This window comes from Marmota flaviventris, chromosome 6 (assembly GCF_047511675.1).
Source record: "Marmota flaviventris isolate mMarFla1 chromosome 6, mMarFla1.hap1, whole genome shotgun sequence".
Taxonomy (NCBI): domain Eukaryota; kingdom Metazoa; phylum Chordata; class Mammalia; order Rodentia; family Sciuridae; genus Marmota; species Marmota flaviventris.
Window position 1 is genome coordinate 43,904,321 of NC_092503.1, and position 288,358 is coordinate 44,192,678.

General features: G+C 36.2%; 1 protein-coding gene across 2 annotated transcripts; it reads left to right on the forward strand.

The window, feature by feature from the left end:
- The first annotated feature begins 53,840 nt into the window (after nucleotides 1-53,840).
- Nucleotides 53,841-221,697, forward strand: Man1a1 (mannosidase alpha class 1A member 1). Of its 2 annotated transcripts, none has more exons than XM_071613068.1 (13): nucleotides 53,841-53,918; nucleotides 55,146-56,006; nucleotides 99,907-100,003; nucleotides 104,659-104,774; nucleotides 113,646-113,726; nucleotides 145,411-145,505; nucleotides 190,878-191,001; nucleotides 193,296-193,389; nucleotides 202,594-202,709; nucleotides 209,593-209,812; nucleotides 210,577-210,749; nucleotides 218,505-218,620; nucleotides 218,991-221,697. In XM_071613068.1, the coding sequence occupies exons 1-13, from the start codon at nucleotides 53,892-53,894 to the stop codon at nucleotides 219,115-219,117; spliced, it is 2,247 nt and encodes a 748-aa protein (XP_071469169.1). In that variant the 5' UTR covers nucleotides 53,841-53,891; the 3' UTR covers nucleotides 219,118-221,697. The 2 variants fall into 2 exon arrangements, with proteins under 2 accessions (XP_071469169.1, XP_027808832.2); XM_027953031.2 differs by lacking the exon at nucleotides 53,841-53,918 and adding an exon at nucleotides 54,680-54,884.
- The last annotated feature ends 66,661 nt before the right edge of the window (nucleotides 221,698-288,358 follow it).

The following is a 288,358-nucleotide window of genomic DNA, read 5'->3' on the forward strand; positions in this document are numbered from 1 at the left end:
TCATTGTCATAAGTCAATAAACAAAACACTTTGTTGACAAGGTAGAAACCACATTAAAATTGCAACAAAAAAAAAATTTTTGTGTGGTTGATAAACTTGGTAAATAATGTCAGAAAACAAAAAGTTAATACTTTCTTCACTTTGATTTTGAAATTATGAAGTTGTAGTAATTCTTAATTTACTCTTTGGTAATTGAGAATTGGCAGGATAATATTTGAAAAACAATATAAATTACAATTAAGACAGGAAAATATTTTATTTTCTCTAGGAGAATATCTTAGAAAAAGATGCATTACAATGTATCAACTTTTACGTACACTACAGCACTGAAAATACTTCAATAAGCAATATCATTTGAAGTGCAATTATCAGAGGATCTTGCATCTTTTCTTTTAGTAATGTTGATATACTCATATATTTGACATTATAAAATCCAAAATATGCATGGCTAGTAGACATAGGCTTAATTTCTAAAGTGTATTCTGATCCCAAAATTCTATACTTAGGATATTTATTGTCAAAACCTGTCAGATGGGGGGGGGGGGCAAGGGGGGGCTGTTATTGTGGCTCAGTGGTAGGGCGCTTGCCTAGCAAGCACCAAATAAAAACAAATAAAAGGTATTGTGTCCAACTACAACTACAAAGATAAATTTAAAAAAAAAAACAAAAATCATCAATGTATTCTATTTTCTAGATAACAAAACCAAGAGGCTTTCTGGAATCTAAATTCCTTCCAGGTAGAACAGGATGTCAGAGTTCTTTCTTTGCCACTCACTGACCAACTAATTTTTCTGTCCATCTTCATTCACTCTTTTTCCATTTAGTGAGAACTAACTCACTATCAGTTACTATGTTTCCAGTCACTGAGAAATCAGAGATAAAGGTTCCTGACCTCCAGGAGTTCAAGGAGGGAAATAATTTCAATATAAATGAAAAAGCACTATGACCTAAGCATAAGATTTAAAATAAACTCACAAGACAGCAACAAAACCAAATTGTTAGACTTCTCAGAGGAGCCAATGCCTAGGCTGAGTTTTGAAGGATGCACAGTTGTGAAAGGGACAGGAAAAAATGTACCAAAGAGCAGCAATACAAAATACAGAGTAATACAGAAATACAGAGGCAGAAAAGCGCTTGGCCCTTTCCACAAACTGAGAGTGGATCAACGCAAATTGAGTGAAGGCACCGAAAAATAAGTGGCAGAGTGTAGGAAGAGATGGGTTTGGTGAGTCAGGTAGGGACCAAATTAGAACTTTCTCAACCAGGCTAATGAGTTAGGATTTTTTTTTCCCCTAAAGATGAAAAGCTACTAGTACAGTGTCAAACTGGAGACTGAATGACATGATCTGAATTGTGTTCTGAAAAAGTTACTATTTTTTTTTTTAAGGTGCAGCATGGATTTATGAGATCAGGCCTGGACTTAGAAAGAGTAGTAGGGTGCCCATTTCTAAATTCAGCCAGTGATGAGAGGAAGGGATGAATTCAGAAGTTATTAAATACATAAAATTGACAGGACCCAGCCACTAATTAGATATAATGTGAATGAAAACCAAAACTGAGTCCCACTTTATCTTGAATAAGGGGCTGTCTGCTGGTCCACTGAACAAAAGAGCATACAGGAGAAGATGAGATGGAGCAGAGACTCCAGTCCTGAGCTAGTTGGGTTTGAGGTGTCTGTGACATAGCCAAGGATGAAAGTCCAAGAGGTACATCCGGGATATAAATATGGGTCTGAGTTTCACTAACAGGAAGGTCAGAGTCGAAGCCATCAAACAGATAAAAGCTTTCACAAAAAGTAGCAGATTCCAAAACAGAGGTCTGAGTACTTACTAGAGAGTACCAATGTCCAGAAGAAAGGAAAAGGATGAAGGATGAAGGAACCCAAAAAGATAGTCTTAAAACCATGAAAGACAATGCAGTGGAAAAGAAGTGGTGAGAATGTTTCATACACAAAACAACCAATAATGCTGAACACTGAGAAATATTCAGTTAGAAAAAGGTTGAAAGGTATCAAGTTTCACAAAGAGGACCTTGGTGATTTGAAAAGAGAAATTGTCAAGTGTCAAAAGACAAAATTATTACAACTTAAAGATCTTAATTGGCATTATTTTTTTATCCTAGAAAATAGTTCCTCCCATAGACTGAGTACTCTAATGCTATTCCAACAAATAAGGGCTTGAAGAAAGCAGAAAGAAAATCAAAAACTGGATTGGTCATTACAAAGATGGTTTCCATTTAAAGTGGAGACAGGGAGATGATAGTAAATAGAAAATAGCTGATTGGTTAACATCAGGTTACCTTTTTGTGTGTGAGAATTAAAGCAGAGGGTACATTATCATGGCAATTAGAACTAGTCTGTTTGGAAAATTGGGCTGTTAATTGAAATTTGACTATTGTTTTCTTAGAGGTCAGATAAAAAGCTTGGTGAACTTTAGCAGAAGTGACTCCATTTTAATTTTTAGCCTGATCTGTGGAATTTAGCGCCGGATCCCAGTTCAAAACAACTTGCTGCAATTTTTAATCTAACAAGTTAAATGATGGGAATGGACTGCAGTTGAGTTCACATACAAAAAAAAAAAAAAAAAAAGAAAGAAAAAGAAAAAAAAGATAAAGAGGTAGAGACAAGAGTTGTCTTTGGGAGGATTTCAGCTATTGATGAATTAGAAAAATAAACTAACAGATACAAAGGACTGTACAGTTCATGGAACTTTCTGTAGGGATGTGGTTTTGTGAATGTGTTTTCTTCAGCATGTAAGGTAAATTATGTCCTGGTCTCCATAAAGCATGTTAATATAAAAGGGGTGGAGGAGGAAATAGGAAGTCGAGAAACTTGTCTCCTGATAGACTGATCCTCTCTGCAACTTAGGAGATAAGAAAAGTCATCTGCTGAGAGCCATCTGGCTGAAGGAAAAAGTGTCAAGGCCCAAAATAGTTCAATATATGGTTGTGCTTGTTTGTTTATTGGTAAATATCTTACTGGAAAAAAAAAATACTTTCACAAATAAAAATGTCTCTCAAAATAAGAGTTTACTTCTTGTGAATATTTTCACTCCCTAACTTTTGTATCTTAATTTTATTTGAATCCTGTTCCCTGTCACTAAGTGGCAACAGCACTATGAGGAGATTTTACACAGTCAGCAACAAATTATCCCAAGCCAGGAGTGGTGGCATGTACCTTATAATCCCAGGTACTTGAGACACTGAGATAGGAGGACCACCCAATTAAAAGTCTCTTGGGACACTTAGGGAGACTCTGTCTCAAAATAAAAAGGGTTGGGGATGTGGCTCAGTGGTAGAGCCTTTGCCTAGCATGTGGTTCAATCCCCTGTACCAAAAATGAAAAGAAAAGGAAAGAAAGAAGGGAAGAAAGTAAAAAAAAAAAAAAAAGTATTGCCTTTCTTTATGTTTACCTTTACTATAAAGTTACATTATTTTCCAAAACAGTGGAATTCCTTGAAAATACTTGAGTTGGAAGATGAGTATAAGCCTATATAAATAGGAAACCTGTAAAATTAGTTTTTACATTGAGATTAATACAATGTAACCACAGTGTACCCAAATCCTTAACAAAGGGTTTCCATTTGCAATTTTTTTCTCATAACCTTTCACTTTGCTTAATTCTACTTTAATTGCATTTGATTATTGAAAGGGAATAGTAGAATAAAATAAATGACACAATGATTTAGACACAGCAGTAATTTATCTTGGATTGAAGATAGATGATATACAACTGAGGTAATTGAAGAAATATGTTACATGAGTAAGATTTTAAGCGGGGGCTAGCGGGGATCCTGTATTTCATATATGGCTACTGTTGAATTTCTATGGTGTCATATCACTCAGCCAAGAGAATGATCTAAATCTGAACAAAAACTTTTAGTGCAAGTCTCCCAATAATCCATGGAGAATGCAGTGCAATGAACTGTAAATTAAAATCACCTATAAAAATTGAGCTGGACATTTCTCTAAGTAATAAATTTGCTCAATACATTTTTAAAAATCTATTTCATTTCTGGAAAGGACAAAAAAATCAGTCAATCAGAGTAATACTGGTACAAAATAAAATAGCTGTGCCAGTAAATGGCTGTTAGATATGCTACCTTGAATTTGGTACTGTCCCTTCTATAACTGGACCCTTTTAAATTTGAATTAAAATATTTTTTTATTTCACAACAGCCATGAATTAGTCATTGGCAAAATTTTTTACCATTTAATCCAATATCTCTTTCTCCTGTTTCCTAGAACTATACTAGATTTATGAACAGAAAGCCTACACACATAATCTCCTAATTAAGGGGCAGTGCCTGATAATAGAAAATGGATGTGTAATTGTGAAATGGGCAATCTGTTGATGAACTTTTCCCATTAAACACTAATACACAGTTTAAGTGAAATATTTAATTACAACTAAAATTCCATTTTAATCCCCCAGCTTTAGTGTTTATAAACATAATATCTTTGTTAATGTAAAAAAAATTATTTCAAATTTTTGAAAAAAAATGAAAGGAGAATGGAGGATTTATTTGTATCTTTTTCTCTTCTTATCCTTTACACTTAAGAAGATTAAAAAGTGTGCATTTAAAATGCCATAAAACACTAATTGTGGTGTATATATAGCAAATGTGCTATCCTTAATGTCTACAAAGCTATTATAAAGATAGGACATTCAAACTATCAGCACAGTATCAGTAGCAAACATTGAGAAAATAGCCAACCTAACTGCTATAGTATCATAACATACCACAGAGAAATAACTAACTGGTTCAAAGAAAGACAACGACATTTGGTTTTAGATTAAAATTAAATTTAAAGTTAAGGTTAACCTTTATTACTTGTTTTAACTCATTAAACTAAGTAGGCATTGTGTAATATTTTTGTTGTTGTTGAATTGTAGTAAAAAATACAAACATAAAATTTACCACTTAACTATTTTTAGGTGTATAGTTCAAAAGCATTAAATATATTCACATTGTTATACAACAGCTCTTTAGAATCTTCTCATCCTGCAGAACTATACCTCTAAAACTATTGACAACCTCTCCATTTCCCATTCCCCCATCCCCTGGAAACCACCATTCTACTTCCCTTTCTGTGTAATTACTTTAGTTTCCTCATATTAGTTGCATGCTTTGATTTATTCACATTGGAGCATGTGACAGGATTTTCTTCCCTTTTTAAAGCTGAATAATATTCCATTGCATATACATATCATGTTTTCTTTATCCATGTATGCATGAGTGGATATTTAGGGCACTTGCTCTTAGCTATTCTATATGCTTCAGTGAACATGAGTGTACAAATATGTCTTCATGTGTCTGTTAGTATTTCTCTCTCTCTCTCTCTCTCTCATTTTTTGCTAAATAATAATAAACTACATAAAATATGCTTACAGATAATGTTGAATTTATTCTTTTTTTTTTCTTTCAGGTTGGGAATTGAACTCAGGGCTTTGTACATTCTAGACAAGTGTTCTGATACTGAGCTAAATCCCTAGCCCAGTATTTGGATCTTTATAAAGAAATGATTCTAAACAAAATTAAGAATGATTATATGCACAAACTAGTAAATTACATAAAAATAAATAAATAAATAAATAAATCGATCAATCTTGGAAATTGGCGACGTTTTGTTTGTTCATATTTTTTTAGGCCCCTTTTGTAGTTTTCTGACTTACTTTAGCAGTCAAGGCAATTAGTACAGTTCAAAGTGTTACACAAAAGCAGAGGCCATTCTGGGAGAAGTTCGGATGAAATTTATGTAAAGGGCTGATTATTAGCAGCAGAACTGACACTGACCTACCACCCCAATCTTGGAAGCAAGGGAATTAGGAGAGAAACAGAAAGATGAGAAGAAGCTTTCAGGCAATTATTTATGTTATTTATGGGGTCTAACTTGTGCATGTAGTTTCTCATGACTCTTTAAAAGTGCATTCATCAAAAACAATTATTTGCTTACCCAAAAACAATAAAAAAAAAATTCAGACTAAGGGGTTGAGGATGTAACTCAGTAGTAGAGTGCTTGCCTAGCAACCACAAAACTCTGAGTTCAGTACTGAGCATTGCCAAATTAAAAAAGAACTTATTTTTTTCAACATAAACCTCATCTCAAAAGATTTTTATTTTAAATCTAAATTCATAAAATGAGAGAAGTTACCTAAATTATAATATTGCTAATTAACTTCTAAAAATTCTTATTCAAATGTTTTAGTAAAAAGATGACAATCTATATTATAAACAGTTCTAGGTGCTTAGCAAAATGGATTTGGTAAAATGAAATTTCAAAATGCCTTAAAATATTTTTCCAATAATAAGATCTATTTTTCTAAATTTTTAGTTATGAAACTTCATTATTTTCATAAGAAGGAAAAACATAAATATTATTTTTTAGGTATATACAAAAGGAATCAGAAAAACCTTTCAAAACAGTCTATTGACCAGCAATACCTGAAAACATGGGTTAAAAAACATACTCAGTGGTCACAGATTGAACACAATGTAGTCAGAAAGAAGGAAAGATCAAATACAGACATCAAAAAGTGCTGTGACCAGAGGGACTTTCTAGTATCAGGTCAACTTTTTCATCCCAGTGAAATTGTTCTGTAACTATATCAAAAAGCTATGTCCTTCCAATGGCTCTATGGTGCATTAGCCCAGATTTAATATTTAATGCTACAATCTTACAGCAAGTAATACTAATTACTTTCATGTTCTTAGTCCCCAAAAAAGATCCCCAGGTGCCTTCAATTCATAGTGTCTTGCCTTTTGGAATCATACTAACATCTGTCAATGAAGTAGTCTTGAAGCTGATCTTGTTCCTGTCTTGGAACCAGTTTGGAATAAAAATTAATAAATTATATATGCCTGCAAGACAATCAGAGAGTTCTTCTTAAAAGCCTAGAGTAATATAAGCAGATTCCATCTTTTCTGATTTTTTAGGGTGTGGAAAAATTGAAGGAAATTTGACTTTTTTCAGAAAAACATTACTCCTTTAAACAGGTCTAATTAGTTAATAAATAAGAGAAGCATTTGCTTGACCTAATGGTAAATTGATCAATGTGAATATAAATAGGTAATACTAGAATTAACAAATTAACAGTGTGATGATTCTCTGATTAAGAATTTAGGCACATTTCCAAATATTTATTTGCCAATAAGGAAAAAAGCTTCTAATATATTTCACATAAAATAGTTTTAATTATGGATGTTTCTTCCCGTTATGAACACACTTAAAATGAAAAATAAGAATTCTGTTTTAAATCTTTCATGGAAGAAAGATGCCCAAGAATTTAATAAGTTAAGTCTCTCTCCCACTGGTTCTCAAGTTTTGCAAACTTTGCAAAATAATCAATGGGATGTTTATTACAATGCTGATTCAGGTTTTTAGCTACAGAGGATCTAATATGGTAGGAATATGAAATATATAGGTATACCAGGCAAACAAATTGAGGAGCAAGACTGACTACATAACAGGTAGAAAATGAAGAAAAGGGAAAGAAAAATGAATTCACCGTGGTAATAACAGAGTATTAAACCAAGAGCAAGGCCCTTCTAAATGTGAGGTCTGGTATAACTGCATAGATCACAAGTCCATGACGCCTGTCCTACTGAGGAGTTAGCAACATGGTTCCAGGTAAAGTTGAAGTCAGACAACCCTAGATGCTTCAAAAACCCTTGGAGACTGCAATAAAATATACTTCCAATGCACCAAAGACCAGTCACCTCAGAGCAATAGCCCAGGATGTCTTCTCTTTATGAGGAACCTTGAGGGACGGTGACTTATGATCCTCTAAGAAATTATACGTTTTCAAAGTTTTCAGGAAATTTCAAGAAAGTAATATGCCAATGGCTAAAATTTGGTCTACATCTGTTTTTATTTTTCTATTTGATATCTATAGTTCTATATCATCAATGGGATCATTATAAAACATAAAGAGAAGAAACAAGATTTAAAAAACAGTACATGTTAATCTTTTCTCCAGTTACACTGAGCCTTGGCTGTATGCCCTCACTTGGTTTAAATTTTTAAGCCATGTGTGGAAGACGGGAGGAAGCAGAAAAGACTGTGACCGGGAAGTCCCTGTTTCCTCAAGGACTGTCCCTCCAGTGACATTCCAGGGGTCACAGAAGGACAAATGGAAGAGATTAAGCTGAGATGGCAGTGCCTGGCAATTAAACCATATGACCAAAACATCTATGATAATAACGTGGGTAACCAGAATATCATATGACCAGAGAAGTCACCAATATCACCTAGACAAGGAGGTCTCAGACTGGATTTCTGAAAAATCACAGAGAATATACATAGTTAGGTTGCAAAGTACAGCACAAGACAAGCATGAAGGCAATCAATCTCAGCACACAGCCCAAAAGCTTCAAACAAAAAGTAAAGAATTTATTGAGGAGAAACACAAATTATCTTACTAAAGCAATCATGGAGAAAAACCCATGAAGAAAATTGAAATCCAGGGTTAATTATGAGGAGCAGAAGAAAACAAAGAGGGACTTGCCAGGATTCAGAACTGGCCTTTAGTCTTAGGATGAGAAAACAGAAGAAAGTCTAGACCAACAGATGAAAGGTTGATAGATAGATGGATGGATGATGAATAGATAAAATCTGCCTTATCTTTAGGAAGGAATATGAAGTAAATATTGCAATTTCTCAAATAATTTATTTGTTTTCTATTATCCTATGTATACAAGAAAAAAAAATATTGAACTGCAGTGAACCTATACCATGCTCTCTGGTTTCTAATTGAGGAATTAAGTTTTTAGGTCTAACTTACACATACATCTGTGAACACTCTTTTTTATTTATTTTTTATTTTTTATTCTAATTTGTTATATATGACAGCAGAATGCATTAAAATTCATATTACACATATAGAGCACAATTTTTCATATCTCTGGCTATGTACAAACTATAATCACACCATTCATGTCTTTATACATGTACTTAAGAGTAATGATGTCCATCTCATTCTACCATCTTTTGTTCCCCTATACTTTCTCCCTTCCCCTCCCACACCTTTGCTCTATCTAGAGTTCATATAATTCTCCCATGCTCCCCCCTCCCAACCCCACTGTGACTCAGCTTCCCGATATCAGAGAAAACATTCAACATTTGGATTTGGGGGATTGGCTAACTTCACTTGGTATTATATTTTCCAACTCTGTCCATGATCTTATTCTCTATTATTGCTTATTATTCCATTGTGTATATATATTACATGTTCTTTATGCATTCATCTACTGAAGGGTATCTAGTTTGCTTCCACAGTTTAGCTATTGTGATTTGTGCTGCTGTAAACATTGATATGACTATGTCCCTGTAGTATGCTGTTTTTAAGTCCTTTGGGTATAGACCAAAGAGAGGGATAGCTGGGCCAAATGGTAGTTCCATTCCCAGTTTTCCAAGGAATCTCCATACTGCTTTCCATATTGGCTGCACCAATTTGCAGTCCCATCAGCAATATATGAGTGTGCCTTTTTTCCCACATCGTTGTCAACAATTAATGTTGTTTGTATTCTCAATAGCTGCCATTCTGACTAGAGTGAGATGATATCTTAGATTAGCTTTGATTTGCATTTCTCTAATTGCTAGAGATGTTGAACATTTTTTCATATATTTGTTGATTGATTGTATATCATCTTCTGAGAAGTGTCTGTTCAGTTCCTTGGCCCATTTATTGATTAGGTTATTTATATTTTTGGTGTTTAGCTTTTTGAGTTCTTTATATAGCCTAGAGATTGTGCTCTATCTGATGTGTGAGTGGTAAAAATTTGCTCCCAAGTTGTAAGCTCTCTATTCACCTCACTGATTGTTTCTTTTTCTGAGAAGAAGATTTTTAGTTTGAATTCATCTCATTTCTTGATTCTTGATTTTAATTCTTGTGCTATAAGAGTCTTTTTAAGAAAGTAGGGACCTAATCCAACCTGATGGAGATTTGGGCCTACTTTTTCTTCTATTAGACACAGAGTCTCTGGTTTAATCCTAAATCCTTGATCTTCTTTGAGTTGAGTTTTGTGCATGGTGAGAGATAGGGGCTTAATTTCATTTTGTTGCAGATCTTAATACTCTTGATTAGAAACAAGTCCTTGAGATTTACCTGAACTTTTGTCTTCTCATCAATAAAAATGGAAAAATCTTTTGGAACTGTTAAGATTAAATTAAATAGCATGTGTGTTAGGTTCAGGATGCTGGAGAAAAGAAGCACATTCTAGTCATTTCAATCTCACTGCTATAGTGCCAGGACAGTGCCAGATCTCCCAGATAGAGAAGCAGCTGAACCCTAATGACTATATATATGATTCTCTCTGCCTCTGCCTCCCCAGCCTTTTCCCCTGTGATCTGCTACTTTCTCCCTCCATGCCTACCAGCCTGCACTGACTCAGAGCTTCTTCAAATCCCTCTATATTCAAGCTCTCAAGTGACATGCTTGGGTTGGTATGGCACTATCCAGAACAGTGTTCCTGTTGCATGGCATTCTCTTGTGATGTCTACTCAAGGTCACTGACTGGCCTATGGATGCTGCCTTCAAATCAATTCTTTGTCCAATTGCTGTCAGAAAAATTGCAAGGAATAATTGCCTGTAATAATATTTCTCAGAAGGGCCAATGACAGGGCCAGAACTTAGAACCATGTTCTTCCTGTCCCATAGAATATGGTAAGCTCTTATCTCAGTAAGGAATAACTAGTATGGACCCTGACCTGTGCTGAAAGCATAAAGTGAAGAAATGGAACTGTCCATTCTGTGTTCTCCATTTTCAAATGGTGCACACAAACTCTTGGTAAATGCCAACCTTGATATAAATGTCACCATAAATACCATGAGGTATTTATGATTTTGGTGGCCTTTAGGGGGCATAGGGATGTAAAAAAGAGAGAATGATGAAGAAAGGGAAGGGAGAGAATGTGTGAGTGTGTGTGTGTGTGTGTGTGTGTGTGTACGCACATGCAGTGTTGAGGAAGGCAATGAATGAGGCCACTTGGCAGAAAGTGTGAGCAGGACAGACTCAGGTAAACAAGGAAAGAACAAGAAAAGTACTAAGGAAAGTAATGAGAATTAGGAGTGCTTAGACCTGAAGTCAGGCTCTAAGACATCACAATCTTTCTGTTTTCACCTTTGTGCCTAACCAACCTCAGCTTCGGACGGAGGTAAAAACAGAAGACAACAGTCTGAGTTGCTTCCCACTCCCAGGCACTTCTCAGTTTTGCCACTTAAACTGCTGCACTCTTCTCAGCTGAATCTGTTTCTCTGACAGTAGAAATATCTCATCAGTTATGTGTTAATTAGGCAGAAACAAATTATCCTCCTGCCTCTGCTGTACTCAGGAATCAAGGATATGTTAAAGACAATAGATTCAGGTATAAGGAAAGACAGAAAACAAAAGATGCCTTCTTTCACTTTTTCTATGTGACTTCCCCCATACTCCCACCCCAGTCTCTTTAAACTTGGGTTCATTGACATAATCTGATGTACTTAGCAACTCTTTTGAAGGTGCAAGTATCAAACACACTTAGGGAAGGACAATAATGCTAACTGGAGTAAGACTGAGGCATTTGTCAGCCAACCTGCTTCAAGAAAATTGTTGCACAGTATCCCATTCAAAAACTTCACCAATCCAACATTTAAAAGTAAACCAAAAGTAATCAAATTCTTCACTAATCTTTCAAAAATGTCCCAGTCATTACATTCACAATATATAGCCAAACTCCAAGTTACCCCTTATTGGATCCTTCTTTCAATGGTTCATACCATAAAGAGCTCTCCTCTTCATCTCTGCTCCAGAAATCCCTAAAAATACTTCCCCCAAACATAGCTCTTGCCTAATCTCTTCCTTCTCAACTTCCTTCTTTTCCTGGATCTGGTCTTCTTCATCCTGAAGAAACATTTTGCTCTATCCAGTTTAAATCAGGCAAGTCTATGTAACTTCTGCTCCTCCCTCTTACACGCCTGTTACCCCAGTTCTGCACAAAGACCCAAGGATGACCTAACAAGGCACATGGCAAGACAAGGTGAATCAGGAGTCACTCATACATTGGTTATTTTCTACAAGTCATCTTTTTTCCTATATATTGTATATGAACCTATGACCTTAGGTGACCTAGAACATGAAAAAAAATAGAAGAAAGAAAAACTTCTGTTCTAACCATTTTGTGATTCAGACCTCAGAACAAAGACCTTCACTAGAGGTTTAGCTCAAAGCATCTTCTTTAAAATTTTGCTTGGTGAACACAAGGTTTTATTTCCATCCCAGCTTCAAATGTGTGCACCCCAACAAAAATTATGGCTTGGGATTTATGTTCTGTTCCTATGTTTGAGAAATCTTACTGTTAAAGAGTTAATTTGAGAAACCACTTTCCAAAGTAAATCCTCTTTACAGGAAAAAAAGTAGAAAGCCTTGTTTCTCTGACATCTTATATAAGAACAATCAAAATCTAAAAAACCATTTGGCAGTTGGGTTTTTTTGCAACTGGCTAATTTCATTTAGCATTATATTTTTGAGCCCCATCTATTTACAAAAGCCATGATTTTATTCTCTTTTAATGCTGAATAATATTCCATTGTGTACATATACTACATTTTCCTTATCTATTCATCTACTGAAGGGAATCTAGGTTTAGATTTCTCTGATTTAAAATGCTGATTCATAATATGCTGTGGGGGGGGGGGATAGGAGGATTAAATGAACTCTAGATAGGGCAAAGGGGAAAAGGGGACGGAGGTGAAGGGAGGGGCCATGGGGGTAAGAAAGACTGTGGAAAGCAACAGTCATCATTACCCTAAGTACATGTATGAAGACACGAAGGATGTGATCTACTTTTTGTACAACCAAAGATATGAAAAATTGTGCTCTATATGTGTAATATGAATTGTAATGCATTCTGTTGTTTTAACAAGTTAAAACTTGTTTTAACAAGTTAAAATTTTTAAAAAATTTAAAAATTTAGTGAGGCTTCTGAAAACAGGATTTTAATTGAAGAATTCTATTATATAATTTGTTTTGAAATTAATATTCTTAGTTTTTTACTGATTTGCATATTGTTGCAATAAATATAGATTTTTTTCTCCTGAAAAAAAAAGTAGAACAAACAAAAATAATTGAGGAAAGCTTACATCATCAGTCATTAGCAAGTTTACCAATCAACCAAAATTTGACTCAACCAAAATTTTTATTTATAAACTTTAATCTATGCCTAAACCTTACCCATTTAAACTCACATTCACTAAAACAATTATTTTAGAAATATAGATCTTCATCTTTTTTTCCTGACAAAGAAGCAATTCCCATTTTGCCCCAGTATTTCACAATTGACCAAGAGAACTAATCATAAGAAATACATCCATTATTATAAAAGAAAAATGTTGATTTAAATCATATTAAGGAGACAGAGTTCTAAGGTATCCCCTCTCTCCAAAACTCACATTGGAGTTTAGTTCCCTTTGAGAGATATAAAGAGAGTAGAAAAATACTGGCCTTTGGGAGGTGACTTGGATTAGATAAGGTCATCAAGGTGGGGCTCCTGTGATTGAATACTGGTGGTTTCATAAGAAGACGGAGAGGTCTGGGGCTATAGCTCAGCAGTAGAGCACTTGCCTGGCATGCGTGAGGACTATGCTTGAATCCTCAGCACTGCAAAAATAAAGGAGAGACCAAAAGAGCATACACTCCTTGTCTCTCACCAGGTGATGTCCTGCACTGCCTCAGGATTCTTCTAATAAGTTACAGCCCCTTGACCTTGGATCTCCAGAGCCATGAACCAAATTAAGCCTCTTTTCATCAAAACTTAGTTTGTGGTACGATGTCATTAGCAACAGAAGCAGACTAAGACACAAAGCATATCATGAATACATAGCTTCCCACATCCATTCTTCTCTTTAGAGGTGCTCATGTAGGGCCCTTGCTTTTTCCGGTTCATCATGTTATATTTCAAGAAATTCAAAAGATTTGCAGTCCCCAGGACACAACACCCCATCCTCCTTGCTGCATCCTGCTTCATATTCCTGGGTGCTAATGACTAAGCAGTCTTTCTAGGTTGCTGGGACTCCCAGGCTGTCTTTTCCTGTCACAGTATCTCCACCTGGTTTCAGAGGAGGTTGTCAGGGAGTCTTGGCAGCGTGGGTGTTTGGAGTCATATCTGAGTTGAGGATTTTCCTCCAGAACAGGTGCCAGCCGCTGTCTGAGGGCAAGGTTGCTGAGTCCTGAGATGCTGGCTTCTGACCCAGATATGCTCCAGTCAGATCTAAGATGCTATGGGATTTCAAGTTTGTGTTGCTGTCATGCTTGTAATAGAGGGTGCTCTTATCTGGCTTATAATAACATATTAATACATCCTGAGAGCCTTTTTGAAAGATGGATTTACCTTTGAAAAAAAAAAAGTGGGTAGTTTACTTTTAAAGTTTATCATTATAAATTTTATGTATTCTGTTTTTAGTTAGAATATAACCCAAAAAAGGCAAAAAAAAAAAAAAAAGTCATTCGCATTGATTACAAAAATTTTACAGCATGAGGAAATGTTTGTGATCAAAATTATGCTGATCAACTACACCAGGAAACAAAGTGGTTGATTCTGCTCTTGGTAACTTCACTTCACATTTAAATCAACAGAGCATAAATCAGATTGAAAGTCATGCTTCAAATACAACTGTTAACATTTTAGTGTGATTCTTTCTGTCTTTTCTGCATGTGTTTTTAAAAAGAAAGCTGCAATTTACCTTGCTAACAATCTTGCAAGCTTACCATTTCTAAAAGAAATCCTTAGGAGACCCTCCGTAATCACAGTTCTCACCATGTATCCCAACTTTTATATTCATCATTCCTAGCTATTTATTTTAGATTTGTTCAGTGGTAATATAGCAGCAAATATTTTACTTATATTGCTAATTTTGCCTCAATGTTAAACTTTATACAAATGAAGTCCCACTTTATATGTTCTTATGTGATTTGTTGTTCCCTGAATGCTTGTTTTTGACATTCTTCCATGATGGTGCCAGAGACTCTATTTTATTTGTCATCACTGCTTCCTAGTATTCTACCATATAAATCATCTACAATCTGTATTATCCATTCTGCAATTGGGATTAGTAAGGATTAGTGATCTAATCTAGTCTCATAATTTTAAATACAATCTGTATGTTACCAGCTTCGCATTTGTATTTTGAGCCCAGAACTCTCCTTTGAATTACAGATCCACATATCCAATACCTCACCATCTGTTTGGAAGTCTAACAAACATCTTAAAGTGAGTTTGTCTAATACGTAGCCCTCGATATTTCCTCCCACTCACTTTTCACCTATGTCCTCCCCATTTTAGTTCCTGGCAAATCTATCTTTACAGTTACATTGGCCACAAACTTTGGAGTCATTTCTGATGCTCCTTTCTCCCACATACATTTACCCCCTTCAGCAAATCCTGTTGTCTCTAACTTCAGAAGATACCTAAAATCTGATCACTTATCACATGAACACTGCTCTTCTCCAGGGTCAAAGCTACAATGTCTCCCATCTGCACTACTGTAATACTCCCCAATCTGGTTACCCTGTTTCTATCTTGTTCTCCATAGTCTATTTAACTGGATTTTACTGTTAAAATAAGTTTAAATCATCTATCTTCTCTGTCCCTCTTTACTTTCATAGTAAAAGTCAACTTCCTTGCAATGATCTATATTTTCTAAAAATCCTGGCCTCCATAACCTCTCTGACCTCCTCTCCTAATGTTCCCCCCAGTTCACTCCACTGCAGTCAAACAAACTTGATTTTTCTCAGAAGCAACACAGATTACTGGCCTTAGGGCCTGCTATGCACTGGATTGTGTCCTGGCCAAAGTTTACATACTGATATGATTATATTTGAAGATAGGGCTTATAACGAGGTCAATGAGGTTGTTTAAATGAGGTCATAAGGGTAAGGTCCTTCTGATACCATTAGTGTCCATATAAGAGACACTAAACACCAGAGTTGTTTCTTCCCCCCCCCCCCTCTCTCTCTCCCCCCCCACCTCCACACACCATGTGAAGACACAACAAGGCCACATCTTACCAAACCCTGTAAGAATCATGATCTCGAACTTTCCACCCTTAAGAACTATAAGAAAATAGATTTGTTATTTAAGTCACCTTACTTACTGTTTACAATAAAACTATACATAAATAAGTTCATCTCTATTAATTAATGTCAAACTCTTTTCCACAGTGTTTCGATTTCTATCAATATGTCTCCATCAGGATAGGAAAATAATTCTTTTTTAAAATTTTTAACTAATATGTTAAAATGGTACATAATTATGAGGTACCATGTGATGTTTGGATACATGTATACACTGTATATTGTTCAAATCAGGGTAAACCTATCTCTTCAAATATGTACCATTTCTCTACAGTGAAAATATTTAAAATAGTCTATTCTAGCTTAAACAAAAACTGTGCATTATCATTACATATAGTACCATACTGTACAATGGTACTCTACAATGTCTTTCTCCTAATTATAAGCTAGGACACTTTAATCAACATTTCCCTATCCCACCTTCTCCACAGCCTCTGGTAACCATCATTCCACTTTAAATTTCCATAAGATCACCTTTCTTAGATTCCACATATGAATAAGATCATATGATGCTTTACATTTTGTGCCTAGGTTATTTCACTTAACATAACAGCCAACATCTACATTAACACCCATTCATCCTGTTGCAAATAACAAGATCTCATCCTTTTACAACTGAATAGTATTCCATTGTACATATGAACCACATTTTTTAATCCATTCATTGGTGGATGGACACTTAGGTTGTTTCTATTTCTTGATTATTGTGACTAATGCTGGAATAAACATGGGCATCCAGATGTCTCTTGAATAGATTGCCAGATCATATGGTTCTATTTTTAATTTTTAAAGGAACATATGAAAAGTTTTCCATAATAGCTATACTAATTTACATTCTCACCAACAGTGTGCAAAGGTTCTCTTTCCTCCACATTCTTCCTAGTACCTGCCACCGTTTGTCTTTTTGATAATAGCCATGCTTACTGGAATGAGGTGATACCTCATTGTGTTTTTAGTTTGCATTTCCCTGATGATTAGTGATATTGAGAATTTTTTCATCTGCCTGTTGGCCATTTGTATGTCTTCCTTAGAAAATTATCTATTTAGATAGATAGAGTGCTCATTTTTAAATCGATTATTTGGGAGTTTTATTTGTTTGATTTTTTACTCTATTTTTATTTCGCTACTGAGTTGAGCTCTTATAAATGCTGGTTGTCAACCCTTTGCCAGATAAATAGTTCGTAAATATTGTCTCTTTACTTTATTGTTTCCTTTGCTGTCTGGAAGCTTTTTTGTTTGCTTGGTTTTTGTTTTGTTTTATTTTGTTTGTCAGTGCTGGAGATGGAACCCAGGGCTTCACACATGCTAGGCAAGTTCTCTGTCATTGAGCTTAACCTCATTGCAGAAGCTTTATTTATTTTTTAAAATTTGTTCTAATTTGTTATACATGACAGTAAAATGCATTTTGACACACTGTACACAAATGGAGCACAACTTCTCTTTCCTCTGGCTGGACATGGTACAGTCACACTGGTAGTGTAATTATACATGTATAGAGGATAATAATGTCCATCTCGTTCCAAAATCTTTTCCACCCTCAAAATCCCTCCACTCCCCTCCCGTCACTGCAGAAGCTTTTAAAGTTTGATTAAATCCCATTTGTTTATTTTTACTTTGTTACCTGTGGTTTGGGGTTTTATAAAAAAAAAATATTTTCTATCCCAATGTCTGAAGCATTTCCCCTATGCTTCCTTCTAGTTGTTTCACAGCTTCAGGTCTTACATTTAAGTCTTTAATCCATTTTGAGTTGTTTTTTTGTTACTTGTGTGAAAAGGGTCAAGCTTCATTTTTCTGCTTTGTAGATATCCAAATTCCCAGCACCATTTGTGAAAAGACTGTCTTTTCTCTAATGCATGTTCTTAACAGCTTTGAGAAAGATGAATTGGCTGTAGAAAGTGGGTTTATTTCTAGGGTCTCAATTTTTAAGTTCTATTTGTATATGTGTCTATTTATACCAATAGCCAATAACATGCTGTTTTAATTGCTACTGCTTTATACTGGGTTTTGAAATGTGGTTGTATAATGCCTTCTACTTTGTTCTTTATGCTTAAGATTGCTTTGGATATTTGGAGTGTTTGTGGTTCCTGACAAACTTTAGGATTTTTTTTTCTAATTCTCTGAAGGTTTTCTTTGGTATTTTGATAGGGATTGCATGAATCTGTAGATTGTTTTTGGTAATATAGATATTTTAACAATATTGATTCTTCAATGTCATGAACACAGGTTGTGTTTCCATTTTTTGTTTCCCTTCAATATCTTTCATCAGTATTCTATAGTTTTTATTGTAATATCTATCAACCCAAAGATTGAATTTTTTCCTAGATACTTTTTGGTAGTTATTGTATATAATATTGATTTCTTGATTTCTACTTCAAATATCGGTGCATAGGAACGCTAATGATTTATGCATGTTTATTTTGCATCCTGAAATTTTGCTGAATTAAATCTATTAGTTCTGATAGTTTTGTGGTCGAGTCTTTGGGGTTTTCTGCATCTCAGATCATGTCACCTATATACAGTAACAATTTGACTTTCTTTATTCCAACTTGGATCCCTTTTTAATTTCTTTTTCTTTCCTGATTTCTCTGGCTAGGAGTTCCAGTACTATGTTGAATAACACTGGTGAAAATGGGCATACTTGTGTCACTCTAGATGTTAAAGAGAAAACTTTCAGCTTTTCCTCATTCAGTATGATGGTTGCTGTTGGATTATTAAATGGGGTCTTTATTATGTCGAGGTACATTCCTTTTGTACCTAATTTGTTGTGTTTTCTCCTGAAGCAATGTTGAATTTTACCAAATGCCTTTTCTGAATATATTGATCATGTGTTTTTTATACATTATTCTGTTGATGTGGTATGTTGTGTTTCTTGATTTGCATAAGATGAACCATTCTTGCATCCATGGGATGAATTCCACTTGATCATGGTGAATAATCTTTTTAATATGATATTGGATCCAATTTGTTAGTATGTTGCTGAGAATTTTTGATTTATGTTCATCAAGGATTTTGACCTGCATTTTTTTCTTTTCTTTTGTTGTTTTTTCCTTGTCTGATTTTTGCTATCAAGGTAATGCTGGCCTCATAGAATTTGGAAGAATTCCTTCCTTTTCAATTTTTTGGAATAATTAAAGAAGAAATGGTGTTAGTTCTTCTTTAATGTTTGGTAGAACATTGTAGTGAAGGCATATGATCCTGGGCTTTTCTCTGATGGAAAATTTTTATTACCAATTCATCTCATTATTTGTTCTTGGTCTCCAGGTTTTTTAATGTCTCCATGATTCAGTCTTGGTAAGATAATATGTCTAGGAATTTATTCATCTCTTCTAAGTTATCAAATTTGTTTTCATATAGTGGCTCATAAAAATCTCTAATGACACTCTGTCTCTGTAGTGTTGGTTGTAAAGTCTTCTCATCTCTGATGTTATTTGAGTTTTCTTTCTTAGTGAGTCTAGTTAAGGATTTGCCTATTTTATCTTTTTGAAGGAAGAGTTCTTTGAGTTCTTTGTTGACCTTTTATACCTATCTATTATCTATTTCGTTTATTTTTGTTCTAATCTTTATTAAATCTTTCTTTCTACTAATGTTGGTTTGTCATTGTTGTTTTGGTTTTTGAGTTACTTGAGACACAGTGAGAGGTTGTTTATTCAAGATCATTCTTATTTTCCAATGTAGCAGTGAATGCTATAAACTTTCTTCTCAGTACTGCTCTTGCTGTATCCCATAGGTTTTAGTTTGTTGTCCATTCTCATTTGTCTCAAGAATTTTTAAAAATGTTCTTGATCCTATTGTTCTGGAATAAGTTGTTTAATTTCCTATTTGAACAATTTCAAAAATTTTTCTTGTTGACTTCCAATTTTGCTGCATTGTGGTCAGAAAAGATTCTTGATATGGTTTTAACTTTTTTAACGTGTGGAGACTCAGTTTTTGGACTACCATATTCTGGAGAATGTTCCATGTGCTACTGAGAAAAATGGGTATTATGCAGCTGCTAGATGGGATGTTTTGTAGATGTCAACAAGATCCAACTGGGATAATGTGCAATTCATTCTGCTGTTTATTTGTTGATTTTTCTTTCTAGAGTCTGAACCATGTTGAAACTGAGGTGTTAATCCTATCATTATTGTATTGTATTTTAATCTATTCCTTTAGGTCTATTAATATTTGCTTTACATATTTGGATTCTCTGATATATATTTAAAATATGCATATATATTTTAATATATATATATCTTATATCTATTTATGTATACTTATATATATATATTTTTTTTAATTTGCCCCTTTCTCATTACATAATGACTTTGTCTCTTTTTGCTATTTTTAATTTTAAGACTATTTTATCTGACATAAATATAGCTACTCTTGCATTCTTTTAGATTCCAAAATGCATGAAATATCTTACTGTGTTCCTTCACTTTCTGTCTATGTGTGTCCTTGGAAGCAAAGTGAGTCTCTTGCAAGCAACATATAGTTGGGTCTTGTGTTTTTACCCATTCATTCATCTGTGTTCTTTCTTTGCGGTTAAATGAATTTCTCAAGTATTGTTTTGATTCCTTATTTATTATTTTTGGTATTTCTATTACAGATTTTTGCTTTGTGGTTAACATGAGGCTTATTAATATCACTTTTTGGTTTCAACAAGCTATTTTTAAGTGATAGCAAGCTATTTTTTAATTATATGAGAAGAAACAAAAATCAGAATAGCAAAGAGATGACTGCCTACTCATGTTTATTGTGGTTCTATTCACAATAATTAAGGTATGGAATCAGCCTAGGAGTCCATCACCAAATGAATGGATAAAGAAAATGTAGTATATATATACACAACAGAATATTATTCAATCATAAAGAAGAATGAATTCTGACATTGCAGCAAAATGGATGGAATTGTAGATCATTGTGTTTAAATGAAATAAGCCAAACATAGAAAGATAAGTACTATATGTCTTCTCTCACATGTGGAAGATGAAAAGGTCAATCTGAATGTTAAAAGGTGATTAACAGAGTTTACAAAGGGTGTGTGTGAGGCAAGGGTGGGTAAAAGGAGGTTGGATATGATCAGTGCATACCTTATGCATGCTTGGAAATATTACACTGAACTCTATTAGTGCCTATAATAAACATTGTGCTATCAAAAAACATAAAATAAAAGACAAAAAAGAAACAAGAAAATATGCTATTAAAACTTTTAGGGCTGGGGTGTAATTTTACTTAGTATACTTTTCAGCTCAAGGATTTCTCTTTGATTTAAAAAAAAAAAGTTCCCTAAATTCTACTGTTACAATATTAAATCATTTCTCTTGATTTCTTCAAATGTATTGAGTTCCATTTAAAACCCCTGTTTTAAATTTTCTGCCTGAGAGATCTCCCATTTTATATATATATACACACATACACACACACACACATACACACATAGATATAGATATAGATACACATACACACACACTATTAATAGTCAGTTTCTGACACATTGTTTTGTTAGGTTCAGTCATGGTTTCTGAAAGTTCCTTATGCTTATTGACAAGCAATATCATCTGTACACTGAAAACAATATGTATTTATGCTTGTCTTCATAATCTGAATGTGTGCCTATCTTTCCAAAAATTCTAAGCAGTTCAATTGCTTTCTCTGAACCTCTGGACACTTCTGCTATTTCAGCACTTAGTGACAACCTAAGTTCAGGTGTACCACAAGTCAACTACTAGTGTATTGTTTCTGTTTCAGCATTGGAGAATGTTCCAAGCTCAGAGTTATCCTAAATCCTCAGTTAGTGTGTTGATCTGAATTAAAAAATGTGTTGTTTAAAAAGGGTACCCTGACAATGCAAGCCTCTACTTGAGACTGGGATATGTCTCCAGATGCCTCATCCACAGACATTAGGCCTGGGTCAGGCACCACAGAAGCCTGTTGGAAATTGGGGATTAGTGGTGGAGGCAGTAATTTGATGTCCATGCTGACACTAAGCTAGGTCCTACCTAAGTCTCACAGTTGCAGGGACCAGTGCAGTCTCAAGGATGCAAGTCAGGCCCAACTGTAGTTTGTGGGGATGCAGGCTAAAACACAAGTCAACCACTGGGCTGCATGGCACTATCTGATCCTGGGGAAGAGCTAGAGGATTTGTCTATCAGCATGGGTTCAATGTGGAGCTGGTCTCACCACCATGTACTGGCACTAAGCTTTAAGGCAAAGTCCTGTGCTAACTTTCCTGCCCTACTTTTTTATAACTGGAGTCTTTTTCTTCATTCTTAAAGGAGAGAATTCACTTGTAGATGAGGAAGAGTTAAGGAGGACATCTCTTGGCCATCCAGGCTGACACTAAGCCAGTTTTCACTGGGTTCAGGTACCTGTGCAGTCTCAGGGGTACATACCTGACCCACTCACAGTCCATGATTATACAAATCAAAATATGTCTGTCCTATTATAATATAGTGTTCCTGTCTGATTCTGAGGAAAGTCTAGGGGCTCTGTTGTTGAGCATCTGCCTGTGGATAGGTATCATTGCTCTTATATCCTGTGTAGCAGGCCTGGCATTGAGTTTCCACCCACTAGACACTTACTCCTCACCGCCTACCAGAGGTTAATGGAGAGGTGATAGAGGTAGTCCCTTGGCCCACCTAGCTAAGGAAAGACCAGAGGCTCTGTTTGTAGGCACTTTCCTGAAAATATTGTAACATATTTACGACCATAGATTTCTAATAAAATCTATAACTAAGTAGAACAAATACATCCTTTGTCTTCTTATATAAGTGTACATTGACTAGTCTTAGGCTTTGACATCCTGAAATAAAATTTATAATCAGCTTGTTACATTTGTTACAGCCTTCCTCATCTCCAAAGAGAAAACCTATTTGAAACTTTATTGGACCATCATTGAACCCATAGATCAATAGGGAATGAATAGACATTTTAAAATATTTAATTTTTCAATCATGTATATGAGGGTATTTCTTCTTTAGGTTTTCTTAAATAACTTTAAAGATTTGTAGTTTTCTATGTAAAATTGTTGTTCATGTATGACTATATTTATTCTTTTATACTTGAAGTTTTGATCTTATTATAAATGTTACCCATCATTTTTTATAATTTTAAATTTTTGTTTTAATTAGTTGTACATGTCAGTAGAATACTTTTCTGTACTTTGACATATCATATATAGATGGGATATAATTTCTCATTTTTCTGAGTGTACATGTTGTAGAACCATATTGCTCATACAGTCACATATATACATCCAGTAATAATGTCTTTCATTCTACTATCTTTCCTATCCCCACATGCCCTCCCCTTCCCTCCCATAATTTCCCTCTACTTAATCTAAGGTAACACTATTCTTCCCTAGTACTCCCTGCTTTATTGTGAATTACTATCTGTATATTAGAGAAAACATTAGGCCTTTGGTTTTGTGGAATTGGCTTATTTTGCTTAGCATGATATTTTCCAACTCCAACCATTTACTGGGCAAATGGCATAATTTAACTGTAAAGCTGAGTAATATCCCATTGAGTATATATACCATATTTTCTTTATCCATTCACCTATTGAAGGACACCTAGGTTGGTTCCATTTTTTTAGGCTTATTTATTTATTTATTTATTTATTATTCACATATGACTGTGGAATGCTTTACAATTCTTATTACACATATAGAGGACAATTTTTCATATCTCTGGTTGTATACAAAGTATATTCACACCAATTTATTTTCTAAATATTTTCCATGTTGTATAGAAATTCAACTGATTTGCATATAGTCTTTTAGGTCTAGGAATCCTACTAAATTAGTATATTAATTCAAATTTTTAGCATACTCCTTTAGATTTTCTTTTAAATCTAAGTTTCTAAGAATGATAAAAATTTGCTTTTCTCTAGTTCTGTTGACTTTTTTGGCTGTCAAAACACTCCATAATTAAAATGTATAGAAGTAAAGATAGAGGACATCTTTATCCTCAGTTTCAATGAAAAAGGTTTTATGATGAATAATGCTTTCTGTAGTTTTTTAAAATAGATGTATCCCTTAAAATGACAAGAAAGACCCTTTCTATTACTAACATGTTAAAAAAATTAGTTTGATTTCATTTAAGTTATTAATTAATATGGATATTATTGCTTTCATTTTCTAAATCTTTTGAAATTATTATATAATTTTCCCTCTAATCTGTTTTTCTGTTAATTTATATTAATTAATTATTTACTTTTTTATTCTTCTCATTAATAGGATAAACCAAACTGATCATTTATTTATTTCACAACTATGTACTACAAAGCAAATGGTGACAAAGATGCTTAGCTGAGACTTTTGAAAGTGTTAACAGTGGAATCAGAAATGCTTATTGTAGTATGCTACTGTGAGTGAGTGACTAGGTTATGGCCATTAAAAGACAGAAGGTCAAAAACCAACAGGGTATGGTCTTAAAGGGATTATGTACGTGAATATTGAACTTGCCAGTAATTAAGACAGGAATAATTTTGGCAAGAGTAAAACATAACCAGGAATTAGGGTGAATGACCCAGGTCTCAGTAAATAACTGCAAAAATAAGAAGCTGTATTGACTAATATTTTGCAATTCAAACTTTGGTGAGGGGTCAGGAGGAGAGAGGAAGAATGAGCTGGGACAGTAATGAATCTCAAACATCCATTTCTGGGAGTAGAATCAGGTGTAGGCGGTGGGGAGGAAGTCACCACCTGAGAAGGCTGCATGGGAGAAATGTCCTCTGGAGAAAGTTAGTGTCCACTAATGGTATAGGTTAAGAAAACATGCAAACAAAAATATTGAGAACATAAGAAGTTTTGCTAATGACTGAATGTCAGTTCCAGGAGGCCCAGTGGAAAGTTTTCAGATGAGGAGGAAAGGTGAGAGAGAGAGAAAGAATGTTCAGATGTGTGGGAAAGGAGGGCTGAAAATGGGGATGACCAGGAATGCGGGGTCTCTTGTGGAACTATCATAGAAAGGGAGAGCAGATTAAAAAAAAAAAAAAATCTGTTCAGGTGACCTCTATGTAGGTGGTGGAGGTCAGGTTGTGAGTTTAGGAAAACAGACAACAAAGGGGATGTGGGATGACCTCTTGGCTCCACTTATGAAAACTTCAGAGACTTAGAAAAGGGAGTCCCACTCTGGTGCACACAGTCTCACTCTTGACCCAATCCGTGGAAAGCAGTTGAGAAGTATTCTTTGTTAAATATATTATATATTTTGTACATTGTTTATTTGATTTGCTTATAACATTTTTAAGATATTTCCATCTCTGACATAAGTGAAAATGTCCTGTACTGTTCCCATTCTATTTTTGTGAGGCTTTGTTATCAAGATTATGCTAGTTCCTAAAATGAGTTGGGTAATGTTCTTTTCCTACAGTCTAGAATCATTTCTGTAATACAGGAATTGTTTGTTCTTTGAATGTTTGATAGAATTCAGTCTCAACATTATGTTGTCCTAGAGTTACATTTGAGAAAAGACTTTTAAATAGCAATTCAATTTCTTTATTGCAAAAATCAGTAAACTTTTTCTGTAAAGGGCCAGATAGTAAATATTTAAAATTTTGTGGGCCACATAACATCTTTGTCCCATATTCCTTTTTACTATCCTTCTTTTTTTTTTTTTTTTTTTTTTGTATTTTTACCTTTAAAAGCTGAAGCAGGAGGACTATTGGAGTCCAGGAGTAGGAGTTTTTGTTTCTGTTTTTCATGGGGAGTGGGGGCAAATATTAGGGATTGAACCCAGGGGCACTTATAAAAAGGGAATCCTTAGCCCTTATTATTCTTATTATTTTCAAATCTTGAGACAGGGCCTTGCTAAGTTGCTGAGGCTAGCTTTGAATTTGCTACCTCCTGAATGGCTGGGATTACAAACTTGTGCTACCATACCTGACAGAAGCAGGAGTTTGAGGCCAACATGGGTAAACTATCAAGACCCCCATTAAAAAACAACAACAACTTGTAGGCTGTGCAAAACTAACCAGATTTATCCCATGCACCATCACTTGCCAATCTCAATTTTGATGGGTTTATTTGGGTTTCTGTCTCCTCTTATATCAGTCTGATATGTGATATTGTCTCAGAAATTTGTTAATTTCTTTTAAATTTTCCATGCATTGGAATAAATTGCTTATAACATCTTCATCATTTGGACACCTATAGAATCTGAAATTAGAAAGAACCCCTTTTATTTCTAATATTCCTTTTTTCTAATTGTGCTTTCCAGAAATTTATCAATTTAATCAAAAATTTATCAATTTAATTATAGAGATCAGATTTTTATTTATGTTACCCTTTCTTCTTTTTTATAATTTCACTAATATCTATTTTTGTTTTCATATTTATTTCCTTCTATTGCTTATTTTGAAGTTTACTAAGTTCTTCCTTTTCTAAGCTTTAAAGTTTCGTGCACAACTCACTTTCAGTCTTTCTAATAAAAATACTAAAAGCTTTGTTTTCCCCTCTAATAATGCTTTAGCCACGCCCCCATAAGTTTCAAAATATAGTGCTTTTGTCATTATTCATTTTTATATACTTCCTAATTTTCTTTATGGATTCTTCTTTATATATAACTTAGTAAGATTTTTAAAAATTTCCTACCTACAGAATTTATTCATTTGTCAGATAATCATTTTATTAGAGTTTCCTATATTAATTATACTGTGATCAAATAATGTGGCCTTCAAAATGCCAATCTTTAGAAAATTGGCATGAAGTTTAGGGACCAGCACATATATTAGAGAAACTAATGTTTATGCTTTAGTTGTGAAACATTTTAATGATTTTATTATAAATTGTGTTATTCAAATAGTTTATAGGGGGCTGGGTTGTGGCTCAGCAGTAGAGTGCTCACCTAGCATGTGCGAAGCTCTGGGTTTTGATCCCCAGCACCACATAAAAATAAATAAATAAAAATAAAGGTATTGTGTCCAGCTACAACTAAGAAAAAAATTTTAAAGATAGTTTATATGTTATAGTTTATATGCTATTTTTCCTGCTATATTTGTCAGTTACTGAGAGGTATATTAAAATCTCTGAAAAATGATTGATTCTCTTTCCTTACTTTTATTCTATTTACCTTAAAATCTATTTTGTCTGTTAAAAATCATAAATTCATGTAAGTTTCCTTTGACTAAGATTTGTCTAAACTATTTGTTTCTCTTCTTTAAAAATTTTTGTATCATTATATTTTGACATATCTCTCCAAACAGTCTACATCTCAATTTTATTTAGTTTGGTTTATAATCTAGCCAATAATCTTTGATTCTTTTTAACTAAAGCTTTTAACTACTGATATATTTGGATTTCTTTCTACCAGACTTTTTAAAAATGTATTTTATCTTTTCTACCATTTTTAGCATGATTTATCTTATTATTAATTTGGAATATATACATTCTCTTTCTTATTTAGGGCTTGCTATAGAAATTTCAATAGATGTAGTTAACTTAGCAATGTTTAAAATCGCAAATATTTTTTCTTTCCTCTGAAAAATGAAAGAATAGAATACTTTAATTCCATTTAAACCCCTCATGACTTATATGCTATTAATATCAAGCATTTTATTTCTGTTCTTTTAACTCAGTAGATTATTGTTTTTATGTATTTAGTGTTCGCTCACATTTCTCCTCATAGTTGCTACTTTCTTTGCTTTTATTTATTCTTGCCTCTCAGATCTTCCATCACTCTCCTACCTAGAGTTAACACTTTTCAAATTTCTTTTATTTAGGCTCTGAGAGTAGCAAGCTTTCTTAATTCATATTGTCCAAAATGTCTTTACTTAACCCCAAAGCTGAAGGCATAGTCCTTTAGTGTTCCAGCTAAATGGGGAGATATTTTTCTGTTCAATACCACACATTAGGTAGGTTCTGGGTCTCATTTCCCATTCTCTAACCCACGCTTCAAAATCATTACCCCCTAAAATGGAGATTAGGCTCTAAGTTTGCCAGGTTATACAAATACTTCAACTTGAAATCTCTGGTTACTTTCCTAGGTTCTTGATTTCATTTTATTTTTAAACTTAATATTCCTACTTTAAGCTGGGGATATAGTTAAGCTGGTAGAGTTCTGGCCTCACATTCACAAGACCCTGGGTTCAATCCCCAGCAAAAATATATATATATATATATATATATATATATATATATATATATATATATACACACACACACACACACACACACACACACACTTTAAGTTGATGGATACATTTTTAAAGATTTAAAAACATATATATTATTCAATACTTTTTGAGGGGTCAATCAAGTTACTTATTGTTATGTTTTTATTTACTCATATAACATTCCTTCAAGAATATTTTTCCATATTATTTCAAAACCCTTGTATATACTGTTTTAAAAAGCCTATGTCACAGCCGGGCACTGTGGTATACTCCTGTAATCCCAGTAGCTCAGGAGGCTGAGGCAGGAGGATAGCACGTTCAAGACTAGCCTCAGCATCCTAGTAAGGCCCTAGGTAACTTAGCAAGATCCTGTCGCACAATAAAAATACAAATTAAAAAAAGGACTAGACAATCTTGGTATCAAAAAAAAATTATGTTGCACAAAACAAATCTATTACAGTTTACATACACATTCCTCTACTACTAGGGTTGGTTTCCAATTTTTACTACTATAAATAATGTAAAACAGAAAACCTTTCAAAAAACAAAAGTAACAAACAGGAGAAAAAATATGAACACTTTACAGACTTGGTATATATAACTTGATACATTTGATTTTCTTCAGTTGTTCAAAGAGCGAACATATTTCCATGTGTCTTATTTCCTATTTATCTATTTATCTATCAACATCTTTGTTCAATTTTTATTCTTTTTAATATTATTATTTTATAGAAATATTGAATAAAGAGTAAGTTTAGTTAAAATGTTTCTAAAAATGGTGCTATGATATATTACTGACACCTGTCAAATTTTCGATTTTGTATTCATGCTATTTAATTCACTCTTGGTCGCCATACAATGTGGATAGCAGGGTTGTCTGGAAATATTTGCTATAACTCTGTGAATGAACTGGGAAGATTATTATGTGTTTTTTGGCACAAAATAAAGGCTTTACACACCTATGATAACTACAAAAAATAAAGAAAATGAATATGTAAATATATATATATATTTACAAATCTTATTATCTTGTGTTGATTTCTATATTTATAGCCACATTAATCAAGGAAATATGATATTGGAAGTTTTCTTGATAATATTATATGAATTATGTTTATAATTTATATATATATATATACACACATAGACATCTGTATATATGAATGATATAATTCACATATATATTTATATATACATATGTGTGTGTATACACACAAACACACATGACTGTAGTTAGTCAGTAACTGTTGTCCCAGATGTGTCATTTCTAACTTTATAACTTACCTCTGAGTCCTGGTCATACAATAAATTTAGCAACTGAAGGTGCCTGCCTCATTTTGGGAGATAACCTGAAAAATCAGTCCTCCAGACAACTAAAGTAGACTTCTTCAAAGCTAGGAATAGAGGAGGCACTGCGGGAAAGAGGATCGCCTGAGAATAAAAATGACTTGCTTTGCTACCAATTAGAGTTGGAAGTACTTAAACAACTGCTAATACCTATCTTAGAGAGGAAGATGAGACCTAAGGGTGAAAAGACCAAATCTACTCACAAGACTGGAGTTAGAACCCAATTTTTCTAGTGCTAGTCCAGAGTGCTGTCTTACACATTCTCTTCCTTCTTAAGCCATAGATGATGTATATAATCACATTGAGCTGCAAGATCCATTATATGAGGAGGTTTATAAAATGAAATCTGTCCCTTTATCTTGACAGGATGAGAATTATACATTCAGAAGTCAATTACATTAAAAGATATGCTAAAGAGTGACTTAAACTTGCTCAGTCTCAAATTACTTTTCTTGAAACCTCCTAGTAGTTAGTGACTTTCAGGATGCATGTTTCAAGGTAATGTAATTCCTAATGGATCCACAAATCTGATTGAAAAGATAAAAGTTGTACATATTTGTGAACTGAAGAATAAGCATGTATAAAAGGCAAAAGGTAACTCTGCTTTGTTCAAGATATTATGCTAATTTAAAATATCACTAGCCTATGCCAAGGTAAGTAGTTGTTTTCAAATGTTAGTAGATGAAATGGTACCTAACATATCTCAGTAAATCAATTTTTAAATAAACATTTCATAGTAAAATTTTAAGTGTTTTAAAACAGTGTGCTTTAAAAAAAAGATAAAACGTGTAGTAAAAATATGATATTTTTTAATTTTTATTGATAGATTTTTTAAATAAATGACAGCAGAATGCATTGCAATTCTAATTACACATATAGAGCACAATGTTTCATATCTCTGGTTGTATATAAAGCTTATTCACACCAATTTGTGTCTTTATATGTGTACTTTGGATAATGATATCCATCACATTCCACCATCCTTGCTAATCTCCTGCACCCTCCCTTCTCCTCCCACCCCTCTGCCCTATCTAGAGTTCATCTGTTCCTCCCATGCTCCCCTTCCCTACCCCACTATGAGTCAGTCACCTAATATCAGAGAAAACATTCAGCGTTTGTTTTGGGGGGATTGGCTAACTTCTCTTAGAATTATCTTCTCCAATGCCATCCATTTACCTGCAAATGCCATGATTTTATTCTCTTTTATTGTTGAGTAATATTCTATTGTGTATATATGCCACATTTTTTTTTATCCATCCATCTACTGAAGGGCACCTAGGTTGGTTCCACAGTTTAGCTATTATGAATTGTGCTGCTATAAACATTGGTGTGGCTGTGTCCATGTAGTACGCTATTTTTAAGTCCTTTGGGTATAGATCAAGAAGTGAGATAGCTGGGTCAAATAGTGGTTCCATTCCCAGTTTTCCAAGGAATCTCCATACTGTTTTCCATATTGACTACACCAATTTGCTGTCCCACTAGCAATGTATGAGTGTGCCTTTTCCCCCACATCCTTGCCAACATTTATTATCATCTGTATTGTTGATTACTGCCATTCTGACGGGAGTGAGATGATATCTTAGAGTAGTTTTGATTTGCATTTCTCTAATAACTAGAGATGTTGATCGAATGTATATTTTCTTCTGAGAAGTGTCTGTTCAGCTCCTTAGCCCATTTATTAATTGGGTGAACTGTAAGAAGTCCTTTGCCTAGAACATCAACCAGAATATACAACTAGCTCAAAAAGAAGACATCCTTCCAATGCCTACCTTAATTAATCCTGATAGCCATTATTATCCTATATTAAACAAATTTTGAAATAGAAAATCCAGTAAAGATTAGACGCTGGAGAGAATTCAAGAGGAATCACAACTTTGCCTATTCTAAAACAGCAGTTTCTTTTTTATTAATCTAAACAAGTAAGCTTAGGTTTCCAAGCTATGGTTAAAATTCTGCCTAGGGGCGATAGAGGACAAAGAACAAAGAATAAGAAAGGCTCTTTTCTTATTAATTATTTCTTTCTCCTTCCCCAAACCCTCACATTTGTTGAGTATACAAGTCATTAAGACAGAAGGGAAGAGGATAATGACATGCCAAATTCCCTTGACAGAAAGAAGCTACCCTCAGATCCCTGCTCCAACAACCATGAGCCAACAGGTTCAAGGAGATTGTGGAGTCCGAGGTATTTGGAGGTGGAAAAAATCTGTAAAACAGATCCATCTTTCATTTTATCCACTCAATTTTCTATGATTGTAGGAATTAAGTGACAATTAGAACCCTGGATCACAGGACCCAGTCAAAGGAACCAACACCAATTTTGCATAGCATCTCTATCCATCTCTTCTGTCCTCTGGGTACCTTGCTAAGAGAAATGAATATTATTTAGAATTTTGTTATTAGTCCATAATTTATACTTAATATTTTTAACTAACATCCTTTTCATCATCACTTTCTATGACTTAATAGTGTTGAATTTATGCTGTGTAAATTCCATCTAATGTAAATGATGTCTTCTTATTTTTTACCCACAAAATATCCAAACTTACAACCAGAGGAAAAACCATTAAAAACTGTTATAGCAGTAAATTTGGGGTGGGACATCATAGGCAAGAATTACTTTCCAATTTCCTTTCACACTATATTTTCACAATTTATGTATTTCAGAAGTAATATGCAAATTAACCACAGGAAATAAAATACCACTTGACAGTAGAAATATATGTGTTTTTCTATTTCCCAGATCTGTTCGGGATTATAACAGGGGTTAGATATTTTGACTACCTTAATCCATATTTGTATATAAATTATCTAAGCCATTGCAATATCTGTGGTTTATTCATGAGATTATTTTGAACATGAAAAAGATAATTTATATAAAGCATTTAACAGATAATAAACATTTGAAAAGTGTTAGATATTATTAATTAATAACTTATAGTATTCAATTTAAATAGACTTTAGTTATCCAGAAAATGATAGAAGACACTCCTTCTAGCTTTCACAAACCTAAATTATAATGACTAATTAAAACAATGCATAATAGAAGACATAGGGTGAAATAAACTGTTTTGGAAGCAACAATGATTTTTATGATTTCCTCACTTTATCCTAGAGTGAAAAAAATGAGGGAAAAAACTTTAGTAAATACACCAAGTATTATATTCATCATCTACTATAGGCCAAGTGCTAAAACATAATAGTGAGCAACATTGATAGGTTAACTATCCCTGCTGAGCTTGCACTTCATGATGAAGGACAAATATTAAGGGCATAATGTTCAACTTTGGTGAACATGAAGAAAGAAACAGCAACAAACAGGCCTCTAAATGAGTGAGATCTGAGTCAACACAGACTTCCTTGAGGAGATGGCAAGATTGCGTGCCTTACATGGATATAAGATGTCATTTTTTTTAGAGATTTGAAATAATATGAACTGAATTTTCAAACTTACACATGTGGATGTAATAACTCTAATGAAGCCATCTTAAACAGTCAGTAGATTCTGAAGTTCTGGGCTATTGGAACATAGCTAAAATTGCTTTGGGAAATCCCTCAAGTTGTAAAGGGAAGGAGGGAGGGAGGGAAGGAAGGAAGGAAGGAAGGAAGGGAGGGAGGGAGGGAGGGAGGGAAGAAAAAGGGAGGGAGAGAAAGAGGGAAGGGAGAAAGGGAGGGAGGAAATAAGAATGGGAGAGAGGGAGGAAAAGAAAAGAAAAAAAATCAGTATATGTAGTAATATTTATATGGTATTGACAAGGTTAAATTTTAACTGAACCCTACTATGTGCCTGGAAAATAGCAAAAGTTAAGAAATCCACCCACTCTTCTGTGTTCCAGGAAAGGACTTACTTTAAAGAACATCTTTTTCCAGATGGCTTAGATAAGACTTACAACTGACCCCCCTTATTTACCTATGATGAAACCAGACAGATTCTCCAAGTTCTCTCTCTTTTTTTTTGGACTCATATATGATTAGCTAAACTGCACACCCTTACTGACCAATGGGAACAAAATGCTTATTGACCAAATAAGAGCTTTGCTCTTTCCTCAAGGTCTGTGAACTTTAGCCCAACCTCAACCTAAGCCAGTACACAATTCCCTTTATACAGGCCCTAGAGAGAGGAGGCTGGTCTCAGAGTAAAACATTCTCTGATCTACGTTTAAATCATGCAACCCTTTCATCTGTCTTCCCCTCAGCAGTCACCCAGTTCTTTCTACTCTTGTTTATCTCTTTCTACTAAAGTAAGGCCACCCTTTTCACCTAACATTTGAGAGGTTTGCCCTTTTCCCAGCTTGCAATAATCCTTTCAAATAAAGTGTCTCTTTACTAAAGTCCAGATTTGGTTTTGGACACTATATACTGGAATTCAATCCAAAATCTCTCAATAAGTAATGGACAACAGGTTAACTCCAGCATTTGAAGAATTTAATGTTTCTCAGTTATTGAACAGATAAAATGTCTACTTGGTAATGCAGCACACATACAAAAAAATTAAAAATTATGTAGCTCCAAACATTGCACCATGGAGCAAGATGATTACATCAGAGAGATCCTGAGAAGATCTAAGATCAAAGTAACAGCAAAAGCCTCTCTTCGGCCCACGCTCAGGCCAAAATATGTGCTCATGGAGTAGAGTGGCTGTTGAAAACACCACAGTGGGTTTTTTCTTCCTTTTCTTCCATTTCCTCCCCTGCAAACCTGAACCCTTTCAAAAGAATTTTGTCCTGGATACACATAGTCGAATTCAGTTAGGTGAAATGCAAGGATGATATGTCTTCTTCATACTTTAAAACACTACAATAAGAAAGGAGAGAAAATAAGGAAAATATAATAAAATCTCAACTCTGAGAAATCCCAAGAGGATATGACATTCTGAAATGTGGAAGATTTGCTCACTTCGATCTCTTTATAGAAATCTTTCTGAATTGCATTGCATATATTACTGCTCCCTTTAAGTAGTCTAAATATAACTTAACCTTTTCTTAGATGATATATGATCATTCTTATTTTAAAAGAAAGTCCCTTGTAGAGTAAAGCAATAATGACACCATTTCTCACTATGGTACTCAGGACTGTGTATTGCTGCACTTGGTGAGGTTTTCTCTGCTTTTCTTCCTCCTCCTCCTTTTATCTTTCCTCTCTACTTTGTCTTGCAGAAGATCTAGAGTTGTTTTTGTTTTTTTTCATTTTTGTCATGGTATCTGCCTGTAACAGCAACTCTTCCCCTTCCAAATGCTGCTTTCTATATGCTTTAGATGGGAGAGGAAGGGAAAATATAAATATCTTATACTCCCAGGACCTATTTGAAGCACAGCACACTGTTTCACAATAAACTTTTTATAAAAGTAGGAGTACACACCAAAATACCCAGAAAAATATAGTATGATGAATACATAAGCCAGTGACATAGTCATTTGTTATTATGATCAAGAATTATAAACTGCACATAATTCTATATACCATAGTTTTGTGCACCTGGCAGTATAGGGGATTTGTTTACCCCAGCATCACCCCAAATCATCTGGCTACGATGTCACCGGGTATAGGAATTTTTCAGCTCCTTTGTAACCTTAGGGGACCACATGCGTACAGTGCATGCTGTAGGTCATTGACCAAAACATCATTATGTGACTGCATAAAAAAAATGAAAATCCCGGAAAAGCAAGATGATGGTAATAAGGATGAAGGCTGTCTTTGGCAGGATATGAAGGGGCAGGTTAACAAATGATGTGGAAAGATTTGACTAGAAAGATCAATTTCTTCCTAGGTAATACAATTTCCAGATCATTTTTTTCTCTTAATAAAGGGATCAGGAAATGTGATTTAATTAAAAAAAAAAAAGAGCACTGGACTTGGGGCAGTGTTTGGTTCAAACTAAAGGTATATCATGTATTAACTATATGACCTTGTATAAGTGATTGATTTATTCACTCTATTTTTTAGTTCCTCAACTGTCAAATGGAAATAGGAATTCTTGTTCTATCTATATAACAGTATTTCTGTGGAGATCAAAGAAAGTAATAAATTTTAAAAGTGGTTTCTAAATATAAAAATAATACAAATGAATTGACTGTCTAAACACCATGTCATGAATATACTATACGTTTCCTCTTTTTATAATAAAAATAGTATATATTAGCTATGGTTTGGATAAGTGTCCCCCAAAATCTCATGTGCTAAAGCCTTGGTCCCTGGTCTATGGCACTATTGGGATATGGTGGTACATTGCAGGGTAGTGCACTAATAAAAAGAAGTTAGGTCACTGAGGGTATGGCCTTGAAACACATAGAGGACCTCATCCTCTCTTTTTCCTCACTCTCTTTCATTTAGGCCATGACGTAAACGGGCTTCCTCCACCACAATCTCCCAGGACAATATATTGCCTTTGAATGAAACCTCCTAAATAATAAGCCACATATATACATACATATATATGTGAAATGATTACCATGGTTAAACAAATTAACATGTCCATCTCACATAAGGACTTTTGTGTATGTCTATGTATGATGAGAGCACTTGTAAGTCTATTCTCTTAACAAATTTCTAGTATAAAACAGGATTGTTAACTATAGTCCTCATGCTGAACATTAGATATCTAGACATATTATTCCTTTATCACTATAACTTTGTACCCTTTGATCTACATATTCCCATTTGCCCTACTTTCCCAGCCTCATGACACCAATCCACTCTGTTTCTAGGTATCTAACTTTCTTAGTCTCCACATATAAGTGCAGTCATACAATATTTTCCTTTCCACATCTAGCTTATTTTACTTTAGCATGATGTTTTCCGGGTTCATTCATGTTGTCACAAGTAGTAATATCTCCTTTTTCAAGGGTGGATAATATTCCATTTACTTATAAATAACAATTTCTCTTTGCAATTTATCTGGTGACAGATGCTTAGGCTACTTCCATAGTTTGGCTACTGTGAAAAATCCTGTAATGACCATGAGAATGCAAATTTCCTTTTGAGGTACTGACTTCATTTCCTGTTGGCATATGCCCAGAAGAGAGATTGCTGGATTATATGGTAGTTCTACATATGCTTTTTTTGAACAAACTCTACACCGGTTTCCTAAAAGGCTCAACTGATATAAAAATTCCCACCAATAATGAACACAAGGATTGGCTTGTCTGCACATTCTTACCAACACCTGTTGTCTCTTGTCTTCAATAATGGGCATCCTAACAGGTATGAAGTCATAGCTCATTGTGGCTTCAATTTCTTTTTGTTGATGATTAGTTACATTGAACATTTTTTCATAACTGTTAGCCATTTGTGTGTCTCCCTTGCAAAACGTGTATTCAAAGAGCATTCTAAATCATATTTGTTCTAAACCGCTAGCTGATTGTAAAATAAAAAATAAAGCAAAAAAAGCAAAGGGAATCAAAAAGTAATGTCTATTTTGTTTGTTTTTGCTATGTGAGTTGTAAGACTCTTCTATATTTTGGATATTAACCCTTATCAGATGTATGGTTTGCACATATTTTCTCCCAATCTGTGGATTGTCTTTTCATTTTGTATATACAAGTGTTCGGCAACTCAAACCAATCATTTGTGGCAGCTCTCTTAAATATCCTGATGATATACAAAAAAAAACACCTCCACAGTACCTCTTGGACATTAGTTGGCCCAGAATTATGTTGAAATACATTGTTAAATGCAAATTCTAATTTGGAAGGCTGGGAATGGGATGATGCTTCCAGATTATGCAGACATACCTCACTTGGGAGCAGTATGCTATGAACATGATAGCTTCTTAGAAATGGAAAATCACCCGTTTCTTCCAGACCTACAGAATCAGAATCTAAAATGTAACTATCAGTCGATTCATGTGTACTTTAAAGTTTGGGAAGCACTTTCATAGCTGACAGCAGTGACTCTACCTATTAGAAATGCAAATTCTGAAACCCCACCCAGACTTGCTGAATTTGGAGAGGGAGAAGGATCTTTTCTCACTTTTGGTTTTCATATGCCCTCTGGGAGATTCTGGGACATTAGTAAAGCTTGAGAACCACTGACCTAGAGCATTTATTAAATGTACAATTTTCTAGGTCACATCTTTGGAAATTCTGGTTTAATGGATCTGGGTCAGGACTGTGGAATCTGGGTTTCTGATCCGTTTTTGGTGAATTTCGTGTTCAAACAAATTTAGGAAAGACTACAATGGCAGTAGAGTCTCACCTTCTGGACCCTTTCATTTGCCTTTAATTAGCCCTACCATTGAGACCACTGTCAAACCCATCTCTACTCCACTGAATTCAGCAGTTTCTATTGAGCCTTTCTGTGAATCAGGCACTAGGGTTCAACATCTGAAGTCCTACCCTTATATATCCTAAGAATCAGTCCTAGATTTTAGCAACTCTATAGTCTGTGAAGAGCATTTCTTTACACCAAAACTTCTTAGGCTCTTAAGTGGGTTTTTTAGCAACATTTTATCCGTATATTTGATACTATAAACAGGCCAAAATTTGCCCCCAGAGCGACATAAACAATTTGTTATTTGAAAAGACAATAGTGTTGTTTTCTTTCCAACTGGTTACAACTAAAGCACATATTTACGTAATCTTTAATGTAATAAAAATCAAATCTGGAATTATACTCTTTTCCCAAACAATCCTGATTGGTTAATGTTCATTCATTTCTTTATACAGCATCATCTGGTACATGGCTATTGAACATTAATTTCATGACTATGTGCTGGGCACTTGGAAAATGTATCTGAAATTTACTTTAAGATATTTTGGCATGAACAATATGATGTTATAAATGTTCAGGTTGTAGTCTAAGTGTTTGTTGTTGTTTTTGTTATTTTGGCCCTAAAAAGACACTGTCTTTCCCTGAGCTCCATGGGTTGTGCACTACTTATACTACTGAAAAAGGCTACACTTTAGATCCAGTTAGCACAAAAGGACTTCAGCCATCCTTATATATATGAAGCACACTGTGGTCTTTGCAAATTAGCATGATGAATATGAGAAAATCATTTCCTTTGGTAAAATTAGTGGCTTGTTAATTAGCATAGTGGATATTAGAAAATGATATACATTAGTAAAATTTATGGCATTCACAGTATGTAATGAGTGGGATATTTTTGAGCTCCCTCCATCCCACTCCCCCATTTCCATGAAGAGGACATAAGAATCTAGAGAACAGTTCATCTTCACTCTTCACCTTTCACCCCTGAAGATGACACTGAAGGCGAGATCTCTGACTTGCCTTGATCCTAATCATTGGTTGAGACTATTCTGGCAGCTGGTGCCTACTATAAAGATAACTGAAACCTGATTCTAAATTGACGTTGCACCTGCTTTCAGTAAAGCTTTTCATAGATGGAATTAAAGCCCGTAAAAGGACCACAAACTGGGATTTTATGGAACTTGCCAGGATATGTAATATATACTAGTTTTTCCCTTTTTGTTAATTCATATTTATTTGATAAAATTTTTGAAAAAAAAATTTAGCCTAAGACTTGCTTATATCACTGCTAAAATGAGAGATTGAGGAGCACCAGCCTTCACCTTCTACTTGTAGGTTCTATTATCTAAACACCGTGCTTGTCCAAATCGGATGAGATCAATCCTTAACAAGAAACACTGGTGAGAAAAACCAAACAAGATCCTTGTCCTTATAGAATTTACTCTCTGAGAAATAAGACATATCAATCCCACATCACTCAAAGAAATATAAAATGCAACCAGATGTAAAATGTCCCTAATTTATAATGGCTTAATTTAGATTTCTTTTTTTTTCTTTATAATGTTGCAAAGGTGGTAGGTATTCAGTAGAAACTCTACCTTGAATTTTGAACTTCGATCTTTTTGATGTGGTGTGTGATAGTCTCCTGTGATGCTGGGCAGCAGCAGAGAGTCACAGCTCCCAGTCAGTCATGTAGTCACAAGGGTACACAACCAATCTTTCAAAGTGCACTGTGAGGCTAAGCTATGACATTTGGAAGGCTAGATGGATTAAATGCATTTTAAATTTATGATATTTTCAATTTAAGATGAGTGTATCAGTATGTAACCCCATTATAAGTTAAGCACCCATATTTTAGATTAGAGTCATAGGGGACTATGAGACCATGTAATAGAGATACTAAACTTGCCACAGAGTTTGGGGAAGTCAGTTCTTATGGATTAAATTTGTCCTCTCCAAAAACCATATGTATTGAAATAATTCTAACCCCCTCAACAACAGTATTTGAAAGAATTATGTTGTAAGAATGGAGGTTTTATCCAACAGAATTGGTGGCTTCAAAAGAAAGGAAGATTCTTTCTCTCTACAACCCTTTCTCCTTCCTTACCCAGGCATATATGAAGGAAAGGTCATATGAAGACACAATGAGAAGTTGTTCACCACCACTAATAAACCAAATGTATTATACTAAAGTGTAGAACATTAAAAAAAAAAGACTCTGCCATACCAGTAGTTCTTTTATAAAGAAATCAAGTGTAACCTTAGCCACTCTTCATTTCAACCCTGAGTATTCCATGATCAAGTAGTCATTGCTAAAATTCCCTATAGCCATCTCATTTCGTACTCTGTTCTCATAACCCCTATCTCTTCAGTGATAAATGGTCCATCTGGCTTCTATCACCTTAGGGATTCCATATTCCTATTGAAATCATGAAATCCATTTCTAATTCAGCTTCTCCCACTGTCTCCAGAGAAGAGCCACTACACTTCTTTTGAAATATGCCAGAGTTGTGTTACAATATATACTTCAAAGTTCTAATGTGATACTTTGAATGTCCACACCAAAATTCGTGTGGAAATTTAATCTCCATTGTTTTTCTTTCTTTCTTTTTTTTTATTAAGAATGTGGAAGCTTATCTGACTGATCCTTTGCACATAAGACTTTGGGGAGGTAAATAAGTGAGGCCATAAAAGTAGTGACCTAATTCAGTGTAACTATGGTTTTGTAAGAGAAAAGACCTGAACTCAAACATTCTGTCTCTCCACAAAACATTATATATCATAGTGGGTTGGGTCTCTGAAGAGTCCCCACTAGCAAGAAGAATCTCACCAGATGCAGCTGGCTGATACTGACCTTCCCAGACTCCAGAGCAGTGAGCAGAATAAATGATTACTGTTTATAAGTTAGTTTATGACATTCAGTTATAGCAATAGAAGTGAGACCTAGTAATGGAATGTCTTCTGGTCCTGCTGAAGGGATACTTCAATCAGATGGGTAACACATACCTGTAACACAACAAACCTGGGATTCTAACCCCCTAATTTCTTGAAATATTTTCTCTATATTATTCTAAGACATTTTTGACATCTCAAGTTCATCTATAATTCCAGGTTCCTTTTAAGCTGCCCAGCTTCTCATTATTATATAATATCAGGAATCCCTGGTAAGTAAATTTGCATCAATAAGTTCAGCCTAATCTAAAATGATACTTCTCCAACTTAATCTAAAATTATATTTTTCTATTCATGGTCATATACCTTAAAATTCTGCTCTTATATATGCACTCCAAATTCTGCTCATGTAAATTGGTAAATCCCAATAATCTTTTGATGTCTAAGCCTTCTTCTGCTAAGTTTTACTTTATAATTGGTATCCTAAGGGTTTCTGGGTTTCTAACTATGTATATAAGTCCACAAGTAATTCTAGTTTCCTCTAGCACCCCAACCACCTCATTTAATGGAGTAATAATCAGATGTTGAGTTGATTCCATGCACCTATATATTCTTCAAATAAATTTCTTCCTTCTTTTTTTCTATTTTTCTGTATTTATTTTACAGTTTGCCTTTTGTTTGGTGTATGTGTATTTTTTATTGTTGTTGCTGTTTTGCTAAAGGAGATGAGCATTGCTTTCTGTTATTTGCAATCAAAATAAAGAATCTTAACAAAAAAATTGGAAGACTGAAGGTATGACTCAGTAGTAGAGTGCTTGCCTAGCATGCATGAGACCCTGGGTTTAGTCCCCAGCACCCCAACCCCCCAAAAATCAAGAATTTGAAATCAGAACATAGAATATTACAAAAAAGCCTTGAGAGCCTTCTTAATATTTTGGGAAAGACAAGTGGAAGGTCATGGTATAGCATGACAAAAAGATAATTAGATTATAATGTTTGGTCACCTGGATTCAGATACCCAAAAGGGATAAAGCTCTGGGCATCAATTTCGTTGTACCAGCAAAGAATTCAAACCATTGAGTGGCCAAGGGCAGAAATCTGTGCTTTTGATAGCATTAAAAAACTTGAAGAAATAATTTATTAAATTAAAATGCCTAAATTTTTAACTCATAAGTTAAAACTTAAAAACTTAGATATACACAGGTAAATGAACGTTCGTCCTTCTATAAAGCAAAACCGAATTTTTACAACCCCAAACATTAACTAGTTGCCACATTAAAATACCAACATAACTAATTCTTAAATAAAATAAGAATTGATTGAGAAAGAATGATCCCCCCAAAATGATGAGGGCATAGAGAAAGATTCCTCCCAAATAAACAGCATACAGAGGACTGTAAACATCTCTTAAGAGAAATAATCTGGCAGTAACACCAAAAACACTATATCTGCACACCAACAAGCTTGGAATGAATGTTGAGCACTTTCTTGACCTTCAATCATGAAGCAAAGAGGCAATCAGAAAACCCCCAATCAATGTGCTATAACCAGGAAAAGAAGACTAGATTTTCCTAGATTCAGTAGCAGAGGGCTGGGAATTCTCTTTCACCAATACAATGGAGTCTTTCCCAAGGGAGTGTTGGGAGGGTAGGGCCTAAGAAAAGAGGCAGATGTCAAATAGAGATATGATAAGATGAAGATGATTTGACACATTCAAAAGAGAATTAGCTAATTGGATATACAGATCTGAAATTCTAAGAGCTCTCGACCAGAAATATTAATTTTAAATTATTTTGCATATATGTGCTAACTGAATCAATGGATATGAACAACATTAGTTAGGAAGGTGGAGAGGGTTGAGAAGATATAAAGTTCTAGGACTGAGTCTTAAAGAAACGCCTAAAGCCTTTAAATAAAGAACAGGAAGAGGATAAATCCAGAGGAAACAAGGGAATTGACCAGAGATGTTGAAAATTAAGAGATTGTGGGGTCACAGAAATCAAGGGAACTCTGTTTCTGAAAACAGGGAGTGATAAACATTGTTGATTGCTACTGAGAGGTAAGGTTGAATGAGGATTTAAAATTATCTCAGGAATTTACAACCTGAAGGGCACTGGTGACTTTCAATGAAGCTATTTTAATGGAGTGATGGGGCCATACTCAAGAGGGTGGAGCAATGAGTGAGAGGTGAGGAATTGTAGATGGGTGGTATCATTAATGACTATTTAGAGGAATGTAGTTGTTAAAAGAGTGAAAGGACTGGGCCGTAATATGGAGGAAAAGGAGGTCTATTTTGTTTTCATTAAAATCAAAAGGAAGAATATAGAAAGCAAGATTGAACATATATAATAGAAAATGAACAATAAATATAATAATGCTACAGAGAAGGTGAGAAGTTTGGAAATCCAAAGCAAAAGTTGTAGAGTTGGCTTCAACCAAGAGGAGGTTATAGCTCCTATGTTGTAACAGAAGACATTCAGGAATCACCATGGTGGGACAAAAACCTGGGACAATGAAATAAACCCCTGAGTGCAAGAAACTGTTGTACCATAGTTTGTAGCTAAGCATGTGGCTTCTCCATGCTCTTTTCAACAGACCTGTCCTGAGGGTCCAATAAAACTACAGAAACACAATGTTTGCACAAGATGAAATTGTTACCAGGAGAAAACCTAAATAGACCCTTGAGCCTCACTTGTTGTTTTTGTTTGTTTGTGGTGCTGGGGATTGAACCCAGGGCCTTATGCATGCTGGACAAGTGCCACATTATGGCCCCAGCTTCACTAGTTCTTAGCCTAAAAATCACTAATTTGTGAGGTCATACAGCTGAGCAATACATTATAAGACTCCCACTAGCTTTGCTGTAGATAATATCTCTGGTGTGTGATTTATGATGATAAACAGTTGCCTAGGTTACTTTTCAGGAACTTCAAGGCCTCTTTTGCCGAAAACGCTGACTCTTCACTTGGGCCTGCAGATGTCTGATAGGTGACTAGGATGGGATCTCTATCTTTATATTATCTGATCCTTTTGGATCAGATTCTGTTTAGCTGTTCATGTGGATACATTGATTTCCTGTTGGAGTTCATGTTTGTTTTCTTCTACCCCATCCTTATGCCTTTTTAGCAGATATAGTAAAAAGTCCTTTAGCCATATCATCAGGTACAGATAGAGCCATGAGGCCAGGATGGTTGCACAGATTGATAGCGCCAGTTGAATGAATAACTCAGCAGTTTCTGGAACAAGTTGACTGTGACCACCTGGTGGTCCGAGTCTTAAGCAAGAAAAGACATCTTTTGAATCTATGCCCCTGGTCAGGAAAAATTTATCAGTCTCTAGCCTACACAGTAAATCAATAAAGCTTGTGTCCTTCTTTTTTTAGAAAGCAGCCAGGTCCCTCTATCTCAGTACTATCTCCCTTCAGCTGAATCCCCAATGAAAGTATTGCCCATATATTACAACTCACTTGACCCAGTTTCATTTCATCATCACCAAGTCGAAAGTTCTCATCTCTAGTATCAAGAAGATATGAGGGCTGGCTACAGAAATATGTAAGTGATTTCTGTTTGAAATAGGAAAGATGCTGCTGCTATTTTCTCTATCAAGGAAGAAAGGCATATGTTGAGCATGAAGGTGCTAGAGGAGGGTTTCTGCACCTGAGCACTCTGACATTTAGACCAGATGATTCTGTATTCTGTGGGTCTATCCTGTTGTGTTGTGGAATGTTGGCCTTTACCCACTGGAAGTCAACAGCGGTCTCACCTACCTCCAATGGTGACACTCAAAACAGTTCTCAGATATTGCCAAATGCCCATAAGGAGTGCCTGTCTCCAGTTGAGAATCACTGGAATAGAGGGAGTAGAAAAGAATGGAGAAGCTCTGAGGTGTTGTAGCAGTGTGGGAAGGTGAATGAACCAAGGAAGTTTGTCAGGCAGTTGAGGACTGTTGCAGTTGGAGATGAATCCTGGCATTTTTAATCTGCCATATTGTACTTTTCCTTTAAGGCTTGGCTACCAGGGAATAGACACTGAAAGAGTAGATGCTTGTGTTCCCTAGGGATAAAGTGACAGATGGAGGTACAAAAGTAGGGAGACATTGGCAAGACATTTATTGAAATAATGAACCACAGAACCTAATAAGGTTTGAGGGTAGGGAAGATGGGGTTAAAAAAAAATGACCTCTTTTTAAAGAAAAATAATGGGAAAACTTTAGGAACTAGAAATTAAGCTATGGCCAAAACACCTTCAAGATACACAGAAATATACACATGAAAACAACTTATTTCAAACACAGTTTACATCCTCTATTTTCTTACTTCTCTATGAAGAAAATGAGAATAGAAAAATAATGTGCTCAATTATTTCATAGCCTAATTTCAACTCGTGATTTCCAGTGTTGAGTCTCTCACTAACTAGGTTTGGAAACTTCTGCAAAGAATTTTATCTTTGCATTTCAGATTCCCAAATCCCTTATTTGCTACAGATAATAAAATATAAACAAATAGCAAGGGACTTTTGAAATGACAAAATCCTCTGTTTTCACTTAAAGATTGGTCAACTAAAATGTCATGTAAGGCTGCTGGAGGGCAGTGCCCAGAATTAAATCTTCAGAAAAAAACAGGAACACTGAGGGGAGAAATTAACAAATCTATTTTCAGAGATGGGAAGAACTAATGAGCCAGTTTCTTCTGACTGGATAGAAGATGTGAAAGGCAAGACAAACAAAATGAAAAACATAAACATTTTAAATTGAACTAAAACTTCCAAATAAAGGGGAAAGCAAACTGCAACAAAAATGAAGAGCAGCTATACCTTTTTAATCAACCAAACGAGGTTTGTGTAATTTGAATTTACTAAAGAAGGCAGAAAAGGCACAAAGAATAAGGAGCTGATGCTAAGTCATCTTATACTCTAAGATTATTGCCCATACATGCCAAATTCTGCAGCTTGGGAAATAAATTATACCTGGAGATTTAGCTGTTGTACATTTATGTGTTTAAGTATTTTTAGTTTTATGTGTATATGTTTAAAGACAAGGAAGATATAAAAGTGCATTATAGATGACTATTTCTGAAATGAGAATAATCAGCTTTCTTTTTTTCTTAATGTCTTTTTCTTTCCCCAATTTTCATAAAAGTATATTCGTACTTAGGAAAAAAAGTTAACCACCTTTTAATTGTGTGGTATCACAGGAAGGTAGAATTTTTTTTTTTAAATAAGTGGTCCAGATAAGCAGAATAGAGTTTGATTTTTATTTGAAAGAAAAGATCAGTGATAGAACCTCTTTCATTTCCCATTGGTTGCCATTTTTAAAATGAGAACATTTAGAGTTTTAGCAAAAGCATTACACATCCCCATCTGCCTTCAAGGTCAGGCAGGAAACAGAGCTATTACTCACTACATATAATTTTTTTAAAGAAGTGGGGAGGGAGGAGGAGGAAATCCAGAAACAATGTTTGTTTGAAGATATTGAATGAGAGCATAACTTTGCTGCTTTAAAAGACAAGTGCTTTCTTCTTCCTCTTCTTCTTCTTATCCTATTATTATTGTAAAAATGTTTTTAGTCCTTATATTGTAAATTTTCTGTAATATATAGATTGTACTTGTAATAAGAATAAAAAACAATAAAAAGGTAAAAGATAAAAATAATTTAAAAGAGAAAATATAAGTTTAATGGATGTATGAACACTATATGAATGCAAAATTTTAAAAAATTCTCAGGATGCACTGGTAGTATTATTTACTGGAGGTTTTATAGAACAATGGCTTTTATTTTGATAGGATTAACTGAACTTAGAAGAGTCAGATGTGTGTGCCGCTATCAGTTTGAGTACATATCCCATTAAATATTTATGATTTATTTTTTTTTAAATTGAATAGTAGTCAATTCTTCAAAATGTTTAAGGATCTTATAGAGAGACATAATTTTATCAATTTGGTATTCTTAATTATTATTAAGAATTATTAGAATTTATTAATTATTAGAATTTCAGTGCTAAGTTCTCTGTTTAATAGCAATAATAATAAATACTAATATTAACTGCTATTTAATAATTAATAATCATTAATAGTTATTCAAATGCCTGCCTGTTGTAGAGCATCCTTCAGGACACAAGTGATATCTGTTTTGCTTTTCACAGCAACCTTATCAGATAAGAGAAGTCCCCATTATTAAACAGAAGAAGAAATTGAAGCTAAGTGACTAACCCATAGACACATAGCTAATTTTAAAAATGGATCTTCTGATTTCTCATCGAGCTCTCTTGCCCCTGCAATTGTTTTGCTTGAGTGTAAGACCCCTGTACTATGAGCCAGTTAAGCTCTCCTGGAAACATCCCGACTGTGTTGTAAGGTATGCTCATCTTAATAGTAATTTTCCACACATCAAAAATATGAATGTTACTACTTGGCTATGTTCTACTTAAAAGGAATAAGTGTCCACCATGGGGGTGATTGAAAAACATTCCCTTGGTTTGACAACTCAACAAAAATATGTATTTCTTAAGCTAAGAAACTCTGGCATTTTCTTCTGGTTTTGAAAATATTTCTTGATTTTGTACTGTTTACTTGTAACTTTTTAATACTTTAATATTTAATAGTACTATTTGATATGATGTGAGCTTCATCCTGTTATTGTTGTATCTTTTTTTTTTCATTTAAGTCAGTCTATTTTTCTTAGGCAAGATAAGTATAAAACAGTACCAAAAGGAAAATATTTTGTAAGTTTATTGAACTACAATTCACATGTCATATGACCACCTGTAGTATACAACTTAATAGTTTCATATTATTATATTCACAGAATTGTATTCACAGAATCACGCAGTCATCATGACCATCAAGTTTAGAACATTTCATCACTCCAAAATGAAGCCTAATTCCCTTTAGTGGTGACCCTTCATTTTTCCATCTCCCCAGCCCTCCCCTGTCCCTAAAGAATTATGTACTCTAGATATATCATATAAATAGAATTATACCATATGTCATCTTTTGTGATTAGTATCTTTAAATTTAAAGGCTTATCCATGTTATAGTATGTATCAATACTGCATTCATTTTTTTGTAAATAATTTTCCTTGTTTGGATATACAACATTTGTTTTTTCACTTATCAGTGAACATTTGAATTGTTTCTACCACTTGACTATTAAGAATAACGGTGCTAAAAAATTTTGTGTACACATTTTTTTGTGCACATATATTTTCATGTCTGTTGAATATATACCTAGGAGTAGAATTGCTGGATCATATGGGAACTCTATATTTATCCTTTTGAGAAACTGCCAGACTGTTTCCCAAAGCAGCTGCACCATTTTACATTCCTACCAGCAGTGTATATGGGTGAAAAACAATTTTTAAAAAGAGAAAGAGATGATGAAACTACATACACTTAATAAGATGTACTTGAGTACATTATATATAACTTGTTAGTAATTGAAAAGTTCCATAAATTTAGATTTTCTAACTTTCTTCTTATGGTAATTTATTCTACCTTATGAAATAATTTATCCTACCTATGAAATAAAAGAAATTAGGTCTAAGATTATGGAAATAAACTAAATTCTTTATAGTGCATACTTAATTTTAAGAACACCGAATTTAATTTCTTGGTGTAGATAGATATGGATTTTAAGAATGTAGACACTTGGGCTGGAGTTGTGGCTCAGCGGTAGAGAGCTCACCTCGAATGTGTGAGACACGGGTTCCATCCTCAGCACCACATAAAAATAAATAAACAAAAGGAAGATATTGTGCCCTCTAGAACTAAAAAAAATATATATTTTTTAAAAAAGAGTGTAGACACTTAACATTTTCATTTCTTGTTGGTTACTGTTAAAGGTATCATCATACCATAATAGAACTATTATGCGTATTTAATATTTGGGGGAGACTGGAGAATCTCCTGATTTCAGAGAATGATCACACTTGTTTGTAATCTAAAACCCAGATGAGGTATCTCAAACTCATCAGATTTAAAGCCTGGTAATTTATAGAAAATGTATATGAGGTTCTGCCAGTCCCAACCAATTTAGTTTATTAAATAGATGGGTCAGTAGTTTGGAATTCTCCCCTTCTCTTTTCCTATGGTAATTTCTATACTTCTTTCTCTCTCCTTCTCACAGTCCCAACTAATCTTAATTATATGAATAGACTACCAGTCAAACATTCAGTAGATATAATTTGTTCAGGGATTATCTGCAACACAGGTCTACTTTTACCTTTGCCCCTACATGAATCTGATGTACATTTCAAGAGAATGCTCTAAATGAAAGTGAAAAATAACTTCAGTGGACAAAGAATCACAAGTGAATTCCTATTCATTTACAGAGACCCAGGGCTAAGACAAAATTCTGTCCTCAAGGACAATAAGGACTGAATATCTTGTGCAAACAGTGTATTTTGCAAGGAAATTGGGAAGCCAAGTGCTGTCTAGTCATAGTTGTAGATAGATTCTCCAAAATAGGAACAAGCACATGTGGTTTCATTTCACTTTATTTCATGAAAAACATTTTCAACTGGGCAGAATAATTTATCACATTTTTTTTCTCTTTTTGAATTTGTTTTGTTTTTCTGGAAACGCACATAATCATTTATGAGATAAGAAGATGGAGAGAAAAAATTTTACAGAAAAATATATTCTTTTTAAAAATAAATCTAGTATATTAAAAACTTTTTAAGAAAGGAAAAAATTTATATCTTTCTTTGGTCAAGGAAAGAAACTTTTCCTTTGTTGAAACAGTGTATTCTCAAGTCATAAATTCTTATATATTATTTTATATACAAGAGTCTGTAAGGGTCATTGCTAACATTCTATATCTAACCTTTCTGCTCTAAGCCTGGTTTCCTGATTCTTTAAGCACCAACAGGCAATATCATTCTCCTTACTTGACTTTGCCACTGCTCATGTTTTCCTAAGGCTTTAGGAACTATAACCCTGGTTCACTAGTAAACTTTTAGGTTCTACTTATACAAGCAGAGAAACATTGGTGGAATCCACCACCTATCAAACCTGAGGCTGTTCAGCCCACCCATCCCTTATTTTCCAGTGGATATTATTCAAAGTACAGGATCTGAAAAGTGACAATCCTATGAAGAACCACATACTCCACAATTTCTTCCCCATCACCCTTTTGTGGGTCTTCCTTATAAGAATCCTATAGATACTGTTCTTCTGCCACTCATAGCATGAATTCTGCTGGGGAGGGTTGACTTAAATTTTGTGAACGTCTGCTGTGCCAGACATGTTAGTTATATCATTTAGCCTAAGAGCCACAGCAATGCTGCTGATGAAGAATGAGAGTCACAGAAGATAGGTGACTTATCTGCCATTGTCACACAGCCAAGGACATGCATGTCCTCTATAATAAATTGCTCCCTTATTCAAACTCTTGCCCAGTACCTCAGGAAAGCCTCTTCCTGTGCTGATTTCTTTCAGTCACTGTGCTAATCAAATCAAATCAAAACACAATAAAGATCACAGTAAGGACTGTCCTTGTAATATTCTTCAAACCAAAAGAAAAGTATACATGATTAAGGAAACCTATATCTGAGAACTCCACACACATTTCTCACCTTGAATGTTGATTTAGAACCTCTCTGAAGCTATCATCATATCTTCTCTTTCAAATAAATGTTTGTCCTCAGGCTCCAACATTCAAGACGAATGAAGTACTTTCTAATTTAATGCAACTTTAATTACTAAAAGTGAAACAGTATTTTTTTTCCCTCAACTTTGCAGTAGTCTTCCCTAGGGTCTTAGGTCTTTGTGGAAAAGGCTAGCAAATTTTGTTTCTATGTAGAATAAAGCTCTGAAAGTTCAACAATGACAACAACAACAACAACAAAATAATTTACAAATGCTTGTGAAACCAATGTTTTCAAATTATGGACAGCTAATATTTATGGAATGACTGTTCAAAAGGAAAAACAGATCCTTCAACAGGACACTGCAGGGACAAAGGGGTATGTTGATTTAGCTCCTGAAAGCCACTCCTTTGGGCCTCCCCAAAAGTGATCGGAATTCTATAAAATAATCTGCTACTCACTCTAAAGTAAACCAAGGAAGGGCAAAAACATGGAGTTAGAGATATAACAGTAGTCTCCAATTTTAGTACCAAAACCTTCAGTTAATTTCCATATTAAAAATTCAAAGTTTTGGACTGGGGATATGGCTCAAGCAGTAGCGTACTTGCCTGGCATACGCGGGGCACTGGGTTCAATCCTCAGCACTACACAAAAATAAAATAAAATAAAGATGTTGTGTCCACTGAAAACTAAAAAAATAACTATTAAAAAATTCTCTCTCTCTCTTTAAAAAAATTCAAAGTTGCTCACTGAAATATTGCAATTCTGAGATAATGTTCACAATAAAGTATTTTCTGCATATTACATTTTTAAAATACAAGCAAAAATTATTCTAACCTGAAATTTGAAGGCAATTAGAAAAGATTTTTTTAACATCAGAAATCTAGCTCGGAAATTTTCAGTAATTACCACACATATATACATATAATATTAATATATATATATATATATATATATATATATATATAAAAGTTCAACAATGACAACAATGTATATATAACATATATATACATATAATATATATTTTTATTTAAATATAAAAACATATGCCTACTTTTATATATTTATTAGACTAGTTTTTATTATACATATATATGACTACTTTTTATATATTTATTAGACTACTTTTTATTTTTAAATCAGAGAACAAAATCCTCAAAAAGATTCATTCATAAACTTCTAACTGGTACCTTCTGGAAACTGCCTATTAGGAAGTGTTCTTGCATTTTGGTTTTTGAAAACATAATAATTTTATAAAACTACTAATTCAAAACAAGTTTTTATTAACATTTTGCCAATTTTTCCTCTGTAACTCTGCTCATAATTATTATATTTAATTTTAGACATATTAATGTGAAAGTTAAATCTACCCTTTGTTAAATTATAAGAAAAAATGGTGAAATTCAAACAACCAAAAAAATTGGGGACATGTGTGTGTGTGTGTGTGTGTGTGTGTGTGTGTGTGTGTGTTTTAGGGAGGTTATCTATGACTATAGCCGGGTTTTTTTAAAAATGACTTGATTTTAAAGATTATATCTTGAAATATGAACACTTACAAATATTTGTCTAAGACACAAACATTGAAAAAAAGGAAAAAGTAAGAATTAACTTGCAAAAGGTTCGTTCAAGGGAGCTGTACTTCAGAAAGACTGGCTGGTCAAATCAAAAGGCACAGCAAGTATTTAAAGAGAAAAAAAAATTCAACAACATTACAGAGGTTGCCAAATTTGTATCAGACTACTCATGAGAAAACAGCAATTTCATCTCAATCATTGTACTCACAAAGATCACAACATTGTCTAGGTAGATAAGAGTGGGGAATATGGTCTTACCGGACAGTAAAGATTTTATGAGTTGAGAAACCAGAACAAAAAACATGATTTTTTTTTTTAATCTCAGGGTGCAAAACATTTTTTTTCAGCAGGAGAACATGAAGTACTTTGTGACACTAAAATCAAGGCAAAGTGTCACATTTCTGCTTCTACAATAAGTACATTTTTCTTGTTGACTCGACTCTACTCCCTCCCTTACATGCATATACAGGACTACGCTTGGTGGTTATTTTTAAGAAGTTTGCATGGTTGTTCTGAATGGTATATCTTCTAAGACAACTTTCCTGTGATTTTTAAAACTTTCTCTAGCCCAAATATGAACATTCTCATATAGTTATCATTCCCACCTACCACAGATTGGTACCCTTTAATATGAAAGCTAATTTCTTCTTTAACCAATTATTAAGCCAGGTTTCAATCACAATAAGCTTCTGTCATAAGAAATACAGATAATAAAAAAATCTTATAATAAGCTTCTTAAGAGTGAGTTAAAATTAAAAGAGCAGTCCTCTAAAAGATTTAGAAATAATATAGATAAATCAAATGTAAAGTTCTTAGGGAAAAATCATTCTTAAATCTCAGTGCCAATTTTTCAATGTTTCCACTACAGTCAGTAGAGTCAATGCCCAAACTTATTGATATGAAAATTAGAGTTCAGAAACAGAATTAGGTTATAACTTCCCCTTCACCGCCATTTTAACATGCACTAAAAAATAGATTTTATTGCTTTTCTGGAATACTTAAAAGATTAATTTAAGCAAAGTTTCCAAATATTTCTGTCACCATAAAAAGTGACCTCTTTCTTAAAACAAAAATTTTAAAAGAATAGGTCAGTCCAAAAATGATCATAAAGCAGTTTGCTTCCTGGGTAATGAATCCCAACTTCTGTCATTTATGTATCCATGAAGTAACTCGGTTTTAAGAATGTTGTTGGAAACAAGTAATATTATTTCACAGTGATTCAAATTTTCAGCCTACCTATAACCTATAAATGTAGTTTGAAGTAAAAATCACCTTCCCATCATTAAAAAAATATATAACATTTTATTTTTTCAGTCCTAAATTTATTACCCTGCTTGGATATGCTGCACTCTTCTGGGCATAGAATTTCATAGCAGGTATCAAAATAACCAAGCCATCAGTTGTCTTTATCAAACCATAATTTCCTATTAATTAGAACTTCCTATGACTGGCACATTTTACAAAAATAAATATATCAAGCTAAAATCAATATATATATGAAAACTGCAATAGGATTTCTGATTTAGTTTTGTATTTTCTCATACAGTCTAACACCTGAAAACAACCATATTGTGGGCACCTTCCTGAAAGGTGTCAGCTATTTCCTTTGTTATAAGACAACAAGCAGAAGCAGAACTAAAATCACATTTCCAGAGCAGGGTGAGGCTAAGTCAAGGCTCCTACAAACTAGCTTTCAGTAATGGGAAGTCAATCAACTTTTTTTTTCCTTCTTCTTTTTTTTTTTTTTTTTTCCTGATTACCCCTTACTGTAGCAAAGGGGGAATCAGGAACACATTTTGGAAAATAATGCTGGCCAGCCCTCTCGGGGGTAGCGGGTTACCTACCGATTCGATCCTAAAGTCTTTCTATGTGGTATCAGCAGAGACCAGGACATTCCATGCGATGTCATGGGAGGTGGAGCCAGTCTCCATGACATTCCTTGAGATATCAAATACTGTAAGGCTGTGTTGAAAACATTCTATTGGACCCAGTCCTTACTTCGCTGGAAGTACTCGGATCCAAGACTTAATTTCAACAGTATTCAATTTATTGCTTGAAGCTCTGGCAGCATAAAACTGACTCCTTTGAATGGAAAATCTGACCAACTGCTATGAGGTAAATGAATTTCGAAAGTGAGGGTGGGCGGGGGAAGCACACAACTTTATTTTGAAGGGGGAAAGGGTGCATAGGAAGAGTCCTAAGCACCCACAAAACCATAAGTCTCTGAGGATGTAAAAGGATGTTATTCAGATAGACCAGAGTGCTCAAGAGCTCTCAAGACCATGGTTCTTCTAACGAGGGACTTTGGTTTAACTGCTATTGAGCACCGGGGAATCTGCCTTGGGTAAAAACAGGGTAATTGGAGAAAAAGACGCGCCTCGGAACGACTCAGTGCCCTGCGAACTACTGCCTTTTCCGGGACCCCTGGCAGTGGGTCCACGACCGCTACGCAAGATGCTATCCAAAAGCGAGTCCAGGAGGTTCAGCTTCAACCCCAGGTGCCTCCCGGATCACTGGAGAACCAACCACCCCTGGGACCCGAGCCTGAGGCCCGCGCGGAATAAACTCGGGGACCTGAGACCGCCGCCTCTTCACCCAGGGCCTCCACGCGGGTCTGACCGCCCTGCTCCCTGTGGCTCCAGCCCGCCTCGCGCCTCCAGGACCAGCGACCTCCCCGCCCCCGGCCGGGCCCCCGCGAGGCTGCGCTTCCCGTAAACTCCCCGCCCCGCACGGCCCCCTCCCCGCCTCGGCTCCACCCCCGCGGGACCCTGGGCGGCGTAAGATTGGCCCGGCCTCGCTGTCACTCTCCGGACGCGTCACCGCCCTCGTTTCCGACCGCCCGGAGACCGGCAGTGATATTAGTGCTCGCGGGGCCGTGGTGGAGGGCATCGTGCTGCCCTGACCGCTCTGACTTACCCGTGGGTGGGCGCACTCGCCCACCTGAGTCGCGGCGGGGACTGCAGGGCAGCCCGGGCTGCACGCTCAGTCGCCTCTTGGAAGAGGCAGCCGATCTCGGCTCGGAGATGGAGAGCGGGCGAAGTTGAGGAGCCCCCCACCCACGCTGCGCTTTTCCTGACAGAGGTGCGCTGCCCCCTCCAGGGGGTGTCAGCCAGCTTCTCTGCCCCAGGTGTGCGCGGGACATCCTCTACCCCCCGGGACTCAAAAACTTCACCTCAAGTCCAAAGAGTGGGTTGCGAGGGCGGTGCCCGGAGCTGGACTCAGGGTCTCTGAGCAGGGGGAGCTGTCCTGACGGCTCGCCAGGCCGTCGGAGGGCGGAGACCCGCTGGAAACTTTATCATGATTCGCATAATTACTATGTTTTACTGTTTTCTCTCCCCGCAGGCGCTGCAGCCAGCGGTGTGTCACGCGTGCTTGTTTGCAAAGGGAGCCGCCCCGGGGAGAAGATTCGGAGGAGAGTTGTTTCCCCTGGGGAGACCTGCAGCCCAGCGGAGCGGTTCCGGCGGCCTGGATGCGCAGGACCCAGCCCCGCAGCCGCTGACGCCCGGCAGCGGCGAAGTTTGGCTGCTGACCCGCTCGGCGCCGGGCCACTGGACAGACGGCCGCCCGGCGGCCGCGGCGGCGGCAGCGATGCCCGTGGGGGGCCTGTTGCCGCTCTTCAGCAGTCCCGCGGGCGGCGGTCTGGGCGGCGGTCTGGGTGGGGGGCTCGGCGGCGGCGGCAGCAGGAAGGGGTCCGGCCCCTCCGCCTTCCGCCTGACGGAGAAGTTCGTGCTGCTTCTGGTGTTCAGCGCCTTCATCACTCTCTGCTTCGGGGCAATATTCTTCCTTCCCGACTCCTCCAAGCTGCTCAGTGGAGTCCTGTTCCACTCCAGCCCCGCCTTGCAGCCGGCCGCCGACCACAAGCCTGGGCCCGGGGCGCGCGCCGAGGACTCAGCGGAGGGGCTACCCCGGCTCCGGGAGGAGGGCGCGCCCGGGAATCCCGCGGCCGCCCTGGAGGACAACTTGGCCAGGATCCGCGAAAACCACGAGCGGGCTCTCAGGGAAGCCAAAGAGACCCTGCAGAAGCTGCCAGAGGAGATCCAAAGAGACATCCTGCTGGAGAAGGAGAAGGTAGCCCAGGACCAGCTGCGTGACAAGGATCCTTTCAGAGGGTTGCCGGAGGTGGACTTTGTGCCTCCCATTGGAGTGGAGAACCGGGAGCCTGCGGATGAAGCTATCCGTGAGAAGAGGGCAAAGATCGTAGAGGTGAGTGCATCATGTCATAATCCCTCCCAGTTGGCTGTTTTTCTGGGAGAAATGGCAAATCTTTGAAACTCTGAAAACTGCAACATTACCCTGTAGTGGGAGATGGAGGTTTTCCTCTTCCACCAGGTGTTATGTCAAAGGTTCTTTCATTTTCCTTTTTTTAGTTTTATAGTAGATGTAGCTAATTACGATATATGCTGAATCCCATTGCTTTTAACTTGCATGCTGTGGTGAACTTAAGCCATATGAAGTTGGTGTTAATACATCGGCTGGTGATAGACAAACCTCTACTGGCTGTATACATTTAGTAGTTTGGGTACAGTACAATGAAGGTACTTTACAGCCCCCCCTAATATGGCTTGGAAGTGGCTTTAAAGTGAAGCTTGCCAGTAAACCAAAGCATCATTCAACCAGGATGTAAAAGTACTAGCAGCAAGCCAGAGCTCCTTAGCGTTCAGTCATATGGCCCCATTCTGCCAGGTGGCATTTTGTGTGTACTTACAAAGTCAAAAGGTGAAACTGGAGAACTTCCCATCATAGGAGGTATACTATTGTTTACTTTTCAAAAAAATGAAAATTTAGCCAGTCTACTAACTGTATTTCTAGTGCATAGTCAGAAATAGGGTCTTCCATGTGAAGCAACAGGTTTGCTTCATAACAGCACAATAATAACAAACTTAATCTGGGACAAACATAGACTTTGATAAATCCTCTGTAATTTCTTTATGTAATTTGTAGTTAGAACTCATAACATGTGATTAGTTCATGAGCAGCTTAAAGCTTAAGGAGACCTTAAACATCATTTCAGGCTGTCATTGCAGTGATGAAAGTTTAAGAGTCCAGAGCTCAAGAATCAGTTAGTGATTAGGTAGGGAATTGAATTAGAACCCTGGGACTTCTTCCCAATCACCTGTCACCAGGATGTCTATGGTCTTGCTCCCTTCCAGAGTTGCTGCTCTATGTGAAAGGATGCCAGCCTGGGTTTTACTGAGAATTAAGAGCTGTAGGAACCATATTTAAAGCATGTCATTCCAAATCTTGAGCAGTTTTCTAAAATACATTATGAATGGAGGTAATATTTTTGCCATTTTGAAAAATGATACATAGTGTCTGTGAAAATAAATTTTGTGTTTTGATATTGGGTCAGTAATCAGGAAAGGAAGTTTCCTGGTCCCATTTTCAGAGAGGAAACAGAATTTTGAGGTGGTAAAGATGAAGTTTAAGTGGCTGCAGAATAGAGGCTGATAGATTGTCACAGCATTTTTATTTTAACATAAGACTAGATGAATCTGGGTAAGCTGTAGTTAAGCAAGTTAAAGTGAATTTGGGTCCTTTTCAGTTTACCCTAGGAAGAGTTCCTTTATCCTCTGCCCTGCACATAGCTTTCTTCAGTAATGCTTCAGCCTCCTGCTTCTTTGAGACTCCTGCTCAGGCACAGAACCAAGACCTGGGGGTGGGGAGGGGGGGGGTGGATTCTACTCTCCTGAACTACTCTCTAGCAGTTTCCCTTTTCCTTGAAATCCTGTCAGTATCACCAAACCAGGAGGGTGAAACAAAGCTCTGCCTCTTCCCAAACATCCTGCTATCCTCATCTTCCAGGTTCCGTAAAAATATCCAACCCAAACCTTGGGAAAGCAACCCTAAATGATATTTATATGCTTGTTCCCTTTAAACTTGAAGAAAGCAACCTGTGCATTTCATGCCTGTAGTTCATATGAGCTGCCAGTTAGCACACATCACAGTTTTCTGAGTAAGATTTTAAATACCAAAGATGTACAGGTATAAAAAGCTGTTGTTACTGACCAGTAGTGATTAAAAGTGCTTTTACAGCAAAAGCAGTGATACAATAGTAGTCCATTCAGGTTAACAGTACGTGTATCTATTTCTATTGGATCACTTCATATATATCTCTAAATCCAAAGTTCTTAATTTACCATGTTAAGGAAATTTATGTAGTCTCTGTTGAAAGTGTGGTGCCAACATCTTAGCACCAAAATGTGTTGAAATTGCCCAGTCTTGCAAAAAGTTGTAGAGTTCAGTGTGTTCTTTAAAATTCCATGTTGTGAAAACCCAAAATAGCCAGCATAATTAGTTGCAGTGGTTGGTCAAAGGCCAATGGGGGTAAAATGGATTATGTTTTTCATCAGATTAGTTCAAGCAGATGTAGTCCTTTGTTTAAAAAAAAAAAGTAATGCATGCTGCTCTAAAAGAATTTGGTGAGTGAGTGGTTTTAGGAGGAAAAAGTGGTTGCCCATTGTAAGTAAAGCACTAGACTTCATACAAGTAAGATTTGGTTTCATTTACTCCTCTGGGCTTCTTGTAATGAACCAATGAATCTTTGCTTTGGTTTTGTTCTTGTTCCTATGCTTTCTAGATCTTTTTAAAATACTTACATTCTTTATCATACCTGACTGTACCAAAATTTTTATAGTTAAAATTTAGAAAATATAAGTAGGCCTAACATGTTTGGTCTTGGGCTGTAACTTAAGTCAAACTCTTATAAATGTGGCTTGAAGGCAGTTAATACTGTTTTTCATAATGCTAATACAGTTGTGTTATTGGTCCCACAGTAACTTTTTAACAGATTTGTGTTTTAGGGGAGATACTTAACTTCAAATTGGACATTGCCTAGTGCCCTTTCCAAAAAAGATGTTAAGTGACTTCCACTACTAATTTGATGGATGGTAAATCTTTGATGTAATATTTCAAATTAAAATTATGATTTTCCTGGACTTGCCCCTGTGAAAATTCTGTCAATACTCTGTAAATGCATTTACTCTGGAATTTCCCTGAAATTCATAATGTGTACAAAATTCCTATTTATTTTCATGAATTGGATCTTCTTGAAATTATGCTCAAGTTGCCCTTAGCTTTAAAAAGCAGTGTTAGAATAATGAAGCTGGAAGCTAAAATAGCACCATGGAATTTTTAGAAAAATAGTCCATTTTCCCCTTTACTTCACCCCTTTTTAAAAATCAGGAAGTATTCTTAGCTTTTTTTGGAAGTGGTAGGGAGGTAGGTAGAGGGGTTCTACACAATGAGCTTGCCCTGTCCTTTAAGATTAGAACCCTAATCCAATTTGGAAGGTGAATATTTTATTTTTCCACTTCCTGCAAGTATGAGGATTTCTCAGTAATAGATACTGAAGACAAATTGTCCCTTCTTAAACTGGAGTCCCCACCAACATAAGAGGCAGGTGGGGCTTGTGCAGGTTGTCATCCTTCTATCAAACAAGGCTTTAGGATCCGTCAGTTCTTGGGACACAGATATCTGCTCAGTTTTTCAAAAGAGCCTTTTAAAAATTATTATTATTATTAATCCATTCTTGTATAATCATAAATTTAAGGAAAATTTCCATATTGGTGGTGACTGGTTAAAACATATTTTTATTTTTATTATATTTTACACTAATCTTGTATGTATAGCCTTGGGAAAAGTATATCATTTATATGAACTATTAGCCATGAACGCTTTTGGTAGAGATCATATGTGGCAATAATCTCAGCAGACTAAAACAAAGGAGAACACTCTTTATTTTCTTTTATTTTTTACAGTAATGAAGATTAAACTCAGAGCCTTGCACATTCTAGGCAAGTGTTCTACCACTGAGCTACATTTCTACCCCAGTTTTACTTAGGTTGCTGGTATAGGTAGTTCTGGTATGGAAAATATTAATTACAAAGTAATAAAAGTGACAGATTGAAGACCTGACCTGAGGGGTTTAGACACCCTTGGGTGCTTCCTTTGAAACTGCTCCCTGCTCTGGGACACACAACATACTGACCAGAGGCCATTGTGAGACTGATCCATTCAGGGGCTCTTCCCCAGACCAGAGAGGACATGGAGTGTTTCTAAAGGTTTCTCTCTTCAACAAGTAAATGAGTCAGTTAAGATTTCCATAGTGTAAGTACCAGAGTAGATGCTGACTGTTGAACATCAATATACAAAATTAAGAAAAGATTGTCAGTGGGTACTTAATTATGTTCAGCTATAAGTTATTGATAATTTCTTCAACAGGAGTATTCTGCCTTCCTGTTAATAGGCAACGAAGATTCACATAAAAGTACTACATATAGGATTTAGAACTTAGAATTATGAAAGGAGATTGAAAAACATGCATTTTCAAATCAATGTATCATTTCTTTATGACCTAATAAATTGAACTGTGTTGAGAAATTGAGTCTAGTATTTTATATATAAAAAATTCCTTTGTATGAGATCTGATTTTTTAGAATTCATTGTAGAACTTACATAAATTAGATTATTCATAAACTATAGTAGTACAAATAAATATTTCATCAAACTGTGGTAGCATGCATTCTTTGTTAAAGTAAGCTTTGAGTATATGTCTCAAGGTCAGAGGGAGGAATACAGATCTGTGTGAGGAATTAAGGGTAAGTATATCAGGGAATCAGTATTGCATAGGAACCTGCTTATATGTCCTAGCCTAATAGAGTACCTGCAGCCCTTTAATTTCTCTGTACCCTACAAAATCATGAACATATGTGTTTGTGAAAGATGAGTTTAGACTTGTCAAAATAAGAGTAACCATTGTGGACTCCAGAAATAGTGTAATAGGTTTGGCAAAATGGTCTTCCTCTAAGTAGATAAAAATGATAAATAAGAAATCTGTTTAGGGAAGAGTTTCCTTGTTTGAGGAAAATAAGTCTTGACTTTTCCCTCAGCGTTCTTAGCCTACAGCTCTGTTTGGTGTTTCGTAATTGAATTACCTGTATCCACCCTCCCCACCCACATCTGTTGAAAGGCCCTTTGCACAAACTATAAAAATTGTTTTTTTCTGTTACCATCAATATGCCATAAAGTAGTGACTTTAAATCTCATATTTTTGAAAACTAAACATATGCTCTAAGTCATACAGTACTATATGTGAGTGAGACCTTAGAGACAACTCATTCATTTTATCGTACATGCAACCAAGACACCAAGAATGTTCTGGAAATCACATCACCAGTTAGTGGCAGAGTTAAAATTCAAAGTCCAATCCTCAGTAAGTTTTACTCACTATCCCCTGCACAACTTGACTACTAAATAAAACTCTAAAGTATATTAATTACCCATATTTATTATTTGCAGAACCTAATGTAGAGTATGAAACATGTGCAGTATAATTCTACAATATTGTAGATTTGGTCTCATCTTAGTTTTTTAAGTTTTTAAAATCATACCAATGGAATGATGGGGAAGACTTGTTGTTTTTAAAGCCACCCAGAGAAAGTTTGATATGTTTTTTTCTCTTTATAAAAGTCTCTGCAGGAAGTAGAGGCATTTGTAATTATTCAATTGAACATTCTTTTTGAAGAGAAGTGGGGAGGAAGAAAGAGAGAAAGGAAGAAAGAAAGAGTTGCAGCATATAAGAAAGGCATGTGTAGGTGCCCAGAGAAGAAAGATGTGATGACTTGGGGGAATTCTTTCAAACTACAAATATCTGTGCTCTTCTGATGTTGCGCTATGGATAACAAAAAAGTGACAGCTAACCTGAAAGCACGCTATTTAAAAGAAAAGTGATTTGGAAAATAAAAATACTCTTAAGGATAATAAATAAATAAATAAATGGCATACATTTAAAAACCACACCAATCTATGGGTCATTCTCTCTACTCAAGTAAGTTCTGAAGAGTCTCCATTTGGGTGCCTTTTCTTATCTGCTCCATCCATTTGCAGAGATGTGGTTAGAAGGGTGGATTCTTTACTCAGATTACCTGGGTCTGTATCTATCTGCTTCTTCCTCTCACTAACTTTGTGACCTTCAGCGAATTGCTTCATCTCTCAGAGCTTCAGTTTCCTCACTGGAAAAACAGAGTTAATAATAGTGCCTATTTGGTTGGATCCTAAGGCTTAAAAATTTGATCCTCCACAATAAAGCACTTAGAATGGTATCAGGCATACAGGGATGGTTACTGGTCAACACCTAAGGCCATCAAGCCATGATTGCATTGTTCCAGATACTGCCTAATAAGTGAGAAAAGTGGGTAATGAAGTTTTAAAAGGCTATCAAAAAAACAGTTAAAATTATTTTTCTCAGAGCTTAAAGAGATATGTTTTCAGTTCAACTAAAGAATCTCTTCATTCCCCTAAAACTTTAGGTATCCTTAAAATGATACCCACTGCATATATTTCTTCAGCTTCTGTACTTCAAAATTTATGTGCAAAAATTAAGTTGTCTCTTTCTCACAGTCGAACGTGCTTGTTCCTGAAGTGCCATCTTCTCAGAGTAGTCACAGTTGAGTTATCCCCTTAAGCACTGAAATTATTCCTCAAAAAAATAGAGAGATGGAAAACAGTGAATTTGAATCTGTTTTGTTTTTGGAAGAATATTTTTAAGAAGTGGGATAAAAATTGTTTTAGACTGAGCAAAACTTATAATAATTGTGATAAATCTTATTACCAGGGTTTAGTTCGTCACCCAGTAGTTAAATGTTGCATAAATCAATTATATTTCGTAGCCTAAAGGGTTTGGCTTTTTAAAGGAATTTCACGTTGAATTTAGGTGTATTAACCTTTCAAGCCCAGAAGGACCTCAGCACTCATCCTACATATACACAGTAGGGGCTGCTAAAGTGTATGTCCCTGAGGTCATCCCAGAGTACCAAGGACAGAGCAGAGAACTGCTGCTGCAGTGACCAGGCCCCATCAGCCTGTGATCTCCTGGATTCTTAATGAGAGGTTGTGCTTTGGAGACTGGGCAGGCTGGGCCCTCCCTTCTCATCTAGGAATGGCAGCTTTGCTGAGAACATCCTAAAGGGATGGAATAGCTTTGCTTGAGACAGTACTGCCTGAGAGAACAGTATTGGCTAATTCCTTCCTCTGAGGAATGTGGCCAGGCTGCCCCACCCCCAGGGAGTCCTGATAAAGACTTCTGTGATCATTAAGTACTTGAAAGAAAACCAAATGAGATTAAGGTTTAAGAGCCTTTAAGAGTCACAGCCCTCATTTTTGTCATGAATGCTCTGGCAGTTGCTTTAGGTACATCAGAGCCCAGCAGTCCTGCACATAATCCAGAAGAGAGATAATAAAATTAAAAAGTACAAGTAGCTTCTGTATTTATTTGACTTTGGTAACTAGAATGGCTCCCTCACGCTCATCTTTTGTCAGTCCATTAGTCTCCCTGGCTCTTAAACTTATCAAAATCCCAGTCCTTGATTTGCTCTACTGCTTTTTGATCACTATTATTCTACATCCTCCATACAGGTGACACTCAGACCAGCCTCAAATGACATTTTTCAGGTACTTACCTGTGGGACACCTGCCTCTATTCCCTTGTATGGGGGAGTTCAGTGAGAACTTGGTATGAGAGAGGGCGTGGAAAAGAGAATGAAACCTGACGGCCTCCAAGTTCTGATTGGGTGGTTTAATAAGGTAGCACATTACACCCTAAAACAATACTTGCTGCAGCACTAGTGAGGAAGTCAGTTTGCATATGCTAGGAGTCTGTGGGAAGGGTGTGGTGGTAATTGATGTAAGTAGGCCTATGAGTGACTAGTTGAGAAAGGGAACTCATACCATCCCATCCAAAGACCAACGGAGCTATTGATGGAGTCTCCAGTTCTGCCAAATCCTTCTTATTGAATGGCATTTTCAGAGTGCCTTGAAGAGCAAGTGATCCTTCTAAGAGACAAGAGAGTCTCAGAGATAAAGGCTAACCCACACTGGAGGTAGCAGTCCAACTTCCCTGAGCTGAGGTTTTAGGACGTGCTTGACCCTAGTTTCTCTTTCATAGGAATGAATATATACACACACACACACACACACACACACACACACATCTTTTACTAGCTCCAGCATATATATGCTGGAGCTAGTAAAAGATGTGTGTTTATTTTTATCAGGGCATAAGCAAAAAGGACAGACCTGTGGAAATGTTATAGTAGGACAGGGAAGTGTACCCAGTCTCATTTCCAACTGCCTGAAATTTCTCCCTTTCTTGGATGTATGACTTCTTGAAGGCTGTTCTTAATGGAATATCATTAACGATGCTCAGTAGAAATTATTGTACAGGAGATTTGTTATGGCAAGGGAGAAAAATAGGTTTGTAGAATGAGAAACTATCTTTCTTTGTGTCTTTTCATTGTAAACAAGTGTCTCCTTTGGAAAGAAAAGTTTACAAACACACAGGAATAGAAAAAAGAAAAATAATCCTTCATACTCCTATCTGTTGCAGAAGGGTCAATTCTCCCCTCTCCTGCCCAATGTTAATTTTTTTTCCCACAGTTAGGACCACACTGTAGACACATTTTTGTTTTGTTTTGCAGTGTTGGGTATTGGACCCAGGCCTTGCGCATGCTAGACAAGCACTCTACCACTGCATTGTAACTCCAGACCTCATCTTCTTTTAATATGTGATTTGATTTGATTTTAGGTACCATTGAACTCAGGGGCATTCTACCACTGAGCTACATCCCCAGCCCTCTTTTGTATTTTATTTAGAGACAGGGTCTCACTGAGTTGCTTAGTGCCTTGCTTTTGTTGAAGCTGGCTTTGAAATTGCAATCCTCCTACCTCAGCCTCCCGAGCTGCTGTGATTATACACATGCACGGACATGCCCAGATGGATGATATGTCATTTTATGATAGCATAACATATCAAAATGTTCCTACTGTAACCATTTCCTTGGACCTGAGCATTTAGCTTATTTCCTTTTTTTGTTTGTTTGTTTTTAAATTTTAAAAATGCCAAGATAAATGCCTTTGTCTAGAAAGTTTATCTCACTTCTCATTGCTCCCCATCCCTATAAGTAGAATTTTTCTCCCTTAAGTTGCTAGAAGGGGAAAATGAATGGACCAAAAATTTTAGTACTTTTTTTTTTGTACTGGGGCATTGAACTCAGGGGCATTCGACCACTGAGCCACATCCCCAGTCCTGTTTTTGTATTTTATTTAGAGACAGGGTCTCACTGAGTTGCTTAGTGCCTTGCTTTTGCTGAGGCTGGCTTCAAACACGCAATCCTCCTTTCTTAGCCTCCTAAGCTGCTGGGACTACAGGTGTGCGCCACCACGCCCAGTGTTTTTAATACATTTTGATGGATAACTTTCCAAAACTGTGAAATAATGAATGTAATCTATTGAATCTTTATAAATTTTATAGGTGATGAAACAGTGTCTTATATTTTTAATTTGCCTTTGATTAACATTTGTCCTGTGTTGGTTGACTAGCTGCACTTCCTTGTTGTGAGTTGTACAGAACAAGGAAGTTTTTACAGGAGCAGGATTGGGACAAAGGCAAAACTTGGAAGCCTCAGGGGTTCAGATACCAGAGGAGATGAATCTGGCAAGCTGGCTGGAGGGATGTGATCTTCTAGGGCAGTAAAGTCCTGACGGACTGAAGGACTCCAGTTTTAGTAATTTAAAAAAAAAATTGCAACAAATTTACTTCTTCCCCGAGTTAGACACTTAGGCTAGGAAGTACTTCTGTTGATAGGAGATCTTACCCAACAGTTTGGGATACTCCACTTTCCCTCACTGAGACCTAGTTTCACTGAGCTCATCTGCTTTTTGAATTACTGGGATTTTTTCACCAGAGACCAGATTAGCCTCTGAAGATCTGCGGAAAGCAGAATGGTCTTCCTCTGTTAGGACGATTTTCTAGAATTTTAAGATCATAGTTGAAGATAAGAAATAGTACAAACAAAATTTCAAAAATAATTTTAATGACAGAAAATGATGAGTTCTTTTTTTGGTTTTCTTTTTGTATTGGGGATTGAACCAAGGTGTGCTGTACCACTGAGCTTTTACCCACAGCCCTTTAAAAAAAAATTTTTTTTTTTGAGACTGGATCTTGCTAAGTTGCTTAGGGCCTAAGCTGCCAAGGTTGGCCTCAAACTTGTGATCCCTCACCCCTGTCTCCCACCCCTCTGAGCTGCTGGGATTACAAGCGGCGCACTACCGTGTATCGGGTTGTACGGTTGTACATTCTTAAAAAGTTAAATTCTTTTAAAAAATGAACCAATAAAATACCATTCATAACATTTTATAACAATGTATATTCTTATGTTTGAATCAGCAGTCAGCTCTTTTATATGTTAGAGACCTTCGGTGTTTTAAATAAGTTAAATATACATTTTTGTCTAAGGCATGCTATATCTAAATAACAAAAAAGCATGATGTTTTTAGTGTATTTGTTGTTTGGTTTTGGTGGGGGTTTTGTTTGTTTGTTAGCTAATTCCTTGAAGTCGAGTGCTTTTAGTAATGATTTTTAGGGTTTTTAGTTAAGAGTTGCATATTTCAAAATGTGTTTGTTTGTATTCTGACCTCAGTTATTTTGTGAAACTCTGACACCAGAACTATTTAAATTTGGCTTTGAGGCCATGTTAACATGATGAATAATGATGGACATAAGTGAACTATATTATTTTTGTAAATTGTGGCTTGAGATGATAGTAATTTTAGAATATAAGATGCTGATCTCTGAGGAATGTTATTTCTGTAGTCAATTGGCAGTGTTGAATATTATATCTAGTCATCTACAGGTTTTCAGCTCATAATTAGAATGCCCGAGCAGTCCATATTGTGATTTAAGGGGTTATTAGCTCAAGTCAGCAACTTTATAAGGAATTCTTATTAAGACTTATAAAGGGAACTTTATGTAGTAAAAAGGGGATTTTATAATTGACATGTATTTAAATAGATTGTATACATTCATTCATGTTAAGTACTTGGCTAGTCTTCATCCTCCTGGGATTACTTAACCTAGAATGCATAATGAAGAACTCAGTAGCTTTAAAAGGGGAGGTGTGGATTTGAGGAGCATGAAAAATGAAGATGATTTATTAACTACTGTTGAAAGCTGCATTAGCAGTTAGAGTGAATAAAAATTATGATTTATTAAGTATTCTATCAGTATTAAGATAAAGCCACACTGTAGGTTAGAAGTACTTGCTTTTTCCTCTCACTCCAAAAACATAGAATTTCTGTGGCATAGCTCTTTATTGTCGTTGATCTGTTCCAGAACTATCATACTGGGGTTGAGGAACCTTCCCTACTTATCATATGTCCTCCAGGTCAGCTAGCTCTGGTCCTTGCCCATAAGAGGACCCGGTAAATATTTGATAAATGAATATGTTTAAACACACACACAGGCAGGAGTTACTCAGGTTTAGTTTGACTGCCTTCTAAGTAATTACACATTCCTAAAGGGTGTCCACCCATCTTTGAACTCTTTTCCCCACAGTATGCATGAGCTGCAAGGTGTTGTCTTTGGAGGAGTCTTCATTTTTTATTTTATTTTTTAGAGCAGTGTCAAAAGTCTAAGTATATGATCTAGTGAATAAAGAGACTAATGAATGTAGAAAAATGACCATTTTTAGCTTTAAAGCTATTTTTTAAAATATTTCTTTATTTGTAGATGGACACAATACCTTTGTTTTTTTGTTTATTTTTATGTGGTTCCAGGGATCAAACCTAGTGCCTCATGCGTGCTAGGCAAGCTCGCTAGCACTGAGCTACAACCCCGGCCCAGTTTTAAATCTATTTTTCAGAATGATTTTTATAAAATAAAAATGGTATTTGTTTCTTACATGACTTGTAAACTGTCTGTGAAAGTGGATCATAAAAAAATCTTTTGAGTAAATATAATATTGCTGAAATGAATGTAGATAATTGTGAGATTTCTTTAAAGGTCAACACTTACTTAAATAAAATAAAAAAAAAAAATCTCTGTTCTTCTGTTGAAAAGTCAGTCTGCCTTATATTTACACCCAGCACTTTGTTTTTCAGGTATGTGATTTTAAAATTAGACTTCTCATCCATTTCTGTTCATTATTTTCTAGAGTTGTGGCTATATTTTATATTTGCTATCATTTTTCATATCTTTCCATTTTATACATTATACACCTAATTCAAATGTTGGGTTTTCTTTTTCTTTTCACTTTCCCATTCTAGCTAAAGTTTTTGAGAAAATAGTGTTTTAATAAGTAATGCTTATAGTCCCACACAGATTAAAAAGTCATAGGTTAGGTATTATTTTCTACTAGAGAATTCAGAATTTCATGAACATGTTCTTTTGTAAGAAGAGGTGACATTTTTTTTTTAAAGAGAGAAAGAATTTTTAAATATTTATTTTTCAGTTTTTGGTGGACACAACATCTTTATTTTATTTTATTTTTATGTGGTGCTGAGGATCGAACCCAGCGCCCCGTGCATACCAGGTGAGCGCATTACCGCTTGAGCCACATCCCCAGCCCCCAAAAGAAGAGGTGACATTTTGATAGAGAGAAAAAACCTTGATCTTCTGTTTCCCTAGTTTGTATCTCCTGAAAAATGCTCTCTCATAAATTATTACATGGTAGAAGTTCTGTGTATTTTATAAATTTGTAAATGGTCCCCTTTCTAATCCATTCTGTAGGTTACTATTAAACTAATCTTCCTAAAATACCATGTCTCTTGTTGTTATCCAAGGAGAGTTTCAGTGGTCCTTCATTTCCTGTAATGTATCCATTGAATCTGACGTTCTTAAGAATCCATCCCCTGGAGGGTATGTAAGAACATAGATTACAGGGCTCTGTTCCCAGAGTTTCTTACTCAGTAGGTATGGGTAGACCCCAGAATTTGCATTTTTAACATGTTCCCAGGTAATGCGGATGCCAACAGTGACTTCACTTCAAAAAACATTACTCTAGAAGTTACAGCTCTCTAGCTTAGCATCCATTGTCTTCTCAACATCTGTCTCCATTTGTTTCTCAATCATATCTCCTCTAATGCACAGTGAAGGATTCTGTTCTTTCACTAACTTTGCATATTCTCCAAAACAGGATTTCACCCTGTTTTCTTTGTTGATCTCACTTGCTCAAAATCTATGTTCCCATCAAGCCCTTTCTACATTCTCAACCTTTACTGAGTTTTCCCTTCTCCAAATCCCCATGTCATTTATTCTTTCTGTCTTTGGACATGCTCTTGATAATTTCACAAGCATGTTACCTTCCTACTAATTTCAGACTCGTTAAACACCTTTTCCTATCCCATAAGTTCATGGCCCATAATTTGATAATAGAAAATGACTCATCTTAAATGTAACCAAAATGAAGGAACAACTTAAGTATATAACCAAAATTCTTCACAACCTGGTTAGATTGTGAGGCAATATGCCAGAGAGGAAACACTTCTGAGTTTCCCTATCCACACCTGTGAAATGAGGCTAATAATTCTCTTTTGCAGAATTGTTATAAGCATTAAAATAGAAATGTATGTGACTGTCTGGGCACAATGTCTGGCATGTGGCATTATTCAGTAAATAACATTTATTAGTAACTGGGGATTAGTGGAAGTAATAAGCTTGGACTTTTATTAAGAAAAAGCCTTGGTAAGTAAATTGGATTCAGGAAGTTATTTCCAGGAAAGAAGAGGAAGTTTTGCTGCAGTATCACTGTGTTGACCAATAGCTTATATTTTCCATCGTTGCTTTCCCTTCTTAGCTGCTGTTGCCAAAATCCTTGCTTCCTGTGGCAGGAAAGTAAGCATTATTTGCCTTGTTTCCATTGTTTTGCCACCAAAGTGATGCTCCTCTTTAGGAAAACCTTAGAGAGGGTGTGGAATGGAGCAGTTTCTTACTGATTCATCAGTGTCCAGTTTCCTCTGACTTCCCGGCCCCGTGTCACACTCTGATCTGGGAGCAGGAAAGAAAGCTGGGGTGAAGAGTGAAATCAGGAGAAAAACATTCAGAGCATCAGAAGAAATATTTTGTGAACTGAGAAGAGGAAAGTGTTTCAGCTATGTGTATAAATTTAGCTCAATAATTAGGCATATAGTGCTTTCCACAGCCTTTCTTATAATATTCGTTGATTATTAGAACTGCCACAGCTGTAACTATATTGGCAGCAGACATTCCTAGTGCATTTAAGCAAGAATTGAAGAGTGAAATGGAAAAATTGAATTAATAATTTGTTTTTGGTTTTAATCTGCTTTTTATTAACTTTGTAGTTTATGCCTGGGGGATTAGATTTGGAAACACATCACCAACGAATGTTCTAAAAGTTTACTTCCCTTTATTGGAACTGTGTACTCAAAAAGACATTCTGAGGAACATTTTGCCTGCTTTTCGTGTTAACATCAGAAATGATATTTAAGTTCTTTGTATTCAACCTCAAATAATAGAAAACTTTAAATCCATAACATTGTTAATTTTCAGTTATTTGTTGTTAGAATTCAAGGAAGGACTTACTTAATAAAAACCGAGTGATATAAAAAGGCAAAGATATTCTCTGATGATAGACACAAGGGTATTTTTGTCTCCATTTTTCCTAGCTTTTAAAAACTCCCCTAGATCTATGTTTTTCAATCTTAGAATTTTGAACTTGCTTGCCTTCAGCAGCAGCAAAAATTTTAAAAATTAAAATAAAAGGATCTATATCTCTTTCTTTCCTATGCCCTGTTAAATGTTTCAAAAAAATGATCGAAAGCCATTATAATCTTATAAATTTAGGAAAGCGTTTTATCCCATGGTAAAGTGAACTGAAATACAGTGATTTAAAATGAGATGCCTAAGGGGAGTAGGGAAGGGCAGCACTGTTCATGTCTTCCTTTCTTAATGCTTCTTTAACGTAGTCCCATTAGAATATGTCTGAGAGTCTGGGAATTCTGTGTATTACTTCTGTGGTGGTAGTTCTCCACCCACCTGTGATCTTGAGAATTACACTCTAGTTTTTCCTAAGGCAGACACCCTAATATTTGGGCATTTAGTAGCAATGTCTTTGAGGATTAGGAAGCTTAGCAAACTGTAATTCCAGGCACCTTGTCTGAGAAAACCAGATGAAATTCCTCATTAGGAAAACTACTGCGGGTGTGTGTATTCCTGATAGATGAAAGTTTTGATTTAAATTCTCTACTTTTGGCTGATGTGGCAATAGAGGATTAGGATTTTAGCCACATTGTCACAGGTAATCAGGTGTTAGTTTTAGCTTTTGTAATCTAGTAGTAGCTTGTACTTTACTGATAATATTATACTTTCCCTAAACTGTTAATCACCTTCTATCCCTTCCTGTTTTATCTTGGAGAGAGAAAATGTTAATGCCACAGCAAAAGAGTAGCAGAAGTGGGATCATACACGTTGCATGTGTCAGATTACGAGTCACCTTAGAAATCATGAATTGATTATGGTTATCAACTGAGACTGAGCAACACTGTCCTTTCCTGGAAACTCCAGGGTGGGTGGGTGGGGGGAATTCCAGACATAAAGACTTACGCAAAGACAGATGAATTTCCCTTGACCTGCCCAGTACTTGCTTCATTTTAGAATTGCTGAGGGAGAAAGCTGTCTAACCACATGATTGGTTAGCATATTTGTGGGCCTTTGGATCTCTGTAGAATTGTTCTAAAGCCATCTCAAGAAGTCATGCCTTTGATTGATTTGAAATCTCAGTCTTACCATAGTGTTGCTGGTGCTTCCCAACACACTGGAGGATTTTTACAGTTGGAACTTTAAGGGTGGCAAACCAAACTCACAGTGAGGAGAGGGTTTTTCTCCACCTCTAAGTGGGGCATGTCACAAACCCCAGAGGACAGAGAGCACATTAATTGGCCATTAAAGAGAGCTACTGCTGTGTATAATTCATCCTGGAGTTTTATCATTGTTATATAACAGGACCCCAAGTTAGATATTTTTTAAGCAGAATTTTACCTACATATTTAAAATAGGAATATTATTCCTTGACCTTTAAACCTCAGCAGATATTGATTTGCAGGTATATTTGGTTTATGAGCCTCAACTACTATAACAATGTCTGATACTTTTCTCTTTTTCTCTAGGTTTAAAATAGAGGCAGCTGTTAAGAGCACATGTTTAATAGAAAGTGTAACTTCTCACTGTGTGCTATACTACGTACCCTCTTTCTCTAAGTAGAGCTAGTTATTCTTCTTGTGTCCTTAACTGATTTTCTGTGTAATTTGATCTATATATAATTAAAACCACCAATGGACTTGAGTTTTAAAATCTCATCTTTGCATAGACTTTGCCATTTTAATTCTAGCCTGGTAAAAATGATTCAAAAAAGTATAGCATACCTTTTTTTTTTTTAGTGTTTATTTCTTATTAGCCACTATTCTATCCACTTGCATATTCTTATTTAACTCTCAGACAGCCATGCCAGTTTGGTTTTATTTTCACAGGAAATTAAGTCTGAGAAGGGTCGAACAAATTTACCAGGGTTACAGAGCTCCCGAGTGCCTCACTGGAGATCTGAACTTGGGTCTCTCTGGCCCTGCCATCCAACCTCCCCGCCACCCTCTTCCTAAGCACTCACTCCTACTGGGCTCCTCAGTGGCTCCTGGGTGTTGACATCTTGAGGATCTTGCCCACCCTGAGTGAGGACCCAGGAATCCTATGGTAGTTACTCCTTTGCCTGGGAAGAAAGTAGAGGGGAACATGGCATTGAGGCCTGGCCCTATTTCCATCCCAGGTTATGCTAAACAACATGCTTTAATTATGAAAGTAAAACCTATATTCACTTTGTTTGGAAAAGCCTCTTTAAGAGTAATATTGTGTAACATTAAGCATTAATATCCATTCATGTGTGCATATATACCTTAATAATATATATGTACATAATAAATGCATGGTTGTATGTATGTATAATTATCTAAATAATGCTTTAAACATCAATGAAAGTAATTGGAGGCTCTGGAAAGTTTCTTAAATCAAAAGGAAGAGAACGATGATAGTCATTGAAAGAAACGACATCTAAACTTGCTTCTTTTTCTCTCCACAGTTTTGGGACAACCATGACTACTAAATTTTATAATATATAATCTTGCAAATATTTAATTTTAAGCAAGAGATTTCATAAAGTATAATCATAATAACATAAATGAAATTTGAATTCTAAGTTCACAGCAAACTATATTACCAAAAAAAAAAAAAGATGACTTTGAGTTCAAGTAATATGTTGTTACTGACTTTACACTCAAGTTTTGTATAGGAGAGTCAACAAAGGCCATGGTCAACTGGTAATTAGAGATGCTCCCAGACAGTGTGGTAACTTTTTTCAAAGTATATACCCATGGGGGAGATATAGAAATCATTCATACCCAGCTGGTCTTTAGAATTTTTTATATTGTTTTCCTTCAAAAATCAGATTAAGGATCATTTCTGAAAATGCTCCTTCTATACATATTGAAAAGTACCACATATGCAAGGCACTGGAGGGTCAGCAGTCAGCAAAACAATGAGCCTCTGCTACCATGGAATCCAATGATTAAAGTGCATACAAGCAGACCAAGAAGTATTGCACTAGAGCAAATAGATAGCGTGTGCTGTGGGAGCAGGTGGTAGGGACAGTTAAATGAGATATGAGTTAACTCCAAATGTGCCACTCCAACGTATTTGAATGATTCCAGAACCCTCTCTAAATGAAGTATTAGAGCACCCTGGGCGTGAGTGGGAGTTAGCCAGTGATGGGCAAGATGAAGAATGTTTCAGGATAGGCAAGGAGGTATGAGAAGGTGCTGAGTATAGCCAGGTTGCTGGGCCAGTGTGCTATAGCTGAGAAAAGAGGGCTAAGTATAGGCTACAGCAGTAAAGAGGAGCAGAGATCTAGCCAGTTGTTTACACTTGATTTTGAATCTATGGGGAGTTATGGAAGATTTTAATCTGGGGAAATTATATCAAATTTGCATTTTCTAATAAGATAGAGTCAGGGACATATGATAGAAGGCTTGATCTAGATGCGAGCCAATGATAGCTGAAATACACAAAGAGGTAGTGGATACCCTGAGACATTTAAAAAACAAAATGTGTAGAATTTTGTGAGCACTTAAAAAGCAAGAGTAAGAGGGGAAATGGAGTCAAAGATGGTGCTTGCGTTCTTGGTTTGAACAAGGGGTTGGCTGGCAGTTGGGATCCCCTGTGAAGGAGGGAATAGAAAGGGTGATTGGTGTGGTTTGGGGTATGTTTCATGAGAGGAGAAAGATGTTCAAGTGGTGAAGGTCTTCCATAAGCAGTTGGGCATATATAGCACTGCAAACAGGTCAAGACAAGAGACCACCAAACCATGGAATGAGGTAAGATTCCTCAGGATAAAGTATCCTGTTAGGAGAGACAAGGACCTAGAAGCCTCAGGAACATCAACATTTAAGGGATGTACAGAGTAAGAGGTGACAGAGAAGGGAAAGTCAGAGATGGAATAAGAAAACTAGCAGAGCATTTTTTAGATATTTAAATATTTTATGGAATGAGTCTCAGCAGTGTCAAATACTACCAAGAGGCAAGATAAGGACTGAGAATTGTCCTTGGGATTTGATACCCAAGCAGGTTTTAGGTAACTCTGACTGAGGCAGATGCAGTGGAGTATTGAGGACCCATATTGCAATGGCATTGAGGAAGTACATAGACAACTCTTTTTAAGAAGGTCATTGTGGATGGGACAGAGAGGTTGTGTGGCAGCTGCAATACAATAAGGGGTAACTGGAAGTCTGAGCAGAGAAACAGAAGGCTTGAGGATGGACACTGCTCAACATAGCTGGGGCTGGAGCCGGGCGTTGTTATGACTCCCCCCTACACACCTGTTTTATCATTATTTTTTCCTTAGCAGAATTCAGCCACTCCACCATATTTGAAGAAGACAATCAGGTAGATTGTCCTAGCTTTTAGGCTTTTGTAAGTGTTTGGAACAGAGGGAAACCACATGGTACCCAAGTGCATTGTAGAGGATCTGATAGAAGGGATCATTCGTTTCTAAGAATCTAAATCCAGTCAATTTAAGTTAAACAAGAGGGGCAGAGAAATGTATTATAAGGGAAAAAGGAGTTATCTCATGGATCTAGGTCAGATCTAGGCAAGACCTTCCAGGGCCTGGAACTACAAATCTAAAAGGCACTAGAGACTAGACTACTATTCCTTCTTTCTTATCCTGGCATATTTGGTCCTTTGTCTCTAGACACATCTGCTTTATTTTTTCCTCTACAGACAAGCTCTCTATGAATCAATCTGGAATTTACATGGACAATGAGTTTAAGAACAAATAGTATTTCTTATAAGCATCTCAGAGGTTCAATTCCAAATTCCCAGAAGGGAGACTGATCCAGCTTTAGTTAGGTGTCTAATCAGCTATGACCAGAGGGTGGAGTATTGATTTTAGTACAAATGTAGCAATGGCACAGAATCTTCTAAGTGACAGGAAGGAGCAGGCTGCTTGCATTCAACGTCTGCTTACTGGAAATCTCTCTGATGTGGGCCTATTTGTCAGAGGGAGATCCTCTGAAGTCCTGCTACATATTCACTACAAAAAGTTCTGCCTTCTTGAAATGATCATTCACCAGTTTTAGTATGTTATGTTGTTTGATTAACTGTAATACAGACATGTCTGAATAATGTCAATTCATAAACCAAACTAACCTGCCGTGAGGTGGCCATGATGTGATGAAGTCTGAACACTGTAATAGTGATCAGTTAAAACACACACACACACACACACACACACACACACACACACACACTTTTATTCCAACTTTGCAAAATAATCAGAACTTACCATTCATCTTTTCAAATCCTACCCGTCCATCAAGACTAGATTTGCATCTTATCTGTTCCATAAATTCTTGCCTATTCTTATGCCCTGCCAGCAGAAAATCATTCTTTCTTTGTGTTTTTATGACTCTCTTTGTTTAAGCCTCCGTATTCTTTGCCTTCGTACTCTTCAAGGCAGCACATACAAAGGCAATGAGAGCAAAGAACCCAGGGCTTTGTCGCTTATTACTAGTCCAACCCTGTGTACATTCACAATGCTTTTGAGCCTCTGTCTCTCATCTACAAAAGTGATGATAATGCCTATCTTACATGGCTGTTGTTAGTTACATAGCTATTGTTAGGCACCTAGCTGGTGAGTGAATTGATGCAAAACTATTTGCATGTTAGGAAACGTGTGCAGATAATATTTAAGGAAATAATTTAAGGGTTTGGAAGAACAGCTTTCTAAGCGCCTGTCTGCCAGGTAGTAATTCATGGAATGACAATGAGTAAATTACCGTTTTTTCTTGTCTCGGTCATGCAGTATAAGTGTGTTTTCTATCATTGTTGCAACAAGTTACCACAAACATAGTGTTTGAGACAATACAAATTAATATCTTAAGGTTCCATAGCTTGGAGTGAGAGTGGGTTTTTGGTTTCTCTGCACTCTTATGTAGCAATAGCACAGAACCTACCAAAAGTAAGATGTCTCTTTCTGGGTTCTTATCTGGAGACCATGAAGGAGAATCTGCTTATAGGCTCACTAGGGGTTTTTCTGTTGTTATTGTTGTTTATTTGTTTGTTTTTATGGTGAAAACTCTTAAAAACCTCTCTTGACAGTTTTCAGGGATTTGATACACTGTTCTTAACCATAGTCATCACATTTTACAATTGATCCCTTAATGGTATGGAATGCTTCATGAATTTGTCTATTGTCCTTATCCAGGAACAACAGTGAACCTCCTGTATTGTTCCTAGTTTAGTATATGTGGTGCCCAAGTGAGCATGCCCCTCCATTTTCAGACCAACAACATCCCACCAATTCCTTGCTCAACGGAATCTCTGACTTTCCCTTGGGCTGCCTCTTATCCCCAGCTCAAATAATGCTGTTTTTAAGGACTCGGGTGATTAGATCACACCTGCCAGGATAATCCAGACTGATCGATGTTAAAATCAACTTAATTATCTTCAAGTAACTTTATTCCATCTGCCAGTTCTCTTTTGCCATGTAAGATAATATACAGGTCCAAGGATTAGGGCTTGAGCACTCCTTCTGTTTGCCTCTTGTGGGTGTGGCGTGTGCATAGTACGTGAAGCCAGGCACAATCTCTTGTATACCTAGAGCTACTCAACAGCCCTTGAGGATTCCTACAGCCAGTTGCTGTAATTTGTGCCCAACAAACAGACACTGTTACTCATGAAGTATTTTATGCCTCCTGTTACAGGTAGGAGTAACCCAAATGAAAAGAAGCTAGTTTCATAGTAGTTCCTTTGTATTGCCAATTGTTACTATTGCATATGCAGATAAATGGGGAAGGGAAACAAAGAGGCTGTCTCTATTTATGAGGAGTATTGATAACTAGAAAAAATATTCTATTGTTTCAGACTTTCACTGAAGCCTTCCTAAGTGGCTTTGGAAAAGTTTATTTTAATCCCATTGTTGTTTCTACTTTACAAACAAGCATTCTGAGCTCAGTAGAGCTATTTAAAGTGCCAGCATTTTAAGACTACTAAAAATCTTGAATGAAAAATAATTCCAATTTGTGTTTATTCTCCCTGCTTCTTAGCAAGTCTAGTGTAGAAATTAGGAGCACGAACTCTGGAGCCAGACTGCCAAGATTTGGTTCTGCTCTCTGCCACTCATGTGTTCAGCGATCTGTGTACCTTTTTCCTCATCTGTAAAATGAGGGAAGAATAGGCCCTACTTTATGTAGTTATTATTGAGGATTAAAATAAATGTGTTTATAAACCTAAAGTGGTTAGAATTGTGATTAACACATAGTGCTCTATGAGTATTAGGGCTATTATTCTAAATGAACACAGTTTGTTTTAACCTTGGGTTTTCAACAAGGGCTATTTGACCCCCAGATTATATTTGACAATGTCTGCAGATGGTGGTTGTCCCATCTGGAGGGATATGTTGAGGCCAGAGATGCTGCCAAGCATCCTGCAATGCACAGGACTGCGCCTACCTCCGGCAAAGAATCATTCACTATAAACATCAATAAAGTTGAAGTTGAAGTTGAGATACCTGTATTAAACCAGCAGCTTCTAACAACTTCATTTGCAAATAAGATATTCATGTATTATGAGTGACTTTGAATAAATAGTGAGGATATTTCTGCCTGAAGTCATGAGACTTCATGATAAAATAAAAAGTAGGAAAAATTTTTTTCAGGTAATTATAAAAAATATTGTTCTGTATATCTATTTTTAAAATTTTTATATGCAACACAGATATCACTGGAAAAGTGTGTGTTTCACCCCTGGAATACACATTTAGGGATCAGAAATTCTTTGATCCTGTGTCAAATTGAGTGAAATTTCTAATTTTCTTAATTTCCTAATCTTCCAGTGAGCTTTCTTTTGCAGATCATAAGGAAATAAGTTACTTGGATTTGGGATCTTACCATGTGTGTTAAAATACAGATAGCCAAGGTAACTATAGTTAACGGTAACCTGGATCAGATTTACTTTGTAGTGGGTGATTTGCAAGACCTGAAACATTTGTATATGTATATGTGTGTGTGTGTAATATATATATATATATATATATATATATATATATATATATATATATATATATATATATATATATATATATATATATATATATACACTGTATGCCAGCATCATTTTTATTTCTGAATATTACATAAAGCTTGTGTGTTTACAGTCTTCACCCCTCCCACCCCACAGACATACCTAATCATGTAGACTGTTCCTTAGAATGTTCTTCAGCTACTCCTTTCTCTACCACCCTCACCCCTGTCGCCTCCACCACACTTTCCCCCCATCACTTCTCCCTCAACTTTACCAAGAAAGTTGCCTTTCCCACTTTCCAAGACTCTGTTTGTCCATTCTTGTATTCTCAGAATTTGTTCTTTTGATAACTGGTCAGTTAGTTATCAATACCTGCAGTACCACCAAGTACAGAGAGCCAGTTAGACCAACATCCGAGGAACATAGGAGATAATCTGGAACATTCCGATATCTTTTGTTCTGTTATCCACTTGGAGAAGCCAAGAACCACAAGACACAAAACAATAACCTGCAGTTCAATATCATATTGGATTAAGCAGAACACTGGGCATCAGTGAAACCCTCAAAAATCCACAAAGATTGATGATTACATGATACAGTTGCTGGTAAAATATGTGAGTTTGTGACCATATTATAATGGAAGTACATTGTCTTGTGGTATTTAACAAATTCTTTACTTATATAAAAGTCGACAAGAGGAAGTACTAAATTGCAATGGGGATGATCTCTACTCAGTCTTTTTTTGCATCATGATGTTACAACTTTGAATTTATAGGTGTAAAGGGAAACATCTATGCACTTTATTTAAGACAAAGAAACAAAATTTTTTTTTATTCAAATCATATGCCATATTTTAAAACCAGGGCTAGAAACTGAGAAACACAGTTCACAACAAAATTCTGTTTTATATTGTGATCTTTTATTAAACTTCACAAGTTTGTTTTTGTGACAGACATGGTAGAACTGTGTTAACTACCTCTTCACAAACTGTGTGATTAAGAGGGATCAGGTCTTAATGTAATTAGCATCTTTTCAGGGTTTGGGCAAAGTCCAGCTTCTTCCCTGTGATCTCAGGCTGTTAGAATGGAAAACCTCTTCTGTCAGCAGCAGGCTTGTTATGGACTTGATTGCATATTTGAGCAGCACATCAGAGATCAAGCTACATGCAGTTGAAAACTAGATAAGGCTTCCTTCGGTTTTGAAATGACTGGTACCCAAAATGTTTCACCACTTCATAGTTCATATTTTTGTGCTAAAGGCATTTTGGAAAAATTCTTAATAGCTTTACCAGTGAAATTTGGGGAAATGCTTAAATTTCTTCATCAAGAATTAGTTGACCTGGAGAAGAGGGACCTTGAGCTACTCTTGCAAGCAAGTTTGTCCTGGGAGCAAACATCACAGGACTGTTTCTTGCCTTGTGGGAGTGTATATAATGGCATTTTATAATGATAGCCTGGGCCAGTGGCTAAAGGAACCTAACAACTAAAGATCATAGCAAGAAGACATTTCCTACTATGAAGAAATGATTGGCTGCCGGTAGTTCTGAGACGAGAAGTGAGATCTGAGTTTGGCTTTAATAGACTACAAGTCAGACATATCACCAGAGTCATAAGGTAAAGTGAGCATGTCCTGAAGATTTGAGTCAGGAAGAAGGAGAACAGCAGAAGTGGACCTAGAATTGTTCCACTTAGTAATATTGAAAGATGACCACAGAGACACACAGCTGTATTCCACTGGGTCCCTTGGGGACAGGAATCAAATGTTAGTGGAGGCCTTGTAATACAGGTGCTAAGAAGATGTTTGTGGCAGGGGTTCAGCTTGGCTAAAAGGAACAGGTACGGATGGAATTTGGTCTGGTAGTGGGACAGGTTGGTTCCACCCTGTGGCCCAGCTGAATGTCCTCAGGCATTTTCTTTTTGCCTGGCTGGTGAAGCTGTGGTTTGCTGCCTTGTATGAGAGTACTTTCTACAGGAATGTCCCCTGCAGAGGAGGACTGAAGCTCCGGGACACCAAACCATTGCTGAGTGTAAACAATTTTAGGCCAAGTGGTTGATCCATTCAGTTTCAGGATCTCAGTTCCTTGTCAGTTAAATTCACAGGTGAGTAGTTAGTTTGTTTCTGGTAGAGTGACCTTCTGAGTCAGGGCCAAGGAAGCAGGCAGGATAGACAGATTCCTCATGAATTCTGACAGAGCATCCTGGTAGAAGGTAAAACATTTTCCTGGTTCAAAAGAGCATTTTGAACAAGGGTATTTTAAACCAAGTTAGAGAGTCCTAAGCCAAGGACAATATTTTATATTCAGTAATAGGAAGGTATTTTTTGTCAATGGTGGAAGGTCATACTTCTCTGTTTGGAACAACAGTCTTGTTTCCAGAAATGAAGGACATGGAATTCTAATATTGTTCAAACAAATGTAAAGTATAAGACAGTCAGTTTATATGGAAATTGATAGTGGAAGATGAAAAGTATACTGACCTGATTTGAATAAGATGTGGTATAGTTATAATAAAACTTGGGGGCACTGTTATTTTCTTTCACAAACAAATGTGCATATATACACACACATGCAAAACGAAAAGAAAAAAATTTGAGGAAGAGAAATTGTAACTCAGCTATGATATTCTTTAAAAGTAGACAAAAATTAAACACTTCAACTAGTATCAGTTTTACTAACAAGAAACACAATACTTAATAAAAATATCATTAGAATTTTTAAATTTTATTCATTAATTTTTTTATCTAGAGTCCTTTGCAGAAACCTAAAGCTGTTTAGTTGAGTTAACAAAATGTATTGCAACTGTTGAAGTAATTCAGTTTTTCGTAGCACAGTGGATAAATTGTGTTATTGAATCCTTAATTAATATTTAAAGTTTTTATCCAAAAATGATAGCATAATCTTCTTTGATAACAGCATTTACTTAAATAATTTATTCCATTTTAAACAAATATTTTACTCTTTTCCAACAAGGTCAAGAAAAACTGCTTAAATTGTTTATTATGTTGCTGTTTTCTGAGTGAATCTAGGAATCCTGACTATATACCTCTTTTAAAAACCATTTATGTGCTCCCCCAACCTCATACATCAATCATTTAAAACTTGATCAGAGAGTTCCTGTGGTAAACCAGGCCACTTATTATCATACTACTTTGAAAACTTGAGTAGTTTCAGCTACCAAATAGTATTATAAAAAGAAATACTGCAGAGAAAAACTTCTTGTTTTCCCAAATTGCTTCCATATGAAGTCCAATTTTGATCTGGAAAGTTCTAAAATAATAACCAAAGAATAACCACTTAAATGTTAAATTCATTGGTAATTGGTGGTAGATCAGTAAATAACAAAATAACCTCCACTTGAACTTTGAACAAGAACTCGCTGGCTATTCCGTGAAGGACCAGCCACTGAGGTTCTTCTGGGTTTACACTCATGTACAGTAGCAGAGCATCCACCATGACTGCACAACTACATGTGCCACACGTTGGTTTAAGGCAGAAGGAAGAGGGAAAGAGGCTACCCACAGACTTTGGCAAATGTCCCATTGGCTGGAACCTTGCCAGATGGCCACCTCTGGCTGTGGAGAGATTGGGAAAGCACACATTTATCTGCCTCTTACAGTTCCTGTTCCAGGGACGAAAAAGGAAAAGGAAGCGTAGGTGTGGGGTGAGTCAACCTATAGTATCCTCAATAAGTAGAATATGCATCTGTATTTTTCCATTTTTATTTTTGTTTTATAACTTCATGTGGTTTATTTATAAAAATAAATTCATTTGACCTCTCCTGATGAACCTGCAAGATTTTTCTTTTTCCTCCTCCTCCTCCTCCCTCTTCTTTTTATGGAGATCTTTGCCTTGCTTTAAGCTGAACAAAATTGGAAGTCATTGCACTCAACAGTAATACTAAATAATGCAGTCTATTTTAACAGGTCACTGAATCTGGCATATATTTAATGCTGGGCATTTGCCATCCAGTAACAGTCAAATGAATGATGATTTTGAAAAAACAGTCAAGCTTTATCAGATCATAATGCTCAGGCAGAATATTTAGAGCAGTGCACTTTCAGGCCCAAGAGATCTTTGCCATCACTTACAGAACATCTCAGATGATCTGTGAGCCACAGAAAGAACAGTTTATAGGGTGGTAATGATACAAGGAAATTAGATGTCAGTGCTTGCCTTTAAAATGGTACTGTATCACATATGGTCCAAAATAATTGTTTGTCATTTTCAGTAATAATCTTAGTAATATAGAAGTCTAAATGAAATTATAGTAGAGACAACTTTAAAAAATAATCAATATATCTGTACTTATTTTTTTTGCATCTGTTTGACAAGAAATTTGATGTTGCCATTTTAGGGACAAATTTTAAAGTACTATTGATGTTTAAACTAGAATATTGAGCAATATGTCTTTTGTCAATAACCACAAAATGAAATTATTAGTGTGTTCTGTTGGTGATAAAATGTCATCTACAACATCAAGAGTAAAGATTATGAGATAACTGTGTGAGACATCCAAGTAAAGATAGATATCTTTCAAAGGGAAAAATTTTTAACTGTTAAAACTTTCTTAAAGCAATATATTCCAACATGTCTGGTAACTTTTCCCAGACGGCACCAGAACAAGAGTTGTTCTCATTGTCAGTCCCTTAATCTTCCAATAGATTTTATGTTTCCTCTTGAATCTGCAAGTTCTTCAAAAGAAGGATGATTGGAAGCTGGTTTTGCATATCATGTTTCTGGAAGTCTCATCCTAAAAAATTTCTGGAAGTCTCACTCTAAAATAATTTCCCAGAATTATTAGGTAACAGAAAAAGATGTGTACCAGATTCATATTGGAGCTCAGGCCCCAGCCCAGGACTACCTCCACTGCCCCCTGAGGGAGCCCAGGCCCAGGTTACGCCCAGCACCACCCCATGGGCCCACCTGGGAGTCCAGGACTAGCCCACTTCCATTTTGGGGACACTACATCCATCACCATAGGCCTCCCCATGCAGTAGCCTCCCAACTTGTGACAACAGACTGCTATATCTTAGAATAGGCAGCCCAAAGCCATTGTAAGGCCCACTCTTTCAGCCTGATTTCTGAAAGTGATTGCATCCATCTTGGGGCACCTCCACTGCTATCTCAAGTTACCTCTGCTATTGCTGCCACCACCTTTAGTTGCAGTAGCATCCATCGCAGGACACCAGCAGGGTCTGAAAGCCAGACACAAAGGTGAGGTACAGATAATCTGCACAGTCACTATAAGATTATAGGGTAGAAACTGTACTACCTCAGATCCACACCGCAAGAAAGTATGGATAACATGAATAAAACAAGGGAAGAAAGTACCCCAAACAAACCAAGATACTACAATAATAGAGTCTGTGGATGGCACAGTTGATGAAATGTCAGAGAAAGAGTACAGAATATACATAATTAAAATGATCTGTGAATTAAAGAAAATCCTAAGTGAGCAAACACAGGCAACCATTGATCACACCAACAAAGAGATAAGGGAGAAAATATAGATAGCAAAAGATTACTTCCAGAAAGAGACAGAGACTATGAAAAAAAAAAAGCAATCAAAAATCCTTGAAATGAAGGAAACAATAAACCAAATAAAAAACTCAATTGAAAACATCACCAACAGGCTACATCACTTGGAAAACAGAATGTCAGACAATGAAGACAAAGTGTACAATGATGAAAATAAAGTTGACTACACAGTGAAGATGATAAGAAACCATGAGCAGAGCATCCAAGAATAATCTCTTTAATAAAATAATATCAGAAAATTTACCAAACATGAAGAATCAATTGGAAAATCAAATACAAGAGGCTTATAGGACACCAAATGTACAAAATGATAACAGATCTACACCAAGGCACATTATAATGAAAATGCTTTAGCATACAGAATAAGGATAGAATCTCAAAGGCCACAAGAGAGAAGAATCGGATCACATAGAGTGGGAGACCAATTCATGTCTCAGCAGAATTTTCAACTCAGACCCTCAAAGGAGATCATGGAACAACATATACCAGGCTCTGAAAGAAAATGGATGCCAACCAAGAATCATATCCAGCAAAATTAGGCTTCAGATTTGATTACAAAATAAAAACCTTTCATGATAAGCTAAAGTTAAAAGAATTTACAGCAAGAAACCCAGCACTCCAGAGCATCCTCAGCAAAATATTCCACAAGGAGGAAATGAAAAATAATAGTTAAAATCAGCAAAGGTAGGAGTTGCACTAAAGGAAATGCCAATCAAAGGAGAAACCAAGTCAAATTAAAAACCAAAAATAAACCAAAATGTTCAGGAATACAAATCATGTTTCAATAATAACCCTGTATGTGAATGGCCTAAACTTATCCATTAAAAGACATAGGCTAACAGATTGGATTTTAAAGAAAGACCCAACAATATGTTGCCTTTAAGAGATTCATCTCACAGGAAAAGACATCCACCGACTGAAGGTAAAAGGGTGGGAAAAAAATGTACCACTCACATGGACCACATAAACAAACATGAGTTTCCATCCTCATATCAAATAAAGTGGACTTCAAACCAAAGCTAGTGAAAAGGGATAAAGAAGGACATTTCATACTGATTAAGGGATTCATACATCAACAAACCATAACAATTATAAATATCTATTGCCCCCAAAATGGGGCATGTATGTATGTCAAACAAAAGCTTCTCAAATACAAGAACAAATTAGAACACAACACAATAATAGTGGGTGACTTTAATACACCTCTCTCACCACTGGATAGATCCTCCAAACAAAAACCAAACAAGCAATTATAAAATTCAATAATGCAATCAATAAATTGGACTTAACAGACATACATAGACTATTCCATCCATCAACAAGCAAATATACTTTCTTCTTAGCAGCACATGGATCGTTCTCCCCAATAGACCATATGCAATGCCACAAAGCAAGTCTTAGCAAATACAAAGAGAGAGAGAGAGAGAGAGAGAGAGAGAGAGAGAGAGAGAGAGAGAGATTACCCAGCATTCTAACTGACCATAATGGAATGAAATTGGAAATCAATTATAAAATTTAAAAGAGAAGCTACTCCAACACCTGGAGAACTAAACAATGTGCTATTGAATGACTCATGGATAACAGAAGACACCAGGGAGGATATAAAAATATTCTTAGTTGGGCTGGGGATGTGGCTCAATTGGTAGCGTGCTCGCCTGGCATGCGCGGGGCGCTGGGTTCGATCCTCAGCACCTCATAAAAATAAAATAAAGGTATTATGTCCACCAAAAACTAAAAAATAAATATTAAAAAAATCATTCTCTCTCTCTCTTTAAAAAAAATTTAAAAATTAAAAATAAATAAATAAAAATATTCTTAGAGTAAATGAGAACTCTGATCAACTTATCAAAATCTCTGACACTATGAACTCAGTGCTAAGAGGAAAGTTTATTATATTGAGCTTGTTTATTAGACAAAGAAAAATTCAACAAATAAATGACCTGACAATACATCTCAAAGCCATAGAAAAAGAGCAACAAACCAACCCCAAAAGTAGTAGAAAACAAGAAATAATTAAAATCAGGGCAGAAACTAATGAAACTGAAACTAAAGAAACAATTCAAAAAATTGATAAAACAAAAAGCTGGTTCTTTGAAAAAAATAAATAAAATTGACAAACCCTTAGCCACTGTAACAAAAAGAAGGGGAGAGAAAACTCAAATTACTAAAATTTGTGATGAAAAAGGAAATATCACAACAGACACTATTGAAATACAGAAGACAATTAGAAACTATTTTGAAAATTTACACTCCAGTAAAATAGAAAACCTTGAAGATGCCAACAAATTTCTCGAGGCATATGATCAACCAAAACTGAGTCAAGAGGACATACACAATTTAAACTGATCAATATCAAGCAAGGAAATAGAAGATGCCATCAAAAGTCTACCAACTACAAAAAGTCCAGGACAAGATGGGTTCACAGCTGAGTTCTATAAGACCTACAAAGAAGAATTAATACCAGTACTCCTCAAATTACTCCATGAGATAGAAAAGGAAGGAACCCTTCCAAACTCATTCTATGAAGCTAATATCATCCTGATACCAAGACAAGGCAGAGACACATCAAGGAAAGAAAATTTCAGACCAACATCCCTGATGAACATTGATGCAACAATTCTCAATAAAATTCTGGCAAATCGCATACAAAAACATATTTAAAAAATAGTGACCTGTGATCAAGTGGGGTTCATTCCAGGGATGCAAGGTTGGTTCAACATACAGAAATCAATAAATATAATTAATCACATCAATACACTTAAAGATAAGAGTCATATGATTATATCACTTGATGCAGAGAAAGCATTTGACAAAATACAGTGCCCTTTCAGGTTCAAAACACTAGAAAAACTAGGAATAGTAGGAACATACCTCAACATTGTAAAAGCTATCTATTTTAAACCCAAGGCCAACATCTTTCTAACTGGAGAAAACTTGGAAGCATTCCCTCTAAAAGCAGGAACAAGACAGGGATGCCCTCTTTCACCACTTCTATTCAACATAGTCCTTGATACTCTAGCCAGAGCAATTTGACAGAAGAAAGACATTAAAGAGATATGAATAGGAAAAGAAGAACTCAAGCTATTGTTATTTGCTGAGGACATGATTCTATACTTACAAGATCAAAAACAACTCTACCATAAAACTTCTAGAATTGATCAATGAATTCAGCAAAGTAGCAGGATATAAAATTAATACCCATAACTCAAATGCATTTTTATACATCAGTGGTGAATCCTCTGAAAGAGAAATTAGGAAAACTACCCCATTCACAATAGCCTCAAAAAAATAAAATAAAATACTTGGGAATCAACTTAACAAAAGAGGTAAAAGACCTCTACAATGAAAACTACAGAACACTAAAGAAAGAAATTGAAGAAGACCTTAAAAGATGAAAGATCTCCCATGCTCATGGATAGGCAAAATTAATATCGTCAAAATAGCCATACTACCCAAAGTACTATACAGATTCAGTGTGATTCCAATTAAAATACTATTGTCATTTCTTATAGAAAAAGCAGTTATGGAATTAATTTGGAAAAATAAGAGACCCAGAATAGCCAAAGCAATCCTTAGCAAGAAAATTGAAGAAGGTGGCATCACAATACCAGACCTTAAACTGCACTACAAAGCTATAGTAACAAAAATGGCATGGTGTTGGCATCAAAATAGATAGGTAGGTAGACCAATGGTACAGAATAGAAGATTCAGAGACAAACCCACATAAATACACTTATCTCATACTAGACAAAGGCGACAAAAACATACATTGGAGAAAAGATAGTCTCTTCAACAAATGCAGCAAAATGAAAATAAACTCCTACCTCTTACCATGCACAAAACTCAACTCCAAGTGGATCAAGGACCTAGGAATTAGACCAGAGATGCTGCACCTAATAGAGGAAAAAGTAGGCCCAAATCTTCATCACATCTGATTAGGCCCTGACTTCCTTTACAAGACTCCTAAAGCACAAGAAATAAAATCAAGAATTAATAAATGGGATTGACTCAAACTTCTTTTTAGCAAAAGTATTCTAAGTATAGAATCATGTCCCAAGCACAAAACAAAAAAAGCTTCTTTTTAGCAAAAGAAACAATGAGGTGAAGAGATAGCCTACATTTTGGGAGCAAATTTTTGCCACACACACATCAGATAGAGCACTGATCTCCAGGATGTATAAAGAACTCAAAAAACTTAACACCTAAAACACAAATAACCCAATCAATAAATGAGCTAAGGAGCTGAACAGACACTTCTCAGAAGAAGATATACATTCGATCAACAAATATATGAAAAAATGTTCAACATCTCTAGTAATTAGAGAAATGCAAATCAAAACTACTCTTAAGATTTCATCTCATACCAGTCAGGATGACAGTTACCAAGAATACAGAAAACAATAAATGTTGGCAAGGATGTGGGGGAAAAGGCACACTCATACATTGCTGGTGCGACTGCAAAGTGGTGAAACCAGTATGAAAAGCAGTATGGAGATTCCTTAGAAAATTTGGAATGGAACTACCATTTGACCCAGCTATCCTACTCCTCAGTCTATACCCAAAGGACTTAAAATCAACGTACTATGGTAACACAGCCACATCAATGTTTATAGCAGCTCTTTTCACAATAGCTAAACTGTGGAAGCAATTTAGATGCCCTTTAATAGATGAGTGGATAAAGAAACTGTGGTATATATACACAATGGAAGTATTACTCCACATTAAAAGAGAATAAAATGATGGCATTTACAGGCAAATGGATGGAGTTGAAGAACATCATGCCAATTAAAGTAAGCCAATCCCCAAAAAACAAAGGCTGAATGTCCTCTCTGATAAGTGGATGCTGATCCATAATGGGGAGGGGGGAAGAATGGGAAAAAGGGAGGAACTTTGATGGGGCAAAGGGAAAGTGGCATGGGGGTAGGAAAGATGGTGGAATGAGATAGACATTACTGCCCTAGGTACATGTATGACTGCACATGTGGTAAAGTGCTACATCGTGTACAACCATAGAAACGTAAAGTTGTGCTGCAATTGTGTACAATGAGTCAAAATGCATTGTGCTGTCATATATACTTAATTAAAATAAATTTTTAAAAAGATGTATACTAACAACAAACACATGAATGACACTTTATTTGGACGTTTATTTGAAAGGCAAGTTTCCTGAAGATTGCACAGGTTACTTATTTGTCTTAGAACAATATACAGGACAGTGTATCACAGGCTTCAAAGTAGCCTGAATTCAGAGCTAACATCCAATGCTTGGTAGACCATGTTAGGAAGATTATTTAATATCTTGATTTCTTCACCTGTGCACTAGGACTTACAATGGAGTTACTATATTCCCTGCAGGGTTGTTGTGAAGGACTGAGAGACTATATACATGATTTATATACTTCCTGACATATGAGTGTTCAATTAATGCCAGCTATGTCCATTACAAGGGTGATAAGAAAATACTTTTGGGGGACATAACCATTGTGGATTTTAAGTGTTTTGGAATCATTAGTTGATATTCAGAATTATATTTAGGAATCATATTTCTGGTAGTAGTATATAAATTTTACATTTCACAAATAATGTAAATGCTTACTTTTATGCACTTTTATTGTTATTATGCCCTGATAGCAATTTCTAAAACTACTATCTGTAGTATATAAAAAAAATTACTTTCAGCCTTTTATAAGATCATCATGGATCCTGACAACAAGGGTATTCCACTTGTTTATTAATAATAGGCGACTTCAAGTGTAATTGTTTAAGAAATATTTTCTATAATATGCAACATTTTATAATCAACCCATTTTAATTTACAAATTATAATTCACAATGCTGTAGCTAAGAAAATAGTGATTTATGGTTTTAATTTGATCTACTTAAGAAAACACACAAAAGGAAAAGAAAACATATACATTCCGCAACTCTCCTTTCAATAACCAAATGACAAGGCTTGACTCTGTAGGGATAGTAAGCTTTATAAAGGAAAGGGAAGGGAAGGGAAGGGAAGGATTTATTTAGTTAACTTCCCCAATTTTTGCTCATTTTTTATAATATTCAAACCAATTCTTTTTCATTAATCACTAATTATGTTTTCATAATTAGTAACTTTACTATTAATAACTGGTATTAGTACTGTTAATGACTTTTTAATATTGTAAAGCTTAAGAGGGGAATCTAAAAGAGCACAAAGTTGATCTTTATCAACTTGAAAAATTCATAAACAAATCCCTCAAAGAGAGTGTATTTCATTTCAGAAAGTCTTTGTATCATTACTGCAGAAAGATAAATATAGTAAAAATTATAGACTTTATAGAATGGCATGCATGAGTTCAAAAATGTTTCAATTTGCATTTAACATTTTTTTTTCAATATTGAGGATTGAACCTAGGGGCACTTTACCCCTGAACTACACCTCCATCCCTTTTTATTTTGATTTTGAGAAAGGGTCTCACTATGTTATGGAGGCTAGCTGCAAACTTGCAATCCTCCTGCCTCAGCCTTCTGAGTAGCTAGGATTACAGGCATGCACCACCAATGCCCAGCTTAGACTTGCATTTTTATTATAAATATTTTTGAGGTGAAATAATATGTGAGAACAGTATTTGCTTTCCACAAAATGAGTTTTTAGATCTCCTTAGAATCTAAATGGAGCATTGTGATCTCAGCAGAGCATACTGTCTCTAAAAATTACTATAGGTGGCTTAAAAAGGTCTGCAGTTGTCTGTGCTTCCCTCATTGGGGAAATCTTCACAGGTCTTGGCTCAAGACCAGAGGTCTTAGCTGGGTTAATCTAATATATACAGTTTTAACATTAATTAAAAACCATCTGGATAAACAGACCCAAAAATCCTGAGGTGAACCTTTAAACTTAAGTGACAACTTTTACATAAAGAGACCAAAGACATTAACCACAAGATTTTTTTTTTTTGATGGAAAATATTGCAAGAAAGCTATTTTATATAACCAAAATATTCTCAACAATAGTGTTTCTTTCCAAAAAAGGAATGTCCTGGATAGTCACATATGAACAAGGGCTTTCTAACCTCTAACCTTTGAGATGCTAAATTCCTATCAGTATTTTAGGTAAATGATTTTACAAGTTACTCAACTATTTCTTATTTTGCCTTTTTCCCAGTGTTTTTTTTTTTTTTGTTGTTGTTGTTGTTTGTTTGTTTTTGTTATTTTCCCAAAATACCCTTCCACTTGGTAACAGCACAAAAGTTTTGTAAAATAATGTCAAAATCTGTCACAAAGTGAGAAAACCATCAAATGCTCAGGATATAATTTTTGAGCTAAAATTAGAAACACTGCCCATTTCTTGCAAGAGTGAGATACTTCTTAGAAACAGGAAGATCTGCCCTCTACAAGTATACAAGTAGTGGTTACTAGAAGTTCTTTCTTTCTTTCTTTCTTTTTTTAAACTGGCTTTATCAGAAATTAGAGTCGCTAATGAACTTGCTGCTGAAAACCAGTCTTTCCTTTCACTGGGGAATTAATACCCAGTGGCCCATTGAGATTTATGCAATTTCATTAAATAATTACTACTTCTTTATACATCTCCTGCTGTCTTTAAAGGCATAACAAAATTGGCCATGGGAGAATTCAGGATGTCTAAATCTAAAGAATATTCGCACACATGTATATCCACTCTTGATGAAGAGGTAACCTTGAGGAATGTAGTCAATTGCACACATGGCAAGATTATCCTATTTCTAAGTAGTGTCTGGTTCTCTTAAGAAATAAGACAGTGTTTCTAGTGTTAGCTCAAAAAATTAAGAAGTAGAGTTGCAGAGGATGGGGAAAGAAAAACTGACTTGCATTGGCCCTGATGATAAACCACAAAAAATATCTCAGCTAAAGGGAACTGGTGTTGCAATCAATAGCCTGGCATGAAGAAGAGGATTCAGAGTTTCTCACAAATCTAGTGACAGGCCAGGTCAGACTAGAGTGGAGCCTTCCTATGGATCCAAGTGGTACACAGGGCCTGGAGGAGAGGTTGTAGATACAGGGCTAGAACTGAGAGCTGAGATGGAGGGAATTGGAAGGCTTAGAGGATTAAGGATGTTAGGCAGGCAAGGAAGGACCCTGCTGTAAGCTTCATTCTATGTGTCACAGATCCCAAGTGTGATAAGGTGTGTGTAATTGCGATGCCAGGACTGAGCAGCTGTTCCTTTGACTGCAGAGAGAGCTGCCCTCTGTGTGTGAGAGAATTGGAATGCTCAGAGGCCATTGCTGTCTTAAGATTTGAAAGCAGCCAAAATATTAGAGCTCTTTTCAGTGGTTCAGTGGAAGAATTAAGAGTGAGGTTCACATTCTTGCTTCTCTGTGATCTGGCAGGGGGCTTAGCTTCCTCATCAGTAAATTGGGGATTAGGATACCCCACAGGGATGTTGCAAGGATTAAGTGTGGTAAATTGTATCAAGTTCCCCTCACAGTGCAACATAGTAGATATTTGACAAAGTTCATTCACTTCCTCTTTATCCCCTCCAACTCGAAAACCTGCAGTGATGACAGCTCTTAAGGTTTTCTTTGTGGAACAGAGTATTTAAAATTCTAAATGCTTCCTAAAAGGTTGAACTACTACTCAAACAGGGAGAAGAAAATTGCTAAGAAGTTTATGCATAATGCTTTATACCTCTCAGATCTCAAGGGCTCTCAGGGACTTTGCAAATTTGTGGTAAAAAGACATTACCTATGGTGGGGCCAGAGTAGTTCAGGAAGCTGGAACTGCAGAGCAGCCTATGCTGGAAGTGGACTGGAATTATCGAGCAGTCTTAAGAGCAGAGCCATTAGCTCTAGATCTGTGCCTATAAGCAGAGGCTTGCAGTGTAGACTACTGGGCTGTGGGCTGTCTGGCTCACACATATTTTTTTCCCCTTAGCCAGGATAGTATTTTTAAAAAATGATTTGAATCAAAGCCTTCACTCTTGTTTTGCTGCATTCCCCATCATTTCCAGTTGCTCTAGACCTGGCCATTCTACTTTTGTCTGGCCCTTCAGTTTGTGTCCCTTTTTTGAGTCCAGTATACAGCAGGGCTCAAGCCAGAGAGCTGGCAGTGGAGACCAATCCAGGGATTCAGTGTGTCCTATTCTTCTAATTCCAGGTAAACAAATTCTGGTTTGTTGTTGTTGTTGTTTGTTTGTTTTTAAAGTATAGGTATGTCTCATGATTCTACTTTTCAAATCTGGCAACTACATTCTGTCCTCATTTTTAATTCTTGTCCTGGCATCAATAGGTACTCAGTAAGTTGAATTGTTATTGTAACACTAGGAAAGAGAATCTTAGAAATAGAGCACGTTAGTAGCCCTAGGGAAAGGGAGAGATGACTAATATATTTCAGCATTTTAAAAAGAAATTGAGCTAAATGTATGAATGCATATTTTAGTTTGATGTGGGGTGAAATGGGCAACTCTCCTGGCAAGAAGGGTTTTTCTCCATATGCCCCAAGGATGACAGCCAGAAGGTAACTGGATGTGGGGCCTCACTCAGTGAAGATCACTCCCTAGACAGTCTTAGGTAGCATTTTGATACCTGTTCAGTGAGAGTGCTCTAAACGCTTTTAGACATAATTGTGACAGACTCCATGGCCTGCAGTCTCTGTGAATGCGGAGTCATGCCAGGCTCTGCATTCTGTCACCTCTGGGTGACATTGGCCTCTTTTCTTTCCTATCCCGTTAATTCATCTCTCCTTGAATTGCCATGCCCACTCTGAGTTTACTAAATGCCTGTTTCTTTCTCTTATCTCTGCTCAACTTCTGAAGCCTTGGAGGGTTCTGAGGAGGGGGTGCTGTGGATAAAGGTCAGACACACTCCTTGATCATCTTCTACTAGGCTGGTGCATTACCACATTTGATTTCCTGGCCAAGCTGTCAGGGAGATAATATTCTTTTTTTAAAGAGCCTTATTTTTTAAAAAAAAATAGTTTTAGGTTTATAGCAAAATGAAGCAGAAGGTCTAGAAGGTTCCCACATAGCCCTCCTGTCTCCACATAGACACAGTCTCTCCCAATGGCAATGTTTCACACCACCATGGTGCATTTGTTACAATTGATGATCTGTTTTAAGGATGAGAAAACTAAGGGTTTGGGGGTCTCAGATCCTTAGGCTGCAGGGCTTGGGCTTACCTACTATCACCTGCCCTGCCATGTGCCTTTGGTAGGGTCTCAACATCAGATCTCTTGCTACCCAGAGCTCCTTCTGGCCCTCTAAAACCTTCGTTGCTCCAGGGAGATGTTGATGGTGGGATAACATTAACTAAGCAAAGGAAATTGCTGTCTCTTGTTCACCTACCTGGAAATTTCTTTCTAGTGGATAAGGGAGGGCTGGGAGCATCCGAGAATTAACTCTATCAAGTTACTTTATATCTTGTTGCCATCTTCCTTGTCCAGTTCCACCAAAGATTGAAAGAGAGGAGGCTAATACCATGGCTTTAAAGATTTTGTGCTAACATTAAATCTGAAAGTTCTAGATGTTGCTTTTTTATGATAGTCAAGTAGTTCCTGGCAAAGTTTGGTGGAAACTATTGTCATGCTTCTAAAGTCAGTGTTTTTCAAAACATCAGCCCTAAGTATAGTTTAAAAAGTAATGGCATAGCACTGTCAGCTTTAAAAACCAGTGAGTTGAATCCATCTCCCACTCTGGACTGCACCTGAGTTGGACCCAGACCTTGTGTTCCCCAGAACAGCAGGGATGTGAGCATCACTGTACTACAGAATTCCTTTTTTTTTTTTTTTTTAGTTGTAGATGGACAGAATGCCTTTATTTGTTTATTTTTATGTGGTGCTGAGGATCAATCCCAGTGCCTCATGCATGCTAGGCAAGCGCTCTGCCACTGAGCTACAGCCTCAGCCCCAGAACTCCCTTCTTTTAGTGCCACATAGCAATCTCTTTTTATAAATGAGAAGAGGATTGTCTCTGTCTTTGGTCTCCATGTTGCTTATTTCCTCCCCGTAGGCTAGACTCATTAACCCCAAAACCTCCTGGCCGAACTCAAAGTTTTACACATGCAATTATTTTTTAAAATAACTCAAGCATATTTTTAGCCATTTTTGACCCTGCCTTCTTTATATATTCTGTGAAATATTTTCCAACATCTGTTGGCTGTTGATAAAATAGAGTGTTGTGGTTTCTAGACCTCAAGCTGCTGTTGCTCTTGAGAGTTCTCTGACCCAAAGACTCCTCAACACGCTGCTGAGCAACATCACCTAGTTGTAAGCCCTCTGTCCCACCCAATCTCCACAAGGAATCCTTTTGCCCTCCTCTTCCTCTGGGTGGTTACCCCTTGCCCTGGGCCTCTAGGCAGTCTCATGCTGTGAGAGACCCTCTCTCATGCAACCCTGTCTAAGCACCACCCCATAAGGCTTCTTGTGCATTTTTGCCTCTTGTGGTTATATCTTTTTCCTAGATCAGCTCCCAGATCCCTGAAACACATCCCCAGTGCAAGCTTACCTGGCACAATTAAGATTTCATGAAAGTCAGCCGATGAACCTTTAAAACTAAAGATCAACTCACATTACCTTACACCTGAAAAGGACCCTTTCTACTCTTTATCCATTCTTCTACCTTTTGCATACAAAATAGTCATGTATACTTTTAAATGTATACATTTATAAAGAGTTTGTGCACAATAAACTTGTGTATATTTGTTCCTCCTATTTACATATGTTACTAAGAAAAATTATGAAACTCTTTGAGATTGCAAAGATCAAAGCCATGTTTAAGTTTTTAGTAAGAATATGAAAATACCTAAAATGTATTGAACACTTACTGTGTGTGTCAGACCATGTGTTAAATTCTTTATACAAGTTATTTTATCATCACCACAACCAACGAGGCTGTGTTTTTGTTCATTCACATTTGATGGGTGTAGAAACTGGACTCAGAGAGATTAATTGCTTCACTGAGTGTCACACTGATATTGACAGAGCTGGGATACCAGCCCGGTTTGTCTGATACCTATGCCTGTGACCTCCCGTTGTACATTGCTTTCATGAGAAAGTTTTCTGTCAGGACGCTCAGGAAGTAAATAAACAGTTTCAGTAGACAATGAGCCATGCATGATGGAGGAGAGGAAGATAATTAATTTATCAACATTCAGGAATTAACAGCACTGCTTATAGTTCTATAGATCCTCTGAAGACTAAATGTAATTCCAGTGGTACTCCATGCACATGACTGAGCACTTCACGTCTACTCTCTCTGCCTCCTCATTTCTTACCTTCTGTTTCCCTCGTGGCTTAACCTGCCTTTTGACTTTCAACTTGTGGCTTTTCCTCTTGGGCATCTCTGCTTCTGTGCTTCTACATCATTTTATGGCTACATGTTTTCTCAGAATGTTTACCAAGTTGCACTCCCGTGGGTGGAAGAGATGGTTGGGTCAGTCCAGCTTCATCCATCAGTGAGAACTCTGCACCAGGACACTTCACCTTAGAGGCTGGTGGCCAGCCATCTGTTGTCTGTCTTTGAATTGAGCAACAGGATCATTTGGCTGGGGACAGAATCACATTGGACAAATTATGGAAATTTTGTATAAGATCCCATTCGAAGGGGGCTGTAAGTGGGACTTGAGTGTCTAGGCTTCATAAAGTGGCTGCTCTGAAAGCCCCAAATCTTTGCCCGACCTGTTTTGTAAAAATGGTGAGATTTTCACAAAGATTTTTAAAGTATCTCTTATGAAAAATTTTAGATCATATGATTAAAACTTCAAAAAATAGAAAGATTTGCTAAGGATAGTTCCTAGCAACAAAACACAAGTTATGAAATCTACACATAGTAGAGGAAATTCAAACATATTTTCTTTCTATGTCCTTGGTTAGGTCAGAATATACTATTTAAAATAAATGGTTAAGTACAACAGTGAAATTGCACATAATACTTAATTGGTTTTCTTATTGTTTTCCTGTGTTGATAAACTTTTATTGACTACATAAGAAGGAAGACTCTTAAGCTTTCATACATTATCCATTGGATTAAATGTGAGACAGAGTCTTGTATATTTCCCTTCTAGTCCTTTAGCATCGTATTATTCATGGATTATGGACACTCAATAAATGATATTGCCTAATTACTCAGCCTTGATATCAATTGAAAAAGAAAGTACAAAGTGTTTTAAATACTATGTTTTATGTATATTATGCCTTATTTCCATCTTCTCTGGCCCAAACCATAAATTGTTATGGAATTTTTGGGTCATTCTCTCTTGTTTGTTTACAGGTACACAGTGTTTTAGTTATACTTTTCACCAGTGCAAATATAATCATAAAAATATCTTTGGTTTGTTTTTTTCTGAGGGTTTCAGTGTTGCTGGAGTCCCAGCCAGCCTCTAGCATAGGCCTGTTTTAATCCTCCTTCTTCAGATATCAGGTTGTAGAACCCTAATTAAGCTGAGGAAAGGCTACAAAACAAAATAAGGAGCTTGTAAAGAGCAGGGATCAAGCTTATTCATGGACTTATTTGATAACAGTGGAATTTTAGAAGTGACCTTCTTGCCTGTCAGCTCATGGTTAACACTGGAGAGATTAAATGCCTTCATCGCCCAGCTCCTTAATAGTGTGAAATTAAAAGCTAGTAACATTTTGGTGTTTTCAGATATTTATATAATCCATAAATCTGAGTTAACTAGTTGAATTTATGTATGACTTGTGACTTCAACCTTACAATTATTCTGCGCACACACACACATACAGGATGTTTTACAGTTAACTTTAACAGGTCAAATCACTTCCAGAGCTGACCAACCACAGGAACCAGTCAACTAAGAATGTTTCTCTTCGTTTTATAGATTATTAGAGAAATCACTGCTGATGTTCCATTCAGGGCATTTTGACCACACCACTCACTTTCTTTTCTAACTTTAATTTTAAAATCTCATGGGATAAAGAACCCATTTTGAGAAGTGTGTCACAGCAACTTTTGAAATGTAGGAAGCTAAGCAATTAGTGTCAGATTTTCACTTGGGAGTAAAAAAAAATAAAGATGAGAAAAGTTAATATATACTACAGTGGTAATTTACTAGCAGTACATCATATAAATGGTAATTTTTGACAAAGCAATGGTTCTCTATGGGAAAGCTTTATGCCATCTTTAAGTCATTAATACTATATGGCCTGGTTTTCATTCATATTTGAAGCTGAACCAATCATAATTTTTTCCTTTTTTATGTCAAGTGTATTCCAAAAGGTTTTGAATTTTCAAAGAATTTTGGAATTTATCGGAATGAATAGCTTACCAAATGTAGTATATTTAATGGTATAACCAAATAAAACTCAGGTGAAAACTCAAGGTGATTTTGTAGATTTCATATACCTAGTCTTTCAGAAGCTCATTGGTTTCTACTTTTTTGTAATGTAACTATAATTGGTTTTAATATAGATTTAAAGTTCAATCAACATATGACTACCAACCATCTATCAAAGCAGCATGCTGGGTGCAAAAACACAGGCCATATTCATGGAATCCTTACTTGTACCTGTGAGGACTTATAACCCAATTTTTTAAATAAGGAAAGAGAGTCTCACAAAAACAATGACTCATCCATTGGTATGTGACTAATCTGTGACATTGTAGAGATTATAAATCAAGTTAGCTGACCCTCAAATATATCATACTTTTCAATAAAATTACTTTATAAGAAGAAAAATTTGAAAGCACATTATATGGATTGTTGGATCAGCAACAATTTGATTCATTAAAGGCCATCACATTTCTGACTCAATATGAGTGGTTGGATAATGCTTGAGGCTTTGCAGTAAGGCCAACAAGGGGATGAACCCTGGCTTCTTGGCTGTGCAGAACGGTCGTGACTTTGAGTAAAGTTTTGTTTTCTTGTTAAATTCCATGCCTCAGTTTCCTCACCTACCAAATGATAGTAATAAAACCATATTTTGTAGGGTTGTAGAAAAAATTGAGAACCATACCAAATGTAAGCATTTAGCAGAGTACTAGCAGATGGTACAGATTGTTGGTAGCTTTTAATAGTAGTAATAGTGGTGAGAGAGGAATATTCAAAACATTCAAAGAAAGATGCTTGTTATTGTTTTCAGAGTTATGTGAGGACTGTTATAAATAAAATTGTATTAACTTAGAGTTTTAGTGATGCACAGCCCTTGAACAGTATCTGTAACTTTCTATGATGTTTTTTAATTACTGTTGCTAAAAAAAAAAAAAAAAAAGATGAATAAGTTCTAGGAAGTTGAGGAGTTCCTAACCCTTTTTAAGAAAACTATGACAAAAATAACGAGATATAGTCTTTGAGTCATTGAAAAAAAGTTTTCACAACTAGTTCATGAGAGAGAGATTTGACTGTTAAAAATATGGCTAGTACATGGATTTTCAATTGAGAATATATAGAATTAATCTTAAGTTACATATGTATAGACACATACATATCTAGTTAAAGATTGATTATATTAAAATAAATGGAAGTTTTTCTAAATCTGGCTATTTTAATTTTTTATTTCCTGTAGATATTTCAGAATACTTCTCCATATAGTATTGGTAAAGAAATTAGAGTGTTAAAGTGATAACTTTGAATATTTGTCTACATACCATGAGGTAAACAAAGTAGAAAGAACCTTGTGCAAAAATACAATTTTAAATATAGAGGCTTTACGGATCTTATCTTTTATGAGAATGAAATAGATCAATATAGGAATGATTCATCCTTTTAGGATAAGCAAACTATCTGTTGCTGGGAAGTGAGTTTTTAAAATGGTGTTTTTAAAAAATACCATTAAATAGGATTAAGTAGACTCATAAAAGAAGAGTTTCCATTTGTAAACTTAAAGGGGTAATCTGTGTGTGTGTGATATACATATGTGTTCTTATTTATTTTTACTATCATCACCTTTTTAATTAATCATCATCTCTTTTTTTTTTACTAAAAAGTGATTTTAATGTTTTAACCTTTAAATCTAAAGTATGTGGGTTGTCTCTCCCTCTAGAAATGGCCTGCATTCTCCCTTGAACCTATATTCCTTGCTTTACCCCATAAACTTCTCACTCTTGAGATAACCTACATTCTCCCTTAAATATGTCTCTGCTTTCCTAAATAAACCTTTGTCTGTTTCTCTAGGGGGTGAGGGAGAATATGTCATCAAATTTGTAACAAAATTTTTGTTCAAATTATAATCTCATTTTTATTTCTTTTCTCAGATGATGAAACATGCTTGGAATAATTATAAGCGTTATGCATGGGGATTAAATGAACTGAAACCTATATCAAAAGAAGGCCATTCAAGCAGTTTGTTTGGTGAGTAGAATGTACGTTAGTGACATATGTTCTCTCCAGTTGTGGGAGTTTATGGTCTTGGAGAAATTTGTGTGATGTGGTGATCCTCCAGGCCTTCCATGCTGCTGGGAAACCTGCACACCCAATGGAGTTTTCTTCAAGGATTGTGCATAGTGTGTCATTTAAAAATAGGACAGTGTCTGCACATCAGAGTGACTTGCATAACTTAAAAATACTGACACACCTGGAGCACACTTCCAGAGAGTCTTAGCTAATGGATGTGAGGTGTAGCATTAGGATTTGTAGATCAAAAGGTGTATCCCACAGGAGAGCATTTGGTCTGCTGTATTAACTGCTTCCTTCCAGGTAAAAATTTTTTTATAGGTAAACTGGCCAAGGCAACCAACCATGGTGTTCTTTACTGTATCTCAACCTTGGCTGTAGGTTCTTGCTGTTTGTACCATGCAAAAGATCATGAGAAAACACTGGGCCATGTATTTGGGCTTTTATCTGTATTGCATTTGGTCCTCACAGCACACTCCGTGACTGGTCCTGTGATTATTAATGATGTTTCTATGGTAGAAGTAAGGAAGCTAAGAAACAGAAGGGTTTGATGGCTCCCACTCAGTGTCTTGCCTACTGCACTTGCTATCCTTCCAGTTCCCCATTTTTGTCTAGAAATGTTAAGATGAAAGGGAATAGAGTCTTATTCTGACGGTGCTGAATTCACCAGTAGAAAATACAGCTTTCCATACTTCAACATAATGTGTTAATTAGTACCAATTCGTATATCAACTAACAGTTTCAACTAACATTTACTGAGCACTTACTCTGTACCAAGTGCCATTCATGCCACATCTCATTTAACCTCATTATTATACACATTTTATTGATGAGAAAAATGAGGCTCAGGGAATAGCTTTCCCAGAGATTGCGGCCTACTAACTGGTTGAACTGGGACTTGAATTCCAGTGTTGCTGGCATCAGAATTCATGTTCCTAATCATTATACTTTGCTTTTCCATTTACTTAGGACATTTCACATTTGGCTCTACTTCTGGCACTGGTGTTAATGAAAATAATATGTCTTTAAAGAGTTCATGGTCTAGTGCAAAACACATGTATATAAGTAGTAAATTCTCAAAGTCTTAGATAGTTCAGTAGATGTTCATACAAAGTTCTGAGCAAACAGTAGGATTTCCAGAAGGGAGAAGGGTGTTGCAGGCGATTGCAAAATATGTAGAGAGGCCAGGCGTGGTGTGTGTATGCCTGTAATCCCAGTGGTTTGGGAGGCTAAGGCAGGAGGATCACAAGTTCAAAGCCAGCCTCAACAACTTAGGTGTTTAGCAACTCAATGAGACCTTGTCTCTAAATAACATACAAAAAATGGCTGGGGATGTGGCTCAGTGATTAAGTGCCCCTGAGTTCAATCCCAGGTACTAAAAGAAAAGATAGGGAGAACTGGAAAGAGCAGACGAAAGGAGAGATTGCTTGGTTTCTCATAGTGACACAATTTAGAAATGAAGTGAGCTTCAACCTAGCAACAGCATATTTGAAATTGTTTCAGAGATTTCTAAAATAGTGTTTTAAGACACCATTAACATGGGTGGTGAGAGGTACAAATTGAAGAGAGCAACCCTGAAACTTCATACTGAATCAGAGGTCTTTATTTTTTTAATGTTTACTGTGACTTTTTTAAAAATCTGATTAGATTTTTACTTCTATCTTCATGAAATTAGTTTGTATCTTTTAAGAAATAACTTGTATGTAATTTTCCATGTTTATCAAATAGATTATTTGCTTCTTTGTTATATTGATGGCTTTAAAATTTATGCCAGAACTTTAAAAACATACTAAGTATCTGGGCACGGTGACACTCCTCTTTAATTTGGGAATGTTGAGGCAACTGAATGAGGCCATAAGCAACTTAGCAAGACTCTATCTCTAAAAAATATATTTAAAAAAAGGGTTGGAGATCATGCTCAAGTTGCTAAGGGCCCCTGGATTCAATCCCCAGGACCAAAACAAAAACAAAACAACTCAAAAACCCCAACATACTAAGTTTCTTCTGCCTTCATTTTTAAAATAATTTTTATTGCATTTTTTTTTGGTAAAAACACTTTCCATAATCCAGATAAGAACTCGTTCATTTAAAAAAGTCTTCAGATATTAGCATAAGAAAATGAAATATTAATATTAATAGTCAAGTGATATTTCTCACTCCATCTTTGAATTAAATAGGCTACATAAAAATTTTCTTGGTATAGTAATACCAATGTAGCAGGACTTGTTACAAAGAATAAGGTTTTTATTTTTACAGATAAAGGACCTTTTAGATGACTCCTTGAGCTCATTTACTATTCAGTTCTTATCTGTAAATAATATGTTGTGCTTTATATTCTTCAGCAAATGAGGTAGAAGCCAGGAAATTTCTAGTCCCTTACCACCAGGCTTCATAGGAATGGCTTTTAGTTTGAGATAGTTTGTTCTGAGTTTAGGCTTTAAAAGCAGTCTTGTGTTTTCAAAGAAGGCATTAGTCTTCATGAATGTAAGTTTTCCCAATTATTAGTGTTCCAGGCTGTTTCTTTCTCATGGTTGTTTCTTTCCAGTTAGGTTGAGCCTCACATTTGTTTCTGAGGGGGGAGAAAACTCGTTACTTCTGCAACTTAAACATTAGTGAACATAAGAAATTATCTCAAGTATCCATCATCCCCAGTTCCACTTTAAATAAGAAACTCAAACTATGTTAAGATTTCAGAGATTAAAAAAAAAATTCAAGTGGAATTGAACCTCAAACAGAGATAGACAAGTGCAAACACTTGACCAGCTGTACTCAGGATAAAACTAAAATATAAGAATAAAAATGTTTACTTAAAACTCTTAATCACTGAAAATTAGATATCAGTGAAAATATGAAGCTGCTGTCTAAAGTTCTGCTTTAAAATATTCCCTTTATTGTTTCCCTGAATCCATAGTTCTATTTCAAAAATTTTTTTTAAAGTTGTCTTTTAGAGAACATTGAATTACAATAAAATCTATCATGAAATGAAAGTGTCTTCAGGTCTTTTTCTCCTTTTCATTAGGTAAGACTTATGCTTACTTTGTATATTTTTGAAAATTAAATATTTTCATATTCTGTTGCTTGTGGTTTTCTAATGGTAATTTCTCAACATGGTATTTGAAGAGAGTATGCCAAATGAAATAACTTTTAACGTGGACCCATTTGAATTAGGATTGGCCACAACACTATCTGAGTAGAGTACCTAGTCTTTCAACAGCCATTCATTGGTCATCATCATCACAATCATGCAGGGTACCATGAAGAATGTAGAAATGAACAAGACATGGTCTCTCAGTTCTAAGGAAATTTAGGATGAAAAGAGATGCATACAGACCAGAAAATGATGAGCGCCATAGAAACATAAGGTCTCCTACTGTGGGAATTTGGAGAAAATAAAACATTATGGACTGGCTAGGTGGGAAAAGGGAACTGGGATCAGTTAGGTTTTCCTAGAGAGGGTGGGATTTCATTTTAGAGTACAGTAGTCCCCTCTCTTTGCCCATGATTTTGTGTTTTGAGTTTTACTTACCTGCAGTCAGCTGAAGTCTAAAAGTGTTAATTGGCAAGTTTCAAACATAAATAATTTTTAAGTTTTAAATTGTGTGCTATTCTTAGTAGTGTCATGGAGTATTGAGCCCTATTGCTCTGCACTGCCTATATGTAGTCATCCAGTGTTCACACCAAATGTGTTACACACCTGTTAATCAGTAAACATCTTGGCTCATCTCTCCTTGGTATTACCATAAGAGTGTTCAAATAACTCATTTCACTTATTTAGAGCCTCAAAGTGTAAGAGCAGTGACACTGGCAATTCAGATATGCCAAAGAGAAGCTGTAAAGTGCTTCTTTTATAAGGGAAGATATGACATTTCTAAACTTTCTAAGGAAAGGGAGGGAGAAAATCATGCTCAGGTTGCTAAGATCTAAGAATGAATTGTCTATCTATGAAATTGTAAAAGAGGAAACAGAAATTCCTGCCAGTGTTTTGCTGTTATATCTCAAACTATAAAAGGCATGGCCACAGTGTATAAGCATTTAGCAGAGCTGGAATAGCCATTTAATTTGTGTATGGTTAGCAAATAACAGTATATTTAGAGTTTGGTACTATCTGATATTTCAAGCATCCACTGGGTTATTGGAACATATCCACTACAGATAAGGGGATTAATGTAATGATTTCTTTGAGCTATCATTAAACAATTTTAGATGTTGTAGTTATATTTAGACAGTTTATGTTGGTGCACTTTGGTGTAATTACATTAAAGTTAATTTGTGTGTTGCCCTTTGTTTTATACTTATTCTTTTCCTAGAGAAAGCAATCACAAATTAAATTTCTCAGAGATTTATTTTCTACAAATCAAAAGAAACATTAAAGATTTGTCTATCTTCCTGTAGTTTTTGGTTTGGTTTTAATACTTTTTTATATTTTCTTTTGCTGGGAGAATTTTAGATTGTATTCAGTATTACTGCTTATTAATAGATTCAAAATCACCCTCTTTCCTAAGTATTACGTGTGTGTGTGTGTGTGTGTGTGTGTGTGTGTGTGTGTGAGAGAGAGAGAGAGAGAGAGAGAGAGAGAGAAGTATTTTAGTGAATATTTTTTCTGGTATTTCCAGGTAACATCAAAGGAGCAACTATAGTAGATGCACTGGATACACTTTTTATAATGGGAATGAAAAATGAATTTCAAGAAGCAAAATCATGGATTGAAAAAAATTTAGACTTTAATGTGGTAAGTTAAATAAAAGTTGCTAATTGAGTCCTTGAAGCTTAGTTAATGTGGATACATTTTGTATTGGGACAGAATGTCCTATCTTAATGTATCCTAGCAGAAACAAATAATGCAACTTTGCATAGCAAATATATTACTAGCATACTATGTTCTTACTCTCTCTTACATACACATGTCTTTGTTTTTTGGTAAATGAAGGGTAAGAAAAATTAATATTTGTTGAAACCTACATGTGCCAAGTATTAGTCATTGTTTTATTTCATAATTGATGTTGACAAATAATTTATTCTAAGAAAAGGAAGCATTGGCCCTAGCATTCATTCATTTATTTATTTTCTTTCTTTTTTTGCCATTTTTTACTTATGACTTCAATATTGGTACTGTTTTTAATCTCAGATTACTCTGCAGAAATCCTAGTAAACCTCTTGTCCATCTGGTAAGCATTCTGTGATATCTGTTGTAAATTTCCATAAACAGGCAGAAGAAATGTTCTGTATGTTGAAATTGGGCAGAGAAAGAGGGTTTTCCTGCCACATCTCTGTTTTGTGGCACTCTTTGTTATTTTAAATAAATTAAGCTACCTACCTTCAAAATCCTACAGGCTTATCTCCAGTTACATATGAGATATCTATCTACCTAACTATCTCTCTCTGTCTCTCTCTCTCTCTTCCCCCCCTCTCTACCCATCTCTCTCTCTCTCTCTCTCTCTCTCTCTCTCTCTCTCTCCCCCAACTGCCCACCCCCCACGTCTCTCCTCTCTCTCCTCAAAAATAACTAGATTCCTTCAAAATCCAATGATGGAAAACAGGAAAGTAGACTTAAACAGTAGATCTATGAATCGCATCCAGGTCCTTTCCTGATTCTTGGATTGGTCTGCCTGAAAATTATAACATTGTAGTCCCAAAATAATGTAGTTTTTTTTATGGATAACATAATATATCATTCCCGCTTAAAAACATTATTGCTTATATTTAAATTAACAATTTTTCCTGATAACATTTTAATTGACAGTGCAAGGTTATTATACACAATTAATGGATCCAGAAGTATTATAAGGGAAGAATAAAAATGAAACTGAAGCAGAAATACTGCTGTTGAGAGTTTTATCCTACAGTGCTTCTAAATATAAACAAATTTTGCAGTCAGGGATAAATTTGTTTATATGCAAAATATTCAATTTATATCACTTAAAAGCATAAAGTAAATGCTTTTCATTGGCTTACACTATCATTAACTAAAACTCATTTTCTTTTCATTAAGGCATAGCAAGTTGATTCATTTGCATACTTGGTAGCACAAAGTTCAAATGGCTTTAATAACTGGCTTAAAATAAATCACTGGGATAATATAGTTTTGGAAGTAGAAGCAAAGGCTTTACAAATGAACCTTTATGTTCAGTTCAAGACTCTGTAAAGGTAATAGGTATCACAGAAAACCCTAAGAAGAGACTCTGTAGATAAGTTTTCTGATTTAATTCAAAGTACTCCTTGAACAAAGAGTCTAAGACAGATTTTTGTTTATTCATTATTCATTCACATATGTACTAATTATTTACCAAGTAGTACCCTCTAAGGATCACTTACTTACTCTTATGGAGCTTCTAGTCTAGCAGGAAAAATAGAGTACCCCAGCAAAGGCTGAGTTGTCTAAGGTATCAACAATTGAATGAGTGCCTGATAAATTCCAGATATTATGCTAGCTGATTGTTTTTTTCATAGGTTGATCTTAATCTTTGTGACAACCCTACAGGGTAAGTGGTATTTTTCCTACTTGTAGATGAAAATATGGTTAATTAATCTACCCAAAATTATATAGCAAGTAAGAGCTATAGTTGCAATATGATCTGCCTAATTCAATGACCCTGTTTTGTTTTTTTTTTTTTTTTTACTAGAGAGGAAATACAAAGAATTGAGAAATATATAGGCAGCCAGAGAATTTGAGTCCTCTGAGGTTAGGAATGTAATCTTAATATTCCAGTGCTCATTAGAGTGTGTCATTTAATAAGCATTCAGTAAAGGCTTGTGAAATGGATGAGAAGTTAGTCCCCCTGTCCTACTTCTCAACCAAGTATGCTAGATTCAGCTGGAAGGCATACTGACAGGGTGCAGAGATAGCTGCATTGTATCATATGTTTATATGGTTAGAAATGATCTGGAATTCAGAGAAGTTAACCTACCTGTTTTTAGCTAACCTACTTCCAGAACAGATTTGTGGTGGTTTCTCTAACAGGAAGCTCATCAACAGATTGACAAACAATCAAGGGTTTTTAACAGCATTTCTAAATTTAATTGTGAGTTCCCTCTTCCTTACTGGCACTGAAATAAACAAATAAAAACACTGAAAAACACTTGTCACCTAGATCCTTACATGAGAAGTACTGAAAACTGCCCTTCATTAGAAAATTTTATAGAATATGTAGAACTTTTCTTCAGATAACAATTTCTTATATAAACCCTCTGTAAATGCAAAAGCTATATTAAAACTATCCTTGAAATGCATCTTTCTATATTGAGGTAAAATGAAATCTTGATGTAAGAGGCAGGGCTTTGTCTGAGAAAGACAAAGGATAGATGATTAGCTTGCTCAAGACAGTAGCAACACAACTCTAACAGAACTTTGGCAAACACCTGGATTGTGCCTTTGATTTTAATGAATGCCATATGTTTTGGAAAAGAGAGGATTGGTGGCTAAGGTGACTTTATTTTTTAATTTAACGATCCAGGCTGTTTGTTCTTTTCATTTCAAGGAAATAAGGCAAACAAGCTGTAGGGTCCCTGCTGGAAGGATGTAAGTTGACTTCAGGAAGTAGTTCTGGAACGTCTCATATGCCTGACTGACTACTTGACTTTGATCCAGAGTTCCATGTCAAAAGAAGGGACGTTTGCCCTAACAATGCTCCTGAAAATGATCTGTTTTGGAGAAGCACACATTGCATCCCAGTGGGCAGATACATAAGTTAATTATCCTGTTGAATGGAGTTATTCAGTATTTTCTATCTTATATTAAGAAATACCTGCCAGGAGTGATGATTTGGGCTTTGGCTATACAAGGAGCTGTTCTCTGGCTGTGTTTAGCAATAGATCAGGCTGTTATGTGAGACCCTTTCTGGACCTGCATGGCCAAACCAACCTATTACATAAACAAGGTGGTGATTTGCCTCTCATTGTGGCCCAGAAAACTTACATTTTGTTAACAACCTGGAGATTTATCATGTTAATTAAATATGAAACTAAAGCTGCTAGGATATACTAAGAATATAAAATATTGCAATTTAATCTGTTACAAATGTTTTATGCTTACTCTTAATCCTCAAAGTATACCACACACATTTTGAAGTACTAATTATATAATTAAAGATGTATTTTAATTCTAAACAGGCAAGGCCTATAGGCAGCTACCTGTCTTTAATCAATGACCGAAAAGTCTAAAGTTTCCAGCATATTTCTTAGTAAGGTAAAACTCAGTTATCATACCTGTTAGTAGTGGCGTGGTTATTAAACATAGTTAGTACATTGGGTTTTAGTACAGGAGTTGTTATTAAATATAATTATTGCATTGGTATGTAGTAGAGCAACTGTTATTAAATCTTGCTTATTTCTCAGGTATGATAATAGCCTAGGGAGATCAGGGAACTACCCTTAAACACACACACACACACACACACACACACACACACCCCTACTATATTTTGAGTTCACCCTAAAATTCAAGCTGTCATAACTAAAAAGTTCTTGAAATATATCATTTTGTGAATAATTTTGATGAGCAAGTTCTTTCTAAGTTTCAATCTGATTAGAGCTTCTCTGAGTTGTTTAAAATGCTGCCTTTCCTAATGGAGGAGGCTGGACTTCCAGGCACTCATTCTGAAACAGATTTTGAAGCATTCATGTTCCTACTGCTCAGATAGGGTTGGATTCTTCGCACACTTGAACTCATAACATTGATTTGAAGGAAGCCTTTCCTAGCAGGAGCAAGTATACTGTTGAGGATTGGGGGAAAGGGACATAAATTATTAAATTTTTTAATAATAAGATTTATAAAACTAATTTAAAAACCATCTTTTTTCCAATTTTTACAATACTTATCATTTTATATTATAATTTTACATATGTGTATAGTAAATCAGAGGAAAGAAATGTAAAGAAAATGGAGTAACTTAAAAGGAAAATTACCAGGGTAAGGAACCCAAAAGGCTTAGGCACTAATAATTTTTTCTATGATTTATGTTACTCACCAGTTGATTTTTGATATAAATTTAGTAATACTACATATTTTATTAAGCTTATAAATGGAACTGGTTAGGTACCATTGCTGGAAAAAAAGTCAAAATAAAAAAGCAGTTTCTCTAATCCAGAATTATTTTATGAATTCATCTTTAGCCAAAAATTTCCAAGCTGTGCTTGTTCATCAGGTATGATACTAACTAATAGGTTCTTGCAATTTAAATAAAAGACTAGATCTACTTCTTAAATTGACTCTAACATAGGCTATGTGCTAAGAGCCACAAAATATATAGAGTACACTCCTGGAATGCAATCTTAGAGATTTAGGGGGAAAGTTTGTTTTTATTTTAAAAATAGCCCAGATGAAATTGACTATGAAATTCACATTAATTGTTAGGGTAGATCACACAAAACTCTATTTGTAAAGGCTACTTCATCTATGTATGCCCTCTCCTACCCAATCCCCTCTTCTGTCATTAGGATAAGTGAATAGAAAACTTTCAGAACATTTTAAAGATACTGCATGAATATTAATAGGAGGACTGTATTCTTTTAAGTTTAGTATGATTATTTTATTTTTATTTATTTATTTTTTTTATATCAGCATTATTCTTTTTTTTTTGATTTTAATTTTTTTATTGGTTGTTAAAAACATTATAAAGCTCTTGACATATCATATTTCATACATTAGATTCAAGTTGGTTATGAACTCCCAATTTTACCCCAAATACAGATTGCAGAATCACATCGGTTACACATCCACATTTTTACATAATACCCTATTAGTAACTGTTGTATTCTGCTACCTTTCCTATCCTCTACCATCCCCCCTCCCTCCCCTCCCATCTTCTCTCTCTACCCCATCCACTGTAATTCATATCTTATGATTATTTTAATACATATTGAAATCAGAAGTTTGAAAAATGGCCTAAGATCCCTATATTGTAGAAATTTTTAAAAATCCAGGTATCATATAAAGTATCTCAAGCCCAAATGGAAATTAGTCAGGATTCTCTATGTCAAAAGAAGGCTTCTCAGCCATTGGGAAATAGCATTCTTGTGAAGGTCACAGAAGATAGGTATTTTGATTGTTCAATACCCCTGTGGAAGATAGGCCTTAGGGTTTTAGGCTGAACTAATATGCAGAGGTAATGGCACCAGTTGTCTGTTGAGCACCTTATTTTTTTCCAGGGATTTTGCACAGTGCTTAATACTCATGGGCTTATAATAACTTGTAAGGAATGCATTATCCCTTTTGATAAATGATCAAATGAAGACTCAGAAGAATTGAGTTAACCTAGGTTCTCACACTCAATAGCTCTCACATCAGTCTTTAGTTCCAGATCTTTCTGACTCTAGGCCAGTATTTTTCTAGTCTGCTAACCAGTTCATTATAGTAGGAGAATTTTTGTCTTCTTCATTGTTTTTATCTAAGAATCTGTATGGAGTAACCTAAGTCTAAATTTCAGTCTTCTGGTGTAAAACAAAATATAACCTAGAATGTTAAAGGAGCTCAAATAATTTAACTTTGAAAGAAAGGAGGGAGGAAGAATTTATATGGTGGTAATTCAAAAGTAATTCTGGTTTTCAGAGGAAGATGGTGACTCTTTTGAGAATACTGATAGTGATGTAGTAACATTCCTGAACAAGATTTTTAAAGAGAAGGACATAGCAATCATCTGGGACATGGATTTACTAACAAGCCAGATTTGCTTCTTAGACTCACTAGAATATTAGATCTATGAAATTTTAAAGTCACAGCAACTGACCTTCAGCATAGCACCTTACAGGGTTATCTTTCAATACCTTAGAGGTAGAGGAAGATAAATAGATTTAGGTTCTAGAATGCATACAGAGCTAGATCAATAGCAGATTGAATAACTGCATCCAATAGGTGATTGATGTCAAGCTGAAGATATATTTCTGGTGGTATTTGACATGGCTCAGTCCTCTATCTGCAATAATTTTTATCAGATGTCTATATAAAAGTCCTGATGATCCAAAATTTTTGTGGGAGGAAGAAAGAATGCATATGTAATGAATCCATAGTCAGAATAAGAACATAAAATCATGTTAACAGGCTTCAATAAACAGAAATGTGGGGGACTGTTCTCAGGTTTAAAAATGGAAAAACACAAGAACAAATTGAGAGGAATATATTTGAGGGTTAAGTTGTTAGATTTTATCATTAGACATATTACTCTTAGACAAGGAGTAAAGTTGTGTGAACCAAACTAAATTAATAGATTATCTTTCCTTTCCATTATCAGTAATTTTGTAGACTACTAACATTTTCCCCAATATTTACAAAATCCTCATTCAGAGTTATACAGTTCAAAGATAGATTGCACCTATATAGAGTATATTTAACCAAAATATATTAGATATATGATGCAAATTATGAAATACATTTAAACAAATTCAGCAGTGGTCTTATTTTATGATGCTTTTACCTAAGTTTGGCCTACTAATTCCCTCTCTTAATTTGTTTTCATAATCTTTCTTTTGCAGAAAATTTTTTTTTAACATTAAGCAATTACTTAGCTTTACTTCTTAGATTGTTTTATCTATTTAGAGAGTGTGTGTGGGAATGAAGTGAATCTGTATCTCCTTTATTTTCTGCAAACATTTTCTAACACTAAAATATAGACTCAAGGAGTTCGAGGACCTTACCAGACTTCATTGCTATGTCCTAGTACCCAGGACAAAGCCTGGCACATAGTAGTTGCTTAACGGGAAAGGAGATAATATCTCAAATGATTTTGATGAAGTTCATCAGCCAGATAATTACTCCATATGTTATAGGTTGCTGCTAGCCCTCATGATTATCAGTGAATGGTTTGATGTTAGGCAAATGTGACAATTACTGAGTAGGCCCAGTGAATATGAAAAGAAGTAGCTCATGAAAGCTTGAAGTGTACCTTGTATATATTGTAGGAAAGTAACATAATACAAAACAGATTCATTTAATAGTCAAATATTATAAAATAATAAAAGTACTGACAATAATTACTAACTAGATGCTGTACTTATTTCAGGCATGTGAGATATTATAAAAAATCAGAATAGCAAAGCCCTGAACTGGGAATCAGAGCACACAAGTTCAAATCCTGATTCTACCACTTATTAGTTGTCTGACCTTCAAAAAGTCACATTAACTACTATAAGACTCAGTTTCTCCAGCTCTGAATTGGGTATAAGAACAACAATTAATTCATAAGATCATTGTGAAGATTTAAAGACAGGATCATGTAAAGAGATTAGCACAGATTTGGGAAATTATAAATAATAATAAAAAGAAAGCTATTATTGGTATAAATAAGAACCGTTTTAGCAAGATACAGCATACGTTATTATCATTTCCTTCATGTAGAGATGAAATATCATCTCCAATGGGTGTGACTGTCCCAAGTTGCAGGTAGAAAATTGGAAACCAGTGCTAGAACCCAATTCTCCATGATTTTAGATCCCCTTTGCATTCCATCTGTGCTACTTTAACATAATGTTGTTATGGAGAGCCGCTCCAGAAAGCACTCGAAGTCCAAATTTCAAATCAAAAGAGAGCTTTATTTACCTGGCCAGGGACTGTCACCCACCATAGAGATCAAGCTCTGTAGGAGATCAACAGCTTCCTGGTCCAAACACGGAGAATATAAGCACAAAAACCACAATTCAGTGACTTATTTATCATCATGTAAGCAAGCCAATCATAAAAATTAAAACATTAATAAGTGGAACCTGTGGACTCTTGGCAGGACTGGAATTTTCCAGTCAGCAAGCAAGGGATAAACCAGAAGCTAAAAAAAAAAAAAAAAAAGCATTAGCTTTGCAGTTCAGTTGACCACCGTCTTGAATTCAAGCAGGTGCTACACAGTCGTATCCTGAATTTAGGCAAGGGTCGGCAGGACGAGAATCTACTTCAAAGTCATGTAGACCCACAAGGGCATTCAAACCCAGGATGTAGCTCACCATAACTATCGCTGCATCCTGAGTAGGGTACAATTTGTGGGGTATAAAGTACAGAAAGACATTTTTTTTTTATAAGAAAATAGCTTTTATTTCAGTTTCTCAGAAACAGCTCTTGTAACAGTTTTATAGAAGGCAGCAAAATGGAGTCTTAGGCCTGTCTATGATAGTTCTTGCTTTTTAAGAGTCTTATCTAATATATATTTTTCCTAATCTATAAACTATAACTTACACTCTTATTGATTGTATTTATTGGTTCACACTGCAACAGTGTGAAAATATGCTAGACTAATGTTGAACTCCCAACCACAGTATAGTATGATTGACCTTTCAGGAAGTAGAAGCAAGCAAATAGATAAAATAAAGCAGGACACAGAATAGAAAAAGCATGCTCTGGTCCTAGTGCCTTTGCACAAAAGAGAATGCCAAATATTATATATTTTGTTGACTACAAGGAAAAAGAAACAATATTTTTATAATTTTTATTTTGAGTGAAATTATTCTTATCTAATTAAGTATATTTTGACACCACTGAAAGGGAGGACTTTTCTCATAGTATACAAATTTCTCTGGACAAGCATAGAAGATTTGAATACACTTTAAACAATATGTAGCTATCATGATAGTCTTCTGAATTGTGTGCTGTCATTGCATCTGAACCTCCTTCATTCTATTTCCACAGAATGCTGAGATTTCTGTTTTTGAAGTAAACATACGCTTTGTTGGTGGACTCCTGTCAGCCTACTATTTGTCTGGAGAAGAGGTAAGATGAAAAACAGTGTATACATGTGAATTATAAAGTATCTTCAAGTCACGCTTATTTGTTAGATTTGCCTTTTGTGGTATATATTTGGGAGGAGTCCATTAAATTTTCATATTTTCATGGGCTCATAGCTTGCATTGAATTTCTCATAATAGGTGCTAATTAAATGAGCAAGCTGAGAAAGTTTGGCAGAACATATTGTCAGGGAATGTTAAGTAATGCCTTTAAAAATGCCTGGCTCCATCTATTCTGTTATGTATGGTGTGATTATAACTACAAATTATATATGCCTGTAGACAAAGAGTTTAGGGTAGAATAGCCTTGCATCTGAATTTTTTTCTTTGAAAATTATTTTAATGTTAGCTTGATTAAAACTTTTTAAAAGGAAGAAAGCATGGCAAATAAGATATAAAAATTATAGTATTTATGAAATTGAAAGGGAAAGACTCTCAGCAGCTTCCCAGTGAAGAGTTCTGCAGGCCAGTGTGCCTGTGCAGCATGCATTGGTGCTCTTCCTGGGTCAATGATGATTAATTAATTATCTGATGCTTGAAGCAAAGGAGGAATTTTTAATTTGGCTCCCTTCTATTGATAAAGAAAGGATTTTTGTAGCATGCTCATAAAGGATACTGGTGCTATTTTCGTGAAAGGGTTTGAACAACTTTATTAATAACGTTAAGTGTCCACTAAGATGTCAGAATAGACCTCACCTTTAATATTGACAGTGTTAAAAGATGATATCAAGGAAAAAGCAGTCACTTACTTCAATTACACATCAATCAGATTTGCATTAGCCTCAGCATTCTGGCTGGAGGAAGGGTAGGTCTTACCCAGTGTAGTATTTCGTGTATTTCTAAGCCTCAAACAGATTTAAGCAGAGCAATAAAAGTTTAATGAGAAAAGCTGCTTGACTTTGTTCCTGTCTCTCAGGTACTTTCCTAATCATAACAAAACAGTCCTCACACTTTTATATTTTCTCTCTCTCTCTTTAGATTTTATTCCACCATATATCTTTCAAAGCGTATAGATGGCTTCTATATTCCCCAGTATCTTCCAGCCTAAGTGTTAAATTCTGTACTTTATTATGAACTGTGTCACCTTCTCAACCAGAGTGATGAGAGCCTCTGGTGTCGTAAGCTTTTTCCTTTTTTCCCAGTTTTTCCAGTCCTCAACAACTTCATTTGTCCAGTTCAGTTACACATTCCTAAGTATTAAGCCAAGGAATCTATATTTTTTTTAAAAGTCTTGCTTAAAATTAAATAATGCTACTCTAATTAACAAATTTCTGCTTTTACAGTGTGTGTCTCTGAGCATCCAATGCTGGATGTTCTCAGTTTTTTAACATGGCATACTAGGATAACCTTGCTTTTAACTTTCTCCATAATTTACATGTAGGTGAGGCAATTTGGAGGAAATAAAAGACTATCCTTCTGTGTCTGAGCTCAATTTGGATAATGAAGAATAGAAAAAGAAACAAACATGTATTTCTTCTAAATATGCATAATATTATTTATGATACTTTTTATTTATAAAAATGTTTTAAGTTTGCATACATATAAGAGTTTCTATTTGTATATGTACCTAATGATACATATTTATGTATTTATCTGAATATAATGCTATAGATAATATACTTTGGTTATAGATAGAATCATTTCCTTAAGACCTTATAAGAGTGTTTTTTAAATTTTACATTTAGCTAGCTTTAATAAACAAAGCAATAAGGCACCTCTATTGAAAATGACTCTTTTTAGTATATTTGCATTATCTTTTTCACTGTGTAAATCTTGTTTACTATACATTTTTCTATATTTTAATTTTATGAGAAAAAGTTGCTTAAGGTATTTCCTTTCTTAGATGCTTCTCTGTTTCTGTATAATACATTTCAAATTTTGTTCATAAGGATTCATCTTTTTGGCATATTTTTGCTTGATGGTTCCCTAAATATTAGACATTTGGGTTATTTTCATATTTCATATTTTCTATATTTTAAAAAATGCAGCTATAATCAGTTTATTCTCTCACATTGGGTTACTAGATGAGAATTCATTAGCAGTAAATTGATTTAGCATCATTTCCTGCATTTTCTGCCTAATCACCTTGTCACTGATAATGGCCTTTTATTTCTCCAGTGCATTCAGGAGAATTGGCTATCAGTAATGTGATCAGGAAACATTGTTTTACCCCAGGTCTGTGCATGAGCTATTTGTCCCCATACCAAAATGAAAACATGAGCAGTCATTTAACAGAAAGAATACCACCGTGGCCAAATTATTAATAAGTTAGTTTCAATAGTTCATAAAGTTCTCTTCCACATATCTTTGTTAGATCATAGGATTTCAGGTAGTTAAGAAAAATTCATTTTTCTAAATTACTTCATAGAAGACTTACTATACTACCATAATTTAACATCCTGATGTCATTACTGAGGCTTAGAAACATTTTAAGAACATCTTATAAATCACCATCAGAAGTACATAGGCCCACCCTGATACAGTCCAAAAATCTTAAATTATATTGCAAAAGCAAGAGAGGCCACACCACTCATTTATGTTACATGCTGCAGGAACGTTAGTTAGAAACACTGAGCTATATTCAAGAATGCCACCAGAACTCTAACCTACCAAGAGAAGAGAAGAGACATGAAATGCCTGCAATAAACTGAGATGATAGGCGTGTATTCATAAGTATAAAATGTCCTTGCTCAGTTAAAATATTTTGTAGTACCATAATGTCAAGCTTCAAAATTTCTCCCAACTATAAAAGAAACTCAAGCAACCACAAGAATTACAAACAGATAGAATGGAGATACGATGAATACTAAATAGGAATGATCACTGTTAAGAATAAAGGATAACATTGCATTGCTCTATAATAAGCTGAAGGGGAATGAAAATCCTCACAGAAGACAGTAAATATAGAAGCATCTAGAATATTGTCACCCAAATATGTTATACTCACTAGTTTCTTTTGATATGGCAGGATAAGTCTGTGTATCTCAATGTACACTAAAAATAAGTGTGGAAAAAGCTACATCCCATTTTCTTTCTTGGAAATTCACAATGCACAGAAAAAGACACATTTAATTTTATTTATCTTTGTTATTTTCTACATTTTTTATTTATTTTTATGTGATGTTGAGGATTGAACCCAGTGCCTCACACATGCTAGGCAAGCGCTCTACCACTGAGTTAAAACCACAGCCCCTATTTTCTACATTTAATTAACTATAACCCCACTGAGCTTTCTACTAGCACTGAGTTGGAATTATTGTCTCCCAGAACAATTTTTGGAAAACAACAATGTAAAATAGGAGTAACCAACACAAAAAATGGTATTGAAAATTTGTAAGTGCAAAATAGAAATGAGTCGATTTATGGCACTGCAAAAGAAGATGCTACATGTAGAAAAGAGCACATACAAATATTGTGCAATATACAGAAACCAACAGCTGTATTGAGCAGAGAGTGATTTTAATGGGACAAGGCAATACCACAAAATCAAAGAGAATGCTGAAAAACAATCTGAAACAAAACATCTGTGGTTACCCTGGAAGATCTCTGTAGTTTAACTACATCCCTAGGACATTGTAGAATTAGTAAATATAGACTATTTTTTATTCTTGTCTCACTTTGTTCAAGATACAAAGTTCCCCAAGAAGAAGGCATTGGCAATGTTACGGTTACACACAGCCCCTTGGGGATTAGGGAATGAAGGAAAGGGTATGCTAGGCGTCTTCCACAGGGTTTGAGTGCAGTATCCCATGAAGAATGAGTACAAGGAAGTATAGACAATTTGTGAATGCAAACTAAGGCCCTGTTAGAAGAGTGAGGAGAGTAGATGTTTTGGAGCTCCATGAGATGCAGGTTCACTATGGTGAATGATAAGAAAGGCAGAGGAGATAGACAAGCCATATGGAAACTAATAATTTAATAAAATTCCTTAAAAAAAACCAACAACAAAAAACTTTCCTTGATTTAAAAGCCTCCTTTATTCTTTGAATTAAGGGAACACAAATGAACTACTGGAGTATTAAATCTTCAAAGGAAATATTCTGCTAGTATGTTTGAAGTCTGTGAACCAGAAAAACACATAAACCAACAGTCAAATTGGTTGAAGAACTTTCTTTTGATGAAAAAAAAAATAGTAGAGGACACCAGATCCAAGACTGAGGAAGCACAGACAGTAGACTCTTACTCTAAGTTACATCACTTCACTCTGACAAGATAACCTTTCATTTTGGTGGCAGCAAAATGATTTTTCTCACAGATTCCCCAAAAGTTGTCTGCTGTGCCAGAGCCAATACAAAAGGTTGTTGAGGGGACTTAGAATAAGAGAAGTAATTGGTAACACCAACTTTTAAGACTATTAAGGGAGAAGCATGGAGGAGGCTGAGGTTGAGGAGAGGAGAGAAGACTGAATTTAGTGTTTGAAAGATCCATTTGTGTTTCATAACAAGATTCAGACATCTGAAGTGAGGATTAGAAATTAGTTTTTGAAAGTTTTTTTCTTAGTGATGAATAGTCACAAAACTATTTAGAGGTCCCCTAGAAAATTAGGGGGGGGGGGTGTATCAATGTGGTTACCTTTCAGACTCAGTATCTGCCAAGATCTACCAGAAAGAGAGCCATCTCCCAAACTGCCCATCTGTCTCCTGCCTTATTCTGCAAATCAAAAACTAAAACGACTTACAGAAAATAAGCATGATGCAAACAGAACTGTGGAAAAGCAGAGAATAAATTCAGGGCATATTAAAGTTGCAGATGAGATTAGCACATAGCAATGTATTCTGCCAGCTTGTTAATCATTGCAGCTTTGGACAGAGATGTGTCTTCAGGTTTCCTAGCGACCAGAGCAAAGAAGGGGACAGAATTAGGGGCAATTTGGTTTTGCTATTTTTATGAACACAAAAAATTTGATAACACAAAATAACCTACATAAAATACTACCTGTGCATTTACTAAATTTTTGATAAAACAAAGACTATCAAAGCTAGGTCATGCTGGGCAGTTTTTTCAGATAAAGCAAGGAGACATGTACCCAAAGACACAATCTCAATTTGGAGATATCAGTCGAGTGCCAACTGTATTAGACACTGCTCTTGTCCTTGAGATGTACCTGAGAATAAAATAGTCCCTAATCCCTGGCCTTATGGAGCTTCTATTTTAATAAGGAAATGTAACTCCTAAATCAAACTGTAAAACTTGCACAGACCTGTTTAAAAAAAAAAAAAGTTTATGTCCTGATTGGAGTATTTGTTTTTGGTGTGGCAGGATAGTAGGCAGGCAGAGAACTGACTTCAAGTCATCCATCTGAGCTGACCTTCACTCTTCCACCATCTTCCCTCTTCTCAGTTCTTTGGCACTGATAAAAAGGTGTTATACCACACAGTCTTCTTGCAAACCTATTCTGATACCTGTAGATGTAAAAGTGAAGGCTTTTTGACTTGTTGCGTACAGCCTTTATAATTTTGTCTCAGTACCCCTTCCCTTTCCAGTTTTGTCCATTACTTTCTTCACACACCTTTCTCTATATTTTTGTTTTTCTCCTTCTCCACCTTGGCAAATAAACCAAACACATTTCTGTGCTTCTTATATCCACATCCCATCTACCTAGAATGGCTTTTGTCTCGCTCCTTCTAGTCCCAACCCTAAAGGTGACCTCATTTATGAGATCTTCCCTGGCTGATCTGCATAAAGTCATCCCCTATGGGAAGATTCAAAGACTTCCTTTCTCTGCATATACTCCTATTAAAGCCCACTGTGCGTGGTCTGCGAATCATGTTACCTTCTCACTTCTCTTTCCCCAGTAAATTTGTACAAAAATGTCAATTGAGTTTCCCCTTCTTATATCCCCTTGATTAGCACTGTGTGTCTGGTGGTAGAAAACCTTTAGTAAATTATTGTTAGTTGAATGCTCATTAGGTTTTCTGTGACTTTTACCTGTTAAAATTTCAACAGAAAATGTTTCTAGTAACTTTTAAAGTAAAATCTATATTTGATAACATAAATAAGGCTTGGGGTAGAGGGTGTGAGGAAAAGAACTTAATAAGGTGATAAGATCTCTAATGCCCCAAAAGTCCCTGAGACTCACCCCAGTCTCCACTTCTGGCCCCCAACTCCAGCAGACACCTTCCTTTTTATCTGTTCTATGCGTGCTGGTTCTTTGGAATAGATAGAACTTTGAAAACCAGTGAGCTAGAGACTCTATCTAAATGAAATCATTATTGAATATGGGAGATCATCTATTGTGGACTTTTTAAATAGAATTGACATTGTTAGGGCATTTTCTGAAATTACAACCTAGGAGGAAATTATAAAGAGTAAATGTGAAAAGGATTCTACAACATGTTTTCTTTAATTTGAGGAAACTATTAAGCTAAGACTTTCTAAACCATTTAATGGCACATTTACGCTGATTTCTTGAAAAGGCATAGTTTTAATCATATTTATCAAATGGTATTATTGAATATTTCCTTGTTATTTTGTACTGTGATTAGCTTTATGATTACTTAGAGATTTAGATTGATCCTCATGTATAATTTAAATATTCATTTTCTATTGGTATTCATGCTGAAATTTTTATTTAAAAAGAGAAATAGCTAATATTTTCACTTAAAAAGGTTTAGTTTAGTGAAATATATAGAGAACAGTAATTTTGCTTATATTATAATTAAATTTTCATGGTTCATGAGTTACAACTGGCACACATTGAATATTCCATTATGATTGGTAAATTTAATTTGTACTTTAAAAGGGATATAGCAGTATATAGAATTGATTCTGAAATAACATGCATTTTAGTCAAGTGAAATTACTACCTTTTGTTGCCCTAGAGTGAATGACAGAAATCATACCTACACCTTAACTCAGGTTTGTTATATGTGTCTTCCTCTCTATAAACCTCTATCTGTATTTATAATTGTTTTCAAAAGCATAGAGGTTTAATTAGCTATAATAATTTTATCTCTGTGATCCATGAAGCATTTCTACAATTTCTTAATAATTCTAGCCCTAAAACTTACTCATACTGATGTATAAATGGCCTGACCTTTGACTTAATTGTCAAGCTAGTGCTTAACACCTGAAAGTAAGGGAAAGTCAGAAAATTCACTCATGACTTAATGAACTATTTTTATCCCTTTTACCTTAGCACAGTTCGTTGCACACAGTAGCAAACTACAAATTCAGATCAGGGAGAATGTACCCTAGTGCATCTCAGTGGAATGACAGTGTGGTCTTCTGTGATTTTGCCTTTCTCCACCCTCCCTTCATAGCCCAGACTATGGGGCAGCTGCCAGGTGTCATTTCCAGTTGCCATAAGGAGAAGGAGAGGTGGCAGAAGAGAACCTGAAAAACCACTGACATGTATCTGAAAAACACATGTTGCTTCCATTCACACTTCATTGGTCAGAGCAAGTCACATGGCCACTGTAATTTAAAGGGTGGATATGGGAATATGGTTATTAAGCTCATATCCTGGGTAAAGAATGTGGTGAAGGGCATTCATGACTGCCATATTGGCCCCTTGACTTGGATTAAACTGTGGAGCCTTCCTGATCACCAAGGATATATACAAGAAGAATCAGTGCAAAGAGAGAAACTAGAATCAGTCAGTCCCCCTGGAAAGAGACTTTCATACTGTAGCACCAAGGTAGTCGTGGTGGAAAATAGTTGTTTGGAATACAAATATTCATCCTCATTTGTTTACAAAGTTCTGATTCTCCAAGAAATATCCTCTATTCTACAAACTTCTCTCCTGGCCTTCCAAATTTCAAACAGCAAAACTGACAAACAGCAGTTGACAAACAGACATAAATTGTCCCATAAAGCCTCTGCAGTGTCTGTGGTAAGGGCTGACCATCGCTCTTCAGCAGCACCTTGTTGTATTGACCAGACACTAAGGACCTTTTCCTTCTACCACTTTCTCTTTGATTTTAGTGCTCCTTAGATTGGTCACTTCTCATTTTACAATAGTCTAATAAAAGAGATGAGATAATGTATTTATTTTTCAATTTATGCTGATTGATTGTATAAAACCAATATTTTAAATCTTTATTTTTTGCCTGAATCATATTGACATGGATTTTAAGACTGGATTTTGCCTGTGAGCTCGTGTTTTCAGCAGAAGATTTTTTTTCAGGAATATTCTTGCATATTCTTTTTCTTTGAAACTGTGTCATCCTTTAGAAGGGCTTCATGAGGTAGCTGTAGCAAGGAATTTAAAATTTAATAGGGCTAGTATAAAATGCCTTAGAATTGTAGTAATTACCATCTGGTAAATTCATTCATGAAGTGAATCGGCAGATGTTTGCTGAATACCTTCTTTGAGGCATTGCACTTGGCACTGCAGAAACAACAATGAACAAAAGCAACACAGTATCTGTTGACAAACATTAATTCAAAATTTAGTTTCACAACAACCCTGTAAAGTAAGCATAGATATTATTCTTATCCTTATTTTTTGGAGGAAGAAACAGTTATATAACTTGTCTAAGAACCTATGGAGTAGGTAGGCTTCAAGCTTGGGTAGCCTGGCTCCAAGACACTGCATAGCTGCTGGACATTAGGGATGTCAAACACAGAAGATAGATGTCAGCTGGATCCTGAACTCATGAGTCATCAACAACTAAATGAAAACTGAAGGAACAGACAGCGATGGTGTTGCCCAGGGCATTATACATGAAAGAAGAAAAAGAACCTTAATTAATCAGCATTAGTGAGAAGAAGGAGCTAGAAAAGGAGGCTGAGAAGTGGTGGTCTTAGAAGAGGAAGAAAACCAGAAAAGTGACAGAACAGAAGTCAAGAGAAAATAGTACTTTGAAAGATCTAGTATTCATTTGTGTCAAACGCTGCTACTAGGACAAACTATATAAGGACAGCTAAGTATCTTTAGATGTAACAATATGGAGGTCATGGATGATTTTATTTAGAGTTCTTCTATCAATGGTTTGGTTGTAATAGGACTAAGGGGAAGGAAATGAAGACTAGTTTAGGGTCTTTAGAGATGGAAGGGGGTAGGATTAGGAAGACAGATGGCCTTGGAAAGAGATCCTTCTTCCATTGCAGTATAAAAAAGTGAAAGAGAAGATGGTTCAAATGTCAGTAACTTTGGAAATTTGGTGGCAAAAATACCAATTTCTATCTGATGGTCCCTGTTAACTGTATGAAGAAGTACAAGACAGGGTATCTCTGAGACTCTGAAAGAGAACAGACGTTTGAGATGAGTGTGTCTAATTTAAAATGGTCATCCTAGAGAGGGTCATTAGAAAAATATCAAAGAGTTTCAGGGCAGAATTCTAGGGTGGTGACATAAATCATGGTGACCCTCGTCCTCCGATGCATATGACATTTCTTCATTCAGAAGTGCTCAGTGTTTCAGTTATAGGCATGGAAATGGGATTTAGTTTCACTTGAGTTTGGTAGCTAGATGACACAGAGGAAAATGGCATGGATTTTAAGGTATTAACAAAATTTATTGAAATTATAGACCATGTAGTCCAAGATGAATGAGGGATGATAATGGAAAGGAAGAAGGTAAGTAGCTGATCATGCAATATATTTTAATTGAAAAAATATGACATAAAAAAGAATCCATGTAAAAATGGTCTTTGAAAGCTACCAAGCATCTGCAATTTTATTTTTAACTTTGCTAAGATATAAATATTGTTTACATAAAAGTCATAAATCTGTCTGAAAATATGTACTGATCAAAGTTGCTGCTGAAACAAAAAAAATACTTGAGCAGAATGCATTTCAAATACATAATTGCTGGACAAGTATTCATGATTCCAGAACCTAAAGAAGTTAATACATATGAAATTATAGTTGATGAGTAGAAATGTAAATAAAATACATATCAGCCAATTAGCTGTGTCTAATACCTCTGTACGTGTACCTATATAAAACTCTTTCTTTTAAATTATAACTACTGGGAATTTTTTTTGGGGGGTGGAGGGAGGTGGCTAGCCAAATGTTATCTATATGGGAAATGTAGTGAATTAGGTGATAGTGATGTGAATTTGTTTTAAATTTATTTTAGAAGTTAAATCTTACCTAATATATAAAACTATTATCAAAAATTTACTTTGGTTAATTTTTTTTTGTTATTTGGCAATTTTGACCCTTCTAAAATAAGTACTCTTAGGATTTCATTTGAAAGTTTTCTTATGATGCCAGTCACGTTGACAATGTCTATAATTCCAGTGGCTTGGGAGGCTGAGGCAGGAGGATTCCAATTTCAAAGCCAGTCTCAGCAATGCAGCAAGGCTGAGCAACTTAGTAAGACACTGTCTAAAAATAAAAATAAAAAATGAGCTGGGGATGTGGCTCAGTGGTTAAACACCCCTGAATACAAAAAAAAAAAAAAAAGAAAAAGAAAAAGAAAGAAAGCTTTTTTGTGTTATCATTTTATGGTATACATTTATATTTTATGTGTTTTTAAAAGGTTTTTTTTTTTTTTTCAAACATCTTAGAGATCACCGACAAATCTTAGGGCTAACCATCTTAGTAATTGAATCCATTTCTCTGAGAGGTCTGCCACCATTCACTTTGCATCTGAAAATGAATAGTTCAGTGCTATAATTTTACTAAAACTTGATTTTCACTAATATTAAAATAAAACCTAAGCCTTGAAGGCAAAATTTATTTCTAACTTAACAATTGATCTTTATTTTAGCGTGAAGCATTCCATTCCTGTGAAACAGCACAAACAGTGAATAATTCTAGGGTCCTGTAAAATGAGGAAATCCCAGAGCTTTGAGGGGTAGGCAGAGAGCCCAAGAATTTTTTCACAACTTTTTATTATAAACATTTGTTTTGTTTTTCACATTTATTATTAAGCAGCATGCTAGGGTTAGAAAAGATAAGCAGAATAAATTGTCTCCCTAGTTTTTATAAGCAATATTTATGCTAATGCATTTACTTACCTTCAGCTTCTCTTGATAAATTATTTTTTGGTATAATAATGGCCACAGTTTTTCTAATTTATAAATCACTCTTATCTTCTGCATTTCAATTCTTATGTCTAATACCTTATTGTAATTATTAAATAGTGATATCTGTAGGAACTGAGGTTGTAACTCAGTGGTGGAGCATTACTTATATGTGCAAGGCCCTGGGTTCAGTCCCCACTGTCTTTCAAAAATATATACACATGCATATATTTACATGTAAATATTTATATGTAAATATAAATATATTGTGATGCCTTTACTTTCTTTTATGCACTTCCTTAAGTCAGGTAGAAAATACACTGATTTATTCAATTTAGGCTTAACTTTTAATTCAGTTGATGAATCCAGCATTTATGAATTAGACACAAAATAATAATAACCCAGAGTTTAACCCTAAAGAATGATAGTGAACTTTTCTACATCATCTGATCAGGCTTTCAATTGTTAACTTGTTTTTACCCTTATGATTTCACTGCTTTATTCAGCAAATATATGTTGAGTATTTATTTTATGGCAGTCTGTGTCCTAGACTCTGGAGGATTCAGTGAACAAATGAACAAATTAGTCAAAGTCTCTGCTTTCATGAAATTTTTATTCCAGTGGGGTGAAATATTATATGTGTCCATAGGTTAATTTCAGGCAGTGATAAGTGCTGTGAAAAAAATACAATACAGTACAGTTGAGTAAAGAGTTACAGAGGGTAGAGCGGGGAGTTGATGAGGACCACAGACCACTTTAGATCAAAAGGAACCACAACTTGAATGACTCAAAGGAGCCATATTTGGAAAATATTGCATTCTAAACAGAGGCCCTGAGAGTTCTAAGTATATGATTGCTTTCTATCATTTGGGATGGACAAAAAAAAAAAAGAGGAAGGCAGTAGTATGAATATAATGGTGATAATAAAACCACTTTTTTAGGGTTTGTTGTATGTCAGGTATATAGCATCAGTATAGGGCAGAGGGATGGGAGAGGACTAGAGGGGGCATAGAGTTAGAAATGTTGGTGGAATGTGATGGACATTATTATCCAAACTACATGTATGAAGACACAGATTGGTGTGAATATACTATATATACAACCAGAGATATGAAAAATTGTTTTCTATATGTGTAATAAGAATTGTAATGCATTCTGATGCCATATATAGATAAAAAATTAATTAAAAAAAGAAAATTATGTAATATCTACATTGTAGATACACTGAAGTTCTGAAAAGCAAATTCCTTAGCTATGCGCTGCGTGACTGAAATGGGATCAGACCCTACCCTGTCTGCTAAGAATCCCATGACCCTGCCCACATATTGTTCCTCAAATGAGTATTACTGCAGTTGGCACCCTAATTTTTTTTTATTATTTACTTGCTCTTTGTTCAACATTTAAGCCTTGTAAAATAAACTAGCAGCAATCTTCTAAAATGCATGAAATCTTCCACTTTCTGAGCAACAAAGAATAATTGAGTTATGAAAACTAATCCATGATATAGTCAAAACACTTGTGAGTTAATAACAGACTTTTATTCAAGTTGCTTTTGAAATTATTTTTTCATTGCACTTAAGCCTGTTTCAAAACACAAAGGCAGAATTCTTTAATTTTTCCACATAGTTTATTAAGTTTCGAACATTCTCTTCTCAAAGTTTTCATTACACACTCCCACCCCCATTAGTATGTTAAAATGCTTTTCATAGCCCAGGGAATACACGTAGCAAAAATCTTGCAATATGTATAAAATACCCATGTGATTGCAGCTTTAGTTCTTCTTTTTACTCTGAGTTAGCATCAGGTACAGTTCAAAATGTCAATAAGATTTATATCCACATTTTGATGTCACACTGTGATAATTAAACTATACAATGAACTTTTTCTTTAGAAGCAAGCATATCGAGGACAAAGTCACTGAGAGCAGTGAATGATGTAAATGTACACAATTTATGAAAAAGAATTATTTTCAGTTTTTGAGCATATTTTTGACACAGAAATATGAAGGAAAAGGTAGTGCCTTATTTCAAATGAAGCTAAGATATTTTGGCTTTATCAACAGACATAAATTGTAAAGGCTTACCAATACAATTGGTTTGCTTTTATGTAATTAGAGAATTCCAAAAAGCATTTAGAAATAGCTTATAAATCTACCATATGTTGACAGCACTTTAATAAATTTCTCTAGACTGTGGATAAAAAAAATCTGGAATCCGTTTGCCTATTTGCTTTTTATATTTATTCACTTAGAATAAGTGAGAAAGGAAGACTCAGATTTATTGTCATATATCATCAAAGTAGCTTCAAAATAATTAAAATATCTCTTCATCATGGTTATTAAGGATTTGCAGTGAACTAAGATTTTACAGAATGTTTTCCTTTGATTACATTAATTATTCTCAAAAGAGAAGTTTCAAGTAAGTGTCCCTAAAGTTATAGTAATATTAGATCTGAGATCCATCTCATTGTGGAATTTCAGGCGTTTAATTAGCATTCACATAGGTGGGTAGTACTCACTTAGGTGGGTAGTTCCCACATTTTCAAGTATTGCCCATTCCATTTCAACACTGCCTGGTATACTTCTCACTACTTTTACTTATCCATTCAATGCTTCCTTGATGTCCAGACAGATGCAAAATCAGCCATTAGCCTCTTTATAAATACTCAAAGTAAAATGTCAACACTTGGACTCCTGCCCCTCCTTATTTCTTTCAATTAAGGAAAACTACAAACCATGTTGATACCAAGTTTGGTGAGAATAGAGCAAAAACTCAGACACTTACAATGAGAATATAGTTTGTTATGGTTTTCTAAATTATTGATTTTATAAGAGGATCCTTAAAAGTATTTATTTAGATTTAGTTAGTCTATATTAGGTAATTTATCCAAAGGAAATAATCTAAGATGCAATAATATTATATCTAAAACAGTTAGTGAAGATAGTTTGTGTGTTTAAGAAGTAAGAAAACATCACAAATAATACAATTTGAAGGGAATGGTAGGCCAGATAATAAAATGCTAAACAGTAATAAATTCATGCTTGTTAATTTACTTAATGGCATGGACAAGTATTGGTATAATAAATAAATCAGGATACCAAACTCCATGTCTAATATGATTTCTGCTATAGAAAACATGAAGCAGCTATTCCAAAGTATAGACTACATTTGCTTCTGAGTGATAAATAATCTTTCCCCTGCTTTTTTGTTTTTCTGTACTTATTGGAATCTCCATAGTAAATATGTAAATAATCAGAAAAAAATGGTAAAGAAGAATCTCAGCAGTCTTAGGAAAAAATCATTACTAGGGTTTTTGCCCTTACTGTGATTTGGGATTTGTTTGTTCTAGCCTCTCTTAAGATTCAAATATTTTAAACTTTTCTTACCACCTTGTAAAGTCTTGAAAGTCACCTTTCTCCCTTTCTGACATCTGTTTTATAAAGAAAATGACTTGACTTAATGATAATTGAATTTCCTTCTTTATAGTCAATTTATTGATTTCCATTTCGGAAGGTTGTTTATTTACAACAACATCTATTAGCTGTTAAAATTATTCTCAGTTCACATGGAAATGGAGGTGACATAGAGCTTAAATAAACAGATTTGTTATAAATCTTTGCACAGTCTCAGTTCCAACTACTTACTCTTTTTAGCAAAAGAGGTTTCAAAAGACAAAGGCTGCTTATAACTACAAGATTGCTGTACACGCAAATGCACACCCAAAGTGTGATATAAAATAATATGTATGTAAAGTATTTCATATTCTAAAAGTGTACATTTGAAATCTCTTTGCATTTTCTTTAATCTGCTGTTTAAAGTCAAAAGATTAAAATTATTTGTAATAATTATATAGACTACAATGTTGGCTAACATTTGTATATGTACTGCTACTGTAGAAGGAAATTGGGGTATATTGAGGCACCTGGTACGACCTGTGACTTTGTCTTTCCCTGCAGGACCTAATTGAAAGGAGGTGTTAGGGAAGACATAGCAGAGAGGCCTTTTCCTGTTGTTACAAGCAGTATTTGTCCCTTAAGAAACTTCAAAAAGAATGCATGCTTGCTTGAGGAAGAAGACAGTCAGAGAAAAGCTGTTCAGTAATGAGCCAGGGAACAAAGGAAACCTGGTCTGAGAGAGAAAGGAGGAGACTGTAAAAAGGGGAGGACAGTCTACCAGAAACCTGTGAGGCTCTGCAAATCAAAGCCTAGACTCCTTTCACAAGGGAAACCCAAGGTAATTAGAAAGTGATTTTTTTTTTTCAAATTTGTAAAATGTTACTTTATTTTTTTTTTAAATCCAAACAAGTAAGACTCTAAGACTATCTGATATGAATTGATAGAGTTTGGTTATGAGTACAATGATATCGACTTTTTTCTATTTTTGTAATTTTTTTAGATGTTTTAGAGAATTTATAGAGGTGACTTTTACTAAATTGAAAGCATCTTCTTTCACTTTATTCCCTCCTCATCCCAAGATTGTGCTTCTCCTTCCAGTTATGGGACATTAACTACTTGTCTGAGAATCTGTAATTAGAACAGACTTTTATGTCATGATCTGAAGCTCTTACTACTTATAATTGTATTTCTAAAGGAAATTGCCAAAGTTTGGCCCGTAGGTACAACATTTGTAATTAGGGAACCATTTGAAATAGTTGTGATGACAGAAATATTCACATCATGAACTTAAGAGGTATATCTTATGGAATGGAAAGAACACTGCCCTTAGTATCTGAAATTCTGGTTTCACAGGCTCTTTTTGTTTATTGTCTCACTGCATAACCTAAAACAAAAACCTTTTATCACATTAAGAGTTTCTTCATCAATTTAAAATCATGAAATATGGGGGGGGGGGGAGTCTGTTAAATATCCTTTTAAATCCAGTTTTCTAAAACTATGATATACTGATTTTCAAGTTCATAGAATGTTATAAATTGAAGGAGGATGTGCTCAGAGAAAATCCTTTGCTATAACTCAAAACCTCCTAGAACATTTTGGGTTGTGAACATGGTGATTCCTCTGGTGAGATGTAGAATGGTGCTTCTCGTTGTACAATGCCTAGGTAGTCCGGGTATGGAAATACCTGGGAATAAAGATGAAGGGAAGCTGGACGTCTGTTTGCAATGGGAAAAAAAATCTTGTGCTCTCTGGGAAAGCAAGTGGTTGATGAATAATGGTAGGGAGATGCTAAAAAGAGAAGCTTCAAGGAAAAATGATAGACTGCTATAGACAACTCCAAAACATGTGCTGATTCTTCAATGATGGAATTGGCCAATCTTAACTCCTTTCTGACCTTAAATTTGAATGCAAATTGCATTCCATGACAAATATATCTCCCATTTTAAGGACAAACTCAAAGGAAATTCTAGTAAATGTGGTGAGAATGAGAAATAAGGATTTTATACCCATTGAAGCTGACTTTCAGCTGTAAAGAACACAAGCATGAAATTAGAGAATATTCTTCTAGAAGCCCTTCCTGATGGATTTGCCAGAGAAAAAGCTTCAGGCAACCAAAGTACAATATATGGTATGAGTTCACCCTTCTGGAATGTTCAAAGCAGGCATATCCAGGGAGACAGCATGTACATGAGTAGATGAGTGATTGTCTAGGACAGAGGGGTTGAAGGCCAGGGGGGAATGGCTGTTAATGAGCACAGAGCTTCTTTTCTGGAGTGATAAAAAATACTCTAAAACTGATTTTGGTGAATAAATTCAGTGTGACTATACTAAAACCACTTAAATGCACACTTTAAATGGGCAAATTGTATAGAAAATGAGTTTAAAAGAAACTAGTTGGGAATTTAATTGAAAATATTGTGCATATCCCCTGAAGAGACCTAGAAATGATGAAGAGCCAATAGTTATGAGCATCCCCAACACATAGATTGTAGTCTTGAATTCCCATTTCCCACTAATCAGGGTTTCTGGAGAAATGACTGAAACTGAAAATGTAGAGGATTAGTCAAAAGCATGTCAACAAAGCAGAAAACAAAGACTATTAGAGTAATGTCAAAATACTCAGGAGCTAACTTTTAGAGGCTTCCACTAGCCAAAGTTAAGAAATTTCAGTTTTATTAAAAATTAGAAATGTTATCAGATTAGAACTCATAAAGTATGTTTGTTCAGTTCATAATCATATTAAAAAGCAAAAGTAATTGGTCATCTTCTAAGAATGACAGGCAAGCCATTTATTATCTTGAAAACTGGTGAATAAAGGAAAGAATCAGGCATTTATCTGACCTTCCTATATGAACCATATTACTGACTGTAGATGAGTACCATCAAATAGTAGATGAGCCAAGTATCCCTTGGTAAAATTATTCCTGTTTAGGGGCTGGGGTTGTGGCTCAGTGGTAGAGCACTTGCCTAGCATGTGTGAGTCACTGGGTTTGATCCTCAGCAACACATATAAATTTATAAAAAAATTTTAAAGATACATCAACAACTAAAAAATATTTTTTAAAAATTATTCCTATCTATAAATCAGAGTGAAATGATAAAAGCAAAGAATCACCCATTTTTTTCAACCCATGATGAATTAATAGATCAAGTCTATGATCATCAACAGCACCTGACATCTCAAAAGGAGAAGAAGAGACTATGGAAATGACCCCTGATAAGAGATCACTTCACCTATAGCTGTGCAAAGAGATCAGGTCTCCTAATCTAGCTTCCAGGTAGTTAGAAATACAGAGAGAATGCTTCAAACACCAATACTCGTGCACAACCAAGAAAACAAAATGTGTTTCCAGCATTTCAAATGACTGGAGTTTGGGTAAATTATGAAGAAAAAAAATGCAAAAACAAGGAGTCTGTGATTTCGAAGTGCATATGACTACATATATACTTCCTGATGCAGACTTGGCTAATAAAACCTTAAAGAAATGTAAGACAGTAAATGCCAGAATGTGGTTACCTGTGAAGAGAAGGAAGGAACAATGATAGGAAAGGACACCGTGGAGCTTCAGGAGTGGCTGGCAAAGTCCTGCATCTTGTTAGGAATACTAAGGTGTTGTCTTATGATAAGACACGAGACTATACATTCTGTGTGTTTGTGTTGGGGATGAGAAGATTTCTACTTGGTTTTATGATTTAAATGTATTTTTAAATGAATAAGTAAAGATTATCCAGAAGTAAGGGCAAGCTTAATGGAATGTTTTACATCTTGAGATTTGTGTCATATCTCCCCCTCCATCCCTTATCCCCCACCAAAAAGTATTTAATGTATTGAATTAGCTTGATGTGTATAAAATTATATATAAATCAGAGATTATATTTAAGACTTACAACAAACCTAATTCAAGTATAATGTATATAGAAATATTCTACATGTCTTAAAGAGCTGCTGTACATTTGTGTGCAGGTTTTTGTGTGGACATAAACTTCCAGCTCTTTGGGGTAAATACCAAAGAGCACAAAGGCTGGATTGTATGATAAGAGTGTGTTTAGTTTTAGAAGAAACTGCCAAACTGTCTTCCAAAGTGCTGTACCATTTTACATTCCCCCCAGCAAAGAATGAGAGTTTCTCCCGCTCCATATCCTCACCAATATTTGGTATTCTCAGGGAACATCTTGCCTTCTTCCTGATCTTAGAGGGAGAGTATTATGATTTTTCAAATGTACTGTTTTTCAACCAGCACAAGAACAATGTGTTGATTTTCTCTCAACTTTGGATTCTAATCAGTGATTGATAAATGAAGTTTCACCTGTATGAAAAGGGTTTGGAAATACCTTATGAACCTTTTTAAAAATCTTTGTTTATTTAAATTTTCCAAGTTTCCCAAGGGATCCAGACATCAAGAAATATTTACATATATCCATTAGTTTACATTTTCTTTAAGTTGATTTCATTATTAAGAACTTCAATGAAAATAAATATCAAATGTACCTTAAGAAATTTGTACATAAATCTTCACACTTTTAGCATAGCATAAGCTATTGGTATAGCTTTCACTATTGGAAAGGTTTAACTTTTAAAAAATATTTTAACTTTGACTCATTCTATGCAAGAGTTATTTTACCTGTGGATTATCACAAGTAGATAAAATAACTACTTTACATTAGATGGTTCTTTAACAACGGAAACTATTGTGAGCTGATTGGCAACATAGTCTTATGAAGCAGGAAAAATACTAATAAATGCCATGTTGGGAACCAATAATTAGATTTTCAATGTGGCGTAAAGTACTCACAGGAGATTCATTCTTGGCCTCATAAATTTGACCATATCATTTCACTCGAATGCTATTAAGTGACTTAGAGACATTATTTAACAGTAAAATACACTACTAAACCACAATGGCAAGCACAGAAAGCCTGGTTATTCAGTGATGACGTGCCATTTATTCAGGAATTGGCTGTCCTGTCCTGTTTGTTCTTAAATATAACAACAAATGGAAGTTGGTTGTTAAAGTGAGGATTCAGCATCACGTGGCTGTACCTCTTGTGCTATCTGCTAGCTTAAAGATTATTAAAGATTGTTGCTTTGTCCACTGCAGAAATAGCACAATACCTGTGGTATTGTACAAATATTTTGATTACAGTATGTTTTCCGGTTTGTTTATTTCCCCTTCTTCTTGGATTACCTGAGTATACCGAGTTCAGTGGTTTCAAACTATGGTTACATCAGAATCCCAGGGAGGGCTTGTTCAAACACAGATTTATAGTTTCTGTTCTCAGAGCTTCTGATCCTATAGATCTGAATAGGGCCAAAAAAAAATATGTATTTCCTTCAAGTTCCCAGGTGAGGCTGACTCTGCTTGTCTGTTGGAGGACCACACTTTGAAAGCCACTGACATAGTACCATAAAACCTCTTCTCTGTATTTAATAAGATTCCTGTTTTTAAAAATGAGCTAAAAAAAAAAATAGACATCAGAATTTAGCTCTTGTCACTGTTCAGGAAACCATTTCTAATTTATGAGGTCAAGAATTAAATAAAACAGACAGGCATGGTAGCATATGCTTGTAATCCCAGTGGCTGGGAAGACTGAGGTAGGAGGATCACACAATCTGTATATGGGGTAAAAATGGGAGTTCATAACCCACTTGAATCAAAGTGTGAAATATGATATGTCAAGAACTATGTAATGTTTTGAACAACCAACAATAAAAATTAAAAAAAAAAAAAAATCCAGCCTCAGCAACTTAGTGAAGCCTTGTCTCAAAAGAAAAAATAAAAGGGCTGGTGGTGTGGCTCAGTGGTTGAGTACCCCCTTGGTTCAGTTCCTAGTACCCAAAACAAAAATAAATAAATATAAACAAAATGAATTAAAAAAAAACATTTCTTATATTAGAGAATATAATAAAGCTCTTTTCCTGAACTAACAAATATCATAACTACTAAATGGAGTATTAAACTATTTTAGATTTCCTTTATATTAGGGATAATTCCCACTAAATAAATCAAATAGAAGAGGCCTATTAAAATCCCTGAAGAATATGTGACACAAATTCCTATCATTAATGTATAATGCACAGATTCTTTTTCCCAGGGTTTTTGGTCACTTGTCAACAGCACTTCCTTAGAGTGACTAAAATTAGGGCCTGAGTAAGAGTATCTCACTTATATTCTATTTTATAGCATGAAAATTTTAGTATTTGTATTAATTTTTTAGCCAGTGCTTTGCTAGTTGTTTAATATTGAAATGGCTTGCCTTCATTTCTTTCTATCAGAGTTATCTATGCTTTTGAATAATCTAATGGATTCATTCCTTAGCTACCAAGGGTGATTCCTGTCAGAATGATAATCTTCAATATACTGACCAGTCACAGAAGAAAAGATTTTATATACATGATGTGTATAAATCATATTGGAGGGATGCGCTTTGCCAAAAGCTATATATAAAATCTAAAAGAGCACCTTGGTAACTTTCTCTTCAGCTTTGTTTTGTTGCCTTTCTATGTATCTGCAACACCTGTGCCAATTTAATTTGGTAACACTACTTGGCAGCGAGGATTTCTCTGATTACCTTGTACAGGATTCCTAACAGTATTATGTTGTCTTCATTTTTTTTTTTTTTTTGAATGAGCCATGTAAGGTATTTCTTGATCTTTTCCTGTGTATCATGAACTAATACAAATATTCCTGTGGATGTTTTTCCACTGTCCTGCTTTAAAAGCAAGTATTACTGTGAGTCACTGACCACAGCCGTCTCCTATATTATGTGTTCCACATGTCTTATGCAGCTTGGCATGTAGTCCATAGACACTCAATAAATATTTGTGGAATAAATGAATTGGCATTTTTAAAAGGTCAAAATTATAAAATAGGTCCATCCTTTTTAAAAGTTTATAATTTAGAAAGTTCAAACCATTGAAATGTCTACATGTGATAGCTTAAAAAAAAAAAGAAAAAAGGAAAACAAAAAAAATTGTTAATGCAAGAGTGGCTACAGTGGACAAGATAAATGTTTCCTGTTAGTTATTGTTTATATTTACATTTTAAAGAGGAAATGTCTCCCAAATTATTTCAATTTAATATTTTCAAAACTCTTCTAATAAAAATATTGAGTTATGTGACATTTTAATATTCTGATGATGATTGATATTAATTCAGGACATTGTTGTTGAATTATTAATGGTGCTGTTAGACTGTAACACTGACCTATTAAAAATATATGCAGTGTTGTCACAAAAGAGGATACATGAAAATATTTTAAGACCTTTTAATTTAAATGAAAAATATTTAAGATGCTTTCAAGAAAGTTAACATAATTCAGGGTCTGTAAGGTCCAGACACACTGATTTATTTACCTTTTGCTTATGGCTACTAACCCTACAGCTATGGTGAATGAGCCAACCAGTGAGTGAGTGAGCGAGTGAATGAGTAAATGTCTTCTGACCAGCAATTGCACTTTCAAACACAAGACCTAAGGAAATTATTATGGTACAGATAAGTAGGTATTGAGATGTTCCTTCTTCAGCTTTTGTGGCTCAGCCAAAATTGACCTGAAACCTGTTTTTTGTACTATCAGAGCTAAGCAGGGTTTTGCATTATAAAGAATTATTAAAGAAAAATAAATACACAGACATGAGCCAGAGCATGTGATTGGAAAAGCCTATCAAATTTAGCATCTAAGACTTTAAACATTAAATATTGACTTTGATATAGAATGTAGCTTATGATGTGGATTAACTTGGTGGAGGTTGATGTAAAATATTAAAAAGTAGAGTATGCATAATTATGCCACTTAAAAATGTGAATACCATTTAGAAGGATGGATGCTTAAGATATTAACAAGTTATATGTGGGTGGACAGGATTAAAAGTATCCTATATTTTTGATCTATCTAATTTTGTAACTTTTCAATAATGAGAATGCATTCATTGTATAATAAGAAAAAATAAAATTTTAATTTTGATGTGGGGAAAAATAAGAGAACTTCTCAAAGTTAGCTTTAAGGTACAAAGATATGTTGCTCCATTTTGTGGATGAGGAAACTGAGGCTAACAGATGTTAATTAACTGGGCTAGAAAGATGAAATTAGCATTGTTACCATATAATCTGTCCAGTAGCAGCATCATTGAAAACTTAAAATGGTTATCCATAGCTGACATAAAATTATGGGCTCTGTGACCTAAGGCAATTTAGAGGTATTAGTTATAGTATATGATAAAGAAGATTTTTTCAGGAACCCCAAATCACCAGCCTGATGGAATTAGGTACATATCAAGTAGGTTTGCATTTGCTTAGATAGAATGAAAAAGGAATCGCTTACATAGTGCATAAAAAATTAAAAATTTTGTGCACATTGGTATTTACTTTAGAAATTCTCAAACTATTACCGCTTTAAAAAGTCAATAGTTCAATTCAGACATGTGACACAGAAAGGCACGTGTTCTGAAGCTCATACACCCTTCACTATAAAATTGACCCAGAAGAGACATTTAACTAATCCCCATGCCCTCATGCATACAGCTACTTACATTAGAAGGAGAGCAAATAACCAACACTGAGAACTTTATTGTAATAAACTGATAGTTCATAATAGAAGAAATCAGTAGGACTGTAAAAAGCAGACACAAAGAGCTCAATGATTTGGGGGCTACTTAGTGTGTGGACAAAAGCCTCCTATCCTTCCATTATTCCCAAGGGAACCACTATCTTAAGCAAAGAATGATGATGGTAACTATAACTGCTCTTAAACACCTGTGCATTTAATCACAGCCATTTTTTGATTTTGGAGAATGATTCCTTAGTCACATATTTAGAAACTGAGGCATTGAGGTTTGCATTAGTGTTCAGGATGGTGCACATCATTTAAATGGTGACAGGAAACTAGATCACCTGGTCCCATCACAGGGCCTGCAGATGGTGATGCTGATTCAACATGTCAGGATAACTGTACATCTCAGTAAATCAAAAAGAACAGATAGAAATGCTTTAAAAACTGATATAAATAAAGGGGTAAACTATAAGTGTTTTTCATACTCTTCAGAGATGGGATTCACTTAACTGGAAAAATTCTCCAGCATAAAGTGCTTCATAACTCAGAAGGGTCAGGGAGTCACAACGTACTTGGGTAGATGAAGCTATCATTTTTTTCTTAGTCTTATCTTTTTATTGAACAGATATTTTCAAGCCTGGATTTGATATATTTCAAATGGATTCTGGTGTTTACCTGCAAAAGCAATAGTAAATAGAACAGTCCCTATTTTAACACTATGACATTACATATTAACCTCTATGTAGTGGATTCCACAAATTCTTTTAGGAACTATAGCTAGGTTAAGTACACATTTCCATAATTCCCTGGTCCTTTAGCAAACATTGTATTTTTTAAACAAAAATAAGATATTTTCCTTTTGATGAGAAATGTAGGGTCAGAAACTATTTGGCCTGCTTACATAATATTAAATGTTATTCATTATATACTGTGTATTTTTGTAAATATCAGTTTGGTGATTTGCTCCATTTTGAAAATCTAAATTGAGATGGAATAAACAGCTTGACAGCCCCTCTTTAGGTGCTTCATAATTGCTTGGGTTTTTATGGTGATTTTATTATTCTTGCTATACTGTATTATTATTTACTATTCTTGGGAAGGTGTTTTAGGAGTTGGAAAGTAAAAAACAGCACAGTGGTGGCACACATAAGGATGATCTTAAGCTTTGTTACTATGAGGTTTCCTCTCCCTTTTCTGTGCATTTTTAACTTCCCTATTAAATGCATATTCGGAAAACGTAACATTCAACCATACTGTTTCCTTCTCCCTGCCCCCTCCTCATTTATTGCTACCATAAATATATACTTTCTTCTTGAAGAAGTATTTTTTAAAAGAGAGAAAGAATTTTTTAATATTTATTTATTCTTTTTTATTTTATTTTATTTTTTTAGTTTTCCGGTGGACACAACATCTTTATTTTACTTTAATGTGGTGCTGAGGATCGAACCCAGTGCCCCGCGCATGCCAGGCGAGCGCGCTGCCACTTGAGCCACATCCCCAGCCCAAGAAGTATTTTTATAAAATACTCTGATTATGTCTCAAGATTTCACTTCTGATGACCAATACACAAACACTAGTTTATTGGTTTGTCATTCACGTATGTTTGTTTCTGACAACTCAAAGAAGTTCCATAACCAAAGAGAACTGCAGCTTTTCTGGCTGTCTCATTTCTCATAACTCTGATGATCCAGAAATCTACTTGTCATAAATGGGAGACACTAAGATAGAAAGTGTAGGGACTTCCGTAAGACCCCAGATATGCTCTTTAACCACCCCCTTGGACTTTTCTCCTTTGAATTTAAAGCCATTTTCTTGTTTTACTTAATCTTTATGTTTATTTTTTGCCATTTTCTAGACCTTATTAATCTAGCTCTCTGCCTGCTATGTATCATAAAAAGCTCTATGCACCTCCTTCTCCCCTGTACTTTATCTCCTGTCCTCCACGTTAACCCAAAGTATGTGCACAGATGTGTGCATCCTCACCTCAGATAAGCACATACCTGCCCCCACGTGAGTGCTACCTCTTCAGTCTTACCTCTCTCCCAAGACCCAATGCAGTCTCTCCTTTTATTCATATTGTCATTTTTTGACTGTGTGTTTATCTAGTTTTATATGACTGATTTGTCTTTCTTATTGTGAGCTCCTTTTTCCTCCTATATCTCTCTTATAGCCCTTACTACTTTGGTAAATATGTAGTAAGTGCTTACTACTCCTCAAAAACATGTCCTATGGAGCAGAAAAATAATTCAGAAAGTATGTTACCTTGGTCCTCATGTTACAAAAGAGGAAAGTTAGAACAGTGAAGTGACCTGTCTTCATTATGGCAGGACTACTAACTAGCAAATGCTGAACTAGAGCCAAGGAGGAGGTGGCAGTGATTGCTACCCAAATGGATAGTGGTGATGTGCCTTCCCTGAACAATAACCTGAAATTCTCCTGAGTATTTCTCCTGATTTTTCAGCTTCCCCTCATACCTGTAATAAAATCCTCCCCACTTTAGTGCTACAGAATGAAATCACAGTCCTTTCTGTGGAAAAATTCAATATCAGAATGTTTTTTTTTCAATTATTTATAAGCATTTATTCGTTTTTACTATGAGATCGTATAAAAGAAACCTCCTTTTAAAGTTTCACCAGCTGTTAAGTTTTTCATGAGAATAAATATCTTTTAAAAAGCTAGACAGATCTAAAATGCTTACTTGCTAGAACGTCCTACATTTAGATTTTTAAATTATATTCCAGAATTTCTTCCTTCATTAAACTTTGTGCTTTCATACATTAAAGAGCCAAGTTTAAGGGACATTCATTGATTCTACTTTGTTGTGACCCATAGTTACTGGCAGGTTATTTTGAATAGACAAGTTGGAGAGTTTTGTGCTTTAATTTTTCAGGAAAATGAACAACACTCTTTCCATCTACTTGCTTGAGGGCTAATTGAATTGTATGAATCACAAGGAAGAAAAATAAAACAATTCACAAAAGCAGTCTTCTAATTAAATGTATAATTTTTAAATGAAGTTTATAATGCAATTTGATAAATGGAAGAAAAAAAATTTATTATAAAAGCTTCACTTTTAGGTATTGATCAGAAATTAAAGGAAAAAATGGGAAAATTAGAAAAAGTCAATGAAAGAAGGGTGGGGGCACACACATATAGAGATGACCCACAAGGGAGGGTCCCTCTAGATCAAAGAATTTCATGAATCAGAGATGACAGGAAGTTGCTATTCCCTTGACTATACCTGTCCACAAACCTTTAGACATTTAACTAGAAGAATAGAGTCTCTGAACTTCAGTTTCTTTATCTGTATACCAGGATTATGGAACTAGATGACTTTTGATGTCCCATTGAGGTTTCTACAGCATTAATTTTTTTACTTTATTTTTATTCTGATATTTAAACCTTTCAAAGTTCCACACAAAATTGAAGACCCCAAGAAGCTTAATAAGCACATATTAGTTGAATGACGAAATTTAACCCTCAGTGAATGATATGTAAGTTATTTTAGTTATTTTCAGCCAAATATATTTATCATATTTATGGCATCTTGTGCTGACAGCTTTATGTTTTGAAATGAGTAATAGTAAACTCTGCTTATATTAATGGGGAATTAGCGTTTGATCTTTTAAGAGTGAAATTTTCAACATGAACATTTGAATAAAGTCTCTGATATTGATTGTGCATTTCAAACTGAAGCAAGTCTGAACTGGAAATGTTTCTTTCCAGAACCATCTGTTCTTATTCATTTCTTCTTTCTTTATTCTTTGCTCTGGCATGTATATTATTCTTGTACAGTGTTCTTCAGGGAACTGTAAACTAGAAAGACAAAGAAAGCCATACATCTTGTTTACAGCCTTGTCCAATCCTATCTGTAAGGATAAAGTAAGAAGATAAATGTTTCTGTTTGACAGATTTTAAATTTTGAAGTTTTTAAAACATTGAAGAAAAACAGCAATAAGATTGTGATGATGTTACTTAAGTGTAATGGAAAGATATAATGTTGATGCAGTTGTTTTGAAATTTTTAACTTTTGACCATAAAAGTTCCTATTCAAAGCTACTTGTTAGTTACATGCTTGAAATGTTATTTTAGGAGCTATTTCATCATATCTTACCACCCTTCTTTCAGCAAACTATATTAGTTTTGACTTTTGCTGTCAATGTAATCAGAATCTCTATCATGCAAAATATTCTTGGAGATTCTTGTTGGATCATATCTGTCCATCTCAAACTGGTTGCTAATTACATATACAAAAGCCCCATTTTATTTTAATACTTTTTTTAAAAAAAGGGAAGAAAATATCTTCTATTATAAGCAGGGATTACATTTTATGAACTGCCATTTTTCATCTTGCCCTCTTAACATAAAATCTATCCCACCAAATGAAGGTACCAACAGACTTTGGAGACCAAAATTGACTATTATTTGGGTGGTAAATTAATATTTGCCTTTTAAAAAATTATATTAATAGTGCTTTTTTTTCCAAATACACTTTAATTAGTTTTGTGACCCCTGTATACTAGTTTTTCCAGTGATAAATCAAAAGTAGAAATGATCAGCCCTGATTTTTCTTTGTACTAGGGAAACAGAACCAGAAAAATTAAGCTTCCACCAGGCCTAACATAGAAGCAGAAATAGGCTCAGATCTGAGATCAAGGTCCTTAGTCCCATCCCTCTGTCTTCTCCATCATACCCAGCCCCTTGGAAGGAGCACTGAAGTGCCATTTAGTGTGCTTTTTATAATAATTTGCTTTTCAGCACATCATCCAAGATGTGCTAGTTAAAACTTAATTGCCCTTTAGAATGATTTGTGACATGTCACCTTCATTCTTTTAACAATATTAATTCTACAAGTTAGTTTTATTACACACACATTATTTTAGGTAGAAAGATGTTCTCTTTTAGAATCTGGATTACTCCTCCAGGTAAAGTCTCTTCAAATCTCAGGAGGAGATAACAAATCAAACATTAAGAATTGAAACTGATAGAGGTTCATATATGATTTTATTTAAAGCATCAATGGAATATTTAGAATTTGTATCCAAAATTATCTTGATAATTGTCCTGTAATGATGCCCAATGTTGAGATTCCAGAATTCTTGAAATAATTATTTTTAGACAACAGCAGCTAGTAGAGTAGGATGGAGCACTTTGCAAACACTATAAGACCAATGGCTTCTCAGAACACTGACCCAAGCATATTAATCAATCTTTGATGGATACGTTTATTTATTATATAAATGTTTATGGAGTACCAGATACTGTTTTACTGAATACTGGGTACATATATAGCAATGAACAAGGAAAAGTGTATGCCCTCATCTTGTTGGTATCTAGTGGGTTGTCAAACAGTAAAACAAGTATGCAAATAAGATAATTAGGAGGTGATAAATAATGGAACAGAAGTGAATGGGCTGATATGCTAGGACATAAATAAGGATGCCAGCTTTGTGAGTTGTTAGGAAAAGAGCTCTCTTAAAAGGGGTCTTGAAGATAAGAATGAGCCAGGCATGCAAAGAGCCTTGCAGCCAGAGGAGACAGCAAGGGCAACACTCCTGAGAAGTGGCCCTATCTGCTCATTGACAATACAAGTCTCTTCCTACCTACCACTTGGAACACTGTGGTGATATCAATAGATGTAAATTTTAATCTCGGTTGGCTATCTATGTCTAATAGTCAATAAGGGAGAAGTTGAGGTCTTTTTCTGTACTTTGAGAAAGAAAGGAAAATTATCAGGGGGGACACAAGAGAGTAACATATGAAAACATTTAGAGATCAGCGTTTGAAGGTTTTCAAATCCTGCCTTGTGATGCCAGCTGTCGATGTGAGAGTTCCCAGAATCCAAAGATCTTGGTCGGATATAAAAATTGACCCGACCCTTGATGAATGGACAAATTTGGATTGACCAAAAGGAGGCAGTAAAGAGTGTTTCACAATGAGAGGACTGTGTAAATAAAGATGATAAGGTGGACTGAATTTGAAAGAATGCTTGAAACCAGGAAGTCTCAAGAGTACTCTCCACGGGAACAGAAAGTTCATAGGAAGTGTTGAAAGATCAGTAGAGCACTTTTGACAACAAAGGGAATCATTACAGTTTCTTGAACAAGAAAGTAGTATGGTAAAAAGGAGAACATTTGTACTATTAGATAAAAGTTAATTAAAACTAGAGGAAGAATCCTGAGAGGCTGGGTAAGAGAAGCTTTTTTTCTTCTGTTTCATTGTTTCTGGTAATGAGAACATGGCCTTATGCTCATCTCAGAGAGTATGCTGTACACAAGACACGAAGGAGTTGGTGATGACACTTAGTTACTGAAGGGCAATAAGTCAAATGTCAAAATGCCAGCTCTTGAGTCTAAGAAACTGAACAATTATCAGTGAAAGAACTAGGGATGTTTTCTGGGATATTAAATGATCCATGCAGAACTAGAGCAAAAGTGGAAAGTTGAATCTGGGAATATAAATAGGTGATGAAAACTGAGGGCTTAGCTCTTGGGAATGAATACTTACCTGGAAGGTGATAAGAGTAGGTGGCGGGGGAAGATGGGGATTAACAGAGTCAGAAAGATAATAAGCACGTGAGTAGGGAGAATGCACCAACACACCAAAACAGCAGTTGTATAAAGCCAATACAAGAAGGAATTTCAGGCTGTAAATAGAGAAAGTTCTTGAGGAAATACCATTATCATTATCACCGTAAAAATGACAAATAACCTTTTAGAATAATCACTAGGTGTCCCAAGTTTTTTAAATATAATAAAGTATTTATTTCTTTCCATAACCTTTAAAAAGAAAATGCTATCATTATCTCCATTTTACAGATGAAGAAACTTAGGCACAGAGATTAAACAATTTGCCCAAGATTACTCAGTTTGAAGAAGTGGAACTAAGATTCAAACACAGGCATTGTGCCTTCAAAGCTTGAGTCCTTAACTCTCATGCCATATGGTAATACCCAAAATGGTGTTTTAATTACATAGTTTAACTTCTATCTTATGTAAGTGTCTTGAAAAGGAGTTAATTAACAGTTTAAAAAGTTGGGTAGAAACCAGGAAGTCAACAGATGGCTGGACAGTGATTGGATAAATCCTTACAGCAGAAGACACCCTGAAATTCTCTAGGGTGAGGTAGAGAAAGGGAAGGAAGAAGAATGTACCCTTTGATCTATTTTTTCTTTCTCCTCTTCTCCCATAACACTATTAGTTGACGATAAAGGGAATTGTCCACTTTGACAAGAGAAGCGATACTAATTTGTGAGGCGAATGGCACCTTTATTTTATATTTAGCACTTTCTATATACTACAAATATGTGCATCTTTATTTGTGTACAAAGTTTATTTACATTGATTGTCAAAGTTTTAGACTAAAATTATTTGTTTCTTAACCTTCCTTACAAAATGAGAGTTAGATTCCCAAAACCTGAAGTCTAGATAGTAGCCTCAATGTTGGTTTTACTGGATTACCCTCACGGAGTTCAAATCTTGGGTTTTCTCTATTGGGAGGCTCAGGTCTTAGAGCAGGAGCTGTGGACAACTGTGCTGCCCTCTGGAGCAGACAGGCATGCTTTGATAACCACTTTAATCGTGTCTTTCTCATTTCCTGAAGAAGGCCTTTTCATCCATGCCCTTCAGGGCTCCTACCATCTTTCTCACTTCTCCCTTGTTTGAAGAGAAGGCAGAAAAAAACGTTAAATTCTCAGCCTACCAGGCTCACTAAGGAGTGCACCTGCGTGGTACCACAGCTATCACAGGGAGAGCTATGGTAGTCCTTCCTTCAGTGAACGAGGTAATGCCTTTCTTCGGACTTTAAACTCTGAATGGTTATGATCTGATCATTTTTTTATACAGCAAAATAATGTCCAATAGAATTGGCAGCTCAGAAACTTTTCTTATTTTTCCACTTAAACAGAATAAAATTCTTAGCATGACTCTCCATGATTTTGGCCCACATTATGGGTAAAGCCCACCCTTATTTGCAAGTATTCCCCTGTTTGGTCAGGCACGCTGCACTAGTCCGTATTTATTCTGCAGGCTTCTGCTTTCCTTCCTCTGTGCTTAGACTGATCCCACAGGGAGGCTCTCTCTTCCTATTCGTCTCTCCAAGTCTCTAGTAGTATTGGACCCAGTTCAATGGTGCATACACTCCTCATGTAATGTTATCTCCACCACACAGCCTTGCTGAATTCATCTAAACAAGATAAGATTGCATCTCCAGCTCTCATTTTATCTGTTCTAGATAATTATGTGCATATATTATCTTCCCTACTACACTGAGGCAGAATCTGTATCTAATTTAACTATGTATTTTCCATATTACCTACCCCTAACAGAAAGTTAAAGCTACAAGCTCTTAAGAGAACATATACATACTAGTGATAGTACGTCTTTCTAAAACTTCTCCTTTCTCTATGTCCTAATTAATAACTATGCTGAACTGGGTATAGGAACAGATCTCCTGGTTCTCAGTCCAGTACTTACTCTTTGACAATGGTGCTTCTCTTTCTAATACGCACATTGAAATGTGCTTTAGAATCCCCATCCAGGAGCCCCAGACCATAAAAATGAAAATCTGGGGAATGGAGCCCACACATCAGTTGTGTTAAGACCTCCACATGATTCTAATATGCAACCAAGACTAAGAACCCTACAGCTTGAAGGCCCCTGGATCATTTTTTGTACTAGGTAATTTTATTAATTTGAGAAACTTTTCTTTTTTTTTCAGATAAGCAATATTTGAAGTAGAAAAGTACTAAACATAATAGATCATTTTGTTTTGCTTTCAACAGTAGCTTACTTAACTGTTTAACTTTTCAGATTTTTCGAAAGAAAGCAGTGGAACTTGGGGTAAAATTGCTACCTGCATTTCATACTCCCTCTGGAATACCTTGGGCATTGCTGAATATGAAAAGGTAAAACTCTATTTTCAACAACATATTTTAAGGGGAAATGGTTGAGATTGTGGACTAATAAGTAAACTCTAGATGGATTAGTACTTGTGTGATTATAGTGACAAATTGACCCCACTGGACTCTGTCCTTGTGTTGGAAGCTATAAGCTTTTCAGTGTTCCATAGCCTCAGATGGGTCCATCATGTAGAGCATAGCCCCAGCAGGATCATGTAAACCAGACATGATCTGAGGTTTTCACTATTTCATGGAAAGATCACATCAGTGATACTGTCTCTCTCCATAAATATCAGTAGCATCCCACTGTCTTTTAAGTCATCATGAAATTGTTTCACTTCAGAGAAAGCAAATTCCTAAGAGCATTTAGCTACTGGGGATATTACAGAGATAGAACACTGGGAGAAATCAGATTCCCCCAAACAAAGGAGCTGGTAAAACTGACGCTTGGAGCACCTGAGACTTTCCTGCACACCATTGCAAGGAAGAAAGGGGGCTGATTCATTGACCCAGATCAATCCAACCTCTCATCCTCTTTGGGTGGGGAAACCTGGTGTGCCAAGTCCATGAGAATATGGCCCCAAGAAGAAACCTAAATTAAACAACTTTCTAGTATTCTCCCAGGGAGTTGTTTGGGTTTTCACAATAGTTTAAGCATGTCATTTAAGATTCTTAATTTCTTCCTTTCCATGAATTATTAATGGCTTATGGGCCTCTTTGAGATTATAAGGATGATGGTGAAGATTGCCACTATTATTATCATAAAGTATGGTGGGTTCTTTACACTTATTACCACACGTAAGTTTCACAATAGCCCAGTAAGGTCAATACTGTTGTTATCTCCATTTTATTCATAGGGAACTGGAGTCACAGAGAGATTAAGTAATTTGCCTTACATCATACAGTAAGTAAATGGTAGAGCTGTAATATGTATTTAGATGTTTATGTATATACATCGATGCATAAACACAAATGGGTTTCTTAGAAACACCAAAAAAATGAACAGGGTGGTGTGGCAGGATTAATGGACACTTATTCATAATTATTTTTAGTGACATTCTTTCCTGAAGTTAATTATGAAATTGCTGATTATTTTTTTAATAAATAAATCCATGAAAGGTCATGCTTTGTTTTAATTCATCCTGTGCCTTTCTATAAGTGTGTGTTTGTCTGGAGGGTGGGCATGTTGAGGCAGAGGGATGGGGAGTCTCCACACCACTGGGCTTCATTAAACTCATATAGTTCTCTGCTCTATAATGTCTCAGGGTCTGTTTTTCTGAATAGGGCTCATAAAGCTTTTTCTTATCAGCTTGAAATCTTTGCATGTTTTGCTTGTAACAGTAACTTACTTAAGGTAGGACAGAGTCTGAGCTTGGCTTGGAGGCAAGTTGGTGTTTATATGGAGACCCATACATTTTATATTTGGCTCATGTAGACCTTCTCTATTGCATTCCATATCAACAGACTCTGTATTTATAGATAGCATTCTGACCAGAATACCCTTTTCTTATGTAAGGTAAGATCCGGTAACAAAAGCATTGCTCAGTTAACTCACTTTTTCCCCTATCTGCCCTCTGAGAAAAATGATGTGGGTATAGTAGTACATTAAACTAATTGGTTACCAAGAGACCTGCTTCTAGGTAGAGACCTACTTGAGGTCTGTTTTCAGAGCAGTCATTTAAACTCTCCAGTCTTATTTATAAACTAGAAAGTAGGCTCGTTCAGTAGTTCTTTTGTGGGCTTCACGGACTTTCAGATTCCAATGAAATCTATACCTCATCTCATAAAATACAATTTCCTGAGTATACAGATTTGTCCACAATTTCCAAAAGTTAACAGCATCATGGTGCCCCCTAGGACCTGAGAACCTCAGGTTTGAATTCCTAGAGTAATGATAAATCAAGGTTCCTGATGTAGGATTCTGTGGAGCTAATTCCTCTTACTTCCTGAAAGGTAATGAAATCAGATAAAGTCTTACTAAAACTAATAGAGACGGTGTGGGCTAGTTATTTGTATAAGTTGAGTTAGTTATTGTAAGTTGCTGATATTTTATTAGTTCTGGCATCTCTTGAAATAGAGATAAGAAACTGGATTATGTTGAAGTATATTTAACTTTACTTAGTGTTTATTTGTAATAGTCAAGTGGATTGTTCCTTAGCGAAATCTATATTTAGTGTACTGTGAAGATTTTTTTCAGTACATAAGGAATAATTAACTATTAAATTCTAAATCCTTTATTATTTTTCATATCTGTACCTATCACGATATGAACTGTGGTGTGAAAATTTTTTATAATACTTAAGACTTTATGATTAATTTCAAAGATTACAGGAAATTTTTATATGGTGAAAAATAATGGTCGTTTTCATTTATGTATTCTCTGATGTCTTCAAGTTAAACCAGAGGAAATTAGGTAATCCTTGGCAGCTGATATGATATCTTCCTGGCAACTTGAATGAATTTTTTATTATGTGTTTTATTCACCTTTATTCTCGTTTACCAAATAGCAGTGACTTACCCAAATTCACACAATGAGCATTGGCAAGGTTAATAGTAAAGCCCACTAAAATCCTTCCTATCCCTTTGTCCAATCAACTATATTCTTATAATCCAGTCTCCCTTTATCTGCAAGCCTGATTTATTATATTGAGCTCCTTCCTATAAGGAAATAAAATGACATTTCCTATTTATCCACAATATTACTTTTCAAGTGTACATAGATGCTATTTTCTCTGAATCTTTGTGTTTTCACAGTCAAGACCTAGGAATGGGAAGGAGGGGGAGTCTTTTCTAGCTTTTGAAAGCTGTCACTAGCAAAAGTTCCAAAGGAGAAGGGGAAAACATGTCTGGCCAAATCATATGTTCTTAATTACCTTCCCAAAATAAGAGAATGTTAGTGGAAGGATGCCCAAGGTGGTGGCATGGAGGGTACTTTTTAGGCTAGAAATATATTCACTGTGAGCTGGCTTTGACTCTCAGCAAGAAAGATGATAGGAGGGACACTGAATATATATAATATCATATTCAATTTTTAAAATCATTATGATTTTACCAATACCTGTATTTCAACAAAAATATGAACTTCCTGGTATTATTTGTTCACATACCTCTAATGTTCTGATTTTTTCTCTAAAGATAATTAACATCTTTACTTTTTCTTTGTCAAAAACAAGCCTTTCTTTGAGTTCCTGGCATGATAACAGTTCTGTTCTAAGTCCTGGGAAGATTTTCTCTTTCTCTTCATTTTGCTCAAAAAGATAACAGGCATGTTCTTTCCCTCAGGGGATTCACAGCCTAGTTGATAAAGTAGAATATATACTTAATATGTCTTATTTTACATTCACATATGTAATTGACAAATGTAAGGTAGTCTGTTCCAGTAAAAGATAATAAATGCTCACTGGGTTGAATTTAAAACAAGCAGGGGAAGTTTATATGTTTGGAGTCAAAATACCAATAAGAGGAATTGGACTTCCATATTTGTGCAAACTGAAATATACAGAGAACCTAAATAATGTGTCATATGCTACCTTAGGAACTCTGTCCCAAAATCTGTTCAGAAAAAATATTTTTAAATTTTCTCTTCTGCTGAATCTATAATAAATTCTTAATTTAAGAGCATCCATATTAAGTTATAAGTTAACTAAAATTGTGATTTAATAGCAAGTGGTCATTTGATAGGCATGGTGTTACAGACAGTGTCAACCAGGCAAATATGCCCACTTCACCTGTACAGTTATAGAATGAAGATGCTTAGGATATGTAATGTCTCTGATAAAAGAGAACCATTGCCTTTCTAACAGATTAGATTTTGATATAACTCAATTTCTCTAATGTGAAAATGTCAGAGATTGATGTCTGATCTTGTTACTACTATTAGCAAGAGGCCCTGTGCAGTTTTTTCTCTAACTGCAGAAAAAGTCACCTCTGTGGTTTGTAAAATCAAGCATTTCCCCATTTCCATATTTCCAGGTAGAATGCAAGCCTGGTGTAAAGTAGACTTAGATTAGATTTTGGACTTTCTAAAGTGTGTTCTTAATTTAAAATAATGTAGTTAATGTTCCCATTATTCATTTCTATCACAAAGCATACAATGTGGGCATTCCTAATAATTATTCTGTCTTTCTTGATAAATGACTTAGTTTTAGCTAGGTACTGTTTTATCACTTGTTCTGTTGTGGTTTTTTCTGAACTGCCACTTGCCTGGTGGTTATATTAAGTTAAGAACTGTCTAGAGTGTGTGCTTTTATTGCACATATTGAGGCATGTGCCAGGCCTGGCCTATCTCCATTCAGATTCTCATTAGTCAGCAAGGTGATGAATGAGGCCCATCCCCCTCACCTGTTTTTATTTCCTTCTTGGCAAAGTTTTATTTACTGATTATTCTAATTATCTGACAACAATACATACTGTGTCATTAGTTACACGGAAGCTCATTTTATTATAATTGCAAAGTCCTTTACCTGAACAGGGCCTTATTAAGAGCAGTACATGGCTTTTAATAGTGAAAGATTATCCTGTGTGAAGTGTACACAGTGTATATATTTAAACAAAAGGTGATAGACTTCTTATTGGGATTTTAATATCTTGGTGGTATAAAGTGCTAAAATATTAAATTGTAGTAGGTTAGTTTTAATTGACACAAACAAGAAGAGCCAGTTTAATGGATTAAATATTTTTAAAGTATTTTCCATATATCTACATTAATAAATTTCTACATTATTAAATCTGCTAACCATTTCCAAAGTTTCTGATTTCAAATTTGAAGGAAATATATGTTTTAAGATGAAACAGAAAACAATTCCATACTTTCACATCATAGGAATAGTATTAAAATATTAATAAACAAATTTCCTGAGCATAAGTAGATCAAACTGACTTAATGATTTGTTAGTATTCAAGAGGCAAAAAATACCCCTTAATTACCCCAAAAATGTTCTAAAGCCTGTGATGTAAGTCTGAATGTAAAATCAGAGCCTCAGCTTACATTTTATGTTTTATTTATATATTTCACAGATCTGAATTCTTATTCAAAGATAAGTTTACCAACTCAGAAAAGTAAAAAGAGAAGTTATAGTCTTGCCGCTATCTTAAGCTAAACTTTTCATGGGTTCTTTTACCTCTGGAATCCTTTTATCCTCTGAATTAGACATTTTGTTATATTGGATTTCCCTCTTTTATTTTTTTTTCATTTGTACTTTTTCTGGAAATGGTAATCAATCATACTTTACATTTCAAAAATGACAGGCCAGAGTTATTAATATCAGACCTTTGAACAGGTTTCCTCTCAAGGTTCGGTTTTGTTTACCCCATTACTGCCCGCACAGGCCACAGTTAGTGGGAAAGGAATCAGGCTTAATTAGGAAAAGCTTGCTAATAGGGGAGATGGCCAGACACTCATCCTAAAGGCCATTTCAAAGAATTCAGTACCTGAAAGGGTTTTTTTATGGGGAGAGAAAAAAGCAGGAAAGTGAGTCAGTTAACAGGTGTGCATTGAGCTGCAGATATTCAAAGGTGTTTTCCTTTCTCTTAGTAGGGCAGCCCTGTAAGTTTGCCCTTAGTGGGGCAACCTTCTGCTCCTGAGCCAGTTTATAAGCATTTAAAGGAACCACAGTATTTTCATGCAAGTTAAACATTGTTCTTTGTGATTATCAAATACTTTGATATTATTTGAAGACCATCAGGTGTTCCAGGTTCTGAAAAACTAAAGATTACTGATTAGGAAGTCCAGGAGACTAATGTTTTTTTTTTTTGTTTGTTTGTTTTTCTCTTCGGTCCTTTTTACTGGACTAGTTGACTATAGTAGTTAATGTGTCAGCCTCTCAAAGTGGGGATGTCTTTTAAAGATAAGCTTTTTGTGGTCTGGGGTTGTGGCTCAGTGGTAGAGCGCTTGCCTTGAGTGTGGGAGGCCCTGGGTTCAATCCTCAGCACCACATAAAGTAAATAAATAAGTGAAGTAAAGGTATAAAAAAAAGATAAACTTTTTGTCCTGTCAAAGTTGTAATGCTGAGCAAAGGGAAAAACAGAATAACTTTACAAGGGGGAATTTTCAAAATCTCAAGTAGGGTAGTGTTAAAAACAAAATGGTACAGACATTACTGTTGTGATATTATCATAGTTAAAGCTCTACTTATTAACACTGTCAGTATAAATTTAAACCATGGATAATTGACTATCAGAGTTTGCCTTCTCATAGTGAAGCTAAAACAACAGCAATATGGCATCTATCCTGATGACCTCACAAGGCTTTGTTGAAAATGTAATTGAATAATACCTTGAAAAAAAACATTGTAGAGTGTCAGGAAATAAATGCGTGTTGGGTTTATTCTTTATGGTCTTATTGTCAATATTTGACTATAAAATAATATATACAGATATGGCCTGTGAAAATGAAGGAGTTAAGGATGTGCCATCTCAAAACATGCCACATTATTATATTGGTTATTTCAAGCTGAATTCACCCAAAGAACTGTAAGTGCACAAGGGCCATTTGACCTGTTCTTTCCTACATGCAGATTCTTTTGAGAAGGTATGCCCTTCCCTTGCAGGCAAGAAAATAACCTTCATCACAAAGAGACTGGCAATCTGAATAAATAAGCTCTTTGGAATAAACTGATATATCATTCACCCGATATATCTCTCAGTGACACCCCTAGAATTTACTGCCCTCATCCAGTGATCCTTGTATCCTATTATTACTTCACAAATTTGTTGGTCCCTGTTTAAAAAGTATGAAAGTATCTTGCTTTGGTCATTGTGCCAGACTAAATGTCATGTGATTCCCATATACATATGAAATCCATAAAACTTGTCCTTGTATGCTTTTCTCCTGTTAATCAGCCTTATATTAATTTGGTTCCTAAATCCAGCCAGAGAGCTCACATAAGAACTAAGGCAGAGGAGGAAGAGGATCTCTCCTTCCCCTGTAATAAAATTGTAGATTGCTAGAACTAACTTGGTGCTAATGTCCTTTCAGTAGTCTTCAGCTATTAGGCCATCAATGCCCCTAACCTATTCTCAAGCTGAGTTCTATATTCTTAAGCCAATAAGGGAGATAGTATTGGTAGAACTGACTAGAAATATGGAGTACGCGTCCGAGGTCTATATAGAATGATGTGGTTTTGTGCACAAGCTTTTATTGTTTTTCTTTAATTATTATTTTGGATCCAGCATGTAGGGTTAAAACTGAATTTACTCTATAAAATTACATTTACTGGTGAATTATCCGTTCTAGAAATTAGAGCTGTGCAATCTATGAGATTTTAAAGTATGTGAGGCAATAAAAGGTTATGTTCTTTTTTAAAGTCCAGCAGGCTAGCTAATGCCTAATTATTATGGTACAAACTCAGTCTGAAGAACTGGGTGCATTCCTGCTATAAACATCCACATAGCCCTATTTTCTTATTCTTAGGCTATGCTGCTTCTACTAAATGTCTAACCACTGTGGTCACTTTACATCAGTGATTTTCAACCTTCCCAGTACTTTGAAATAATAGAGAAATTAATATATATATATATATATATATATATATATATATATATATATATATATATATATGTGTGTGTGTGTGTGTGTGTGTGTGTGTGTGTATCCATATATATATATGTATATATATATACATATATATATGTATGTATACACACACAAAAAAATATTGCTGCATCCCTCATCCCTTTTCTTCCAATCTGTTTCAACTGATTTGGGGGTTGGGTCCTGGTATTTATTTAAAGTATCCCTGTTATTCACAATTTGCTGATTCCCCCTCAAAAAGGGAGACCCCCAAAGCAGGATCTTTTACATTCAGTGTCACAAATACAAACACTTGGGACCACTGAGTTCTAACAGCACAAGTTGAGGTAGTGGCCAGAGAATGGAGAAGCAGGAGACCAGTTTCCAGATAAGCCTCTCAACCCAATGGAGATGAAATCATAGATATGGGGGGGAGGGGGAATGAGACAGAAGAACAGGCTAATAAAGGGGAGAAATATTCATGTATTTTCATAGATGGGGATTTTCCAGAGCTCAGGCACAACCCCTTTTTTCTCTCTTTATGGTCTCATGCTTCCCATCCTGGTGGCAGTTAGGTGTGTCACGTAGTGTAGAAATTAGATTATAATGATGTGAGAAATTATCTGGTGGTCACTCTCAGCCATCTTAGATCCAACTGGTTTGGTCTAGTCTACTTGAAGGAAAATTTCTGGTCTTCAGGTGTCCTGTCTTCAAAGACAAGCAAGATTAGAAATTCTAATCAAGTAGAGTAGTTCTGCTAGACCAGGTAGGCAGTACACTGGGTAACATCCCAGAGTGTTCTAATATTCAACAAGGGTTAGAATCACGACTTTAGGGTTAATATTTATATGCCAAGGAGAGCTTCATTTCTTCCTCACCTTTGAAAACTTTCCACCATCCTTGATGGTCAATTTAATTATTGAAATATAACAATATCAGAAAATTAGTTTGTAAATACCCAACTTTAGGAGAACAATGTTTTTCAAACTTGGACAGTATCTGAGAATTTCTGGAGAGCTTGTTGAAACCTATATTACTACATCCTATACAAAGAGTTTCTGATTTGGTCAGGTTTTAGTAAGGTTTTATAGTTGCTCTTCTAATCAGATCCCCACTAATGCAGAAGCCTCTGCTGCTGCTGATCCAAGACCACACTTTGAGCAGTATTGTAATAAGAAATGACTGAGTCATCAGCTGGTGGCTCACTCCTATAACCCCAGCTACTCAGGAGGCTAAGGCAGGAAGATTGCAAGTATAGGGCCAGCTGGGGAACTTAGATCCTATCTCAAGCAAAATTTATGAAGAAAAGACAAGACTGAGTCATCTGCGTTCTTTATATCTTATATGTCTTAGCTGCTCAGTGAGGCAGCTAACTCCACTGTTAGGAAGGTGGCACCTGGGTATATTCTTTTGGTCATTAATTATACTTTTGTTAATGACTATGCAAAGTTTCCACTTAAGTTGAAGCAGTTTGTTGCTGCTTCTGAAAAGCCACTAATTCCGAACATTAATTACCTTAAAATAATTTACATGTTCTTTTTTCCCCTTGTACTTCTTTTTTTCTTCAACCTAATGAGACTAGAAAACCAACTTTGAGCCATCCTAGCATAAAGAAAACAAAAAGGTATTTTTAATTAAGAACTTGAGGGTAACTGTTTAAAAGCAAAGCCATTTCAATAAAACCATATTTGTGGCTTCAGGCAGAGTAACTTTATTATAAGCAGCAGGGGACCTGGCTCCATAACTTAAGGTACTACACAAGCCAAAGAAGAGGCAAGGTTTATCTTCCCTCCAGATGAGTAGGAGGAAGCGAAGGCCTCTTCTGAGATCACTTAACCCTCTCACTAAACCTTGGATCACTGTGTCCACCATGCACTCAGCATATTGACCAAACTAAAGGCATTTACTTATTGCAAGCAGACAGATAGCAACACTTATTTAAATGCTCTTTGTTATAGCCTCCATTATGAAGAGGTAAGCAATGAACAGTTTGAACAGAGAATATTTTGATGTTATTCGTCATGCACTATAATGCAGTTATAGTGAAAAAGCTTCGGGATTCCGAAGTACCTTCCTTGCTTCTCACTTCCCTGGTCATGATTGAAGTTAACACCCAGGTAGATGAGATTTTAAAGTATCTTTTTATTCTATGGAAGAAAAAACAGACCACATCTGCTTCTAAACACTGGCTCTGGGATTCTCATTTCTTCTGCATCTTGCCCTCGGAATTCCACCTGCACAGACATCTTCTGTGCTTGTGATTGGCAAGGGAAGAAAATTGAAATGTGAATGGAGTGGCCTAGTTGATGGATCCCTCAACCATGAATTAGATATTTTAAAATATTTTTCTACACTTTCATAAGCTCCTATATTTTAAGGGTAAATTGTAGCATATGAATAATAAGTGCAGGAATTTGTCAAAGGTGATGTGCAGATAATTGAAAACCAATCTATCCCAAGAAGGTTACTTAAATCCTTTTTTAAAAAATTACTGGTGATATGTGGGAAGTCTGTTAATGCTACCAGAGTTCTAGACCAGAGGCCCAACTCTGCAGGTCCCAACAAATAAGATCTAGCCACTTGCCCCAAAAACCAAGTGGAAAAAATAATAGTAAAAAGCAGGAAAAGAACTTTAATCATAGTGTAGCTATTCTATAAAGACAAAGGGGACCAGCATTTCCAGCCCTGTCTTCCAGGGAATACATCCATGAGCTTCTGAGTTACATAGATAAAGGGGGAGCCAGTCTTGGTCAGACTGTGATCTGGTTGATCATTCTCTCAGGATTAGTCATCCAAGGCCTCATCTGATACACAAAAGTTGCCATTACCTGGGGTTAGTTTGAACTGAGCACAAGATGTTTATCAATCAGATCTGTTCTTCCTGGAATTCAAGGTGACTGACAATAGCAAAGAAGATATACAAAATGGAGGCAGAGACGCCAAATGTTTTATCCTGCTTTTAGTTACCCATTGAACATTTGTAGACCCATGTAAAGAGTCTAAGTTCTTATTACATTAAGAGACCTTCCTCATGCTTCAATTTGGGGCAGATAGAACCTTAGTACAAAGTACATGGGATTGAATTGTTAAATTTGACCATTGCTTTCCCCACAGTATCTAGCACTCTTTAAACAGTTAACTCACTAGGAAATTTTTATATACAAACCATTATAGGTATTCGAATGCAGTGAACTAAGTTTTTCAAATGTACAGAACTAAGATTTTATAGATTCAGCTTTGTTCACTCCATTCACACAATTGGTAGCAAATCAGCCTTAGCAATTTAAAATTTATGCTGTGTACAGAACTTAGATTAGGGACAAGTCAGAACACATAAATTCATACACCACCTTTGCAGGCCAGCAATGGAATAATCTCTTCAAGGAATTGACTTCCCCAGGTTTTTAATGAGCCAGCAATCAATTTTCCTGTGATTGATCTCAAGACCAGGCTTCTGTTGTTAGTGTGGGGCCAACCTTTCAAATATCTAATTAATAAAATTTAAAAGTTTATGAAGTAGTTTGAATAGATATTTGAAAATCAGCCCAGGTATCAAGGCACTTTACCAGCCCTTATAATTGTTAATCATTGTAAATATTCAACTTAATACATTGAATCTGAGTGGGAGTTGGAAGGTCAATATAAAATATTTAGACTACAGCCAATAATTTTTAAAAGCCTCCCAGTCTCAGTGGTACATTAACCACTCCAGGTTTCTTCCTTGTGCCATAATAGCTATAGTGGATCTCTTCTGGAAAATGGGATGAACAATAATTGATTGCAGTCTCTTATTAACTGGAGAAGGAAAGTGATGGAGCAGTACTAAGAATTAATTGTAATTTACGAATCTGGAAATTAATGTGCAGCTGGGCATGAGTACAGGCAGTGCAATTTGGTGATTTAGCAATCATGACAAATTATCTTCATCTGTAAGGTGGAGAGTTGTTAGAGTTCCTTTATTCAGTTTTTAGTAGCAGACGCAGCTTCAGGAAGACTTTATACGAATGCTCATGTTGCCCTTTTGTCCTGAAAATGTCAGTTGGAACTTAGTATTATTAATTAAATATCACTTTCCCTCTTTGTCATGTCATGCTATAGTTTTTATAGAACATTTGTACAAAACAGTGATTACTGGTAATTGACCTGCATATGTTGAATAATCTTAAAATGCGACTGAGAGTTTAATGTACCTTGTAAATTGAGAGGCTTCCAATTAAGTCAAGTTCTTAAGATAATCACTTTCAAAACTAATCAAGTAATAGGACATTAGTAAAGTTCTTATTGACTTAATTGTGACAAATTAATAAACAGATCCAGTGCAATTACTACAATGGCTTTATCAGTGAACAGTTTTCCAAAATTTAAGCATAAATCGGTGCTGCACACCCCCCCAAAGTAAAACAAAAATTAAATAAGCCATTTTAAGGTTGGTATAATTTCTAATAGCTGTGTTTGAAAGCTCTTAGAAGTTTGGATTTTTTTGTGTGTTTCTTTTAAAATATCATTACCTTTGTTTATTTCAAAGGTCAGTGAATCTACTTTCTGAGCCCTTAGAGCACATGACTTTACAAGAGACCTTTCATATGCTTTGGACAAGACTGTTACCTCTTATGTGTTCTCTCATCTCGGCTTTTTATGCCCTGTGCCACTGTATTGGTGCATCTTCTCTCTGTTGAGAGCTATAGAATGTCTTCTGCTCTCTGTCCCCAAGAGCTATCCCCATGGTATGTTTTTATACCTGGTAGGCACTCTGAAAATGGACATTGGAAAGTGAGTGGATTGTGAATTAAGATTTGCCATAATTTTTAAATATTTGACAGTGCCAATTTCCATAACTGGGCTGATTGTATTTAAGAGAGATCAGCAGAAACAAAGGTCAGCAGAAAAAGCAGGGATATAAATCAAAACATATCAAACTCGTGTGTGTGTGTGTGTGTGTGTGTGTGTGTGTGTGTAAGATGCTGTTTTATTGAATATAACTTTCTTAACTGTGATCACAAGTCCTCTCTGAAAATTGGCCCTTATAACTTTGTTAAAGTAGACTTAATAAGTAGTATCAGTTTTACAAATATAATGCTTATGATAGAATCTAGAAATCTGAGAATCTGGAGAGTGAGATCATTGGGATCGAAAAGAATAGATAGCTGTGTAATTGCAGGCCCCCAGATGGGTCAGTGCCTGCTTGCTACCCCTTTATATCTCCAGAAATCATCATGGAGCCATCTTCACCACTTATGATTGAGTCATATGTCAGGATGCATGGGTTTTCTAGTAAAGAAGTGTGTGCATGTGCGTGTGTATGTGTGTGTGTGTGTGTGTGTGTGATGTATACACACATTTGTAATTCTAATGGTTCTCTATGTATTCTGTTTATAACGCACAGTCCTCCGCAAACAAGGAAGCATTATAGAGTCCTAGTAGTAATTGTCATCATCTGGGACAACAAAGGAAAGTACACAATGAAGCAACCCAGCTGAAGAAGGATGATTTTAAATTATCAGAATACCCTAAAATGAGACTGAAATAAGGACTAAAGTTACAGCAATTTTCCTAATTTTAAAGTATTTAATTGCAGTTCTTAAATTTATTAGGAAAAAAGAGAATGTTAATACTGTATAAGTGGAGCACTTTTAGCCATTTATTTATATGTGAATCACTATAACTGGTTTCATGATGAAATAAGGATTTGCACCCCACAAATTCATCAAGACCATAAACCAGTGGTCTTTAAACTCTTTTGATTGCTTTCTCATCAGTAAAATATTTTTTGTACACTTACTGTTAATTTAATATATATATAAAGTTATATAATTTTATGATATGTGTATTTTAAAAATATATAATTTTATAATATATTTATATATGCATATATAATATACATATATACATACACATATATATGCACCATTGTATTAATGTCATGATCATTATAAATAACATTCAAAAATTAAATTATAAATTACAAATTAATAAGATATAGATAAAATGAAATATTTATAAATTATTGAGAGTAGAGGAATATTTTTAGTGAGACCAGAATGAAATATATATTTTTTAAAAAGTCATTAAAATTTCATTTTTGGTAGCGATTCAAAGGTTTTATTCTGTGTTGCTTTTGTCAAAACTTTGTTAACATCTGTCCCAGGTAGAAAAGATACAAAGTTGTGTTGATGAAAGAAGTCCAATATTGACTGACCTTCTTAGAACATGTTTGTTTTAAATGCCACTGTTGAGTTAGACAAAGAATTTTCTTAAAATTCTGGTAGAAAATGTTCATCTTTCGTGGTACTATCATTTATTCTTACAAATTAATAGAAAGGTGTTTTGCCTGTCTAATTTTAATATATAATTATATACATTTTAAAAATTTTAAATATGTAAGTTGTTTTTATATGTATACGTGCACACACACACACACAAACACATACAGAGTTTGTAAAAATGAATTCAGAAACCCCTGAAATGCCTTCTCTGGAAGACTTTAAAGTGAAATAGAGAATTCCATGTGTAAGTTTGGTACAAATATGAGTTTTATAGATGAACCACTTTCACAAATATTTTCATAAACATCCAATTTCAAGGTGATCTTTCCTTAGAATGAGTTTCTTTCTAAATGCAGATGTTTTATTCATGTTAAATTGTCGCCTTTATCTTGCAGTGGTTGATTGTGTTGTTTTCTACCTATTCTATTCAAATATTTCATAAGTAGCATACTAATGGACAACCACTTGTCACAGAAAACACAAGCGAGCTAGGAGGCACCTTTCTTTCTGTGAAATGACCACTCTTGATTAAATGCTTGACCTCAAGACAATCAGAAAAGCTCCATTTGATGCAAAATATTATGATGGTCACTTTCCAGCTTGTTAATGAAGTATTGTGATATTGTAATTATTCTCCAGTGTAAAAGTTTTGGAATCTACAATACATCGAAAGTCACTGGAGGCTATAAAACAAGGGAAGGTTCCATTGCCAAGTTCTAGTTGTGGAGTCTATACTGGAACCTCCTGTATGGAACCTTTCACAGAGGCACCAAGAGTGAGCAGTGTGTATCTGAATATTTAATTTTATAAAGTTTTTTTCCCCACTTTTAAATAAAATATTTAGAAATAGCAGCTTTGATAGCTTCTTCCTACACCCTAATTAAGAGTCTGGCATTAAGCTTCAAAGGCTGCTGCCATAAACAATAAATATCTGAATGTCATCTACCTTTAAGTTCAGACCAATTTCTTATCACTTGGCAGTTCATAATGGGCATATTGTCTCATTATATTAAGTGGGCTTTGATCTTGTTTAGATTATTCTTGAGAACATTTTTTTAAATTGGCTTAGAGGAAAGTTCTAAATTACTTTTAGCTAGATATAAATATTATGAAACTAAATAATCCTATGACACATTCTCTTTTATTTGTATTAATTTTCTCCACTTTAAAGTGGGCCAACTACAGCTGTATGCTCAAAATGGTTATTTATTAGATCAAGAGGGTTTTTTCGGATGAAATAGCTCAGAAAGTGCTTAATCACATGAGCCCTTAAATGTTGGGTGAGTAGGCAACAAAATGGTGGAGGGTGTAGGTCAGTAGAGAAAGAGAGATGCTGTAAAATGAACAGCACATTTGGTGAGAATATCCAAGATTTTTAGTGTATTCATAGGGATTCACATTACAGAATTCACTAATTTCAGCTTCTGAGTGCAATGAGCAATAAATCCACAATATCATATTTATACTTAAAAAGGAGCTTCAAAAATAAAATTCATAGAATTAATGTAGCACCATATACAATAATGTAGAACTATAAATTTGCTTTTCAAATGGTGTGATTCTACTTCATGTACAACCAGAGAAGTGAAAAATTCTGTTCCATTTATGTACAGTGAACCAAAGAGTTTTCTACTGTCATGTATAACTGATTAGAACTAATAAAAAATTATAAAAATTTAAAAATTAAAATAAATAAATAAATTTGCTTTTCAAGTTTTTCTAAGATTTTCTAGGTCCCTTTTGAAACTAAAGGTGATGCAAAATATATTTGCTACTGTCTTGATTCTAAAGGAAAAGTGTGTAAAGGGGAAGAGGAGGGAGTTGGGAGGAATTGTGAGTACACAAACTTTGGGCATCCCAACAAGCCAGTAGTGATGCTTTAAGCTTCCACAATTCCCTAGTTTTCAGAGAACTTCCATATATTTATATATTTTCAAGGTCTCATTAATTTGATTTCATCTAATCTGGCCTAGACATAATATCTTAATTTTTGAACTCTTGGAACTAAAATAAATAATTTTATGCTTTAAGATTTCCCAGTATCTGGGGGAAAGGTAGGGAAGAGAAAATGATCTTAGCATTTCACTGGGACTGTAAGGTATTACTGTTAATGTATTTGGACCATATTCATCACTAATCAATTCCAAGCGTATTTTAAAGGCTTTCCATGGGTATGATTGAATTTTATGTACCTTCCAGAACTAAATTTGACTGGTCAGATTAGGTTCTGCTGTACATGACCACCTTTTGTTAGCCTCACTCTCACTATTTAAAACTAAAAGTAAAGATAAACTTACAGAACCTCCTCTCGAGAGTTAAAAATGGGAAACAATTTTCATTGCACCTTTCTTGTCAGGATGCAAAAGCTAGAATCATGTAAATCTTTTCTTCATCGTCTCTTCCAGAATATGAGACCTGAGTTCTTTTATATATCTTATTAGAACCAGTGTCCCTTCCTCAGTGCCATCCTTTGCCTCCTGTGCTTTCTGCTCTCCCCTCTCTTTGTGATAATGTGATGAGAACTTGAAAGTGTATTCAGGAGGAACCTCAGTGATAAGGGTGACAGTATTCTCTGCAGTTCTATCACTTCCTGATTCCAGGCCCTTCATGCGCAGGAGGCCTCTTGGTCTTTCCTCCCACTTCAGATCTCCAGCTCTCCTCTCTTCCCCTTTCGCGTTACCCACACAGCACCTCATCCTCCCCACTCTATAGCGATAATTACCAGACTCCCTGGAAGCCTCTCTAGGTAAAGCATCTCAGTACTTCTTATGTTTGGGTCCTGAGATTGTACCTGAATCATCTACCATTACTTCCCTTGACTCAGAAAGTAGAATCTATTGTCAGTCTTCATGTTCTTGAAATCTCATTTGCCCAGAAGCTTGATTCTGAGCCCTCTTTCCTTTCCCCACTCTGTCCTTTTTCCTCTTGCTAATACTCCATTATTATATTTCACAGTATGTTTCTCTGTTCCTTTATACTGTTCTTACTGTTTTTTTTCCCTTCAACTCTCTTCAGGCCCTTTATTAGATAAGGTTCTCCAGACATGTTTAACAGAACCAGTAGGAAACATACATGCATTCCTGGGAATTGGCTCATCCCATCATTATGGAGGCCAAATAACCCCACTGTCTGCCATCTGCAAGGTGGAGACCAAGGAAATCTGGTGATGCAACTTAGTCTGAGACCCAAGAACCAGAAAGCACTGGTTGTAGGTCCTGTGAATCAGGAGCTCCGGTGCCCAAGAATCTACTCTCTGGAGAGATAAAAATGGGAAACTATTTTCATAACACCCTTCTCAGCAGTATGCAAAAGCTAGGATTAAGTAAATCTTTCCCTTCATCTTCTCTTCTAGAATAAAGAACCTGAGTTCTTCTAAATATATTGTTAGAACCAGTTTTCCTTCCTCAGTGCAAGAGAATATGATGTCCCAGCTAAAGTATAGCAAATTCTCCCCTTTGTCCACCTTTTTGTTCTATCCAGGTTTTAACAGCCTGGATGATATCCACCCACATTGGTCCTTAGCCAGTCTGATTCAGATGTTGATCTCTTCTACAAACACCCTCACAAATACATTCAGAAATATTTTACCAGCTATCTTGACTTCTACAGTCCAGCCAAGTTGACATATAGAATTAACCATCACAGGTCCTTTATCATCACTTATTTCAGCCACTGCAATAAACTTTAATGCATTTTCTTGCTGGTTTCCATGTCATCTACCTTTCAAAGTCCCACACTGTTGAAACTTTATACACACACACACACACACACACACACACACACACACACCAGGGATTGAATCCAGAGGCACTTAACCACTGACCCACATCCCCAGCTGCTTTTTATATTTTATTTTGAGATAGTATCTTGCTAGGTTGCTTAGAGCTTGGCTAAATTGCTGAGGCTGGCTTTGAACTCGAAATCCTCCTGCCTCAGCCTTCTGAGCTGCTGGGATTATAGACTTGTACCACTGCCCCCTGGCTCTGTTGAAACATTTTTAAAATGAAAATGTCACCATGCCACTTCCTTGTCTCTTCTTTAGTGGCAACTTATTACTTTATATTAAAAAACAAAATAAAAAGATGCCACATAATCTATACTTATGTTATATACATCTCTACATTATCTCAGTTTTGCCATAATTTCTACTTCCTCTGTTTGCTCTCTTTGTTCTGTCTGGAACAACCTTCACTTCTCCCTTCACCTTCAAGTCTCAGTTTGGGCATAACCATTCTGGAAAGTCTTCCTCACCTTCCCTACTGTGCTCAGTTTCCCTCATTGCCCTTATAGAGTGGCCTTGCTTGTCTCTATCCTGGAATATTCTCCCTCAGTTACAAGTGTCCAGATGCTCCTTTGTGGATCTGGTTGAACCCTCAAAGATGTTGGATAACATTGTTCCTTCAGGCATTAGTAAAGGACTATGGCTGTGAGCAATTTCAGGGTGTTAGACACCCTGGCTGTGAGGCACAGACATCTAAAAGATTCGAGGAGTCACTGACCTGGGGAGTAGTTGTTCCCAGTACCTGTCACTTCCAGGCATCCAGGTAGATTCAGGTATATATAAGTGAATATATACACCTCTGTAGTTGTACTGGCTCTTTCAAACCCTTGCAGGCAAACACATCAGAGTCCCCCTATATTGTAAGACAATAGTCACTTCTTATTCTTAAATTCTTAAATCTCTAGCCCAGTCCTTGCTAGTGAATTTTATCCTTATATCCAGCTGGATGCAAGATAGCCCCTCAACTTAATATGTCAAAAAATCATGTGCATAATGTTAACCCTCAAACAAGTTTTCCTTCCAGACTGACCTTTTGTTATACCAGTAATCTCAGTTCAAAACCCTGAGGTCATCTTTAAATTCTTTTCCCTGACAGTCTGTCATCAGATCCAATCTACTACTTTACCATAATATTTTTGACATGTCTCACAGATGAGTTTCTTTGCCATTCTCACTCCATCACCCTGCTTGGCTCCCATCAGTTCGGTTCTGCTATACAGCAATATCTTTGGAAATGGTCTTCCTGCTGCCAATTTCTCTTTCCTTCCTTTTGACTATGTGCATGCACACACACACACACACACACACACACACACACACACACATCACAGCTAAATTTATCTTCTCAAAACATATTATTCCTCTGCTCTCTACACTTTCTCCCTTCAGTCCAGAATCTTTAATTGCTTCCCAGAGATGCTGGGCTTTTTTCAAATAGGTATTCTGCTCCTAAATTCCTGTATTCATGCTTATATAGCATCCTTTGTTTAGAAGATCCCTTTTACTTTTTACCCTAAACAACCCTGCTATTTTTTTTTTTTGGAGGTGCTAATTTTCTTATAGAAGTTTTACACATTTCACATCCTCAATGCACATTTCAATGACAAGGATTAAAGAAATAAAGGGAAGACATGGCTTTGTATAAAAAGAGGGGGAAAAAACTCTTCTGAGATAAAGTGCTAGTTTTCTTTGCAAGAGGGTTGAGAATGAGGATTTGTTAGAGTTGAGAGGACTATATTCTTTTTTTAATTAAATTATTTATTTATTCTAATTTGTTATACATGATGACAGAATGCAATTCATTTCATATTACACATATAGAGCACAATTTTTCAAGTCACTGATTGTACACAAATATTTTCACACCATTCATATCTTCATACATGTACTTAGAGTAATGATGTCTAACCATCATTCCTATCCCCCACTCCCTCCTTTCCCCTCCCTTCACTTCACATTATGTTCTCCAACTTCGTCCACTTACCTGCAAATGCCTTGATTCAAGACTGCTATTTTTTTAATTTATACATGACAGCAGAATGCATTACAATTCTTATTACACATATGGAGCACAATTTTTCATATCTCTGGTTGTTGTATATGTAGTATATTCACACCAATTCATACCTTCATACCTGTACTTTGGATAATAATGATCATCACATTCCACCATCATTAATAACCCCATGCCCTCTCCCTTCTCCTCCCACCCATCTGCCCTATCGAGAGCTCATGTATTCCTCCAATGCTCCCCCTTCCTAGGAATCAGTCTCCTTATATCAAAGAAAACATTCAGCATTTGTTTTTTGGGGAATGTCTAACTTCACTTAGCATTATCGTCTCTAACTCCATCCATATACCTGCAAATGCCATGATTTTATTCTCTTTTATTACTGAGTAATATTCCATTGTGTATATATGTCACATTTTTTTTATCCATTCATCCACTGAAGGACATCTAGGTTGGTTCCACGGTTTAGATATTGTGAATTGTGCTGTTATATACATTGATGTGGCTGTATCCCTGTAGTATGTTGTTTTTTAAGTCCTTTGTCAACCCTGCTATTTTTAAAGATCCAGTTGTGTTACCTCTGCTGTGAAAGATTTCTTTAAATCCTTTCTATCATGTACCCCCCCTTTTTTTTTGGCCTTGGAAAAGCTGACCACCTCCCCCTTTTTTATTCTCCTAACACTCTGTCTCCTACTAGAAATGGAAGCTCTACCACTGAGTTGTGAGATTTCAAAAGTTCTGTATTACTGTGTTGAATCTACAAAGGTGAAAACTTCTGAGCAGATTAAAAATGAATATGTTTATTTCCCCCTAAAATAAAATATATATATATAAAACTTCTGATTAATCCCTGTCATGTAAACATGGCACTAGTTATTTAGCAAAAAAAACAAAAGCCATGTTTTCATCCAAATGGTATTTTATCTTTTGCTGTTTTTGTTTGACATAGCTAGATAGGTAAGATGTTGAGGCTTCTCCATCATTTAAAAATGGTCTGAATATAATCTTTAAAAACTTATGTACCAGGGCTGGGGATATAGCTCAGTTTACAGTAGAGTGCTTGCCTCACATGCACAAGGCCATGGGTTCAATCCCCAACACCACCGGGGGGAAAAAAAATAAAACACCTCATGTACCCAGCACAGTGATTTATCTAAATACTGTTTAAATTATTTTATTCTAGCATGATAAGAAAACATTAGTTGTAGAAAAAACTTAAGATGCTTTATTTAAAGGATGGAAGAAGATGTTTTGTTCAGGTAGGATAATTTTAAAGTAGATCCCATGAGGACTTTAGTTAATCAATATTTTGTGTGTACTAGAAGTTTTCTGAGAGAAAAATTGAGCTATTTTTACCAGGAAAAAAAAAGATAATCTGTAGGTGATGGATGTTAATTTGCTTGACTATAAGAATCATTTCATATGTATTTGTAGTGTATCAAAATATGATTTTCTACACCTTAAATTTACGCAATAATTTTTTTAAAATAGAGATATTACTTTTGGGAAAATACTTTGTAATTTTTCTAATATGAGAAAATTCTAATTAGAAGATGGGGAGGAAAGTTAATCATATCAACAATGTGGAAACATGAGTCTTTTGTCCAGTGTATCTGTAATGAGAAAAGTAGAACATCATCAAGCTCCGTGAATCACAGGCCTCCTTCCCAGTGCTAGCAGTGCTTTCCTCTTGCCCTCAATGAAAACTTCAAAAATACAGTTTTAATAATAAAGAAACTTTTTCCAACCATAATCTCCTTTTTCTTAGCATTCTGATGAGCAGTTTCCAGGGTTAATGACAGGGTAAGATAAATTTCATTAATGCTTTGGCACAAGAAATTAACATTCTCATGCATAGCACGTATTTGAGTTCAGTCAAGTCAGTATTACTGCTCATTTCTGTCTCTAGAGCCAGGAAGCACACTGCCAAATCATGGAGAATGCCATCATCAGCAGAAGGACCACATGGTTCAAGACATGCTTGTGATTGTTACTTGATGCCCAGTTTTTATTTAAGTCACAGTTGCTACAGCCAGTTTTTTTTTGTTGTTGTTGTTGTTTGGTTTATTTGTCTTTGTTTTGTGGTACTGGGGATTGAACACAGGGCTTCATGCATTGATGCTACATAAGAGCTCTACCTCTGAGCTCCACTCCCAGCCCTCCTACAGTTATTTAAAGTGAGATGAGCACAGGCACAGAGACGCAACCTAGGAAAAGGGGTCAGTGAACTAGACATGTGCTCTAATTGTGAGGAATTCAAGGAACCCGCTAGTTTATTCAGAAAATATCAGGTGAACCCCCTTCTCCTCCTACATCCTGTGCTATGTGCAGGCTGCACCTGGTAAACAAAAAACACTTTCTTGGTGACTACCATGGAGTTTACAGTCTAGGGAAGCAAGAGACATTAAGTAATCACAAAAGCATATCATGTTACAGGGAGCTCAGAGATGGCCCTCTGAAGAGCTGAGATCAAAGAGATGTGCAGATAGTATTTAGGTAGAGAGAGTAGGTCATCCAGGCCCTGAGGCACATGTTGTATGAAGTATGCTGGGAAAAGTAAGGTAAGGCCAAAAGACTCAACAGGCTGGAAACAGAAGCTAGAACAGAGTTCACATCACATTTAACTTGGCAGCAGTGGGAGGCTGTTGAAGGTTTTCAGGAGGGTGGGCAGCATGGTTGAATTTGAGTTAAGTGAAGTTAGGATTACTGTTCATCTCTGTCTTAAGAGCCAGGAAGCATATGGCCAAATCATGGCAACTATTAGGAACTGATAGTTTTAGATTTCGAAATTTACATCTTTGACATTTCTTTTAACTTTTTCCCCCAAATACAAGCCTATGGAGTCCTACATAAGGAGTTCACCACTAGTTAGGCCCTTGAAATGCTGGTCATAGTATTTAACCTTGGTTGGCCTTTTGTTCTTGGTTTTGCCATCAAGTAGTAGTCTAGAAGATTTCTATTCATTGTAAGCAATCTCTTGCCATCAGAGTCTTTGATGAGGAAGTCCTAGAAAAACAGGTGAAACCTCTGAGAAAAAGCATATATGTATATAAATAGAAAGTTTCTATTTAGTTCTGCTCACTTATTTCAGATAGCCAAAGATGATTGAAAATCAGAAACCTGTTTATTTAATTTGGTGATGAAAGAATCATGTAAAATGGATTCTACAGCTTAGGATGAGTCCATTCACCAAAAATTAGACTCAGAAAGTACAAATATGTGTGCTTATTTTTAATATTTTTTGGTTGTCAATGGATCTTTATTTTAGTTATTTATATGCAGTGCAGAGAATCAAACCCAATGGCTCATACATACTAAGCAAGCACTCTCTATTACTGAGCCACACCCCCAACCCCTGTGCTTATTTTTATCAGCTGATTTTATGTATTTTTAAAATAAAAAAGGAATTACCTAAGTTGGAAACATAATAGAAAAAATAACAGTGTAGAAAACTAACAAAAAAAAACTTCTGAAAAAATGAACCATTTTACACTGTTCTATTATTGTTAAGGCATTTACACTCACAGGACATAAGTATGTGTTATTGATTCTCAATCAGAAATACTAGCACCTCAACTGCGTTTGTTAAATGCAGCATAGTAGAATTTATAGATATTTTCCAAACTGCATTACACAGGATATTATACCCATGAAATATTATTAACTGATCTAAGTGATCCATCAAAAAAAATGGAACCCCATATGTAAATAAATATGTAAACATTAGTTCAAAAAGGTTTACTTGCTATAAATGTCTCAAAAGAATTAACTGGCTTATGTGCAATGTACATTGATAATCTCTGGGATGGAGCTTTCTTATAACATTATTTCCCAAACTTCTTTCTCCATAGAATGCCTTTCATACAGGATACCTATTACCTGAATGGTACTTCTTGTCTCTAGAACAGTTTGATACTCACTGATTCTGATGAATGTTGTTATATATCCTTCAGAGTAGTCATCTTAATGAATATATATTATCCTAGTAATAAACTTCTTGCCCCAAATATATTTGGAAATAATTTGAAGCATGTAATTTATTATACATTTACACTAGAATGCCATGTATTGAGTAATATGAAACATTCATCTAAGAAAGTGCTCACTGCAGAAAATTAGTAGTATTGCTTATATATATACTTTTTAATCAAAAAGGAGGAGGCTTGCAGGTGCCTTCATTGAGAATATCGAACACACTCTCAGGTATTAGGGAGATGATAGAGTGACACAGAGTCACAGATCAGGCTTTGCAAGGAGCCAATAAGAATGCATATATTTATTTTACCTATATTTTGTCATTGATAAGAGGTATAAGATTGGTACAATTAAACTACCATTTTAATTTATGGGTAGTACCTCATTTACATCTTTATTTATAAAGATTTTATTATTCCATATTTTTGTTTGTTTGTTTGGTTTGGTTTGGTGCTGGGGATCGAACCTAGGGCCTATGTGCATACAAGGTAAGCACTCTACCAACTGAGCTGTAGCCCCAGCCCATTCATGTTTATTTTTAAAGTTCTGATTCTCAATTTCTCAATTGTAGCTAGGAAATTAGGATTTCTAAAAGAGTTTGACCTACTTAATTTGTGTGAAAAATTTAAGATGTGTAATTGTAAAATTCTATTTTTCTGAATGGCAAAATAGACCTTAATTATTCTGATAACTTATTTCCTGGTGCATATTTAATTTGGGGGGTGGTACTGGGGAAATGAACTCCAGGCACTTCTTTACCACAAATGCCACATTCCAGCCTTTTTTTTTTTTTACATCAGGATATCATTAAGTTGAGTAGGTCCTCAATTAGTTACTGAGGCTGGCTTTGAAGTTGTCATCCTTCTGCCTAAACCTCCTGAGTTGCTGAGATTACAGGCATGTGCCACCATGGAACTGTCCTGATGCATATTTTAAATGACAGGTAGAGATGGTTGCATTTCTCAGTAAAACTAAGGTAAAAATTTATTTAAATATGTTTAAAAATTTTATATATATTTTGATACCACAATAACATATTTTTAGTATGATCATTTATATTGACTAAAGCTTTGAACTTGTTGTAAATATGAGAATACTGGTAAGGTTGGAATGAAGTTAATCTGATTCTCTATTCTTGAACTACATGTAAAACTTTCTTCAATTAAGTTAATAAGGAATAAGAACACAGGTGCACAATCAACAAGTAATTACTACAAAGCTATATTACAACAGTCTCTCTGAACTATATCGCTTTCCCAAGTTAATATTTCAACATTGTTTAACTTTTAGTTAAATATGCTGAAGTGAGAACCAGGAAAGCAAACATCTTTGCTTGACTCTTTTTTCATGTATCATTTGAATACCAGAAATGCACCCTTCTTAAGTATAAATTTCAGTGAATTTTGACAATCATATACACCTGTGTAAACACCATCACACTTAAGACAGACAAATGTCAACACCCACAGCACCTTCCATATGATCCTTTGCAAACATTCACTTCTCTTCATCTGACCCCACAGCTGTCACTAAAGATTGTTTTTCCCTTCCTAGAATTTTACCCCAAGGGGATCATATCAATATGTATTATTTTTGTCTGGTTTCTTCCTTTTCATATTTTATTGGTGCATTATAGTTGTACATAATGGTGGGATTTGCTGTTACATATTCATACATGCACACAATGTAACAATATAATTTAATCAATATCATTTCCCCGTATTTACCCTCTTCCTCCCCTGTTCCCTACCCCTGGTCCCTTTGATTTTCATGTAATTCCCTCCATTTCTTTTTCTTTCTTTTCCTTTCCTACATGTGAGAGAAAACATATGACCCTTAGCTTTCTGAATTTCGCTTCTTTCGCTTAACAATGTTTTCAAATTTCATTTTCCTGTTCTTAAGTTCCATTTTCCTGCAAATGACATAATTTCATTCTTCTTTATAGCTGAATAAAAGTTCATTGTGTATATATACCATATTTTCTCTATCCATTTATCCTTTAATGGACACCCTAGTCTGGTTCCCTAGTGTGGCTGTTGTAAATTGTGCTGCTATAAATGTGGGTATGCATGTATCATTATAGTATGGGGACATTAATTCTTTAGGATAAATACCAAGGAGTAGTGTAGCTTGGTCATATGGTGGTTCCATTCCTAGTCTTTTGAGGAATCCCTATAACTGATTTCCATAGCAGTTGTACTAATTTATAATCCTACCAACAGCATACATTATTATTTGTATTCTTGATGACTGCCATTCTACTGGAGTGAGATGAAATCTCAGTATAGTTTTGATTTTCATTTTCCAAATTACTAATGATGTTGAACATTTTTTCATAAAAGTGTTATCCATTTTTATTTCTTCTTTTAAGAAGTGTCTGTTTAATTCATCTGCCCATTTATTAGTTGGGTTATTTGTTTTTGTTTTGGGGGGTTTTGTTGTGGTTTTTTGTTTGTTGTTGTTAGTTTTTTTTTTTTTTTTTAGTTATTTATATATTCTGGATACTAATCCTCTGTCGAAGAATAGCTAGCAAAGATTCTCTCCCATTCTGTAAGTTCTCTCTTCACATTCTTTATTGTTTCTTTGCTTTGCAGAAGCTTTTTAAATTTAATGCTACTCCACTTGGCATTATTTCCTTAACTTTAGGGGAACTATTGAAAAAGTCATTGCTTATGCCTATATGTTGGAATTATCTTTCTGGTTTCTTTTGACAGAATAAATTAAGGTTCATTAATATTATTATAGTTTATTCTTTTTTATTGCTAAGTACTATTTAATTGTATGATTAATACAAATTTCATTTCCTGTTCTTAAGTTCCATTATAGGTAAATGAATAGGAATCGAATTTTTTAATCATATCAATTTTTGTTATAAACTGTCTTTTCAGGGATGTTTGCACAGTAAACAGCCCTAGGAGATGAGCTAAAATGTCACCTTTTAAGGGGGTTGGCAGGATTTTTTGTTTTTGTTTTTGTTTTTCTTTTTTCTTTTTTGGTCTTGTTGTTTGCTTGTTTATTTCTTTATGGAGGAAAGATTTGGCAGGCTTGCCAGCAGCCCATTTAAAAGATTAAGTTTTTTCCAGCTGTAACACAAACCAACCAAGTGTGCAGATTGCACTGAGACAGCTGTGCCTTACCCTTATGTGATGTGGGAGGCAGGTAACTGAGGTAGATGTGAAACTCAGGCAGCCTTCTGTTCTTATTTACCTTCTTTTCTGTGTGTGTGTGTGTGTGTGATGTTAAGTATTTTTTAGAATTTTAATTTGATCTCTCTTTTTTTACATTACTATATTATCTATATTATATGTCTTTTCATTCAAGGGTTTTTGTTTGGTTGGTTGGTTTGGTTTTTTTTTTTTTTTTTTTTTTTTTTTGTAATCGCTCTAGGGATTGTAGCCTATTTAGAGCTAATATTGTATTTCAGGCAATTATAGGAATTTTGCAATAGGATAGTTATTTTTAGCCTCACTCTTGTTTGGAAAGAAAAAATTCAGACGGATGGATAGATGAATGGATGGATAAATAAATACATAGACAAACTGCCTTTATGTTTGCCATATAATTTACAATTTCCAGTGTCCTTAATTCCTTCCTCTAGATCAGAGTTAACATCTACAGTTATTCCCTTCAGCCTAAATATATTCCTCTAGTATTTCTTTTATTGCAGGTCTGCTGGTGACAAATGATCTCAGTGTTCTGCTTATCTGAAAATACCCATTTTCCCTTCACTTTTGGAGAAAAGTTCTATCAGATACTGAATTATCAGTTCTCAGATTCTTTTTCTCAACATTTTAAAGATGCCATCCCTGTGTCTTGTGGCCTCCATTGTTTCTGATACTCAGTCAGCCATTCCTCATATCATTGTTTCCTCGTATGGAATATATTCCTTGTTTTCTGGCTGCTTTCAAGATTTTCTCATTACTTATGGCTACCAGAAGTTTGATATACCTATAGCCAGGCATGGTTTTCTTGGTATTTTCCTGCTTGTGTTTGTTGATTTTTTTAAATTAGTAAATTCATGTTTTCCACAAAATTCAGGGAGTTTTTAACCATTCTCTTCAGATAGTTTCTCCACCTCTTTTTTGTTCTCTTTCTGAACTCCAGTTATTCTTTGGTTTGGTCCCTAAGGGTTATTCCACAGGTGACTGAAACTCTGTTCATTTATATTTAATCTGTTTTTTTCCTCTCTCTGTTCTTCAAATACAATCATTTTTGACATTTTCAAGTTTACTACTACTTCTTCTGCTCATTTCCTTGGTATATATTCCTTTAAATTTTTGATCGTATCTAAATAAGTGCTAGACGTTATTGCTAAATCCAACATTTAGATTCTCAGAGAGTTATTTCCTGCTAAATGTCCTTTGTGCTGAGCCCAGGTCACATTCTCCATTTTCTTTGCATGTCTAGTAATTTTGGGTTAAGAACTGGATATTTAAATATGTTTAGCATCTTAGTGTTGTTCTTCTTCGGATTATTTTGTTGTTATTGTTCAGCAAGCAGTTAACTCACCTGGATTCCAACATAAAGTGTGTCACCCCTGCAGTATGCACCAGCTGATACTTCTGCTCAGTTTTCTGTTTCCAGCTGTTGTTTTTAACCTGGCCTCCTAGGGATCCTCGTTGTCCCTGTGCTATTTGGCATTCAGTCGAGGAGTTGAGCAAAGTTTGTAGCAGGTCATCTTTAAACTCTGTCCTCTGACATTTCAAGTTGGTTAAGATTTAGCTTTTTGCCTCCAGAGCTGGGTATGGCTTTAGGAGTACCAGGGGTCAATAAAGAGCAACAGACTCACAAATATCATCTAGCACAGTTCTATCTTTCACAGGTAAATATACCTTTGGTTTCTGTCAGTTTGGGGGTTTTTTGGTTGTTGTTTTGTTTTTTTCTGGTGACTACCCAGTGTCTCCCATGTGCTTTTTTAGTGTTTATCCATGTGTTTGAGACAGAGATTACGCTTAGACTTTTGGTCTCATCTCTTCTATGGTTCACTTGTTTCCAAGAGTCCAAGGGGGCAGAAAGGACAGTAGAATGAGACAGACATTATTACCCTATATGCATGTACGATTACACCAGTGATGTGATTCTGCACCATGTACAGCCAGAGGAATGAGAAGTCGTGCTTCACTTGTATACAGTATGTCAACATGCACTCTACTGTCATGTACAATTAATTAGAACATTTAAAATTTTTAAAAATATCTCTAACCACATTAAAAAAAAAAAAAGTCTACCTTAAATTTTCTAAAACCAGGCAAAAAAAGAAAAGAAGGAAGGAAAGAATGAACAAACAAAGGAAGAGAGGAAAGGAAAGAAAGGAAAGCTCTCTAACTCAAATTCTTACACTTTGCAATTGTCTTCAGTCGTTGGTGCCCTTTTAATCTAGGCCTGCTTTTGGTCACTGCCTGATACCTTTGAATAGTTGGATTTTTTAAAAAGTACATATAATGTCCAGGAGTATTTGCCAAACAATTTCCTTCACCCTTAGTAGAGACAAGAAGCCCTTCCTTTTTTTTTTTTTTTTTTTTTTTAATATCATAAGGACTTTTTTTTTCAGTAGTATAAGATGACCTTTAATATATGATATTAAATCTTTGAAGTATGTCATAATTTTTAACCCAGCTTCTGTTGTTAGATATCCAAATTCTTTTCACTCTTTAATAACATGAAGAGTCTTACAATGTGCAAACCACATATTATTATATAGTTGAGGATGTAAGTAATTATATTTGGGGATAAAATCTTAAGTGAAGTATATGGACAGTAGTCCCCAGGGAGGGAACTCCCTTACTGTTTCTCTACCTGCCCTCCTGCCCTGCCTTAAATTAACCCTACCACCAAAACTCCTCCCATGACCTGGCTTTGGTAAGGCCCTATAAAACCCAGACCTTTGTGATGACCCACTGCCAATTCCTCTCTCCACAAGATGTGCCCCTCCAGTGCCGAATAAATAAATCACCATCACTGGTCCTCTGAGGTCTGCCTCCATGTTCTTTTTCTTTTTGTATTCTCTCTTTCATGTGCTTTCAATAACAATGTCTGTAGAATCAGTTACTGTAAATAAATTATTAATTAGTGAATGTGAGTATATTAATACTTTTGGTATGTTTTACCAAACACTCCTGAAGAATGTTTGTACTAGTTATAGGTATGCTACCATGACACATAAGATTACTTACTTCCTTTTTATTCAGATTACCTTAAATTTATTATGGGATTGAATGTTATTTTGTTTTGCTTTTTGGTAAAAGAATTATTTAGTTTGTAAAGCAAAAAAAAAAAATGACTCCTGATTATCTCTTCTTAGTAAGAGTTTTCACATTATGTTTACATTAATAAGAATCACACTTGTAACATTTATGTAATCAAAATAGAATGAGTAGGAGTTTTAGTTTGTTGAGTTTAATTATTGAGCTTTTATTTTAGTAAATAGGAATACACAGAAAAATTGTAATTCTACTCTAGGGAACTAATATGTAGAAGTGGGTTTTATGTTTATTCCTTCCAATTGCTTTTTTTTCATATACTTTATTGAGGTACAATTTAATTCACATACCTTACAGTTCGCTCACTAAAAGTGCATATTCAGTGTTTTTCAGTAGAGTTACAGAGATGTACAACCATCACCACAACCCATTTCCCTTCCTTTTTGAATAATAAAATGAGAGTCCACACGGAATCCTGGGAAGATCAGTGAACTGAGAGGGTATGGGGCAGAGAAGGAAGATCCTGCAGCAAGGAGAACTGAATTTTGTCCTCCCCACTCCCTAACTCTGCCAAGATTTTAGCCATGATTATATATATATATATATATATATATATATATATATATATATATATATACACACACACACATTTTTAAGGTAAATTTGTACATGTCAAGCTGTAGAAAGCCAGTAATGTTGAGCATTTCCTATGCTAATGTGAAAATGAAATCAAGGCAGAACTATTTTTTAAAAGTTGAAAGGTACTAATAAATATAAAATAGGAACAACAACCAAAATAAACACTTTAGGGTAAACTTTTCTATAATATCTTATGCTAGAAATACTATAGCAAAAAATGAATTCTATTAAAAAAAAAAAGACAGTTCACCTTTTGGATGTATAGGGGAAATTTGAATGTGAACTAAGTACTAGATAACTTGAGGAAATTATTACTAATACTCTTTGTTGCCAAATTATAATGTGCACATATAGGAAAATACTACTCTTTGGAGCTGAAATATTTAGTGTCTTGATGTTGATACTTTCCTAAAAATAATCCCTGAAAAGAATATTAATATGCTTATATGTAAATCAATGAAACAAATATGGCAATATAAATTTCATATTTGTTAAATCTAGGTGGTAAATGTGTAGGTAAATGTGGTTTTTTGTACTCTTGCTTTACTTTGTCTGAGTATTTGGAATTCTCATTAAAATAAAGTTTTAGAAGTTAAGTCTCTGGATGTTTTAGGCAAGAAGTGAAAATATTATCTTAATGGTATGTTTTAGTCTTCTAGTATTTATGTAAAATGGAGAGGATGTTTATTCATGTTTCTTAGTATATGCAAAAAAAGTCTTTAGAATGAGATAAAAGAAATTGATTATCTTGGAGAGGGAATAGGAAAAGTCGATGAGATAGGAATTGGAAGTAAAATATTTTTAAATTTTTATACTTTTTTATATTTCAGAATATTTTATTATCTAATAAAAATTTTGTATATATGGAGAGAAAGAGAATGAATGAGGAGTCAGAGGATATGGTCTTAAAAGTACTAAAAAGATTGAACCTTAAACTCTAGGAAAAAATTATTTTATTTTATACTCAAAAGACTTTTTTAGATATTGATAAAGCATCACACTCGTAAATTTAGTAACTATTTTTGGCCTAGTAACAATATGGTTAGAATTTGAGGGGGACTTATTATAAAATTGAACTTGTTTTACTTTATAGCAATATGTCAACATTGTTTCTCTTTTATTATCACTTCATAGCATGTTTTCACTGGAGACTTTTATTTTAAAGAAAAGAATAAATTATTAGTTGGTTTGCAAATGTTGGTTTCTTGTTTTAATGTCACCTAATTTAAAATAGATAAATATGGATTGGTGATATCTCACTTTTCAGTGCTAATACTTCCTCTTTGCTCTCCCTCCTAGACAGGAAATTGCCCAGTTTACTGGTAACCTATATGAAAAATGACATTATGTAGTATATGGAAAGAGCAGGGCATGCATCATGGAAACCCACCTGTGCCTGCCACTTAGTGACTAGAACAAGTCACTTGACCTGGCAGAGTCCCAGTTTCCTTTGATAATTAGTAAGATAACATTGCCTATGTGGTTATTGTGAAGATTAATTGAGTTATGTGAACAACCTCTCACTTGCAACATCCTCATTTAAAGAGACCTGTTGTATGTTTTAAAAGGATTACCAGTAAGTAAATAAAGGACTTTCAAAATTAATTACATATATGCTTTATTTATTTACAGATAATTCTAATGAGAAAGAAGCAGTATTTTACATGCAGATAGAACACTGTATTGATTTTTAATTGAATTAAAATGTAATTAATATCTTTTCAAGGTTGCAAAAAAACAAAACAAATTCCTGACCCCTTTAGAATTAAAAATGTCCTATTTCATTTAACTCATTTACTGATGACAGAATCTTCAGCTCTAACCAATGTACTTTACAAATATGATATATAATCTATAGTAAAACTGTCATAATGAACAAGTTTAGGACTAAGAAAGATTGATCTGCTTTACTTTTGGAAATCATTCTAAAATATTTTTTTACTAATTTCTTACGTATATAGACATTTAAAACTATTTTGTAGGTAATGATTCTCTGTAAGTGTTTATATTTGATTGTTTAGCCACCTTATAGAAAGGCTGTAGTACACCTGTCCCAAACATCATGATTTCTTTACCTTTTGGGAGAAAATCAATAGACAAGAGTTTCCTAGTCTTTCTAATTAAATTATATAAAGTGTCATCAGTTTCTATGGCTACCTATAACTATTCGAAATATTTTTCAAATTACCTTTTTCTAGAAGACTGGTAAGACATAAAGGAGCTTTCTTAAAATGCTACATATTTGATAATTGTATAGCAATTAAATTGCTTTAAGAAAATTGGCTGTTAACAGTAGCAGTTTGTTACATTTTTAAATCTTGGGAATGCCTCACTTCGTTTCATTACTACTTGTTCTATGATTCTGTCTCCAAGTGAACATTTGGTGAATTTATTTTTATTGAGTAGACATCTCTAAAATTGAAGAGAAAAACCAAAAAACAGATTTCTTTTGGTTAGCTAAATGTCAGTTGCTTAATCTAACAAGATAAAAATATTTTTTCTGGCCTAAACCCTTTAGTTTTAGAACACTCTTTTATTTCATCCCATTTGATCCCAATGAAACCCTACAAGGAGTGGTAGGCAGGGTTACTTTGTTTTTGTACATCAGGGAATTACTACCTTAGAGAGTTTAAAGGGCTTGCCCAAAGTCACACCTGAAAATTCTGTAAGCGCAGAAGTAATGCCCATTCTCTGTTTACCTTCAGCCTCTCTATATTTGTCTATATTTTTCTGGATAAAATGATCTCGTTGTTTAAGTGCAACTTGTTTCCCACCTTCTTGATGGGGAAATATTGATGAAACCACTAAGTCTCCATCAAAAGTAAGTAAATCAGTGAAATTTTGCAGTAAAATCAAAAGGAGAAAGAAATGACTTAGAGAAATTAATTTTAAAATGCTCAACTATTCGATACCATAATTAAATTATTGGACAGATGAACTTAATGTATATTTTCTTTAAAAAATGTGTTGTATGATATGGAAAATAAAAATATTTATAATTGAAGTATATAAAACTTATGCTTATTTATAAACCATGCTACTATGGTTTTTATTTTTAACCCTAACTAAAAAGAGAAATTATTGCCCAGATTTTCAGGATTTTTAAAACATAAACTTGGGTGAAGGGGGACAGCCTTTCTAAACTCAAAATACGTGCAGTACAGTAGAAAATATTGAAAATTTTTGCCAAATAAAAATTAGTTTAACAACAACAACAACAACAAAGGACTAAAATCAAGACAACAAATTGAGAAAAAACTACAAAATACAAGATAGATAAAAGGCAGGCTTTCTTAATGTATAAAAACTCTTTGTAAAAGCATTAAGATGAATTTGCATGACTAATGTGACATGATTATAACATTTTTGAAAATTAGGAGAGGTTTATCTATTTAGCAATAGAGAATTGGCTTATTAATGTGTGATTATCCATTTATTGAATGCTATTATACCACTCTTAAAAACAATTATCCTAGAAAGACATCTGTGATGAGCTACTAAATAGAGTAGGCATGTTGCTAATTAATGCAAATAATGTAATCCTACTTTATTCAAAATAACATATATATATACATGCACACACACACACACACACACACACATATATATATATATATATATAATCTCCATCCTTGAAGATGGATGGATAACAGTGGTTAACTTTGGCAGGTTGGGGATGCAAGAATTGCAGAAGAGTAGGCATACAATGTTAGCATTTCCTAAAGTCATCTTTACATTGTTTAACTCATTATAATGAGTATATATTGCTTACATGATTTTTTAAATTTATAAAAACAAAAGAAGCAATAACATAAAGATAGAAGTTCATAAACAGGTACTTTTCAGAAAAAGAAGTAGCCATCGAATATTGGAAGCTTTTAACTTAAAATATGCAAGTTGAAACAGCACTAAGACATTATATTTCATCCAGAAGATGGCCCAAGTTTTACTAATTTGCTAACTGCTTAAAGAGCAGCTAGACCATTCTCATACATGTTTAAAGGAAGTATGTATTTAATTTAACATAACCCACTGCCTTCTGAACATAACCCACTACTCTTCAGAAGACAATTGGGTTGTTACATTTTCAATACATTTTTTTAATATTTATTTTTTAGAAGTAGTTGGACACAATATTTTTATTTTATTTACTTATTTTTATGTGCTGCTGAGGATCAAACCCAGGGAATCGTATGTCCTAGACCAGCGTTCTACCACTGAGCCACAATCCCAGCCCCTTCAGTACATTCTTTGCAACCTAAAATTTCACTTGCAGGATCTTATCCTGGAGACCTACTCATGGAACATCATCACTTATGATAGCCAAACTTGAAAAAAAAGAAAACTGTTAAATAAAGTCAGGTACACCACATGCTGGAATAACATGTAGCTATGAAGAAGTACAACAATAAGATACTTTAGTGTTTCAGAAAATATAGTAATATATATATTAAATATATATTAATATTTATATATAAATATTATATATAATATATATTATATTTGTATTTTTAAAAATTTCTTCTTTTCTGTACATGACCATACACTAGGAAATTTGGGGAGAGATTTCATTAAGTTGTTGATGATATTTACTCTGAAATTACGATTGAATTTGAAGTATAAAGCAGCTGTGTCTTATTACATAATCTTTTGTATCTTCTCAATTTTTTACCATATGCAAGTTATTTTCATAATCTTTAGATGTTTTCTGAAAAGCGATTGCCAAAAAAGTTCCTCAAATTGAACTTTTAGGTCATTACATTTAAAATAAATCCAAATTCTTGCCGAAACCTAAGGTCCTTGTATGAGCTGAGCTACAGTCCCTCACTGTCTCCTCCAGCCACACCAGCCAGCCTTCTGTTCTCCTGCTTTACAGAGTCATGCCCACCTTAGAGTGCTAGCAGGAGCCACTCCCAGATCTGCTATGGTGGGTGCATGTTCATCATTTCCAGTCTCAGGTCTAAATTCTCTGTTGCAAAGTGTTTTTCCCAACAAGCTAGTCTTAAAGAAGCCACCCATCAGACTCCATCACATCATCCTGTTTTATTTTCTTTTTAGCACTTTACATCAAGAGATAATTGTGCCATTTTTCACATTGACATTCTGCTATTAACTGAAGTAGGTAATCTGAAATTCTAAGAATGTACCTTTTATTCATGGGATACAAGAAAGCAATTTTATTTTGAATGAGGGCAGGGGAAGTAGCCCACAAACATTGTTATTATTCTTAAATTTACATTCAAGGAAATATTTCATTAGAACCATAAGATATATTTTGTACCAAGAGTAGATCCAATCCATGAAACCCTGGAATTCTCCTATTCATTTGTTGCTTCATTTCACAACAGCCCATTTCAGAGCAGATCTGTCTGGAAAAGTCATATCTTAGCTTGTACAAAATTTAGCTTCTCCCTTTCCATTCCAGATTCCTCTCTCAGAGACTCTCTTTCACTATATCATCGTTCCCCATCCTCAGTGACTGAAAGCGACAACCTTTGGGGTCTTATTATTACATAAAATTTTCTGTCTGTTTTGCTTCAGACCTTGCTCTGCATGGCTAATGCCACATAAAGCTCAGACTCCATTAGCAAAACGTAAAGATGAAAGGCTTTAGTTTTTCTTCCTTTTTCATAAAGATAGAATGAGGATGGTTATTACACCTAATTTCAAAAATAATATTTTGATGTTTTTATTTTAATAGTTTTATGATGCTTTCTTTAAAAAACAAACTAAGTTACTAAAAGCTACAGTTTATATGTTGGCACTCACTAATATTGAGTACTTAAAGGTAAAATAGCAATTATAATTTTTCATTTCAAAATACCATGCATACTGCTGTTTTCATTTTTGCATTAAAAAGCAAATGCATATTGTTTTTATATAAATTTTAGTTATGTCTCTCAACAATCATGTATTTTGAATATTTCTTTTAGAAAAGTAGAAGCATTGTTTTACCATCCAGGTTTTACCAGCCAGTTGCTTAGTCCTTTGAAATATTTTTTAAATGTTAATATTATCATTAGAAAGTGACCAAAAGTTCAAAGCATGCAAACTACACATTTGGGTATTCTTACTTTATAAAAGTTGTTGGAGTTTAAGGACATTTTCAATATTTTTTCAGTAATATAATGAACCTTAGTCACTTAAACTCTATAAACACATAGTAAAGTTAAACATACAAATTGACAATACTTATAAAATATTTTAACTATGAGTAATAAACCTTGCTCAGAGTACTTCCTGAATTTTATAGAAATTTTAAAGATTACTACAGAGTGTTAGAAATGGATTAATTTCTGCCATGTATAAATGCAACAATTATCAAATTACAGTTCCTACTTCATACATAACTATTTGAGGGTAAGGTGGTAGTAAAAGAAACATATCAGTCTTCTGTCTTTAGATCTTATTCTCCAGGTAGGAAGCATGAAAAACAAGATGCAGAAGACGTCACAAAGTAGCATATAGCTGATCATACACTGACTGTCCTTAGCAATGATTATATTCTATAAAGATATTTATAAGGACCAAACAAGTCAGACGTCGATTTCATTGTCATCATTCATGTGCTGTTGAGAAGAATACCTGCCTTTATTGTTGCTCTTTATTCTTCCTCTTTATTCTTCATAATCCTCATTGTTCCTTTGTCATGGCTTTTGTCTATTTTTTTTTGAAACTTTAATTGCTAAACTGTATTATAACACAGCTTCTAATAGCCTCCAAACTGTAAGTTGCAGGCAGAACAAAGAAACAGAAGAATGAAGTAGTATGGTAGCTTTCTTCCCCGTTATCTGTTGAGAGTAATCCCAGGATCTGTCTGTTCTTGCTACAAAGCCACACACACTTATTTGTATGTTACTTCTTACATTAAAAATTCAAATCTAAGAAAAGCTACTGTTTTAAATTATAAAATAGTTTAATAAACCATCTCATCTCTTTGGGTATATTAGATTTACATTATATATTAAGATAATACCTAGGCTTGCATAATGTAGCTTAGAAAGAACACCCTAATTATTGGTCCTGCTTTTAAACATTATATGTTTTCATCAACTTTCTTGTTATTAATTCATCATTAGGGAATTTGAATAGCAATTATAGTATTTTAACTACATTTTCTCACTACAGATTCCTTAATTTAGCATTCATTTCAATGATCTGCCTTTAAAACAATTTATTACCCACTCTGAAGTATAGTGATAATGTAATTTATTAGGCATCAAGAAATGAATCCTTCTTAATTACTCCCAAGTGGTTTAATAGCTGAAAAGACCTACAGCGAAGATCTGCTGAATTGGGTAATAAGATATCAATGTGCTTTGTATATCAGTCAGACCAAGTTCACTTTCTTTTATAAAACTTTAATTAGACCCACTTGATTTCATAGCTAAAAAACTCTGAGGAATACCCACAGGAAGGACAGAAATGGTTCTCCAAAAATTCTGTTTTCTCTGCTCAGCTGCCAGAACAAAAATTTAATTGTAATTAAGACCCCCAACCCTCCCAAATTTCAGGGCAGACCATCTTTACCTTAAAAATTCTGAGCATATTTCCTACAGAGTTTGCATTGCATGATAACCATTACACAGTAAGCATTCCATGACTTAGAATTGACTGGTTGGATCAGTCTTGCTTGCTGGATTTGGCAAGAAGCATCCCAAAGTGCTTATTTTCTAACCTGTTGAACAGAATCATTTAATAGTGTCCTTCTATACCTCAGAATTTCTGCCAAAGACTGACATTTGTTTTGACATAATTGATAGTGAACTATTCTTTCCAATAGTAATTGCTTTTTGGCTTTAGTGGTCCCAAGATCAATGATGCCTGGCTTTTAACTGTCACAGACCAACCAGAATCTCCCAAATTATTATGGAGATGCCAGCCTCAGTGAAGTATACAAAACAAAACTTACTTACCATTATTATTTCACTTAAGAAAAAGACAGGCTTATCACAAAAACAGGAAGAACATAGATTTAGAATAAAAAAGAATCATTATAATCGAATAAAATTTGGCCTGCCAAAGAATTTACAACTCTGTCCTTATTTTCCTCAGCTCTTAGAAATCACAACTTCAGACCACTTCAGGTTTGTGATAGTAAACCATATGACCATCTTAAAGGAGAGTGTTTTTCTTAAATTAACTATTAGGCCACATGTATGGTGACAATGAGTACAGGACTGTGTTCTTTAAATACAAATTTGGAGTAGATGTCAATCCTACAACTCTTTTGTTTTTGGTTTTTAGTTATATTAGATTCAGAACATACTGGGGAACTCTGTATCTTGGCCAGTATACTTGACTTTAGGATTACACTGGTACATAAAGCAGGATCTCAGACCCTGATGATCTTAGAATCTAGTAGAAGATTGGCCAGTAAGATTACAGCAAGAGACAATAGGGCAGATTTGGGGGAATCATTAGAAGCCTGGAGTCCATGTTGATTTCACATAGCTTGGCCCATATATAATTTGCTGACCCATAGAATGAAAGGCAGACAAAGAGATTAACACACATAGTTCAATTTCAGTGTAGTCTTGGTGTCTTTAGTACTGTCTTAGAATGATGTTTATGTGCTAAACTAAGGACAATGGAACAATTGGATAAAAGTAAGGAGGAATTTGAAGGAGTTGTCTAGTAAGCTAATTTAATGAATTACCATTTCTGAAGATGGACTATACTATGCTTCTATTTCATTCTGAGGTTTTTTTAGGAAAGTGTCTGGTTATAAATGATTATGTATAGTTACCCTCCCCCTAGTTTTAAAAGACTTGATGCCATCATTTATAACACATGGATCTGAGATATATTAAGAGTTCCCGGAAACTTCTGAATGTGGTGGGACATCACAGGCCCACACTATAAAGAGAAATAACTCTGGAAGTAGTGGGCACTTATGCCTTCAATACCCATTTACCAAGTCTGTCCTCCTTATCAGTTTCAACAATTAAACTAACATCTTTCAGCTGGAATCTATGTAGGTATTTCTGTCTTTTAATAAGCTAGCTTTAAAATGGAACTAATTAGACACACCATTGAATTGTTTATAGTGGCAAGAATAAAAATAAATTATCTTTAGTGTTCATCAGTGGGATATATTTAAATAAATGAGAATATATCTAGTCAGACACTATGAACTCAATAAGATGATGTACATTGATAGGCATGGAAACTCTATGAAAAGTGCAATGTGTATGTAAAACAATGTATGATGCTTTTTTGAAGTAAAATAAATGTGTGTGCATACACATATGTACTAAGTGTGTCAAAATGCTTTCTTATCCATTCTGCTCGCCTTTCCAGTAGTGGTCTTTGAACTTAATGATAAGTCATGCCAGTTTGTCCAATAACTGGAAAAAAAAAAAAAAAACTGTGTTCAACTTCTCTATAGTCTGTTGGTAGCAGTTAGCAAAGAGATGTTACCCAAAGTACAACTGAAAAGAATTACAGTGTCTTGAGACCTCAGGAACAGATATTTTTATGGAATTTGAGAGGGTTTCTCAGCATCTGAGTCTGTAACCTCCAACTTCCTCCACAATTCAAGATGGTCAGATGCAAACACAGAAGTACTGATGTCAGAATAAACTAAAATAAGTCTTCAATTTCAACATTGTCTGAGGTAACTATCCCAGACAGGATTGAGCAAGACATGGCTAGTTTCAAGCATTATTTTAGCCCTTGGTTAAGAGTATAAGTGTGGAAATTCCTTAGAAATTTAACCCACGTGCTGCTGCTCAAAGCAGTAGCTGTGGATTATGAATGAATTCAATCCAATGTCTGTCCTTTATTAGCCACCTTGTCCCTGAGAGGATAGTTCTCCTATAGAATCCCTATGGGATTTCCTATGAATGGTCTGCTGGAGTGTCTTGGCTAGTCCAAGAAGTGTTAGTCCAACTCCTACTGAGATCTTAGAATGTGAACTTGTAAGTTTAGCATTGTGCAGACCTTTTCAGGAAGGAGGCATTTATAAGTGAAGCTGAAATTGCTTTATCTCAGAATCAATTGGCTTTGGGAATACATCTAAATGAAACAGTCATTCATGAAATTTCTAATTATTCTTCCTTAATTTGTACTAAAATCCAAAAGGAATAATATCAGATTATTTGCTCTTTTGCATTAAATATCCCCGTGTGCCATTCCATTTGCATATATGAGTAAGGATTTCTAATAAAGTATAGGATATAGGGCAGTTTTTCTTCAAAAAATGGATAAATTCATCACCCCAAAGAGTAAACTATACAGTGGACTATGAACTCGAAGGGAGTTTGCTCACTGATCAATTAATCAGAAATTATGCAGCCAAGAATTCTCAAACAAGAAGTATTTTTTTATTCTTTATATTTTAATAAAATTCTTCATTTCCCATTTTGCACAGAATAGCAAGTGGCAAGGAAGAAGTGTAAATCAAAAGTCATAGCTAATTAGAACTGTATATCTATTCAATGCTTTGTCAATATATTCACCTGGCACCTTTTTAGAATCATTTCCGTTTTTAAAATTCTTTACTTGTAGCATTTCATTATCCCAGTAGCCAGATATATGTGTTAATTATCCAGATTATGTGTGGACAGTCACTGCAACATATACCTTTAGTTACCTCATTTTAAGATTCTTTTGAAAGGACACATCATCCATCCAGAACAATCCTGCAGCTACTTGAATCATTACAGGCTCTAGGGAAGGAGTTAGCTGCTCTCCCATGGGATTCAGCATGAACGGAATAGCACTATTAGTACCATAACTCCTTCCTCTGGCCCCGTTAACCATTCCCAGGAGACAGAAGGAAAAGCATATGAAGTCCATTGCTTATCAGAGCTGTGAGGTCAACAAATTATTATGCTTTCTTGCTTTTGAGTACAATGGGATGAGGAAGTATATCACAACTTTTGCTAATAAACCACACTCAAATTACAGTCTGTAAAGACACAAAATAGTAATCCACATTCTCTAAAGAATTATAGTGATTCCATTCTTTTAAGGATGTGTTTCTAAGTTCAGTTACCAAAAGCAGTTATTTTTGTTGTGACATGTTTTATTTTCAAATAATTATTACCTTTGTAGAATGTTGAAAATTTAACTTAAATTGGAAATTGAAATGTACATATTAAGTAATATTCCAGTTTAAAATGGAAGAACTAGGGATTGAATGAAACAGAAATAAGTGAAACAAGAGTGATACAACAGTTTAAAGTTCTGTTCCAGGATCCTTTGAACCAAAACATTTGGCAGCTCCCCAAATCATGTTAATTGCCTTTTTGTGTATGCATTTCAGTAAGCCAACTCATCGTTTTGGCTCAAGATGTAGTCGTTATAACAAGATTGGGAATATTTAAGTATTCCTCCCTTTCATGTCTGTCCTATAGAACTAATAGTTTCTGAACACAGACTGTTATTTTGTGTTAAAAAATATTTTCCTAGAATATAATTCATCTTTATAAAACAAACCATATAAAGAATACCACAACTGCCTATAAAAACACTTGTGATTATGGAATTAAAGTTTAAGGCATTTCAAATCCCCTGCTCCCAGAGATGAGAGTCATTTTGGCCCACAGGTCTAGAATTCCTGGCCTTTGGTAACATGGGATACAGACCTCAAGAGCAGAACACTCTCTTTACTCAGTTCCCTTTGTCACCAGCCCACCTTTGTAGGGCCAAATGCCGACTGTTCATGCTTCATATTAGTGATGGGAGCCTTACAAATATATAGATTCCTCAGGAGACTCAGAATCTGGAGTCAAAAAAAAAAAAGAGCCTTATAAATCATTCTGTGCACCCCCTATTCAGGTGAGTGACCAAGAGTGCTTGAAATGCAAGAGTGGCAGCAGCCATTTCCAGGACACACATGTCAGCTGTGATACCCAGTCGTGTATGCCCTATGTTCTTCCCAGATCAACCTGCATGGCTTTGCAAGAAAAGACAAGTGACCTGTGTAATCTCTAGGTAGAGTTGTGCCCTCTAGAGTTTCTTGAACCACTCCCTGATGTATATTTACATACAACCATTACAACCACTGATGTTTTTAATAATTTTACTGAAATATCTTAATTCTGTAGGTTGAATGCATGATAACTGGAGCCATAAAAACATACCATATATTCTAAATCCGGCTTTCTTTCTATTAGTATGATGTATGCTTTTAATGTTCTTGCTCCTTATAAACTAAGCGGTGATAGAAAAGAGGGCTATTTTCCTTCTGATATGCGTATCGGGAGGATGAAGAAAGGCAATGAAGGAAGGACATTAAAATTTAAAATTTTTAACATTAAAAAATTGTCATTAGACCTCTAGTTTCCTCTTGATTCTCTACATTAAAAGCAGGGAACAAATGCATGGATACAAAAGAAATTTGAGTTTTATTTGGGACATTGCTATTGCTTAACTGCACATATGAGTGTGCTACTGCACACTCTAATCCTCTGGATTGAAAAGAATGAGTCCCTGAAGATCTGGAAGGGGATTGGGCTTCCTCAGCTCCCTGTTCTCTTTCTACTTCAGGATGAAGTCACCCCCTCTTACATTGAACCTGTCTTATATTGCTGCTTTGTTTTTAATATTTCACAAAAAATATGGAATTTTTTTGTTTTGCTGAATAGGTCATTGACTTTGCTCAGTGATGGAATGCCTGGAATAATAAAAAAATTGATATGTCATGACAACAAATTAATGACCAATTACTATGTGTATTGGCCATATGGTAATAAAATCTGAAAGTAGCTCTTCATTTCATTTGGATGATTGGACATTCCTTTTATCTAAACCAACAATGAAAATAAAAACTGACTCACATTCCCAGAACCTAAAATTTAGGGCATTTTCTAAAATAAATGACTGTGATTTTCAAATATCTGATTTATTTCTCTCTACTTTTGTTAGGAGTACTGTACTTCTGTGTTTTTTGGGGGAAAAAAATCTGGTGGGTTTTGCGCTAAAAAAGAACAAGAATATGAATGAGTCTATCCCAGAACTTCAGGCGCCAGCCGTCCTCATCGTTCTCCTTCCACATTCTCTCAGCAGCCTGTCTGCAGAGCCAACGACAGGGCTGAAAGGGTTTATCCAAGCAGAGGAGTTCAGTTAGGAAATTGAGGGGACACCATAAAAAGCATTGAAATGAGATCAATCTGGGAAAGAAAGGAAAGTGAGAATTCTACAAGCCTCCAAGAACTGGCCTCAGCTTATCCTTAACCCTTCTCTCCCAAAGAGGGCTCCTGAGGGGTGCTCTTCTCATCCTCCTTTTCCTCCATTCACGGGCATCCAGAGCCACCTCAGGTTCCTGGCTAGCGCTTCTGCTTGTGCATTCTCTCCGTGTCCAGCACCTTTCACCTTTCCTCACTAAGGCTTATCCTGAGGATTCTCCTGCTTAAAGCAGTCTGTGATCCCTAGGACACTAGATTGTGTGTCCTGGCTTTAGATAGTTAGGGAAATCTACTCACATTGATCTCGGCATTTGCTGTATCCTCTCGGGATTATTTATGCGTAGGCCTTTCTCTCTCATTACACTTTTAAGTCTTTGAGCAAAGAGTGATTCATTATTATAACTATACTTGTAAGCCAATGCTGTGTGCTTAATCCCTGGCAAAACAGTATACAGTAAATGTACATCTCAACTAAAGCCAAAAGGTGCATTTTCATGTACTGGACAGGGAATTTATTGGTCATGAGAATAATTGACTTATTTAAATTACTACATATGTCTTCAAGTTTTAAGTGGTTCTCCAAAAATAAACTGTATCCAGGAGTCTGACCACGTCTCAAGAGTCAATTCATGCATATTTATGTACATGTAACCCTTGTAGACTATCTCTTTTATTTTCAAATAATGATTGCTTGTGTATTTGTGTGCATGTAACCCTGGGCCAGGGATGTAGCTAAATGGTAGTACTCTTGCCTACCATGCATGAGGTCCTGAGTTTTATCCCAGGGTGTGTGCACACATGCGCGTGCACACACACACATACACACACACACTCAAATCCTCCAGGATGAGTCATAAGGCAATAATGTTTGAGTCTCATGTTTTTAATATCTCCTGTATTTGTTAACAAATTTATTTGGATTCCTGAGCATAGATTAAATAAAGACAAGGAATGTTATTGCCTTAGAAAATAGATAATATAATGTGAAGATAAATGTAAGGAAGGAAATCTAGTAAATGAAGGGAGAATTTGGAAAAGATTGAAATATATAACTAATGAATCTTTGAAATTTATCTTCTGTACAAATGGATTTTTGTAAATATTGTGAATGTCTAAAATCCTATAGAATCCATATTAGTCAGCTTTCTGTTATTATAACAAAAAGCCTGAGATGATCAACTTAAAAAGAGGAATAGTTTATTTTAAATCAAAGTTTTGGAGGTTTTAACCCATGCTCAGTTGGTCCTGTGGCTTTTGGGCCTGTGGCAAGGCAATACATCATGGCAGGAGGTTATGGGCAGAGGAAAGAGAGAAGGAGGAGTCAGAATCCCATTTTCCACTTTCAGAATATGCCCCCAATGACTAATACTTCCCAGTATGCCCCACCTCTTAAAGGTTTCTATGGTCATTCAATTGCACTAAGCAGGGGAGTCACCCTTAAACACTTGGGCCTTTGGGGAAAATTCAAGATACAAACTATAGCAGAATCTCAGGCTGACATTAATTAAAATGTTTAAGGGTTGGGCATGGGAAGAGTGTTTTCATCTGATTTTGTTTTATATTCTACTTGGAATGGTTGTACAACTCTTTATTACACCTATATCTTGCTAAATATTTGTCTGTTCATCAATAGCAAGTACACAACCACTTCTTTCTGACTTAAGTAAACACTAATTCTCGATTTGGAGATAAGAAGAAAATCCTAAAGCCAATACTCAAAGAAAGCAATGCTCGGTTTTACAATATTCAGCATGGACTATTAGCTGAAAAGCCACTGCAAAAAGCTGCCTCTTACTTCTACTATGTAGGACTGTGAAAATGGAATTAGTCTAACTCATAATTCTTCAATCTTCTCTCCTTTAGTGGTATTGGAAGGAACTGGCCCTGGGCATCAGGAGGCAGCAGTATTCTGGCAGAATTTGGAACACTGCATTTGGAGTTTATGCACTTGAGTCATTTATCAGGAAACCCCATTTTTGCTGAAAAGGTGAGATTCTCTAGTACAAATTGCATTGCAAAGCAGGTCTTATGAGAAATAATATCCTCTCCTGGGAGACTTGGTAACACTGGATGTGGAAAATAGCCACCAATGTTCATACAGCTCTTTAGGAAGTTTGGTAATATGAGCATTTCATTTGACTGTAAACCCCCAGTCTTTCCATGGCACCATCTGACTCAGGAGGAGAAGTCCTGATTTCCACATTTGCTCTCTGTACTCTAAGTTACTTCATCTGATTTTTTTTCCTTGTCTAAAATATATAATGTTGCATGGACTATATGAGGCAAGCATGTAAAAGGCTTAAACTCAAAGTGTTATACAACTGTGAGGTAAGACTTGAATTGATTTCGAGTTTTCAGAAAGAAAATGCATAGATATTTAGATAAATTCATATCCACCCCCACAACTCTGTCCTTAGCTTTCACCCCACTTTTCTGCTCCCCTTTATAACAATTCCTTGTAAAGCTTTATCTGTTGTCTTCTCTTCTTGTCTCCCACTCTTGAACCCTGTCCACTTGGGCTTTTCTCCCATTGACACTTAACACAATGATCAATGAGTGCCACATTGTCGAGGCCATTTGTCACTCACCCCTTTGTCTTCCCTGCCCTCTTCAAATTCAGTATAGCTGGTCAGTTCCTTCTTCATAAGGCACACTTTGCCCTTGTCTGCAGGCATATAAAACTCTACTGGTTTTCCCCTTTCTTTGCTGGGTGCTCCTTCTTAGACTCTTTTCTTGGAACCTATCGTAGCCTGTAAGCATTGGAAAGCACCAGGACTCAAACCTGGGTCTCTTCCTTGTTATATTCCCTTCCTACATTGTCTCATCCACTGTCAGGGCTTTATATACCATCTCTATATTGACCCACTGTTTATAATTCCAGTCCCAGCCTGTACCTTGAACTTCGGATTCTGTACACAATATTTATTCAACATCTCCACTAGGAGGCCTAATTGACAAGTCCCACTTAAAATCCCCAGTCCCAGACCCAACCCCAGACAGACTTCTACACCAGTTTACCATTTGGGCAAATAGCACATCAGTTTATCCAGTGGCTCAGGCAAAAGATGTTGAAGTCATCCTCTTTCTGTAAACCCCAGGTCTACTCCATCAAGAAGCCTCTGGCACTATCTTTTTGCCTCTGCTGCCACCCTGGTCCAGGGCCTGTTGTTTCTCACCAGGACTCTGCAGTGGCCACCTGACTTGTGGTTCCTCTCTTTCCCCCCTCCCCTCAGTCACACCAGTTCTATAAAACAGTAAGCCTTTGCTGATACTCAAGAGTAATAACAGCACTTATTGTTCCCTGTGAGTCCTGTGTGCCTGGGCACTGCCCACTCTCCCAAGTGCTTGCCACCATTCTCCCCTTTACGTCCTCACCTCTGGCCTCAGTGGCCTTACCAAACCCACTCTCTTCTCAGGACTTTTATATTCATTCCTCCCTCTGATCAAATGCTCTTCCTTCACATTTCTCCATGATCTGCCCCCTCACTTCTTGAAAATTCTACTCAGACACATCAGCCTTCCTAGACCACCCTGACTAACAGCATACAGCTTCTCCACTTCACTCTGCTCTGTACTGTTACCCTCTGTCTTAGCTCAGGTTTCCCTAACATAAATGCATAGATTGGGTGCTTTTAAACAACATAAATTTATATCTCACTGTTCTGAAGGCTGTGGAATCCAAGATCAAGATGTGAACAAGGCAGTTTTCAATCTTGGGTCTCTTGACTTACTGTCCTACCACTATCCTATCATGTGCTCAAATGAATTTTTATTTTTATACAGAAAGAAAGAGAGACAGAGACACAGAGAGAGATATCTTGAGTCTCTTTTAAGAGCAATAATTCCATCGTAAAGGCTCTACCTCCTGACCTAATTACCTCCCAAAGCCCTATCTCCATAGAGCTTCAACATATGAATTTGAGAAGGGATGTTATTCGTTCCATAGCACCTTTTTAAAATTATTTTTATGACATTTCTATTGACAGACTATTTTTATTTGCTTTTTTTTCCTGTATCATCCCAATAGTATGTAAAATTCTAAGAGACCAGTGACTTTGTTTACCCACTTATATCCTTAGTTCATAGTATGGGGTCCAGATATGGTAAATAATCAGTGTGATCATAGTCACTACTATTATTTTTGCAACAATAGCTGATGGCAGTTATTTTTGTTCTAACTTGTCATCATTTAAATCCACTTACTTTTTCTAGAGTGGCAAAATAATCAAGAAAGGACAACATGAAAATTTGTTCATAGTAACACTTCATTTTCTGTTGTAGGTAATGAATATTCGAAGAGTCCTGAACAAATTGGAAAAACCAGAAGGCCTTTATCCTAACTATCTGAACCCCAGTAGTGGACAGTGGGGTCAACGTAAGTCAAAAGATTAGCATTCCTTTAGCTCTTCGTGGTACCCGGCACTGTGCTTGGAGCAGAAAGTGGGAATACATCTCTTGTTGAGGAATGTTTAATAAAAAGAGAAAAGAGGAATGGTTCCTTTAATAAACCAGTATCTATCATAAGACAGATTGTGTTATATGGAAACTGGACAATTGACTTTCCATGTATAACTGTAAGTATGACATATGAGCACATTCAAAAGTATTCTTCAGAAAGGGAAAGCCTGGTGGGGGTGTGTGTCATATCAGTCCCTAACAAACTGACCACGTGGCAGGAAGGAGAATGTATTCCTCTCTGCTAATGATGAGGGTTTTGCCCAGAGCAGCTCATTCATCCCACTTCATTACGTTCTCTGCCTTTCTGCATGGAGATGCGAACAGGGTACTTTTTCTACTTAATTTAAAAGCCACCAGATAAAGATTTCTTGCCAGAAGAGTTACTTTTAATGTGGGAATAAGCATTATACAAGGACTTGTGATGCCTGAAGCGCTCACTTCAGAGTCTTCAGATAATTTCAAGCAGGTTATAGAGACTTGAGAGTAAGTGAAAGAAACGTTCTCAATCTAATTTGGATAAAATGGTGGTAGACTAAGCAGCAGCTGAAAATAAGTAAAGAATATTACATGAGTTGCCTGGCTGTGGTGAGAGTTTTGGCATTGCCTTATAATGTTACTCTGATTTGTGATTTTTCATTATACTTAAATATCTCATTCTTAGATGATTGTGCTTCTCTATTATTTCGGAAGTGCCTCTTTAACGATTAACTAAGTAGGAAAAAAAGTATGCTAAACTCTATATCCATGTTAATGATGGATAGTGGTGAAGGTTGCCATTTATTCAGTGTAGTCTACATGTCACAGAAGTCCTAGGGGTCCACAAGATCAAGAGCACTCTGATGATAATATGGAAACTTTCCAGTTTTTCGCTGCGCTGACATCTGCACTCAAGTTGCAAGAGCAGCAGTGGCTAGAACTACCAAAACCTCAGTGAGAATCAAGGCAGACACCAAACAATACTAATACTCATTATATTCTTCACCACAGTTTAAAAAGAGAGAGAGAGAGAGAGGTTTTTTTAATATTCTTTTTTTTTTTATTTGTTCTTTTTAGTTATACATGACAGTAGAAAGTATTTTGACATATCATATATACATGGAGTATCGTTTCCCATTTTGTGGTTGTACATGATGTAGAGTTTCACTATTCACGTATTCATATATGAACATAGGGAAGGTATGTTCAGTTCATTCTACTGTCTTTCCTATTCTCATCCCCCCTTCCTTCTTCCCACTCTACCCTGGCCAATCCAGTGAACCGCCCCTTCTCCCTCCTCCTCTCTCCTCCACCTATTGTGAGTCAGCATCCACATATCAGAGAGAACTTTCACAGCCTTTGGTTTTGGGGGAGTGGTTTATTTCACTAGCATGATAGTCTCCAGTTCTGTCCATTTACTGGCAAATGCCATAATTTCATTCTTCTTTATAGCTAAATAATGTTCCATTGTTTATATATACCACATTTTCTTTATCCATTCATCTGCTGAAGAGCATGTAGGTTGGTTCCATAACTTGGTTATTGTGAATTGAACTGCTATGAACAGTGATGTGGCCTCATCACTATAATATGCTGTTTTAAGTTCTCTGGGTATATATGAAGGAGAGGGATAACTGGGTTAAATGGTTGTTCCATTCCAAGTTTTCTAAGGAATCTCCATATTGATCTCCAGTATGGAGTGGTTGCACCAATTTGTACTTCTACCAGCAATGTACCTTTTTTCCTATATCCTCGCCAACATTAATTGTTACTTGTATTTTTGATAATTGCCATTCTGATTGGAGTGAGATGACATCTCAGTGTAGTTTTAATTTGCATTTCTCTAATTGCTAGAGATGTTGAGCATTTTTCATATATTTTTTGACCAGTCATATTTCTTCTTCTGTGAAGTGTCTCTTCAGTTCCTTTGCCATTTATTCATTGAGTTATTTGGGGTTCTTCTGGTGTTAAGTTTTCTGAGTTCTTTATATATCCTGGACATAAATGCTCTATCTGAGGTGCAGGTGGCAAAGATTTTCTCCCATTCTATAGGATCTCTCTTCATGTTCTTCCTTTGCTGTGAAGAAGCTTTTTAGTTTGATACCATCCCATTTATTGATTCTTTTACTTCTTGCACTTTAGAAGTCTTGCTGAGGAATTTGTTTCCTAAGCCTACATGAGGGAGAGTTGGGCCTACTTTTTCTTCTAGTAGGTATAGGATCTGTGATCTAATACCTAGGTGCTTGATCCACTTTGAGTTGAGTTTTGTGCAGGGTAACAGATAGGAGTCTAATTCAATTTTGTTACATATGGATTTCCAGTTTTCCTAGCACCATTTGTTGAAAAGGCTATCTTTTCTCCAATGTATGTTTATGATGATATAATTGTGTTTGTGTGGGTTTGCTTATGTGTTTTCTATTTTGTACCATTGGTCTTCATGTTTGTTTTGGTGCCAATATCATGCCAGTTTTATTACTGTAGCTCTGTAGTATAATTTAAAGTCTGGTATTGTGATGCCTCCTGCTTTACTTTTTTCACTGAGGATTGCTTTGGCTATTCTGAGTTTTTTATTTTTCCAAATGAATTTCATGATTGCTTTTTCTATTTCTATGAAGAATGTCATCAGAACCTTAATAGGAATTGCATTACATCTGTTTAATGCTTTTGGTTAATATGGCCATTTTGATAATATTAATTCTTCCTATCCAAGAACATGGAAGATTTTTCCATCTTCTAAGATCTTCATCAATTTCTTCCTTCAGAGTTCTGTAGTTTTCATTATAGAGATCTTCTACCTCTTTTATTAGCTTGATTCCCAAATATTTTTGAGGCTTTTTTTTGTGTTTTTTTTAATTTGTTTTAATTAGTTACACATGGCAGTACAATGATCTCGACATATCATACATTTGAATCAGATGGGATATAATTTCTCATTTTTCTGAGTGTACAGGTTGCAGAATTACATTGGTCATGCAGTCACGTATATACCCACAGAGGCTATTTGTAAATGGGATAGTTTTCCTAATTTCTCTTTCGGTTGACTCATCACTGATGTATAGGAACAAAATTGATTTATGGGTGTTAATTTTATATCCTGCTACTTTGCTAAATTCATTTATAGGTTTTAGAAGTTTTCTAGTGGAGTTTTTTGGGTCTTCTAAATATGGAATCATATAGGGCTGGGGTTGTGGCTCAGTGGCAGAGTGCTTACCTAGCATGTGTGAGCACTAGGTTCGATTCTCAGCACCATGTATCAATAAATAAAATAAAGGTCCATTGACAACTAAAAAATTGTTTTTAAATATGGAATCATATAATTGGCAAATGGAGATACTTTGAGTTCTTTCTTTCCTGTTTGTTTCCCTTACATTTCTTCTGTCTAATTGCTCTGGCTAGAGTTTTCAGGACTTTGTTGAATAGAAGTGGTGAAAGAGGGCATCCCTTTCTTGTTCTAGGTTTTAGAGTGAATGCTTTCAATTTTTCTCCATTTAGAATTATGTTGGCCTTGTGTTTAGTATTTATAGCTTTTGTAAGGTTGAGGTATGTTTTTATGAATATTCTTAATGAAGCAGTATACTAATTATTGATTCTAGTAAATGTCAACTCTTGAGTCCATGTCATGGTAATGTTCTGTATGATGAAATGAATGTCTACAGAAAGCAATTGTGCTATATAATGAAAAATAGTAGTTGCAACACATGTGATTGAGTTGAAAAGTTATTGTTGATTATCAATTATTATTGTTAGTTGCTTTGAGATCATTGTGATTATTGTTTCATGGATCACCACCTTTACTTGAAAGAATGGCTAAAAACAAACTGGTTATTCAGGCTTGGGTAATTAGTAGACATGGTCTCAAAAATGAACCTGTCACTTCAAGAAAAAGTGACAATATTTGTGTCAACGATGATAAAATAAAAATTAGAATTTTGGAAAACTTGTATATGCCCCCATGTGCTTGATACCAATAGTGTTCCTATATGATTAGTGGTAATATTAATAAATGTTTTTTTCATATTGTATAATGAAATGTGTCAACACTTGGAAGATCTGCATAACTCAACCAATCAGTATTTTCCAGATGACCAGTGCATGCTATTACAGAACCATGCATGAGAGAAAGATCCACTCAAAGTGAAAAATAGACTAATAGATTTTTATGTAACACAGTACAGAAATTCTTCGGTATAATTTCTGATGCTACAGAACAACTAAACTTTTTAAAAATTTAACCTTTAAAAACCACATGTCAGGGCTGGGGATATGGCTCAAGCGGTAGCGCTCTTGCCTGGCATGCGTGCGGCCCGGGTTCGGATCCTCAGCACCACATACAAACAAAGATGTTGTGTCTGCAAAAAAAAAAAAACTAAAAAATAAATATTAAAAAATTCTCTCTCTCTCTCTCTCTCTCTCTCTCTCTCTCTCTCAATCTCTCAATCTCTCTCACTCTTTCTAAAAAAAAAAAAAAAAAAACCACATGTCAAATTCTATCATATTATCAAAGAAAAATATCCACAATTATCTGAAAACAATTTTATATATACTATTCTTCCTTTTTCCAACTATGAAGCTCTGCAGCTTACTTTTCTGCACATATCTTAGCCAAACAACATGTAGCAATGGATTGAAATTAGAGCAGATGTGAGAACCCACCTGTCTCTAGGAAGGCAAACATTAAAATTTGCAAAAATGTAAAACAATGCCAGTCTTCCCACTAACTTTTTTGTGGTTGTTTTGTAAAATATCACATTTGCATGAAAACTATTTATGTTTACATAATGGATGTATAATCGTTATTTTTAATGAATCAACCAACAAAAATGCTTTTAATGTATCTTGATTTGCCAGTATGATAAATATTGATAGATATTACTCGCATAAACAAGTTCTTCAGGGTACCCTTTATTTGTAACAGTGTAAAAAATGCTGAGACTAAAACATTTCAGGGCCACTAGGACTGCTGAGATAGACGATGTTCAGCTATGATTCTCTAAATGGGTAACCATTGTTGGAGTCCTCTTCATTGCAGATTTCAAAAGCTGAAGAATAGTCTTCCTGATTTACTATTTTCTCTCTTTAATTTAGGATATAGAAGTCACTATAAAGAGGGACAGAAAGAGCCAGTTGTGTTGGAACATCCTGGCTTCACCTTCCAGGTCACTCATATACTATATATTTGGCCCAGTTTCCTGATACAAAGAGTCCTTTATGTTTGGATTGCTTATGGGCCAATTTCCTAATGGGAAAACAAACAGCATTGATGAGTCTCATGTCCTTCTCCTCCCCCATCCTCCATCCTGTGTTTCATCCACAGAGACACACTTTCTTCTTTTTTAACCAAGGCCTGCTTGGCCATATCTACATCTTGTCCTCTGTCTTTAGCCCTTCAGCCTCTCTTCTTCCTCTACTGAGGCCCAGCTTGATTGCCATTCCTTCCAGAAGCCTTCTTCTTCAACACCCTGCTTGGAATTTGAAGCTTCCTCTATCTCTTTCTCTCCTACCCGGCTCTTTGAACACTTACCTGTAACAATCCTTTTTCCAATGACTTACCTACATGCCCTTCTTCCCAGGGATCCAGAGCTTTGCAAGGTGGCAACCCCGTCTTGTTCATATTTGTCAATCTGGCACACTGTATCTTGTACCTAGTGGAGGTTTACTTAATTGAATTTTGTGAATACTGAAGTGTTTTGTATCTGATCTTTCTGCCTCTGCTTTTACTAATGATTCTCTTTATTCTAACAGTTGCCCGCCCTGGGTCCTCAGTTGTAGCTGAGAAGCATCTTCCTGTCCTGGCCCCTGATAATATAAACAGGTTTTGTGGCCATTGATGGTGGGTGTGGGATTACATGTTTATACACAGAACAATTATCTCACATATAAATAACAAATGTGTGTGTATATAATTAATATTGTTGAGGAATGGTTTCAAAATCAAAATTCAGATTCAGATTAAAATCTACAAGCAAATTAAGAAGTAGAGATATTGACTATTAATCTTCCTTTGTCTTACTGCTTTTGTTCTTTATTTTGTTTTATCTCCCTTTTTTATATTAGAAATACTAGATATTAGAAAAATTATATATTAGAAATTATTTAAAGGGAACTGTTCCCATCACAAAGAAAACCGTAACTTACCCCTTCAGAGAAGAACATAATATTCGCATGACTACAGTATACAGTTAGAATAAAAATACCATATATGTTCCTCTAAAAAATGGCAGTATTTTTCTTCTGAAAAATTAGGTGCTTTCTCTCCTACATCCACAAAGATGTTTACACAGTTTGCTAATGCAAACTGTCATCCAGGCCCTGGGGAAGTGTAGTGAGGGGCATGTTAATTATCAGAAAGACATGTTTCACCTTTTTGTTCCTTTATTTTGATTTTTTTAACAAATGTGAAATTTTTATAGGTAAAACATTTTAAAAGTTAACTTGCATTTACCAGTATCAAAGTAAATATATTATTACGCAATCCTTTTTCCTTTTTTAAAAATCTCCCAGTGCCCAAACCTGTTTCTTCCATCCATTACAGAATCATAACCCAAGGGAAAAAATTACCACGCTGCTTCTGGCTGCTGGTTTTCAGCTCTTGCTGCTGTAACTCTGAAGGACACGTCTGGATCATGGCCATCATTCCCCATTACTTCATTTAGGCCTTGTTATTTTGACAGTAACCGGACAGTGATTTGCTTTACCACGCATCACTTGCATTTGTCTCCTACAATCATGTTTATGACAACAGGGCTTATTATTGACGAGATAGTACGTAGTCTATTTAGTTTGTAAATGTCAGAGGTTTCTGCCGTGATTTATTTAGGAAACTGTAAAGGTCACTTCAAACACTGCTTATTTTGAGAATCAGGCTCACATTTTCCCATTAAGATTAATTAATGTAATTCTGGACTTTCTGCAATAAGGAAGTTGCATATTTCAATACTTAACAATATGGCCCTCATAGCTTGATGAGAAGTCAATATTTAAGGCTGGCTTAGAATAATTTTGGTTTTCTTGTCAGTTGTTTATTGAGTGCAAGATACTTTGTAGGGGCGGGTGTGGACTGGGAGACATAATGGGCCTGGTTTCTGTTCTCTTGGGTCATAATCTTGTAGGAATGGCAGAAAACAGTTCTACCACATTGTGAAATTACAAGTGTGTTAAATGTGTGTTATCACAAAACTTGTGACAGAGAACCTAGTGGGGACATCAGGGAAGACTTCTCTGAGGAAGTATCCTAGATATGAAGTATATGCATTTTGGGCAGAAGCCCTGAAGTGGGATGGAGCCTGATATTTTTGAGGAAGGGCCATACAGCAAGTGAATGGAGAGCAAGTGGAACAAGACTGATAATACAGAGAAGAGTGAGAGCTTGTAGGGGGCTTCTTGGTCTTCAGAAACACAGAATTGAAGGGCTTCAAGTAATTGGTCAGGATTTCTGCCACATTAGTGTGGGGAATAGACTGGAGTGGTACTGCTGGTAGAGCCTCCTGCACTTGGTGGCAATGTTCTATATCTTTCCTGTCCAGTGTAGTAAGAGTTACATAGAGCTACTGAGCACTACCATGGCTGAGGAACTGAATTTTCTATTGAATTTAAATACATTTCAGTAGACATAGCACACACTTCCAGAATGAAAGCAGGAAATAAAGTAATTGCACATTTCAGAGGCAGAGGTAGGAAGTAGTGGTGGCTTGAACCAGGAAGGTACTGGTGAGGAGAGAGGAAGGTAAATGGATTCAAGAGATAGGTGGGAAGTAAAATTTAGAGTTTGGGAATTCATTGTGTGTAGAAACAAAAGAGAGAAGTAGTAAAGAATGACTACTTGGTTTCTTTTTTGTAGTACCCAGGTCCTCGCATGCTAATCAAGCACTGGACCACTGGACTCCTAGCCCCATTGACTACCAGATTTCTAAGGGTATAGATGGGAGGATGGAGACCTGGGCAGAAGATAAAGCTCAGGAGGAAAAGATAATGAATTCAGTATCTAGTCTCTTTGATTTTAGATGCCCATATAGAATTCCAAGTGGAGTTGTTGGGAAGGCATCAGAACAGTTGGCCCCCCTCCCTCTCTCCCTCTTTCCCCCTCTCTCTCTCTCCCCCTCTCCCCCTTTTCCTCTCCCTATACTTACCCCCCTCTATGTATATGTATATATGTATGGTTTATTTTGTATAACTATGTCAACAAGTGAGGATCTTATTTTTTAAATAGATAAACAAGTTCTGAGTTATAAAACTTAAAAGGCTATCTTGTTTATCTCAAATTCTCTGAATTCTAGAAATGATGTTTTAAATAGGTTGCATTTTTTTGGTTTATAAACAAGTATGCTTGAAAAATAAAAAATATTAATTCAAGCCATAGGGAAAAACATACATATGTCTTTGATATTCTGTGATGTCGAGGAGGCAGATCCTAACATGAGGCCCTGTGTGGGTTGTGGAGTCAGATGGCACTGATCAATGTTGTAGTCTCATTTAGCTTCTCTAAGCCTCAGTTTTCTTGCTTTAAAACTCAAGATATGGGCCTACAGTTATAGGGAGTTGGTTGTATTTCCAGTGTGTTGGGCATAATAAATGGCAGTGGAAGTAGATTGTAAGAATGAAGCTTTAGGAGGAAACACTTCTGCTGCCATCTCTTCTTTCTTACTGTCCCCACCTCATCAGTTTTTAACCTTTCAGATTCATAGCACTAGAAAACTTATCAAATAAAATAATAATAATAATAATAATAAAAGGCAAGAGCCTAAGGAGTGTCTTGTTTTACTAGTCACTTCTTAAGATTTGCTAATATTCATAGGTTTGACAGAATTTTATATTATCCAGAAATAAAACAAATAAAAATTTATTGAAATACATACTGTGAAGCATTTTAAGTTGATATTTTTAACTAAATTGTTAGAATTAGGTATCATTACATATCTTTTATCATCATGTTTACAAAACTACTCTGGTAATTATTAAGAGCATATCACATTAATTCACAATCCATCTGCTTATTTCAGAATATCTGAAAATAAGAGATTTGTTGAAATTCAAATGTAACAAGCTGCAGTCGACACGGGATTTTGCACCCTAGTTGCTAATGTGATTTCGCTGCATTATCTGAATTAAAAGCTGAGTCACTCTGAAATTCATTTCCTTCTTTTTTCAGATCATGTGTCAGTTGGAGGACTTGGAGACAGCTTTTATGAATATTTGCTCAAGGCATGGTTAATGTCTGACAAGAGAGATCTGGAAGCTAAGAAGATGTATTTTGATGCTATTCAGGTAACCTGATATTTAAATCATCTTCGCCACTCAGCTCTAACTTATAACTTGCATATTAATCAAGCTTTAATGAAAAAATGAAATACTACATGAGTGGGTTACGAAATTATTTCCTGTGAGGCAGAGTGCAGTGTCTGCCAATATAATTGTAACAATAGTTATCATAGGTGATATTCTTAGTTCTAATTTTTTTTGGTGTTTTGTTGTTGTTGTTGTTTGTTTGTTTTGGTGGGTTAAACCCAGGGCCTTGTGCATGCTAGGCAAGCACTCTACCAACTGAGCTATATCTCCAGCCCCCATGTCCTTAGTTCTAATAGAGCAGTTGTAGGATTTTAGCATGGTTCAAACCTCACAAGCCATGTGTCTAAAAAAGAGTCATGCATCATGTAACATTTCAGTTAGTGACAGACTGTATATATGACAGTGAGCCCTGGAAATTATATTGCCTAATGACATCATAGCTTAGTTTGTACACTCCATGATATTCACACAATGAAATCACCTAACTGCACCTTGCTCAGAGTATATCCCCTCATTAAGAAAAGCAAGTCTGTATTCTTTCTTCATGAATATGAGTTCCCTTTCTTGAGCTATATATTAAATTATGGGAGAAAATCTTGAATTTATACTCTGAAAATTGTCTAAATTAAAATTGCCCAAGATTATAGACAGTCTCAAAGTAAACGTGTTTCCAGAGATAAATGGTACTGAAAAGAAATCTAGACATAAAATTATATCTCAACAAACTTGTATTTAAGGAAAGCTCCTTAAGAGCTTCAAAAATCATAATACAGGAGGAGTAAGAGGGAACCAGTACGTATTAAACTGTGTACTGTGTGTTGAGCAGTGTGATATGTAGGTATTTTTAATGAAGTGAGGAGGAATAGTTTTCTTTCTCATAGTACTTTAAATATTCACCCAAATTTACAGATAAGGTTGTCGAGCCTCAGAGAGGTTATGTGACAACCAAATTCAAACTAAAATTTGTTAACATTTGCCCCTTTTTATTTTACCACTGTGGATTTATTTGTGAATAAGAATCCCCATACTATATTTAAGGGTTTATTTATAGGCAATAAGTTACTAAGATAAATTAGAAATTACTTAGTATAGTCTATAGGAGGTAGCTAGTAAAAAGTAAACTAAGAAACACTACCAACGAAACACAGGGAGAAAAATTAAGGTTAGAATGTAACAGATTCAAGAAAAGAATTATTTTATATAAAATACTTGTACATGTACCCCAGTTTTCAGAAACCAAATTTTTAGCAGGATTGGGTCCCTTTGTGATTAGGAATTGTGGATGGTTAATTCACATATATTCTTTAAATATTAATCGTTATCAAGATTTCTCAATAGTATTATTAAATTGTGGCTAAATCCTCAGAAAATTGATCTTTTTCTTGACTGCTTAGAAATGTTCTTTTTTTTCAATCGATAGTATTAATTCATAGGAAAAAAAAGTAAATGGCCACTAATATAGCTGCTGTTCTAAATTTGGTCTCTCTGACAAGAGTTTTGGATGATTTTGACATAGGTGGATTTATTGTTTAAACATAAATGTAGTTTATATTTATAAATACTTTGATTAAATGGATTGAATATTCTATTGGTACATCACTGGGAGCTTCACTAAGCAAAGCACATACAGTTAGTTACTCCATGTACAGGAATCATGAATACCTTAGCTAGAACTTTGGCCTTTATTTGGCCCAGCCTTTATTAAGGACATATGATGTACATCAGAAACAAATTAGGAGCCAGAGAGAAATAGAGACAAAAAACGAACTGGAAAAACTTTCATGGCAAAACTTTGTTCTTCGAGTTATTGTGTTTCCCATAGTTTGGTTTTCCAATTGTCATATATTTCAAGAGCCAATGTATTTCTCTGTTCCTCTCCACTAATTTACATGAGTTTCTGTCACTTACAAGCAATGGGATCCTTATTAATAAACTGTCTTGAGAGGTTGTAAATAAATGCACACATTATTTTGCTTCTTAAAAAAAAGGACTTCTCGATTATTAGGAAAAGCTTTTTTATTTTTTATTAATTTAGTTATTTATTTTGAATCCAAGAAAGATTTATTTTCATATATATATATATGACAACAGAATGCATTACAATTCTTATTATACATATAGAGTACAATTTTTCATATCTCTGGCTGTATACACAGTATATTCACAAAATTCATGTCTTCATACCTGTACTTTGGATAATAATGATCATCACATTCTACCATCATTAATAACCCCATGCCCCCTCCCTTCCCCTCCAACCCCTCTGCCCTATCTAGAGTTCATCTATTCCTCCCATTGCTCCCGCTAAGATTTATTTTCTCAATCAGCTGGGCTGGGAAGTTTGGTCTTAACAACTTTTTGTCAAACTTACCTGCCTCCCTCCTTCCCTCTCCTGTCCCTCCATCCCTCCCTCCCCCCCCCCATTTCTTTTTCTCTCTTTCTTGTTTTGTCTCTCTTTGTTGCACAGCCAGGAAAAGCTTTTTAGATATACAGTACTACCTTTGGGTACTTTCAAAATTGAATTCCCCAAAAAGGAAATCATTGCTGAAATATTCTGTTTCGAGATGGTTAAGAGAATATAATGAACAATGTAAATACTCATTATATATGTATTTTTAAACAGTATGCTCGTTTGAGGTATCTCTTCTTTGTACAACACAAATCATGCTGTAAATACTTTTTATATTTTGTGGAAATAAATAAAAATAAAGAAATGATTGTCTTGTAACAAAAAAAAAAAAATTGGGATATTGCCCATTGCCCATGTGGTCTTACCCTCATTTGGTAACACTAGAAAACTCCTTCCTAAGAAGTTTATTTTTCCTCCTTCTTATAGGATTTCAGGTTTTTGTCTAGGGAATTCTTAATGTATTATAATTTCTACTATGTCATCTTCTAATTACCATACTGGCAGACATTTTAATTATTCTAATATTAAGGTGGCCCTCTTAAAATTAGAATCTTAAGATCTCAATATTCCAAGAACGACGGCTTTAAAATATTCTTTGTAATATTTCCTTTCAGTTTCTGGAACTCTACCCATGCAACTTTAGTATATTCTGTTTAGACAAATCATTACCAGGAAAATTCATTAAGAATACATGAAGTCAAAGTGTTTCCTGTTTGTCTTAATAGCAAAAACATTTTCAACCCATTTCATATTTTCAACTTAGGGAGAAAAGGTAGAACAACTAAACTTCTGATTTTGAGAAGTACTAATGTCATATATGACAAAATTTCTTTCTGCTAAATTGTACTTTAAAAGATCATCATACATCTATAGTCCCAACTACTTGGGAATATGAGCCACGAGGATCTCTTGAGTCCAGGAGTTCAAGGCCAGCCTAGGGAACATAGGAAGACCCTGTCTTTAAAAAAAAAAAAATCATCACTATCAAGGGGAGGATGCCTTCCATTATCATTCAGGATAGTTGAGTTACTGAAGATATGGTTACTTAGTTTTAGCTTCCAGTGGATTCTGGAAATCATTTAATCCCAGAGGGATATGTTTTCTTTCGTTGGTTTAACAACAAAATACTTTTGAGATTTCAGCAGGTTGTTCTGGCCCTGTTGAGAGGCTACTCTTAAGAATCTACAATAGTGAATGATACTTGGACAGATGTTTTTCAAACATGGAAGGATTAAACCACAGAATAGGTAGTTCCTTTCTAATCAATTCTCTATAGTCTTAATATAAAAATTTATTAGAGTCACTAAAGACTATTTTTCATTCTTTTTTAAAATATTTTTCTAGTTATAGATGGATATAACACCTTTATTTTGTTCATCTATTTATTTATTATTTATTAATTGTTCTTTCCAATTTATTTATTTTTTGTTGATTTTTTAAAAATAAATGACAGTGGAATGCATTACAATTCTTATTATACTTATACAGCGCAATTTTTCATATCTCTGGTTGTATATAAAATATGTTGACACCAATTCGTGTCTTCTTACATGTACTTTGGATAATGATGTCTATCACATTCCAACATCCTTGCTAATCCCCTGCCCACTCCTTTTTCCTCCCACCCCTCTGCCCCATCTAGAATTCATCTATTCCTCCCATGCTCCCCCTCTTACCCCACTATGAGTCAGCCTCCTTATATGAGAGAAAACATTCGGCATTTTGGGGGGATTGGCTAACTTCACTTAGCATTATCTTCTCCAACGCCATCAAACCCAGTGCAAGGCAAGTGCTCTACCGCTAAGCCACAACCCCAGTCCCAACTATTTTTCATTCTTTATACTTACTTACATTTTCCAATTTCCACACAAAACCATTGCTTTGAAGATCTTGGAACTTCATTATAGTTTATTTTAGGGAGTGGCCTAGTTGGTCAGAATCCTGCCAAAACTAATATGGCACTTTATTTAGGATCCATAACATGGTAATAATGTTTCTCTAATCTATGCGCAAAAGCTATTACTCTTGCCATGTAGAAAGAATAATTTCTTGGGTGATGAACAAGTATCTGCTTGAAGGACTTTATTGCAATTTGCGTTATGAAAAGTGTAAATAGCTAAGATGTTCAGTTGCATTAAATAAGAATGAAATATTAATGTAATAACTAAATCATCAATAAAATTAGCTTAACCACAGTTAATGAGCACAGTAGCATGTTCATTTATTTTGTAACCATCTTGGTTTCATTTGTTTATTTCTAATAAAGGTAGAAAGGTTTTATCTACTTGTGTATTCATTTTAATTCATTCTTCTCTATCTACTATTCCCAAGTATGCTTCCTGAAAATCCTTCTTTGTGTTTGTGTTAAACCTCCTTTCATTTTATTTTATGTTTTAATTTTTTTATTTTTTCCATATTTTTATTGATGATAGTTGTACATAATGATGGGATTTGTTGTTACATATTCATACATGCACACAATATAATAGTATAATTTGGCCAGTATCACTCCCCAGAGCTTCCCACCTCTTTCCCCTTCTTCCACCCCTTGGTCCTTTTCCTCCATTGATCTCTTTTTCATTTTCATATTTTATTCCCCACCTCTCTTTTCCTTTTTCCTCTCTACTTTCTGTATATAAGAGAAAACATGGGGTTGGGGATGTGGCTCAAGCGGTAGCGCGCTCGCCTGGCATGTGTGCGGCCCGGGTTCAATCTTCAGCACCACATACAAAGATGTTGTGTCCGCCGAAAACTAAAAAATAAATATTAAAATTCTCTCTCTCTCTCTTAAAAAAAAAGAAAAAGAAAACATATCTCTTGACCTTCTGAGTTTTACTTATTTCACTTTACATAATGGTCTCTAGTTCCATTCATTTTCCTGCAAGTGGCATAATTTTGTGGGTATTTTTTAATGGTGGAATAAAATGTCATTGGGTATGTATACCACATTTTTTTTATTCATCCATTGAAGGACACCCAGGTTGGTTACATAGTTTGGATATTGTGAATTGTTCTACTATAAACATGAGTATGCATGTATCCCTGGGGCACGATGACTTTAATTCTTAACAATAAATACCAAGGAATAAAATCCTTCTTTTTTGATAGTAGTGATAAGTATAGACACAATCATGGCCTGATTCCCTCTGTGATATAATGGAGGGAACACTTTCTATTAGAGAAAATGGAAACTAATATAAACCAAATACTTTATTTTTGCTTTCTAAAATATAAGGATTATTATATTTCTCTGTCTAGATTTATTTCTATTTTCTTTTTTTCTTCATCTAGTTTTAAAAAATGTCATCAGTCCTTGAGCAGAAGTAAAATATATTTTCTAATTCACTTTTTTTAAAATTTTTAGTTGTTGATGGACCTTTATTTATTTATTAATTTTTATGTGGTGCTGAGAATCAAACCCAGTGCCTCACACATGCTAGGCAAGCACTCTACCACTGAGCCACAACCTCAGCCCCTTTCTAATTCATTTCTAATTGGTGTATTATAATTTTGGGTAATAGTAGGATTCATTATTCCATATTTGTACATACATATAACAATTTGATCAATCTCATTCTTCAGTACCTTCCTTTGGTCTCTCCTCCTCCCTATAAGTCATTTTTATAAATGTTAGCATTTCTCTCATATTTAAAGATCTTTATTCTTTTTTAAAATTATCTACTTATTATACACTAATGTGCTTTTCAGTAGAATGATTAGGAAAGAACTTGACTCAACAGTTACCACATTGGAGATATAAATGATGACAAATGACCTTTACCAAATGCCAATTTCAAACTGACTGCTTTATAAATACAATATTTCAGACTCCTCTCAGTAGATAGTATTATTCCCGTTATATGAATAAGAACACTAAGATTTAGAGTTATAATGAGCAGATTACCCACAGAGTTCAGAAGAGGTGTCCGAGCGAGAATTTGAAGCCAGTTAATCTAACTCTAGAATAGCCTCTCTTTGTATCTCTATTTTGCTACCTTTCCAGGTTGAAGGAAGGAAAGAAAGAGTAATGGCATCAGCCTAGATCCTATTAAAAGTATGCTTTATTCATCATCTCTAGTAAGACCTGGATTTTGAGGTGTTTCACCATTTGTGAACATAAAAATGCCAACTGTCTCTACCACACCAGTGGCCTGTCTTTGAGAAGGGGATGGATTTTGGGTTTTGAGGATAACATAGTATATATTTGGTCACAGAACGAAACAAAATTGACATCATTGGCCCAACCATATACATTCTAACTAATCAAACTAAAAAGGGCATTAGCTAGAAGAAGCACACCAAAAGCAATGACGTAACATTTATGGTTAAATTGGATTTGTAACACCAAACTCAAACTATATGTCATTTTTTAATTATAGTATAATAATACTATAGAATTTAGTATAAATTTGAGAAGACATTATACAATGTTAAAACAAGTATTACTTTCAGGCCATTGAGACTCACTTAATCCGCAAGTCTAGCGGGGGACTGACTTACATCGCTGAGTGGAAAGGGGGCCTCCTGGAACACAAGATGGGTCACCTCACCTGCTTTGCTGGAGGCATGTTTGCGCTTGGGGCAGATGGAGCACCTGAAGCCCTGGCCCAACACTACCTTGAACTCGGGGCTGAAATTGCACGTACCTGTCATGAATCTTATAACCGCACCTGTGAGTACATGTTATTCTTCATTTATAATCCATTCCCCCATTCCTTGAGTTCAATTGGTAAGGAACTTTGTCATTGTGGTCATCAAAAGAATATCCACTGGGCCTGGTGAGACAGATGACCACAATTAATATCTTTATATGTTTACTCTAAAAGGCACTGCTTTTATACTTAAAAGCATATACCATTAGTTTGCCAAGTAACAAAAATCAAGGCCTAAAGACTAAGCCAGCCTAACTTACTGACCCTTGCTTTAGCTCAATAGCATTGAGTAAGGGTCTCTGACCCAGTACAAAAAGAAACCATTTTATAAAGCAGTATTAACACTTTCCACATATCTTTCCCATAAAATAGACTATGAATATGGCTGGCTTTCTTTTTATAAAACATGAGCTTGAAGCATAAAGATTAAATAACTGGTCTTTTGTGACAAAAATGACAGATTTCTTAGCCAGTGAGTTTCCAGCTAACTCGTAAGGTGTATTATGGTGCCTTGTGCTCACCTAATGGATACTCAGTAAATGGGGGTCAAATGAAAAAAAAATACAAAATTGTTACTATTTTATGAAGTTGATTCTTTTAGATGACTAAATTTGGAAGTATATTGAATATTGTGCATTATATAATGTTTATAACTAATCCAAAAAAATGATTGTTTTGGCATTCTGTCTTGAATGTTGTTAAGTATTTTCTAGTCCTTTTGAAGTTATAGACACAAAGCACTGTACAAACAATTATCCTTGTTAACCTGTTGCATGTCCTTTAGTTATGAAACTGGGACCAGAAGCTTTCAGATTTGATGGCGGTGTCGAAGCCATTGCTACAAGGCAAAATGAAAAATACTACATTTTACGACCAGAAGTGATTGAGACTTACATGTATATGTGGCGACTGACTCATGATCCGAAGTACAGGAAATGGGCGTGGGAAGCTGTAGAGGTGAGGCTTTAATTTGCATATTTCTTACAGATCAGTGTCTCAATGAAAAATGTTCACCAGTACCTATAAATGTGTCAACTCAACTTTTCTGTGTAAAGCTTTCAACAGTTTTTTGTTTTGTTTTGTTTTTTTTCATTTAGTACTGGATATTTCTAGTTAAGTCCCTCCCTCCCTTTGGCTTCAGTTTTGCTTTATAAAACAGTGATATAAGGATACTACTGTTAGACTGGGTAGTGACGAAGATATGTAACATTACGTTCCCATGACTACAGAAAAAAAAAAAATGGTCACTTATTTCCAGAAAAGGTTGCTGGCAAGTTGGGGATATTCACCCCTGTTTTGTCTGTTTTAAGAAATTGCACAGATACATGTTTTTTTGAGTTGGTCTTGGGGCTTTAAATGATAGTATACACTTTTACTTCAGAGTAAATTAGCTACTTCGATTAACTTTTAGAAAGAATTTACAGAAGAAATACTTTGGCCAGGCATGGTAGTATGTGCCTATGATTCCCAACTATTTGGGAAGGCTGAGGCAAGAGGATGGCAAGTTTGAGGCCAGCTGGGCAATTTGTGAGACCCTGTCTCAAAACAGAAAAATTACTTTGTCAAAGTGTATTCCTTTACTATTCGCAGATTTCTCTGAGTATCTTGTAAACTTGTCATGTGTTCTTGTGTGTCATTTTAATTGTCTGTCATCTCCTGGGTCTTTTCCTGCTAAATATGGTGTATTTTCTTTCTAAACTAACCTATTGGACATTTTCTGTGCTAGAGGCCAGAGGAGGTGCCCTCCAGGATATGCATCAAACAATGTCTAATTTTAAAAGCTATTATTCTCAAAGAAGTGGGAGGAAATTCGGGGAATGAGAACAAGCAACTGCTTTAATTACAGTCTCATTCTCTAATGCTCTTTGTTAGACAGTCAGCTTTCTTTAAAAACTGTCCTTAGGAATCACTTCTCTCAGGAAATCTAAAATGAATACTGGCTTTGTGTGGAATTTAACTAATATCTTGGAAAGCCTTTGATGAATCTTGCTTGTTACCCTCTTCACTTACTGTGTCTTATCATGAATCATCAGTCATTTTAAGTAATAACATTTTAAGTAAAAAATGCAAAGTTCTCTAATAGTGTTCATTCAGTAGTAATTCCAATTTCTTTAAATTCCTGTTTTATTTTTTCTCTGAAAAAAAAAAAAAATGTGTTTAAATTGAAGTTCACCTAAGCTTTAGTGATAGGGAATTATTTGGTCTTGAATTTACCAGCAACTGAATTACGAATTTAAGTCACATCTTATACTTCATCAAATCTAATACATTATAATTTATAAAAAAATAAATAAAAGAATCATTATTTAATATGCCATTAAGAAAGAGCAAGCAACACTACCGATTACAACATGACACACCAATTTTATAGAAGTTAAAATGTGAGAAATGTTTGAAACAGATGTAATCAAAAATGGGAGGAAATAGATCTCTGTTGCTAGCTGGGCAGGAAGCTTTGTTTTGCTTGATTCTTCAAGGGACTTGTTTGTACAATAAAAAGGTTGGTTTGTGTGTTAGGATTTTTATCTCATATCAGCTCTTTAGCATAACATAAGATGCAAAAGTGTTTCCCCATATCATAACACAGGATTCCCCCTGTTTTTGCTGCCAGTAACTTCTGCTGGAACTTGAGATATAATGGTGAGCAAGAATCCTTAGAAGGCATGGAAGCACTTGCTTTTTTTCTGTGATACATCCCTTTGGTCTTCTGTTCCAGCAGCAGCCCCTGCAGACAGTACCCCTGTAACCTGGCAGCTCCAGACTCAAGCAGCCAGTGCTTCTGAGCTGTTTTGACCTAGACTCAGTCTGGCTGCCTGGACCTGAAAGACCACATCTGGAAACCATGTTAGAGAAGGAGGAAGAATTGTTTTCCTAAGCAGCTGACTGTCTGGGTTAGATGGGGATGTTAGCCCCAGAAGCAGCCTTCAACCAATAAGGTTTTTAAGTTTATGGATAACTATCCTGGGCTTCCTTCTTTAAAAAAATAATTACATGATGTACAAGATCCTGGGTTCTATCCCCAGCACCATGACAAAAAAAAAAAAAAAAAAAGAATTCTGCAATATTAGTTCCTCAGAGGGTTTTTCAGGCAGGAGTGGGCCACTACTCCATATATTTCATTTGCTCTGCTCCTGTCCCTGTTTCACTCTCTCCACTCACTTCCTGATATCACCTCCTCAACAAACTTCCTGTTTCCAACCTTGTCTCATCTTCCATTTTTAAGGGACCCAAATTAAAACATAGGGAGTCACCTAGTTTGTGTTTCTACTCAATGACGACTCCTTGCCATGTCTTTGCCAGACGACTATTCCTCATCAACTCAAGAAGTTTGCAACAAAGGAGAATGTACTACCTGATAAAGTAATTCATTCTGTTTTTGAATGGCTGAAGGTGTTAAATATTTGCTCCTCTGAAGCCAGAATTTACACTGTTCTGAGCTATGGGTTGGGGGAAGGGGTGGACTCTCTTCTACATCTCAGTTTCTTCATTATCTGAAAACGGCACATTTGCCATCTCTTTACTTTCTTATCCATTCTCTATGTTCTGGTTTCCAACTGTGGTCCTTCAAATCTGCGCAAAAATGTCCCTCAGCCTAAAGTCAATTGTTCTTTTAGTCCATTTATAAACCCTTGGCCAATCCTGAAATTATGGTGAAACAACGTTATCTATTCTAGCTACCATTGAGACATCTCTTATGCTCAGTATCTGTTTGTGTTTACTCTTCTTTCACTTTGTGAAGAACCATTCTTCTATCTTCCAAATACTCTTTTCCCAGCCTTCTGTCACTGACACACTTCATAAACCTGATTTGCATGTCTTAATTAAATATCTTAATAACAATGTCAAATAAGATATGAAAAAGTATGTAATACAGCAGGAAAACCCTGGAGACATCCTCCACAGTGAACAGAAATCCACTAATCAAGGTGTCCAAGCTTTTGTGAACTCACAAAAGTAACAGAAGTAACTTCCAAATGATATTTCTTTTGCTTTTTCTCAGTATCATAATAAACTATTTTACATTCCTTGCAATTAAACATCTGACAACTTACAGATGAGCTTTATCAGGAATTAATTATCCATGCACATGCATGTAAATTACGAAGTCATGTCTGCTGGTCTATAGTAGAGGATAAAGCCTAAGTAAGGGCCAAGTGCAGTAGTGCACGTCTGTAATCCCAGCGGCTCAAGAGGCTGAGACAGGAAGATCCTGAGTTCGAAGCCAGCCTCAGCAAAAGTGAGGCACTAAGCAACTCAGTGAGACCCTGTCTCTAAATAAAATACAAAAAGAGGCTGAAGATGTGGCTCAGTGGTTGAGTGCCACTGAGTTCAATCCCAGGTACCCTCCCCCCAACCAAAAAAAAGCCTAAGTAAGGCTTTTTCTTTTCTTTCTTTTCTTCTGTTTTTTGTTTTGTTTTGTTTTGTTTTGTTTTCCTCCAGATATTTTTCTGTAGTCACTGAACCTAACCCTTTCCATGTGGTCATTCTGACTCTCAGTGATTTCGCTTTCCTCTTCCTGCTTCTGCCTCCCCAGGCTCAGTCCCAGTTTCCAAAGTCTTTTTGATATATTCATGCACTTGGATTCTCTATTTTCTGCCCCTGAGTTTAAACCCAACTCTAGCAGACAGCCTTAGCAGCATTATTTTTTTTAAATCTCCATGGATTAGTTATTCATCTAATCTGGTCAATGAGAGAAAGTGTTATGTCTTCACAATCATGGTTTCTGACTTAGGATTTAACTGATGCTGCTTGCTGTTTTTTTACCGTGCCCCTCCAAACCCAAAATATGGTAACGTGGGGTCAGATTTCTCTTTTATATTTTGTTCAGAGATTTAGCCATCTTCCTATATCCCCTTCTCTGTGATTAGCACATCCAAGCCACATATGGTTACCAATAATATAATCATTTACACAAAATCCAGGTGATCCCTGTGCCAAAAGCCTGAGTCCCTGCAGCAGACTAGAGAACCCATGATCTGGTCACACTGTGCTGAGGCACAAGACTGCTTCCCCTGTTGAGATATGGGTTCAATCTGGCTTGTGATGGAGGCCCAGGAAAGCTCCTTGTCCCCAGCTTCACATTCCTAAATCTTGAAATTTAGACTTTTGATATGAAGATATTTCATCTCTTCAAAGTTAAGAGTGCCTCTTTTGCATTTTCTCTTTTTAAAAATTATTTTTAATTTACTTAAAAGCTTCAAAAACTGAAAATTGCAAGGCTACTTTGACACTGGCACTTCTTCACCTTGTCTTATTCTTACTTACTCTTATAAGCCTGTGCTGATAAGATGCCCATTACCTGATCAGGGAACCTCTGAGGCCAAGTTAGGAAATGCAGAACTGAGGATTTGCTCTCCTCCTTACCCCCAAAGTTGACTGTGTTCTTGATTCTGTGAAGATTATGGGGGAAAAAGAGTGAACAGGGTGAACTGGAAAGAAAGGCGTCTGAACATTGTCTGCAACCCAAAGCATCTATTTTTCTTCACAAATGAAGGAACTTAAATATCTATAAACAAGAAGAAGGCTGTTTATCATGCCTGGCTCTCTCATTAGCTGATCACCAAGGAAATTCAAGGGAACAACCCAGAAAAGTCTTTATGGTTGAAATAGTTTTAAGGAAATATCTGGAAACAGGGATTCATTGTGGTATGTAATAAGCTTGCCAGTTTCTTTTAAATCCTGATTTTTTTTTTCCTTTACAAATAATTTTTGGTCTATTCCGTGTATCTGATATTTGGCTTTTTATCAAAAAGTTCTTTTCTCAGGAGAAAAAAAAAAGGAATGATGGAAAAAAGAAAAAGGACCTAAGAATTTCCATCTTCAGTCTTATCTCTGATTTGTCTTATTGTCTGGATCTTAGAATGTAATTGAAGCATCTTCTTAGGTTGATTATTCCTTTTTCTGGAGGATTTTAAAAGTACCAAATCAAGAGAAATCTTCTTTCTTTATTCATATAAACTGCTAATTAGATTTTCTTTAACCTAATAATTAAATGCTTTTCCTCATGGACCCACATTCTTTCTTCTCTACAACCAAGATGTGAAAAAATCGATACCCTCATTATCAGTGTCTAAAGACAGAAACTGAGCTCCTGGTGCAGTGTCCCTTCTCATGAGCAGCAAGGGCTGCTCCTTGTCTTCTCTTTCCTTTTTTGTGGATCCTTATTCTTAGAGCCTTATTTTCTTCCAAAACCCTTTTCTGGCCAAGGAACTTTTTTTTAATTAATATGGCAAACTCAATCTGTGCTTTAAAAAAATAGTATATAACTATACATGTAAAAGAGAGAGGGGTGAGGGAGGGAGGTTCAGAGTCATTCAAGGAAACTAAAAGATAAAATTAAAATGACATGGGATACTAACAGAAGTTTTTTTATTTTTTTTATTTCATTATAAATATTAAAGTTTTAGTTTTAAACTTTGTTATGTGTCTGCATAGTCTAGAACCAAGTTTCAGAAGGCAATTTTTGTGCAATGGGAATTTTTGTTTTACCATATAATTAATAGAATTAATAGGATGTAGTGAGCAGAAAATAACTTGCCTAAAGGGAAATACGCTTGGGTATCTAGCAAAACCAGCAGTGTCATCTCAAAGTCCAAACAGCACAAAATATGATTCAAAGTGAATTGAAATTTAAACATAAGATCTGAAAAAAATAAAACTCCCAGAAGAAAACATTGGGGAGAAAGCTCCCTGACATTGGTCTTGAATTTTTTTTTTTTCAATTTGACACTGGGGCAAAGGCAACAAAAGCAAAATAAAACACGTGGGCCTACAGCAGATTAAAAGGTTTCCATACAGCAAAGGAGACAATCAACTAAGTGAAAAAGTGACCTAGAGAAAATATTTTTAGCCATATGTAGGATTTGCATCAAGGGTAGACCACATTTATAATGACGGTCACATAGGATGATAGCTCTCTTAGTTTGTGTAAGTACACGCTTAGTGTTCATACAACAATGATATCATCTAACAGTGCAGTTCTTAGAACATATTCCCATTATTAAGTGAGACTTTACTGTATTTGACAAGGATATAATATCCAAAATCTATAAGGAATTCATACAACAATAATGAAAAAGTAATAATTCAATTAAAAGTGGTCAAAGGAATGAATAGACATTTGTCCAAAGAAGATGTACAAATAGCCAACAGATATATGAAAAGAAGTTCAATATCATTAATGATCAGGGAAATAAATCAAAACTATAGTAAGAATCTACCTTGTTCCTATTATTGGCTACTATCAAAAAATTTAAAATAACTAGTGTTCTCAGTAATGTGGACAAAAGAAAACCCCTCTTCATTTTGGTGATGCACGTTGGTATGACCATCATGAAAAACATTATGAAGTTTCCTCAAAAAATTAAAAATAAAACTACTGTAAAATCCAGTCTACTTCTAGGTATATACTTCTAGGAAATCAGAGATATCTGCACTCTCACATTCATTGATTCGCAAAAGCCAAAATATTGAAACAGCCCATCATATTGAAACAGTGTCCATCAACATATTGAAACAGCCCAACATATTGAAACAGTGTCGATCAACAGATGAATAAATAAAATGTGGTATATATATACACAATGGAATATTATCCAGTCTTAATAAAAAGAGAGACAGAAGGGAAATCCTGCCATTTGCAAGAACGTGCATGAACCTGGGAGACATTATGCTAAGCAGAATTAGCTAGTCACAAAAAGACAAATACTGTATGATACCACTTCTATGTAGAACCTAAAAAAAAAAAACAGAAGAAGAAAGCACAGTGGTAGTTACAAAGAACTAAAGGGTAGAGAAGAAAGGGAGATATTGATCAATTGGTCAAATGGTACAAAATTTCATTATAGGGTGAATAAGTTGTAGAGATCCAATGTATAGTATGGTAACTATAACAATAATGTATCAATGGATTTCAGGTGTTCTCACCACCACACACACAAAAATAAACAAGTGTGTGATGCGTGATGCATGATAGACATGTTGATTTGCTTGATTGTGGTAGTCATTTCACAATGTGTAGATACATCAAAATATCACATTGTACATCTTAAATATATGCAACTCATATTTATCAATCACACATCCATAAAGTTGGAAGAGGGTATATATTTTAGAAATAGTTACCAGCCCCATTTTTCTCATGGCCTTCCATTTTGTTCTTCTAACCCTGTCATCATTATCATTAATTAGCAATTAATAATCAATTTTTTAAAGAAATAAGATGTGACTACAGTAGCAGCTGTTTGGGGTCCAGTGCACTTTCTCAACTAGTGGTTTATAATCCCAGTTGACATCAATAATCTTTCTGAACCAGGAATCAACAAATTTATTTTGTAAGGCCCAGAGAGTACTGTTTGGGACCATACAGTCCCTGTTGCAACTATTATTTTGTACTACAATCTGCCATTTATCCTGTGGTCTTTAGTTTGCCAAATCCTACTCTAGACCATAGGATAAAATGGTGAAAATAAGTGAAAAATTATTCTAAAACTAATAAAAGTGTTTCTAATTAGATAAGATATATTGCCCATATGTCCTTTGACTTTTCATATTTTATTTATATTTCTGCGTAATGGTTTTTAAATTTTTTCCCTGAAACTGTTAACAAGCTTTCATTTAATCTGAATCTTTGTTTTATCAGAATTTAACAACTTAATTATATAATTTATTGACAATCATTTACTGAATTTTCCCCTTCTCTTCATAATTCAGGCCCTGGAAAATCACTGCAGAGTGAAGGGAGGCTATTCAGGCTTAAGGGATGTTTATTTCATTTACGAAACTTATGATGATGTGCAGCAGAGTTTCTTCCTGGCAGAGACACTAAAGTAAGTGAAAATTATTCTAAAACTATATGACTGATGTGCCTGACAGAACTTCTTTGTAGGTGTCTTTAGTGAACACTAATTCAAAATGTCATTCCACACACGACAATAATTGCTTACAGGTGTGTTTCCAGTCATTCCAAAGTTCAGTGACTTGAGACTGCTTTGTGTGATTTCATAGACTAACACCAAAGGACAGAGTAAATTACTCCCTATTAATGAGGATATCCCTCACAGTTCTGATAGGCTTGACTTGCCCATGCTGCTTCACAAGATGAGTAGAGATGCTGAGGGGGTTTTTCACTGTGTCTTTGTGGTTTTACAGCCTGATATGGTCTCTTGGGGCTCATATACTCACATTTTTTCTCTCCAGATACTTGTACTTAATTTTTTCTGATGATGATCTTCTTCCCCTGGAGCACTGGATCTTCAATACTGAGGCACATCTTCTTCCTATACTCCGTGAAGATAAAAAGGAAGTTGAAGTCAAAGAGAAATAAAAATATATTTTATATTTTACTCTGCTTCATTCCCTTCACTGCATACCTTAATAATTTCTTTTATGGTAACCAGGCACATGATAAACTTTTATCAATAAGTCTGTGATTATTCTAAGTTCTAAAATTGTTTTGCAGTCTTTTATGTTTATTATCATAGGCATAAATGGACCTAAATTTCTTATTCCTTTATTATCTAGCCAGTAGATCCACATGTTTTGTTTGTATAGTATTTTTTTTCTCTCTTAAGTAACCTCTTATCTCTGGAGTTCATAAAATTGTGATATTATTTTCATTAAATTAATAGAATGGTATACCAGTGACCTCTTAATTACAATTTGATTTGACTGCAAAACTTTTTCCTCCTCTATGAGGAGATGATATCTGCTTTAAGCTGTAATGTTTTGCCATGTTGCAAAAAGCCATAATAATAAATTAAATATTAAAAAAAAGCTTTTTCCTTTTTGATTTTATGTTAATCTGGTTTGTCTATCCACCAGAGACAGATCTTATAACTGTGACAGCCTCCTTATGCGGGTCTATCGTTATTTGATAGAATGTCTTCTAAAATACTCATTCACATTAGAAAGTCATCCCAGAAGAATCTTCTCATGTTGACCTCATTTCATTGGAACTGCAATTCCAATTGCAGTATATTTTTGTTGGTTAATTATATTAGTGTTTCCTGAGTTATGAATTTTTTTTCTCTACTTTTAATGCCCTATGTCATCTTTCTGGATCTTGTATTGCTTGATTTCTTCCATACCACATAGCAAGGTGAGCTCTGCTATTAATGAATTATACTTTTTTCAAGGGAAACAATTTAACTATTAATGTTCTAGCTTTTGCTTTTAACTGAATATGTAAAGAAATTTGGTTTTGAAAGAAAGGGTGAGAATTTCGTGTAGCTATTAGTTCATTTGTCTACCTTTCGTTTTTTAATTTTTCTCTTAAGAAGAAAGCATTCCATTCTGCTGAAAAGACATGAAAATGGCCCTTTCTCAAATGTAGTAAATTTCTTCATTTCAGTTTATAAAAGTAGGAATGACTTCGTGAAGGAAACTTTGCCAATTTGTCTATTCACTGTCCATTAAGGAAAATTTAATAAACTCTTAGTCAAATAAGAATATTGTGTATCTACTATGGCTAAGTTCTATGTAAAGATTCCAACTTAGAAGCAACATATAGGAAAGGACACTCCCAGTTCCCCAAATTTGATCTGCAGGGATCAAAATAATTATATATTTCTTGTAAACATTAAGTGTTGAAACATGAATGGTTTTCTCAAGAACAGAATTTGGTGACATCTTTGTGTTTTCTTATCATATTGGCACTGTGAATGGGCTAATGTGATGATGCACAACTAAGGTACAAAGGCTTTGACCATCTAAATTTTCAGTTTCAATGATCAGGTAAATCAGTACAACCCCATGAATTAGGCTGAAGCATGTGACATTGCTGCATTTGTAGTTTAAAAACTCTAATATCAGCAATTTCATCTAACTCCAACCTAGTATTTTTAAGAGAATTATTTTCTTAACTCTCGATAGACAATAGTCTTAGCTATTTCAGCTTTTGAAAGTGTTTCCAAAGATTTCCTTTGTCTTACAAAACCACCTTTTATTTTCTTTCAATGTTGCACTTTAATATATGTCAAAGAACAAATTAGTGAAATTAGTAAATTAAAAAGATTCTTTAGCACATCATTATGACCACATAAATGTGCCTCTGTGACCCAAAATAACTTTCCATGTCTTCAGCCTGCCTACTGAGATGAGTGGATAACAAAAGTTCTTTTTTCCAAAAACTTTAAGGTAAAATATTAAAAATCACTGCCAAAATTAGGCCATATGTATTTAGATTATAATTTTCACATCACTATCCTTGGATCAACCATTTAAATAATTTTCTTTTCATTTCAATTTTATTTGAAGAAACACACATATTTCTGCAGCAGATAGGATATTAAAATCAGGTTGTGTGTACGCACACTACACTGTACCTTTTGTGTCCTTGTTTAAGTAGACAAGAATCTGTACTCCATGTTGCTGTGCCAATGGCAAGAAGTGTTTTCAGTTCTAGAACTTGGATTTTTTTAACAGAAGATCCAAAGCACCAAAAATGTATACAAAGGATTAATACTATAATAATGTAATTTAATTAAAATTATACTTTGTGTTACTTTAAACAACTGGTCTCTAGGTAGACACTGTCCTTCATTCATTCCCAACAAAATTGTGCAGTTGAATTTATATATGTATTCACATCCTTAAAAGATGAACAATTAAAATAACACTTAATTTTGTGTTTATGCAATATGTTTTTGATATATTTTGTGCACTTGATAGTACACATATAAGTTGTATGCCAATTTACAGAACTCAATGACTTCTTTATCATGACTTTTTCATGTGTATTACCCACTTTTTACATTGTTTTTGATTTGTACATAAATCCATTCTGTCATATACAACTTTATATAAATCTCTAATGTTATGGGAAGCATAATAGATTGACACATAATTTTTAAAAGTTATATTTGTAAGATTTCTCTATTGTGAATAAAGTCTTTTAATATATCTCCTCCTGTATTATATTTTTTTCCTTTTAACTAAATTTTCATATGTCTAGGGGTGAATGTATACAGTTGCAAACAGAAATTAGATCCTAATAGCAATTTTGTAAAATACCTAGAAAATCTTGACAAGGAAACATTTCCCATTAAAAATTTTACATGGCAAATTATTTTGTGTACATAGCCTTTGGCTAATCATGTTCCTTTATTAAGAGTCTAAGGTAGGTTCAATACCAGGACATGCAGGGGAGAGGCAGGGATTAGTGTCAAAAATGGCATAAAGTCTCATGCATGCTCCTAAGTTTGCACTCCAAGGAGATCAGTCTAATCCACCCCACCCCTAAAACAAGACAAAACATCATGTAGTTGTGTTATGTTACAAGTTAAATTCTGCTGTACAAATTCAGAGGAGAGAGAGGTTCATAACTTTGGGGTGTTCAGAGAGACTTAGTAGAAAACAACTTGGGCCACAGGAGGACCTCCAGCACTTTTGAAAAAAGCCTAGGTTTTAAATTTATATATATATATATATATGTACTGGGGAATGAATCCAGGGGCTCTTACCCACTGAGCCACATCCTCAGATCATTTTTGTATTTTATTTAGAGACACGGTCTCACTGAGTTATTTAGGGCCTCGAAAACTTGCTGAGGCTGGCTTTGAACTTGCAATCCTCCTTCCTCAGCCACCCAAGATTCTGGGATTACAGGCATGCACCACCATGCCTTGCTCTAGGTTTTATAATTTTATTTTGTACTGTTTTCAGACATTTTGGTTGCAGTTCTTTCCACCTAGAACTCTCTTTCTCCAATGTAGTATAGCTCATTCCTTTAGGTAGCTAGTCAGCCAGGAGTGAGTGAGCAGGAATAAGATAAGGAAGGCCCACTGGAAACCACGGGGAGTCTTACCTGACACATAAGCACCTGGAAGATGAGGGCCTAATACGTTAAAGCCTCCCCCAGCTAGTTACATGTCCTCCTGAGGAAAAACCATTGTTCCAAGATCAGGTCACCTACTAGGTGTCCTGGACCCTCCCTATCACCAAAACTATCACCGCCCCCCATTCAGTTGGGAAACTGAAAGAAGAGCCCCAGATCATGTACATTCACAAGACACTAATTCAAAACTGTAAGTAAATAGCAGAAAGATCAGTCGAGTAGAGGGAAGGAAACAGGGAGGGAGGACTGTGGGCAGAAAAGAAAGTGATGGGGACTGAATTAGAACAAAATCATATTCCATGCTTTTATAATTATGTCAAAATGAATCTTATGTACAACTAAAAAGAACCAATACCAAAAGGGGAAAAAAAAAAAAAAGCTTGCTGAGGGCTATTCAAAGGGTAATAAATGGATTTAAGGGGCAGGAAATTGAGGCAAAAACAGGGACTCAATTCCTCTCTGCACCACACCATTAGTCCCATTAGTCTTTGAATTGGTCCATGCAGTTTCTATGCTGTCAGTCAGAAGGCAGACTTGGGTGGAACTTTGGAACTGTCCTGGGACCCCCAATAAAACTGGAGGGCATACTGTCCCTTTCCTCTCCGAGAGGACCCACTCCCTCTCTTCAGGGTGTCCCCTTTTCTCCTTTCCTATCACTTCTAATAAACTCATGTCTGTTACTCTGAAGGACATGTCTGGAATCTTTGTGGTCTGTGATCGTAAGAATCAGGGTGAAGAGGGGGATCTCCACGCAGCCTCAGTCGTAATGATTTCCTTACCTCATTCAGGTCTGTCTTCAACAGTCACCTTTTCAGAGTGGTTTCTTTGACAAATCAATATACAATTTCCCACAACCCTTTTTCCCTTGCCCTATTTTATTTTCTACTTAGCATTGCTATATTATGTACTTACTTCCTCATTTGTTTATAGCCTGTCTCACCTCTTCGTGTTTAAGCCCCATGGGAACAAAGACTTTATTTGCCCCCTACCACCACCAACATCGTTTTATTTCCAGTGCTTCCACAGTACCACAGTACCTAGTACATGGTAGTGATAGGGGACAGACAGATGTGAGTGGTAGGTTCAGGAGGTTACGGGAATAATTCTATAAAATGGGCCTATTGTGTTCACCCCCCTCATGCTTTCATTTTTAAAAAGCAATTTTCCTACAGCCCTGCTGGCTTAAGCCCACAGGATATGTTACATTCCTCAGCAAACTACATGTTATCTCCAGGAGAAATGCAGGCCCAGAAACACCAATGACCAGAAGAACACAAGTTACTCTGAAGGGAGTAAGGGGGACTTTTGTGACCCTTACACAGACCAGATCCTGGAACTCTGGGAGATAAGGATAATTCCCCCTAACCATGAAATCTGTAAGAACAGGTTCTGATTAAAGTTGGTCAGCATGGGCCAAAGTGACCCACCTCGAGTGGTCATGGCAGCAAGGACTTGAAAGTCTGATGTGATCCTGCTCTCAGTCAGAAGTGAAAAGGTCAACCTGGGCAGGACTCTAGAAATTTCTCTGTGACTCCCAATAAAACTGAGGGCAGGGACACACCATCCCTTTCTTCTCTTTCATTTTCCCCATCCCTTCTAATACACTCATGCCTGTTATTCTGACCGACATGTCTGAAATCTTTTTGACTTCATTGCAAGAATGCAGGTAGGAAGGGACCCTTCATACCGCCTCAGTTTCCCAAAAGGCCCCAGCCTTGTAGCAGTTTGGTGAATGAGTGCATGAATGAATGAGAATGATTTATATTCAGAGACTTTGCTACAACTACTTGCAAATATCTTCATCGGTAGTTTTTCTTTTCTATGTTAAAGTAAATTCTTATTTGTGACTGGAATCAACTTTCAACAGATTTTTTAAAAACATATCATTAAGGTGTAACTGTGTAAACTGAAAATTTAAAAAAAGAAGATGATAAAGTAAATCATGGTTCCCCCCATATAGGGTTTTTCAGTGTTTTTGTTTAAATAACCTACTCTTATTTTGTATGACTAAATCTCACAATCTCTGCCTCATATAGAAATTTAAAAAAAAAAAAAAAAAACTTGAGGTCATCAAGCAAAATAACAGTTTTCCACCTAACAAAAAGTTAGTCAAATAGGAACCTTCTAGATTCAACTATTTGTAACACATACAGCATTAGTTGTGTTTTCTCTGTTGGTGACAAATTTATTAAAATTTATTCTAAGCCTGTTTTTTATTTATACTAAACATCAGCCATTCCTACAGAAATGGCAACTTGGCAGCCAATATATCTAATTTCTGATAATGATATGTAGACAGTTATTTTGAATTTTAAGAAAAATTAGCAAGATAAAGCTTTTCTTCATTCAGGCATGGAGTTTATATCTCTAATTGCCATTCTAGCTCCTTAGGTAGTTCCTGAAATGTGCAGGTGGCATAGGGAATCTTCTTAAAACTCCAATTTAATGATCCAAAGGCTGATTTCTGTTTTTTTTCCAGGCTCATTCCATTCTCACTAGCCAAGGCCTGAGTCATAATTTTCAAGAAATGTTTGCCAAGTATTGGATATGCATTTAAAGTATTAGAACTACGTGGGAGTCTAGACGCATTTAGCCCAACTCAGATATGAAAAAAAGTAGATTTTCCATAAGTTAGAAACAGTTTTGTATCCCTGTTCTGTGTTCCCAGACACAGGGAAGTGATAAGATTTTATGCAATAATGAATAATGATATATGAAAGCACAGGTGTGTCCAGCTAGCCACTCTAAAATAAAAGTACAAATTCAGGGTCCACCCTCGGAGAGGGGTCTGCTGCTATCTTTCTCTGTTGAGGTGAAGCTATAGAAGAATATAAGCCTTCTTTTTTTTTTTTTTTTTTTTGTAGCAGGGATTGAGCTCAGAGGTGCTTAACCACTGAGCCCATCCCCAGCCCTTCTTTCTTTAAGAAGTTGCTTAGGGCCTCGCTAAATTACTGAATTTGGCTTTGAACTTGGAATCTTCCTGCCTCAGCCTCTCCAGCCACTGGGATTACAGGCATGTGCCACCACATCCAGCTCTCTTCTAAGTCTTTTTTAAAATACAGATTCTGAGGGGCTGGGGTTGTGGCTCAGTGGTAGAGTGCTTGCCAAGCATGAGCAAGGCCCTGGGTTCAATCCTCAGCACCACATAAAAATAAATTAAATAAAGGTATTGTGTCCAACTAAAAAATAATTTTAAAAAAATATAGATTCCAGATCTTCCCCCAAATTTAGCAAATCAAAATTGTGATAAAAGCCATGTACCTCCACATTTAACTAGTTCCTTATGCTATTCCTATGCATGCTAACATGGAGAACCACAATTTTTAAGTTATATGTAGGTGGAAATCCTAGAACTACTAAATTAATGAATTAATTTGCAAGTCATGACAAGCATATATACTTTTTTCTGTATTTTTTCCCATCTCATAAGTTTAAGTACAACTTGACAATTTTGACCACTTTGGAAATAGATTCATCCTTTTACAAATGCATCTCTGAGCAATAAGCTATACATTTAAACCTTTTAGAAATAGATTCACAGTGGATTTTTAAGCATAATTCTTTATTTGGGGAATCTCTAAAGTATTAACTTCAATCATCCCATTTTTTAATTCAGCAATTTTCCTTTGCTTTTTTCTTCCCCTAGTTGCTTTTAAAGTCATTTTTCAAACTTTTTTTTTCATGCAGATTTTAACATGATTGTCACTTTCACAGTCTGCACAGAACACCTAGTTTGTCCAGTGTCATACAAATGCATAAAGTGTTGTTGGATACTACCTCTGAAAAGCACCTTCATTTCCTCCACCCCACTGGTGCCCAGGGCTTTCACTTTCATTTTTATGTTAATTGTCAAAAAATTGTTGGCTTGCCATTACTATGATCATTTTGAATCCCCTTAATACATGTCCTTACTTACTGAATAAATTAACTTAAATTTGTGTCACAATTCCATTTAATTCCCCAGTGAATGCAAATTACCATGAAATGTTAGAAAACAGCAATAGATCTATATATGTAAAAATAAAAATTAAAAATTAAAAATTTTTCCACATACTGGAACATTTTGGCCATAGGCTATGAGCACATATTAATTCACAAGTCTACAAGCAGGGCCATAAAATGTACTGCTTTTCTCAAATATCATTTTCCGAAATAACTGGCACCTCAGAGTTTTCTGTTTGCTTTGTTTTGTTTTGTTTTGTTTTGTTGTTTAACTCTCCTAGGAGAAACAAGTGAATAATCCCCATTCCCAGACTCTTTGAGAACTTAGCTTCTGACTTTCCAACTCTTGGAATTCTCAGTGGAAAATAGAAATATATAATTGGGAATCAATTACCTCTTAGAACAAGGAGGGGAGACCTCAAGGGGTACCACCTTCTTGAGAAAGGCAAAATATTATGATTTCCCTTCATGGATGAGACAGAACCCAAGGATCTATTTGGTTGGTGGCAGAAGGAAAAGCAGACTAAATTTCCTCTTTATTTGCATAAAACCTCCTTACCTACCACTCTGCCATTTAATGTAGCAACTTAACTTCAGAGTAAATAAATCCTAAGTGTGTTTGATGGATAGTTATATTCTTTTTCTATCCTGCTTTTGCCAAATTGATAACTTTGTGATTTACAGAGTCTTCTCCTGAAGCTGCAAAAAATATATACATTTTAAATGTCTCCATTAAAAATGTATAAGTGTAGCCAGGCGCAGTGGCTCATGCCTGTATTCCCAGAGGCTCAGGAGGCTAAAACAGGAGGATCATGAGTTCAAAGCCTGCCTTAGCAACTTATCAAGTCCCTAAACAACTCAGTGAGACCCTGTTTCTAAATAAAATATAAATGGGTCTGGGGATGTAGCTCAGTGGTTAAGTGCCCCTGGATTCAATAAAAAATAAAAATATATTTTTTTATTTATTTATAATATATTTATTTATTTTAATATATATTTATTTATATATAAAATATATATGTGTGCATAAATATATTTTTGTGTGTAAATATATATTTATACGAATATACACATAAATACATGCATAAAGTCCCTTCAGTCTTTTCTGCATGTAATTCAGTGTAGAAGGGGAAAAGAGCGGGTGCAGTTAGGTCGATGGGAGGCCAATTTCACTAGGAATCAAGACAACTGGGTTCCAAAATTAGCTCTGTTATTAACTCCCTGTGTGATTTGGAACAAGCACTTAAAGCCTTCACATATTATTTTCTTCATATGTAAAATAAAAATTTCAATTAGCCCAGGCATAACAGCTAGCACATTGAGTGATATCTGTTATGGATATTCAAGCAAGAAACATCAAGATTATTTATCAATGGACAAGAGGCTACTACCCCCAAATTACAAGCCATTAAAACACTAATATCCTGATCCATAAAATGGAAATAATCACATATACTTCTGAGAGAATTAAAGTGCCTAACTACAATACTAGTTAATCATCCCTAATCCAAAATCCAATATTGAACATGCTCCAAAATCTAAAACGTTTTGAGTGCCAACATGACATAACAAGTGGAAAATTCCATACCGTGAAACTTTGCTCCATGCACAAAATATTGAATTTTTTAATAAAATTATCATCCGACTATTTGTACAATGTATATATGATACCTAAATGAATTCAGTGTTTAGATTCAGGTCCCATTCCCAAGATATTTCATTATGTGTATGTAGAAAATTTTGCAAGTATTCCAGGTTCAACAAAATCCTATTCAGTTCTGGTCCCAAGCAATTCAAATAAAGGATACTCAATCTGTGTAATGTAAAAGTTCTTAGACCTATTCCTGACAGATTTATGCTTTCAATCCATGAGTTCCATCTCCCACTTACAGCTCTCAATTTGTGTGAAAGAATCATCTCTCCTCTACCTTGGGAAGCTTCCAGCTTTTTCTGTTATGGCAACACATTTGCTATTATTTTGCTTGCTGTTTCCAACTACCCTAGGCTTTTTTGGATGCCTTCCTTCAATCAGACTGCTTCAAACACATGCTATTACTCATATTCTAAGGTCAAAGTTTGGCTCTTTCTGACATGTGAAGACACATATAACCAGTTCTTTTTCTTCACACTTGTCTGATGAACTAACTGAATATTTTTCACTTTTTTTTTTTTAATGAAGAACAGAGTTGTTTGTTTGGTTTTTTTAAACCATTGTAGCAGAAAAGAAATAGGGATCAAACTGCATGACTGATGATGCATCGGCCAGAATACTATTGTCAATTTTGTCACTGGTATATTCAAATAATCCAGTGAAAATAAGACAGTAACTGAAAGCAGTTAAGAACTTCTTTTAGGTTGAAGGGCAATTTTGTGTCCATCCCAGAACAGCTTTGGAAACCAACAAAACCAATTTTATAAACTAGGAAGTATTACTGAAATAACTCTTTTGAAAGATCCAGTGTTGCTTCCAAAATCAGGTTATATATTTGACAATCACTTACACTGACTTAAACCTGATCACTTCCAAAGAAAAATGAATAGAATAATTTTGACTTAAGTTCACTTACCCATTTCCCACCACCACATCCCCTCTTAGTTTCTATAGCACTGGGGACATGACTCATATCGATTAACACTTACTTATATTCTTGCTACTCCCCTCAAAAGGGGCTTGTAGTTCTACTGGGAGATTCTGCTTCACAAAGGAATCAGCATTCTCAGCGTTCCCTTCCCTCCCCCACACCACATCTGTTGGGTTTCATTCTTCTGCACTTTGCCCTTAAAAGCCCTCCCAGTCAATCTTCTACTCTTCTTGGAAAATGTCTACTCTTGTGCTATAGTTTAGATATTTAATGCCACCCCAAAAGCCTGTATGTGAGAGACTTGGTCCCCAGCCTGTAGGAGGTAGTTGAACCTTTTAAGAAGGGGGACCTACGGCTTCCTTTCCATGCTTATTGGAAACTGGAGTCTCTTTTCAGTCCCAGACCAAATCATCATCTCTGTCTCCATGGGGAAGCAGGATTTGAAGGTTTTACTCCTCTTCCAGAAACTGATTTTATATCTGATCTTCTATCCATTTCCTTTTACTCCATTAACCCAGTCATCCATAATGAGGAAAGGGGGACCCAAAGTGTGGCAGCAATTTGTATGGCAAAGTAATATAATTCTTTTCTGTTCCACCACAGGACAAAGTTGAAGGCTTTCCCATAAATGAAAAATGAGAGAGAAAAAAACATAGAATAGAAATTGCAGTAATTTGGATCTGAAATGTCCTCCAAATATCCATATATTGGCCTTCAGCCTTAGATGGTGTTAGGAGGTGGTGGAAATTTTAGCAGGTGTGGTCTAATGGAAGGAAGTTAGGTCACGGGGGCATGCCCTGGAAGGGTATCCACTGGGGGGAGTCTTAAAACGTAACTCCCACAGATATGTCTCAGTTGCATCTTTCCGTCCTTCACTAGGAAGGCACTCAGTGAACAACTATTAAGAAAGTGAGCAACTATTAAGAAATGATGAGAGAGTCCCAAAACTTTTGTTCAAAATATAAACACAATTTTCATCTTAAAATCGCCTACAACAGGACACAATCCCTGCTAAGTCCTATTAACTCAAAGTGGCACTTCTATCTGCAAAGTTGAATACAGGTTCTATTTTTAGTGAATAATCTTGTGTTCACCTTAACTGTGAGATACCTAATTATAAGCTGTCATTAGAAAAATTTCATCACTATATTTGCAAAAGTAAACTCACCAAAAATAGGACCATTTTCTCTTCTTTATTATGTTCAAAACACCAACCATCTTGGGGGAAACCCACAAGAGTCCAAGCAGTATTACTCTCTTGTAATTGCTTTTGGACCACGACTGTCATGAAGATGAATACACACCTCAGCTACTCAACTCCACTGGAGTTTGGTATATTCATTTTGGAGGGGAGAGAGGGTCTGGGGTTGGTTGTTTGACCATTGTGATAAAGCTTCTTCATTGGCATGCCTACATATCTGGAACTGACTTTTTCTGATTAATAGAACGCTTAAGAGACACTGTCAGAGCTGTAAATAATAAAAGGTTTCTATGTAGTGACCGCAACCTTTTTGTAATCTTCTTCAGTGATGGGACAAAGGATTCTAGGACTAAAGTAAATCTATTAATAATTATGTTGCTATATTTCTTCAAATAAGTTCAGTTTCCTTCTTCCAAGCTGGTCTTTCTTCAACTATTCTAGCTTGTGACAAAAATGACTGATTAGAATTTCACCCTCAGTCACCTTATCTTCTTGTCTCTAACCTCTAGAGCAGGTGCTAATATAAATGAGCAAAGAACAGAGAGGGAGAAAAACAAAGGATCTCAGAGAGATTAATCAGTCCCTGGAAATCTGAAAGTGACTTTTGTCACTATTATAAATCAATATACAGAATTTCTTTAAACACCAGATAAAAACCATACAGTATGTCAAAACCATGATTAAAAGGTAGATAAGCATAATGAATTTTAACAAGATCATGAATTTATTTTTGCTGCTTTAAAAAATTATAGAATAGATTGTTTTCTTTTTTTCTGGTCTCCTTCACACAATGATGATGACATTAAAGGGGAAGTTTCAAAATTTCCACATTGTATATCTGGGCTTTTAACCTCTTCCAAAGATCAGATAAAAACTGCCAAACCAAAAAAGCATTCTTTAAATAGGAGCTTTAGCACATCCAGGCAGGAGCAAAGACTTCTCCAGAATTTTTACCTATTGATTAACTGTAGAGGATATCCTTTTTAAAATAAATCTTGGATACTCTCTAAAATGAACGTTTTATTCTACTTTAGAGTAAAAGGAATAAAGAAAAAAACAAGACAACCAATCCTCCCTCACCCTGCAAATATATGTTACTTTATATTTTTGCCTATGGTATTTCTATAAAAAGCTAGAAGCAGAAAAAAAAAATCCCTTTACCAATGAGATTGTACTTTTTCTCCTGTGATGAAAATCCAAGACCAACTGCCAATTACCACTCCACGGAGCAGAGGTCACATGGTGGCTTCTTAGTACACATTAGAAACTGTCTTGAGACCTTAGGTTTAATTACTCATTGGCCCCACATCTGAAAGAAGGCCAGGAAAACCTCCCTTTTACTGTAATTCTGATGGTTAAGCACACACTAAGATTTCTAGATAGAAGCCTGAGGAGTAGGCATCAATCTGTGAGTTTATGATGGGATTCATTTGAAGTGAGAATTCCTCCACTGCTTTCTTATAGCCATTGTCTTTATCACAAGTGGTATATCAGCCAAGAAAACAGAAACTGAGGAAAACTACTACATTTTCAATAGCCTCAAAAAAATAAAATAAAATACTTGGGGGGCTGGGGTTGTGGATCAGTGGTAGCGCACTTGTCCAGCATGTGTGAGGAACTGGGTTCGATCCTCAGCACCACATAAAAATAAATAAATAAAGGTATTGTGTCCATCAACAACTAAAAAATAATAATTAAAAAAAAATACTTGGGAATCAACTTAACAAAAGAGGTGAATGTTCTATATAATGAAAATTACAGAACCCTAAAGAGAGAAATCAAAGAAGACCTTAGAAGATGGAAAGAGCTACCTTGCTCTTGGATAGGCAGAAGTGATAGTATCAAAATGACCATACTTCCAAAAGCACTAAACATATTTAATGCAATGTTGATCAAAATTCCAATATGACATTCCTCATAAAAATAGAAAAAGCAATCATGAAATTCATCTGGAAAAATAAGAGACCCAGAATAGCTAAAGCAATCTTTATCAGGAAGAGTGAAGCATGTGGCATCACTATACAAGAGCTTAAACTATACTACAGAGCAACAGTAACAAAAATAGCATGGTATCGGCACCAAAACAGACTGGTAGACCAATAGTACAGAATAGAGGACATAGAGACTAATCCACAAAATTACAATTATCTTACATTAGACAAAGGTGCCAAAAACATGCATTGGAGAAAAGATAGCCTCTTCAACAAATTCTACTGGGAAAACTGGAAATCCACATGCAACAAAATGAAATTAAACCCTTATCTCTCACCATGCATAAAACTCATCTCAAAATGGATCAAGGACTTAGAAATACAACCAGAGACCCTGTGTCTAATAGAAGAAAAAGTAGGCCCTAATCTCCATCATGTGGGATTAGGCCCCAACTTCCTTAATAAGATTCCTGTGGTGCAATAATTAAAATCAAGAATCAGTAAATGAGATGGACTCAAACTAAAAAGTTTCTTCTCAGCAAAAAAACAATCTGTGAGGTGAATAGAGAGCCTACATCTTGGGATCAAATCTTTACCCCTCACACATCAGATAGAACACCAATCACTAGGGTATATAAAGAACTCAAAAAGCTAAACACCAAAAAAAAAAAACACAAATAACCCAGTCAATAAGTGGGCCAAGGACCTGAAGAGACACTTCTCAGAAGATGATGTACAATCAATCAACAAATACATGAAAAAAAATGTTCATCATCACTAGCAATTAGAGAAATGAAAATCAAAACTACTCTAAGATATCATCTCACTCCAGTCAGAATGGCAGCTATTATGAAGATAAACAACAATAAGTGTTGGCGAGGATGTGGGGGAAAAAGTACACTCATACACTGCTGATGGGACTGCAAATTGGTGCAGCCAATATGGAAAACAGTATGGATATTTCTTAGAAAATTGGGAGTGGAACCACCATTTGACCCAGCTATCCCTCTCCTCAGTCTATACCCAAAGGACTTTAAAACAGCACATTACAGGGACACAGCCACATCAATGTTTATAGCAGCACAATTCAATAGCTAAACTGTGAAATCAACCTAGATGCCTTCAATAGATAAACGGATAAAAAAATGTGGCATATATACACAATGGAATATTATTCACCAATAAAAGAGAATAAAATCATGGCATTTGCAAGTAAATGGATGGAGTTAGAGAAGATAATGCTAATATTATTCACTAATAAAAGATAATAAAATCATGGCATTTGCAGGTAAATGGATGGAGTTAGAGAAGATAATGCTAAGTGAAATTAGCCATTCCCAAAAAAACAAATGCTGAATGTTTTCTTTGATATAAGGAGGCTGATTTATAGTGGGATAGGGAGAGGGAACATGGGAGGAATAGACGAACTCTAGATAGGGCAGAGGGGTTGGAGGGGAAGAGAGGGGGCATGGTGTTATTAATGATGGTGGAATGTGATGATCACTATTATCCAAAGTACAGGTATGGAGACACAAATTGGTGTGAATATACTGTGTATACAACCATAGATATGAAAAACTGTGCTCTATATGTGTAATAAGAATTGTAATGCATTCCACTGTCATATATAAATAGAAAAAAAAGAAAAGAAAACCAGGAACTGAACACAGGGAAGTTGTTTACAGGTGATAGAGATGAAAGGCCACAAAGGGGGTGATGAAGTCTGATGACAATTCAGAAGTCAGGGACAGCAGGACACCACCATCTGGGGGAGGATCTGGAAAGACAGAAAGGGGAGGTGATACTACCACAGACGAGAAATGGGGGCTAGAGTATGAGTTGGATCTACAATGGAGGGCTTTCCAGCAGGACCACAGAGGGAAGCAATTGTCCATCAGGGGCTATAATCCTGGAGGAAATATAGCAGTGAAGGGGGAAAATATTCTGGCTGCTCTCTGTCTCTTACCTGAAGATCTTCTATTAATATCTTCCATTGGTTAAAATTATCAGGGAAACATGACAAAGGAATCTGGGAAATGAGATACATAGCATGCTGGGGAAGTGACAGAAAAGAGGTAAACGTCTAGCCAAAGTGGCCATCGCGAGTCACTATTCACCATTGAGATCTCTGCCTAGCTTAAGAGGTCTCCATTGAATTAAACAAGACTCAACATCCCAGCTGCTAGAACCTGATAAATATAGAGACTTGATTGCTGTCATCTACATGTCTTCCTGAGATACAGCACATTTTTGAGCCAATATGAGCTCCTTTATATCTCAGTATGAGCTTGCTAGTGAGAAGCCACATCCACCACTTCATGAGAATTTGAAAAAAAACCTTTAACAACCACTTTCATAGAATAAACGTCAAAGAAGAAAATCTGTGAGTTCATGAAGCAGGCCGAGACACAAGGGCAGATAAGCCTAAAATAAAATCTGCAGAGGGGGAAAATGGATGGAACTAGAGCCCATCATGTTAAACAAAATAAGTCAAACTCAGAAGGTCAAGGATTCTATGTTTTCTCTCAAATGCAGAAGCAAGAGAGGAAAAAGGAAAAGAAAGGTGGGGGCAAATCTCATGAAAATCAAAGGGAGATCAGTAAAGGAAAGGGACCAAGAAGTGGGAGGAGGGCTGGGAAGGAAAGTGCTGGGGAGTGATCTTGGCCAAATTATATTATTATAGTGTGTGCATGTGTGAATATGAAATAACAAATCCATCATTATGTATAACTATCATATAATAATAAAAATGTGGAAAAAAATAAAACCCACAGAGGGCACGACCATCGTTTTGAAGATACCAGTGATTAAACTTTGGCCACCCTGCTTTGAATCATAGCTGATCCTAACTCCTAATTTTTATGTGACTGAAAGTAGCACTTTGCTAAGCCCTCGTCCCCAACCCACATTAATCAGCCTAGTTTTATATTCTACTCAGTGGAGCATAAAAATGATGCAGCTAAATGATCATGGCAGAGAGAGAACTTAGATTTTTAAAAGACATTAGTTTAACAGTAGTCACCAGCCTGAATCCTGTGATGTAAAGAAATATATATATGAAGATGAGATGTTTTAGAACATTGGTGTTTGCCCTCTCCCCTGAGCTTAGATGGCAATGCCTACTCTCTTAAGCCCAGTTCATTCGTCACCTCTGAAGATTGCCTTGTCTCCCTCCTTTTTGTTCTGTTAGAATCTAGTATAAGACTTAATGATTATGCTTATTAGATGTTATTGCAATTATTTGTTGCCTGTCTAGCTCTCTCTATAGTGACTTAGATCAAAACAACTTATGGGAAACAATTTAACTTTACATATTGAACAAATGTAAGTTGGTCAGCACTCTCATTTGGTCAAAAGGAGAATATTCCCAGCCACTGGTACCAGTAAAATGGGATTGTGTTGCAACAGTTAATGAAGCCAGAACTGAAACATTTTTTTGTCGCTTTTCTGGAAATAGATTTTTCTCATTTCTTCGTAATTGATTTTCAGCTAGTTTTGCTACCCTGTATTATTTATAATAAGTATAAGTTGAAACAACCAAAATATCCAATTTAGGAGACTGGTTGAAACCAATTTTCAGGAGACAAATTGAGACGACTGTAAAACCCAAAACTGATTGGCTGGAAAACAATATGTAAGTTATGTTTCCCTTTTTATAGAAAAATAATTAAACCTATTCATCTTTGACTTCAGCTCATGATATATAATAAGTATCTAATAAATGAGTAAGACTATAATTTTTGTTCTTTTTCTTTCTGAGTGCACACCATAGATGGCACAATAGTTGGCCCCCACTCTCTCAGGCATTCAACAGATGCATATGTAATGATTGACCAGAGGTCTTTCTTTGGGTTTCCTTAGATTTTGCATGAATGCACTAGTTCACACTTGATTCTACTGAGCCAAGATGCTATTTTTCAAACTGGGAAATAAATGTTGAATCTCTCTTTTCTCTTCCCTCAGACAGAAGTCTGTTTCTTTAATTTCCAGTTCTCATTTCTCCACTCCTCATCCCCAAATTCTCAGCAGAAGTCTCACTATGTCATAAACCATACGCCAGGACAAAGTTATCCCTTTCATAATTATTTTCTGCTCAACTCTAAGAATTTTATTTAGACAACATTCTTGAGGACCCTCCATATTTGCACTATATATTATTGCTAAAGGCACCAGCAAGCTCATCAATTATTCTTCACTAGTTACCTACATCCAAAGACTTGTAATAGGCATTCTTTGTAACCAGTCCTAGTGTTCACTAGCATTATTTCCAGTATATGCTGAAGATGTGAAATCTAATTTGGTATATAATGAACAGTAATGGCCTACAATCACTTTATAATAAGAAATCAGTTAAACAAACAAGTAATTGGCTTGCTTAAAATGTAATTAATAAAATTATTAATTCAGGTCTGAATTTAATTGCTTTTGACAAGATCTCCTTTGGAGGTATTTCTAGAAACAAACTCCACAGAGAACAGTGGAGTTTTGGCTTTTTATTCCACATAATGCAAAGGGCTTTATACATAGTATGCCCCCAAAAGTATCCATCCTGCAGAAAGTAGACATACAATGCTTTTTTGACTGAAACAAGAACAAAGAAGAATTTAACTTATGATAATGGAAAGGTTGCATTTTAAAGTATTTTTCATATAATAATTTATCTGCTGCAACATCACTCAACAGCTTTAGTGTTGAATTTTAAGTAGCCAGTACAAATAATAATAATTTTGATATTATCACATTTACTTTTTTATGATATGTCTTCACAAGCATTGTTTCCTTTAATCATTCCCATAGAGAGCATGTCATTCATAAATGTAGGAAGTATGTGTTCATGTTCGAATGTAAGCAGTACACTCTAGAGTATATCCCAAAGAACATATAAACACAAGAGATTTCTGGCATCGTATCAGATGAGTGACTGTAACCATAAAGTACATGGATGAAGCCTCAGAAAGTTTAAGTGTATGTGTATTTTTCAGGGATGAGGCTCTAAAACTTTAATCAGATTCTCAATCAGGGAGGAGGAGAGTCTGTGATTTGAAAAGATTAGAAATCAGAAATCACTGTTTTAGATAGATGCTACAAGAAGTAAGTAGTAAATATAGATGGTTTAGTGAACACAGGAGCTTCCCACTTGTCCATGTGTTGCACTATTTGGATCTAGAGAATTCTGCTAAAATTGCTCATTTTTCTTTCTTGGTCTTAGTTAATATACATTGAACACTTTTATTCACTTAGGTGCTTATGAGAAACATGAAGAGATGAACGTGTGTACTACTAGACTATGTGAGTTTGTCAATGGTCCATGGACAAACTGCATACTGATAAGCTATTACTCTTGGGAAATTGAGTACAGATGCTCCCTGGTTTATAATTCTTTGACTTATCATTTTTCAGCTTTACACTGATACAAAAGTGATATGTATACAAAAAAAACATATTTTGAATTTTGAATTTTGATCTTATCCTGGGCTAGTGACATGGTATAATATTCTCTCATGACTGAGCTGCAGAAGTGAGCCGCAGCTTCTAGGCAGTCACAGTCAGAGGGGAAACAACCAATACTTTAAAAGGCATTGTGCTACTAAGCTATGACATTCAGTTGGTCAGGAGTATTAAGTGTGTTTTCATCCTATGATAGATTTATTAGGACATAATCCCATTGTGAAAGGAGCATCAGCATATTCTCTTGAGTCACCAGAGTGTTATTTAAAAGATTTGTTTTATTTACTTGTTAGGTGGCCACAAATTGACAATCTGAACCTTGAGACATGCTTCAAGATCTTCCATTACAAAACAAGTCATGAAGCAAAGACGTATATCCAGTGGGAGTAAAACTAAGAGAATCATCCAGAATTAACTAAAATATTGCCATACACATTCCAAATACTGAGACATTTGCAAACATCAACTTCTTGTGGTGGGAAACCATATAGAAGGGATTTATTTTCATTAAGCCCATTTTCTAAGTGCTGTTCACAAGAACATGCATTGGTTTCCTAAATGTCATCAGCCAAGGCCTGATTTGTGCTTGTGTCCTGATTTTTCTCATCATAATATCCCCCAAATACTCTGCTTTATAGTTATATGTGCAATCGATCTCTATATAGAGATTTATGTCAAAATAGATGCCACAAGCTAGGAAATGCTAAATTAATCCCATTACTCTCTCTTGCAGGAAAGAAATGCTTGTTGTTGACCAAATATCAGCCTTACTGGCTGTTCACTGGCTGGGTTAATATGTTCCAGAATGGTATTCCTGAGCAGTTGGAACGTTCATTAAAACATTAATTCCCAGGCTATCCTAGAAACACTAACAGTAAGCCAGGAAGTATTAGAATAAATATAAATGTTCCCTTTTACCCAACACCCATACAATGCGTAACTTTTTATTACTAAGCTATTGAGATTACAATGAAAATTGTCCTCAATGCCAACATAAATGAGGTCAACTAATAACAGGAACAAAAACAGGAGAAATAAACAGAAACCAGAACCGCAAGCATAACAAGCAAAAGACCAGGTGAAAGGAAGTTCAAGAGAGAATTTAAACTGAGGAAATTGATTTAGAGCTTAATAGTTAACTGTGTGCAACTTTAAAGCTGATATGCCCTGCCATTTGGTCCAATTCCACCATCATGTATAGGATTCCTTTGCCATGAATTATCTCCATCCCAACCCTAATTAGAAGCAAATAGAATATAACAACGGCATCAGCCCAACCCTAAATCTCAATGCATTCCTGCCAGAGAGTAGCCACCCAGGTCACTTGGGGTTTCCCTGTTCCACTGGATTCTCTCACACCATCCCAGGCTCTGTCCAGCCCTGACATCTCCAGTTCATGTCTGTTTCCCTTTATCATTTCCTAGAAAGCAAATCCTTCAAGCTAAAGCTGGGAGCCAACTCTGGATTTGACAGGTGTCTAACTTGGAAAGATCTCAAGCATGTGTCTTGAGCATCCAGCATGGGTCTAACAGCTTGTGCTGTTTTCAGAAAGGGCTCATTTGGGACACTTCCAAGGACCATAGAGTTTGGTGACCTGTGACTAGGAGCATGCCACTTGGTTGGAACAGCAGGATGCCAGCAGCAGGTCGGCCCATAGAGCAAACCAGTCATGCAGGAAAAACAAGGTGAAGTCCTGGGTTCACAAACATAATATTGGTACCTTTGCTAAGAGGGAGCAGTCTGTTGGAGAAATCTAATTTACACACAGCTCTTGAGCAGTCACCCATGTGCTCCATACCTGCAGAGGCCTTAGATTCTGTGGTGGGAAAGCAAAATGACCAGCTTTGGCATTTGATCTGCTTCTAATGAGGTCAGAGCTAGGTTGACCTTTCATTAAATTGATTCATCAGCTATTGATTGAGTGCCTACCACACGCCAGTCATAATTCCAGTGCTTGGAAATAAACTGGACAAAAATAACCACGTTTCCTGCCCCCTGGGAAGTTTACATGCTAAAAGACAATAAATTACATGAATAAATAAATTATAAAAGTGTTAAGAGACAATAAGAAATATAGAGCAATTTAAAAGTCGAACAGGATAAGACCATCAGATGTGTCAGGAATGGTGGAGTAAAGGCTGTTTGCATTGTAGTATTAAGGGCATATAGTCAGGATGGGCCTCATCAAGAATGAACATTGGAGGAAAGGTGTGAAGGATATGAAGAATTACTAAAGCAATTAATTTAGGATATTAGGGGAAGAGTGTTGCTGAGAGAGGAAGTGACTAAAGCAAAGGATTTAAGACAACACGGTATGGAAAGTCAAGGAACAGTGAGGAGATCAGGGGCAGCAGCAAAAGTGGATAAGCCCAACTCTAAGTCCCAATGCATTCCTGCCAGAGAGTAGCCACCCAGACCTGGGGTTCCCCCAAGTGGGGAAAGAGAATAAAATAATGTGAGATGAGGACAGCAGGAAGAAGATGAGACCGTTCTGACAACGGGACCAAGTGCCTCCTCTTGGCCCTCATTTCCTCTTCTGCAAGGGTCTGTGAAAAGGTGACAGTAGGTGAGGCCTCCATAATGTCTGGTTTTTCTTCCACTCCCTTCACCCCAGATGGAATAAGTAGTACACCAGAGCCCAAAATTAGGACTGGAAAACTGGAACTGTGCAGAGAGCAAACATTTTTAAATAAGACATTTAAAGATTTGATTTTTTTTTAACAAATTTGAACTTTCCATGACTCTAGATTTTCAGCTCCAGTCAGCAGTCCGAGCTTGAGGCCATGTCCATTCCTGGCACAGGGTAGAGACTGGACAGCCTACAGAACAAAGGTCCAAGGGGAGAGTCCATAATGGGAGAATGTTCTTCACAAAGCATTGCCCTTGTCTCCCCTCACCTTTCCCATCCCCATACTTGTCTCGTCCCTAAACTATGGAGTGAGATCTTCTCCTGCTGCACAGGGTCCATCACGTGGCCCTTCTGGTTGTGTGCCAATGGATACAGCCAAGAGATACCCACTTACTTCTTTGGGGAGGAAAGTGGGCATAAACTAACAGGGTCTTGGGAGCAAGGAAGGTATGCCAGGGAGGAGAGAGAGCAACTGGTAGGCCTCCACAGAATAGGAACACTTAGCTCCAGAGGCCTGGAGGGCTGCCCCCTTCCAACCTTCTTGGTGAAGGCAAGGTACTTGCAGCCTTCTCCCTCTTCTCTCTCATGGCCATTACAAGGAAATCAAGACGGAGGTGTTTCCTCTTTCTACCTTGGAAGAAATGCAGGTGCTTTCAATAGGAGCCTACTGCTGCCAGGCTTCCAAAAACAGGATTTCTTGTGGCAAATGTCTCTCTCCTTCACACAAAGCCTCCTCACCCAAGGCATGGCCCAACAAGGAGAGGTATGTGAATTCCTTCCCAGAAGAACATAGGCTTTGGTTTCCTCTCCAGTGCCCACGTTAGATTAAAATGAACCCTAAGAATAGAATAGCCTTGGGGCAGAAATTCAGGAAACTGTGGGCTTTGTGGGTCTGTTCTGCTTGTATGTAAATGAATTCTGCGAATGCTTCTTCCTACTGTCAGCCAACCACTGGACCACCCCTCTTCCTCTTCCAAGAGCCGGCTGCCTTGTCCCTCTCTGTTCTATAGCAGGTCATGGCTCAGAGCATGAAGCTCCTACCTCACAATTCCTAAACCCAGTGAAAACTCCACGCTTGTTCATAGTTTTGCCTTTTGACTTTATATAATATTTTATATTGTGGTTGTTGTTCTTGTTCTTGTTGATTTTGGCTTTAGTGCTGGAGAGTGAACCTACAGGGAACTTTACCACTAAGCTACATCCCCAGCTCTTTTTACTTTTTTATTTTGAGACAGGGTCTCATTAAGTTGCTTAGGACCTCACTAAGTTTCTCTGGCTGGCCACCAACTTGCAATTGTCTTGCATCAGCCTCTGGAGTAAATGAGATTATAGGCATGTGTTATTTTTAATTGACCTTTTAATAATTCTACATATTTTGCCTAGCAGGTGCAAGTCCCTGGGTTCAATGAGCAGCACTGCAAAAAAAAAAAAAGTACACATTTATGGGGTATGGTGTGATAATTCAATATATGTATATAATGTATAATGATTAAATTATGGCAATCGGTATTTACCTATACTTAAACATTTTTCACTTGTTTGTTTTGGGAACCTTCAAACTTCTTTCTTCTATTACATATTTATAAAATATAAACTGTTATAAATTCTAGTCACCCTACAGTACTGTAGAGCACTAGAACTTAAGTCTTCCTATCTGTGTTAGGTACCCCTTATCTGACCTTTCTCTATCTTCCTCAATCCTCCCCAGACTCTGGAAACCACTATTCTACACTCTACTTCTATGAAATCAACTTTTCTAGCTTCCACATATGAGATCATGCAGTATTAGTCTTTCTGTGCCTGACTTATGTTGCTTAACATACTGTCCCTTGGTTCCATCTAGGCTGATGCAAATGACAGGGTTTCATCCTTCTTTATGGCTCAGTAATATTTCATTGTGTATATATACCACATTTTCTTTATCTATTCATCCACCAATACACACCTTGGTTAATTCCATTTCTTGGCTATTGTGAAGAATGCTATAATAAACATAAGAGTATAGATATTCCTTTGATGGACTGATGCCCTTTATCTGAGCTTATCAAAATTGGGGTCTAGGGAAAATAATTAGATAGTGACCCTGACCTCAACACATTTTTACGAAGAGTTGGGGGAAGACAAAACTGACACAAGAGATCAGGGTGAGCTTTGGGAAAGAATGAATAGTTAATTCCATCCAGATGCTAATTACCACTGATGATCAGAAGGGAGGAGAGTCAGGAGACCTAGAAGATTCTATGGAAGATGAGAAAATTCATAAGGGGGCCCACAGGGTGACCAGACTGAGGAAGGGATGTTGAGGACAAGTGCAAAACAACTTGCATAACCAGGGTGGGACCAGACAACGCAGTGTGTTGGAAGTCAGGGGGAATGGTTGGAACTCTGCATTGGAGAAATTACCCATTCGGAAACACGGGGTCACCTGAGGCTTCATGCGCTGGGCTGATGTTGGTGATGTGGCAGTGAAAGAGCAGCTACACAGCTGTCTCAGCTTCACATCATGCACAAGGCCAAGAGAGTGGCACCCGCTCAGTTGTCACCAGGAACACAGGCTGCCTGCCCAGTCCCCACGAGTGGCCAGTCTCAGAGAATGTTCTTCTCAAGTGGACTAGATCTCAAGGGAAGCTTCTCGACCTGGATACTCTATTTCTGTCAGACAAAGAAGGCTGCCAGGATATGGGAAGCTCTGCATATGAAAATAATGTCAGCCGCCTCTGGAGGGAAGGTTGGAAGCAAAATCACTCTGCAAACTCACAGATGGCAAGCACAGACTGCAATGTTTTGGCACCATGCATTTTTGTTCTTTTATTTTGCATTTCCAGGTTCCAGTCACAGTGGCCTGGGAAACATTTTGTAACAGAGAGCTAGGCTTGGTCGGGGAGAGGGACTGGAAGGACAGGCTGGGTTCGCTACTACCAGACAGAATCCACCCGCCTGGTGGTTCGTTGCAACACCTCACCTGAAGGCCACAGGGGCCACAGACACCCACAGCTGACTCCTTGACCTCCACTTCATAGCCGCTCTCACTTGTATCCCCATCCAGGGAGGAAGGTGCACTCTCCTCTCCTTGTTCTGTCTGGCAAATGGAAAAGACTTTGCTAAGGTCAAGAACTCTTCCTCTCTACTAGATCATTATGGCTTAATCTTAGTGGAGGGAACAAGGGTCGGGGAGGGATGACAAACTGCAGGAGACAAAATAAAAAGGTAAAATGAAAAGGCACACCCACTGCATTATCTATATTGTCCTCCCTTCAAAGGGTGGAGGTTGGGGTGGGGAGCATGACTTCTACTGGGAAAAGAACTAGAGATCTTTTCTTGCTTATAAAATGTTTCTTTACTTCTCTTAAAAGTTATTGATGGTAGGGTTGGGACTGTAGCTCAGAGGCAGAGGGTTTACCTAGCATGGGTGAGGCACTGGGTTCCATTCTCAGCACCACATAAAAATAAAAATAAATAAGGGCATTCTCCCCATCTACAACTACAAAAAATTTTTTTAAAAGTTACTGATGGTTTAAATTGCTGATTTCTGTTTCCATAAATAGTTACGGTACACCTACCCCATGGTGTATAACACATGTTATATGCTCACGTTAAGCCAGTAACATTCAAGGTCTCCAGCCAGCATCCACACACTCACCTCTTTTAACAGTGTACAAGATCATGCACCATGTCAACTCTTTGGAGAACATCTGGGAAAAGCCAGATACAAGGAATCCATAGCATCTCAGTTCGACTTGGGTTTTGTCTACCACTCAAGTCATGGCCATATCCCAACCTCTGCATCTTTTTGTTCTCAAGTGTAGACTAAACTATAGCCAATTGCTTATTAACTATGCAAATGGGTTGAAGGTCAGGGAATTAAGAGGGGCTGCAGTAAGGCAGGCAGGAAGTCCTAGTGGGAGTGGTAAGAAGCAGTGTTAGCTAGAATGGCATCTATTAAGGCAGGCAGTAGGCCTGGCCTGGCCGTGAAAAGATATATTGAGCATTTGATGAAAGCTGGATGCTGGGCCTGCTTTGAGGTCAATGATCTTGAGGAGACGGTTCCAGGCTCCTACAAGTGGAGCTCTTGCCAGTGCTGAGATCGGCTTTCGGAAAAGATCACTGGCACTTACTAAGACAAAGGTTAGGCTGGGAGAATTTCCCAACTGTAGTTCTGAGATATATTCTCAGGGTTTTAAAAAACTGGCCCCAGGGCTTGGCTTCCCTGCCTCCAAATGGGAGGTCCCCACTCTCTAACACTATTTCCACAAGCCACCAAAGGTACAAAGGTGAGAACTTCAACCTAAACATATAATACACATCACAGAGCCTCAATTGACTCCCCCTGATATACTCATGGGCTAAATGGATTGTTCCCCTGGCATCTCCAGACTTTCACAAAAACATGGTGTTGTGTTATGTATCACAATATTCCAGTGCAATTTGGCTCAACATCACATAGTGTTGGCAGAATTTAATAGCCTTGTAAAAAAATATATTGGCAAGGGTTGTTGGCCATGTGATTATTTTTTAAAATCATAGTGTTTGGGCTACAGTTAAAGTGTGTGTATTACTTATTTAAAGTTCATGCTATTAATTAATAAATGCCTTTTTTAATCCTCCCTCTCATCTATTTCCAAAGAGTTTATTTTATTCTTAAACAATGACAACAACAAAAAAAAAATCTCAGAGCAGCAGAACAAACTCGTTGGCTGTGAACTTGGGCATGTGTTAACATTATCGACACCCACCCTCCCCCATTCTTCTTACATTGTCCTTGCCCCTGTGCTCACTTCATGCATGGAGTAGGCAGATTTTAAACACATCACTCCAATCCCCGCAACTCTCCAAGGACTTCTTTCTGCTGGACCAGCCAAACTCTCAGGGAACTGTAATCCGTGAAATTTCTCGAAATAGAAGTAGATGCCTGGTGTTCTGACCCTCTTGGCCCTCTTTTGAGCCACAGGACCATCTTGAGCACCAACATGGACCACCAGCTACATCTTACTACGGTGTCACTCAGCCTCTATCCCAGTTTCAACTGGAGACCCTAGGCCAGTGGCAGGAGCGATTTACACAGGATTTAGTGCACAGCTGGAGCCCATAACTAGTTTTCAGTTTTAAGTCCCATGGAAATCTCTATTCATCCAAATTTAAAATCTACAGCCACTTAGATCTTGCTGGGGAAGGACTGCCTCTAGACCAAGAGTCTCTCCTGCTCTGGAAGTTGACATTGCTTATATAATGTACTGGGCTAAACAATCCTCATCTCCTCTTCTAATGGAATATCATATCTGAATTCTTTTGTCTGTGATTTTATTTATTCATCTATTTCTTTCTTTTGAGGTGAAGTTTTTCTATGTTACTAAGGCTGGCCTCAAATTTGTAATCCTCCCCCCTTAGCCCCTCAAAGTAGCTGGGACTACAGGCATGTTCCACCATGCCTGGCCTATTAGAATATTTTAGACAGCAAAAAGAAAGGATGATCTGCTGCCCCACACTGTGTTTATGTAATCAGCACGTCCTTGAGTTTGTGTTAGAGTTCTGAGTACTCTCCAAAGGGTTACCAGAGGCATATACTCAGGCATTCGTTAGGTCAGTAGGTGTTCAGGATAACTGAAAGCTATCATAAAAATGCACTTACCTTTCATCCTTTCCACCCAAATAGCACTGAATGGATTCCATCAATCCTGGCCTTTAAAGAGCCCTTTTTTGGCTTTGGCTGCCATGGAGGTGTCTGGAGTACCCAGACGTGGGGGGAGGCGGGATGTACATTGTTATTTTGTCTGGGATAAAGATGCAATTCAGGAGGTGGTCAGAAGCTAGAAAATAGAAATTATTCAGTCATTTTCTTTAAAAAAAAAAAAAAAAGATGGTCAGCAACTAATAGTTGGTAGAATATTTACCTTTATCCAGGGTCACTAATGAAAGGCAGAAAATGGCAGTGTTTACTCAAATTTGCTTCCCTGAACAATTTGGGAGAAAAAAAAGAGCTTAGAAATCTATTCTAAACACACTTTTATAAATTGAACTTATATTCAAAATTTTCACTGTAATATTATTTATACTTATGAAAAAAGCCAACCTATGTTGATAAACAATAAGAGAAAATAATTAAAATTACAGAACATCAATAAAGTCAAATATTAATATCCAAAATATACAAGAAAATGAAAAAGGTAAACAACAGAAAGAATACAATTAAAAAATGGGCTCAAGAGCTGAGTAGATACTTCTCTAAACAAGAAACACAAGTGACCAACAATATATTAAAAATTGCTCAATCTTATCAATCACCAGGGAAAAGCAAATCCACAATAGGATATCATTTCACCCTAGTGAGAATGCCAATAATCAAAAGGTAAAAATAAAAATGTTTGTGAGGATTGAGGATTTTTTTTTAATTTTTATTGTTGGTTGTTCAAAACATTACATAGTTCTTGACATATCATATTTCACACTTTGATTCAAGTGGGTTATGAACTCCCATTTTTACGCCAAATACAGACTGCAGAATCACATCAGTTACACATCCACTGTTTTACACATTGCCATACTAGTGTCTGTTGTATTCTGCTGCCTTTCCTATCCTCTACTATCCCCCCTCCCCTCCGCTCCCCTCCCATCTTCTCTCTCTACCCCATCTAATGTAATTCATTTCTCCCCCTTGTTTTTTTTTTCCCTTTCGCCTCACTTCCTCTTGTACGTAATTTTGTATAACCATGAGGGTCTCCTTCCATTTCCATGCAATTTCCCTTCTCTCTCGCTTTCCCTCCCACCTCTCGTCCCTATTTAATGTTAATCTTCTTCTCATGCTCTTCCTCCCTACTCTGTTCTTAGTTGTTCTCCTTATATCAAAGAAGACATTTGGCATTTGTTTTTTAGGGATTGGCTAGCTTCACTTAGCATAATCTGCTCTAATGCCATTCATTTCCCTGCAAATTCCATGATTTTGTCATTTTTTAATGCAGAGTAATACTCCATTGTGTATAAATGCCACATTTTTTTTTATCCATTCATCTACTGAAGGGCATCTAGGTTGGTTCCACAGTCTAGCTATTGTGAATTGTGCTGCTATGAACATCAATGTAGCAGTGTCCCTGTTGTATGCTCTTTTTAGGTCTTTAGGGAATAGACCGAGAAGGGGAATAGCTGGGTCAACTGGTGGTTCCATTCCCAGCTTTCCAAGAAATCTCCATACTGCTTTCCAAATTGGCCACACCAATTTGCAGTCCCACCAGCAATGTAGAAGTGTACCCATTTCCCCACATCCTCGCCAGCACTTGTTGTTGTTTGACTTCATAATGGCTGCCAATCTTACTGGAGTGAGATGGTATCTTAGGGTGGTTTTGATTTGCATTTCTCTGACTGCTAGAGATGGTGAGCATTTTTTCATGTAATTGTTGATTGATTGTATGTCCTCCTCTGAGAAGTGTCTGTTCAGGTCCTTGGCCCATTTGTTTATTGGGTTATTTGTTTTCATATTGTTTAACTTTTTGAGTTCTTTGTATACTCTGGATATTAGGGCTCTATCTGAAGTGTGAGGAGTAAAGATTTGTTCCCAGGATGTAGGCTCCCTATTTACCTCTCTTATTGTTTCTCTTGCTGAGAAAAAAACTTTTTAGTTTGAGTAAGTCCCATTTGTTGATTCTAGTTATTAACTCTTGTGCTATGCGTGTCCTATTGAGGAATTTGGAGCCCGAACCTACAGTATGTAGATCGGAGCCAACTTTTTCTTCTATCAGACGCAGTGTCTCTGATTTGATATCAAGCTCCTTGATCCATTTTGAGTTAACTTTTGTGCATGGCGAGAGAAAGGGATTCAGTTTCATTTTGTTGCATATGGATTTCCAGTTTTCCCAGCACCATTTGTTGAAGATGCAATCCTTCCTCCATTGCATGCTTTTAGCCCCTTTATCAAATATAAGATAGTTGTAATTTTGTGGATTGGTCTCTGTGTCCTCTATTCTGTACCATTGGTCCACCCACCTGTTTTGGTACCAGTACCATGCTGTTTTTGTTACTATTGCTCTGTAGTATAGTTTGAAGTCTGGTATCGCTATACCGCCTGATTCACACTTCCTGCTTACAGTTGTTTTTGCTATTCTGGGTCTTTTATTTTTCCATATGAATTTCATAATTGCTTTATCTATTTCTACAAGAAATGCCATTGGGATTTTGATTGGCATTGCATTAAACCTATAGAGAACTTTTGGTAATATCGCCATTTTGATGATGTTAGTTCTGCCTATCCATGAACAGGGTATATTTTTCCTTCTTCTAAGATCTTCTTCTATTTCTCTCTTTAGGGTTCTGTAGTTTTCATTGTATAAGACTTTCACCTCTTTTGTTAGGTTGATTCCCAAGTATTTTATTTTTTTTGAGGATATTGTGAATGGAGTGGTTGTCCTCATTTCCATTTCAGAGGATTTGTTGCTGATATACAGGAATGCCTTTGATTTATGCATGTTGATTTTATATCCTGCCACTTTGCTGAATTCATTTATTAGCTCTAATAGTTTCTTTGTAGACCCTTTTGGGTCTGCTAGGTATAGAATTATGTCACCTGCAAATAGTGATAATTTAAGTTCTTCTTTTCCTATTTTTATGCCTTTAATTTCTTTTGTCTGTCTAATTGCTCTGGCCAGTGTTATAAGAACTATGTTGAACAGAAGTGGTGAGTGAGGGCATACCTGTCTTGTTCCAGATTTTAGAAGGAATGCCTTAAATTTTTCTCCATTCAGAATGATGCTAGCCTGAGGCATAGCATAGATAGCTTTTACAATATTGAGGTATGTTCCTGTTATCCCTAGTTTTTCTAGAGTTTTGAACATAAAGGGATGCTGTACTTTGTCGAATGCTTTTTCTGCATCTATTGAGATGATCATATGGTTCTTATCTTTAAGTCTATTGATGTGGTGAATAACATTTATTGATTTCCTTATATTGAACCAGCCTTGCATCCCAGGGATGAAACCTACTTGATCATGGTGCACAATTTTTTTGATATGTTTTTGTATCCGATTCGCCAGACTTTAATTTAGGATTTTTGCATGTAGGTTCATTAGAGATATTGGTCTGTAGTTTTCTTTCTTTGAAGTGTCTTTGTCTGGTTTAGGAAGCAGGGTGATGTTGGCCTTGTAGAATGAATTTGGAAGTTCTCCCTCTTTTTCTATTTCCTGAAATAGCTTGAAAAGTATTGGTATTAGTTCTTCTTTAAAGGTTTTGTAAAACTCTGCTGTATACCCGTCCGGTCCTGAGCTTTTCTTAGTTGGTAGTCTTTTGATGGCTTCTTCTATCTCCTCAATTGATATTGATCTGTTTAGGTTGTCTATATCCTCCTGACTCAATCTGGGCAGATCATATGACTTAAGAAATTTATCGATGCCTTCACTATTTTCTATTTTATTGGAGTATAAGGATTCAAAATAATTTCTAATTATCTTCTATATTTCTGAAGTGTCTGTTGTGATATTGCCTTTTTCATCCCGTATGCTAGTAATTTGAGTTCTCTCTCTTCTTCTCTTCGTTAGCATGGCTAAGGGTCTGTCGATCTTATTCATTTTTTCAAAGAACCAACTTTTAGTTTTGTCAGTTTTTTCAATTGTTTCTTTTGTTTCGATTTCATTGATTTTAGCTCTGATTTTAATTATTTCTTGCCTTCTACTTCTTTTTCTGTTGTTTTGCTCTTCTTTTTCTAGGATTTTGAGATGAAGTGTGAGATCATTTATTTGTTGTTTTTTTTCTTTTTTTAAGGAATGAACTCCAAGCAATGAATTTTCCTCTTAGAACTGCTTTCATTGTGTCCCATAGATTCTGATATGTTGTGTCTGTGTTTTCATTTATCTCTAAGAATTTTTAATTTCCTCCTTGATGTCTTCTATAACCCATTGATCATTCAGTAATATATTGTTCATTCTCCAAGTGATGCACGATTTTTCCTTCCTTCTTTTATCGTTGATTTCCAGTTTCATTCCATTATGATCAGATAAGATGCATGGTATTATCTCTACTCCTTTATAATGTCTAAGAGTTGCCCTGTGACATAATATGTGATCTATTTTTGAGAAGGATCCATGTGCTGCTGAGAAAAAAGTGTAACTGCTTGATGTTGGGTGGTATATTCCATATATGTCAATTAAGTCTAGGTTATTAATTGTGTTATTGAGTTCTATAGTTTCTTTATTCAACTTTTGTTTGGAAGATCTGTCCAGTGGTGAGAGAGGTGTGTTGAAGTCTCCCATGATTATTGTATGGTGGTCTATTAGACTCTTGAACTTGAGAAGAGTTTGTTTGATGAACATAGCTGCACCATTGTTTGGGGCATAAATATTTATGATTGTTATGTCTTGTTGGTGTATGGTTCCCTTGAGCAGTATGTAGTGTCACTCTTTATCCCTTTTGATTAACTTTGGCTTGAAATCTATTTTATTTGATATGAGTATGGACATTCCTGCTTGTTTCCGAAGTCCATATGAGTGATATGATTTTTCCCAACCTTTCACCTTCAGTCTATGTATGTCTTTTCCTATCAAATGCGTCTCCTGTAGGCAGCATATTGTTGGATCTTTTTTTTTTTTTTTTTTTTTTTGGATCCATTCTACTAGCCTGTGTCTCTTAATTGGTGAGTTTAAGCCATTAACATTTAGGGTTATTTTTGAGATATGGATTGTTCTTCCAGCCATATTTGTTTATTTATGTTACTTAACATGGTTTGTTTATCCTCTTTGATTATTTTTCCCCTTTACTGTACTACCTCCCACTGTTGGTTTTCATTGTTATTTTCCATTTCATCTTCCTGTAATGTTTTACCAAGGATGTTTTGAAGAGATGGTTTTCTAGCTGCAAATTCTTTTAACTTTTGTTTATCGTGGAAGCTTTTAATTTCATCTTCCATCCTGAAGCTTAATTTCGCTGGATACACAATTCTTGGTTGGAACACATTTTCTTTCAGCGTTTGAAATATGTTTTTCCAGGATCTTCTAGCTTTCAGAGTCTGTGTTGAAAGATCAGCTATTATCCTGATTGGTTTACCCCTAAATGTAATCTGCTTCCTTTCTCTTGTAGCTTTTAAAATTCTCTCCTTACTCTGTATGTTGGGCATCTTCATTATAATGTGTCTAGGTGTGGATCTCTTATGATTTTGCACATTCGGCGTCCTGTAGGCTTCTAGGATTTGGGATTCTGTCCCATTCTTCAAGTCTGGGAAGTTTCCTCGTATTATTTCGTTGAACAGATTGCTCATTCCTTTGGTTTGGACCTCTCTATACCTTCCTGTATCCCAATGACTCTTAAGTTTGGTCCCTTTATGTTATCCCATATTTCTTGCATGTTCTGCTCATGGTTTCTTAACAGTCTTGCTGAGCTGTCTATGTTCTTTTCAAGTTGAAATACTTTGTCTTCATTGTCTGATGTTCTATCTTCTAAGTGTTCTACTCTGCTGGTAGTATTCTCATTTGAGTTTTTAATTTGGTTTATTGCTTCCTGCATTTCTAGGATTTCTGTTTGTTTGTTTTTATAACCTCTATCTCCCTGTATAGTTGATCTTTTGCTTCTTGGATTTGTTTATGTAATTCATTGTCAAAGTGATCTTTCATTGTCTGATTTTGCTGTCTAATGTCTTCCTTGAGACTCCAGATCATCTGAAGCATGTATATCCTGAATTCTTTATCTGACATCCCATCTGCTGCAGATATTACCTCTTCTAAAGTTGAGTTGACCTGCATTGCTTGTGGTCCTTTCTTTCCTTGTCTTTTCATACTACTCACGTTTCTTCTGCTTGGTGAAACTGTTGTGTTATTGAATTTTCCCCCTATATATTTATATTGCTCTTGTATAGTTGCAAAGTCTCCCTTGCAGGCGCAGGCGGCGGCTGTGCTCCTCCTCCAATTGGGGTGATCTGTCTATCACGCCGGCGGGCCCCTGGGCCTGTTCTCCTGGTCGGTTGCAGGTCTGCGGTTTTAGAGGTTTCAGAACGACTGCCACTTTGGGCCTCGGGCAAGGCAGCACAACATGGTGGCAGCATAAGGCGGAGATAAGCCACGTGGCTCCAGGCAGGAAAAAGACTGTTTGTGAGGATTTAGAGAAAGGGAACTCTTATATGCTGTTGGTAGGAATGTAAATTAGTACAGTCATAATGGAAAACAGAACAGAGATTCCTCAAAAAACTAAAATAAAACTAAAAATAGAACTACCATATGATCCAACAATTCCATTAATGAGTTTTTATTCAAAAGAGATGAAATCATTTTTTAAATTTATTTGGTTTTTTTTAGATATACATGACAGTACAGTGTATTTTGACATATTATATATAGAGAGAGTTTAACTTATTCTAACTAGGATCCCATTCTTGTGGTTGTCAGATGTGAGTTTCAATGATTGTATTTTCATATATGAACATAGAAAAGTTATGTCTGATCTGTTCTAGAGAAGAAATCATTACAACAAAAAATCACTTGCAGGGGTTGGGGTTGTGGCTCAGCGGTAGAGTGCTTGCCTAGAATGTGCAGGGCTCTGGGTTTGATCCTCAGCACCACATAAATAAAATAAAAGTATTGTGTCCAACTACAACTAAAAAAATAAATATTAAAAAAGACACTTGCATTCTCATGTTGTAACCATATTCATAATAGCTAAAATATTTAATCAACCTAGATGCCTTTGAGTGAGTGAATGGATAAAGAAACTGTGGTATATATACACAATTGATATTATTCAGCCATAAAAATGGATAAAATATTCTGGCATTGGCAGCAATATAGATGGACCTAGAGATCCTTGTGATAAGTGAAATAAGCCAGACACAGAAAGACAAATAACATGTTCTCACTCATTTGTGAAAACTAATATGTTCATCTTATAGAAGAAAAGAATGAAATAGTGGTCACTAGAGAATGATAACTCTCATTCTTTTGGGACCCTTAAAGAAGTTCCATAAGGGTCACCAAAACATAGAGAGAAGGAATTAGTTCTTTTTTTATAGCACAGTGGAGTAACTATTGATTAAAACAATCTATAATGTAGTTCAAAATAACTTAAAGAGGATAAAATTCCCAATACATAAAAATGATTGCAGAGATGGTGATACTTATTACCTTATTTGGTTATTACACATTGTAAACATGGATGGAATTACCATAATGTACAAATATTATGTCTCAATAAAAAAACTTTTTAAAGTCAGATATTATACAGCCATTAAAATGAATGTCAAGCAAAAAAAAATAATGATGTAAGAAAATAGTAATGATTAAGTAAAAAAGATAAAAAATTATGTAGGCAATATAAATGGGACTATATTAACCACTCTGATTTTGATGTAGGAAGATTCTGTATCATTTTTATTTTCTTCTGTGTCTTCTACAACATGTATAACTTGCATAATCAGAAACACCTGAAGGGAAGACTAGAAATTTTATGTAAGATAAGCACTTACATAGGACACATCAAATGTATCTCAAAATAGTTAGTTCCCCTATTGCATGAAAATATGATTTATTTTTTACCTATAGCTCATTAATTGAACAAATACTTATTAAGTGCCTACAGCTTTTTAGGTAGTTTATTGACCCATGTGATAAATATATATTAGAGAATGAGCAGGCGGTATAGAAAATAACATAATAGGTCCTGTACCCTCTTGGAACTAGGAATTTACTACAAGTTGGTGATACTGAGATAAAAGACAAAAGTGTCCCCGAAAGCAACTCCATAATCAGAAAGAGAGACAGACAAGTAAATAAAAATTGGTGCCCAACAAATGCTAATACTCTGCTAAATGTACATTGTGGTCTGAGGAGATCTGCAAAGCCAGAAGCATTGAGGGGGAACAGGAGATGCTGGTCAGGAGACCCGTCCTCAGTCAATGCAGGTCAACTCCTCAGGGTCTCCTTCTTTGGGCTTAAAATAGATCTCATTTCATTATTCCCTCTACCCGAGGGGTTTCAACTGTGTTCAAAATAGGATCCTTTTTTTTTAAAGTGTCCACTTTTAATTGAAAACAAAAAATATCTGAATTCTCCACATTCATACCCATGCCACCATTAAGCAGAGGAGTCTCCCATCTTCGTTTATTAAAAACACTATAGAGGGCTGGGGCTGTAGCTCAGTGGCAGAGCACTTGCCTGGCATGTGTGAGGCACTGGGTTGGATCCTCAGCATCACATAAAAATAAACAAATAAAGGCATTCTGTCCATTTACAACAAAAAAAAAATTTTTAAACTGGTTTAACAAAAGTGCTTAGATTCAAGGCAAAAACAAAACAAAAATCTGGGGAGGGGCCAACATCTGTCTTCAGACCGTACCTTCTCTTTCTACCTTCTTAATGACTATAAAATACCTTTGGTGACATGCAGACAAGAGAGTCTTATAGGCTAAGATCCCAGAGAGACTAAGTGAGATCCCAAATCTGGTTTCATATGATCAGTGAGAACTGGCGACCACTGCCTGCCCATCTGTCCACATAGATTGATGTCTGTGAGAAAGTGCTCCTATTTTGTGGTGGTGGTTGTTTTATTACTGTTTGTGTTGTGACTGGAAGGAAGATGGAAACGCAGGGAAAATGAAGAAGAGCAGTAAGTGGAGGAGGAGTCTGACGCTGACAAGCCGGGCCTAGCAATCAGGAAAAAGCATATGACTCATGAACATGTCACCCCAGTGTGCCCCCATGCTGGTGGGACTAAAGACACTCAAGTTCCACATATCATCTCTTGGAAGACTTCTCCCCAATCACTGATCCTCGACCTTTGAACTTTCAAGAATCTCAGGGTCATATTTGAAGCTTCATTACAAAACCCCTGTACAACCTCAGAACATATTTTTCCTATCTCATTCTTCTTTTTCTAGTGTTTCAACTGTTCTGTGGAATTTCCTGGTTTCTAGTCTTTAACTTTAATTTACCATTCTTATCTTGTGTGGTATCCCTTTCTGCATATGTGTCAGCAGATCAAAATCAAAATCTTGTTTGGTGGGAAACTGAGTACTAGGAAATACATGAAATGTGATCTCCCCAAAAAACCCCTGTGGAGAGCAACCTGTGTTTTGGTTATCCAGATGGGGACACTAAGGTGCCAAGTGTCAAACTGTGTACTGTTGTGTTACCTGTAGAGGTTGTGTGTTACAAGAGGGAGGTGCTTACCAGAAGGAGGTGACATAGAGGATAATTCCTAACATCGACATCCGTGGAGTAGATCTTTGCTTTCTCATATAGCAATAAACCTAGGCTTGTCACGGTAACTGATGCCTGTTCTTAATGAAATATTACCTGTCTAGCTAAGTCATGAAAAAACAATGATGGAGAAAGAACTGTCAGGTGATATAGAAAGTGGTGTTTAGTCCCCCCTTGGAAAGGATTACGGCCACAGACAGGAGGATCATCTGCTGGAAGAAAAGAGAAAGGGTTGGGGAGGGGACAGCCGAACAGTTCTAAATGAAAAATTAAATTAATTTAAAAATCTAATTTAAAGCAAAATGGAGCAGCAGATGTGGAGGGAGTTGAAACTCCTCCTTGGATTGTATCCCCTAAACTTTCCTGTACTTTCATTCAGGCTGAACATCATCCTATTTATACCAAGTAGCAAAACTGGATTAATTAAGAAATAAAGTACTCCAGACAGTTCATTTCTAGGGATTGTTTGTACACAGCATGTGTGAGAGGAAAGAAATGCTTGCAATTTTAATTTCTTCAGAAAGAAAGACCACCAATGCTTCCTGCCTCAAACTTTAAAAGTATATTTTCCTGTGAGGCTCCTCTAATGACCTTTATGCCTCAGAATTGTATTATTAAAATACATATTTATTTTTGCAACTCATTCATTCTTACAACAAATGCTTATCATTATCCAGCTTCTCTGACTCAGGAGCTGTGCTGGCTTCTCTGCTAGGCAGGTGCTTTTGGAGATTCTTCTGGCTTGGAGACAGTTTGAATGTCAAGACCCAAACTCAAGTGACAGGCCAGATTGGTTCTGCAAGACTTCTGCATGGTTGTCATCTGCACAGCAGCTCATATCAAGAACTGAGAGAATAAAACTGCTTTCTTTGTGCTGTCACAGAACAAGTGTAAAAACAGCAGCCACCAAGGAGCCCTGCTATGAATCTTGTGCTTCTCATGAAGTCAACTTCCACTCCCCGGAGATGTGTGAATCGCAAATCAGGATGCCATGCTCCACCCCCACCTCCACCCTCACTGCCGCTGCTGTATCTTGTGCTCGCCACAGACCTGACATCTGCCAGAACACCTTGCAATTTAATCATGGATGTTGTCTGGTTCCCCCCTCACCTTGTATAAAACCATTCTTAAATCCCAGGTTTTCTCTTTAGTGATCTTTGTTCAGGGTGCTTACATTTTTTAAAATCTAATCAACAGCTGATTAAAACCTACTTTGGTTTATCCCTTTCTGCATATGTGTCAGCATCATAATGAAAACAAAGTTCTAGTAACCAGTAACCATGCAGGATAAACTGGCTGGGACTATCCCTGGGTAAAGGAGTTGATGTTAGGAAAGGTAAGAAACCTCACTTACCAATATCAACAGCAATAATTTTTGGGGGAGGTGGTGGTACTGGGGAATGAACCCAGGAGGGCTTAACCACTGGGCCACATGCCTAGCCCTCTTTTGTGTTTTATTTAGAGACAGGGTCTCACTGAGTTTCTAAGTGCCTCTCCAAGTTGCTGAGGCTGGCTTTGAACTCCCAATCCTCCTGTTTCACCTCCCGAGTCACTGGGATTATAGGCATGTGTCACCGCGCCTGGCTCAATAGCAATAATTTTGAACATGAACTGAATGCTTGCCAGGTGCATGCACTGGGTTGCATGCCTCCATGCTGAATTTGTTTGCTAGGACTGTCATAAAGGACCACCAACTGGGTGGCTTAAATAGGCGAGATGTCTAATGTCAAGGTGTCATTGAGTTGGTTTCTTCTGAGAACTATGAAGGAGAATCTGTTCCATGCTCTCTCATAGCTTGTGGTTTTGGCAATTGTTGGCATTTCTGGCTTGTATACATATCATCTTTGTCCCTGCCTTCATCTTTATATGGAGTTCTCCCTGTGTGTATGTCTCTCTGTGTCCAAATTTCCCCTTTTTATAAGGGCATTAGTCTATTGGGTTAGAGCCCTCCTTGGTGACCTCATCTCAACCTGATCATCTGCAAAGACACTGTTTCAAGTAAAGTCACCTCACAAGCACTGAAGTTAGGACCTCAGCACAATCAACTCCTAACATAGTTATTATCTCACTTGTTGCCCACACAGACAGGACTATGACTATCAGTATCACAGACTGAGATGCTGGGGCTTGGAAAGCTTTGCTTGCATTTTCTGAATTCATCTATTGTACAAATGGTCAACTAGGGTTTATGTGCAGACTGTTTGGCTCAAACTGTCTTAATCACCACATGATGTTTCCAAAGAAGCATGAAGAACTTCCCCAACCTTTCAGTTGTTTGTCTGTAAGTTATATACTGTGATCATTCACTCTACTCAAAGGAAATCTAGCTGCCTTCACTGAGCACCTATTACACATAATACATTATCTCATTTAATCCCCCAGACAAATTTAGAAGCCAGTAGTTTTTATCCCAGTTCATAGGTAAGCAAATTGAGGGGCAAATAAGAGGAGAATATTTGGTCAAAGTCACAAAACAAGCAAGGGTTGAGCCAGGATACACCACTTGATCCTGAACATGTATTTTCTCCCCTTGTGCTACACTATCTTTCATACAGAGCTGGGGACTATCAGGCTATCATGCAGTCTCAATGAAAAATAAGAAGCTGAACCAAATCCCTCGGGCTCTCTTTTAAAAAGCATGCACAGAACAAACCTCAATTCCAAATAATTTGAATCAGTCAACGGAAGGTGTAGGAAAACATCAATATCCGGGAAGCTTTGCCCATGCTATGTAAATGTGTAATGACTAATCAGTCAGGGCAGATGAAGAATTTTTCCATATTTGGGCAGTTTTCATTTGCATCTATGGTTTGCCAAGCTATGTGAAGAGGGGTAAATCTTCCATTTATTTAGCATAATGATGGGCCAAAACAAAATAAGAAATTATTTCACTTAGATAAGACATTCTTAAACTTCTTTAATTTCTGTGACAATTTCCGTGTTTATAGAAACTGGCAGACTATTTAGGACAGAAACATGCATATACTGGATGCCAAGAGACACAGAATCAGGTGGAGGGATTGTGTGCTGCAGAGAGTTAATGTTTGACAAGTTTCAAACACAAATGGCCATTGATTAGGAAGAAACCTTAAATAATGTCAAGGTTTTCTGATGGTTGTTGACCATTACCCGTTTTCAGTTTTTTTGACATTCATAAGAACAGGAAAATATAGATCTCGACTCCCTGGGGCTTTGCAATTTGACAACTTTTGGGGACTATAGGCAGCTTTACAGTGCCACCATGTGGTCACCTTCCAGTCTGCTAAAAAATCATGAATGATTCATACATCACTGTGGCAGCAGCTTGGGAGAAGGTTGCTGGCTACTCATGCATCTGACACAGGCTGCAGGGGCAGGAGCCAGGGAGCTGGGTAGGAAAGGTCTGGGGAGGTCCCTGCAGATAGTGAAGGGTGGGAGGAGGAGAATCCATGCAGCAGGACTTAGCCAGATAGACCAGCAGCTAGCAGAGAAAGAATTTATCCACTAGGGGTTAGGGCCACATTAAAGGACTTAGGTTCACAAAAAGACTAAGTCCTGCGGAGGATTTGGCAGGAGTAAGGGTAGGCCACAATCATGGTGAGGTGGGACTGGGAAATAAAGTAGGAACCGGAGCTGAAACCCAGTAGCAGTCTGGCCTGATCACTGGCTCTTAAGAGAAGTGGCAAGCCCTCAAGGTATACCCAGCTCTGCCTCCAGGAATAAGCTCCCACCAACACCCTCTTCTATCCCAGCTCTTCTCCTAGCAAAGGAAGAAATCTCGTCTACACAGCACAAACTGAGATTTGGGGTCTTATCACTAGGCAAGGCCCTAAGGTGGGGTGGGTAGAAGAATAAGCAGATTACATACAGGCTCTGTGGAAGTAAACAAAGATCACCTCAATGAGAAAAACAAGGCTATTTAGTCTGAGCTTGCTAGAGCAGGGAGTTGGCCACTGCTACTTGTGTTTGGGCAGAGACCCCAATGCAGGCAGAGGAGCCAGAAAGCTCCATTGTGGAAAAGAAAGAACGCTTCAGGTATGCCCTGATTGAAGGCTGCTGGTCTGGGAAAGCTACCAATGGGCAAACCAGGACCAGCACATCCTGTGGGATCCATTAGGGGCGGGCGCATGTTTGGAGTTCTATGATTGGTCCTCATTTGAAAGAGGGGACAAAAATCAAGAGGAGCTGTCAGTTATTAATCAAGTCTGGCCATTTGGAGCTGAGTGTTATGAAAGTTACCGTTTGTCTTCCTGGACTGTCACTGGAGAGAACCATTTGGCTTCCTGCAAGTCTTGACTTATAGCAGACTGGCTTCCTGGGTTGTTTATTATAGATAAGGAATCAGTTTCCTGGGCATGTTCCCTGCTGCAAGTTGCGGTTCAAAGTTCTGTCTGTGAAGATACGATCTGGCACATTTGTAGATGCATTCTCTCAACTCTGGGGGACCATGACTGAAGGATCAGCCCAGTAAAAAGTAGTCAGTACCAGGCGGCATCATCTTCAGTCAAACACTGAGGGGTTGAAATTGGCAAAAGAACTCATCCTACCCTCTCCCTGGTCAGAATCATGTCTTCGAGAGGACAGGACTAGTTGTAACTAGTTTTGTGTATCACAGCTCAGACCAACAGCTAAGATGAAGCCAGGTTAAAATTATCCTAACCAGTGACAGAGGTGTTAGGGTGGCACATTTTGTGAGCATCTAGGAAAAGTAGGTGACATGAAACAGACCATGTCACTTCCCCCAAAGTGTCTGGGACCCTAATCCTGTCCTGTTACAAAGCTATATTTGGTTTTCTAGAAATGCAGTGACCCTCATTTGGAAGGGAGAGGGATACTGCACAGGAAAGTCTGGGGGGACACATCTCTGGAAGGAAACCCTGGGTCAGGCGCTCTTTTCATTCAAACACAGCTGGAAGGGCTCCAATCTATGCAGCAGGGAGGTTGTGGACTTTCCCTTTCCTGTTAGTGATTTTAACTCTACTTGTACTTTCATAGCATCTCAACTAGGAAAAGTTGAAACAGGAACCCACACAACTCTGATATTAGAATGGCATTAGTCCCTTATATTTTGACTCTCAGGAGCCCACTGGTGGCACAGAAACCCTAGTTGTAGAAAAACTCATGGTATTGTGAACAGTCTTCTCTAGAAATAGGCAAAATGTGGGTGAGTTAATCAGGAAAGGTGTTTGGGAACAGATGTGCATATATTTAATTGTCTTAATTTATAGCAATCTTGTTTGGTATGGACACTTAGGGCTTGTTGAGAGCTAGTGTGGAGTATAACCGTGAATTTCAATCATAATTTTGGTCATATCTATACTCATCCTACACAGTTCTTTCATATTTTTCTTTAAATTTATTTATTGTTTTTGTTATATTTATTTTGAAAAGGAAACTACAGTAGTATTGAAAATGGAAAACTAGTTATCACCTGTCATAAATAGAAGGTAATCTTAAGTAGAAATACATAAGTAATCTAATAATACTCTTTGCCCATAGTTGGTCCCCAAATCATCTCCTGTTCCCCCAGTAGTACTGGAGCCACATTTGGTGGATTATTTATACAATATTTAAGAGCTCTGGTTCTGTTGTTAAAGGCCTGGGTTCAACTTCTAAAACTGGGAGCAAATACTTAGCCTCTCTACACTTGATTTCTCATGTGTAAAACTGAGTGTTTGCTTCATGGAGTTTTGTTCTTAGGATTTAATAAGGTGATATATAAAAGATTTTTCACAGTGCCTAGCATATGATAAACAATAAATATTAGTTGTCACTAATATTATTATTATTTCTCTTTTGGAGTGGGTTGCCCGTGCATAGCTCTTCCTAATGGCTAGTCCTCAAAACACTCACACCTTATCTGTAGTCTGGGATAATGGGCAGAACATGTAGAAGGTGGATGTCTTAAAAGATTTGTAGACCACTGAAAATAAAATGTTAGCCAAGTCAATGGAGCTATTGGGCCTTTAATGTTAAAAAGCCCAGTCAGCAAGTCAGTGAACCTAAGTACATCAATCAACTTTTGATTTTGATTTTGATTATTCCTGGTCCTCTCCTAGCCCCCTTGGTTTTCTGGGATAACTTTTGTCCTGGCCTTCATTGAATCGTTCAGAGTCCCAGCAGGATCAAATGGTCCCAAGGGAGTGATTGAAGAGTTTTTAAAAGGAACTATTTACAGAGGTGTGGGCAAGATTAAAAGAAGCCAGACTTGGGCTGGGGTTGTGGCTCAGTGGTAGAGAGCTTGCCTAGCATGTGTGAGGCACTGGGTTCAATTATCAGCACCATATTTAAATAAATATTTAAAATAAAGGTCCATCAACAACTAAAAATTTAAAAAAAAAAAAAAGCCAGGCTAGAAAATGAACACCCAGGACCTGGCAACCACAGGAGGCCATTATACCCCTAAAGCCTAAAAAGGAAGGGAAGGAAGACTGTTGCTGGAGCCCTGGAGGGCCCTACCCCCATCCCCCACCAGAGTGGAGGCTTTAGTAAGGTCCAGCGGGGAGGGAGCAGAGAGAACACCTGTCTCAAATGGACTCTCCTTCTTCCTGCCTGTCTCTTGCAGCACCTCCCAGGAACTGAGCCCAGTTGGAAGGTAAAGGACTATGGAAGCACAGGAGCTGCCACGCTTAGAGGTCAATCAAAGGGGCTGGAAGCACACATTTCATTAGAACCATGACATTTATAGGTCTGTGATGCCCCTTTGCATTTCCTAAACTCTCAGCAGAACAAGTTGTAAATGTCCAATAAATCAGACTGTGAATGTGTGTGCCAGCTAGGTGCAAAATACCAAAGGCTCCTTATCTTACGATGGGTCATAAATTACCCATCATTGAGTTGAAAATATGTTCGTAGAAAATGCATTTAACACATCTGAATTACTGACCGTCACAGCTCAGCCTCACCTACCTTAATCGAGTTCAGAATGCTTACCTCCACCTATGGTGGGCATCATGAGAGAATCTACAGTACATTGCTAACCCAGGAAAAGATCAAAAGTCAAAATTTGAAGTAGTTTCAACTGAAGGCATATCTCTTTCACACCATCCTAATGACAAAAAAAAAAAAAAAAATCCTAAGTCTAACCACTGTAAATCAGGGACCATCTCTAAAGGCATGTACCACTGTCCTGCAAGGGCTCAGCCCCTGAGAGATTAAGGATCCTGACAAGTGAAGGAAGACGAGAGGCACAATTCAATGTAGACATGCCTTATTTGATGGTGGCAGCAGCTCCGGTCTTCCAGCATCTTTCCATAGGCCTTTTTTTATGTTCAGGCCAAAGAAAGAAAGTGCAGTGCTAACAGGTTACATAAATGAGCACATGCTCACAAGCAGATGTTGATGGTCTTGAGTAAATATGCTGAATCAGGGTGTCTGTGATCTTGACTACATACTAAAACATAACTGCGGAAGTCTCAGCGAGGAAGCCTAAGTATAGCCATCTTAAGCCTGCCCTACAACCACCCATCTAGAACACTGGGAGACAGCCCCCAGCAGGCCTGAGGGCTCTTCTCATGTGGGAGTTAAAGCCAATGCTGCACCAGTCAGTCAGAGCTCTGCTACCACAAGGCATGATTCTGGAGGTGAAGGAGACCGTTCCTTTGGAGAGAGCCTCATGGCTTCCATCTTCACCATAAGCTAGCATAATTCACCTCCTATCAAAGAACAGTTATGTTCCCTAAGTTTTAAAAGAACACAGCACTGTCTCTGAAGCACATGCTGAACACCTGAACCAAACTTCCTCTAACAGCAGTTTGGAATAATAGTGGCTGAGTGGGTGCTGGAGTTGTGGGCTTCCAGGCCCCACTGAAGGAAGGTAAGCAATCCCCTTCTTCTGAATGCTCCCCTAGGGTAAAGCCCCAGGCAGAAACAGTATTCTCCAGTAAGGAAAACAGCCTGTTCTATTTAGCAGCATTCTCATAGCCATGACAAGGAAGACTTGACAACATCTCTCACTCTCTCTTAATTGTGGTAAAAACACACATACAAAAATTATCATGGGGGCTGGGGATGTGGCTCAAGCGGTAGCGCGCTTGCCTGGCGTGCGTGTGGCCCGGGTTCGATCCTCAGCACCACATACAAAAACAAAGATGTTGTGTCCGCCGATAACTGAAAAATAAATATTAAAAATTCTCTCTCTCTCTCTCTCTCTCTCTCTCTCCCCTTTTCTCTCTCTCACTTTCTCTTTAAAAAAAAAATTATCATGGGCTGGGGATGTGGCTCAAGCAGTAACGTGCTCGCCTGGCATGCGCGGGGTGCTGGGTTCGATCCTCAGCACCACATAAAAAATAAAATAAAGATGTTGTGTCCACCAAAAACTAAAAAATAAATATTTAAAAATTCTCTCTCTCTTCTCTCTCTCTCGATCTTTCTCTCTCTCTCTCTCAAAAAAAAATTATCATGTTGATCATTTTTAAGCATACAGCTGAGTAGTGGTAACTACATTCATATTGCTATAAAATCAATCTTCAGAACTGTTGTGGTTTAGATGTGATGTGTCCCCCAAAGCTCATGTGTAAAACCATACAAGAAGGTTTAGAGAAGATATGCCTGGATTATGAGAGCCTTAACATAATCAGTGAATTAATCCCCTGATGGGATTAACTAAGTGTTAACTGAAGGCGGATAGGATGTGTCTAGAGGAGGTGGGTCATTGTGGGGTATGCCTTTTGGGGTGTATATTTGGTGAGCCTCTCTTTGCTTCCTAGTCATCATGTGAACCCCTTTCCTCCTCATACTTCTTCTGCCATGATGTTCTGCCTCACCTTGAGACCCGAGGAATGGAGCCTACCGTCTATGAACTGAGAACTCTGAAACTGTGAGTCCCCAAATAAACTTTCCTCCCCCACAGTTTTTCTGGTCAGGTCCTTTAGTCACAGCAGCAAAAAAAAAGATGACTAAAACAGGAACTCTTTCATCTTATAAAATGGAAATTTGATGCCAGATAATTAATTTCCTATTTCCTTTTGGCTTCGATTATTCTATATGTCCCTCATGTAAACGTGATCATGCCGTATTTGTCTTTTTGTGACTGATTTATTTCACTTAGCATAATGTCCCAGTGACTTATCTAAATTGCAGCCATGTCAGAATTTCATTCTTTTTTAAGCCTGAAAAACAGTCCCTTACATGACCACATCTTGTTTATCCATTCATCTGTTTGGGATACTTCAGTTGTTTCTACTTCATGGCTATTGCGAATAATGCAGTGAACATACAGGGTCTCTTTGAGGCCCTGCCTTCAATTCCTTTGGGTATATACCCAGAAATAGAATTTCTACACATCTCTTTATTATTCCATGCCAACTGTTTTCAGACATAGAGATCAGTCAATTTTCTAAACAGGCCCATGTAACGCACATCCTGTAAGACAAGGTCACGTGGAGAGAAAGGTCTAGGACTTGTCATTACAACTCTGGGTTTCAAGTCCCCATTGGAACAGTTTACCTGCTATATAATCTTGGGCAAATTCCTAAGCATCTCTGAAATCTGTGTTTTCACCCTATAAATGGAATACTCACTTATTAATTTGCTAGGGATGCCATAACAAAGTACCAAAAACTGTGTGGCTTAAAATAGCAGAATTTTTTTCCCCCACAGATCTAGGCACCAAAAATCCAAAATCAAGGTGTCATTAGAGTTGGTTCCTTCTTGCAAGATCAGAGGGAGAATGTGTCCCATACTTCTCCTCGGTTTCTGGAGCCCTTGGCTCACTGCTTTATAACTCAGTATCTGCCATCTTCCCCTGGTGTGTCTGTGTCTTCGCTTGGCTTTCTCTTTTCTGTGTGTCTATATTTCCCTCATTTTATAAGGACACCAGTAACTGGATTAGGGCCCGTGCTAATCCAGTGTGACCTCACCTTAACTTGGCTATGTCTGCAAAGATCCTATTTCTAAATAAGGTCACATCACAGGCACTGATGTTTAGACTTTAGCATATCCTTTGGGAAGACACAATTCAAGCCAGCATGCTCACCCTCCAGATTTCTGTAGGAATTAAATGCATTTTGTAAATGTTGAAGCCTCATACTGGATGGGAGTAATGGTCACAGCTGAAGTGACATTTAGCTTCTGTATCCTTTTGAATTCAAGAAATTCCTTCTCCCTGTGTTGCTTGATTTAGAGTGTCATGTCCATTCTTGTTTATTGAGTGCCACTCTGGCTCCAACTGGGACTGCATTAAATGTGAGTTGTTAAATGTTCAATGTCATTTTCATCCGCCGGAGGAGGAAGCGCATTAAGGTGAACTTCAGTATACAAAACCTGGCTCCTTAAGGTTTCTTTTCTTTTCTTTTTTTTTGCTTTTGGTGTCTGAAGAACACACTCTCTGCTGCTTTGCATTGCCCTCTTTGTCTTGGAAGACACTGTGTCCCAGGGAGTGAGACCCTCAGAACCATTAGGATTGCAAGGTCACCATGTCCTTCCCCAGCCTATTCAAGAGTCACCACATTAAAAAATACCACACACCAGAGAGGCCTGGGCTGCCTAACAGATATATTGTCTTCAGATGTTCGCCCATGTTCTACATAATGTATTCCAAGTTGGGACACACAAAACAGATTTACTGGGAATAGGGGTGGGAATGATTAACTCTCAACAGTTTGTATTGCTGGTAAATGACCTACTTGCCCATGTTTCCTGCACTTGTGAGGAAAACCATTTTCCACATATGACAATCAGCATTTCAAGAAGAGATAAAATAAGAGAGGCTTATTTGGGTTGACAAAGAACTCATTATGTGATTCCTTCAAGGAGAATATGTAACAACAACAACAATAATATAAGAGTTCATTTAAACAGTTTTGGAACTTTTCTATTATAAAAGAGGCTACAGAATACCTATCATGTGACCTCCTTCCAGAGTATGTGACTCTGGGGCCCTGAGATGAACTTTTAATGGAGTTCAGCCACAGCATTCCACTGACCTTCTCTCATTCAACAGCTCAGCAGCCTGCAACCAGCAGCTCAGGTTGTGCAGACTTGCACTGGTCTGTGGAACTGCAGGCAGCTAGAAGAGAGAAGTGACGAGCTCAGTAACACAGACGTCTCAGAGCCATGGACAGGGCTACCTGGTGATTTATTTACAGAGGCAGCTTTGCTTTAAGATCAAAACCAGGGCAATTTGAATAGGCAGGTTGCTAAACCCTAAGGCAAAGTCAGAGTTTTAAAGTGGTTGTTATCTTATGCTCTCTGTGTCTAGTTGGTTTTAATGAGCTGTGGATTTCTAGCGAAAGAATGAAAGAACAATTCCTAACATGAAAAACTCTAACCAAGGGACTTAGAGACACAAAAGGCCACCTTTCCCTCTGTCCCTGCTACCTACTCTCCACCATATGAAGTATCACTGTCTTGCACACCTCCCAATAGACAGAACATCAGGGTGGCTTATCTCCAGTTGTAAAAGCCTGCTTAATGCTGCTAATAGCATAAGTAATTTTGCTGGAGAGCCTAGGGAGGATTCTTCCATTTATTACCTAGTGAATCAATTCTAGCTTTAATAGAAAAGCCCATAGAACTGCAGTCCACAATAAAGTACCTTATGTAAATCCTAGCAGAGCTTTGATGCCAGGATTCTGAAAGGGAAGGAGAGAGTCTCCCTCACCTCCCTTTCATCCTTTTCCCTCCTTGGGGTATGGGAAAGGAGACACTCTGCTTCTGGTAGAAGTAGCCTCTGTTCTTCCGCTGGTGCCTTTGACACTTGAGAATGCAACTGCAGAGAAGGAAGGTGAGGGAACCAGGCTGCAGGCATTGAGTTGCCAGCAGCTGAAAGGTGTGGATGAGATGATGCTGATTACAAGGACTGAAAGTAGAGGGCAGTGTTTCTGAAAATGTTTGGAAGAAAGAAAGGCCTGTGAGTCCAGGAAAGTGGATATTTCCCATTGGGTGCCTCTCATGCATTTGTCCTTCAAAGATGAGGCTCATTCTGCAGGAGGTTAGTTTTGTTGCTTCTCCCAGGGGCTGTCTCATGAGCAGGGAAAACCGAGAATCATTTCCATTGAAGAAAGAAATCTGACCAGATGACCAAGTAGATAGGAAATTACAAACTTAAAAGACACATGACCAGAAAGCTCATTCTCCTGCCCCTTTCCCAGCACACCCTTGCATCATCGACATTCTCATCTGTAATGCCCAAGGCATACACTCACAAGGGCAGATTATGCCATTTGCCTTGTCTTCTTGAACATTCTAATAGCCAGACTCCCTCTCAAACCACATATTTTCAACCATTCCCCACTGCCAGTCCTTAAACCCTTCCTATCCCAGGGCCTTAAGGTCCAAACTGACCTGGGCAGTCCCAGCCAGGCCCAGTTGTATAAGGCTGAAGAGTGAGCACCCAAGATTAAGGCATCTTCAAACCTCCCTTGCATCTCACTGAACTGTGCAGCTATAAGGGTTAATTTTTCACATACTGTAACTGAGTTGGCAGGTTCTTATGTGGAATCAGAAAAATCCTTGTAATTTGCTTGAAGGCAAGAAGAGGGCTTGAACATAACCTTCTTTTCTTCTCAGCTGCTCCTCTACAGGGGCTATGGGGAGAGATTCGTAAAATTTCGGCCTGGACCCTGATGATGAAATGCCAATTAGTTTCATTTTAAATGGGTCACTAAATATCCCCAGTGGTGTTTTTCTCATACCTCAAATATGCAGCTTTATGGGAAAGAGTAATGCTTTCAGGAGTTGCTTAGAATCTTTTCCCCTACCAGAAGACAAATTTCATATTTTCTTATTCATTTGAATCTTTTTCCTGTCTCTGTGCTAAAAAATGTGTCAGAGTATTCTTTAAAGGGAGCACCTTTTCTTCCCAGTAGTAATCCTGTAGGTAGGAAATATCACTCCACAGAGCTCTCACAGATTTCTGTACCTTAGCTGGAATACTCGGAAAACAGTGTGTCAAGTGTAATAACCAGAAACAACCTGCTGGGTCCTTCTCCCCAGCAGCACTGAAAGAGTCCTGCAAACTTGACACTTGACTCCCTAATAAAGAGGAAGCTCTCCAGGGTTCTCTTGACACCTCTCCGGCACAGAGGAAAAGGACTGATTTCACTTGGTTGTCCCTGTATTTCAGCCACTTTGCTCCTCATTTGCACAGTGTGAACACAACTGAAAAGAGAGAAGAGAAAACGTGCTTCTGATCATGACTTGGGATACTCTATGTGCATAGGGAGGGCAGACGACACTCCCAAAGATGCCCACATCCTAACCCTGAGAACCTGTTAGTGCATCACTGTACAGGGCAAAAAGGACACTGCGGATGACATTAAGTGAAAGATCTCCAGATGGGGAGGTTCTTTGGGATTATCCAGGTGGGGCCCAAATATAATCACAAGAATCCTTATAAGTGAAAGAGAGGAAAGGAGAGTGAGGGGCAGAATGGCATGATGAGAGACAGACTGAACTGGCTATTGTCGGTTTTGAAGAGAGACAGTAGCCATGAGCCAGGAATGCAGGTGGCCTCTAGAAGTTGGAAAAGGCAAGGAAATGGATTCTCCCCCGAGAGCCTCCAGGATGTAGCTCTATGGCTGCTGTGTTTGGGCTCCGTGACGGCCATTTTAGCCTTCTAACCTCCAAATTTCAAGATAATACATTTGTGTCATTTTAAGCCTTAATGTTTGTAAGAAGTTGTTATGATGGCAGAAAAAGGAAACTAATACAGGGAGGAAGTTGAGGAAGACTGTTCTCTTGAGTTCAAAAAACTACAAATCCCACAGTACCCATTCATATTTTTGATAGCTTGCATAGAGCATTTAATCCCATCTAGAATAATCACACTAGAATACAAACAATTTTACTAGGAAGTCAGCTTCGTGTGGTCCCAGTCTTTATTTTGTTCTGTATGTTGGGCATCTAGAAACACGTCTAACATAATGTAATTTCTCAATAATTGTTTTTGAGTGCACAAGTCAGAAAACAACACTATGGACTGGTTAGGCAGATGTAATACAATCTGTAGGCACCGTGGCCTGTTTAAGAAATGACTCACATGTTTATTTATCTCTATTTTTCCTGTCCAATTCTAAACCGTTGCTCTTTGGGGCCACTTCACTGAACTAGCCACAATCACTGTTCCAGCCAGTTTTTTCACCTCTTGACCAAAATACCTGACAAGATCATTTTTAGAGGAAAAGTTTATTTGGGGGGCTCAAGGTTTCATAAGTTTTAAGTCCAGAGATGGCCTACTCCATGGAGTGAGGTAGAAGGGTGTGCAGGAGGAAAGCAGCTCAGGACATGACAATCGGAGGGCAGAGAGAGCCCTGCCATTCACCGGGGACAAAACATGTACCACACAGGCATACTGCCAGGGACCTACCTCCTCCAGCCACTCCCCACCTGCCTACAGTTATCACCCAGGTAATCCATTCAAGGAATTAATACACTGATTTGGTTAAGGCTTTCATAAACCAATTGTTTTACCTCTAAACTTTCTTGCATTGTCTCACACATGAGCTTTTGTGGAATACCTCACCTCACCTCTAAACCGTAACAGCCACCTCTACTGCTTTCCAGTACTCCCCCATGTTGTAGTATGATCTTTCAAAAACACATGCCCAAGCACGTGTTGTATCCCCTCAGGAGCTGGAAGGGAGAACAAACTGTTTTCAGGGCATGATGGATGCCTCTGCCTTGCCCAGCCTCATACTGCATCACCACTCTTCCCAATGTACCCAGGCCTCCACCTCAAGGTCTGCACTCCCCCGTTTCTCCCAGATGACTCCTACTCATTCTTAATTTCTCTCCCAAGAGCCATTTCCTCAGGAAAGCCGTCTGCGATCTGTACTTCACAGTCACTGTTACCACCCCAGCTTCATGCTCTTGCAGCATCTTATACTGTGGCCTTCAAAGCTCATATCCCCGATTTCCCAATATCTAGCACAACACCCACAAGTAAGAAAGCTTATGGCATAATGAACTTACTGAAGTTTAAATGATTTCCCTAAAGTCACACAGTTTGGAAGTGCTGGAACTAGGAATGGAACACAGGTGCTCTGACTTCCGTGTGTTCCTTCGATTTCACACAATTCCTCCAAGTAATTCCTGTTAGGTGTCTGAAAAATGGAAAGAGGAAACTACAAAGATGAGAGCACTGAGTGCAGTAGAGATGAACTGCAGAACAGGAATAGACTCAGCAAGCCAGCCTGGCACATGGACATTGGAGATAGGCCCTTGGCCTTGAGCACAGCGCTGCTTGGTCTAGAAGGAGGACAGGAAGGGCCCAACAGCAGTGATCCCCACAGAGGCTGACAAACCCCTGACAGATGACGCAGGAAATGGCTGGCACTTACTCACTGGACTTTGAAATCATATTTAAATGGAGAGATGAGAAAATAATCAAAAATGAAGTAGCAAATCGTGAGTCCCATGAATAAAATCATGTCCTACAAATTTATACGTTGAAGCCATAAACCGCCAAGGTGACTGTTTCTAGAAAGAGCCTTTAGGAAGTAATGAAGATTAAATGAGGTCCAATATGACTGTTGTTGGAAGTGGGACTTTTAGGAGGTAATTAAGGTTAAATGAGAGGTCTTAAACTATTAGGATTTGTCATCTGATGAGAGGAAGAGAGTGGTCTCTATCCACAGACATGCTTTGAGCAAAGGCCATACATATGAGGACTCTGAGAGATGGAAGTTGTCCACAAGACAGGAACAATGCCCTCACCAGAACCCAACTGCTGGAATCCCAATCTACACACCCAGCTTCCAGAACTATGAGAAAATAAATTTCTGCTGTTTAAGCTGTGCAGACCAGCAGACTTGGACAGTGCCTAGATGTTTGTAACATTAAGTTATTTTGTGCAATGATTCTGAATAAGAATATTACAGCAAAAATAATTTCTGTTAAAGGACATAGAGTGGTTATCCGCTCTTTTGCCAACCCAACCTCAATGTTCTTTCAGTAACAGCACCTTTGGAAAATCTTGCCCCTCACCTGATATGCAACCCTATAACAGTAGAAGTCTTAGAGAAAATGTCCATTAAAATGTACTTTCCTCTTATCAAGAAATGGTCACATGACCCAAATCAGTCCAGATCATAGCAGGAATTTGAAAGTTGAGCACAATGGCAGATGAATCAAAAAAATAGTGAAGCTAATCTATTTTGATTATTGTACCTAGGGAAAAAAGTACGGCCCATTAAGTCCCATTATGTAGATTCCTAGAGCTACTATAATTCCTGCCTTTCAAAGTCTACTTGCTCAGTTGCTTCTTCACTTTGATAAAACATTCCATATCCTTTCTGGAAATTCTTTTTTTAGTTCGACTCCTGTTAGAGTCTGTAAATAAGTCTGGATGGCGCCTGGCATTTTGCCAGAGGGAGTGGTTAATGTTAAGGTCTGTAAACAAGACTGGATGGTGCCTGGCATTTTGCCAGAGGGAGTGGTTTGTGAAGTAACACCAGTGAGCCATTAAGTGTGGAGATTCCTTATTGGTTGACTGATGTATCTATTTTATGTTAATTAAGATAAGCTGTGTGGAATGTATATATACCACTCCTGTCCTACAATAAACGGCTCCTACTCCTGCTGTATCAATCTACACAAGTTGCTCGTCACCCCCCCTTCCCCCCCCCCCCCCCCGAGCCAGACTGCAGCAGACTCAAATCATACTTGAACTTGGTGGCTTGCAACCAAAGAACTCTCTATGTGATACATGGGTATATCAAATCTATGCTGCTGATTTTTTGTACCAGTAAATTATTTTTATATAATTAAGTAATTAAAATGCATATACATTATTGAAGGTATCTATGATTTGGCAAGAGTTTTACTTTCTAAAACTTTAGTGATTAGTATATGCATTAGAAAAAATGTCTTTATTTCTGGAAATATTCTTTCTGCTAAATTTTAATCATCAGAACCCTAGCATTTAAAGCCACTTAGACTTGTACACTGCTGGTGGGACTGCAAATTGGTGCAGCCAATTTGGAAAGCAGTATGGAGATTTCTTGGAAAGCTGGGAATGGAACCACCATTTGACCCAGCTATTCCCCTTCTCGGTCTATTCCCTAAAGACCTAAAAAGAGCATGCTACAAGGACACTGCTACATTGATGTTCATAGCAGCACAATTCACAATAGCAAGACTGTGGAACCAACCTAGATGCCCTTCAATAGACGAATGGATAAGAAAATGCGGCATTTAGACACAATGGAGTATTACTCTGCATTAAAAAATGACAAAATCATAGAATTTGCAGGGAAATAGATGGCATTAGAGCAGATTATGCTAAGTGAAGCTAGCCAATCCCTAAAAAACAAATGCCAAATGTCTTCTTTGATATAAGGAGAGTAACTAAGAACAGAGTAGGGACAAAGAGCATGAGAAGAAGATTAACATTAAACAGGGATGAGAGGTGGGAGGGAAAGGGAGAGAGAAGGGAAATTGCATGGAAATGGAAGGAGACCCTCAGGGTTATACAAAATTACATACAAGAGGAAGTGAGGGGAAAGGGAAAAATAATACAAAGGGCAGAAATGAATGACAGTAGAGGGGGTAGAGAGAGAAGAGGGGAGGGGAGGGGAGGGAGGATAGTAGAGGATAGGAAAGGCAGCAGAATACAACAGACACTAGTATGGCAATATGTAAATCAATGGATGTGTAACTGATGTGATTCTGCAATCTGTATACGGGGTAAAAATGGGAGTTCATAACCCACTTGAATCAAAGTGTGAAATATGATATATCAAGAACTATGTAATGTTTTGAACAACCAACAATAAAAAAAGCCACTTAGGTAATAGTGAAGTTGCTAAAATTTCTTGTCTGAAACTTTGAATAACAATCAGGAGAATAAAGAAGGCAATGTATATTTCAAGATTAAAATTATGGATGCTACAGACCTGAAAAATAGAATTCACCCAATAAGTCAGTTTTGACTAAATTCTAATTTTTCTCTTGCACAAAGTTGGGATTGGGGCTGCTACTTAACTCTTCTCCTGAAATTCCACATCAGAGCTCTGGAGCCAGACAAAGAATCAGTGGACCCAGGCAAATTACTATGCCTTTTGGCATAACATTTTCAAATTAAGGAAACTCCACTCTCTTTTCCAGGCTCGGTACATTTATACTTTTCTATTTTGACAGGGAAGAATGGAGGATGGGGAGATGCTTGATGCATAATGATGAATATTTAAGAACATTCATTGCTCACTGAAATAGCTCTGACATTTTAAATTGTGTCCTTTTTAAAGAACACTTTAATTTTCAATGTTTTTCATTGTGAAGCATATCATTTTTACAAAAGGACTGTATAAATGTCTCAGTAGAGTTTAAAGAATAATAAGCTCTCTATCGAGCTCTTTATATTGAGAAATAGAATATCAGCAGTTCCTTAAAACCTTTTATGAACCCGTCTCCAATTGCTTCTTGATTGCTTTCCCACAGAAATAGCCACCATCCTATGTTTTGTATTGATCATTCTCTGGCTTTTCTTTACAGTTTTACTTCATACATATGGCTCTCTAAAAAAATATATTGAGTCTATTCCCTCATGACTTGAATCTTTTGTTCAACATTGTTTTTCAGATTCCCTAAGGTTGTTACATGTACCTGTATGTAGTTCACTGATTTTGGCATTACCATATAGTATTCCACTTTATAGATATAACGTAATGGTCAGTTTGTGTTACTTCAGTGAAATACCTGAAGCAACTGACTTCATAAAAAGAAAAGATATACTGTATGTAGATCATTGATTTGGGCATTACCATATAGTATTCCTCTTTACAGATATAACATATTGGTCAGTTTGTGTTACTTCAGTGAAATACCTGAGGCAACTGACTTCATAAAAAGAAAAGATATACTTATCTCAGAGTTTTGGAGATTCAAGGTCATAGAGCTCAGGCCTCATGGGGGCTGTATCACTTCATGGAGTGAAGCCATGGCAGGAGTACTATTGGAAGGATCATCACATCTCCAACAGGAGCAGAAGGGAACGTGAACCAGACCAGGCTTGTTCCTTTTAAGGTAATCCTCTCTGAAGAACTTAAGGATTCACACCATAATAACCTCCCCCTAAGGACTTAAGGACCTCTCAGGAAGCCCCACCTTTCAAAGTCTCCACCACCTCCCAACAGCTCCCCCTTGGAAGCCAAGCCTTTATGACAGGTCCTTATGGGACACAAGTATATTTAATCCATAGCATAGACCATAATTATTTTATCTACTTATAGATTATTTTTGAATTTTTGATCTTTTGATTTAAACTGCTGTGAACATGTTATCCAGTGCACATGTGCAAAGGTGTCTTTAAGGTACTTGATAGGAGTGGAGTTTCTGGATCACAGGTTGGGCACAAGTTCAGTTTTTCCAGGAAGCCCACATATTTTTGGATATGGTTGTTCCAGTTTATAATCCCACAAGCTTATTTCTATTCCCACAGTTTATATTACCACAAAATAGTTTTTCCATTGCTCCACATCCCTGGACTGAGGAAAGACAACTTGGCTGATTAGCCCTCAAGTCTTTCTTTCTCCCCAAAAGGATGGCAAGTGAAGGAGAATCCATACAGCATGATAACTCTTCTGCCTACGAATTATCCTTACAACTCTGGTGCATGTGACTGTGTCCCTTTCATTATAGGGAGTGAGAGACTTTTTAATTTTTGTCAATTTTTCAGATGTGTAATTTTGGTAACTAGCCTCACAGAAGGTTCTCACCTCTTGGTAATCACATCCTTATGAAATACACTCTCAGGATGAACACAGCTGATTGGTGTAAGCAAAAAGATATTTTAAAAATGATGGACTGTGATCTCTGAGGCAAGATCACGAAGGACATCAGAGATCTTGACCATCTTTGGAATCAGTTGTCCTGAAAGAAGCCAGCTGCCATGTTATAAAGGTGTACCGGCACTCTCCACCTGGGAACCTCTGACATCAACTTTATATTCTAGATACTAATTTTTTGTCAATAATACAAGTTGCAAAAACCTGTAGACTTTCAGTTTATCTTTTTCATTATCACTATTGTGTCTTCCAATGGCCTGAGTTCCTAATTTTAATATAATTGACTATATAATGCGTTAATCTTTTCCCATGTTAGTTTGCACTTCTGTGTCTTCTTTAAGAACCCTCCCTTACTCAAGTTCTTGAAGATATTCCCCTATCTGCTATTCTAAAATTTTCTGGATTTGCCTTTCACATTAATTCTTTTACAATCTAGATTGATTTTTGGTTACAATGTAAGATAAAGTGTATTTTTTTTTTGGTTTTGGTTTTTGTTTTTTTTTCCAGGACTGTTGCTACAACCTAGGGCCTCACACATTCTTTTTTTTTTTTTGGATTTTCTTTTTTTTTTTTTTTTTTTTTTTGTTTATTTTTTTTATTTTATTTTATTTTTTTTTTTATTGGTTGTTAAAAACATTATAAAGCTCTTGACATATCATATTTCATACATTAGATTCAAGTTGGTTATGAACTCCCAATTTTACCCCAAATACAGATTGCAGAGTCACATCCGTTACACATCCACATTTTTACATAATGCCATATTAGTAACTGTTGTATTCTGCTACCTTTCCTATCCTCTACTATCCCCCCTCCCCTCCCCTCCCATCTTCTCCCTCTACCCCATCTACTGTAATTCATTTCTCTACTTGTTTATTTTCCCATTCCCCTCACAACCTCTTATATGTAGTTTTGTATAACAATGAGGGTCTCCCTCCATTACCATGCAATTTCCCTTTTCTCTCCCTTTCCATCCCACCTCATCTATCTGTTTAATGTTAATCTTTTCTTCCTGCTCTTCCTCCCTGCTCTGTTCTTAGTTGCTCTCATTATATCAAAGAAGACATTTGGTATTTGTTTTTTAGGGATTGGCTAGCTTCACTAAGCATAATCTGCTCTAGTGCCATCCATTTCCCTGCAAATTCTATGATTTTGTCATTTTTTAGTGCTGCGTAATACTCCATGGTGTATAAATGCCACATTTTTTTTATCCATTCATCTATTGAAGGGCATCTGGGTTGGTTCCACAGTCTAGCAATTGTGAATTGTGCTGCTATGAACATCGATGTAGCAGTATCCCTGTAGTACGCTCTTTTAAGGTCTTCGGGGAAAAGTCCAAGAAGGGCAATAGCTGGGTCAAATGGTGGTTCCATTCCCAGCTTTCCCAGGAATCTCCATACTGATTTCCAGATTGGCCGCACCAGTTTGCAGTCCCACCAGCAATGTACAAGGGTACCCTTTTCCCCACATCCTCTCCAGCACTTGTTGTTGTTTGACTTCATAGTGGCTGCCAATCTTACTGGAGTGAGATGGTATCTTAGGGTGGTTTTGATTTGCATTTCTCTGACTGCTAGAGATGGTGAGCATTTTTTCATGTACTTGTTGATTGATTGTATGTCCTCCTCTGAGAAGTGTCTGTTCAGGTCTTTGGCCCATTTGTTGATTGGGTTATTTGTTTTCTTATTGTTTAATTTTTTGAGTTCTTTGTATACTCTGGATATTAGGGCTCTATCTGAAGTGTGAGGAGTAAAAATTTGTTCCCATGATGTAGGCTCCCTATTTACCTCTTTTATTGTTTCTCTTGCTGAGAGAAAACTTTTCAGTTTAAGTAAGTCCCATTTGTTGATTTTTGTTATCAACTTTTGTGCTATGGGTGTCCTATTAAGGAATTTGGAGCCCGACCCTACAATATGTAGATCGGAGCCAACTTTTTCTTCTATCAGACACAGAGTCTCTGATTTGATATCTAGCTCCTTGATCCACTTTGAGTTAACTTTTGTGCATGGCGAAAGGAGGGGATTCAGTTTCATTTTGTTGCATATGGATTTCCAGTTTTCCCAGCACCATTTGTTGAAGATGCTATCCTCCCTCCATTGCATGCTTTTAGCTCCTTTATCAAATATAAGATAGTTGTAGCTTTGTGGATTAGTCTCTGTGTCCTCTATTCTGTACCATTGGTCCACCCTCCTGTTTTGGTACCAGTACCATGCTGTTTTTGTTACTATTGCTCTGTAATATAGTTTTAAGTCTGGTATCGCTATACCGCCAGATTCGCACTTCCTACTTAGAATTGCTTTTGCTATTCTGGGTCTTTTATTCTTCCATATGAATTTCATGATTGCTTTATCCATTTCTACAAGAAATGCCGTTGGGATTTTGATTGGCATTGCATTAAACCTATAGAGAACTTTTGGTAATATCGCCATTTTGATGATGTTAGTTCTGCCTATCCATGAACAGGGTATATTTTTCCATCTTCTAAGATCTTCTTCTACTTCTCTTTTTAGGGTTTTGTAGTTTTCATTATATAAATCTTTCACCTCTTTTGTTAGGTTGATTCCCAAGTATTTTATTTTTTTTGAGGATATTGTGAATGGAGTGTTTTTCCTCATTTCCGTTTCAGAAGTTTTGTCGCTGATATACAGAAATGCCTTTGATTTATGCGTGTTGATTTTATATCCTGCCACTTTGCTGAATTCATTTATTAGTTCTAGTAGTTTTTTTGTAGACCCTTTTGGGTCTTCTAGGTATAGAATCATGTCATCTGCAAATAGTGATAATTTAAGTTCTTCCTTTCCTATTTTTATGCCTTTAATTTCTTTCGTCTGTCTAATTGCTCTGGCCAGTGTTTCGAGAACTATATTGAATAGAAGTGGTGATAGAGGGCATCCCTGTCTTGTTCCAGATTTTAGGGGGAATGCCTTCAATTTTTCTCCATTGAGAATGATGCTAGCCTGTGGCTTAGCATAGATAGCTTTTACAATGTCGAGGTAAGTTCCTGTTATCCCTAGTTTTTCTAATGTTTTGAACATAAAGGGATGCTGTACTTTGTCGAATGCTTTTTCTGCGTCTATTGAGATGATCATATGGTTCTTATTTTTAAGTCTATTGATGTGGTGAATAACATTTATTGATTTCCGTATATTGAACCATCCTTGCATCCCAGGGATGAATCCTACTTGATCATGGTGCACAATTTTTTTGATGTGCCTTTGTATCCGATTCGCCAGAATTTTATTGAGAATTTTTGCATCTAGGTTCATCAGAGATATTGGTCTGTAGTTTTCTTTCTTTGAGGTGTCTTTGTCTGGTTTCGGAATCAGGGTGATGTTGGCCTCATAGAATGAATTTGGCAGAGCTCCTTCTTTTTCTATTTCCTGAAATAACTTGAAAAGTATTGGCATTAATTCTTCCTTAAAGGTTTTGTAAAACTCTGCTGTATACCCATCCGGTCCCGGGCTTTTCTTGGTTGGAAGTCTGTTGATTGCTTCTTCTATTTCATCTATTGTTATTGGTCTGTTTAAGTTGTGAGTATCCTCCTGACTCAGTCTGGGTAAATCGTATGACTTAAGGAATTTATCGATGTCTTCACTATCTTCTATTTTATTGGAATATAGGTTTTCAAAATAATTTCTAATTGTCTTCTGTATTTCTGTAGTGTCTGTTGTGATATTGCCTTTTCCATCCCGTATGTTAGTGATTTGAGTTCTCTCTCTTCTTCTCTTCGTTAGCATGGCTAAAGGTCTGTCGATCTTATTTATTTTTTCAAAGAACCAACTTTTCGTTTTGTTAATTTTTTCAATAGTTTCTTTTGTTTCAATTTCGTTGATTTCCTCTCTGATTTTGATTATTTCTTGCCTTCTGCTACATTTGCTGTTGTTTTGCTCTTCCTTTTCTAGGGCTTTGAGGTGAAGTGTGAGCTCATTTATTTGTTGGTTTTTCCTTTTTTTGAGGAATGACCTCCAAGCGATGAATTTCCCTCTTAAAACTGCTTTCATTGTGTCCCATAGATTCCGATATGTTGTGTCTGTATTTTCATTTATCTCTAAGAATTTTCTGATTTCTTCCTTTATGTCTTCTGTAACCCATTGATCATTCAGTAACATATTGTTCATTTTCCATGTGATGTAGGATTTTTCCTTCCTTCTTTTATCATTGATTTCCAGTTTCATTCCATTATGATCAGATAAAATGCATGGTATTATCTCCACCCCTGTATATTTACTGAGGGTTGCCCTATGGCATAATATATGGTCTATTTTTGAGGAGGATCCATGTGCTGCTGAGTAAAAAGTATATCCACTTGATGATGGTTGATATATTCTATATATGTCAGTTAAGTCTAGGTTGTTGATTGTGATATTGAGTTCTATAGTTTCTTTATTCAGCTTTTGTTTGGAGGATCTGTCCAATTGTGAGAGAGGTGTGTTGAAGTCACCCATAATTATTGTGTTGTGGTCTATTTGATTCTTGAACTTGAGGAGAATTTGTTTTATGAACGTCGCAGCACCATTATTTGGTGCATAAATATTGATAATTGTTATGTCTTGTTGGTGAATGGTTCCTTTTAACAGTATATAATGTCCTTCCTTATCTCTTTTGATTAATTTAGTCTTGAAGTCAATTTTATTCGATATGAGGATGGCCACCCCTGCTTGCTTACGAGGACCGTGTGCGTGGTATATTTTTTCCCAGCCTTTCACCTTCAACCTGTGTATGTCTTTTCCAATCAGATGTGTCTCCTGGAGGCAGCATATTGTTGGATTTGTTTTTTTAATCCATGTTACCAGCCTATGTCGCTTTATTGGAGAGTTTAAGCCATTAATGTTTAGAGTTACTATTGATATATGGTTTGTACTTCCAGCCATGTTTGATTGTTTATCTTCTTCTTTTTTTTTTTTTTTTTTTTTAATTTAGTTTGTTTCTCCATGGTTAGCTTTCCCCCCGCCCTCTGTCTTTATAGAGGCACTTCCCACTGATGGTTTTGGTTATTGTTTTTCATTTCTTCCTCATGTAGTGTTTTGCTCAAGATGCTTTGCAATGCTGGTTTTCTGGCTGCAAATTCTTTTAGCTTTTGTTTATCATGAAAGATTTTTATTTCGTTATCGTACCTGAAGCTTAATTTTGCTGGATACAGAATTCTTGGTTGGCATCCGTTGTCTTTCAGTGTTTGAAATACGTTGTTCCAGGATCTTCTCGCTTTCAGCGTCTGTGATGAAAAATCCGTTGTTAACCTTATTGGTTTACCCCTGAATGTAATCTGCCTCCTTTCTCTTGTAGCTTTTAGTATTTTCTCTTTGTTCTGTATATTGGATATCTTCATAACAATGTGTCTTGGCGTTGGTCTACTGTGATTTTGTGTGCTCGGTGTCCTGTATGCATCTACAATTTGTATATCCGTTTCCTTTTTTATTTCTGGAAAGTTTTCTGTAATTATTTCTTTCAGCAGGTTACTCATTCCCTTGGTTTGAATCTCTGTACCTTCTTCTATCCCGATGACTCGTAGGTTTGGTTTCTTTATGTTATCCCATATCTCTTGGATGTTTTTCTCGTGGTTTTTAACCAGCCTTTCTGAGTTGGCTAGGCTCTTTTCAAGATGATATATTTTGTCTTCATTATCTGATGTTCTGTCTTCTACTTGCTCCACTCTGTTAGTGATACTCTCAATTGAGTTTTTAATTTGGTTTATCGTTTCCTTCATTTCTAGAATTATTGTTTGGTTTTTTTTTATAATCTCAATCTCCTGATAAAGATGCTTAACTTCTTCTTTTATCTGTCTATGTAATTCATTTTCAAAGTGTTCTTTCACTGTTTGGATTTGCTGTCTCGTATCTTCTTTAAGGTTCCATTCCATCTGTCTAAGGTATTCCTTGAGTTCTTTATATGACCATTTTTCTGCTGACTCTAGGTCCTCCTGAATATTTAGGCTGTCCTTCATTGTTTGTACTACTTTTCTTCCTTGCTTTTTTATGCTGCTCATGTTTCTTCTTGTTCTGTTTGACTGCTGAGTTACTGTTTACTCTTATAGATTTATTTGATGCTTGAGAGGAAAGATATTAGAAGGGAAGGGAAGAAGTCACTAAAGAGAATGAGAGTAGGCAGGTAGAATTCAAGGAAGGGGGAATAAGAAAATTGAAAAGAAATGAAAAGACAAAAGAAACAAGAATAACAAAGATTAGATAATAAAGAAAGAAAGGAAAGATGAAAAAAAAATTTTAAGAAAAATAATAGTGATGATAAAAAATGAAAATTAAAATTAAAAAAAAATAATAATAAAATAAAAAAAATTAAAAAAAAATAGAAACATTGAAAAAAAGTTAAAGAACAACAACAAATAAAAATTGAAAATGAAAGAAAAAGAAGAGAAAAAAAGAAAAAAAAAACACAAAAAAGAAAAAGAAAAAAAATGATAATAATAATAATCAATGCAGTCCTAGAGTTCTATTAACTTCTCTTCCAGTAGGTGGAGCTGTGCCCACTGGGCCAAGCTTCTCCTCTCAATAGGTGGGAACCATTCACTGTGCAGCCGCTCTTTCTCCTAGACTGGGCGGGTCTCCAATCCTGAGTGTCTAGGGCCTTGTCTTGTGTTTCCTCAAGCCAGGCCGTGCTCACCTGTGGCGCTCACCACAATACTGGCTACACGCCAGGTCTGCTGCTCCTGGGAGCCCTGTTTTCATGAACACCTGGGCTCACTCTCCCTGTTTGCCTCCCTCAGACCCTAAGTTTGTAGAGCTTGGGGCTGAGATCCCCCAGCGAATTTGCTTGCCCTCCTGTAGCCACGCCCCCGGTAGCTGGTGCAAGAGACCTCAGTTGTCAGCACTGGTGGGAGCGGTAGCCGGGAGTTCCGCGCCGCGAGTCCCGCGCCACTCCTGATTCCCTCGGTCTGGTTATTGCGTTCACAGGAGAGCTGGGAGTGGCCCTTAAGTTTTCCCTGCTGTGTGGAGAGAGATGACTAGGGGATTACACCCCTGTCGCTCTGGTTTCAATGCAGTTATCTCCTCCGCCCGTGACGCCGTTTCTCTGCCATGGTGATGTCCCATGCAAATTGTGACCGTTTGTTCCCTTTGCCAGGTGACCAATGCAACGGGTGGGTCCTGACTGTCTCTCCCAATCCCCGTTTCAGTCCTGTGGCCACTGCCTATGAAGGCTCGGTTGGCTTTTACCTCTGTAAGTTCCTAAGGGCCAGCCAATTATTTCAGCGGGATCGTTAGTGCTGAGTCACATGAAGCAGGCGAACCGGAGCTTAATTGCTTCCAATTCGGGCTCTGTGTGTGTGTTCTGAGGGGCCCAGCCTGTACACCCCAGATCCACGTCAGCTCAGCATTGCCTAGTGATCCTGAGCAAACAGCATTTAGACAGTTTACGACTCCCTATGCCCGCGCAGTTGAAGATGTCAGAGACTTGATCTCTCTGCGCCTGCCACCATGTTACATCTCCTCAATGCTATTCATGTTGCCCTTACAGCTTCCTGATATAAGCAAGTTCTTGGGATTATACAAACTGCTGCTTCTGTTTCCAGTCCAGATTTCTAGAAATGAAACCCTGCCGCTGTCGCTGTCTCTGGGCCACGCTTGTCTGCGACTGTAGCAGAGCCGCCCTGGCTTCCGCAGCTCTTCAGCCCTGTGCCCGGCCCCAGGGGCCCAAGCGGCTGCCGCCGCGGCTCTCCGTCCCCCTCCTCCGGAGCACGGGTCCCCTGGCAGGGGGGTGCAGAACGACCCCAGAGCAGGCTCTGCCCGAAGGTGCAGCGGCGAACAGGCCACCGAGACGCTCGAGGCTGCAGTCCAGCCTTCGGAGGACAGGGCTCGGCACGCAGCCGAGCTCCAACCTCTAGGTGCGGCTGCCGGACAGTGTATACAGAGCCATCAAGACAGCAAGCAGAAAGCAAATGGCGGCTCCCGCGGAGTGGATTTTCGGCACAGAAACCACAGCCCCGCCAACAAAGCCAATCCACAAACTCTCCCTGTATAAAAAATATTCCAAAAAAAAAAAAAAAAAAAAAAGGCGGGGCGCACTGAGCTTTCTTTGCCTCGGGTACTTACAATCCACTGCTGATTACACATTCAGGTTCTCCGCCCGGAGCGAAGCGAAAGAGGAAGCAGATGGGAGCAAAGCGCCCGCGGGTCTGAGCAGCCAAGCGTCTCTTTTTCGATTTCTTTGTTCTTCCTGCTCCTTGGCAAAGTGGTCCGCTACAGATTATCGGTGAAATGAGCTCTAACAGAAATCTCTATTAAAGCCGCTGCTTTGAGCGTGACTACGCTCAGCACTTCAGCAACCCCCGTACGCAGCGGCCATCTTTCTTCTTCCTTCTTCCCTCACACATTCTTGGTAAGTGCTCTACCACTGAGCTACATCCCCAGCCCGGACATCATTATTCTTAATTACAAAGTCTAATAAGTTTTCATACCCTGTAGCACAAGTTTTCCACAATTCTTCCTCCTTGGTCTTTCAATCCTTCATGTAAATTTTCAATTCAGCTTGTCAGACTCCACAAAAGCCACAGTGAAGGTTTTTGTTGTATTGGAATTTCATTAAATTTATAGATGAATGTGGAAGAATTTAAATCTTTACAAAACTGTTTTCTATACACAAACATTATCTGTCTTTCCAGTCAGGTATTCTTCAATATTTTTTTAAAAGTTTTAATCATTTTCTCCATAAGTTGATTATACATTTTTATATTTATTTTCAATTATTTTCTATTTTAGGCCACTGTAAATGGTATTTTTACATAAAGTTTTTACATAATCATTGCTAACTTATAGAAATATGACTGACACATACACATATATATTTATTTTGCTTCTAGTGATGCTGACAAACCTTTTTTAATTGTAATTATTTTTAGATTATTTTCATCATAGACAATCAACAACCGGCAAATCACAGTTGTTTTGCTTCTTCCTTTTAATATTTAAACATTTAATTTTTCATGTCTATTACACAGTGCCGAATAGAAGTAGTAATAATGCTCTGATGTCTTTTTCTCTTAGGAGGAATACTTTCAACATTTTAATATTTGACATCTGCTATAGGCTGTGTGTACAAACTTCCAAGGCTTGGTCACCAATTAGTGGCGCTATTTTGGAAGTTATAGAGCATTCAAGAGGTGGGGCTAGAGGAAGGAAGTTAGGCCATTAGGGGTGTACTCCTGAAGATGGGGGACTGGGGCTGCTACTCTCTCTCTCTTTGCTTTCAGAGGACCATGAGGCAAGGGGCTTTGTTCTATCATGCACTCCCTGCCATGAAGCTCTGCCTCACCACAGGCCCAAAAGCAACAGAGTCAAGTGACTATGAACTTGAAACTGTGAAACATAAGTCAAAATTAATCTTTCCTCCTTATAAGTTGATTATTTCAAGTATTTTGTCACAATGATGGAAAGCTGACAAGCACAATAAGTTTTACTAACTACTTCATATGACTCCCCAAAGATTTGATGAGCAGTATTTTTATGATTCAGAATGTAATATTTTCTAATTACTGTAATCTTTTTCTTTGATCCTTAGGTACATGTGGTTTCAGAATATTTAAATATATAGAATTATTCTATTTGTATTTGTTTAATGACTCCTAATTTGGTTGTGTTGTGGTTAGTGAAGTGATCTAAATGATACCAGTCCTTTGACTTGAAGTAGCTCACTACAAAGTAAATACAAAAGCTCTGGTTATGACAATGTCAGTTTCGAAACATCATATATACTTCAAAAGAATGGGTAGACTCTAATTTGGAGGATTGAGTTTACCAATTTTGTTCTTTAAATCTTCTCTATCCTTATAGATATTTTGTCTGCTTTATCTGTCATTCACTATGATAGATATTTAATATCTCCCATTATGCTTGTGGATTTATCAATGTACATTTGAAGTAATGCCCAGTTTTACTCTCTATATTTTGCGATGTCATTAAGTATATGCAAGTTTTGATTTGTTATATCATTGTCTTAGTCTGTTCAGTCTGCTATAACAAAATACCATGCAATGAAGTAGTAAATAACAGAAAAACTTTACTTGTACTTCTGGAGGCTGGAAATCCAAATCAAAGCATCGGCAGAAAACTCTTTGGGAGATTACCTCTTCTAATCTTCTTTCAAAAAATGTCACAGAATATAATTGTTTCTTAAGCTTGAAGGCTTTTAAACACTACTCTTTGAGCTGCTTATTTAGCTCATCTCCTTTTGCTGTCAAGGTATCATGACTGATTGTCAGAGTTCTTTGTTTCTAAAGAAAAAGAAGGAAGAGAAAAAGTTTTAAGCATTTTGGTTATGCTTTGAATAAATCATTACAATTTTAGAATTCTAGATAGAGAAACAACAACAAATATCACCAGGGGATTTGTGTCTAAAGAAGGCCCACTTTCTGGTTCACAGATGGCACCTTCTCCATGTGTCATCACACAGTAGGAGGGGCAAGGGAGCCTCTTGGGCTTATTTCATAAATGCCCTCACCCCATTCAGGATAACTCTGTCTTCAGAATCTAATCCCCTCTCAAAAGTCCCACCTCCCAAAACCATCACTTAATTTTGAGTCCAATCATCCAAATTTAACTTTTTCATCATGAAGTAATTTCATATTTAACCCATAAACTATATATTGCTTAATATTAATTTAACCAGTTTTCCTTTGAGGGGAGCATAAACTAATTTTTATTCACATCTTTTTCTCCCAGATTTATTAAACTGTAATTGACAAATTAAAATTACTTGCATGTGTATATATAAATATTTATGATGCACAATGTGATGTTTTGATATATGTATACATTTCCAAATGATTACATCAAGATAATTCACACATCACTTCTCTCACTTAAATATTTTTGGGGTGAAAGTATTTAAGATCTATTTTCTTAGCAAATTTCAAACATATATTATTATTAACTACACTCACCATGCTGTATTATAGATCCCCAGAATTTATTCATCTTGATGAAAACTTTATACCTTTTGACCAATATATCCTCTAGGTTTTCTTTAGATGTAGTTTGTGTTATTTTTCTTTTTTTTTAAAGAGAGAGAGAGAGAGAATTTTCATATTTATTTTTTAGTTTTTGGCAGACACAACATCTTTGTTTGTATGTGGTGCTGAGGATCGAACCCCGGGCTGCACGCATGCCAGGAGAGCATGCGAGGCAAGCGCGCTACCACTTGAGCCACATCCCCAGCCCTGTGTTATTTTTCTAATCCTTTGATTTTCAATCTTTGTGCTTTTATGTTTAGCTATGTCTCTCATAGAAAGCATGTGGCAGTATTTTATTTCATTTGAAAAAATTTCTCTTTAACTCAAGTTATTGTGGTTACTGTTGTATGTGGATTTATCTCTAGAACTGTAGCATATACTTTCTATCTATCTTCCTTTCTATTTCTTTTTTATCTTTTTTCCTCAGCTCTCTTGCCTTCATTTATATTGACTAAGGCTTTTCTGTTTTGTTTTTCCCATTATGTTTTCATTATTTATTTATTTGCAAGTTATACTATATCTAGCCTTTTAATGGCAACTAAAGCTAGTTTCACATACATACTTTAAAACTACATTTAATCAATATTTTATTTCCATCCTAAATAATATAAAAAACCTTAGGGTCTGGGGATGTGGCTCAAGCGGTAGCGAGCTCGCCTGGCATGCGTGCGGCACTGGATTCGATCCTCAGCACCACATACAAATAAAGATGTTGTGTCCACCGAAAACTAAAAATAAATACTAAAAAATTATCTCTCTCTCTCTCTCTCTCTCTCTCTTTAAAAAAAATCTTAGAAAATGTTTAACTCTTCACACCTCTCCCCTGTACAAGCCATTGTTGTCTAATATTTCAGTTTTACCTTGCTTTTCTCCCACAAGTAAAATATTATTATTTTATACAATATACATTTACATTTATCCACAGATTTAGCAATAGTCTTGCTAAATCTTGCCATTCCTTCTTGCATCTCAGACCTTCTGATTGGGACAATTTTACCTTCTCCTATGTTATATAGAAACTTCAGAGTTTTCTTTCACAGTAATCATGTAATGGAGACTTTCTCCATTTTTATTTGCTTAAAGCCTGTTGTTTTTGCCAGTCATCCAGAGCATCACCAACCTGGGGCCACTTTAAATTATATTCAGCACCTGAAGGTTTTCTGACCACATGGGCAGCACAGATTCAGAATGCTTGCCCATATGAACCCAGCATTGCACCATGAAGTCTCTACAAAATTGAACTTTGTCCTTTCACTTGGTGTCAAGGTCAAGACAGACAAGATTTCTCATTGCCTACTCTGTGCTGGGCTTTTTCTTATCACTCTGAGACCAAGGAGTAGCCTTTTGGGGTCTCATTGGATGTGGATGCCTCTGTTGGATTTGTATTTAGGGCAGGCCCTGGGCTTTGCTTCCTGGCACCATATTCCGTGCATGAAGCTAAAGGGGTCCTGGGTCTCTGAGGTTTAACAGGAACCTTTAGAGCAGACAAGTTTGAACCTGCTTACTTCCAGAATTCTTCTTTCATCTCAGTGTGGAAAGTCTGCAACCTTACTTTCCTGTTAGAGGACCAGTACATTAAAAAAATAAAAGTTTAAAAACAACTTGCCCAATATTTCAGCGTTTCAAATAGGAAAACCATTCCGGATGACTAATCTACCATACTTCCAAAAGTGGAAATATAAATTGTCTGATATTTTTAATCAGTTAAGATCATTCATAATAAACTAGTAAACCAATCTAGAAAAAATAAAACTCATTTGGAAAAGCCTGCGTAGGGACTGAGCTGCGGAATGCAGTTGGCAACAACCAATTAGTAGAGCTTATTTACGTGCCAATTTTTCTTTGCCAATTTTTATCTTCTGAATATGTGCTTCCTCCTGAGAATTTAATAATTCTCAAACCTCTGATGAAATTATCATTAATTGGTTAGACATAATATCCACAAATGGGTGTAAACAAGTAAAATCAAACAAGAATTACTATGACTCAGTTCTTCAACTCATTGAGAAGTCCCAGACCAGTAATGTTTATGACCAAATCCTGTCTTTATGGCCTCATTGGCTCTTTGTCCTCTGATATTTTCAAGTCTAAGTGTTGATTAAAATGAAAGCAGCATTCTGTGAACATCTGGGTCCCAGTTCAACCCATTCTCTAAGCTCGTCAGCACCAAGGGAAATGTGACCAGT

Excerpts from the sequence above, each read along its gene's own strand:
- Man1a1 (XM_071613068.1), top strand. The coding sequence starts at position 53,892 with ATGGAAAATCTGACCAACTGCTATGAG. Across the intron at positions 145,506-190,877 it reads GCATTGCTGAATATGAAAAG|TGGTATTGGAAGGAACTGGC; the intron begins GTAAAACTCTAT and ends TCTCTCCTTTAG. Across the intron at positions 193,390-202,593 it reads TAGTGGACAGTGGGGTCAAC|ATCATGTGTCAGTTGGAGGA; the intron begins GTAAGTCAAAAG and ends TTCTTTTTTCAG.